The sequence below is a fragment of the Ranitomeya variabilis genome, chromosome 2 (assembly GCF_051348905.1).
Source record: "Ranitomeya variabilis isolate aRanVar5 chromosome 2, aRanVar5.hap1, whole genome shotgun sequence".
Taxonomy (NCBI): Eukaryota; Metazoa; Chordata; class Amphibia; order Anura; family Dendrobatidae; genus Ranitomeya; species Ranitomeya variabilis.
Window position 1 is genome coordinate 197191386 of NC_135233.1, and position 255660 is coordinate 197447045.

Sequence of the window (255660 nt, forward strand, 5' to 3'; positions counted from 1 at the left end):
TCAGTCCCCCCCAAAAAAAGGGAGATTGAAATTCTCACAAAGTGGATATATTTCAGTCCTGTTAGTTTGTCATATATCAGCCAGCCACTTTCTGCCACTTACATTGCGTTGTTTTATAAACTGTGGTTCAGTCCCCCCCCCAAAAAAAGGGAGATTGAAATTCTCACAAAGTGGATATATTTCAGTCCTGTTAGTTTGTCGTATATCAGCCAGCCACTTTCTGCCACTTACATTGCGTTGTTTTATAAACTGTGGTTCAGTCCCCCCCCAAAAAAAAGGGAGATTGAAATTCTCACAAAGTGGATATATTTCAGTTCTGTTAGTTTGTCGTATATCAGCCAGCCACTTTCTGCCACTTACATTGCGTTGTTTTATAAACTGTGGTTCAGTCCCCCCCCCCAAAAAAGGGAGATTGAAATTCTCACAAAGTGGATATATTTCAGTCCTGTTAGTTTGTCGTATATCAGCCAGCCACTTTCTGCCACTTACATTGCGTTGTTTTATAAACTGTGGTTCAGTCCCCCCCCAAAAAAAGGGAGATTGAAATTCTCACAAAGTGGATATATTTCAGACCTGTTAGTATGTCGTATATCAGCCAGCCACTTTCTGCCACTTACATTGCGTTGTTTTATAAACTGTGGTTCAGTCCCCCCCCAAAAAAAGGGAGATTGAAATTCTCACAAAGTGGATATATTTCAGTCCTGTTAGTTTGTCGTATATCAGCCAGCCACTTTCTGCCACTTACATTGCGTTGTTTTATGAGCTGGGCCTCAGTTGTGGTTCAGTCCCCCCCCCAAAAAAAAGGGAGATTCAAATTCTCACAAAGTGGATATATTTCAGTCCTGTTAGTTTGTCGTATATAAGCCAGCCACTTTCTGCCACTTACATTGTGTTGTTTTATACACTGGGCCTCAGTTTTGGTTCAGTCTCCAAAAAAAAAAGGGAGATTCAAATTCTCAACAAGTTTATATACACCTTCTACCTTGTTTTACAGTACTATATAACGGTTGTTATTTCGGTTAGATTTTCCAAAAAATGAGGAAGTCTGGTGGAAGAGGCCATGGGCGTAGGTTGCCAGCTGGCACTGATGGTGGTGGTGGTGGTGGTGCATCTGGTGGTAGTGGGAAAAGCACAATAGCACCTAAGACTGGAGGTGTTGAGCCAGCGTCATCGTCTGGCTACACAAGGCCTCGAAGGCTCCCTTATCTGGGAGTAGGAAAACAGCTTTTAAAGCTGGAGCAGCAGGAAAAAGTTTTGGCTCTCCTTGCTGACTCAGCCTCTAGCTCTTTCGCCTCCTCTTTAGAAAGTTCCAAATATAAAAGCAGTGAATCGTCAGTGGATGCTCCCGGTCAGGAACAAGACGTTTCCTTGTGTCCTTCACCCAAACCAAAAGTGAAGGATGTGTCAGGCGACACTACAGGTTACTCCATGGAGCTCTTTACACATACCATGCATGGGTTAGAAATGGAAATTGTTATCTGCCCATTACAAGTTGAATCGGACATGGAGTGCACTGATGCACAGCCACAGCTAGATTATTATGCTGTTCTATTGACTCAGATCACTACATTGCCCTCGCAGTGTACTGAGCCAGAATCTGACCATGATGAGACTATGGTGCCCCGTCCCGAATGCTATAGCACCTTACACGGTGACACAGAGGAAGGTGCACATGACATTGAAGAGGAGGTGATAGATGACCCAGTTGTTGGCCCAGATTGGCAGCCATTGGGGGAAGAGGGTGCCGCTGCCTGTAGCTCAGAAGCGGAGGAGGATGATCCACAGCAGCCATCTATATCGCAACAGCTGTCATCTGGCAGGCCCGTATCAGGCCAAAAACGTTTGTCAAAAACAAAAACAGTCTTAGGACAGCGTGGCCATCCAGTGAAGGTAGCACAGCGTGCAATGCCTGAAAAGGTATTCCATAGTAGGAAGAGTGTAGTGTGGCAATTTTTTAACCAAGATCCGAATGATCAGTGCAAAGTTATCTGTAAGAAATGCTCAAAGACCTTTAGCAGAGGGAAGAATCTTCAAAATAAATACGTGCATGCTTAGACATTTAACCAGCATGCACTTGCAAGCCTGGACTAACTACCAAACGTCCCGTACCATTGGTGCACCTGCTCAGAATGAAGGTAGTCAGCAACGCTACATTGCTTCCCTCACTGTAAGCCCACCGGTTAGGACACCACCAGCAGCAAATGTGGAGGTATCGTCGCAAGGCCAAAGCAGTCAGGGAATCACAAGGTTCTTGGTAGGAAACACTGTATGTAGGCCAACACCAAGAATACCATCACCAGCCCTCTCTCAATCCGCCATGTCCACCACCCCCACCGCTAGTTCCACCATATGCAGCTCTCCAGTCCAGCTCACCCTACAAGAGACTCTCTTTAGGAAAAGAAAGTACTCATCCTCTCATCCGCGTACACAGTTTGAACGCCCACATTGCTATACTAATCTCGTTAGAGATGATGCCCTACCGGTTGGTTGAAAGCGAAGCTTTCAAAGACCTGATGGCCTACGCAGTACCACACTATGACCTACCCAGTCGGCACTTCTTTGCGAGAAAAGCCATCCCAGCCCTCCACCAGCATGTCAAAGACCGCATTGTCCATGCACTGAGGCAATCAGTCAGTGGAAAGGTGCACCTCACAACAGATGCATGGACCAGTAGGCATGGCCATGGACGTTACGTGTCCATCAGGGCGCACTGGGTTAATGTGGTGGATGCAGGGTCCACAGACAGCCATAGTGGGACAGTTCTGCCTAGCCCACGGTCTAGGAAACAGTTGGCTGTAGGCGTTCGCCACCCCCCCTCCTCCTCCTCATCCAGAAGCGAAAGCTCGTCCACAGAGCGCAGTCGCATGACCACTCCATCCGCAGCTGACAGTGTTGCACACGAGGTGTCCCATTATCGAACAGCTAGTGGTAAGCATCAGCAGGCTGTGTTACAAATGAAGTGTTTGGGCGACAACAGACACACCGCGGACGTACTGGCCGAGTACTTGCAGCAACAAACGCAGTCATGGCTGGGCAGTGTTCATCTTGAGGCAGGCAAGGTAGTCAGTGATAACGGAAGGAATTTTATGGCTGCCATAGCCCTTTCAGAACTGAAACACATACCTTGCCTGGCTCACACCTTGAACCTGGTGGTGCAGTGCTTCCTCAAAACTTATCCGGAGTTACCAGCCCTGCTCCTGAAGGTGCGAAGACTTTGCTCGCACATCCGCCGGTCGCCCGTACACTCCAGCCGTATGCTGAACCATCAGCGATCGCTGAATCTTCCCCAGCACCGCCTAATAATCGATGTTGCAACAAGGTGGAACTCCACACTGCACATGGTTCAGAGGCTGTGCGAACAGAGGCGTGCTGTAATTAATTTGTGGGAGGATACACATACACGGGCAGGCACTTGGATGGCAGACATGGAGTTGTCTGGTGTGCAGTGGTCGAAGCTACAAGACCTCTGTCAAGTCCTTCAGTGTTTTGAGGAATGCACACGGCTGGTAAGTGCAGACGATGCCATCATAAGCACGAGCATCCCACTAATGCATCTGCTGATGCAAAGTTTGACGCACATTAAGGAGCAGGCGTCTGCAGCCGAGGAGGAGGGAAGCCTTGATGACAGTCAGCCATTGTCTGCTCAGGGAACTCTCCTGGACGAGGTGGCGGACGAAGAGGAGGAGGATGAATATTTATGGGAGGAGGATGCTTCTCAGGGGGCAATAGAAACTGGTGGTGTTGCAAGGTCAGGTACAGGGTTTTTGCGGGGCACAAGTGATGTTGATTTGCAAGAAAGTGCTGCTCTACCCAGCACAAGCAGTGAATTGACACCTAGAACATTGGCCCACATGGCTGAGTATGCCTTGCGTATCCTAAAAAGGGACCCCTGCATTATCAAAATGATGACCTATGACGATTACTGGTTGGCCTGCCTCCTGGATCCATGATATAAAGGAAAATTACAAAATATCATGCCACATGAGAACCTTGAGCAAATATTGGCTACCAAACAAGCAACTCTTGTAGACCATTTGGTTCAGGCATTCCCAGCACACAGCGGCGGTGATGGTTCTCACACGAGCCGTAGGGGGCAACATGGCATGGTACTGCTGCATCGATTCAAAGTGACAGGAGACAGCATTTATCCAGTATGGTTACGAACTACTTTTCCTCCCTTATTGATGTTCTTCCTCACAGGTCATTCCCCTTTGATTACTGGGCATCTAAAATAGACACCTGGCCTGAATTGGCAGAATATGCATTACAGGAGCTCGCTTGCCCTGCTGCTAGTGTGGGTGCTATCAGAAAGAGTCTTCAGTGCTGCTTGTTCAATACTGACCGAAAAAAAGACACGTCTGGCTACCCGAAATGTTGATGATCTAACCTTCATTAAAATGAACCAATCATGGATTTTAAAAAATTTTGCCCCACCTTCCCCTGCTGACACGTAGCTTGCCTGAAAAATGTCTTGCTTTTAGCCTCCTCTTACTGACTTCTCCAATTCCTCCATTTGCAGCTGCTGAATGTCCACCACAGGCCATTTTTATACCTCCCTAAATGGGCTGACTCCCCCACAGGGCCGTGGTCACCACCTGGCGCAAGCACCCGTGCGAGTGCCGTTTGCCTGGACAGGTGGGTGTGCCCACTCTTGGGCGACGGCACTGGCACAGGGTCCCTCATAGTACAATGAAGTGTCTCTGACGGTGGTGGTGCACAACCAATGTCAGACACACCGTCGTAATATGAGGGGCCCTGTGCCAGTACCGCCGCCCACGAGAGAGTGTTCCCCCCAGCTCGAACAGTGCTCTACCACTTGCAATACTTACCTCTCCCTGCTCCACCACTGTGTAGTCTGTGCTGTTAAATCCTTCAATGGCACTGCCAATACAAATTTGTTGAAATGATAGATGATAGTTAAAATATACAGGGGCCCTGGCCTCCATTTAGACCAGTTAATACTTTGCGCCTACTACCACTGTCTGCTACTCAGCAGAGGAGCCCACCCCTGTACCTAGCTAAGCCACCTGTTTATTTATGATAAATTTTTGGGCAGACATTTTGCCCACTTTATTTTTTGGGCCTACTAACTGTGTCTGCCGCTCATTACAGTTGTCCTCCACTGAACAAAGCAATGCCACCTGTTTAGTCCTGGTTCCAATTTTGAACTGCATTTAGCCCACTTTATTATTTGGGTCTACTAACTGTGTCTGCCGCTCATTACAGTTGTCTGAACAAAGCAATGCCGCCTGTTTAGGCCTGTTACCAATTTTGAACTGCATTTAGCCCACTTTATTATTTGGGCCTACTAACTGTGTCTGCCGCTCATTACAGTTGTCCTCCAATGAACAAAGCAATGCCGCCTGTTTAGTCCTGATTCCAATTTTGAACTGCATTTAGCCCACTTTATTACTTGGACCTACTAACTGTGTCTGCCGCTCATTACAGTTGTCCTTCACTGAACAAAGCAATGCCGCCTGTTTAGTCCTGGTTCCAATTTTGAACTGCATTTAGCCCACTTTATTATTTGGGTCTACTAACTGTGTCTGCCGCTCATTACAGTTGTCTGAACAAAGCAATGCCGCCTGTTTAGTCCTGTTACCAATTTTGAACTGCATTTAGCCCACTTTATTATTTGGGCCTACTAACTGTGTCTGCCGCTCATTACAGTTGTCCTCCACTGAACAAAGCAATGCCGCCTGTTTAGTCCTGTTACCAATTTTGAACTGCATTTAGCCCACTTTATTATTTGGGCCTACTAACTGTGTCTGCCGCTCATTACAGTTGTCCTCCACTGAACAAAGCAATGCCGCCTGTTTAGTCCTGTTACCAATTTTGAACTGCATTTAGCCACTTTATTATTTGGGCCTACTAACTGTGTCTGCCGCTCATTACAGTTGTCTTCCACTGAACAAAGCAATGCCGCCTGTTTAGTCCTGGTTCCAATTTTGAACTGCATTTATCTACTTTATTATTTGGGCCTATATCTGTGTTTCCTCCTCATCCTGCCCATTGCCCAACCACTGCTAGATGAGTCTGCTTGTACATTGACCCAGACCACTACATTACCCTTGCACTCTACACAGCCAGAATCTGACCCTGCTGAAAGTCAGGTTCCCCTTCCCGCATACTATACCACCTTACACGGGGACAAAGAGGAAGGTGCAGATGAAAGTGCAGGTTCCTTTATCAAGTGGGGGGCATACTGGTTGGCGACGTCACTGGCACAGGGCCCCTCATAGTACGCAAAAGTGTCTCTGCCGGTGGGAGGCGCCACCCGCCATCAAACACACCGCCGTACTAGGAGGGGCCCAGTGCCAATGCCAACGTGTGGGCCCCCCTGCTTGCTCAGGATCACAGCACTTCAAAGTTGAAATACTTACCTCTCCCTGCTCCACTGCCGTGACGTATTCTGCGTTTCCTGGGCCCACGAAAATCTTGAGCCAGCCCTACCTCCCCACAACTTTAGCCAAATGACCCCCAGTTTTCAATGCCTAACTATTGTTATAAAGTAAATTAAGATTGACAAGCTTCAGTAATACGAATTGATGTTTTTGGCATTAAAATGGGCACTGTAGGTGTTTTCCTGTCCTCCACTCACTGCTGGCTTTGATTCCCCATTGACTTGCATTGGGTTTCGTGTTTCAGTCGGCCCCCGACTTTTCGCAATAATCGGCCGATTTCACCCGACCCGACTTTTCACAAAGTCGGGTTTCGCGAAACCCGACCCGATCCCAAAAAAGTAAAAGTCGCTCAACTCTACTGGACTCTCAGTAAACTAGTGGTGTGGCTGTTTCAAGAAGCACAATAAGGAGGCACTTGAAGAAAAATGGGCTGCATGGTCGAGTTGCCAGAAGAAAGCCATTACTGAGCAAATGCCACAAAGTATCTTGTCTACAATACGCAAAACAGCACAGAGACAAGCCTAAAAACTTCTGGAACAAGGTAATTTGAAATGATGAGAGCAGAATTGAACTTTTTGGCCACAACCATAAACGTTACATTTGGAGAGAGGTCAACAAGGCCTATGATGATAGGAAAACCATTACTACTGTAAAGCACGGAGGTGGATCGCTGATGTTTTGGGGATGTGTGAGCTACAAAGGCACAGGAAACTTCATCACAGTTGAAGGAAAGATGAATGCAGCACGTTATAAGCAAATACCGGAGGCAAATTTGCAATCATCAACTCGGAAGCTGTGCATGGGACGTACTTGGATGTTCCAACATGACAATGATCCAAAACACAAGGCCAAGTCAACCTGTCATTGGCTACAGCAGAACAGCAGAACAGAGTGAAGGTTCTGGGGTGGCCATCTCAGTCTCCTGACCTCAATATTATTGAGCCACTCTGGGGAGATCTCAAGCGTGCAGTTTATGTTAAACAGGACAGGAATTTATAGAAACTGGAGGCTATTTGCCAGGAAGAGTGGGCAGCTTTACCATCTGAGAAAATAAAGAACCTCATCCACAACTACCACAAAAGACGTCAAGTTGTCATTGATGTTAGAGGGGGCAATAAACGGTATTAAGAATTGGGGTATGTGAACTTTTGATCAGGGTCATTTGGATGTTTTGGGTTGTCATGATTTAAAAAGAGAAAACACATTAGTTTGACAATAAACAGCTTTACCCAACCACTAACCATGAGTGGAGAAAAATTTTGGTGTTATCATTCACATTCTCTGAGAAAAGGCCAAGAAAGCAAAAATTCTGCCTGGGTTTGTATAATTTTGAGCACAGATGTAAGGCCAGACATCTCTCAATTAGTGTTGAGCGATACCGTCCGATACTTGAAAGTATCGGTATCGGAAAGTATCGGCCGATACCGGCAAAGTATCGGATCTAATCCGATACCGATACCCGATACCAATACAAGTCAATGGGACACCAAGTATCGGACGGTATCCTGTATGGTTCCCAGGGTCTGAAGGAGAGGAAACTCTCCTTCAGGCCCTGGGATCCATATCAATGTGTAAAAGAAAGAATTAAAATAAAAAATAGGGATATACTCACCCTCTGACGCGCCCTGGACTTTACCGCCGTAACCGGGAGCCGTTGTACCTAAGAATGCGCGCTTGAAGGGCCTTAGATGACATCACGGCACTCTGATTGGTCCGTAGCGGTCGCGTGACCGCTACGCGACCAATCACAAAGCCGTGTCGTCACCTAAGGTCTTTCAAGCGCTTGAAATACCTTAGAAGACGTCCGCAGCTTCTGATTGGTCGCGTAGCGGTCGCGTGACCGCTACGCGACCAATCACAAAGCCGTGACGTCACCTAAGGTCTTTCAAGCGCTTGACAGACCTTAGGTGACGTCACGGCTTTGTGATTGGTCGCGTAGAGGTCACACGACCGCTACGGACCAATCAGAGCGCCGTGACGTCATCTAAGGCCCTTCAAGCGCGCATTCTTAGGTACAACGGCTCCCGGTTACGGCGGTAAAGTCCAGGGGCCGCCGGAGAGGTGAGTATATCCCTATTTTTTATTTTAATTCTTTCTTTTACACATTGATCTTAATCCCGATACCGATTCCCGATACCACAAAAGTATCGGATCTCGGTATCGGAATTCCGATACCGCAAGTATCGGCCGATACCCGATACTTGCGGTATCGGAATGCTCAACACTACTCTCAATGTTAAAAATTAACTGACCCTTAAAATTATAGACTGTTCATGTCTTTGTCAGTGGGCAAACATACAAAATAATCAAGGGATCAAATAATTATTTCCATCACTGTAGCTTTCTGGGCATATGCTCTACCTGGAAGCTAATATCTTGAATTGCTAGGAACCACCTAGCCACTCAGGCATTATTCCCCTTCTTCTCCCGCATGAACTACTGCAGAGTATGGTCTGACACTAACCTAAACTTCCTAAATAATAGGTAGTACCTTAGAGTGTCCAATGTCCACTTGATGGGCAAATATTCCTTCTCCGCTGTGGAGTAGTTCTTCTCACAGGAAGACAGCTTCCGACTTAGGTACAATATGGGGTACTCTTCCCCGTTCACCTCCTGAAACAAGACAGCACTCAAGCAGACATCTTATGCGTCCATCTGAACCACAAACTCCTTGGAGAAGTACAGTGCCACCAACCCTTACCCTTGGGAAAATAAAAAATTAGGGGCGAAAAGATAATTTTTGTGAAAAAATATGATTTTTTATTTTTACGGCTCTGCATTATAAACTTCTGTGAAGCACTTGGTGGGTCAAAGTGCTCACCACACATCTAGATGAGTTCCTTAGGGGGTCTACTTTCCAAAATGGTGTCACTTGTGGGGGGTTTCAATGTTTAGGCACATCAGGGGCTCTCCAAACGCAACATGGCGTTCCATCTCAATTCCAGTCAATTTTGCATTGAAAAGTCAAATGGCGCTCCTTCCCTTCCGAGCTCTGCGGTGCGCCCAAACAGTGGTTTACCCGCACATATGGGGTATCAACGTACTCAGCACAAATTGTACAACAACTTTTGGGGTCCATTTTCTCCTGTTACCCTTGGTAAAATAAAACAGATTGGAGCTGAAATAAATTTTGTGTAAAAAAAAGTTAAATGTTCATTTTTATTTAAACATTCCAAACATTCCTGTGAAACACCTGAAGGGTTAATAAACTTCTTGAATGTGGTTTTGAGCACCTTGAGGGATGCAGTTTTTAGAATGGTGTCACACTTGGGTATTTTCTGTCATATAGACCCCTCAAAATGACTTCAAATGAGATGTGGTCCCTAAAACAAAATGGTGTTGTAAAAATGAGAAATTGCTGGTCAACTTTTAACCCTTATAACTCCCTAACAAAAAAAAATATTGGTTCCTAAATTGTGCTGATGTAAAGTAGACATGTGGGAAATGTTACCTATTAAGTATTTTCTGTGACATATCTCTGCGATTTAAGGGCATAAAAATTCAAAGTTCGAAAATTGCGAAATTTTCAAAATTTTCGCCAAATTTCCGTTTTTTTCACAAATAAGCGCAAGTTATATCGAAGAAATTTTACCACTATCATGAAGTACAATATGTCACGAGAAAACAGTGTCAGAATCGCCAGGATCCGTTGAAGCGTTCCAGAGTTATAACCTCATAAAGGGACAGTGGTCAGAATTGTAAAAATTGGCCCGGTCATTAACGTGCAAACCACCCTTGGGGGTGAAGGGGTTAAAGGACCAGTGGAGGTCAAGATAAGGTCTGGAAGACCAAACAAAATTTCCGTGAGAGCTGCTCTTAGGATTGCTAGAGAGGCAAATCAGAAACCTTGCTTAACTGCAAAAGACCTTCAGAAAGACTTATCAGACTCTGAAGTTGTAGTACATTGTTCTACTGTTCACCTGCACAAAAACAGCCTTCACGGAAGAGTCTCAATTCTATTTTTTACCTTTATAAAATTTAATAAACATATCATATTCATATCAAGGAAAAGTATTGTCAGAAGGCTATTTGTCACATGAGCACCGTTCGCAGTCACCTGGCACTTCCAAACTGATTACCACAAACGGGCTTGTCAAAAGCTTCTCCGTTTCTCAGAGACCAGGAGTCGCCCTCGCCTTCACTCTTTAGCCCCTATATAGGGATCTGGACTTACATAGACGTCCCTGGGCTGAGATCATAGAGTTAGCAGTCGTTTGGTGTCGCAAGCTGGCAAGATGGATAGTTAGGTAGCGGGGTCAGATCCAGGAGATACAACAGGTACAAAATTATCAGGCAGAAGAAATGTCAATGAACTAGCCGAGGTCAGGGAACAGGATATATCAGGATGAAACACCAGATGCACAGAACACAGGTAAAACCAGGTAGCACAAACATTGACTAGCAGTGGGAACTGACAAACAGTTGTTTATATAGCGAGAAGCCCCACTCAGTGTTGACATCTGATAGAAACCCAAACCAATAGGATTAACCTCCTAGCTTCTGGGCATGCCAGAGCCATAAACCCCAGGAATAACATGGGGTGTAGTACCATCTAGCGGCCGAAGCATGAAACAGCGCAGATTTTACACTTTTCTGCTTAAGTAGGTAAACCAAATGTAAAATAGATTTGCTTATTAACTATTTTGTGTGGTACAACGATCTGATTTAGGGCATAAAAATAACAATTTTGAGCATTGCTAATTTCTTTAAATTTTTGAGAAATGTTGACAGTTTTATAACTGAACACAAAACACATCAACCTAAATTTGTCACCAATAAAAAGTACAAAAGTGTCGTGAATAAACAAATCCAAAATCACTAGGATAAGATTTAGATTTGAAAAATGGAGCTTTTACAATAAGGCCAAACCTTGTTGTGCCGCAAAGGGGTTAATGGACAACACCATGGCATGTTTGATTTTATGTACATTTTGCTATTCTGTCTTAGCAATATAGTTTTACATAAACGAATATAACCATGTACTATTTAAAAAAAATTGTAAAGTAGCATAATAAACAGAATTATACAAAAAAGCAACCACTAACAAAAATGCTTTATTAAATACTAACTGAATTTGTTAGGCATATAGTGCAACCGATCACTTTTTATACAGAATATTCTAAAAACATTATATTAGTATTCTGTGTCTTACATAAATATGGTACTTATATCGGGCTCCTGACAGGGTGGAAAGTTGCTTACAGTAATAATAATTTTATTTACATAGTGCTATCATATTCTGCAGTGCTTTACAAATCAGAAGGTCCATGTACAAACAGTATCAGACATTACAGAGTAATACAATATTCTACAAATAAACAGGAGGAATGAGGGCTCTGCTCACAATCTTATAGTCTAAGGAAATAGGGGAGACATACTGTATGTAAGACAATAGACAAGTGAGAAGATGCACACAGTCAATGCCTAACAGAGTGCAAGTGAACACAACCATCTGCTGGTTAAAGATGGTAGAGAAAGTGAAAACGGTAAGAATTACATTACCAAGAACTCAAGGGTAAACTGTATGTTCTCTCGGGGAAGAGATTGGAGGAAACAACAGGTCAGGTAATAGCTGTGGCGCAGTTAATATTTATAAAAGGCCCAGGAGGCAGTGAAGGGGAGGAGTTGGTGCCCAAACTTGTAGCAAGATAGATGAGGGGTGCAGCGAACTGGCTTTACAAGAGACCAGATTCGAGAAAAGGAATCAAGAAACCAGACCCGAGCGAAGACCCGACAGAGACCAGACCTGACTGAAGATCTGAGAGAGACCAGACCCATGTGAAGATCTGAGAGAGATCAGAGCCAGGAGACCTTAACCGAGTGAGCAGAGTCAGAGCCGAGAGAGAAACGACCAGACATGAGAGAAGACCCGACAGAGAGCAGACACGACTAAAGATCCAAGAGAGACCAGACCTGAGCGAAGACCAGAGAGAGAGAGAGACCCGACGGAAAATCAGAAAAAGAGCAGACCCGATGGAAAATCCAAGAGAGACCAGACCCAACTGAAGACCTGAGAGACCAGACCCGAGTGAAGACCCGAGAGAGACCAGACCTGAGTGAAGATCCGAGAGAGATCAGACCTGAGTGAAGACCCGAGAGTCAGAGCCGAGAGACGACTAGGCAGTAATGGAGGGAAGTTCGTGTGAGCCATTACTTCCAGTGTAGACATAGGGTAGAATGCTTCAGTGAACGAAGGATGCTAGTGTGATGAGTGGGCTGAGTAACTCACCAACCTATGACTTGTAGCCTAGCAGGTAGCATCATCTGTTAGGGCCTGTGTGACTTTTGTGTTGCCTAGAGAGTGACGACGGTGCAGGGCCTAGTAGTGACAGTGATGCCCTTTAGGTTGGGGTATTAGGACTAAAATATCACTGACGATAATAGTTATTTAATGGTAATGATAGAGCGATAGAGTGTAAATAGTATTGTCATCTGAATTACTGAATTCATCTTGTTACATAACTTGTTTTATTTTTGCTATCTGTGCTATCCTCTGATATTGTGAAGAGGCACTCCTTTGACTGTGTTAATTGACTAAATAGTTGTTGGTGTAAGTACCACTGTCTCTTCATTGTCATTGTTGCATTCGCGTACCTGTGAATACATAAAAGGTAAAGTGCTTGTATTGTGTGATCCAGTCATTAGTATAAAAAGGATATTCAAATAAGACTGCATGATCCAGTCTCCAGCCAGTATCTGTATAACAACAGATACAAAGTGCTACTGAGTTCATGAGTTCATGGAGGGTGTGGGACCAAATTATGAGGAAAGTTTAGGATGCGAAAACAAAGACCAGTTAGATTAATGAGGTGATAATCCAGTCTCAAGAAATGTGTTTTTAGGACACACAACTGTGGATACTGGAGATTATCTAGATAATCTGGGTTAGTGCATGCCAGAAAACTAGAGCAGCAGAGAAAAATCTTGGAAATGGGTGGATTGGATTATTGAGGATGTTTGTCTTAGATCATTAGTAGAATGGAGGGCATGGGTATGGTGATAGATAGATGGGAGGAGATGTAATGTGGCGCAGAACTGTGGAGAGCTTTGTTGGTGAGAGTGATCATTTTAAGTTGTATACTGTATTGGATGGGCAACTGGTGCAATGACTGGCACAGGGTGGAGGCATCGGCGTAACGGCTGGACAGAAATAAGATCCTGGCTGCCATGTTCAAGTTAGGTTGCAGAGGGGAGAGTTTAGTGAGAGAATGACAAATTGGTAGAGAGTTGCAGTAGTCCAGGCAAGAATGAATAAAGGTACCGTCACACTCAGCAACTTTGCAACGAGAACGACAATGATCCGTGACGTTGCAGCGTCCTGGATAGCGATCTCGTTGTGTTTGACACGCAGCAGCGATCTGGATCCCGCTGTGCCATCGCTGGTCGGAGCTAGAAGCCCAGAACTTTATTTCGTCGCCAGGTCGGCGTGTATCGTCATGTTTGACATCAAAAGCAACGACGCTAACAATGGATGTAATGGAGCTAACAACCAGCGAGAACGATAAGTGAGTTGCCGTTACGTCACTGGATTGATCGCTCCTGCATCGTTCTGGAGTTGCTGTGTTTGACGTTGTCTATATCGCTGCAGCGTCGCTGAGTGTGACGGTACCTTAAGAGCGACAGTAAGAGTCTTTGCTGTTTCAAAGGTGAGAAAAGGTCGGATTCTGGAGATGTTTTTATATGCAGGTGACATGAGAAAGTGAGTGATTGGATATAGGGAGTGAAGGAAAAATCTGAGTCAATATAAAACTTGTGAACTTGAATGGGTACAGACAAATGTAAAGTTAATGTAACTTTCAGGCTTTGCTCATGCAGGGCTGATCGGAAGTAAGTTTTAATATTGTTTAGATAAAAAAGTAATATTTCAGTTCAGAAAACTGAGACGAGTGTCATGCGATTTTTATGTGAGTACAATCCGATTTTGAACACCTAACATCCGATTTACATCCGATATACATGCAAATGCGATCTGATTGCAATACGATTTTAACATGAGCTTTTACATAGAGCAATTCTCTATAATTTATCGTTTTCCAAGGAAATATTCTTCAAGATATATATATATATATATATATATATATATATATATATATATATATATATATATATATATATATATATACATACACACAGAGATAGATAGATAGTGGGTCCTAAACACAGCAAAAGTATATACTGAAAGATTTTAGGATCCAATCCCTTTTTTTTTTTTTTTTTTTTTTTTAACTGTGATGGGTATGAGCCCTAAGGCTGAATTCAGTAATCCATGTTTCACAAGCCGAGCATGGACGGAGACTTACAGACCAGCTGCGAGACTCTGAACAAAACTCTACAAATGCATGTATGCCTCGTACTGTGTAACATGGATGTCTGAATTTAGCCAAACGATATAAAATAGGTTGTGGGCTTCAAAATTTGGTTCCCAGAAACTCAAGGAACAGAATAGATTTTATGAATTTTATTAAGTTTTCTGAAATTTCTCCCTTTTATTTTGTAACCTGTTTTGCTTGTTTTACATAATTTTATTTTGACTCTTTCTGCATGGCACAATGCAGGCTGCATAGATTATTAAAGGGAACCTGTCACCCCCAAAATCGAAGGTGAGCTAAGCCCACCAGCATCAGGGGCTTATCTACAGCATTCTGTAATGCTGTAGATAAGCCCCTGATGTTTCCTGAAAGATGGGAAAAAGAGGTTAGATTATACTCACCCAGGGGCGGTCCCTATTCTGTTCTGGTCCAATGGGCGTCGCGGTCCGGGGCCTCCCATCTTCTTACGATGACGTCCTCTTCTTGTATTCACGCTGCGGCTCCGGCGCAGGCGTACTTTGTCTGCCCTTTTGAGGGCAGAGCAAAGTACTGCAGTGCGCATGCACTGGGCCTCTTTGACCTTTCCCGTCACCTGCTCACCTTCGATTTCGGGGGCGACAGGTTCCCTTTAAATGGATCTCTTAGACTTGATAAAGCTGATGTACTTTCTTTGAAAATCAACATCAAAATAGCTGTAAAATGATTATTGCAAGTTTAAACTCAACCTACAACTACCTAGCCTCAGTGTCCCTCCTCCCTGCTTTGCTGTAATCTAACACTGCTCAGTGCAAGCTGCAACTATCAATCAGGGTTGATGGACGGAGACTGAATACGCTTGTATTAATATGTTTTTTTCTTCATATTTAGGTATAAAATAATTATAAAATGCTAATGTTAATATCAAGATTATATGGGATGGTCCATTTTGGACATTAACAGTTGGCACCTGCTTGTAAATGCAGCGATCAGAGCTAGCTCAGATTACTAATGTTTAACTGCAGCAGTCAATGGCTGACAGGGCAAACCCATCCACAGGATAGGCCATCCTTATCTGTTTTTTGGTGGGTCCATCTCCCTGCACCCCTGCCAGTCAGCTGATTGTTTTTCAGGTATAGCTCTGTACACTTTGTAGTGGCTGTGACTGGTATTGATGCTTAGTTCCATTCACTTCAATACGACTGAACTGTAGGGATCTGTCCCACCAGGCACTGACACTACAAACAGAAAGGGACTGTGCCAGGTAAACAATGAAGATGCGGTGTGAAACGCGCGTCGGGGCAGAGGGACGCCGAGGATTATCCCCATGTGACTGACAATAAGGTATATCTTTTAACACACATATATATGCTTTTTCATGTGGGGGGGCTGCTTACTAAGATAATAATAATAATAATAATAATCTTTATTTTTATATAGCTCTAACATATTACGCAGCGCTTTACAGTTTGCACACATTTTCAGATACCAAATGGATTAGCGTTTAGCTACCTAGTCATGGGAATAAATATAGTTTGGCAAGCAGATATACCCCACATTGTTATTTATATTTATTATTAGAATTATTAAGCTATATTATTGTGATATATACATACTTAATTTAGTCAGTCCACTATCTTTGGGCTAACCTATGGCAGAGCTGTCCCTTTTTGTGGTTCCAGTACCCTTTCTTGTAGTTACATGTTTTCATGAAGATTTATTCTAATAAAATATTGGTTTTATAATAGTACCATGGTCATGATCAGTGTATTTTTTTATCACGCCTATATGTGAGACAATTAACTGTTATGGTACAGTGTTCCCCATAGAGAGGGACGTTGAGAGATAAATTGAGCAAATTATTGTGTATATAAAACAATGAAGAAACTCTGGCACTTTAATCATCCTATCGGAATGTGTGCCGTTTATTTTTCTTTTTTTTTTATTAAGGTTATCAAAAGTTTTTTGAAAAATGTAGTGATCAATTATACAAAAATAACTTGATGAGCTGCTATGGTTGCACCATGATGGTTTCTCTTATTGCAGTGGGCTGACTTCTTGGTTGCTTCGAGATGGTCTTTCTCTTAGTTGTTCTTGTTTCAGCTTAAGGGCATGGATAGCTTTTCGATAAAGTTCTGTCAGATAAACAGATAATAATGAAAGAATACTTTTTTAAATGCAGTAAATTCTCAATTTATACATGACCAATAGAAAATCAAAGCACAGAAATAAGAGTAAGGTCCAAATCCCAACATAAATATAACAAAACCCGAAATCACCAGGATCCACAAAGACATGACTTGGAACCTATTAAAAATGAGGATAGACAGGATGAGTTGGAACCTCGAAGGAGTTTAGAGGTTACTCCTAGGCAGATGACGTCCCTCAATTCTCACTCTGGTAGGTCTGATAATCAGAAGAGGACTAGGATTCCATCCAACAACACCAGGATCTTTCATATGAGTTGTCATGTCCAATGACTTGGAAATCATATAGTATTGTATTATCATTGTACTGTTGGTGGTAAATCAATTTGCCCTTTTACAAGTTTTACAAGTTTGTCCTGTCTCTCTCCCTGTAGCCCGGCTCTGATGTCAGTAACCCCTCCCTTCTTCCCCAGTTAGTGTTTGTCAGCCATCTTGCTAGGTTCATCTCTGGGTGAAATACTCATCTTTAATAGGACTAGGATACCCCCTACTGGACACTTTGCTATATTTTGCTTTTGTGCCATCCTTTTATTTGTATTTTAATTATTTATAATAAAGATTGGAAAAAATATGTTTTATTCTCATATATGGTTCTCTTCTTTCGGCTGTCTTATTACGTTAGCCCGTATTTGGCTGTACGTTATTTGAAGTGCCATAGTTTACTTTATATGGACACCACCAGATAAAATTACCGTTCATACTAATGCAAACCACAAGTACAGGGCAGATGTGTATTGTAACATATCAGTATTCAGACTAGAGCTGAGCAAATATATTCGAGTGGAATGAATTCCATTCAAATGTTACAAAAATCCACACTCACAAAAATGCCGATTTTTTTTATTAAGCTTCCACATAGGTTCAGCAAAATGAGCGCTGAAACCTTTGGTCCTCTCATCCGATGCCAAGACTTTTAGGCCCAGGATGTTTATGTGCATGCGCGTAAGGTTGCAGCGTGCATCGTCATGTGGCGACCAGGGGGTGTAACAATCGCAGATGCAGAGGTTGTGAAAGTGACCAGGACCATGCAGGAGGGGGGATCGCCGACACTAGCTCCTATTTCAACTGGATGTGCGTCCGATCAAGCAGGCATGGGTTTGGAGGGGGGGCCCGCCGATTTCAGCTCCTAATTCAGCTGGCTGTGCATGAGGGTGCACAATATGCTGAATGTATTGCAGTGCAGAGACCAACTGGGTCCGTGTACCGGAATACACGCCACCGGCCAATCAGGCAGCTGATATCGGCGTGCCACTCAAAGCAGTGATATCATGCGTCAACCATCCGATAGCAGGCAATCCGAAGTTAGTGGGAGGCCTCTGTGCTGGCTATAGAAGAGAACATTGCACATTGTGGAAGCAGGGAAGTGGGAAAAATTGTTTTTTTTGTGTGTTTTTTTCGTGTGTGAGAGAACAGAGGCAGAACGGGGAGCATTGTTACAGGATGGGTCCAGGAGCTGGGACATTGTGCCAGTAAGGGACCCAGGATGGGGGGACAATATTACCGGAAGTAGCCATTATGGGGACATTACACCAGGATTGGGGATATTATTACTGGAAGGGGTCATGATGGGGGATATATATTACTAGAAGGAGCTATGATGAGGAAATTACCCGAGGATTGGGGATATTATTACTGAAAGGGGTCATGATGGAGGACATATATTACTGGAAGGAGCTATGATGAGGACATTACCCGAGGATTGGGGATATTATTACTGGAAGAGGCAAAGGATGGGTATATTACACCAGGATGGGGAACATTATTACTGGAAGGGGCCCAGGATGAGGGGACATTATACCAGGATGGGGGACAATATTACTGGAAGGTGCCATGATGAGGGATATATATTACTGGAAGGAGCCATGATGAGGACATTACACCAGGATTGAGGATATTATTACTGGAAGGGGCCCAGGATGGAGATATTACATCAGGATGAGGAACATTATTATTGGAAGGGGCCCAGGATGGGAGACATATATTCCTGAAAGGGACCCAGTATGGGGGACATATATTACTGGAAGGGGCCAGGATGGGGACATTAAACCAAGATGGGGGACATTATTACTGGAAAGGGTCCAGGATGTGGAACATTATACCAGGATGGGCTCATGACGTTGGACATTATAGCAAGAACGGGAGGGCAAGGATTGGAGACATTTTACCAGGAAGATTGCCAGGATGTTGGACAATATTATTTGAAGGGGATCAGGATGGGAAACATTCTGACTGGAAGGGGCAGAGGATGTTGGATATTACAACTGTAAGGGGTCGAGCATGGAGGACATTATTCCTGGAACAGGCACTGAATGCGTGACTTTAGTAGCGGATGGGGGACATTATTACATTATGGGGGGAACTAATAGCTCTTTATAGGATTTAGAATACTACAAGGGTGAATACATCTGACCAACATCTAAGTGGGGGCCTAGGTCCAAATTTTGCACCAGAGCCCATCAGACTAATTATGTCACTGGTTGCCACCTTATGTGGGGATGGTAAATTTGACAAAATTAAATGTTGGCAGATCCGCTGATCTCTATTTCAGATCAATAATGCACATTGTCTGCCGTGGAAAAGTCCAATTCAGCTTTTTGAAGTCATTAGTAAAAAGAAGCTCAAGAGGCTGATGTTTAGTTTTAACTCTGCAAACCAGATTTAAGGCCTTCATGGTGTTATCCTCGGCCTCCCTACTTCTTAAACCTTCTTAAAAACATATTTTTCATTACAATGAGATTTTACAGGTTAAAATTGAGGAACCTGTTATATTTTCCCTATTATTATGAATAAGTACAAATTAGAAAAACACGCAGGTACAAAATATTGATATAATGTAGTATAACAGGGTCTGTCAGCTCTCTTGAAACCTGTCACCCTAAAATTTTGATGCAATGGGGCCCATTCAATAAGGTGCTTGCACTAGAATTCTGGTTGCAATATTTTTGTGTATCTCAGAAGGTTGCCAAAAATATTGGCATTTACACGAAAGCCTTGTCCAGCTACGTCACTATGGGTGTAGCACGGGTGGGACATGCGGGACGGGGTGTCGGTATGCTCACCCATCAATTGTATGCAATGTTACACCATGTAGCTTAATCCAAAAATAGACTCCAGTCTTTCAGTAGACTTTTTGGCTGCAACGAGCGCCAGTTAGGAGAAGCACCTAATTCATTCAATGGTGTGTGACCAGTAATGAATTTGGCGCATCATACTCCAGCGAGCCCTTCATTAGGACTGGCGTGCGTGATGCACCCTAAATGTAAGAACTCCGTAAAGTGTCCAATAATTTATTAAGTAGACTCACCAAACGTGTTTTCCATGTCCCCACTATAGGCTCCAACTTCCAGAGATTTTATTTGTCTATTTGGAACAAGTATCTTCTTTTTCCTTCTTTTCTTGGTACCTATGTATACAAACATAATATTATTTAAATTACAGTTCAGTTATTATTATAGTGATGGGAACTGCTTGGGTGGAGAAATCAGTACACTCTACCAATTGATATGTTTACTTCTCCTTAACATGCTGTAAATATGCCATCTTTAACACTGCATATTACCTGTCAACAGTATGACAAAGTCACTGGCAAAGTGTTGGAGGGGCGATACGTTTCACTGAGGCTATTGGATTCAGTGATTTGAAACCCAGAAAATTGCTCCAGCACACTAAATGTTGAGAGGGGTTAATCGGCCATTTTAAGGGATGGGTTTTTGTGACAACCATTGAGTGGGTGGAAGGTTGTCTACCTTATCTTCACCCCAGGGTGTGGACTGTGGTTTAAATAGTCCACCTTCTGATCAATACAGTGTTCAGTGTGTCTGGAGAAGTTAACTCCAGAGAGGAGCTCATGTCGGTGCTAAACTGGACCACGTGTTTTTGCTAACTCTGAGGGGGCGGATCCCCACAGACGTATGACCTGTGAGATACCATTTTGTTTTGTTTTCCTGTTTTGCCCAAAATGCCATGTTTATTTTTACTGAACCAAGATTTATGCCGGCTGTACATAATAAATCAGTGAAGGACTTAAAGAGACAGCGTTCCCGTGTCTACCTTCGTGTACAGCTGAGTGAGCCAATTTACCACAGCAGAAATATATTTTTCAACGCATTATTGTACCTTCAGCCATTACTTGTGGATTATCCTGCGTATCTGGCATGATTACAGCTCTGTGTCCCAGAGTATGGTAGACTTGAGCTCCGCTGGATGGCAATGTTTTATCTTCAGCTCTTTGCTCACCTTCCCCATTACGATTTACCTTCAGAACTTGAGACGTTGAAGTTTCTGTAACTTTCACTTTCCTCTTCCTTTTTTTATTCATGCTGCGTAGACTGTGACCAGTCTATTTAAACAGAACAAAAGAAGAAGAAGAAAAACCTCATGAGAAAGTATGGAAAGCAGACAGAGCAATGAAAAATATGAAAGTTATAGTGTGGAACAATCAATTTTACTAAATGCTTCAAGGATACAATGTCTAATGGAACTTCAAAAATCTGTCATCTGTCAAGCAATTTCCACTTGGTGGCACAGAATCATTATTTAATACCTTTAAAGTCAACACATCAACAAGATTAGTTTAGGATATTACATCCCACCAGCACAACGTACTGATAATATGGATCACAATGCTATAACGTCCAACTTTTTAAATCAAGAAACATCCCAAATTGCCTTATGTGATTCGGAAAATGGAAACCACAACACCTGTCTGTTCCCCCAGAACATCCTGCGGATATGCCATAAGTGTAAAAGATGGTTATAACTCGTTCACACATTGCGGCTCGGGGTCATAATGAACAGGGCCAGACAGTCCCATATAGAGCTTGTAGGAACGAAGAGAGGCCAAACAAGGGCCTTAGGACAAAAGGGAGGCCAACATGAGAAGGTGTGAGCGGGAATGTGAGAAGAATGAAAGCAGGAAAGAGGACTGAGCGATGTGAGGGTGGGGGAGTAAAATAAAGAGTGGGGCCGTCGTTACAAGGGGAGTATCCAATATATGGTGTAGCCTTGGACAACTCATCTATAAAGCCCAGATGTCACTTACAAAGAGCTCAGTCATGATAATGGAGGTGTATTACCAAAAGAGGTCTGGAGTTTGGGCTGGTGCAAGGGTCATGGTATACCCCTATTCAGGCACCCCCCAAAGCAGGGGGACGTCACCTTTAGCAATATGGGTGTAGCAATCAGAAGCAAACGCAAGTTCAAGGGGACAGTCAGTAGCGTATCAAGAGGGAGCGGGTTTCGTACCCAGGGACTAGGAGGTCTTACTGTAGCAGGGGTAGCGAGTGAAACTGTGTCAGTGTCCATACAGACAGACATATTCGATAAGAACAAGGATAAGGAAGATGATGCCCCGAAGTTACATGGTTCAACAAAAGGGGGCCCTACTAAAAAAGGAGATGAGGGGAAAAATATGGAAGGTATATTCTATGGTTGTTTTTCACTCTTTAGCAATTTAACCTGGAGAGGGTGATAAAAGACAATAGTAAAAAGGAGGACAGGGAGAAAAGTGGTGGTGCTGGATCTCCAATACCTTCTCTAAGTGGTTGCATTGACTCTCTATATTATTGTTATTGGGATTAACGCTCATGAAAAGAGATCGGCCATTATTACTATTGTGAGGAGCTGGCCCCGGATTAAAGACTATTAGACCAATGCATGTAGAGCGCAGTCCACGGCTCTAAGGGATACAGACCTTTTCCAGCATCAAGCACCAGTTACGTAGATATTATTGCTGTGTTTTATTATAGATTTGCTTGCTCGTCTATTCAGCCTCAGGAATCAATGTTTCCATTCAGTGACAGTAAGCAGAGGAAGACTTGCTGATTGGATCTTAAGTATACATAAGGCCAGATAGGAGAGTGCTAAAGGTAAATGTAAAGCAATTGGAGTGCCCGCTAGGACCGTGGGGTACTCGGGCCGGGTCTGATGGTACTTAAAGGGGAAGGTCAGGGGCAGTATTGAACAGTCTGTGGCCCTTGGCGTCCAATTAAAGGGGATGAAGTGTAATGGACAATAAAGTCTATTGGGAAATGTTTGTTATGCCACCTGTGGTACTCGGCCACACACATATATATGATAGATAGATAGATAGATAGAAAAGCCGGCAATTCCTGTGCGCTTACAGTAAAATCACACTGACAGGTTGCAATAGAATAGATAAAATAAATATATACACATAGTAAAGGTAGATATATATACCGTATATACTCGAGTATAAGCCGAGATTTTAAGCCCATTTTTTTACACTGAAAGTGCCCCTCTCGGCTTATACTCAAGTCGTTGTCCCAGGGGGTCGGCGGGGGAGGGGGAGCAGCGGCTGTCCATCATACTTACTTGCTCCCGGCGTGTCTCTGCATCTCTGATGGTCCCCGGGCGCCGGCAGCTCTTCCTGTGTTCATTGGTCACGTGGTACCGCTCATTAAAGTAATGAATATGGATGCATATTCATTACTTTAATGAGCGGTACCAGTGACCGCTGAACACCGGACCAAGCTGCCAGCACCCGGAGACCATCTGTCACTGAGAAGCAGGGAGCGTGCCGGGAGCAGGTGAGTATAACGGGGGAGGGTGAGCATTCCGATATTCACCTCTCCCCGTTCCACCGCCAGGCGCCGCTCATCTTCCGCGTCCTCTGGCTGTGACTGCTCAGGTCAGAGGGCGCGATGACATGTTTAGTGTGCACGCCAACCTCCGCCTGAACAAATAGTCACTGCAGAGGACGCGGACGATGGAGCGGTGCCCGGCGGTGGAACGGGGACAGGTGAATATCGCAAGTGTCGGGGGTCTGAGCGACGAGAGGTGAGTATGCATTTTGTTTTTTGTTTTTAATCGCAGCAACAGCAACAGCAAATGGGGCATAATCTATGGAGCATCTTATGGGGCCACAATCAACATTTATGCAGCATTGTATGGGGCACATTTTCTATAGAGCATCTTTTGGGGCCATAATCAACCTTTGTGCAGTATTACATGGGGCAAATGTTTCTATGGAGCATCTTCTGGGGCCATTATTAACCTTTGTGCAGCATTGTATGGGGCATATTCTATGGAGCATTTTATAGAGCCCATCATAAACTGTATGGAGCATTATATGGGTGGTTCATGGGGATCATCAAAGTATGATCATGCACTCTCCTCCATGCATAGCAGAGTTAAGCATAGAATAGATAAGGTGTGCTACAACACAGCTCTCAGGGTAACAAGGATGCTATGAGAGGGTCTGCTGGATGTTTCATTAGACAGGGTTTTAAGTGCATCTGATTTTCATGAATTATAATGAGTAATTTGTTGCAGAGTGCGTCTTCTTGCAGTCACCGCTGTAGTTACGAGAGCTTCAATCAGCAAGATATCTTGAGTAAACAGTATTTACTTCATACTGGATAAACATGAGATACAATTCAGTGTCACACAGTCCGTGCACTGCTGACATAACACATTCAAGAAGAAGAAGAAAAACAGGAAGTAAGAAAACAACCAACAATTGAGAGCTTCCCTCCCCACATTTCAGCAAGTATATAACTTTACACACTATCGCCATCTGCTGTCTGGTTAGTATAAAGTCCTCCTTTCACTTATAATAAGTCCTAATCTGTTGTGTATGCCAACACCCTTTCTCAACAGTAAGGACTTATTCAATCAAACCCAACTTTTTTATTAGTCTCCGATGTTTATCAGCATTCAACGCCTTCGTGAAGATGTCTGCTGTCATTTCTTCAGTAGGACAGTACTCTAACATCAAGACTCCTTGTTCCTGATGATCTCTCAAGAAATGATATTACACATCAATATGCTTGGTTCTTGGATTGACTCTTTCCATCTGAGCAAGAATAAGACATCCTTGATTGTCCTCTTTCAGTTTTGTTGGTGCCAACTGTGGTTGTCCTAATTCTGTCAACAATTGTCTTAACCACAGTACTTCTTGGCTCGCATGTGCTGCGGCAACATATTCTGCTTCTGTTGAAGATAGTGTCACAATTGACTGTTTCTTACTTGTCCAACTTATTGGTCCACCTGAGAGGAAAAAAATATGTCCACTGGTAGATCTTCTGTCAGTTGGATCTCCAGCCCAATCTGCATCAAGAAATCCTGTTAAAATGCAATCAGCACTTGTGGGTAATTTCAGCTTAACATTGCTAGTTCCTTTCAAATAACGCATTACTCTCTTCACGGCATTCCAATCAGCTTTATTTGGTTTTGATACCTTTCTACTCAGGATTCCTACTGCTGCTGCGATGTCTGGTCTTGTAACGGTCGCTAGATACAGTAGTTTTCCTATTGCTGTTCTGTATTCTTCATTATTTGGTAGCATATTTTTTTTCACTGTTTATCTCTTTGAGATAATTAGTTTCCATTGGAGATTTTACTGTTTTTGCATCCTTTAATCCAAATTTTTCTGTTATGTCTTGAATCATGTGATTTTGATTCAGTAGGAAACTTCCATCTTCTTCTTTCTACCTGCATTCCTAGATATTGTTTTACATTTCCCAAGTCTTTGATTTCGAAATGTTGCTTCAGGATTTTTAGAATGTTTTCGTTATCCCTTTCTTGTTCAAAACAAATCAAAATGTCGTCTACATACATGAGTATATAAATCCATCTATTAATCAGCCTTTTTGTGTATAAGCATGGATCAGCTTTGCTTCTTTGAAATTTTTCATTTGTAAGTACTTCCGTGATTTTGTCATTCCACGCTTTAGCTGCTTGCTTTAAACCATATATGCTTTTCTGTAGTTTACAAACTTTGTTTGGATTTCTTTCATCTTTGAATCCTGGAGGTTGTTCCATATAAATGTCTTCTGTTAAATCTCCATTCAGAAAAGCTGTCTTTACATCCAGATGTCTCAGTTGCATCTGTTTCATTGCTGCAAATGTAAGTAAAGTTCTTATTGTAGTGTGTTTGACAACTGGAGCAAATGTCTCATCATAGTCTTCTCCATATTTTTGAGAATACCCTTTAGCTACGAGTCTTGCTCGGTATCTTTCAGCTGTGCCATCTGTTTGGTATTTAAGTTTAAAAATCCATTTACATCCTATGGTTTTTCTTCCTTCTGGTAAATCTGTTAGTGTCCATGTATTTGAATCTTGCATGGATTTAATTTCTGTTTCTGTTGCTTCTATCCATTTATTAGCTTCTTCTACAGGAAGTTTAGATATGTCTTCCCAAGAGGTAGGCTCATCGATTTTTCTTGTGCTTGTCTTGTATAGAGACTTTTTGGTGGTTTTCCTTTGTTCTCTCTCATTGAACGTCTTGGTTCTGTGTCTGTTTGTAGTTGTGATTCTTCACTTTCAGTATTTTGTTCTTCATTAATTTCTGCTTCTTTCTCATCAGATATTTCTTCAGTTGTGTCACTATTGGTTTTCTCATTTTTTGTTTCAACTGAAATCATAATGTCTTCATTTAAATCTTCAATGAATGTCACACTGTTACTCACCGTAACTGTCTGTTTTGGGATCTAGGATTCTGTATCCTTTGCAATTTTCACTATATCCAACAAATATTCCTTCCATGGATCTGTTTTGAAGTTTGGAACGTTTTTCTGTTGGAATGAATATAAAAACTTTACATCCAAAAACTTTTAAATGATTGACACTTGGTTTCATACCTTGCCACAGTTAATATGGAGTTTTCATTAGTTTTCTGGAAAAAAGTTCTGTAGATATATAGCTATCATTGCTGCCTCACCCCAATATTTCTCTGGTAGTTTGGAATCCGTCAGCATACATCTTATCATTTCTGTTAGAGTTCTGTTTTTTCTTTCTGCTACTCCATTTTGTTCAGGTGTGTATGGAACCGTTTTCTGGTGTTCTATTCCATTTTGTCTTAAGTAGTCTTCTATTCTGTGACCTGTAAATTCACCTCCATTATCACTTCTGATGACAATTGGCTTCCTTTGAAATTTGTTACTTGATCTTGTTACATAGTCTACAAGTTTATCAAAAACTTAACTTTTGTTTTTAATTAAGTATGTTACTGTGTATCTTGAGTAATCGTCTATAAAAGTCAACATGTATCCATTGCTTCCTGATGTAGTCACTTTCATGGGTCCACATACGTCAGTATGCACCAAATCAAGTGGTCTTTCGCTTTTCATCTCACTTTCTTTTGGAATAGATATCCTTCTCACTTTGGATTTTATACAACATTCACATCTTATGGTAATTGAGCAATCTGATATCTTTAAATCTTTTGTAAATTCTTTTCTCTGTAGTTCCCTTATACTGTCAGGGTGTCTATGTCCTAGACGTCTATGCCACATGTGAATAGTTTTTGTGATCATGTGTACATACCTTCATCTGTTCCTTTGGTGTGTCAAAATGATATAATTGTTCATCTGCCTTGACTTTGGTTATCACCTTGTTTCCTGCAATAATTGCACACTCATTGTCTTTGAATTTCACTGTAAGTCCTTTTTGTCATGATCTCAATGGCAAGAGAACATAGCATAAGCATATATAGGAACTAGCTCTTGGAAGATGGGAACTGAGCTGACCATGAACTAAACCTAACGCACAACTAGCAGTGGCCGGGTAGCATGCCTACGTTGATTCTAGATGCCCAGCCCAGCCGGAGGACTAAATAAAGCTAGCAGAGGAAAATATTAGTCCTAGCTCACCTCTAGAGAAATACCCCGAAAGGAGACAGAGGCCCCCCACATGTATTGGCGGTGAGTTGAGATGAAATAACAAACGTAGTATGAAAATAGGTTTAGCAAATTTGAGGTCCACTTACTACATAGCAGAAGACAGAAAGGACACTTTCATGGTCAGCTGAAAACCCTATCAAAAAACACCATCCAGAAATTACTTTAAAACTCTGGCATTAACTCATAACACCAGAGTGGCAATTCCCGTTCACAAGAGCTTTCCAGACACAGTAACGAAACTACAGCTGTGAACTGGAACAAAATGCAAAAACAAACATGGACAAGAGTCCAACTTATCTAGTAGTTGTCTAGGAGCAGGAACAAGCACAGAGAGGCTTCTGATAACATTGTTGACCGGCAAGCAACTAACAGAGCAGCAAGGTTATATAGCGACTCCCACATCTTGATGGGAACAGGTGAACAGAGAAGATGAAGACACCAGTTCAATTCCACCAGTAGCCACCGGGGGAGCCCAGAATCCAAATTCACAACAGTACCCCCCCCTCAAGGAGGGGGCACCGAACCCTCACCAGAACCACCAGGGCGATCAGGATGGGCCCCATGAAAGGCACGAACCAGATCGGAGGCATGAACATCAGATGCATTCACCCAAGAATTATCCTCCTGGCCGTATCCCTTCCACTTGACCAGATACTGGAGTCTCCGTCTGGAAACACGAGAGTCCAAGATTTTCTCCACAACGTACTCCAACTCACCCTCAACCAACACCGGAGCAGGAGGCTCAACGGAAGGCACAACCGGTACCTCATACCTGCGCAATAATGACCGATGAAAAACGTTATGAATAGAAAAGGATGCAGGGAGGTCCAAACGGAAGGAAACAGGGTTAAGAATCTCCAATATCTTATACGGGCCGATAAACCGAGGCTTAAACTTAGGAGAAGAGACCCTCATAGGGACAAAACGAGAAGACAACCACACCAAATCCCCAACAGAAAGCCGAGGACCAACACGACGGTGGCGGTTGGCAAAAAGCTGAGTCTTCTCCTGGGACAACCTCAAATTGTCCACCACCTGCCCCCAGATCTGATGCAATCTCTCCACCAGAGCATCCACTCCAGGACAATCCGAAGATTCCACCTGACCAGAGGAAAATCGAGGATGAAACCCCGAATTACAGAAAAACGGGGACACCAAAGTGGCAGAGCTGGCCCGATTATTGAGAGCGAACTCCGCCAATGGCAAAAAAGCAACCCAATCATCCTGGTCAGCAGACACAAAACACCTCAGATATGTCTCCAGGGTCTGATTAATCCGCTCGGTCTGGCCATTCGTCTGAGGATGGAAAGCGGACGAAAAAGATAAATCTATGCCCATCCTAGCACAGAATGCCCGCCAAAATCTAGACACGAATTGGGTCCCTCTGTCAGAAACGATATTCTCAGGAATACCATGCAAACGAACAACATTTTGAAAAAACAGAGGAACCAACTCGGAAGAAGAAGGTAACTTGGGCAGAGGAACCAAATGGACCATCTTAGAAAAACGGTCACACACCACCCAGATGACAGACATCTTCTGAGAAACAGGCAGATCTGAAATAAAATCCATCGAGATGTGCATCCAAGGCCTCTTAGGAATAGGCAAGGGCAACAATAATCCACTAGCCCGAGAACAACAAGGCTTGGCCCGAGCACAAACGTCACAAGACTGCACAAAGCCTCGCACATCTCGTGACAGGGAAGGCCACCAGAAGGACCTTGCCACCAAATCCCTGGTACCAAAAATGCCAGGATGACCTGCCAACGCAGAAGAATGAACCTCAGAGATGACTCTACTGGTCCAATCATCAGGAACAAACAGTTTATCAGGTGGGCAACGATCAGGTCTCTCCGCCTGAAACTCCTGCAAGGCCCGCCGCAGGTCTGGAGAAACGGCTGACAATACCACTCCATCCTTAAGGATACCTGTGGGCTCAGAGTTACCAGGCGAGTCAGGCTCAAAACTCCTAGAAAGGGCATCCGCCTTAACATTCTTAGAACCCGGTAGGTATGACACCACAAAATTAAACCGAGAGAAAAATAATGACCAGCGCGCCTGTCTAGGATTCAGGCGCCTGGCGGTCTCAAGATAAATCAAATTTTTGTGGTCAGTCAATACCACCACCTGATGTCTGGCCCCCTCGAGCCAATGGCGCCACTCCTCAAAAGCCCACTTCATGGCCAAAAGCTCCCGATTCCCAACATCATAATTCCGCTCAGCGGGCGAAAATTTACGGGAAAAGAAGGCACAAGGCCTCATCACGGAGCAGTCAGAACTTTTCTGCGACAACACTGCCCCAGCTCCGATCTCAGAAGCGTCGACCTCAACCTGAAAAGGTAGAGCAACATCAGGCTGACGCAACACAGGGGCAGAGGAAAAACGGCGCTTAAGCTCCCGAAAGGCCTCCACAGCATCAGGGGACCAATCAGCAACATCAGCACCCTTCTTAGTCAAATCGGTCAATGGCTTAGCAATATCCGAAAAACCAGCAATAAATCGACGATAAAAGTTAGCAAAGCCCAAAAATTTCTGAAGACTCTTAAGAGAAGAGGGCTGCGTCCAATCACAAATAGCCTGAACCTTGACAGGATCCATTTCAATGGAAGAGGGGGAAAAAATATATCCCAAAAAGGAAATCCTCTGTACCCCAAAAACACACTTAGAACCCTTCACACACAAAGAATTAGACCGCAAAACCTGAAAAACCCTCCTGACTTGCTGGACATGAGAGTCCCAGTCATCCGAAAAAATCAGAATATCATCCAGATACACAATCATAAATTTATCCAAATAATCGCGAAAAATATCATGCATAAAGGACTGGAAAACTGACGGAGCATTAGAAAGACCAAAAGGCATCACTAAATACTCAAAGTGGCCCTCGGGCGTATTAAATGCGGTTTTCCACTCATCCCCCTGCCTGATTCGCACCAAATTATACGCCCCACGAAGGTCAATCTTAGAGAACCACTTGGCCCCCTTTATGCGAGCAAACAAATCAGTCAGCAACGGCAATGGGTATTGATATTTAACAGTGATTTTATTCAAAAGCCGATAATCAATACATGGTCTCAAAGAGCCGTCTTTTTTTGACACAAAGAAAAAACCGGCTCCTAAGGGAGATGACGATGGACGAATATGTCCCTTTTCCAAGGACTCCTTTATATATTCTCGCATAGCAGCATGTTCAGGCACAGACAGATTAAATAAACGACCCTTTGGGTATTTACTACCCGGGATTAAATCTATGGCACAATCGCACTCTCGGTGCGGAGGTAACGAACCAAGCTTGGATTCTTCAAAGACGTCACGATAGTCAGACAGGAACTCAGGAATTTCAGAGGGAATGGATGATGAAATGGAAACCACAGGTACATCCCCATGAGCCCCCTTACATCCCCAGCTCAACACAGACATAGCTCTCCAGTCGAGGACTGGGTTGTGAGATTGCAGCCAAGGCAATCCTAGCACCAAATCATCATGTAGATTATACAGCACCAGAAAGCGAATAATCTCCTGGTGATCCGGATTAATACGCATAGTTACTTGTGTCCAGTATTGTGGTTTATTATTAGCCAATGGGGTGGAGTCAATCCCCTTCAGAGGAATAGAAGTCTCCAAAGGCTCTAAATCATACCCACAGCGTTTGGCAAAGGACCAATCCATAAGACTCAAAGCGGCGCCAGAGTCGACATAGGCGTCCGTGGTAATAGATGACAAAGAGCAAATCAGGGTCACAGATAGAATAAATTTAGACGGTAAGGTGCAAATGGAAACAGATTTACCAAGCTTTTTAGTGCGCTTAGAGCATGCTGATATAACATGAGTAGAATCACCACAATAGAAACACAACCCATTTTTCCGTCTAAAATTCTGCCGCTCGCTTCGGGACAGAATTCTATCACACTGCATACTCTCTGGCGACTTCTCAGTGGACACCGCCAGATGGTGCACTGGTTTGCGCTCCCGCAAACGCCTATCGATCTGAATAGCCATTGTCATGGACTCATTCAGACCCGCAGGCACAGGGAACCCCACCATAACATCCTTAATGGCATCAGAGAGACCCTCTCTGAAAGTCGCCGCCAGGGCGCACTCATTCCACTGAGTAAGCACAGACCATTTACGGAATCTTTGGCAGTAAATTTCCGCTTCATCTTGCCCCTGAGATAGGGACATCAAAGTTTTTTCTGCCTGAAGCTCCAAATGAGGTTCGTCATAAAGCAACCCCAAGGCCAGAAAAAACGCATCCACATTGAGCAACGCAGGATCCCCTGGTGTCAATGAAAAAGCCCAGTCTTGAGGGTCGCCCCGGAGCAAGGAAATCACAATCCTGACCTGCTGTGCAGGGTCTCCGGCAGAGCGAGATTACAGAGACAAAAATAATTTGCAATTATTTCGAAAATTCTGAAACCCGGATCTATTCCCCGAGAAAAATTCCGGCAAAGGAATTCTCGGCTCAGATACAGGTGCATGACAAACAAAATCTTGCAAATTTTGTACCTTCGTGGCGAGATTATTCAAACCTGCAGTTACACTCTGAAGATCCATTACAAACAGGTGGACACAGAGCCATTCAAGGGTTAAGAGGAGGTAAGAAGCAGCTAGACAGCAATTAAGGGCTAGGCAGCCAAACTCTGAGGGGAAAAAAAAAAAATTTCCCTTCAACACTTCTTTTTCTCCTGCTTCAGCCCAAACAATTAACACTTTGCGGGCCGGTCAAACTGTCATGATCTCAATGGCAAGAGAACATAGCATAAGCATATATAGGAACTAGCTCTTGGAAGATGGGAACTGAGCTGACCATGAACTAAACCTAACGCACAACTAGCAGTGGCCGGGTAGCATGCCTACGTTGATTCTAGATGCCCAGCCCAGCCGGAGGACTAAATAAAGCTAGCAGAGGAAAATATTAGTCCTAGCTCACCTCTAGAGAAATACCCCGAAAGGAGACAGAGGCCCCCCACATGTATTGGCGGTGAGTTGAGATGAAATAACAAACGTAGTATGAAAATAGGTTTAGCAAATTTGAGGTCCACTTACTACATAGCAGAAGACAGAAAGGACACTTTCATGGTCAGCTGAAAACCCTATCAAAAAACACCATCCAGAAATTACTTTAAAACTCTGGCATTAACTCATAACACCAGAGTGGCAATTCCCGTTCACAAGAGCTTTCCAGACACAGTAACGAAACTACAGCTGTGAACTGGAACAAAATGCAAAAACAAACATGGACAAGAGTCCAACTTATCTAGTAGTTGTCTAGGAGCAGGAACAAGCACAGAGAGGCTTCTGATAACATTGTTGACCGGCAAGCAACTAACAGAGCAGCAAGGTTATATAGCGACTCCCACATCTTGATGGGAACAGGTGAACAGAGAAGATGAAGACACCAGTTCAATTCCACCAGTAGCCACCGGGGGAGCCCAGAATCCAAATTCACAACACCTTTTGCTGTTAAACGTTTCACAGATAATAATCCGCCTTCCAATTTTGGAACATACAACACATCCTGTACAAGTATCTTTGAATCTTGCCCGAACTTGTTTGAACAATTTAGCATACCTTGTCCGATACCTTCTGCGGTTATTTTGCTTCCATCTGCAAGATAAATGGCTTCTTTCTTATCTAAATCAAGATCAGTAAAGAAATTCTTGTCACTTGTCATATGACTCGTTGCTCCTGAATCAATAAACCAACCAAGTGATGATTGCTTGTCTGTTACTTTAAATGTGCCATTCCAATTATTCTCACATGAATCGGAAATTGTGTTTTTTACTTTCTGTGTATGCTTTTTATGTTGTAATTTTTGTTGTTCTGCTTTCTATATGGTACAGTCTTTCTTTAAATGACCTTTTTTCTTACATCTGAAGCATTCTCTTGTCTCTTTATTATAGGGTTTTTTGAATTCTGTAGCTTTAAGAGTATTTTCACTGTCCTTTTCAGTAGAAGAATCATTTCTTTGTTCTTTTCTTCTCTGATATTCATCTATTAGTCTTGTTTTCACAAAATCTAATGTAATGTCAGTTTCTGGTCTCATTTCAAGGGCATTTATCAAGGCTGTATATGAATCTGGTAAACTACACAACAATATAGCTGCTACATGACTTTCTTTAACGTCTTCACCAATAGATCTTAGCTGTGATATCACTTCCATCATTGAGAATATGTGCTTCTGCATATCGTCATTTGCACTCATCTCATACTGTAAAGCTTTCTTAATAAAAATAACTTGTGATTCAAGCTAGGTCTTTCATACAGTTTTCTTAATGCTTCCCACATTCCCTTAGCTGTTTCTTCATTTCTTATATGTATTAATTGAGCATCATCCACTAATAAGCTAATGGTGGCTTTAGCTTGTCTATTCTTCTTATCCCATGTCTGATTATCTTGATCTGGTCTTGCTGTAACCATTACTTCCCATAGATCATCCTTAGATAACATCATCTCTACTTTGAATTTCCATAACTGATAATTTTCACTATTCAGTTTAGCTACTGTTAATTTCAGTTCTGTGTTACTCATCATTTTTATATAGTCTTACTTGTTTAGAGAGTTGTACTGAAGATATTCTCCTGTATGTCCAGCTCCTGGGATGATGAATTCCTCTGTCACTCTGTATCTGGATTTATTTCCTTCTGTTTACAGAGCTTATCTGTGTGCTCCGTTATCTGGGGTTATAAACCAGGATCCTGCTGCCTGGGCTTGTAGTGCAGGCCTGTAGTGTCTGGGCCCATAACCTGTTGCAGAGTGCGTCTTCTTGCAGTCACCGCTGTACTTAAGGTACCGTTACACTAAACAACTTACCAACGATCACGACCAGCGATACGACCTGGCCGTGATCGTTGGTAAGTCGTTGTGTGGTCGCTGGGGAGCTGTCACACAGACAGCTCTCTCCAGCGACCAATGATCAGGGGAACGACTTCGGCATCGTTGAAACTGTCTTCAACGATGCCGAAGTCCCCCTGCAGCACCCGGGTAACCAGGGTAAACTTCGGGTTACTAAGTGCAGGGCCGCGCTTAGTAACCCAATATTTACCCTGGTTACCATTGTAAAAGTAAAAAAAACCAAAAACACTACATAATCACATTCTGATGTCTGTCACGTCCCCCGCCGGCGTCCACAGGGTTAAAACTGCTTTTGGCAAGAGCGCTGCTAATATGCACACACTGCTGCCGAGAGCTTCCCTGCACTGAATGTGTCAGCACCGGCCGTAACAGCGGTGACACAGTCAGTGCAGGGAAGCTCTAGGCAGCAGCGCGTGCATATTAGCAGCGCTCTTGCCGAAAGCTGTTTTAACCCTGTGGACGCCGGGGGACGTGACAGACATCAGAATGTGAGTATGTACTGTTTTTTTTTTTTTTAACTTTTACAATGGTAACCAGGGTAAATATCGGGTTACTAAGCGCGGCCCTGCGCTTAGTAACCCGATATTTACCCTGGTTACAAGTGAACACATCGCTGGATCGGCGTCACACACGCCGATCCAGCGATGACAGCGGGTGATCAGCGACCAAAAAAAGGTCCTGATCATTCCCATCGACCAACGATCTCCCAGCAGGGGCCTGATCGTTGGTCGCTGTCACACATAACGAGATCGTTAGCGGGATCGTTGCTACGTTACCAAAAAGCGTGACGTTGCAACGATATCGTTAACGATATCGTTATGTGTGACTCAGCCTTTAGTAGAGCTTCAATCAGCAAGATATCTTGAGTAAACAGTATTTACTTCATACTGGATAAACATGAGATACAATTCAGTGTCACACAGTCCGTGCACTGCTGACATAACACATTCAAGAAGAAGAAGAAAAACAGGAAGTAAGAAAACAACCAACAATTGAGAGCTTCCCTCCCTACATTACAGCAAGTATATAACTTATATAAATACAAAAAATTAAATAAATTCTGTAAAAAGCAAATCAAGGCAGCAAAGATTGAGACAGAGAGACTCATTGCCAGAGAGAGTAAAAATAATCCCAAAATATTCTTTAACTACATAAATAGTAAGAAATTAAAAAATGATAGTGTTGGCCCCCTTAAAAATAGTCTGGGTGAATTGGTGGATGAGGATGAGGAAAAAGCCAATATGCTAAATGACTTATTTTTCATCAGTATTCACAAAAGAAAATCCCATGGCAGACAAAATTACTAGTTATAAAAATTCCCAATTAAATGTCACCTGCTTAACCCAGCAGGAAGTACGGCGGCGTCTAAAAATCACTAAAATTGACAAATCTCCGGGCCCGGATGAGATACACCCTCGAGTACTGCAGGAATTAAGTACAGTCATTGATAGACCATTATTTTTAATCTTTAAAGACTTCATAATAACAGGGTCTGTACCACAGGACTGGCGTATAGCAAAGGTGGTGCCAATATTCAAAAAGGGGACAAAAACTGAACTCGGAAATTATAGGCCAGTAAGCTTAACCTCTACTGTGGGTAAAATCCTGGAGGGCATTCTAAGGGATGCTATGCTGGAGTATCTGAAGAGGAATAACCTCATGACCCAGTATCAGCACGGGTTTACTAGGGACCGTTCATGTCAGACTAATTTGATCAGCTTCTATGAAGAGGTAAGTTCCGGACTGGACCAAGGGAGCCCAGTGGATGTAGTGTATATGGCCTTTTCAAAAGCTTTTGATACGGTGCCACACAAAAGGTTGTTACATAAAATGAGAAAATGGGGATAGCGTAAAATATGTGTAAGTGGATTGAGAGCTGGCTCAGGGATAGGAAACAAAAGGTGGTTATTAATGGAGCACACTCGGACTGGGTCACGGTTAGCAGTGGTGTACCACAGGGGTCAGTATTGGGCCCTCTTCTTTTTAACATATTTATTAATGACCTTGTAGGGGGCATTCAGAGTAGAATTTCAATATTTGCAGATGACACTAAACTCTGCAGGGTAATCAATACAGGGGAGGACAATTTTATATTACAGGATGATTTATGTAAACTAGAAGCTTGGGCTGATAAATGGCAAATGAGCTTTAATGGGGATAAATGTAAGGTCATGCACTTGGGTAGAAGTAATAAGATGTATAACTATGCTTAATTCTAAAACTCTGGGCAAAACCGTCAAGGAAAAAGACCTGGGTGTATGGGTGGATGACAAACTCATATTCAGTGGCCAATGTCAGGCAGCTGCTACAAAGGCAAATAAAATAATGGGATGTATTAAAAGAGGAATAGATGCTCATGAGGAGAACATAATTTTACCTCTATACAAGTCACTAGTTCGACCACACTTAGAATACTGTGCACAGTTCTGGTCTCCGGTGTATAAGAAAGACATAGCTGAACTGGAGCGGGTGCAGAGAAGAGCGACCAAGGTTATTAGAGGACTGGGGGGTCTGCAATACCAAGATAGGTTATTACACTTGGGGCTATTTAGTTTGGAAAAACGAAGGCTAAGGGGTGATCTTATGTTAATGTATAAATATATGAGGGGACAGTACAAAGACCTTTCTGATGAGGTTTTTAATCATAGACCGGTGACAGGGACAAGGGGGCATCCTCTACGTCTGGAGGAAAGAAGGTTTAAGCATAATAACAGACGCTGATTCTTTACTGTAAGAGCAGTGAGACTATGGAACTCTCTGCCGTATGATGTTGTAATGAGTGATTCATTACTTAAATTTAAGAGGGGACATATACCTTTCTGGAAAAGTATAACGTTACAGGGTATATACACTAGATTCCTTGATAGGGCGTTGATCCAGGGAACTAGTCTGATTGCCGTATGTGGAGTCAGGAAGGAATTTTTTTCCCCAAGGTGGAGCTTACTCTTTGCCACATGGGTTTTTTTTGCCTTCCTCTGGATCAACATGTTAGGGCATGTTAGGTTAGGCTATGGGTTGAACTAGATGGACTTTCAGTCTTCCTTCAACCTTAATAACTATGTAACTATGTAACTTTACACCCTATCGCCATCTGCTGTCTGGTTAGTATAAAGTCCTCCTTTCACTAATAATAAGTCCTAATCTGTTGCATATGCCAACATAATTAAGTGCAAATGCAGCTGGTATAATAGGTATCTTAGCATAGCACTCCTGAATTGTGCAAAAACCGGGCTGTCAGATGTTTTATTAAATAGGGTCATTAGGTACATCTGAGAATGCTCAACTAACAGCATTAGAACTACAGGGGGACAGATCCAGTGGCAATGGAGGATAGAATCAAGAATTAGAAAGAGGAAATAAGTGCAAATGCAGCTGGTATTAGTGTTATCTTCAGCATAGCATAGCTGATCAGTGCTGTAACCCAGCTATTTGATGTTTTATTAGACAGGGTCACAGAGTCATTAGATACATCTCAGCATGCTCAACTGACAGCAGTAGAACTACTAGAGGATGGATGCAATGGCAATGGTATTTTAAAAGAGCCATGGGGGGTCATCATTAGGAGGTGATAGCTGCAAATCAGTACAGTAGGATGGCAAGTAAAAATAAAAATGGTGTAGATGGTGTTGAAAAAAGTGGAGATCGCAAAACAAAGATGGTGCAATTTGTAAGTAGGTGCCTTAATAGAGCAGTGACTCTGTTAAAAACATGTTATAAAGGGAAGCTGCCAACAGACTCATACTGTCCGAACAACCTGCAGCATCAATAAGACACAGGGTTCGTGATTGTAGCCAGGTATGTTTTACACTGAAATGCTGTGGTGTTTCAAATAAAATATACATTTAAAAGCCGGCTATGGACTATGTGTCTTGGCTGTTTAGTCCAATGCAGGTCTCCAGTTGGACTGTGTGTATATGGGGAGAAACCCGTCAGCCAAAGAAGCTAGTGAAAGAAGATTCTTTGGGGGATGTGGCCACTTGAAAGATTATGAGAGTTGCCTTTGGGGGGGATGCCAATAAAAGAAAGGAGAAAGTTTCATCTCATTCATTCAAAAAAGAGAATGTCAGTTAATATGGTATCGATCCAGAGTTACTCTTGGTGGTCTATACCTAATTGTCATTGAGCCCACAGGAAGCAGCTGACAGGGCAGAGGAAGTGCTCAGGTTACTGATCTCCTGCTGCCCTGTCAGCTGATTGTACTGTGTGTCTGTGCTGTACACAGAGAAGTGCCGATGTTACTGATCTACTGCTGCCCTGTCAGCTGATTATCCTGTGTGTCTGTGCTATACACTGAGAAGTGCCGATGTTACTGATCTGCTGCCTTGTCAACTGATTATCCTGTGTGTCTGTGCTATACACTGAGAAGTGCCAATGTTACTGATTTACTGCCTTTTCAGCTGATTGTCCTGTGAGTCTGTGCTATACACTGAAAAGTGCCGATGTTACTGATCTACTGCTGCCCTGTCAGCTGATTGTATTGTGTGTATGTGCTGTACACTGAGAAGTGCCGATGTTACTGATCTACTGCTTCCCTGTCAGCTGATTGTCCTGTGTGTCTGTGCTGTATACTGAGAAGAGCCGATGTTACTGATCTACTGCTTCCCTGTCAGCTGATTGTCTTGTGTGTCTGTGCTGTACACTGAGAAGTGCCGATATTACTGATCTACTGCTTCCCTCTCAGCTGATTGTCCTGTGCTGTACACTGAGAAGTGCCGATGTTACTGATCTACTGCTTCCCTGTCAGCTGATTGTCCTGTGTGTCTGTGCTGTACACTGAGAAGTGCAGATGTTACTGAGCTCCCTGTCAGGTGATTTTCTTGTGTGTCTGTGCTGTACACTGAGAAGTGTCAATGTTACTGATCTCCTGCTGCTTTGTCAGCTGATTGTCCTGTGTGTCTGTGCTGTACACTGAAGTGCAGAAGCAAATACCACAATCAGCTGATAGGGCAGCAGTAGCTCAGTGACATCAGCACTTCTCAGGCTATGGCACAAACACACAGGACAAACAGCTACCGGGCAGAGGAGCTGTGTGCGGACAACCAACAGCTGTCATATGCTGGAGCACAGTGCCGGGGACTGAGCTAACCTGCTGCTGCACTGACATATAGTGCATGGGATTCATCATGGGATTCATGCCAGGAGCGCATGCTCTTTAGTCTGTCACCCTTACAAACCATATTCAGTATCTGTGGAGCTGAATACAGAGTTACCCTGACAACAACTAGCAAATTGTTTGGTTCAGAAACAGCATAGGGAAAATCTTGTAGAAGGTTTCTGAAAGCTTTTCTTTCGGATTTCATTTATAAGGAGTATTTGAAAGCTTATTAAAATCTTTCTCTACATTATTAGAAAATAACATTTAAAACGACAGTTACACTTTGAGTGAAATTTTGCTTGTTGTATAATTTCAACAGATATGTTTTTTTAAACATTTAGTCATGTCAACAGCAGTGTTACATTCTGTGTGGTCCTGCTCCATGAATATCTGCCTCTGTTACAAGTGACACTTACTCTGCGGATGGCACTTATGATGGAGGGGACGACAATGCCAGCTGTTTAGGGCGATGTAGAAGTGGAGCAGCCAAGCTTATTCATGTGGCTGGGACATGTGCTCCTGGACAGCCATAAATGTGTATGTCTACAGATTACTCCCTGCTGTGACCTATGGATCTGCCCTCCAAGCAGTGGGAGAGTAATAAGTTATCATTGGCTGTAGGAAATTGATTCATCACTTTTTGCACAACTTGAAGCTGCACAATAATTGTTCAACTTTTAGCATTCTTACACCAGTCCCAACCACGTATATTTAAGAGCTTGTACAGGTCCTTCTCAAAAAATTAGCATATAGTGTTAAATTTCATTATTTACCATAATGTAATGATTACAATTAAACTTTCATATATTATAGATTCATTATCCACCAACTGAAATTTGTCAGGTCTTTTATTGTTTTAATACTGATGATTTTGGCCTACAACTCCTGATAACCCAAAAAACCTGTCTCAATAAATTAGCATATCAAGAAAAGGTTCTCTAAATGACCTATTACCCTAATCTTCTGAATCAACTAATTAACTCTAAACACATGCAAAAGATACCTGAGGCTTTTAAAAACTCCCTGCCTGGTTCATTACTCAAAACCCCCATCATGGGTAAGACTAGCGACCTGACAGATGTCAAGAAGGCCATCATTGACACCCTCAAGCAAGAGGGTAAGACCCAGAAAGAAATTTCTCAACAAATAGGCTGTTCCCAGAGTGCTGTATCAAGGCACCTCAATGGTAAGTCTGTTGGAAGGAAACAATGTGGCAGAAAACGCTGTACAACGAGAAGAGGTGACCGGACCCTGAGGAAGATTGTGGAGAAGGACCGATTCCAGACCTTGGGGAACCTGAGGAAGCAGTGGACTGAGTCTGGTGTGGAAAGGCGTGTGCAGGAAATGGGCTACAGGTGCCGCATTCCCCAGGTAAAGCCACTTTTGAACCATAAACAGCGTCAGAAGCGCCTGACCTGGGCTACAGAGAAGCAGCACTGGACTGTTGCTAAGTGGTCCCAAGTACTTTTTTCTGATGAAAGCAAATTTTGCATGTCATTCGGAAATCAAGGTGCCAGAGTCTGGAGGAAGACTGGGGAGAAGGAAATGCCAAAATGCCTGAAGTCCAGTGTCAAGTACCCACAGTCAGTGATGGTGTGGGGTGCCATGTCAGCTGCTGGTGTTGGTCCACTGTGTTTCATCAAGGGCAGGGTCAATGCAGCTAGCTATCAGGAGATTTTGGAGCACTTCATGCTTCCATCGGCTGAAATGCTTTATGGAGATGAAGATTTCATTTTTCAGCACGACCTGGCACCTGCTCACAGTGCCAAAACCACTGGTAAATGGTTTACTGACCATGGTATTACTGTGCTCAATTGGCCTGCCAACTCTCCTGACCTGAACCCCATAGAGAATCTGTGGGATATTGTGAAGAGAAAGTTGAGAGACGCAAGACCCAACACTCTGGATGAGCTTAAGGCCGCTATTGAAGCATCCTGGGCCTCCATAACATCTCAGCAGTGTCACAGGCTGATTGCCTCCATGCCACGCCGCATTGAAGCAGTCATTTCTGCCAAAGGATTCCCGACCAAGTATTGAGTGCATAACTGAACATTATTATTTGATGTTTTTTTTGTTTGTTATTAAAAAACACTTTTATTTGATTGGACGGGTGAAATATGCTAATTTATTGAGACAGGTTTTTTGGGTTATCAGGAGTTGTATGCCAAAATCATCAGTATTAAAACAATAAAAGACCTGACAAATTTCAGTTGGTGGATAATGAATCTATAATATATGAAAGTTTAATTGTAATCATTACATTATGGTAAATAATGAAATTTAACACTATATGCTAATTTTTTGAGAAGGACCTGTAATTTGCGGCCGTGACTTGCACGTTTTCCATATGGCCACATGGACCTGGTATGAAGCTCTTTTCTTTATTCTTTTCATAATTGTGAAGTCCTGGGCAGGGCCGCCATCAGGGCATTACTGCCCTGACTGGCTGGCGTATGGGGCCCAATCAGCAGTGGGGTCCACATCAGGCCCCGTCTCTTCTGCTGATCGGGTCCCAGCAGCAGGATTCTGCCGGTGCAGTAACTGAACCTGCATCGGAGATGCAGATGCAGTTACTCTATTGCCGTGCTGGCCAGGGCCGGTACAGCAATAGTTAAGGCCGCCAGCCAATCGGAGGTTGGCAGCTGACATCAGCGCACCCGTCGCCGGCATATGATGTAATTGTCATTCGCCGGCGAGTGCTCACTTGACACTACAGATGAGCGGTGTTCGAGTCGAACTGTTCGCCAATTTCAAATTCGAGCTGTTTTGGGCGGTGTTGGAGTCGTTCGTCGAACTCGAACAATTTGCTTAAAATTTGGCTGTTCGAGTTTCTGTTCGATAACTGTTCGCCTAACTTGATTTGCACATTAAAACTGTTTATTATTGTTAATAGACTGTTTCAGTGTATAGTGGGCGGGGGATAGATCTGTGCTGAAATAATGCCGATCTCCATTTTTTTTTCTTTCCCGCATTTACAATGGGGCGGTGCAGTCTCTCAGCCTATCAGCAGTGCGCACACACACAGCAATGTGCATGTGATGCACACAAGCAAGGGCATGTGTCATTGGCTGTGTATGTCACATGTCCTTGCCCTATAAGAACCAGCTATTTGCCCCATCGCCACCATTTCTTCACTGCTGCAGCTTAGTGTTAGACGGCACCGCTGCTGCTGTGGGCGCTATACAGTCTAAGAATTCACTTTTTTGGGAGTGAATTTTCTAAGAGATAGGTTTAGGGAGTCGGGAGTCGGGACTAGTTGTAATATCAGCCCTTTTCAGGGTAGGTTACAGCAGTTCCTAGCACTTTTTGCCAGGCAGGTCTGTGCCAGTGCGGTGCAAGTGTTTGTCACAGCATTTGGTGTAATCTAGCTGAGCCAATCCTTTTGGGCTAGTAGCATTGTCTGGTAGTCATCTGAGTAGCCCGCCTGTGAAGCTAGCTACACCGCCTGTGTATCTAAATTTTTACTGCATCTAACCCAGTAAATCGTTTTGGGCCTAGGAGCAGTGTCTGCACGTCAGCGGAGTAACCTGCCTGTGAAGCTAACTACACCGCCTGTGTATCTACATTTTTACTGCATCTAACCCAGTAAATCGTTTTGGGCCTAGGAGCAGTGTCTGCACGTCAGCGGAGTAGCCCGCCTGTGAAGCTAACTACAACGCCTGTGTATCTAAATTTACACTGCATCTAACCCAGTAAATAGTTTTGGGCCTAGGAGCAGTGTCTGCACGTCAGCGGAGTAGCCCACCTGTGAAGCTACACCACCTGTGTATCTAAATTTTGACTGCATCTAACCCAGTAAATCGTTTTGGGCCTAGGAGCAGTGCCTGCATGTCAGCGGAGTAGCTTGCCTGTGAAGCTACACCGCCTGTGTATCTACATTTTTACTGCATCTAACCCAGTAAATCGTTTTGGGCCTAGGAACACAGTTTGGCCACTCAGCTCTGCTCGGTTTCCATCCATCGTTTTTTGTGCCAACAACTACAGAGTTGCCAATTAGTAAAGCACCAAAATGAGTGGCAAAAGGCCTGCTGCTGGTGGAAAGGGGAATAGGCGTGTTGGAAAGGGAAAAAAGGTTGTGTCCATGGGGTAGGTGGTAAAGCAACAGTAACATCTGCAGAAGAAAGACCATCTTCCAGCCAAAGTAAGATTTCTACTTCTTTTCGTGGACAATCTGATATGATCCCTTTCTTACGACCATCGCTACGAGCATTGCCAAAAATTCAAGATGAGGCACAAAAACAGCAGGTGCTTGAATGGATATCAAGTGCTCGTTCAAGTGGGCTCTCCTCCACCTCAACTTCAACATCACAAATACTCCAGTCCTTGAATAAAACCACTGTGAATCAACTATACGCTCCTGAAATTCATCTTAGCGGCGGCGCGGAATTTTAACTACAAATTTCCCTTTGAAGACATTATTTTCTCTGGTCGGTGAAGACCTGTGGATCTGCAGCAGCCGCTATCTACATGCTCTAATCTCATCCTAACCAGGTGAGCAAATTTGGTGTATATTCTCCTCTGTGTAACGTGGATAAGACCCTATTGCGCTCTTTGTTTCCCCATTGTTTTACATGAGTATGGGGTAACACAGATGGTTGAGTCTGCAGAGCTGTTTACTCATACTATAGCCTGGGAATCAGAGGTCTTCTCCAGAGCTTCTGTGAATCCAGACGAGGAAATGATCTGCACTGATGCCCAGAATCTTTGTGAGTCGGATCCAGGCCCAGATGAAGAAGGTTCTGAGCATAATGTAGACCCTTGTTCCCAAACTATAACTCCTGTTGGTGGAGACAATGAGGAAGATGATGAGACTGAGATACCTGATTGGAATGAAAACTTGACTTTTCGGTCAGGGCAGGAAGAGGTTCGCTCTGAGGACGATGGGTGTGAGAACACACAGGGTGATGATGACGAGGTTGGAGACCCCACTTACTGTCAACCCACAGTCCAGCAGTCCATGAGGTCAGCAGAGGAGGTGGAGGAGGATGCTAGTGACGAGTCTGACGACGAGGTTAGGTTGCGCCTTCCTGGACAGAGACGGAGTACTGGAAGCACGTCAACAACTACATCCTCAACCACAACTGTGCCTCTGAGCACAAGTCGTGGTGGCTCTTCAGGTCGCATGGGCTCTAATCCTTGCATAGCTTGGGCATTTTTTGAGATCGCAAAGGAAGACCCAACTCATGTTGTCTGTAAGATTTGTCACCAAAATCTCAGTAGAGGCCAAAAAATGAAAAGTTTGAGTACGTCATGCATGAACCGCCACATGGATATGAGGCATAAGTTGCAGTGGGAAGCTCACTGTGCTACAATGCGGACTAGTGGGCCGGGCCAACCACCGTCTGCCCCATCAATTGCATCCACGGCCTCTTCATCCTCTGTGACTGTGGGGACTGCAGTCACACATGGTTTTGGACGCAGACCTTCCACCTCTTTACCCGCAACAGCCAGTGTGATTGGCAGGTCGTCAGGACATTTGCAAGTGGAAACACCTGCTGGTGTAGAGCGCTTTCCGATATCGAGACCACCACATTTTGATCAAAGCAACATAATATCTCCGCCTGCACCTTCCTCACAGACCAGCAGTTTGCCGGGGACACCCTATTCAACCCCGTCTAAGCACGGCAGCCAGCCCTCTGTCCCTCAGATGTGGACAAGTAAAAGACCATTTCCTCCTAGCCATGACAAAGCTAAGAGGTTGAATTTCACCATCTGCAAACTGTTGGCTACAGAAATGCTGCCTTTCCGCCTGGTGGACACAGGATTTTCGAGACCTTATGTCCGTTGCAGTGCCCCAGTACCAGACACTCAGTCGCCACTACTTCTCAAAGACAGCTGTGCCTGCGCTACACCAGCAGGTAGCACACAACATCACTGCTTCCTTGAGAAACTCTGTGTGTGACAGGGTGCATTTCACCACAGACACTTAGACGAGTAGACATGGACAGGGGCGTTACAGGTCGGTGACTGGGCACTGGGTAACTATGGTGACATCAGGAGAAGGGGCTGCTGTCCATGTCTTGCCATCCCCACGAGTTGCGCATCGATCCTCTGTATGTCTAAGTTCCTCCACTGCTTCTGCCTCCTCAACCTCCTCTCGGTCCTCCACCTGCACCCAAAGCCTGTCTGGTAATGCCACCTGCATTCTAACTGTGCAGAAGGAATCCTGCACACCTCCTTACTATGCTGTCACCAGGTCTCAACGGCATCAGGCGGTGTTTACCTTGAAATGTCTGAGAAATGTGAGTCACACAGCTGAGGAGTTCTGGTCAGCTCTGGAGACCGAGTTCCATCAATGGTTGTCTCCACTGAATCTGCAGCCAGGGAAGGCCGTATGCGACAATGCTGCAAACCTGGGTGCGGCCCTTCGCCGGGGCAATGTCACGTGCCTTGTATGGCTCACGTTTTGAACCTGGTTGTCCAGCATTTTTTATCCCACTATCCCAGACTAGATGGGCTTCTGCAGAGGGCACGATCGCAGTGTGCTCACTTCCGCCGTTCGCATCCCCAGCTCAACAACTTACATCTCTATAGAAGTCGTTGGACCTGCCAGTTCACCGGCTGGAATGCGATGTGCCCACACGGTGGAATTCAACTCTGCACATGTTGCAGCGACTGTGGCAGCACCGACGAGCCTGGTGCAATACGTTATGACGTATAGCCTGGGCCAACAAGATCCAGAGGTGGGGCAAATAACGCTGCAGGAGTGGTCTCAGATCAGGGACCTATGCACCCTTCTGCACAGTTTTGAAATAGCGACGAAGATGTTTAGTGCTGACGATGCCATTATCAGCATGACTATTCCGGTCATTTACATGCTGGAGCACACCTTAAACAGTATTCAGAGTCAGGTGGTGGGACAAGAGGAGGAGGAGGAGGAACAGGAGGAAGCGATAATATCTCCAAGGTCCAGATGGTCAGCAGCACCAAGGCGGCTGGCATTGGAGGGTGGGGGGAGAAGAATTACCGAGGGCGCATGGTAGCAGCCAAACTGCTGAGGAAGGTGCAGGAGAAGGGGAGAACGAACTGGTGCTGGGCATGGAAGACTCATCAGATGAGGGAGACCTTGATCAAATTTCTGTTGTGTGAGGTTGGGGGGGGAGAGGGCAGAGGAAGGAAGCATGATTCTCACCTCGCCGCCACCAAGACAACAAGGACTTGGTCCTCCAGGATGCGCAAGACACATGAGTGCCTTCTTGCACTACCTGCAACATGACCCTCGGATTGTCAGAAACCAAAGTAATGCCGACTACTGGGTTGCCACACTCTTAGATCCCCGCTACAAAAGTAAATTTGGCGAAATAATTCCTGCCATAGAAAGGGATTCACGCATGCAGGAGTATCAGCAGCGACTGTTACAGAATCTTACATCTGCTTTTCCACAAAACACCAGTGGTGCACGTAGTGAATCTCTGAGTTCTAACTTGCCAACCGTGGGACTGTTGAGTCATCACTCAAACCGTAACAGTAACATCGTATCTGGTGGTAACAGCAATTTTTTCCAATCGTTTCAAGAATTTTTTAGACCATCCTTTGCAAGGCCGCAGAAGACAAGAAGTCTGACGCATAGCCAATGCCTAGAGAGGATGGTACAGGAGTATCTCCAAGTTAACATCAATGCCATGACTGTGGAACTGGACCCTTGCTCATTTTGGGCTTCCAATCTGGAAAAATGGCCTGAGCTCGCCACTCACGCCTTAGAGATCTTGTCGTGCCCCACAGCCAGCATTCTCTCTGAACGTGTGTTCAGCGCTGCTGGTGGTGTGCTGACTAGTGTTGAGCGATACCGTCCGATACTTGAAAGTATCGGTATCGGAAAGTATCGGCCGATACCGGCAAAGTATCGGATCTAATCCGATACCGATACCCGATACCAATACAAGTCAATGGGACTCATGTATCGGACGGTATCTCTGATGGTTCCCAGGGTCTGAAGGAGAGGAAACTCTCCTTCAGGCCCTGGGAACCATATTAATGTGTAAAATAAAGAATTAAAATAAAAAATATTGCTATACTCACCTCTCCGACGCAGCCTGGACTTCAGCGAGGGAACCGGCAGCGTTGTTTGCTTAAAATTCGCGCTTTAACTTCCTTACTTGAAGTCCCGGCTTGTGATTGGTCGCGCGCCGCCCATGTGACCGCGACGCGACCAATCACAGCAAGCCGTGACGTAATTTTAGGTCCTTCAGGATTTTAAAATTACGTTCTGGCGTTGTGATTGGTTGCGTCACGGTCACATGGGCGACGCGACCAATCACAAGCCGTGACGTCACGGGAGGCAGGAGACGCGCGCATTTTAAAATGCGCGCTTGTCCTGCCTCCCGTGACGTCCCGGCTTGTGATTGGTCGCGTCGCCCATGTGACCGCGACGCAACCAATCACAACGCCGGAACGTAATTTTAAAATCCTGAAGGACCTAAAATTACGTCACGGCTTGCTGTGATTGGTCGCGTCGCGGTCACATGGGCGGCGCGCGACCAATCACAAGCCGGGACTTCAAGTAAGGAAGTTAAAGCGCGAATTTTAAGCAAACAACGCTGCCGGTTCCCTCGGTAAGGTGCAGGCTGCGTCGGAGAGGTGAGTATAGCAATATTTTTTATTTTAATTCTTTATTTTACACATTAATGTTGTTTCGATACCGATACCCGATACCACAAAAGTATCGGATCTCGGTATCGGAATTCCGATACAGCAAATATCGGCCGATACCCGATACTTGCGGTATCGGAATGCTCAACACTAGTGCTGACAGATAAGCGCACGCGGCTGTCCAGTGACAATGTAGACAGACTAATGTTCATCAAGATGAACAAATCCAGGATCCGCAAGGACTTTTCTACCCCTGTGTCATCCTGGGAAGACTAAAGGCTTGATGATTTTTGAAAATCATCTCACCAACCATTTTAAGCAAGTCTGGCGAAATTGATGCCACTTAAGTGGTGTCTGTGGCCCAAATTTGGAAAAAAATGGAGACTCTTTTTGGAGTCCCCTTGCTGTGTTTTACATGACGTTGGCATCGTCAATTCCAGGTGGGTGGGGTCGCCCCCCCCCGGGTCGCCCCCCCCCGGGTCGCCCCCCCCGGGTCGCCCCCCCCCTTTAACCTTTAGAAACTACATACACTATGGCTTGGGGTAACACAGATGGTTAAGTCTGCTGAGCTGTTTACTCATACTATGGCCTGGGATTCAGAGGTTTGCTCCAAAGCTTCAGTGTCTGCTAGTCAGCAGAGTAGCCCACCCATGAAGCAAGCTACACCGCCTCTTTACCTAAGTCCTATTTTTTAACGGCATCTGGCCAAGGAAATCCTTTTGGACCTAGTAGCAATTTCTGCTACTCAGCAGAGTACCCCACCCATGAAGCAAGATACACCGCCTTCTTCCTTTCTCAATCTAACCCCCCGGCTCTGGGGTGTCCGCTCTCCCTCCAGCTCTCTCCTTCTCACAGGTGGACTACCGCGTGTATTCACACTGTGGCAAATCTTTTGGGCCCAGGCATAAGTCGTCGAGGTAATGGTTAATATGTGCCCCCTTAGAAACGTCCATGACGACACATTCGAGGAAGCAACTAAACGTCTCAAATAGTGAGCAGGATATGGAGCACCCCATAGGCAAACAGCGATCTATGTAGTATGATCCTTTACAGAAGCAGCCCAATGGGAGGACACTATTCGGAGGCACAGGTAGTAACCGGAATGCCCCCTCAATGTCTGTTTTGGCCATTAGGGTGCCCCTTCCCAACCTCTTGACCCGCCTGATTGCCTGGTCAAAGGAGGTACAGTACATAATACTGTACTTGGTTCTGCGTCGATGTTGTCGTTTACTGACCTGCCCCTTGGATATGACAAATGGTGGATTAGTCTGAATGTATTGGGTTCCTTTTTTGGCACAACTCCCAACGGGGTTACCCCTACGTCTTCTAAGGAATGTGTTCAGAATGGACCCGCCGCCATTCTACCTAAAGATATTTCTTTTAAAAAAAATTTTGTCACGACGTTTAGGTGTTGGTAGGCTGATTTTAGATTTTGACTCCAGCCTTTCTTGATTTTAGAAGGGCATGACATGCTTATATCTGTGTCTCCTCCTCCTTTTACTCCTCCACCTCTTTTCTTTTCGCATGACTATATGTACTTGTGACTTTTCCATGTGTTTGTTGTGTCTTCTGAGCAGTTTGTCGGCTTTTGGACACCTTTTAAGGTGTTTTCTGTGTTTTCTATGTGTTTGTATGTGTTTGTGTTTGCCTGCCCTTGGTTTCAATGGGGTTCGACGGTGTTCGTCGAACACGCCCCAATTCGACGAACCGAACCGAACTCGAACACTAGGGGGGTGGCTCAACACTACTTGAGACGCCTGGAGGGATCATCATCGCCGCAGGAGCGTGGCCAGGTAAGGAGAAAGTTCTTTTTTTTATTGAAAGCAAAATGTTTTACCAGCAGGATGGAGACACGGGGGCAGAATGGAGACACAGGGGGCAGGATGGAGACACAGGGGGCAGGATGGAGACAAGGGGCGGGGTTGGAGACAAGGGGCAGAATGGAGACACAGGGGGCAGAATGGAGACATGGGGCAGGATGGGAGACCTGGGTGTAGGATGGAGACACGGGGCACAATGGAGACATGGGGGCAGAATGGAGACATGGGGCAGAATAAAGACAGATGGGGCAGGATGGAGACAGATGGGGCAGGATCTTGGGGCAGGATGGAGACACATGGTGCAAGATCATGGGGCAGGATGGAGACCGATGGTGCAGAATCATGGGGCAGGATCATGAGGCAGGATCATGGGATGGATGGGGCAGGATGGGACATCACATGGAGGCAGGATGGGAGAACATATGGCTGGAGCCAGGAATGAGACACACGGGGGCCAGGATGGAGGATGTTATTACTGCAGTGAGGTATTTATTTTATTTTTTGAAGATACTGTTTTAAATGGGGGTGGCGGTCCTGTTACTGTACAGAGCAACAGTGTCGCCTTTTTTTCTTCATCTGGTGTAGTTTAGAATTTTGGAAAAAAAATAAGTAATGTGTTCTGCAAGCGGTGCTCTAGCTAACTGTTATTTCCTGCAGAGACGAGCCCTGGCTGGAAGAAGTAACAGTGGTCTGTTCTGGATGAAGATGAAAAGCAAAAATGAAGGACTTCACCCAGAGACATCACTGGTGAGTCAGTGTGTTACCTGTACACTGACACTATACACTGTATACTATATACAGAGCTCCTGTATATAATGTCACCAGTGATCACTGTATTACCTATACATTATATACAGAGCTCCTGTGTATAATGTCACCAGTGAGCACTGTATTACCTGTACACAGACACTGCATACTAAGTACAGATCTCCTGTGTATAATGGCACTTATGGTGATAGTATTGTGTTTTTTTTATTACTGATCAGTATTGTAGTATTTGGTCACTATGTGGTGGTAATATGTGGTCTGGTCACGGTGTGGCGGTATTTGTTCCTTGTATGTGGCATTATTGGTCATCAAGTGGTGGTAATATGTGGTCTGGACATAGTACGGTGGTATTTGTCCCTTGTATGTGATATTATTTGGTCACTGTGGTGGTAATATGTGGTCTGGACATGGTGTGGTGGTATTTGTTCCTTGTATGTGGTATTATAGGTCACTATGTGGTGGTAATATGGTGTCTGGTCATGGTGCGGTGGTATTTGTCCCGTGTATGTGATATTATTGGTCATTTTAAAAATTGAAAAATAAATACAAATATACCTAAATTGTATTGGATATTTTAACAAATGATTAATAGGATAGAGTAGAGTAGAGCTTGGCCAAAAGAGTCTACCTTGTCGTGGTGGCTGCTTAAAAAATCTTTTGACTGTGGACAGTTCCAGAGGTGGAGGCGGGGCTAGGGTGGAGCCTGGCCGGAATCACAAGGGGGCCCCGAAAATTTTGCCAGTATGGAACCCCGAAATTCCTAGTGGCAGCCCTGGTCCTGGGAGTTGGCAGGACTCGTAATAGGGTCAATTTTTGGGGGTCTGTTTACAACATAGGGAACAATAATTATAGCAGTAAATGGCCACGGTATTGGATGTAAGAAAGGGATGTCATTAAAAAGCTTACTTTTTTTGCTCTCAAAACTAAAGTTCTCAACCAACACCAACTTGTGAATCCTGATGTCTGAGAGGAGCTGTGGAGATGCTTTTGAGGCATTTGATCATCAATACCAAGCTACCAAGCTTCAGTCCCATGTCTCGCTCAGGTTAGATCAGGCTGTAAAGCTGACAATAAATTCCCCTTTATTTTTAAAGCAAATTTTTTTATCCACTTTAGAAATACCTAAGGAACAACACTAATTTAAAATCTAGAAATAGTACACGGGTAGTTACAGTTGTGATTATTAAATGTTTTTTGTGCACTTAGTCTAATGACAATACAGGATATTGGACACTAGGTGTCAGTGTTGGCACAATTATATCATATAGTGTTGATAGTGTCACAATATTGTCTCAATTGTTAGTAAAGTAATGAAAACACCACAAGTGACAGAAATCAGGTCTAACAGCTGAAAAAAGGAAAGAAATGTCAGACTTGGCTTGTCCCTCTCCACAAGGATAAACGTTACCCTTTAGACCCAAGAACCCCAATTCAATTTTACCTCTATTCATAAAGTATTGAATTCTACGTTTAGTATAGACTCCTTTTCATCCATTGCTATCTTTCCCCCATTTGAGTGAATACAATGTAGGTTCACTGTCTTTGTCACTTTTAGCAAATATTTACCAATTTCTGTACTTTGGAAAGTCCAAATTCTTACACCAAAACATCCGTTTTTACATGCGATTGTCCAACAAAACAAAATAAATTGGCTTAGACAGAAAAAAAAAAATCTGAAATTGGGCCTTTTTTGGTTTTTCTGCAGGGGCATTGTCAGGGTATGTGCACAGGGAGAGAGGTGACCAAAAACTTTAAAAAATGCTTCTTCCTTGGGGAGTTTTTGAAGGAGTTTTTTGTTTCTTGGAGCCGTCTGGGATATGTGCACATAATGTCATCATTATAATGGTAGACACAGAGAAAAGATGCCGGCGGCACAACCGCTCAAAAAAACAACGCCAAAGCTGCCAGAGAAGCCACTTCAGGGAAAAGACATTTTCCTATAGCAGCTTCTCCTAGAAAAACCAGGAAAGAGACGAGATGGGCACATACGCTTGAAGAGTTTTGGAAGAGTTTTTATCCTGAAGCGTTTTTTTACAATCTTATATTTTACAATTTTTTGACTTGACAGAGCCTAGTTGGAGCAGAGGCCATCAGGAGCCACAGAAGAAGTGACATACATTCTCTTTTTTATCCCACCAGGCGTTTTTCAAACCTTGAGCAGAAAAAAAATCTTCAAAAGACAGAACCAGAAAAGTGGTTTTACCATAGACATAAATTGTCTTTCAAAGATTTTTTAAACCACTTTCCAAGAGTTTCTTGAAATAGACCTGCTCCAAAAATAAATTCTCAAGAACCTCTGTGTGAATTACCCTCAGGTTCATTCGGGATAGGCGTAAGAGTGTTCTGGAAAAAGGGATGCAAATTGTGAGATGTATGCAAATACTTTGCATATATAGTTGTGGACCCTTGAAATTGATCCAGAAAATGAAGTATTTCTCTCCGAAAATTGCAATTACACCTATTTTGTTATACACATGTTTATTTCCTTTGTGTGTGTTTTGGAACAACACAAAAAAGGCATATAGTGGGGCAAAAAAGTATTTAGTCAGTCAGCAATAGTGCAAGTTCCACCACTTAAAAAGATGAGAGGCGTCTGTAATTTACATCATAGGTAGACCTCAACTATGGGAGACAAACTGAGAAAAAAAAATCCAGAAAATCACATTGTCTGTTTTTTTATCATTTTATTTGCATATTATGGTGGAAAATAAGTATTTGGTCAGAAACAAACAATCAAGATTTTTGGCTCTCACAGACCTGTAACTTCTTCTTTAAGAGTCTCCTCTTTCCTCCACTCATTACCTGTAGTAATGGCACCTGTTTAAACTTCTTATCAGTATAAAAAGACACCTGTGCACACCCTCAAACAGTCTGACTCCAAACTCCACTATGGTGAAGACCAAAGAGCTGTCAAAGGACACCAGAAACAAAATTGTAGCCCTGCACCAGGCTGGGAAGACTGAATCTGCAATAGCCAACCAGCTTGGAGTGAAGAAATCAACAGTGGGAGCAATAATTAGAAAATGGAAGACATTCAAGACCACTGATAATCTCCCTGGATCTGGGTCTCCACGCAAAATCCCACCCCGTGGGGTCAGAATGATCACAAGAACGGTGAGCAGAAATCCCAGAACCACACGGGGGGACCTAGTGAATGAACTGCAGAGAGCTGGGACCAATGTAACAAGGCCTACCATAAGTAACACACTACGCCACCATGGACTCAGATCCTGCAGTGCCAGACGTGTCCCACTGCTTAAGCCAGTACATGTCCGGGCCCGTCTGAAGTTTGCTAGAGAGCATTTGGATGATCCAGAGGAGTTTTGGGAGAATGTCCTATGGTCTGATGAAACCAAACTGGAACTGTTTGGTAGAAACACAACTTGTCGTGTTTGGAGGAAAAAGAATACTGAGTTGCATCCATCAAACACCATACCTACTGTAATGCATGGTGGTGGAAACATCATGCTTTGGGGCTGTTTCTCTGCAAAGGGGCCAGGACAACTGATCCGGGTACATGAAAGAATGAATAGGGCCATGTATCGTGAGATTTTGAGTGCAAACCTCTTTCCATCAGCAAGGGCATTGAAGATGAAACGTGGCTGGGTCTTTCAACATGACAATGATCCAAAGCACACCGCCAGGACAACGAAGGAGTGGCTTCGTAAGAAGCATTTCAAGGTCCTGGAGTGGCCTAGCCAGTCTCCAGATCTCAACCCTATAGAAAACCTTTGGAGGGAGTTGAAAGTACGTGTTGCCAAGCGAAAAGCCAAAAACATCACTGCTCTAGAGGAGATCTGCATGAAGGAATGGGCCAACCTAAAAACAACAGTGTGTGGCAACCTTGTGAAGACTTACAGAAAACGTTTGACCTCTGTCATTGCCAACAAAGGATATATTACAAAGTATTGAGATGAAATTTTGTTTCTGACCAAATACTTATTTTCCACCGAAATATGCAAATAAAATGATAAAAAAACAGACAATGTGATTTTCTGGATTTTTTTTTCTCAGTTTGTCTCCCATAGTTGAGGTCTACCTATGATGTAAATTACAGACGCCTCTCATCTTTTTAAGTGGTGGAACTTGCACTATTGCTGAATGACTAAATACTTTTTTGCCCCACTGTATCTAATATATTATCTAATATATAAAGCTCAATGTGTGTGTGTGTGTATGTATCTAATATATAAAGCTGAATGTGTGCGTGCGTGCGTGCGTGTGTGTGTATGTATGCGTGTGTGTGTGTGTGGGTGTGTATGTCCGGGATTGGCAACTGCACCGTCGCAGCTACAGCCACAAAATTTTGCACAGTCACACGTCTGGACCCCGAGAGCGTCATAGGCTATGTTGTGAGGCGAAAATTTTAACCCCGCGCGTTCCAATTCACAAACAATTTTGCCCCTATCTACATAATGGAGAAAAAGTGAAAGGAAAAGTGTTGGAGGCAAATTGACAGCTGCCAGATGTGAACAAGGGGGACTTAAAGAGTGAGAGCGATGGCGCCAAAGAGTATATACCATACAGTTGCTAAGGTGGGGCCCTGACATGGGATACTCACCACACACGGGGATATGAACACACACACAAAATGCGCCACACACTACCACATGCTTGAGCACATATACCACCCTCAGCACACATTTCACCACACATACACCAACCTCGCCACATAAAAGTCAAAACACAAAAGTCACCGCTCAAAACTCGCCATGCGCAAAACTCGCCACATGCAAAACTAGGCTCACGCAAAACTCGCCACACGTGCAAAACTCACCTCATGGAAAACTCGTCACACGCAAAACTTGCACACGCGGAAAAATTGCCACATGCACAAAAGTTGCAACACATGCAAAAGTTGCCTCACAAAACTTGCACATACTCAAAATGCACCACACATAAAACTCGCCAATCGCAAAACTCGCCATGCGCTAAACTTGCTGCACACAACTTGCTACACTAACCTGTCACATGCAACTCGACACACAAAAAGTTGCTATACGCATGTCGCCACACAACTCATCTCACAAAAGTCGCTACATGCATGTCGCCACACGCAACTCAACACACACAACTTGACACATGAAACTCGCCCTAAAACACACACAAGTCTGGTATTATCCTTCAAAAATAAAAATCTGATTAATAAGCAGACAAACTACAAGAGCAACAAATGTACCATATAGGAAATACAGCAGCTGTCAGTCACATGACCTGTCTATTATGTGTATGTGTGAGCGAATATATACTGCCAGGGGGGAGGGCTTCCTGTTGGCTGGGAATTTATCAGGCTGCCAATAGCAACCAATCACAGCTCAGCTTCTATTTTGCTACAGTTAATTAATCTGAGCTCTGATTGGTTAATATAGGCAACAAAGGACATTCCCGGTATAACAAAGCTTGTGTGAGGTAATAGCATGTCAGTTAGGGTGTGTTGATGGAAAGGCTGATGTCAGTCACATTACCTCTATGTGAGAGGATATAGAAACTGCCAGTTACAGACTATTGTTACCACAATAATGCCTCATAAGAAAAGGAATTCCATGGCACGAATGTCAGCTGATGCAAAAAGAAAAGCTGCCTTACGGGCCAATGAAAAATGTGAAGACCGAGAAACAAGGCTGACACACATGAGAACAGCAGCTGCTTCCTCAATTAACTTTCTGAGGAGAGGGAAGCGAGGCTTACAGACAAGAGAACAAGAGCTGCTTCCTCAAGGGCCAATGAACTTTCTGAGGAGAGGGATGGGAGGCTTGCAAACATGAATACATTTTTGTTAACACATTCTATTTTGCTAACAGCAGTTATTAACCCGAGCGAAGCCGGGTAGTACAGCTAGTTGTACATATTCATCAAACCCCCAAATATGGGCCAGACAAAATTGTTGGCACTTTTTCAAAATTGTGGGTAAGCAACTTTGTCTCAAGGATGTGATGCTTGTTCAAACTCTGCCGTGGCAAGTAACAGATGTGGGCAATATGGAAATCACGCCTAAAACCAGATAAACAGTGGAGAAGTTGACTAAATCTTTGCATTGTGTGTCTGTGTGTGCCACACTAAGCAGGGAGAACAGAAAGAGAAGAAGAGAACTGTCTGAGGACTTGAGAACCAAAATTGTTTACTAATATTAACAATCTCAAGGTTATAAGTCCATCTACAGAAATATTGTTGTTCTTTTATCCACAGTGAGCAACATAATCCAGAGGTTTACAACTCATGGCACTGTAGCTAATCGGCCTGGATGTGGATGGCAGAGAAAAATTGATGACAAATTGCAAGGATAGTCTGGATGGTGGATGAGCAGCTCCAATCAAGTTCCAAAGAAATTCAAGCTGTGCTGCAAGCTCAGGGTCCATCAGTGTCAGCGCAAACTATTTGTTCACATGAGAATGAAGTGACACACAATGGCAGGAGGACTCGACTGCTGACACAGAGATATTTAAAAGCTAGACTGCAGTTTGCCAAAATGTACATGAGTAAGCAAAAATCCTTCTGGGAACGCGTCTTGTGGACAGATGAGGCCAACATAGAGATTTTTGGTAAAGCACATCATTCTACTGTTTACTGAAAAGGGAATGAGACCTACAAAGAAAAGAACACAGTACCTACAGTCAAATATGATGGAGGTTCAAATATATTTTAGGGTTGTTTTGCTGCCTCTGGCTCTGGGTGTCTTGAATGTGTGCAAGGCATCATGAAATGTGAAGATTTGCAAAGGATTTGGGGTCACAATGTAGTGACCTGTGTCAGAAAGTTAGGTTTGTGTCCTAGATCATGGGTCTTCCATCAGGACCATGACCCTAAACATCCTTCACGAAGCCCCAGAAATGGATGGAAACAAAGCACTGGTGTCACCTTTCTGTGTGTCTGGATGCAGTAAATTACTGTGTGCTGTCCAATCTAGAACCAGGGGAAGGCTGCGCTGTCAGTATTTGATGGACAGCTCAGCTGTCCAATCGGATGCTGCGGCATGCTGAGCTGTCAGTGTCTTAAATGACAGTTTAGCTGTTAAATCGGAGTTAGGGTGTTGCTTGAGCTTCATCCATCTGTCTCCTGTTTGCATAATTATCTGGTTATTTATCCAGCTCTCTGCCTCAGGCTAGTGCCAATCGTAGCTTCCTACTCACTGATGTATGTGTGCCTTATTGCTGTGCTCTCTGATCTGCTGCCTGACATAGGGTCGCACTCTGACCATCTGTTTGCTTTGACCCCTTGCTTGATCCGCTATCTTCCTGGTATTTTGACCCCTGAACCATGACCTGACTATTCTTGTGTGTCACCCCTCTTTCTATGATGTACTCCGCCAGGGCCGGACTGGGACTAAAATTCAGCCCTGGCATTTGAAGTTACACAGGCCCACTTGTCACATGGTGACTTTATAATATCTTTGTACACTTGTAGGCAGGGCCGGTTTTAGGCAAAGTGGGGCCCTACGCCTAGGCAAAGTTTAAAATGGGGCCCAAAATGCTAACATATTGCACATCACACAAAAGCATTTCGGTTGTATTTACAAGCGCTGAGTTCAGGCCGCTAAATGAATTTGATCGACAATACTGAAGTTGTTCAACACTTGTTTCCCGGCCTCTTTCCATCGTCTGAGAAAGAATGATGGGACAGAACGATCACTTCACTAACAGATCACTAACCGATCCCCACACAGTATCATGTTATCAGCAGCACATCTACAGTTTACAGCGGCAATGTGCTGCTGAGAACAATGATTTTTGTTCCGGCAAAAACAATCTGAATATGCAGCATTTTACTTGTTTAGTAAAATACACCCCATAGTCCTCCATATATTATAATGTGCTCCACAGTCCTCCATATAGTATAATACACTCCCTATAGTCCTCCATATATTAAAATACACTGCTCTGTCCTCCACATAGTATAATACACTCCTCATAGTCCTCCATATAGCATAATACACTCCTCATAGTGCTCCATATAGTATAATGCACCGCCATAGTCATCCATGTAGTACAATTCACTTCCCATAGTATACAGTAATGCACCCCATAGTTCTTCATATAGTATAACGTATTCCCCATAGTCCTCGATACAGTATAATGCAGCCCACATATAGTATAATGTAGCCACCACCCTACAGAATATAATGCGGCAACCACAGAGTATAATGCAGCCACCCCACAGAGTATGATGCAGCCACCCCACAGAGTATAATGTAACCCCATAGAATATAATACAGCCCACCTCCCCATAATATATAATGTAGCCCCCCATAGAATATAATGCAGCCCCCCATAGTATATAACACAACCTCCCCCATAGTATATAAACCAACCTCCCCCATAGAATATAATATACCCCCACAATAGTATATACCACAGCCACATAGTACATAACATGGCCTCCCCATAGAAGATAATATACTCCCCATAGTATATAGCAAAGCCCGCATAGTATATAGCACAGCCCGCATAGTAGATAACACAGCCCTCACAGCAGTATACAGCACAGCCCACACAGTAGTATATACAGCACAGCCCGCACAGTAGTATATACAGCACAGCTCGCACAGTAGTATATACAGCACAGCCCGCACAGTAGTATATACAGCACAGCCCGCACAGTAGTATATACAGCACAGCCTGCACAGTGGTATATACAGCACAGCCCACACAGTAGTATATCCAGCACAGCCCGCACAGTGGTATATCCAGCACAGTGGTATATACAGCACAGCCCGCACAGTGGTATATCCAGCACAGCCCGCACAGTGGTATATCCAGCACAGTGGTATATCCAGCACAGCCCGCACAGTGGTATATCCAGCACAGCCCGCACAGTGGTATATCCAGCACAGCCCGCACAGTGGTATATCCAGCACAGCCCGCACAGTGGTATATCCAGCACAGCCCGCATCTCTCCTCCTCTCCCCCCGAGAATGTCTCCACAGTCCAGTAAAAAAAAACAAAAAACACTCTCCTCACCTTTCCTCTTGCCCGCGTTGCTTCCTGCTCCTGTCTCAGCGGCTGCAGTCTGCCCGGGACACAGCAGGTGCGCGATGATATGACGTCATCGCGCACCTGCAGTGTCAGAGGCAGAGCGGGGAATGATTGAATGATGGGAGAGGGAGCGTCTGTAGACGCTCTCTCCTCCATCATTGCATTCAACTGTACCGGCGTCGACGCCGGTATAGTTGAATGCGGCGGCAGGGGGGTGAGTCGACGGCGGCGGGGGGAGGCGGATTGAGCGGCCCACGACTGGCACCGGCCCTTCTGTCATTTGCCAGAAGTGCCCGATGGCCAGTCCGGCCCTGTACCCTGCTGGCTTCCGACCACGGACATTTTGATTACCCAGCCTCGTGGCTTGTCAGTGAGTCATGAGTAGCGGTCACAGCTGGAGACTTCTGAAGTGGCAGCAATGTGTCCGGAACTAAATCCCATTGATCACCTGTGGAGAGATCATAAAATTGCTGTTGGGAGAAGATGCCTTCACATGTGAGAGACCTGGAGCAGTCTGCAAAAGAAGAAGAGAGCTCCAAAATTCCAGCTGAGAAGTGTAAGAAGCTTGTGGATGGTTATAGGAAGCGATTGATTGCAGTTATTTATTCCAAAGGGCGAGCAACCAAATATTAAGTTGAGGGTGCCAACAATTTTTTTCCGGCCCATTGGGGGTCCAATTTGCCTATTTTGCTCTCTTTTTTTGTGTTTTTTCAACACACACACAAAGGAAATAAACCTGTTTATAACAAAACGTGTAATTGTAATAATTTCCAGAGAGAAATACTTCATTTTCTGGAACAATTTCAAGGGTGCCAACACTTTCGGCCATGACTGTAATTACCCGCTTTGCTGTTGGATGAAAACAGATATTTAAAGTCTCACCACCCAGGAACACCCACAGCTCCACTGAAGAACCAAGCAACATCATCATAACATTAGTACCTGTGTCAGCAGGTTTTGGATAGGTTTTAGAGGTCGCCTCTTGCCTCCTGGAAACGCATGTTTGTAATTCACAAGCTCGGTGCTGCTGTCGTGAGTCACGTCGGATCCTGACACTTCGCTGGAAAACAAGAAAAAAAATATAAGAAAACTTATTCCATGTACAGTAGCTACTCACTTCTAAGTTTTTCTTTTATTTAGAAATAAGGAGACTTTATGAAGACTTTAGAAGAAAGGATACTTTATGTAAGGTTACATTAAAATCAGTTTTAAGAAATGCAAAGCAGTAAACACTCAGGCCGTGTCCACATGCACAAAACGCTGCGTTTTTTTCTTGCATTTTCCTTCAAGTGTCTTCACTAAGATGCACAATAGCAGTCTACTCTAATTGTTGCATTTTTTCTACCTTTCTACTTATTTTTTGTGTTTTCCCCCTTTTTCATGCTGTTTTAATGCAGATTTGATGCAGCAATTTTAACGTATTTTTCTAATGCAGAAACGCTAGGATGAAACACATTTGCGTTTTTTATTTTCCCTTTTTAAGGCTGTATACTGTCTGTGTGATAAGCAATCTTTTCTATAGCTAGTCTGTGCTATATCCACTCTATGCTGTATACATAGGGAGAGCGTATAGGCATTCCAGCCTCTCCCGCAGGGTGAAGGACCTTTTTTCATGTGACTTTGATGTCACCAGTGGTCCTTCTACACTGATAATGCAGGACTGGCATTATCAGTGTAGTTTCTGGTTTGTAAAGCCAGGTGCCCCATAGACTGATAGCCCACCGATGCTTCAGCTGGGTGGTGCCATGCTGGGGGGTCCCCTTTGGAAATGATGGCCCTGGGCATTTCTTAGTTTGCCCCCTCCAGAGTGCCAACTCTGCATGAAGCTTACATAAAACCACACAAAAACACACACACAAAAAGAGGAAAAGAAATGATGGGCACTTGACACATCAATAACACAGGTTGCTTGGCCTGAACAAGTTACAATCAAACATATCAAGGAATAAAATGCTGATACCAATGGGCATATACCTTGTAACAAAATGCTTAGGTGCGGAGAAAACGGAGGACGTAATTTCTACATCTTCTCCATTCTGTGAGTCTGCATCCATAGACTTGCGCCATCCAATATGCACATACTGACGCGGCATGAGAAAATAGACGCTAGTCGGCAGTGCCCCATAGTATAACACTGGAGCAAATACTGTCCGATGAAATATCTGATAGCAATTATCCGAGTTATGCCCTGGACAGTGTGAGCGAGCCCTAACATTGTACAAAGTCTCAGGTCCTGAATCACCAACCATTTGTCACCAGGATTCCGGCAGAAACTTGCTCCAGCGCATCCTTCACCAAAACTAGAGAGCAAATGTCCGGCGCTGATGAATCGGAGCCTCAGTGTGTATAGGAAACAGCAACAAAAAATGGTGCGAAAACATAAATACATGCAAAGTAAGTTGTAATACCTCCATATAGGTTATACACTCAGGACACTACGCCAAATAAAAACACTAAAAAATTCCAAAACATGGAATGAAAGAAAGAGGCCGAGTGTCACCCAGATAAGGCGAAACATTAAAATCCTCTGCTCTAAAGACACATAACCCATCAGGTTAATATGCTGGTGAACAGTGTGATAAATGCAGTGAAAAATGTGACAGAGCAACAATAAGACACCATTATATAATCGTTCTATTATAGCAGTAAAATGCAAAACATGGTGAATCTCAAATAATAAGATGGGACCACAATAAGATGCAACCAAATAACAAGATGCAACCACAACTTTCCATATAGTTACCAAACAACTGATCCAGAACGCCAAAGTAAAATGTGAAGGTGGAGAGAGAAAAGATGGAGCTGGCAGGGAGATAGGATGGTGCCCTGTTTCGCTGTAGATTGCTGCTCCCTCAGGTGTAACCTGCTATTTGTGTTATTAGATAAGGATGGAATAGCATCCTGCAATCTGATTATGTGACTTGATTATGGATGAGTCTCGCTGTGCATGTGATACACTGCTACATCACTAAAGAGTGACATAGGTGTACAAATATGGCAGACTTAGGGGTTGTTGTTAAGCCCCAGTGCTGCCAGAGCAACTTATTGGCATCCCACAAGCACATCAAAGAGAGGGTTGAGGAAACAGTCGACAAAGGAAGCCCGGCCCCCAGAGGTGGTGTGGCAGGTGGAGAGCGGTTCCCCCGCTTGTTGCCGCAATTTCATCGGACTCAGTATGCCAGGATAGGATGCCATTGAATAGAACGGTGCATCAGGGATCCAATGGCCTCTAAATATGAGTCTGAGACTCGGCACACTGCAGGCGCAATGATGACACTGCAATCACACTGCTGTGTGGGGCCTCAGTCATCACACTGCACAGACCACAGAGGTGCACCAGGGGGGTGAGGGTAGGTAAGTATTGTTTGTTTGTTTTTGATTGACAATACTTGTGGGGGCTGTGGGGGTCATCATACTGAGTGAGGGACAAATCATATTGAATGGAGGCTGTTATACTAAGTGAAGTGCTGTGGAGCCATCATACTGTGTGGGGCCATCATACTGTGTGGGGCCATCATACTGTGTGGGGCCATCATACTGTGTGGGGCCATCATACTGTGTGGGGCCATCATACTGTGTGGGGCCATCATACTGTGTGGGGCCATCATACTGTGTGGGGCCATCATACTATGTGGGGCCATCATACTGTGTGGGGCCATCATACTGTGTGGAGCCATCATACTGTGTGGAGCCATCATACTGTGCGGGGCCATCATACTGTGCGGGGCCATCATACTGTGCGGGGCCATCACACAGTGCAGGGCCATCATATTGTGTGGAGCCATCATACTGTGTGGGGCCATCATACTGTGTGGGGCCATCATACTGTGTGGAGCCATCATACTGTGTGGAGCCATCATACTGTGTGGGGCCATCATACTGTGTGGGGCCATCACACTGTGCGGGGCCATCATACTGTGCGGGGCCATCATACTGTGTGGAGACATCATACTGTGTGGGGGTTGGGTGGGAATTATACTGAGTGAGGAGCTGTGCAGACTATAATACTCTGTAGGGCACTGTGGGGGAATCATATTGAGTGGAGGCTGTCATACTAAGTGAGGGGCTTTGGGGCCATCATACTGTGTAGGGGTTTTGGTGGCCATCATACTGTAGGAAATCATACTGAGTGAGAGACTGTGGGGGCATCATACTGAATGGAAACCATCATCCTGACATGCCTTCATACTGTGTATGGGGAAACTATGGAGGCACACTTTAGAGGCATCATGCTGTGGAGGTATTACACTATGTTGGGGCCACTGTGGAGTTGTCATATTCTATAATGGCCGTTAAAGAGGTGAGAATACAAAGGGGCTTCAATAGGGGTACAATTACGGTATACCTGCCACAATACATGTCCCTCTCCCTATTTATAAAAGTTGGGAGCTATGACCCCACCTATTCCGCTGAATATTTTTGGGGGCAGAAAGGGGAGCCCAATTAGAACTGTCTAACCATGGTCACTACCGAGTTTTCTCCAGTCCAGGCCATCACAGTTGGACCCAGCTGTCAGTCACAGCAAGGCCCCCCCCAGTGATCACACAGGTTGAGGCTCTGTGACAACATCATTGCAATGATTGCCCTGTAGATGTGCCATTTGCATTTCATTTTGTCTTAAAAGGCAAACATATAAAAAGTTTTCTCTTTTTTCTCTATTGTACATCCTGGATGTAGAGCCTCTGTAAGGTCTATGAAACAATGGCTTACCTGTGATTTTGTGGCCTCACAGATGCCTTGTGATGACTACTTTCTTTCTGCTCCGCACTGTCTTGTGATATACGAGCACTGAGTGTAGAATAGTTGATGGTCACAAATTGTAAGACCCAACGTAGACCTTTTAGGGTGGACCAGTCATGACTGGAATAAAAGTCTGCACTTCCTGAACACGGTTCCTACATGAAGAAAACAGACAAAAAGCTTAACAAACATTTACTTATTTATGTCATTTAGTTCTCAGTTTAAATTGCTTAAATTAAAAATGGCACGCACCATTCTAAGAGTACCGAAAGCTATGACTGTGTTATGTAAAAGAGGTCAAATGGGGTCAGGAAGCTCAGAGCTAGTGCCCTATCCACAATTTCAGAGCAGCTACAAAATGATTAGCCCTTGCTCTGTAAAACGTCGCTTGCTTTCATTGTGGTGCTATTGTGCCCACCATCTCATCATTTATGACCATCACAACTTGTGAAGACACGGGCGGGCAGCAGGTGCCCTAGTCCGCTAGCTGAAACCACATGGACCAGGGATCAACCCACCGAACGCCCGCTCTCCTTTTACTGTGGGCGCAATGCTACTCAGACAACACAGGGTGAGAGTAAAACAGTGTGGCAATACTTTACTGAGCCACAAAACAGGCAAATAACACATAGGACAGTCCCAGCAAATACCCAAGATGGTGCAAAATTGCAGAGTCTCACCCTTCCGCTGACTTGCCGGGATAAAAGCAGCTGTGTCTTCAGAGCTTCCAGGGCCGACTACCTCCACCTGTCCCTTGTACAGAGAGAAGGTAACGACAAGTTTGGGAAGCTGACAGTCCATTGATGTACGAAGCCAGGTGACTTGATTGTCCCAACCTGGATTCTCTAAACGTCTTTGAGGGTTCAGTGATGGTCAATGAAGCATCTCCGTATTTCTTCTGTTGGAGCAATGATTTCATGGCTACTGGAATGTGGTCTCTCTCTAAACACAGGTAGATCCTCTAAACACAGGTAGATCCTCCTTTTAATAGTTCACGACTTCTCATTCAGGCATTCCTCCACAGGCTTGGGGGAAGGTGAAATGAGGGCATCCCTCACGGCAGGAGTGTTCAAACAACATGCATAGATTGTCCTTCATATTTGCAGAGCACTAATGGGTCATCATCATCAACATTATTAACAAACATTGTTCAATTATCATGTGCCCTTGTTTCCCAAGGATAGTAGAACAATAATAGGACTGCAATACTGGGACAGATACAATAGCTAATTAACAGCCAGTCAACAAATAGCAGCCATTGAACATTACTTCAATTGACAATAATAGTCAACATTCATTCTCACATGAACATAGCTCATATTCCTGGGCCTACTGAAATAAAATGTCTGGAGAATTATATCATACCTGTCCCCGCTACAGCGGCTGTTGCCAGTCTGTAGCTTTGTTGTCCCCAATATCTGCTGCTTGACCTTGTTCTAATGGACTGCTGTCTTAGAAATTTTAAGGATGGAGGCAACATGACGTTCACTGTGTCCCTCCACTAGTAAAGCCAGAATTGAGCCCTTCTTTTCCTCACTCCAGACTTTTCTTTTCAACTCCTTTGGCATGGTTAAAAGTTATTTTTTAATTCCTGTTACTTTTGGGATATTCCTAGCACTTGTTTTGCCATCCAGCTTGTCCTATTGCAAGAGGATTGTGAACACCACAGCAGGGTTTTTTATACTTTCCTTTGTTAAATGAGATTTGGTTCAGGTGATCACCTAATCAGAAGCACAAGTAGAATGAGGTGAACTCTGGTTGGAATTCAACTGACACTGGAATGGAATGGCTGTCAGACATGTAGAGAAGCTGATTTTTATAAAACTGTGCCGTGGTCTCTTAATTTTTGCCAGAGCTGTATATCTACAGTACTCAGGATAAATGAGTACATCCCCTTTGAAAAGTAAGATTTTAATCTTTATCTCACTGAACACAAGAACAATTTCCAAAATTCTGAGCTTCATAGAACATTTTTTAACCCATAACATGAATGTAAGGTTAATACTAGTATAACTTACATTACACAATCCTCAGTTTTACTCAGTTCAGTTGATGTAAAAATGAGTACACCCCACATCAAACACTTCTACTTCTAGTATTCTGTATGACCTCCATGATTTATAAAACCAGCACCAAGTCTTCTAGGTCTGGAATGACCAAGTTGGCGACATAATGCAACATCTATTTTTTTCCATTCTTCAAAACGAGCTGTAGAGCCTGGATGGTGGATGGAGAGTGTTGACAAGTTGTCTCACAGAATTCCCCATATGTGTTCGGTTGGGGTAAGATCAGGAGACATTTGGCCACTAAATCACTTTCACCTGGTCTGCTTCAGAAATGTAACAGATCAGAGTTTTGTATCGTTGTCAAGTTGGAAAAATGTTCGTCTACCAAGGACACGGAGTGATGGCGGCATCTTCTCTGTCATCTGGGCAGCACATAATCCCTTCAATGAAATGTAGCCCCCCCAACACCAGCAGCTCATGTGCCCCACATAAGGACATGGCCACCACCATGTTTTACTGTAGGCAACAAGCATTTAGAATAATGAATTTAGAACATTTAAGGTCAGGGAAGAGAAAATCATTTGAAAGTTTAAACATAAGCAGTGATTTAGTCCCTGTAGAACGGCGGTACTCCTTGACACAATATTGCCAGTCCGCTAGTGCAAGGAGTACTTACAGAACCTTATTCCAGCAGGCGCGCTCATCACAAGTGCTGATAGATTACATTCAAAATCTATAAAAATAAAGATAACAGAACTTACAATTCTGCAGAGCGTCTTATTTTCGTTCACGAGCTTTTCTAATGAGAGCACCTCAATGATCTCCCCAGGTAGAAGCGCGGAGGCTCGGTCCTGCTTATTTGCCAAGCTGAAAAAGAAGGAACGTCTAGAATAAGTATTAATGTATCACATTTTCATTAAAGAAGGAATATCACACGGGGACATGCGAGGCGTGCACGGCAGGCTGGTCACTGATCCGCATTCTGCCATCTCATGGTGCCATTGCAAACTTTGCTTTTTACTATAAGTTCCCACCATGAGTTTTTGTATTTTCGCTGTACAAATAATGAAGCTTCTTCCAGTCCCCCCCATCAAAAATGGATGTCAGTGTTTCACATCTACAACATGTCAATTTCTCTTGCGGGTACGCTAAGTTTTATGTGCCGTCAAAAACAAAGAAATTTGAGACTGAAGGATCAGTCCAGGAGGAGAAAGGAGCGGATTTCTCTGATAAGATCCATTACACAGTTGCTTACTTTCATGTGTATTATTGATTTATAAAATAAAAATTAAAATAACGGTTACTTTAAAAACTCTAATTATTGCCCCCATGTTTTCTTATTATTCCACCTTATACTTAAAATATCTGCTCCTGTTTTTTAGTACATCACATCTGAAAGTGAATGTTGTCTTCCACATCTACGACTCGTACATCAAAACACACCTCAGCCACAAAAGTAACAAAAGTTATGATTATTGGAAGAAGGGAAAGAAAAACGATTGCAAAAAAGAATATAAACTGTTCTTGTCAGATAGGGGGTAAATAAAGGGGCACTGATGACCCTGCGGCACACTGATGACCCTGTGGCACACTGATGACCCTGCGGCACACTGATGACCCTGTGGCACACTGATGACCCTGTGGCACACTGATGACCCTGCGGCACACTGATGACCCTGTGGCACACTGATGACCCTGTGGCACACTGATGACCCTGCAGCACACTGATAACCTTGCGGCACACTGATGACCCTGTGGCACACTGATGACCCTGTGGCACACTGATGACCCTGCAGCACACTGATAACCTTGCGGCACACTGATGACCCTGCGGCACACTGATGACTCTGCGGCACACTGATGACCCTGCTGCAGACTGATGACCCTGTGGCACTCTGATGACCCTGCGGCACACTGATGACCCTGCTGCAGACTGATGACCCTGCGGCACACTGATGACCCTGCGGCACACTGATGACCCTGCGGCAGACTGATGACCCTGCGGCACACTGATGACTCTGCGGCACACTGATGACCCTGCGGCACACTGATGACCCTGCGGCACACTGATGACCCTGCGGCACACTGATGACCCTGAGGCACACTGATGACCCTGCGGCACACTGATGACCCTGCGGCACACTGATGACCCTGCGGCACACTGATGACCCTGGGGCACTCTGATGACCCTGCGGCACACTGATGACCCTGCGGCACACTGATGACCCTGCGGCACTCTGATGACCCTGCGGCACACTGATGACCTTGCGGCACACTGATGACCCTGCGGCACACTGATGACCTTGCGGCACACTGATGACCCTGCGGCAGACTGATGACTCTATGGCACACTGATGACCCTGCGGCACACTGATGACCTTGCGGCACACTGATGACCTTGCAGCACACTGATAACCCTGCGGCACACTGATGATCTTGCGGCACACTGATGACCCTGAGGCACACTGATGACCCTGCGGCACACTGATGACCCTGCGGCACACTGATGATCTTGCAGCACACTGATGACCCTGCGGCACACTGATGACCCTGCGGCACACTGATGACCTTGCGGCACACTGATGACCCTGCGGCACACTGATGACCCTGCGGCACACTGATGACCCTGTGGCACACTGATGACCCTGCGGCACACTGATGACCCTGTGGCACACTGATGACCCTGTGGCACACTGATGACCCTGCAGCACACTGATAACCTTGCGGCACACTGATGACCCTGCGGCACACTGATGACCCTGCGGCAGACTGATGACTCTATGGCACACTGATGACCCTGCGGCACACTGATGACCTTGCGGCACACTGATGACCTTGCAGCACACTGATAACCCTGCGGCACACTGATGATCTTGTGGCACACTGATGACCCTGAGGCACACTGATGACCCTGCGGCACACTGATGACCCTGCGGCACACTGATGATCTTGCAGCACACTGATGACCCTGCGGCACACTGATGACCCTGCGGCACACTGATGACCTTGCGGCACACTGATGACCCTGCGGCACACTGATGACCCTGCGGCACACTGATGACCCTGTGGCACACTGATGACCCTGCGGCACACTGATGACCCTGTGGCACACTGATGACCCTGTGGCACACTGATGACCCTGCAGCACACTGATAACCTTGTGGCACACTGATGACCCTGCGGCACACTGATGACCCTGCGGCACACTGATGACCCTGCGGCACACTGATGACTCTGCGGCACACTGATGACCCTGCTGCAGACTGATGACCCTGCGGCACACTGATGACCCTGCGGCACACTGATGACCCTGCGGCAGACTGATGACTCTGCGGCACACTGATGACCCTGCGGCACACTGATGACCCTGCGGCACACTGATGACCCTGCGGCACACTGATGACCCTGAGGCACACTGATGACCCTGCGGCAGACTGATGACCCTGCGGCACACTGATGACCCTGCGGCACACTGATGACCCTGCGGCACTCTGATGACCCTGCGGCACACTGATGACCCTGCGGCACACTGATGACCCTGTGGCACTCTGATGACCCTGCGGCACACTGATGACCTTGCGGCACACTGATGACCCTGCGGCACACTGATGACCTTGCGGCACACTGATGACCCTGCGGCAGACTGATGACTCTATGGCACACTGATGACCCTGCGGCACACTGATGACCTTGCAGCACACTGATAACCCTGCGGCACACTGATGATCTTGCGGCACACTGATGACCCTGCGGCACACTGATGACCCTGCGGCACACTGATGATCTTGCAGCACACTGATGACCTTGCGGCACACTGATGACCTTGCGGCACACTGATGACCTTGCAGCACACTGATAACCCTGCGGCACACTGATGATCTTGCGGCACACTGATGACCCTGCGGCACACTGATGACCCTGCGGCACACTGATGATCTTGCAGCACACTGATGACCCTGCGGCACACTGATGACCCTGCGGCACACTGATGACCTTGCGGCACACTGATGACCCTGCGGCACACTGATGACCCTGCGGCACACTGATGACTGTACGACACACTGATGACCCTGCGGCACACTGATGACCTTGCAGCACACTGATAACCCTGCGGCACACTGATGACCTTGCAGCACACTGATGACCCTGCGGCACACTGATGACCTTGCAGCACACTGATAACCCTGCGGCACACTGATGACCTTGCGGCACACTGATGACCCTGCGGCACACTGATGACCTTGCGGCACACTGATGACTCTGCGGCACACTGATGACCCTGTGGCACACTGATGACCCTGCGGCACACTGATGACCCTGCGGCACACTGATCACTCTGCGGCATACTGATGACCCTGCGGCACAAATGTACCCGGAATAGGAAGAACTACTCACATTAGGAGCGGTTTCCCGGACACTCTGGGGTGTTTCAGGACACTAGACAGGACACCTGCGACTTCCTGCACACGTCCATGATCACTGGCGTCCACTACGAAAACAAGAGCGTGCGCTTGGGAGAAGTACGACCTCCAACTTGCCTTTGTCTTTTGTCCGCTGGAAAGTTCCAGAAGAGTGAGATCAAAGTGGTCAAAACGAAGCTCTGTCCTGGAGGGGTCACTGAGTGAGGACATCTGGCTTGGAGGACCTGTGGAGAGAGGCATGGAAACTTCATCTGTCACCATTTATATCACAAAGGCCTTTTATTTATTCCGACAATATTCTTATGGTTTCTGCGTATCAAATCCATGTATCCGTCTTCTGCTGCATCCAACCACATCATGCACCATATTGTACCATTTAAAGAGAATCTGTTGTCAGGTTTTTGCTCCCCTATCTGAGAGCAGCATGATGTAGGGGCAGAGACACTGATTCCGGTGATATTTCACTTACTGGGCTGCTTGCTGCAGTTTTGATTTAAAAAATCACTGTTTTATCTAGCAGCTCTCTGAATGCTGAGATCTGTATTACTCCGCCCCTCACCACTGATTGTACAAAGAACGTTACCAATGTGCATAGACAGAAAGCTGCCAATCAGCGGTGGGGGCGGGGATATACACAGCTCAGTATTCAGAGAACTGCTAGATAAAACAGTGATTTTTATTAAAACTACCTAAAGCAGCCCAGAAAGTGAAAAGTGACACATAACTGTCTGTCCCTACATTATGCTGCTCTCAAATTAGGAGGCAAAACCTGGTGACAGATTCCTTTGCTAATAAAATAGGTTCTTCATGTTATCTAATGTGTTAGACCACCACTTCTGTATTTATCACCTCTCCTGGTTTTGGCTTACAAATACTGATGTAAAATCCTGACCCAATGCTGAAGGTGTGAATGTGGCCTTACAGGCAGTATTTTGTGGCAGTTACTACTGTATGGATATTGCAGGATCACCTCCTTTGTGTTGCACAACTTTCCTGTTCTCAGAATGACTGATGGAGGGAAACGTGAGCAGACAAGTCCATAGAGGAAGGTTTCTCCGTGTGTCTACACTGTCCTGGCAGCGCTGTCTCATGTTCTTTACTGGATTGTGCAATTTACCTCTTATTCCGAATCCACCATCCCCCTGTGGTCTCAGAGCGGCCAGCTACCTAAGTTAGGATTCTAGCAGAGCTCAGAATGCTAAGCCCTGTATAACCCCGCCCACACCACTGATTGGCTGCTTTAATGTACATTGACAGAAAGCAGCCAATCAGTGGTGGGGGCAGGGTTGGACCAGGAGACACGAGACACCTAGTCCTGTAGTGATAATCTCCTGCCCAGAAAACACTGATTTTACTGAAACAGCAAAGCGCAGCCTAGTAAGTGAAACATCACAGGAATCAGGGTCTCTGCCCCTACATCTTGCTGTTCTCATATAATATACCAAAAATCTGGTGATAGATTCCCTTCCAGACATAACATAAAAAATCCCTTGCCTCTCAGACTGGCGCCGCTCCTGCAATACCCTGTGATTACATGACATTGTTATGTTAAGTGATTGCTGATCAGCTGCAGCCTTCATACTTGTGTCACACAGAACTGTGATGGCTGCCGTGGTCATTTGGAACTGCAGTGCCGACACCGGGGGAGAGCACCAGTCCAGGAGGTACATTTATTGGGTTTTTTATGTTGTGTGGGGGCCCCCTATGCAATAAAAAAGGGTGGGCACACCGGCGAGCATGACAGAGGACACGTGCTGCCCTAACCACAGGTAGCACGTATCAGACGCCGGCTGGGTGATTTCAGCCAGATACGTTTCACTCCAAAATGCTGCGGAAACATCATTTCCAAAATCGGCTGGCCTGGGACTGCGCCCACTCAACAATCAATCATTTTCTGGAGTTCAACACAGATGAATTATATCAATATATAATAAATGAAAAAACTGTAAAGGCTGACGATCAAGGCCACGTTTGGGAGCAGGGGCATAACGGCCGCGACAGTGACTGGGCCCATGTGGGTGGGGGTCCGCCAACGCCAGCTGGTCTGTGCGTGGCAATACACACTGCCAGCCAATCAGAGGCCAGCAGCTGACATGCATACGGCCGGGGGCACATGGCAGTGACGTCACGCGCTCCAGTCACATGCACACTGAAATCAGCTGCCGGCTTCACAAGAGGACACTGCACGGCGGGGGAGCAGAGGGAAGCTGAGTGTAACAGTTTATTTTTTTCTATTCGTTAAAGATCAGCGGCAAACTAGGGGACATATATACCAGCATGGAGGAGATATATACCAGGATGGAGCCCAGGATAAGGGACATATATACCGGGATGGATGATATATATACCAGGATGAGGGACATATACAGTGGGTACAGAAAGTATTCAGACCCCTTTAAAGTTTTCACTTTTCGTTTCATTGCAGCCATTTGCAAATTGAATAAAAAAGTAAAAAATGAAATATCACATGGTCATAAGTACTGTTGAGCATTCCGATACCGCAAGTATCGGGTATCGGCCGATATTCGCGGTATTGGAATTCCGATACCGAGTTCTGATACTTTCAGTATATCGGATACCGGAATCGGAAGTTCCCATAATTCACAGAGCCAGAATTCAGCCAATGAGGACTAATTAGAAGTGTGGGCACATCCTGTTCTGCATGGTAGGCATGTAACTACTGGCATGGCTGTGATTGGCTGCTGAAATGATGTCCTGATGCAGCATAAAAGTCGCCACCGCCATTTTGGGTTCACTCTGCTGTGTATTCAGTTAGGGACAGGACGCTGTGTTCTGACTGAGGACCAGTTTAGAAATAGCGATTTGCTTCATTGTGCTTTACCCAGGCAAATATAGCAACCGCTGTGTGAGAACCTTTTTTTTGCCTTGCAGTGGTGTTCACAGCTGTCTGCAAGGTCTCTGTGTGTGTGAGTGCAGCTCACTCTGTATTCTGTCCGCAGCCACAGCCGGTTGTAGTCAGCTCAGGGTGCGTCACTGCCTCATACCGTTCCATTGTCCGTTTCTCAATTAGTGCAGCCTGCTGCACATTTTTTCAAATTTATCCTATTAGTGGCTTTCCATCCGTATCCTGCTAGATTGTGGAAAAACACTATATAGGATTACATAGAGGAGCTTTTTTTGGTCTTGCAGCGCCGTTAACGGCTGTCTGCACGGTCTCCGTGTGAGTGCAGCTCACTCTGTAGTCTGTTCTGCCGCCACAGCCGGTTGTAGTCAGCTCAGGGTGCGTCACTGCTTCATACCGTTCCATTGTCCGTTTTTCAATTAGTGCAGCCTGCTGCACATTTTTTCAAATTTATCCTATTAGTAGCTTTCCATCAGTATCCTGCTAGATTGTGGAAAAACACTATATAGGATTACATAGAGGAGTTTTTTTTGGCCTTGCAGTGCCATTTACGGCTGTCTGCACGGTCTCTGTGTGAGTGCAGCTCACTCTGTAGTCTGTTCTGCGGAAAAAACAAACAGTTAATAAAGTTCACCGAACACTCCACTTTACAGTTGTGTAGGCCACATTAGCTCATATTAAAGTCTAGTCGACACTTGATAAAATTAGTGTTCCTTATACCTGTTAGCAGCTGTTCAGGAATAAGCACACTAAGCCCTTAGTACTTTTCTGCCTATCTTTATCAGTCTACCAACATGAAGAAGGCAGGGAGTAAGGCTCGTGGGCATGGGCGTGGAGGTGGAGTAGGGAGAGGACGTGGGGATTCTGTGCCTGCTGCAGGCACCGGTGACTCGTCATCATCCCCCAGTTTTAGCAGGGAACAGTCCTTCATGCGCAGCTTTGTCGGAGCTCGCCGTGCCCTGCTGCTGAGGGACGAACAAATTGAAGCCGTTGTCGGATGGATGGCAGCTAACGCATCGACTTCAATTAGTGCCATATCTGTTGTGAATTAGACTTTTTGGCTCCCTCTTGTGGTCACTAGTGGTATGACTCTGGGATTGTCTTTTTTCTGTTTGGCACTCACCTGGGTCGTTAGTCCAGGGGTGTCGCTATATTAACTTCCTGGATCCTTAGTCCAGTGCCTGGCATCGTTGTAATCAGATCCTTCTGTTGCTCCTGTCTGCTGGTCCTGGCTCTTGCAAAATTAAGCTAAGTCTTGCTTCTTTGTTTTTTGAGTTACTTGCTTTGCTACTATTTTTGTCAAGCTTGTACTAAATGTGATTTCTGACCTTGCTGGAAGCTCTAGGGGGCTGGTGTTCTCCCCCCGGCCGTTAGACGGTTCGGGGGTTCTTGAATATCCAGCGTGGATATTTTAATAGGGTTTTTGCTGACCATATAAGTCATCTTACTATATTCTGCTATTAGCTAGTGGGCCTCTCTTTGCTAAATACCTAGCTCATTCTTATGTTTGTCTTTTCCTCTTACCTCACCGTTATTATTTGTTGGGGGCTTGTATCCAACTTTTGGGGTCTTTTCTCTGGAGGCAAGAAAGGTCTTTCTTTTCCCTTCTAGGGTTAGTTAGTTCTCCGGCTGGCGCGAGACGTCTAGAACCAACGTAGGCACGTTCCCCGGCTACTTCTATTTGTGGTGCTAGGATTAGATATATGGTCAGCCCAGTTACCACTGCCCTATGAGCTGTTTTTTTGTGTTTGCAGACTTGGTATTGATTTCTGAGACCCTCTGCCATTGGGGTCATAACAGTATGCCAGGCCAACATTGAATGTTTAATGCATTGCAGAAGTGGGATATAAGAAAGGAAATTCTGAATTTTTTTTTTTTTTTCCCTCTCTTCCTCCCCTTTACCTCTGAGTGGCTTGAGCTTGCTGCAGACATGAATGTCCAGACCTTGATTACAAGTGTGGACCAGCTTGCTGCTCGTGTGCAAAGCATACAAGATTTTGTTACCAGTAGTCCTATGTCTGAACCTAAAATACCTATTCCTGAACTGTTTTCTGGAGACCGATTTAAGTTTAGGAATTTCAGGGATAATTGTAAATTGTTTCTATCTCTGAGACCCCGTTCATCTGGAGACTCAGTTCAGCAAGTTAAAATTGTTATCTCTTTTTTACGGGGCGACCCCCAGGATTGGGCTTTCTCGCTAGCGCCAGGAGATCCGGCATTGGCAAATATTGATGCGTTTTTTCTGGTGCTCGGATTGCTTTACGAGGAACCCAATCTTGAGGTTCAGGCAGAAAAAGCCTTGCTGGCTATTTCTCAGGGCCAGGATGAAGCTGAAGTGTATTGCCAAAAATTTCGGAAATGGTCCGTGCTTACTCAGTGGAATGAGTGTGCTCTGACCGCAAACTTCAGAAATGGCCTTTCTGAAGCCATTAAGAATGTGATGGTGGGTTTCTCCATTCCTACAAGTCTGAATGATTCCATGGCGCTGGCTATTCAAATTGACCGGCATTTGCGGGAGCGCAAAACCGCTAATCCTCTGGTGGTGTTGTCTAAACAAACACCTGATTTGATGCAATGTGATAGAATTCAGACCAGAAATGAGCGGAAAAATCATAGACGTCAGAATGGGTTGTGTTTTTACTGTGGTGATTCTACACATGTTATATCAGCATGCTCTAAACGCCTAACAAGGGTTGTTAGTCCGGTCGCCATTGGTAATTTGCAACCTAAATTTATTTTGTCTGTGACTTTAATTTGCTCATTGTCCTCTTACCCTGTTATGGCGTTTGTGGATTCAGGTGCTGCCCTGAGTCTTATGGATCTGTCATTTGCCAAGCGCTGTGGTTTTGTTCTTGAGCCGTTGGTTAATCCTATCCCTCTGAGGGGTATTGATGCTACGCCATTGGCGGAAAATAAACCGCAGTTTTGGACACAGGTAACCATGTGCATGACTCCTGAACATCGGGAGGTGATTCGTTTTCTTGTTCTGCATAAAATGCATGATTTGGTCGTTTTGGGTTTGCCATGGTTACAGACTCATAATCCAGTCTTGGATTGGAAGGCAATGTCTGTGTCAAGTTGGGGCTGTCAGGGTATTCATGGTGATTCCCCACCGGTGTCTATTGCTTCCTCTACTCCTTCGGAAGTTCCTGAGTATTTGTCTGATTATCAGGATATGTTCAGCGAGTCCAGGTCCAGTGTTCTGCCTCCTCATAGGGACTGTGACTGTGCCATAGATTTGATTCCAGGTAGCAAATTTCCTAAGGGAAGACTATTTAATCTGTCTGTACCTGAGCATACCGCAATGCGTTCGTATATCAAGGAATCTCTGGAGAAGGGGCATATCCGTCCTTCCTCTTCCCCTCTTGGTGCGGGATTCTTTTTTGTGGCCAAGAAGGACGGATCTTTGAGACCTTGTATTGACTATCGGCTTTTGAATAAAATCACTGTTAAATTTCAGTATCCTTTGCCTCTGTTGTCAGACTTGTTTGCCCGAATTAAAGGTGCCAAGTGGTTCACCAAGATAGATCTTCGTGGTGCGTACAACCTTGTGCGCATTAAGCGAGGAGATGAATGGAAAACCGCATTTAATACACCCGAAGGTCATTTTGAGTACTTGGTGATGCCTTTTGGGCTCTCTAATGCTCCTTCAGTGTTTCAGTCCTTTATGCATGATATTTTCCGGAAGTATCTGGATAAATTTATGATCGTTTATCTGGATGATATTCTGGTTTTTTCTGATGACTGGGACTCGCATGTAGAGCAGGTCAGGATGGTGTTTCAGGTTTTGCATGAGAATGCTTTATTTGTTAAGGGCTCAAAGTGTCTCTTTGGAGTACAGAAGGTTCCCTTTTTGGGGTTTATTTTTTCCCCTTCTGCGGTGGAGATGGACCCAGTCAAGGTCCGTGCTATTCATGATTGGACTCAACCCACGTCAGTTAAGAGTCTTCAGAAGTTCTTGGGTTTTGCTAACTTCTACCGTCGTTTTATTGCTAATTTTTCTAGCATTGCTAAACCTTTGACGGATATGACCAAGAAAGGTTCTGATGTCGCTAACTGGGCTCCTGCAGCCGTGGAGGCTTTACAGGAGTTGAAGCGCCGGTTTACTTCGGCGCCTGTTTTGTGCCAGCCTGATGTTTCACTTCCCTTTCAGGTTGAAGTGGATGCTTCTGAGATTGGGGCAGGGGCCGTTTTGTCGCAGAGAGGCCCTGGTTGCTCTGTGATGAGACCTTGTGCCTTTTTCTCGAGGAAGTTTTCGCCTGCTGAGCGGAATTATGATGTTGGCAATCGGGAGTTGTTGGCCATGAAGTGGGCATTTGAGGAGTGGCGTCATTGGCTCGAGGGTGCTAAGCATCGTGTGGTGGTCTTGACTGATCACAAAAATTTGATGTATCTCGAGTCTGCTAAGCGTCTGAATCCTAGACAGGCCCGCTGGTCATTGTTTTTCTCCCGTTTTGACTTTGTGGTCTCGTATTTACCAGGTTCAAAGAATGTGAAGGCTGATGCTCTTTCAAGGAGCTTTGTGCCTGACTCTCCGGGAGTCGCAGAACCAGTTGGTATTCTTAAAGAGGGAGTTATCTTGTCAGCCATTTCTCCGGATTTGCGACGTGTGTTGCAGAGATTTCAGGCTGGTAGACCTGACTCTTGTCCACCTGACAGACTGTTTGTTCCTGATAAGTGGACCAGCAGAGTCATTTCCGAGGTTCATTCCTCGGTGTTGGCAGGGCATCCGGGAATTTTTGGCACCAGAGATCTGGTGGCTAGGTCCTTTTGGTGGCCTTCCTTGTCACGGGATGTGCGGTCGTTTGTGCAGTCCTGTGGGACTTGTGCTCGAGCTAAGCCTTGCTGTTCGCGTGCCAGCGGGTTGCTCTTGCCCTTGCCTGTCCCGAAGAGGCCTTGGACACACATTTCCATGGATTTCATTTCAGATCTCCCGGTGTCTCAGGGCATGTCTGTCATCTGGGTGGTATGTGATCGCTTTTCTAAGATGGTCCATTTGGTACCTTTGCCTAAGCTGCCTTCCTCTTCCGATCTGGTTCCTGTGTTCTTTCAGAATGTGGTTCGTTTACACGGCATTCCTGAGAATATTGTGTCTGACAGAGGATCCCAGTTTGTTTCCAGGTTCTGGCGATCCTTTTGTGCTAGGATGGGCATTGAGTTGTCGTTTTCGTCTGCCTTTCATCCTCAGACTAATGGACAAACGGAGCGAACTAATCAGACTCTGGAGGCTTATTTGAGGTGTTTTGTTTCTGCGGATCAGGATGATTGGGTGACTTTCTTGCCGTTGGCTGAGTTTGCCCTTAATAATCGGGCTAGTTCCGCTACATTGGTTTCGCCATTTTTCTGCAACTCTGGTTTCCATCCTCGTTTTTCCTCGGGACATGTGGAGCCTTCTGACTGTCCTGGGGTGGATTCTGTGGTGGATAGGTTGCAGCAGATCTGGAATCATGTGGTGGACAACTTAAAGTTGTCACAAGAGAAGACTCAGCGTTTTGCCAACCGCCGCCGCGGTGTGGGTCCCCGACTTCGTGTTGGGGATTTGGTATGGCTGTCTTCTCAATTTGTTCCTATGAAGGTCTCCTCTCCTAAATTTAAGCCTCACTTCATCGGTCCTTACAAGATATTGGAAATCCTTAATCCTGTGTCCTTTCGCTTGGATCTTCCTGTGTCGTTTGCCATTCACAACGTGTTCCATAGGTCTTTATTGCGGCGGTACGTTGTACCTGTGGTTCCTTCTGTTGAGCCTCCTGCTCCGGTGTTGGTTGAGGGCGAGTTGGAGTACGTGGTGGAGAAGATCTTGGATTCTCATCTCTCCAGGCGGAGGCTTCAGTATCTGGTCAAGTGGAAGGGCTATGGTCAGGAGGATAATTCCTGGGTGGTTGCCTCTGATGTGCATGCGGCCGATTTAGTTCGTGCCTTTCACGCTGCTCATCCTGATCGCCCTGGTGGTCTTGGTGAGGGTTCGGTGACCCCTCCTTAAGGGGGGGGTACTGTTGTGAATTAGACTTTTTGGCTCCCTCTTGTGGTCACTAGTGGTATGACTCTGGGATTGTCTTTTTTCTGTTTGGCACTCACCTGGGTCGTTAGTCCAGGGGTGTCGCTATATTAACTTCCTGGATCCTTAGTCCAGTGCCTGGCATCGTTGTAATCAGATCCTTCTGTTGCTCCTGTCTGCTGGTCCTGGCTCTTGCAAAATTAAGCTAAGTCTTGCTTCTTTGTTTTTTGAGTTACTTGCTTTGCTACTATTTTTGTCAAGCTTGTACTAAATGTGATTTCTGACCTTGCTGGAAGCTCTAGGGGGCTGGTGTTCTCCCCCCGGCCGTTAGACGGTTCGGGGGTTCTTGAATATCCAGCGTGGATATTTTAATAGGGTTTTTGCTGACCATATAAGTCATCTTACTATATTCTGCTATTAGCTAGTGGGCCTCTCTTTGCTAAATACCTAGCTCATTCTTATGTTTGTCTTTTCCTCTTACCTCACCGTTATTATTTGTTGGGGGCTTGTATCCAACTTTTGGGGTCTTTTCTCTGGAGGCAAGAAAGGTCTTTCTTTTCCCTTCTAGGGTTAGTTAGTTCTCCGGCTGGCGCGAGACGTCTAGAACCAACGTAGGCACGTTCCCCGGCTACTTCTATTTGTGGTGCTAGGATTAGATATATGGTCAGCCCAGTTACCACTGCCCTATGAGCTGGTTTTTTGTGTTTGCAGTCTTGGTATTGATTCCTGAGACCCTCTGCCATTGGGGTCATAACACATATCCTCTCAGGCACAGAGCACTGAAGAGCACCCATCTGTCTCTTCACCAACTGCCAAATTGCCCAGGCAGCCAGAGAGCCCAGGCCAGGAGCCATCTCTACTTCTGTTCTCTGAATCTCTTGGCTTGGAAAGAGGGGGCCAGCCAAGCAGTATTGGAGAAATGGAAGAAGAGGCAGTATGCAGTGATGCCCAACAGCTTTTTCGCTCTGACTCTGAAGAGACGGGTGGGCCAGTGCCTCCAGTCAGCAAACCTCAGTACGCATCTGATGATGAGACTCAGGTGCCACTTTCCGGTGCGTACTGTGCTGCCGAGACTACCCGGGAGAAGCAGTTGGTGGAAGAGGGTAGTGTAGATGATGATGTCCTTGACCCACCATGGCGTGAGGTACAGGAAGGTGGTGGGAGCAGCTCTGAGGAAGAGATTCCCCAAACGGCCCAAAGAGGGAGAGGGAGGGGGAAGACTGCGGTGCCTGTAGCCTCCACTTCGGCACCCGTTAGGAGCATGCCTCTTCCAAAAGCCAAAATGGGCACTCCCAAGACTTGCAGTGCCTGGTCCTTTTTTTACACAGTTGCAGATGACATTTGCTTTGTCAAGTGCAAGGTGTTTCATCAGAAAGTCAAAAGAGGGAAAAGTGTCAGCAACCTCAATACCACAAATATGTGGAAACATGTGCGGACCAAGCACGCAGTGGAATTACAAAAACACACTGAAGACCTAGGCCAACCTACAGCGGCACCTACCACCTCTTCAGCTCGTGTTGTTGTCTCTTTCTCCAGCTCACACACAGCTGATTCGGCTTCCTCACAGGATCGCCATGAAAGAACCTCTAGCACTGTTGTCCAGAGACACAGTGTAATTCCACCCACAGCACCACGTTCCCTGTCATCCCCACACTCCCAGGCCAGTCTGCAGCCATCAGTAGCAAAGGCATGGGAGAAAAGGCGCCCATACTCGGCAAACCACCCCCGAGCACAGGCTCTGAATGCTGGCATTGCAAAACTACTGTCCCTTGAAATGCTCTCATTCAGGCTGGTGGAGACTGACACCTTCCATAACTTCATGGCATTGGCAGTCCCACAATACAATGTGCCCAGCCGCTTTTATTTCAGCAGGCAAGCCGTCCCGGCCCTGCAAAAGCATGTGGAGGGAAACATTAAACATGCACTACTAAACGCCATCAGTAGCAAGGTCCACCTCACCACCGATGCGTGGACCAGTCACCATGGACAGGGATGATACCTTTCCCTCACTGCCCATTTGGTAAATGTTGTGGAGCCGGGTACAGATCATGAGAGTGGCGCTGTACGTGTTCTGCCAACTCCAAGGATTGCAGGAATCCAGTCTGTACACATTGACTCCTCCTCACTCCAGTTCCTCAGAATCAGCGCTGCTGGAGCCGTCACAGTCCACCTCCACATGGACCCGTGAACGCTTACCTGTTACGACCGATATAAGCACAGCTGTGGCCAAACGTCAACAGGCCATATTGAAATTAATTTCTTTGGGGAATCGAAGCCACACAGTGCAGGAGCTCTGGAATGCCATCAAGCAGGAGAGCGACGTGTGGTTTGTGCCAGCGAATCTCTAGCCAGGCATGGTAGTGTGTGACAATGGCCGAAATCTGGTGGCAGCTCTGGGCCTAGGCAACCTCACTCACATCCCATGTCTGGCACATGTGCTCAACTTGGTCGTTCAGAGTTTTTTGAGGGACTATCCCGATCTTGATGCACTGCTGCACAAGGTCTGCCTAGAGTGTGCTCACTTGCGTCGTTCCAGCATGGCAAGATTGCGCATTGCAGCTCTGCAGCGCCGATTCCGCCTTCCGGAACATCGCATCATATGTGACCTACCCACCAGATGGAATTCTACGTTACATATGTTGGAGCGGTTGTGTGAGCAGCAGCCAGCAGTAATGGAGTACCAGTTGCATCAGGCGCAAAGAAGTCGCACTCCGCGCAGTTCAGACTTCCCAACCACTGCGTGGGCCACTATGAAAGACGTCTGCCAGGTTTTGTGTGCCTTCGATGATTCCATGCGGATGGCGAGTGCAGATGATGCACTAGTCAGCATGACTGTCCCCCTTATCTGCCTGCTTGAAAGAACACTGCAAGTGCTAAGGGATGATGTTGTGGAAGAGGTGAAGGATGAGGAGTCACCAATTCCATCTGCTTCTGGACAGTCAGCGCAACGTGGTTCCTCACAAAGGCCTAGGCAGGGGACACTTTGTGAGGAGGATGAGGAGGAGTCAATGGAGGAGGAAGACATCTGTCCAGAGGAGGGAGTTACACAAATCTCCAGTAGTCAGTGTGTAGAGAGAGGGTGGGGTGATGCAGAGCAGGCAGAGATCACGCCTCAAGCAGGGGACAGTTGGCAGTCTGCAGCAGATGGTTGATTTCATGCTGCAGTGCCTGAGAAACGACCGCCGCATCGCCCACATTCTCAACACGGCTGATTATTGGGTGTACACCCTCCTAGATCCTCGCTACCGGGACAACTTACAAAGCCTCATAACACCGTTGAACCGGGAGCGTAAAATGCGGGAGTACCAACACACACTGGTGAATTCCATCATCTTCTCCAGTCCAACTGAGAGCAGTGCTGCTAGTGCTTTACAAAGCAGCTCAGTGCTTCAAGGCAGTGGAGGAAGCTCTGCACAAAGAGGGAGCAGAAGCAGTGCCTCAGCACAAGGCAAGACCAGTATGGCCCAACTGTGGCACAGTTTTGTGTGCCTGCCACAAATGTCTACACCATCACAGGCGGCTCCAGTCAGCAGAAGGCAACATTTCCGTCAGATGGTGGTGACAGACTACATGTCTTGCCCTCTCAGTGTACTCCCAGACGGCTCTTCCCCCTTCAAGTTTTGGGTCTCTAAGCTGGATACATGGCCAGAGCTTAGCCAGTATGCATTGGAGGTGCTGGCTTGCCCTGCTGCTAGTGTATTATCGGAACGCATCTTTAGTGCCGCAGGTGGTGTACTAACAGACCGTCGCATGCGACTATCCTCCAATAACGTTGACCGGCTTACTTTTCTGAAAATGAACAAGGCCTGGATCTCGCAGGAATTTGCCACTCCTCTTCCAGATTAAATAATTGGTTGGCTACAGTATCCAGGTCTCCTGTTGTGTTCATGTTTCTACCACCTGAACTGTAATCCCTGGGCTCCAACACCGCCAGTTGCTGCTCAGAAGTGCCGTCTGCACAGTCAACACATGACCCAGTGTTATTGGGTTTCAGTAACGTCAGCTGATCCCCAGCTGTGTATCTGGCAATGTGTCCTGCTACCTCCACGCTGACACTACAACAGAAATATAAGGGAACCTGTCCCCCCCCAGGCGTTTGTTACTGGAAGAGCCACCTTGTGCAGCAGTAATGCTGCACAAGGAAAAGGTGTCTCTTTTAGTTATGCTCCATGCACCCGCTGAACTTAACACTTAAAAAATGTGTTCCCTCATACCGTTAAACTGTCACGGAGGTGGGACTTTCCTTCATAATGAGACGCAACACAGACGTCATTCCTACCCCCTTGGCGCTGTGAGCCGCCTCCTCAGCGTTGTTTTAATCTGTCCCGTAGCCTGCACTGTTATGTTAAACCTTGGTCATGCGCAGTCAGCGCTGCCCGTCTTCTGACATCATTTGGTGTCAGGCTGAATGCGCCTGTGCGGCCGCGCTGCCCGAGATCCCACCTCGCAGTGTCTTCTGATTTAATCACACTGCGGGCCTGGGATTCATGGGCATGCACAGTGCATATCTCCACCTCAGGCTCTCACTCATCTCCCTCCGCCTTCTTCAAACTGTGTGACGTTGGCTGATCCCAAATCGAATGCCACGGCCGTGACGATGCACAGTCTGAAGAAGCCGGAAGGAGATGAGTGAGAGGTGAAGATAGGCACTACGCATGCCCATGAATCCCAGGCCCGCAGTGTGATTAAATCAGAAGACACTGCGAGGCGGGATCTCGGGCAGCGCGGCCGCACAGGCGCAGTCAGCCTGACAACAAATGATGTCAGAGGACAGGCAGCGCTAACTGCGCATGACCAAGGTTTAACATAACAGCACAGGCTCCGGGACAGATTCAAACAATGCTTAGCAGGCGGCGCACGGTGCCAAAGGGGTAGGAATGATGACTGTGTTGCGTCTCATTACAAAGGAAAATCCCACCTCCGGGACAGTTTCACGGTATCAGGGGACACATTTTATAAGTGTTTAGTTCTGCGTTTGCAAGGAGCATAAATAAAAGAGCCACCTTTTCTTTGTGCGGCATTAGTGCTGCACAAGGTGGCTCTTTTAGTTACAAACGACTGGGGGGGGGTTAAAGGTTCCCTTTCAACTTGCTCCAAGTAGGCCTCAGCCTACACTTTGCTTCTCCTGCATTCCCTGGGCTCCAACACCGCCAATTGCTGCTCGGAAGTGCTGTCTGCAGTCAACACTTGCTCCCGTGTTATTGGGGTTCAGTAACACCAGCTGCTCCCCTGCTGTGTGTGCGGCAATACCTCCAGTCTGCTCCTCCTGTATTCCCTGGGCTCCAACACCGCCAGTTGCTGCGTGGAAGTGCCATCTGCACAGAGAAAAACACTCGCTCCTGTGTTAGTGGGGTTCAGTAACGTCAGCTGCTCCCCTGCTGTGTGTCCGGTAATGTGTCCTGCGACCGCCACGCAGACACTACAACAGATATTAAACTGCCTCGAGTGCAGGCCTTGGCCTACACTCTGCTTCTCCTGCATTCCCTGGGCTCCAACACCATCAGTTGCTGCTCGGAAGTGCTGTCTGCACAGTCAACACTTGCTGCCATGTTATTGGGGTTCAGTAGCGCCAGCTGATCCCCTGCTGTGTGTGCGGCAATCACTCTAGTCTGCTCCTCCTGCTGTCCCTGGGCTCTAACACCGCCAGTTGCAGCTTGGAAGTGCTGTCTGCACAGTCAACAGTTGCTCCTCTGTTATTAGGTTTCAGTAACGTCAGCTGCTCCCCTGCTGTGTGTGCGGCAATACCTCCAGTCTGCTCCTCCTGCTGTCCCTGGGCTCCAACACTGCCAGTTGCTGCCCGGAAGTGCTGTCTGCACAGAGAAAAACACAAGCTCCAGTGTTAGTAGGGTTCAGTAACGCCAGCTGCTCCCCTGCTGTGTGTGTGGCAATCACTCAAGTCTGCTCCTCCTGCTGTCCCTGGCCTCCAACACTGCCAGTTGCTGCCCGGAAGTGCCGTTTGCACAGTCAACACTTGCTGCCATGTTATTGGATTTCAGTAACGTCAGCTGATCCCCAGCTGTGTATCCGGCAATGTGTCCTGCCACCTCCACGCTGACACAACAACAGAAATTAAAGGGAACCTGTCGCCCCCAGGCGTTTGTAACTGGAAGAGCCACCTTGTGCAGCACTAATGCTGCATTTGGACAAGGTGGCTCTTTTAGTTATTCTCCTTGCAAACGCTGAAGTTAACACTTATAAAATGTGTCCTCTCGTACCTTCAAACCGTCCCGGAGGTGGGACTTTCCTTCTTAATGAGACGCAGCACAGCCGTCATTCGTACCCCCTTGGCGCCGTTCCTCAGCGTTGTTTGATTCTGTCCCGGAGCCTGTGCAGCGCCTCAGAGTCCTGGTCATTGCAGTACTGATGCTCCGCCGCTAAGGGGGTCTATGGTACGTCTGATGGCACTGAAGGAGTTCACCTGACCAGGTATCACAGACACCAATACACTTCACAGTCTGGCCTCCAGGGGGAGCTAAGGGTGCTATGTATTAGGCCACTCCTCACAATCTGGTAAAACTGGGGGTTAGAGAGGAAGTTAGAGAGAAGCTGACTGGGAATCGAACAGGCAACATCCTGTGGCAGAGGGTGTTGCGGGGAGAGACTCAGGGGGGTCCTTGTCAGGAGTGGGATCCTGGCAGAGACCTAGCGAACTAGAGAGAACGTTATGGGACCGCGCCTGCACCTGATCGCAGCAGTACCCTAAGAAAGGATAAGAAGCGAGGTGTGTTGTGAATTCTGTTTGTGGGCTCCCTCTGGTGGCTACTGGTGGTACTGGTTGACTTCTGTCTTCTATCTCCAGTGCACCTGTTCCCATCAGGAAATGGGAGTTTCCTATATAGTCTGGCTTCTCACTCATTTACTTGCCGGCTATCAATGTTACCAGAGATCCTCTGTTACTTGCTACCTGCTCCAAGTCTGCTGAGTCAGATAAGTTTGATCATTTGTACCTTTTGTCCAGCGTGCATTTATATGAATCTTGCTGCTGGAAGCTCTAGTGAACTGAAATGACCACTCCGGTGTCATGAGTTGATACCGGAGTTTAAAGTCATTTCAGGATGGTATTTTGTAGGGTTTTGAGTTGACCGCGAAGTCCACTTTTGTATTTTCTGCTATCTAGTTAGTGGGCCTCTCTTTGCTGAACCTGTATTCATACTGCGTATGTGTTTTCTTCTTAACTAACCGTCATTATATGTTGGGGGCTACTATTACTTTGGGGTTTTCTCTGGAGGCAAGCCAGGTCTGTGTTTCCTCTATTAGGGGTAGCTAGATCTCCGGCTGGTGCGAGACGTCTAGGGATAAAACGCAGGTACGTTCCCCGGCCACTGGTAGTTGTGCGTTAGGTTCAGCATTGCGGTCAGCTTAGATTCCATCTTCCTAGAGCTAGTCCTGTTTTTGCCCATGTCCCTGCCATTGGGAATCATGACAGTATAGCCGGCCAAAATGTGTTAAGTATTGGCTGAAGAAGGAGAGAAAAAGAAGTCTCTGACACCTTTTTTTTTTTTTTTTTTTTACTCTGAAGTCTGTTTAGCCATAATTGCAGTCTGCTTCTTTCCCCTCCTCTTAATCCCTGAATGGCTCAGATCTCAGCTGCTGAGAAATGGATATCCAGAGTTTAGCTTCAAATCTGAATAATCTTGCTTCTAAGGTTCAAAATATACAAGATTTTGTCATACATGCTCCTATGTCTGAACCTAAAATTCCTATACCAGAGTTTTTTTCTGGAGATAGATCTCGTTTTTTGAATTTTAAGCACAATTGTAAATTGTATCTTTCTCTGAGACCTCACTCCGCTGGAAACCCTGCTCAGCAGGTTAAGATTGTTATTTCCTTGCTGCGGGGTGACCCCCAGAATTGGGCATTTGCATTGGCGCCAGGGGATCCTGCGCTGTTCAATGTGGATGCGTTTTTTCTGGCGCTGGGGTTGCTCTATGAGGAACCGAATTTGGAGATTCAAGCTGAAAAGGCCTTGATAGCCCTCTCTCAAGGGCATGATGAAGCTGAAATATATTGTCAAAAGTTTCGTAAATGGTCTGTGCTTACTCAGTGGAATGAGTGCGCCCTGGCGGCGAATTTCAGAGAGGGTCTCTCTGACGCCGTTAAAGATGTCATGGTGGGGTTTCCTAAGCCCACAGGTCTGAATGAGTCCATGACAATGGCTATTCAGATTGACTGGCGTTTGCGGGAGCGCAAACCTGTGCACCATTTGGCGGTGTCTTCTGAGCAGGCACCGGAGAATATGCAATGTGATAGAATTCTGTCCAGAAGTGAACGGCAGAATTATAGGCGTAAAAATGGGTTGTGTTTCTATTGTGGCGATTCTGCTCATGTTATATCAGCATGCTCTAAACGCACTAAAAGGGTTGATAAGTCTTTTGCAGTTAGCAACTTGCAGTCTAAGTTTCTTTTGTCTGTAACTTTGATTTGTTCATTATCATCTATTAATGTGAATGCCTATGTGGACTCTGGCGCCGCCCTGAGTCTTATGGATTGGTCCTTTGCCAGGCGTTGTGGGTGTAGTCTAGAGTCTCTGGAAGTCCCTATTCCTTTGAAGGGTATCGACTCCACACCATTGGCTAGGAATAAACCTCAATACTGGACACAGGTGACTATGTGTATGACTCCAGACCATCAGGAGGTGATTCGATTCCTTGTGTTGCATAATTTGCATGATGTCTTAGTGCTTGGATTGCCATGGTTACAAACTCACAACCCAGTTCTTGACTGGAAAACAATGTCCGTATTAAGCTGGGGATGTCAGGGGGTTCATGGGGAAGTACCTTTGGTTTCCATTGCTTCATCTACTCCCTCTGAGGTTCCGGCATTTTTGTCTGACTATTGTGATGTTTTTGAGGAGCCTAAACTTAGTTCGCTCCCTCCTCACAGGGATTGCGATTGTGCTATAGATTTGATTCCTGGCAGCAAATTTCCTAAAGGTCGTTTGTTCAATCTGTCTGTGCCAGAGCATGCTGCAATGCGAGAGTATATTAAGGAGTCCTTGGAAAAGGGACATATTCGTCCATCCTCATCCCCTTTAGGAGCAGGTTTTTTTTTCGTGGGTAAAAAAGATGGTTCCCTGAGGCCTTGTATTGATTATCGGCTGTTGAATAAGATTACAGTCAAATATCAGTATCCTTTGCCACTGTTGACTGATTTGTTTGCTCGTATTAAAGGGGCAAGGTGGTTCTCTAAGATTGACCTTCGGGGTGCGTATAATTTGGTGCGGATTAAGCAGGGAGATGAGTGGAAAACTGCATTTAATACGCCCGAGGGCCATTTTGAGTATCTGGTAATGCCTTTTGGTCTTTCTAATGCCCCTTCAGTCTTTCAGTCCTTTATGCACAATATTTTCCGTGAATATCTGGATAAATTTATGATTGTGTATCTGGATGATATTTTAATTTTTTCCGATGACTGGGAGTCGCATGTTCAACAGGTCAGGAAGGTTTTTCAGGTTTTGCGGGCCAATTCTTTGTTTGTAAAGGGTTCAAAGTGTATTTTTGGGGTTCAGAAGATCTCTTTTTTGGGGTATATTTTTTCCCCTTCTTCTATTGAGATGGATCCTGTCAAGGTTCGGGCTATTTGTGATTGGACGCAACCGACTTCCCTTAAGAGCCTTCAGAAGTTCTTGGGCTTTGCTAATTTCTATTGTCGATTTATAACTGGTTTTTCAAGTGTCGTTAAGCCTCTAACGGATTTGACTAAGAAGGGTGCTGATGTTTCCAATTGGTCCTCGGCGGCTGTGGAGGCCTTTCGGGAGCTTAAGCACCGCTTTTCTTCTGCTCCTGTGTTGCGCCAAACTGATGTTTCACTTCCTTTTCAGGTCGAAGTTGATGCTTCAGAGATCGGAGCGGGGGCGGTTTTGTCGCAGAGAAGTTCCGATTGCTCGGTGATGAGACCATGTGCGTTCTTTTCTCGAAAATTTTCGCCCGCCGAGCGAAATTATGATGTTGGTTATCGGGAACTCTTGGCTATGAAGTGGGCCTTTGAGGAGTGGCGTCATTGGCTTGAGGGTGCTAGGCATCAGGTGGTGGTATTGACTGATCACAAGAATCTGATTTACCTTGAGTCAGCCAGGCGTCTGAATCCTAGACAGGCGCGCTGGTCGTTGTTTTTCTCTCGGTTTAATTTTGTGGTCTCATATCTACCAGGTTCAAAAAATGTGAAGGCAGATGCCCTTTCTAGGAGTTTTGAGCCTGACTCCCCTGGTGATTCTGAGCCTACGGGTATCCTTAAGGATGGGGTGATATTGTCTGCTGTCTCTCCAGACTTGCGACGTGCTTTGCAGGAGTTTCAAGTGGATAGGCCTGATCGTTGTCCGCCTGGGAGACTGTTTGTTCCAGATGAGTGGACCAGTAGAGTCATCTTGGAAGTTCATTCTTCTGTGTTGGCAGGCCACCCTGGAATCTTTGGTACCAGAGATTTGGTGGCCAGGTCCTTCTGGTGGCCTTCCCTGTCTCGGGATGTGCGTACTTTTGTACAGTCTTGTGATGTTTGTGCTCGGGCCAAGCCTTGTTGTTCTCGGGCTAGTGGATTGTTGTTGCCCTTGCCTATTCCGAAGAGGCCTTGGACGCACATCTCTATGGACTTTATTTCGGATCTCCCGGTTTCTCAGAAAATGACCGTCATCTGGGTGGTGTGTGACCGTTTTTCTAAAATGGTTCATTTGGTACCCTTGCCCAAGTTGCCTTCTTCATCGGAGTTGGTTCCTCTGTTTTTTCAGAATGTGGTTCGTCTGCATGGTATCCCGGAAAACATCGTTTCTGACAGGGGATCCCAATTTGTGTCTAGATTTTGGCGGGCGTTCTGTGCCAGGATGGGCATTGATTTGTCTTTTTCGTCTGCTTTCCATCCTCAGACGAATGGCCAGACAGAGTGAACTAATCAGACCTTGGAGACTTATTTGAGGTGTTTTGTGTCTGCTGATCAGGATGACTGGGTCGCCTTTTTGCCGTTGGCGGAGTTTGCCCTTAATAATCGGGCTAGTTCTGCCACTCTGGTTTCTCCTTTCTTCTGCAATTCGGGGTTTCACCCTCGTTTTTCATCTGGTCAGGTGGAATCTTCGGATTGTCCTGGAGTGGACACTGTGGTGGATAGATTGCACCAGATTTGGAGTCATGTGGTGGACAACTTGAAGTTGTCCCAGGAGAAGACTCAGCAGTTTGCTAATCGTCATCGTCGTGCTGGTAATCGTCTTCGCGTTGGGGACTTGGTGTGGTTATCTTCTCGTTTTGTCCCTATGAAGGTCTCTTCTCCTAAGTTTAAACCTCGGTTCATAGGTCCTTATAAGATTTTGGAGATTCTTAATCCTGTATCGTTTCGTTTGGACCTACCAGCATCTTTCACTATTCATAATGTCTTCCATCGGTCTTTGTTGCGGAGGTACGAGATACCGGTTGTTCCTTCTGTTGAGCCTCCTGCTCCTGTGCTGGTGCAGGGTGAATTGGAGTATGTTGTGGAGAAGATTTTGGACTCTCGCATTTCCAGACAGAGACTTCAATATTTGGTCAAGTGGAAGGGATACGGTCAGGAGGATAATTCTTGGGTGACTACCTCTGATGTTCATGCCTCTGATTTGGTTCGCGCCTTTCATAGGGCTCGTCCAGATCGCCCTGGTGGTTCTCATGAGGGTTCGGTGCCCCCTCCTCAAGGGGGGGGTACTGTTGTGAATTCTGTTTGTGGGCTCCCTCTGGTGGCTACTGGTGGTACTGGTTGACTTCTGTCTTCTATCTCCAGTGCACCTGTTCCCATCAGGAAATGGGAGTTTCCTATATAGTCTGGCTTCTCACTCATTTACTTGCCGGCTATCAATGTTACCAGAGCTCCTCTGTTACTTGCTACCTGCTCCAAGTCTGCTGAGTCAGATAAGTTTGATCATTTGTACCTTTTGTCCAGCGTGCATTTATATGAATCTTGCTGCTGGAAGCTCTAGTGAACTGAAATGACCACTCCGGTGTCATGAGTTGATACCGGAGTTTAAAGTCATTTCAGGATGGTATTTTGTAGGGTTTTGAGTTGACCGCGAAGTCCACTTTTGTATTTTCTGCTATCTAGTTAGTGGGCCTCTCTTTGCTGAACCTGTATTCATACTGCGTATGTGTTTTCTTCTTAACTAACCGTCATTATATGTTGGGGGCTACTATTACTTTGGGGTTTTCTCTGGAGGCAAGCCAGGTCTGTGTTTCCTCTATTAGGGGTAGCTAGATCTCCGGCTGGTGCGAGACGTCTAGGGATAAAACGCAGGTACGTTCCCCGGCCACTGGTAGTTGTGCGTTAGGTTCAGCATCGCGGTCAGCTTAGATTCCATCTTCCTAGAGCTAGTCCTGTTTTTGCCCATGTCCCTGCCATTGGGAATCATGACAGAGGTGTATCGAGGAGGGTGAGAAACGAGATCAACGCAACAAGGAGAAACACCAGTAGGAGTCGTGCTGTAAGACGAGGCAACATCCTACTGAGGCGCGTAGCCGGTGGCCGGAACGCCGAGGAAGTATTGAGCTCCAGGCCTTACTTCAAACCTACGGCAGGACAGTCAGTTATAGGCGGGCTGTCTCACTCAAATCACCTAAGAAGACATAGGGGGCAACATTTGGAGAGGGGCGACTCTAGGGTCCCGGAAGAACTCCGAGCCTACCCGTCATACGGGTGCGTCCTAGCCATATCATCTGGGGGACGAAGCAGAACATCATAATCGAGTTGTGAGGGAACTTCAGAAACAGACACAACAGTTGTGGGGACTATCCCGTAAGCACAGCAGGGGAGGACCACAACACACAAGCGCTAGAAGGTAGGCACAGATTTCCACCTGCAAAGGGAACTCTGGAGGTGCCATCGGACCGGCCGGACTTGCGCAGCCTGGTTAACCGTATTCCGCACTGAGAATCCTGAAGCCTTCAGTAAAGAGGTAAAGAGACTGCAACCTGGTGTCCTCGTTATTTACTGCGACCTGCACCACATCATAACATCATCACCATACCTCCACCTTCATTGTACGCCCCTCAGCAGGGTCACGGACCGGGTCTAGCCACCGTGACAACCCCAGAACAGAGACTCAGAGGCCCGGTACTGGGTACCCCTCGGCCCTGCGGCAGTGGGGGCGCTACACCTGCGCTGTTATGTTATCCCTTGGCCATGCGCAGTTAGGGCTGCTCGTCTTCTGACATCATTTGCTGTCAGGCTGGCTGCGCCTGTGCGGCCGCCCTGCCTGAGATCACGACCTGCAGTGTCTTATTTATTCACACTGCGGGGCAGGGATTCATGGGCATGCGCAGTGCATATCTTCGCCTCTCACTCATCTCCTTCCGCCTTCTTCAGACTGTGCGGCGTCACGGCCGTGGCATGTGATTAGGGATCAGCTGACGCCGCACAGTCGGAAGAAGGCGGAAGGAGATGAGTTAAAGAGGCAAAGATATGCACTGTGCAAGGCCATGAATCCCAGCCCCGCAGTGTGAATAAATCAGAAGACACTGCGGGGCTGGGATTCATGGGCATGCACAGTGCATATCTTCGCCTCTCACTTATCTTCTTCTGCCTTCTTCAGACTGTGCGGCGTCACGGCCATGGCATGTGATTAGGGATCAGCTGACGCCGCACAGTCTGAAGAAGACGGAAGGAGATGAGTTAGAGAGGCGAAGATATGCACTGCGCAAGGCCATGAATCCCAGCCACGCAGTGTGAATAAATCAGAAGACACTGCGGGGCCTGATCTCGGGCAGCGCGACCGCACAGGCGCAGTCAGGCTGACATCAAATGATGTCAGAAGACGAGCAGCCCTAACTGCGCATGGCCAAGGGATAACATAACAGCGTTATGCGTGTGCAAGGAGCATAATTAAAAGAGTCACCTTTTCCTTGTGCGGCATTACTGCTGCACAAGGTGGCTCTTCTAGTTGCTAACACATGGGGGGGTTAAAGGTTCCCTTTCAACTTGCTCCAATTAGGCCTCAGCCTACACTCTGCTTCTCCTTTATTCCCTGGGCTCCAACACCGCCAGTTGCTGCTCAGAAGTGTCTTTGGCACGGGTACTCCGTCCTGCCCAGCCCGATTCCAGCACGCCAGCTGTTTCTGGGTAGTGTCAAGGTCACTTTGCCTCCAATACATTGTCCTGTCGTGTTGCGGTCGGGTTAGCCGACTCTATGGTGCCTGCAGTTTAGATGCTTCCTATGTGGGCTGCAGGAACTGGCAATCAAGGTTGGTTCCGTAGTGCCAATAGGACAAGCTCCCCCTGTAGGACTGTGGATTTTCGGTAACTACGGCCGGCTCGTGGCCTAGCAACTTTTGTTTTAACTGTGGACCTTCTACCTCTCTGAGTTCCAGCACCATTACCTGGTTCTTAGGAAGACAATCTTGAATAGGTCCCCGTGGTTCCAGTACCGTCAGCTGGTTACAGGCAGAGCCTTTGGCTTAGGTGCCTCCTTCTGGGTATCCGAGTTCCACCAATGTCAGGTGGTCCTTGGTAGTGCTTTCTGGCACAGGTACCTCCTGCTTAGCAACCGGGTTCCAGTAACGTCAGCTGGTCCTCGGTAGTTCCATTGACTCTTGTACCTTCGGCTACCCATCTGAGTTCCAGTACCGTCAGCTGGTTCTCGGCAGTGTCTTTGGCTCTTGTACCTTCTGCTCCCCATCCTGGTTCCAGTACCATCAGCTGGTTCCGGGCAGAGCCTTTGGCTTAGGTGCCTCCTACTGGGTATCTGAGTTCCACCAACGTCAGGTGGTCCTTGGTAGTGCTTTCTGGCATGGGTACCTCCAGCTTAGTAACCGGGTTCCAGTAATGTCAGCTGGTCCTCGGTAGTTCCATTGGCTCTTGGACCTTTGGGTAGCCATCCGGGTTCCAGTACCGTCAGCTGGTTCTCAGCATTTCCTCAGCCTTCTTGTACCTTCAGCTACATTTCCAAGTTCAAGACCCTAAAGACGACGACCCTGAAGACCACCCCTAAGACGACGACAACCCCAGAGACGACGACCCCTGAGACTACAACCCTGGAGACGACGATCCTGAAGACCACCCCGAAGACGACGACGACCCCGGAGACGACGACCCTGGAGATGACGACCCTGGAGACGACGACCCTGAAGACCGAGAAGCAGAAGAACAAGAAGCTGCAGAACAAAGAGCAGAAGAACATTAAGCATAAGACTAAAAATAAGAGCAAAAGATATTATCTAAATTATAAGCAGAAGAAGACTAAGCAGTGTATGGGGGTGAGTCCGTTCCTCCTCGTGTTGCAACTCTTTTGTGACAGGCAGAACGGAAGGTGTAATCTTCAAACTTTTATAGATAACAACTACAGGAATGCCTGTCACAAATAAGAATATGATGAAGAAGTAGAATATGAAGAAGAAGAATAGTTTAATAAAAAGAATATGAAGAATGTAACAAAAAAGAATAATAGGAAGAAGGTGAAGAAGAAGAAGATGAATAAGGTGAAGAAGAAGTTGATGTAAAAGATGCTGCTGCTGAGGATGATGAAGAAGAAAGTGTCGGAGAAGTAAAAAAGAAGGTGAAGAGCATGGAATTAGTGAAACATCAATATCTGACAAAATATAAAAAATCTTAACATAGTCAATATCTTTGTAACTCCGAACGTCTTAAAAAAAAAGTTAATTCCTGCTATTCCATTTGATTGGGCTAAACCTCTATGCCTTTAATGTCTCCTCCACGTCCCCCAATACATCCTACATTATTCTTAGTTGTTTTCCTTCATGTAGAATGAACCTACAAGGAAAGAAAGGGTTTATTTTAATTCCGATATTTTGGTCCCATTGACTTGCATTGGTATCGGGTATCGGTATCGGCGATATCCGATATTTTTTTAATATCGGCCGATCAAATCTGATACCGATACTTTTCAATATCGGAAGAATATCGGAAGGTATCGCACAACACTAGTCATAAGTATTCAGACCCTTTGCTCAGACTCTCATATTTAAGTCACATGCTGTCCATTTCCTTGTGATCCTCCTTGAGATGGTTCTACTCCTTCATTGGAGTCTAGCTGTGTGTAATTAAACTGATAGGACTTGATTTGGAAAGGAGCACACCTGTCTATATAAGACCTCACAGCTCACAGTGCATGTCAGACCATATGAGAATCATGAGGTCAAAGGAACTGGCCAAGAAGCTCAGAGACAGAATTGCGGCAAGGCACAGATCTGGCCAAGGTTACAACAGAATTTCTGCAGTACTCAAGGTTCCTGAGAGCAAAGTGGCCTCCATAATCTTTAAATGGAAGAAGCTTGGGACCACCAGAAGTCTTCCTAGACCTGGCCATCCAGCCAAACTGAGCAATCGTGGGAGAAGAGCCTTGGTGAGAGAGGTAAAGAAGATCCCCAAGATCACTGTGGCTGAGCTCCAGAGATGCAGTAGGGAGATGGGAGAAAGTTCCACAAAGCCAACTATCACTGCAGCCCCGTCCGGCCTTTATGGCAGAGTGGCCCAACGGAAGCCTCTCCTCAGTGCAAGACATATGAAAGCCGATTAGAGTTTGCTAAAAAGCACATGAAGGACTCCCAGACTATGAGAAATAAGATTCCCTGGTCCAATGAAATGAAGATAGACCTTTTTGGTGATAATTCTAAGTGGCATGTGTGGAGAAAACCGGGCACTGCTCATCACCTGCCCAATACAATCCCAACAGTGAAACATGGTGGTGGCAGCATCATGCTATGGGGGTGTTTTTCAGCTGCAGGGACAGGATGACTGGTTGCAGGGCCGGCGTCAAGTGGCGAGACGGGGGGGCCCTTAACGGTAAGACACTTATGCCGACACTGATGCGCATCATGTGCTCCTGGGGGGCCCCCGAAGCCTGACTACATCCCGACCCTCCCTCCCTGTGCTAGTGTGCTGTGTGTGACTCCAGCCAGGACTCGGAAGCAGAGCTGGAGCTGACATATGATTCCCGGCAGCAGGAGGCGGCACACAGAGCTCTCTGGGACTGCAGGAATACTCACCATGGGAATAGAAGAGTCACTTCCGGGCCGGCGGTTGTCACTTTCGGGTGAGAGTGAGGAGCTCGTCATCCTAAGAAGAGCTCACACACAGATCATCGCGACACGGTCTGGGACCCGGGTCCACCGTCCAGGTCCAGCATGGCAGCGAGCAGCAGAAAGACGAGCAGCAGTCGTCAGTGCACGCACTTGCATCCTGTGTCCACAACGGTCAGGGGCCATGGCGATGGCGTGGGTGAGTTGTGACTGGTGAGTGACGTGATGGTGAAAGTGAAGCAGTGTGACTGTCTTCCTTTCAAGTTCCTGGTCCCAACCATTGTGGGGGGATGCAGTCTGCCTGGGACTTGTAGTCCTACACTACACAGACAGACCTACAGTATGGCATCTGAATGATGCTGGGACAGGACTTGTAGACTATATACTACATGGCTGGCTGTGCTATATACTATGTGGGCTGCCTGTGTTATATACTACGTGGGCTGCCTCTGTTATATACTACGTACATGGGCTGTCTGTGTTATATACTATGAACGTGGGCTGCCTGTGTTTTATACTACGTGGGCTGGGCTATATCATGGGCTGTGTTATACACTGCATGGGCTGTGCTATATACTACGTGGGCTGTGTTATACACTGCGTGGGCTGTGCTATATACTGCGTGGGCTGTGCTATATACTACGTGGGCTGTGCTATATACTACATGGACTGTGCTATATACTACGTGGGCTGTGCTATATGCTACATGGGCTGTGCTATATGCTACGTGGGCTGTGCTATATGCTACGTGGGCTGTGCTATATGCTGCGTGGGCTGTGTTATGTGCTACCTGGCTGTGGTAAACTTCTCTCCTGTATCTGTGCATCATGAATCGTGGTATGTGTTAAAGAGGGGGACCCACTGAGAATCTTTCGCCTGGGGCCTTCAAAAACCTGGAGCCAGCCTTGACTGGTTGTCACTGAAGGAAACATGAATGTGGCCAAGTACAGAGATATCCTGGATGAAAACGACTTCCAGAGTGCTCTGGACCTCAGACTTGGCCGAAGGTTCACCTTCCAACAAGACAATGAACCTAAGCACACAGCTAAAATAACAAAGGAGCGGCTTCAGAACAACTGTGTGACGATTCTTGACTGGCCCAGCCAGAGCCCTGACCTAAGCCCAATAGAGCACCTCTGGAGAGACCTGAAAATGGCTGTCCACCAACGTTCACCATCCAAGCTGACGGAACTGGAGAGGATCTGCAAGGAAGAACGGCAGAGGATCCCCAAATCCAGGTGTGAAAAACTTGTTGCATCATTCCCAAGAAGACTCATGGCTGTTCTAGCTCAAAAGGTGTTTCTACTCAATACTGAGCAAAGGGTCTGAATACTTATTACCATGTGATATTTCAGTTTTTCTTTTTTTAATATGGAGCGCCCCCACACCGCCGCAGGGCCGAGGGGTACCCGGAGCCGGGCCTCTGGGTCTCAGTCCTGGGGTTGTCACGGTGGCTAGACCCGGTCCGTGGCCCTGTCTGTCAGTGGGGGACGTCCGGTGCAATAAGTGGTGTTGTAACGGTGCAGTTGTGAGGTGCAGGTCGCGGTAAATAACGAGGACACCAGGTTGCAGTCTCTTTACCTCTTTACTGAAGATCTCTGAGTCCTCAATCCAGAATACGGCTCACCAGGCTACGCAAGTCCGGCCGGTCCAATGACACTTCCAGAGTTCTCTTCACAGGAGGAAATCTGTGCCTTCCCCCTAGCGCTATGTGTTGTAGTCCTTCCCTGCTGTGCTTACGGAAAGTACCCCACAACTGTTGTGTCTGTTTCTGATGTTCCCTCACAACTCGACTAGATGATGTTCTGCTAATCCTCCGTCCCTCCCTGAGGTTCGGGTAGGAACGGCACCCGTTTGACGGGTAGGCCTGGAGTTCTTCCGGGACCCTAGAGACGCCCCTCTCCCGCAATTGCCTCCCAAGACTTCATAGGTGATTTGAGTTAGACAGCCCGCCTGAGACTGACTGCCCTGCCGCTGTTTGGAGTATTGCTTGAAGCTGAATGTTATTCTACTCCCTCGGCGTTCCGGCCACCGGTAGTGCGCCTCAGTAGGATGTTGCTTCGGTCTTACAGCACGACTCCTACTGGTATTTCTCCTTTGCGTGATCCCGTTTCTCACTCAGCACAATCTATCTCTCTTCTAATCCTTTCTTGGGCACCGCCGCTACCCGGAGCAGGCACGGTCCCGTTACGTTCGTTCTCGTTGCCAAGCCTCTGTCAGGATCCCACCCCTGACAGAGACCCTACTGTATCTTCCCCTACAACACCCTCTGCCACAAGGTGTTGCCTGGTTCCAACCCAGTCAGCTTTCTCATCTAACTTCCTGCCTGACCCCCAGTTTACCCACTATGGTGGGGAGTGGCCTAATGAATAGCACCCTTAGCTCCCCCCGGAGGCCCAGCTGTGAAATGTATTGGTGTCTGTGATACCTGATCAGATGAACTCCTTCAGTGCCATCGGACGCACCGTAGCTCCCCATAGTGGCGGAGCCACAGTACTGCAACGACCAGGACTCTGGGGCGCTGCACATACATTTCTAAATTTCTGGTTTTTTTAAGTCAAGATGGGGTGCAGAGTGAACTTTTTTGAATTTACCAAATGGCTGCAATGAAACAAAGAGTAGGTATGAATACTTCCATATCCACTGTATATGCCAGGATGGACCCAAGATAGGGGTCATATATACCAGGATGAGAGATATATATAACAGTACTGGGCCTAGCATAAGGGACGTATATGCAGCTCCCCAGAGTCCTGGTCATTGCAGTAATGTCATTCTTCCACCAGGGGGAGTGATGTTACGTCTGAAGGCAATAAAGGAGATCTCTTTACCAGGTATCACATACAACACAACACACTTCACACTCCAGCCCACCAGGGGGAGCTACGCTCCTATTCACTAGGGCACTCCTCACAATTAGGTAAAACTGGTGGTCTGGATAGGAAGTTAGGCAGAAGCTGACTGGGCTTCACCCAGGCAGCACCCTGTCAGGCAGCCAGAGGGGAAGGAGGAACATCAAAGAGCTGCAGACAGAGAGGTCCCTGGCAGAGGTGGGATCCTGTCAGAGGCCTAGACAGAAGGCCACGGAGCTGCGCTGCCGGACGTGCGGCAGCATCCTAAGGAAGGACACGAAAGAGAACTGTATTGTAGAGGGTGAGAAACGAAGTCATAGCACAAGGAGAGGAAACCAGAAGGAGTTCTGCCCTGCAAAAGGCTGCCTCCTTTCTGAGGCGCAGAATCCGGCAGCCGGAACACCGAGGGAGTAATCGTCTCCAAGCCTTGCTCCAGAGACCGGCAGGACCGTTAATTCCACGTTAGCTGCCCGACCCATACCCAAGAGGCACGGTGTCAACTTGTGGGGGTAGGGGCGTGATAGAGTCCCTGTAAAAAGCCTCAGGCCATCAGTCATACGGGTTTGTCATATCCATTCCATCAGGGGGACAGAGAGAAAGAGAAATAAAATCTAGAACACCAACATCAGTTGTGAGGACCTTAACGAGAAGCTCAGCAGGGAGGTACTACCACATCCAGGCGCGAGAGGAAGGCTACTGATTTCCACCTGGATAAGGGGACTCTGGATTTGCCTTCAGACCGGCCGGACTCTGCCTACCCTGTGGTCGGTACCCTGGACTGTGGATGCTGAAGTCTTCAGTAAGGGTAAAGAGACTGCAACCTTGTGTCCTCGTTATTCACTGCGCCTCACACCATTCACCATCTACACTCTGGGAAGCCCTGGGGATACACTTCACCTGTGGGAAAGTATACCATCTAGCTGCCATAACATCTCCCCAGCGGACCCCTCACCGCAGCGTCGGTCACCCTGACCGAATACCACAGGTGGCGTCACGAACATTATCCCTTTAAAGACCTTTCCCCCATTTACAATGGACGTCCCTAGGGCCACGGATCGGGTCAGCCACCGTGACATCCCCCTTGAGAACCGAAGGGCCCGGTACCAAGTACCCCATAGCCCTACTGGGGGCGCTCCATATATACCAGGATAGTGAACATATATACCAGGATGGGGGATATATATATAATAGGACGGGGGATATATATAATAGGACGGGGCCTAGGATAAGGGACATACATACTAAAATGGGACCAGGAAGGGCAAAATATATACCAATAGAGGACATATAAGGACATATATACATACATACCAGGATGGGGGATATAGATGCAGGATGTGGCCCAAGATAAGGGACATTATGTACCAGGATGAAGGACATATATACCAGGAGAGAGGATATATATCTCTCCTGGTATATACAGTATATCAGGATGGGGGGCCTTTTCCAAACCTTGCACCAGGGCCCAACGGCTCCAATTACACCACTGTTTGGGAACTTTGGTCAAAAAGTATTCCTGTATACAGTAACTATAGTAAAACTTGGAGTCAATATTGTACTTGTATTTTATGGGACCACTACCATAGCGGGCAGAGCCAAACATAGCTGCAGTTTATTAATGCATTGAACAAATTTTAATTAAAAAATGTTTTATTAAATAGGAATAAATAGGAATCATAGAATCACTGGTGACGCGTCGTTACTGGTGATCACCAGTCCTGAGCTATATGTATCTTTATTGTTTTGTGTCGTCCATTAGATTAGACCAGAATATGTGATATAACAAATGTTCACAACAAAAAGTATTTGTTTCCAAGCCAACATTGTTATTCCTTGTGCCAACATTTACCTCTTTTTATTGCCTTGATTATGGAACTTTTCCCAGCGCCTTCCAATCCCATGAAGACAATGGTCACACTTCTGCATACAAAGACAGGCGATCAATAGCAGAGACAAACACATAGCAGTCATTAACTACAATGGGCAACATTGATAAATACTGTCATAAAGATGGGATATAAGGATAACAAAAGTCCGCACACCCCGACCTGAATGGATCTGCTACATCGGCACATGCTGCATAATAGAAATCTGCCAGAAAATGAAACGGATTTTCTTAAAAATCAGTTTGCCACAAAGATTGGGGAGATTGATGTAAGGAGTGCCTGGAAAAAATATTGTTTAAAGGGGCTTGGCCATGGCCAGACACATGCCCGAGGTGAGGAGGCTGAGCCTGACCAATACTGAGCAAGACACAGAAGTACAAGGAATTCAGTGCTCAGAGACATGGCCGAGGTGAGGAGGCTGAGCCCAACCATCACTGAGCAAGACTCAGAAGAAAAATGCAGCGCCCCAGGGTCCTGGTCGTTGCAGTAATGCCATTCTTCCACCAGGGGGAGTGATGTTACGTTTGAAGGCAATAAAGGAGATCTCTTTACCAGGTATCACAAACCATGCAACACACTTCACACTCCAGTCCACCAGGGGGAGCTATGCTCCTATCTATTAGGGCACTCCTCACAATTAGGTAAAACTGGTGGCCTGGATAGGAAGTTAGGCAGTTCCTGTCAGGCAGACAGAGGGGAAGGAGGAACATCTAATAGCTGCTGACAGAGTGGGTCCCTGACAGAGGTGGGATCCTGTCAGAGGCCTAGATGTTATGGACCTGGTGGTTAGGAGCACCCGAAGTGACCTGATGGTTAAAACAGAAAACCTGGGACAAGCTCTGAGGAGGTGGTAACTCTACTGACCGCAATCCCTAATCCTATCACACACATTAGAAATAGCCGTGGAGCGTACCTAACTCTCCCTAGACGCCTCTTCACAGCCTAAGAGCTAACTACCCCTAGAGATAGAAATAGCAGCCTACCTTGCCTCAGAGAAATTTCCCAAAGTAAAGGTAGCCCCCCACAAATATTAACTGTGAGTTAAGAGGGAAGTGACAAACACAGGAATGAAACAGATTTTAGCAAAGGAGGCCGAATCTTCTCTAGATAGACAGAGGATAGGAAAGGGAACTATGCGGTCAGTATTAAAAACTACAAAAACCACGCAGAGTGTGCAAAAAGACCTCCACACCGACTCACGGTGTGGAGGTGCAGCTCTGCACCCCCAGAGCTTCCAGCTAGCAAGGAAATATCATAATAGCAAGCTGGACTAGAAACATAGCATGTACTGAAAAATATATTCAAAAACCGATGAACAGCAAATGACTAGCAAGGACTTAGCTTCTGCTGGAGTAGACAGGTCATCTGAGAAATCCAAGAGAGATCTGAACCAGTACTGAGACATTGACAGCTGGCATGAACTAACGACCTGGGCAGAGTTAAATAGGGAAGCCAGCAGAAGCAATAAACGAGGGCAGCTGAGAAAGCCAACCTCAAAGATCAGCAGTTCCACTCAAAGCCACCAGAGGGTGTCCAAGGACAGAACTTACCAAAGTACCATTCACGACCACAGGAGGGAGCCCGAGAACGGAATTCACAACACCTAGACAAAAGGCCACGGAGCTGCGCCTACCCGACATGCGGCAGCATCCTAAGAAAGAAACACGAACAGCGAATTGTATTGTAGAGGGTGAGAAATGAAGTCATAGCAAAAGGAGAGGAAACCAGAAGGAGTTCTGCCCTGCAAAGGCTGCCTCCTTCTGAGGCGCAGGATCCAGTAGCCGGAACACCGAGGGAGCAACAGTCTCTATGCCTTGCTCCAGAGACCGGCAGGACAGCTAATTCCAAGTTACTGATCCGCCCTATACCCAGGAGGCACGGTGGCAACTTGTGGGGGGCCGGGGTGTGCTAGAGTCCCTGTAAAAAAGCCTCAGGCCATCAGTCATATGGGTTTGTCCTATCCTTACCATCTGGGGGACAGAGAGACACATAACATCTAGAACATCTACAGCAGTTGTGAGGACCTTATGAGAGGCTCAGCAGTAAGGTACTACAACACCCAGGCGCTAGAGGAAGGCTACTGATTTCCACCTGGATAAGGGGACTCTGGATTTGCCTTCCGACCGGCTGGACTCTGCCTACCCTGTGGTCTGTACCCAGGAATGTGGATGCTGAAGCCTTCAGTAAAGGTAAAGAGACTGCAACCGTGTGTCCTTGTTCTTCACTGCGCCTCTCACCATCCACCATCTACACTCTGGGAAGCCCTGGGGATACACTTCACCTGTGGGAAGGTATACCATTTAGCTGCCATAACACCACCCCAGCGGACCCCTAAGCAGCGTCGGTCACCCTGACCGAATACCACGGGTGGCGTCACGAACACTTTCCCCTTCAAAGACCTTTCCCTTTTTTACAACGGATGTCCCTAGGGCCACTGACCGGGTCAGCCACCGTGACATCCCCCTTGAGAACCAAAGGACCCGGTACCGAGTACCCCACTGCCCTACGGGGGCGATCCATCTTCATCAGGACTGGTGTAAGGAGATGGACAAGTGAGAAGATTTACACTGTTAATGCCTGTACTTGAGCACCGCCACTGGTGATCAAAGAGGATAGGAAAAGAGAAAGCAGAGAGAGAATTACATTAGTAGGGACTGAAGAGTGAAGTGCATGCTCCCTGAGGGAAGAGATTGGAGGAGACACCAGGTCAGGTGATAGCTGTGATGCAGTAAGTATAAAAAGTCCAGGATGGCAGTGAAGGGTAGGAGTCGACACCTGGACCTGTGGCAGGTCAGATGCCCAATGCATCGGAATTGATATACAGCCACCATTATGAGTGAGGAACCAAGTAACCAGAAACAAGTGAAGAACCAAGTAATGAGATCCAGAGCAGATTGACCAAAACCGGAGATGGGAGACTAGGGCTAGGAGATCTGAGTCGAGTGAGGAAGGCCACAGCCGAGAGAGACGAGCAAGCTGCAGAAGAGACACGTTCATGTGTAGCTTCTGGTGCAGATGCATGGTACAAAGTGGATTGTGGCCATGCTTCAGGGGACAAAGGTGGCCAGTGTGATGGGTACACAAAGTGACTCATAGATATGGGACTTACAGCCTAACGGCGGAGAATCGTAGACTCCCGGTAGGGAGTGTACGACGGTCCTTATTGCCTAGAGAATGACAGAGTCGACGGTGATGGGCCCGATAGTACTGTGATGCACTTCAGGTGGAGATGTTTGTATTGCCCTTATATATTGTGCCGCGGGTATCACAAATATCTGTGTTAGTCAAATAAATACTTATATGCTGGTTAAGTTACCACTGAGTCATCCTTCTCTGCAGTGCTGCATCCATGCACTTGTTTACACTGGGCCAAGAAATATCTGAAGACAGATTTTTCAAAGGTTTTATAGACTGATGAGATGAGAATGTCTCTTGACGGGCCAGATGGATGGGCTCATGGCTGGATCAGCAATGGGCACTCACCTCCACTTCCACACAGATACCATCAAGGTAGTGTTGTGCACTGCTCTGGGCTGGGATTATTAAAGATGAGTTAGTTGGACCTTTTCAAGTTGACGATGGACTCAAAATAAACTGCCAAACCTACTGCCAGTATTTCAAAGACACTTTCTTCAAGCAATGGAGCAGGAAAAAGTCTGCATCTCCCAAGAAAACCATGATTTTTATGCAGGACAATGTTCCACAGCAGCATCGAGATCTACAAGGCTCGGGGCCAGTAAAGGCTTTAACGATGGAAGAATAATGACATGGCCCTTTCCTCACGTGAACCCTATTGAGAACTTGTGGGTCCTTCTTATATTGGAGATATGAAATGAGATGAAAGCAATCGCCTCACTGATCAGTATCTGGAGCTGTGGTTGGTGCTGCCCAGAAAGTTGGTCGTCAACAGATTACTAAATAGAATTGTTGTTGCTCATGAGAAATCGTGACAAAGACATATATCTCCACGTATGTAATGGGAGTAATTGTACTCTGATCTTTTGACTATAAACTACACTAAAATTGTGCTGTTAAATAAAGTGCATCAGTGCATATAACCGATACTGCTTTAAAGTCTCAAGCTGGTTTTAAGGCTCAAGCTGGTCATTACAAATCCCACTGGGAACCGTCTCCATCTCTCCTGCGGGGTGTATCTGACCTGTTAATTATATCCAAATGCGACCAGCAGACCTAACTGTCCATCAGGTAAGATAAGTCCTGACAATATGCAGCAGCAACAGAATTTATCAGAGCAGTCGCTGACAACTATTGATACGGCTATTAGGTGTAATGCCGATCCTCATAGAATCATCTCCATGTCAGGATAAATAATGGACTGATCATCTCTCCTGCAGCGGATGTCAGAGAGATTGTTAAGCAGTAAAACAGATATACAGTAGACTGATGTCTGACCTTTAGATTGTGTACAATAGCAACCCAGGTAGTCCTTCTGTCCTCCAGGTACAATAGGAAGTGATGGTGTATAATAGCGGTGAAATATCTTAGAACAGCAGTGGATTTGTTAATCCAACTCCGTCCCAACAGATCCACCTGTCCTGATGATAAGAAAGGTGCTGGTAATATATGGCAGTTGCGGGTGTGGTGGCGCGCGCTTGTAGAGATCACTGCCAGTTGACATCCACGTCCAGCAGTAAGGTGAACATGTCTTCATCACAAAGATCCGTGCTTAACCAATTTCAACGTGTTTCAAAAGAGGGTGGCTTTCTTGCCCAGGGATGGTTCACACTAAAAGGAGCAATCTATACATACTGCCACACTGATGATGTTCGGTACATTATGTGAGCAGTCGGAGTCATGTTATTGGAATGCAAGCATCTCCACCTTTTAAAGTATTGAGCTCAAATATCCAATGGCTCTGTATGCATGACTTTTTTTTATATATATAATCTCCTTCACGCCATCCTTCTCTCACTATTTGGATTCCCCATAATTTAGTGTCCCTGTGTTCATACATATAGTGTTTGGATAGGGGGTGGCCATCAAATTTCTTTATATGATTGTGAAGACGTTCACCTATTCATTTTTTGTGTTCTTTTACTGGTGCCCAATGTATTTTTTTCTGGCAGGAGCATTCAATGCAATAAATCAGGAGGAGGCCGACGCCACAATCACACCCATCCTCAAAAACCTAACCTTGACCCAACTGCTAGGTCCAGCTATCGCCCCATATCACTGCTCCCATTTGCTTCCAAACTCCTTGAACAGCATGTCCATGGTCAACTTTCCTCCCACCTCTCTTCTAACTCTCTCCTTGACAACCTCCAATCTGGCTTCCACCCCCACCACTCCTCCGAAATTGCCCTGACAAAAATTACTAATGACTTACAGCCAAAGCTAACAGACAGTTCTCCATCCTCCTGCTTCTCGACCTGTCCTCTGCCTTCGACACATTCGACCACTGCCTACTGCTACACATTCTTTCTTCCCTTGGCATCAAAGACCTTGCCTTGTCCTGGATTGCCTCTTACCTTTCTGACTGCACATTTAGTGTTTCCCACTCCCACACTACCTCCTCATCCCACCCTCTCTCTGTTGGAGTCCCTCAAGGCTCTGTCTTGGGGCCCCTACTCTTTTCCATCTATACCCTTGGCCTAGGACAACTCATAAGGTCCCATGGCTTCCAGTACCACCTGTATGCGGACAAAACTCAGATCTACCTCTCTGGCCCAGATGTCACCTCTCTGTTGTCCAGAATCCTGGAGTGTCTATCAGCCATATCCTCCTTCTTCACCTCTCGCTTCCTAAAACTCAATGTAGACAAAACTGAACTCATCATCTTTCCTCCATCTCTCGTATCTCCCCTACCCGACCTATCTATTATGGTAAATGGCATCACGCTCTCTCCCACACCTGAAATCCGCTGCCTCGGAGTAAGTCTCGACACTGCCCTGTCCTCCAAACCGCACGTCCAAACTCTTGCCACCTCCTGTCACCTACAACTCAAAAATATTTCCAGAATCCGTCACTTCCTCAGCCCTCAATCTACTAAAACTCTTGTGCATGCCCTTATCATCTCCCGCCTTGATTACTGCAACACCATCCTCTGTGGCCTCCCCGCTAACTCTCATGCACCACTCCAGTCTGTCCTCAACTCTGCTGCCTGACTAATCCACCTCTCTCCTCGCTACTCCCCTGTTTTTCCCCTCTGCAAATCCCTCCACTGGCTCCCAATTCCCCAACGAATCCAGTTCAAACTACTAACACTGACCTATAAAGCCATCCACAATCTTTCCCCTCCCTATATCTCTGAACTAATCTCCCAATATCTTTCCTCACGTAATCTTCGATCCTCCCAAGACCTCCTACTCTCCTTCACACTTATTAGTTCCTCACCCAACCGCCTCCAAGATTTCTCCTGAGTATCCCCCATGCTCTGGAACTCCATGCCTCAACACGTCCGATTATCCACCACCCTCGGATCCTTCAGACGGAACCTGAAAACCCATCTCTTCAGGAAAGCCTACAGCCTGCAATAACCATTCTGCCACCTCACCACCACCCGAGCTGCTACCTCACCACCACCAGAGCTGCTGCCTCACCACCACCAGAGCTGCAGCCTCACCACCACCAGAGATGCTGCACCCCTGACCTTCTGTCTCTTCCCCATTATCTCGTAGAATGTAAGTCCGCAAGGACAGAGTCCTCTCCCCTCTGTACCAATCTGTCATCGTAAATTTGTTTACTGTAAATGATATCTATAACTTTGTATGTAACCCCTTCTAATGTACAGCACCATGGAATTAATGGTGCTATATAAATTAATAATAATCTAATATTTATCTCGACAAGGAGACGGCTCCCCAGTGGGATTTATAATGACCAGCTTGAGACTTAATAGCAGTATTGGTTATATGCACTGATGCACTTTATTTAACAGCAGCATTTTAGTGTAGTTTATACTCAAAAGATCGTAGTATAATTCTCCAATTGCATACCTGGAGGTACTGTGTATGTCTTTGTCACGGCTTCTCATGAGCAACAACAATTTATTTTAATAAAATAAAACAAACATTTTATAACCACCACACATTCGATTTTCTTCTTATTTACATATATAACTATTTGGGAATATTTTTGTCCTTTGTGTTCTTCCCTATATGGCCAATTGAAATCTAATATATTTTTAATAGACAGTTATTTCTCTAACGTAATGAGTCAAAGTTGCTACTCAAGCAGGCAACTGGGGAAGTGACCTAGTGTTAGGTGCCAGAGCAATATACTTATAATTTACAGATTAAGAAAATGACAGACTCCATTGATGGAGTTCATGACTGTTATTAAAACAAAGGGCGGCTGTATTGGGCACTGAGATTCTTCTGAAATATCAGACATGTACAGTATTTTGTACATTTTCAGCTGTTTATTATTATTCTCACTTTAACAGATGGAAATAAACAATTAAGATAGGAAATTACATTTTTCATTTAGTTACCTAATAATTCTGCACGCTAATAGTTGCCCAATAATTCTGCACACAGAGATATTCTTTCTACCTCACTTTTTCTTTCAGGTTTGGATTGACCGACAGCGCTGGAGTTCTTCAATTACAAATTAATCATCAAAAATACAAATTGCTAATAAATCTGCACACAGTGTAATTTTGTCATAGGAAGAAAATGTGGTGATACATTTTTAATCTTTTGGTGACATTTGTAGCAGTGATGATCTGTCATAAAATAAGGAGACATTCGGCACTGAGCGTTGTGCCAAAATGTAATCGGGGAGGAATTTTGGTATGAAAATAAAAAAGTACCAAGATCTGCGCCTGTGTTGTAACCGGTAAGTTATCTGAAATACAGCTCCAGGGGAATTGTCATGATTCCTCCGTTCAGTGAGTGATTGCTATGCTGTTCTATGGAAACTGGCTTGCTGAACTGTCTGCATCTTGATTGACAGCTTGGCTGTCCAATCCCGTGATGGGCTTGCTGAGTTGTCGGTTGCTTGGTTGACAGCTCAGCTGTCCAATCTGTGCCTGGGAGGTGCAGGACTTTCTCCAGGTGATTGGTGTTCTGGAGATTGCCTAGCTACTTAGCTGAGCTGTCTGCCCCTGATCTCTGCCAGACATAGTTTGGGCTTCTTGGTTAGTGCTTCTTGATTCTGTTGCTCTGAGTTATGACCTTCTGAGGCCTGACCCTTTGGAACCGTGTGCTGACTTTCCCTTTGTCTTGTCCTTTGGATTTTGATCCGCTATCTCTTGTTATTGACCCTGGACTGTGACCTGACTTAGTCTTTTCCCTTGGCTATCTACTTACTCTCTTGGTATTGACCCCGGAATGTCTGACTCTTCTGCCTCATGGTCTGTCCATGGGTAGCGACGAGCATCACAAGAATAGGAAAGTTTACATCAATGGAACAGAAGAGGAAGAAGAAAATTGGATCTATTATATGATTGAAAATGGCCAACTCCGAGCATGTACCATCTGTAAGATCTTAAGCCTAAACTACATTGCTATAAACTTTGGATCCAGCTGTCCAAAAAAGAAAGTTCTGCTAAGTTACACTCTCTTTATGGATGCCAATGGTGGTCATATCAGCATATAATTGCATACAGTATATCTATCACATAACATCCGATTATTGAAAACAGTCCTGCTGAAGGTTATCAACAAACATAGTGTAGGAATATGGCAGAATCACAACAGGTCAGCTCTACTGGACAACATTTTCTTACCTAACTGGTTCCTGATTTACCTGGACCCATCGCCAGCAGTGCGAAAAAAGGTGAAACATTGTCCAGTGTCTGCAAAACGAGAGAAGATGTGAGCGATATACAGTGTTTGAAAACCACATTTAGGCTGTGTGCATCCGCTGAGTTTTCAGCTAAAGGATAAAAATGGTAATCATTTTCCTGACGCGGCTGCGCTGGCCGTTTTGGCGCTGTTCTTACAGCAGCTCCACATGCGTTGTCTTTTGCTCCAGGCTTCCAAATAAGGGGACCGGCTTAGATGACCAGATTAAAAGCGTTAACAATAGACTGAAGATGTGCACATGGTTTGTTTTTATGCTCCTTTTTTTCTGATGGATTTCAGGCAAGATTCACCTGAAAGGACGTCATGTGCACATAGCTTTAAGGCAAAATACTAAAATGATCTAAATGAGGCTAAAGAGTTCCTAGTGCCAGTAAAGGTAGGATTCAGAGTTTGGACCCCAAATGACTGCCTATAAGGGCATGTGCAGACGACAGTGTATTCTGTCATCCAAGAGAATTGGGTCAATTATGCAAATCGATGAGAGTGCGATCAGAGTGTGATCAGAGTGCGATCAGAGTGCGATCAGAGAGTGATCAGAATGTGAGCATAGTGTGATCAAGGTGTAATCAGAGTGTAATAAGAATGTTATCATGGTGTGATCCGATTTTCTCACATGAGGAGAAGATGGAGTAAAACATTTCTCCATCTTCTCCATTCTGTAAGTCCGTGGAAATCGAATTGCTTTCAGATGTCACCTGAGTGCCCATGGCTGAGTGTGACCCGAATTTCGGATGAAACTCGAGCATGCGGCGAGCTTTTTCCTCAGACCGGCCTAGTCCAAGGAAGACATCTGACATGTGCTTGGCCTCATAAATTAATATTGGTCCTGTTGTGATCCGATGTTTTGCCAGATCACACTCAGGGCTCTTTCACACGTCCTAATATTTCCAGTACCGGAAAAACCAGTACCGGATATATCAGTGTCCGTGAGTGTAATACTTATGGCATACGTATGGCAACTGTGTGCAGCCTGAGTGCTGCATCAGTACCACACGTATCGGCGCCTGGGAAGCAGTGGTACTGTTCGCGCTGTTCCCCAGCACTGGATGCTGAAGATGGCTTTCATCATTCTCCCCTGCTCCTGCTAATAACTAAACCGATAAGTGAGTGAATAGTGAGTATTCATCAGCTGCCGCCTGTGCTATAAATAAGTAAATAAATAAATAAATTAAAAAAACGGTGTTGGTTCACCTGTATTTTTGATAACGAGCCAGTCAAAACTGACAGCTATGGACTGAAACCCCCAGCTGTCAGCTTTAGCAAGTTTGGTTATCAAGAATAGGGGGGTCATCATGCTGTATTTTTTCATTATTTAAAAAAATAATTTATAAAACGGCATGGGGTCCCCCCCATTTTTGACAACCAGCTTTGCTAAAGCAGACTGCTGGGGGCTCGTATTCTCAGGCTGGTAAGGGGCCATGGATATTGGCCCCCTCAGGCTAAAAATAGCAGCCGCATCTGCCCAGAAAAGGCGCATCTATTAGATGCGCCAATTTTAAAGCGCGTGGATACTATTAGTTTGGGCACAGGTCCCTTCGCAGTTTGGCAATGGCCCAGGTCTAGGGTCCATAATTAAAGAGCCGGCCGGTGACTGCTTTGGACTCGTCTCATCTCTGTCCGCATCCTGAAAGTATATTCTTCAAAGTATATTTTCCCTGAAATACCAGAGCGCTTTGGGGAATATTCCTGGCTGCAATCATGCGGCCGGGTATATAAATAAAATTTGGCACACGCATACACACAAACACCACATACGTGAGAAAATATCTCGCTCATCCCAATCACTGTATTTAGCAAAGGAGGCATACACCTTCCTTGCCTCTAACACTGATAGTGAGGGAGAGGATCCCACCTTCCTTTATTTTTCATCCTCCCCATCCTCTTCCTCAAGTAATACTGAAATGCCATGCAGACGCTCCAGGACAGCAACCACTGTTACTGACCCTGTATGGACTTCGCCCCCCCCCCCCCCCCCAAACATTATAAACCACAGGCTACTGATTTTGTGTCACAATCAGGAATCTAATTTGACACCACTGGTCTTACAGAAATAGAACTTTTCAAAGTCTTATTCTCTGAGGATTTTGTAAACCTCATGGTGTTCCAGAGAAAATTATACATCCAGCCATTTGTGGCAAAAAAACACCCATCATCATTTTCTAACTGGACCCCTGTAGATGTAAGCAGGTACCGTGATGCAGGAATGCAGAGCAAGGGTTAACATTAATGCATTTTAATTATGGTTGGCATGGCACTGGTTAAGGAACGTGCCACTGACTGTGGTGCCCTCCTTTTCCCTCCCCCCTGGCTTTCCTTGTGGTCCCCTCTCCTTCCCCCCGTCCTTTGTTATGTTATTTGGTATGGTCCGGTTCGTTTTGACCAATGGTAGCCTGTCGGGGCTAGTTCCCCACCCCGAAACCCCTCCTTCACCTGATATAGGTCAGGGTTATAGCCTGGTTCCTCCTCTTCCCTTTTGGGTCCCGGAGGTGCTTGTCATACCCACTGTCTGGTCGAGGAGCAAGATGGCTGATCCGCTGCTGGAGATGCTGCGAGCCAGGGCGTCACAGGAGGGTGAGCAGTGGGTGCAGGCTCTGATTTCAGGGCTTAGTGCTCACACACCATCTCCTGCCACCGCAGTTTTGGGACGCTGGCGGTCTGCAAGGCGCACCCGCCCCCCTGCCCTGCTTAGCTCCAGTCCCATCCACAATCCCTTACCCTCTGCTAATTCATCGCTCGAGCGGCCTCGGGACCACCGAGCGCACATGGTGGCTCCGCCCACTTATGGGCCGCCCGTGGTAGCTCCGCCCACTTCCGGTTTCGCCGTAGCTCCACTCATAGCGCCGCCGGACATGCTGGAGCCTGTCATGGCTGTAATCTCCTCGCGCCCCGCCGCCCGCTCTCGGTCGCGCCGGACGGACCCAGGAGGTGTGGTCTGCTGCAGAGTCTGCACTCTCTGCATCTCTGGATGACCGGCCACCGCTGGCGTGGTCGGGCAGAGAGGGGAGTGAAGCCCCGCCCCCTTCCAGGCTCAGCTCCCCCCTCCTGCACCCCAGAGCTGGCGGTGATTTTGGCGCCAGCTCTACAGCGCCGTTAGGGCCACGAGGGTAACACATTAACACTGGGCAGGTGCATTTATTAGAGCAGATGGGGTCTAGAGGCAGCACTGCGTCATCTGCGGAGGACACCTCCGACCTTAGGCCGGATACAGTACTTCAGGACACTGTAGGATCACTTATGCCGGCAGCTGCTGTCCCCAGCATGTCTGATGCTGGCAGAGATGATTGTCATGATCTCAATGGCAAGAGAACATAGCGTCAGCATATATAGGAACTAGCTCTTGGAAGATGGGAACTGAGCTGACCATGAACTAAACCTAACGCACAACTAGCAGTGGCCGGGTAGCATGCCTACGTTGATTCTAGATGCCCAGCACCAGCCGGAGGACTAAATAAAACTAGCAGAGGAAAATATTAGTCCTAGCTCACCTCTAGAGAAATACCCCGAAAGGAGACAGAGGCCCCCCACATGTATTGGCGGTGAGTTAAGAAGAAATAACAAACGTAGTATGAAAATAGGTTTAGCAAATTTGAGGTCCACTTACTACATAGCAGAAGACAGAAAGGACACTTTCATGGTCAGCTGAAAACCCTAACAAAACACCATCCAGAAATTACTTTAAAACTCTGGCATTAACTCATAACACCAGAGTGGCAATTCCTGTTCACAAGAGCTTTCCAGACACAGTAACGAAACTACAGCTGTGAACTGGAACAAAAATGCAAAAACAAACATGGACAAGAGTCCAACTTATCTAGTAGTTGTCTAGGAGCAGGAACAAGCACAGAGAGGCTTCTGATAACATTGTTGACCGGCAAGCAACTAACAGAGCAGCAAGGTTATATAGCGACTCCCACATCTTGATGGGAACAGGTGAACAGAGAAGATGAAGACACCAGTTCAATTCCACCAGTAGCCACCGGGGGAGCCCAGAATCCAAATTCACAACAGTACCCCCCCCTCAAGGAGGGGGCACCGAACCCTCACCAGAACCACCAGGGCGATCAGGATGGGCCCTATGAAAGGCACGAACCAGATCAGAGGCATGAACATCAGATGCATTCACCCAAGAATTATCCTCCTGGCCGTATCCCTTCCACTTGACCAGATACTGGAGTCTCCGTGTGGAAACACGAGAGTCTAAGATTTTCTCCACAACGTACTCCAACTCACCCTCAACCAACACCGGAGCAGGAGGCTCAACGGAAGGCACAACAGGTACCTCATACCTGCGCAATAATGACCGATGAAAAACGTTATGAATAGAAAAGGATGCAGGGAGGTCCAAACGGAAGGAAACAGGGTTAAGAATCTCCAATATCTTATACGGGCCGATGAACCGAGGCTTAAACTTAGGAGAAGAGACCCTCATAGGGACAAAACGAGAAGACAACCACACCAAATCCCCAACACAAAGCCGAGGACCAACACGACGGTGGCGGTTGGCAAAAAGCTGAGTCTTCTCCTGGGACAACTTCAAATTGTCCACCACCTGCCCCCAGATCCGATGCAATCTCTCCACCACAGCATCCACTCCAGGACAATCCGAAGATTCCACCTGACCAGAGGAAAATCGAGGATGAAACCCCGAATTACAGAAAAACGGAGACACTAAAGTGGCAGAGCTGGCCCGATTATTGAGAGCGAACTCCGCCAATGGCAAAAAAGCAACCCAATCATCCTGGTCAGCAGACACAAAACACCTCAGATATGTCTCCAGGGTCTGATTAATCCGCTCGGTCTGGCCATTCGTCTGAGGATGGAAAGCGGACGAAAAAGACAAATCTATGCCCATCCTAGCACAGAATGCCCGCCAAAATCTAGACACGAATTGGGTCCCTCTGTCAGAAACGATATTCTCAGGAATACCATGCAAACGAACAACATTTTGAAAAAACAGAGGAACCAACTCGGAAGAAGAAGGCAACTTGGGCAGAGGAACCAAATGGACCATCTTAGAAAAACGGTCACACACCACCCAGATGACAGACATCTTCTGAGAAACAGGCAGATCTGAAATAAAATCCATCGAGATGTGCGTCCAAGGCCTCTTAGGAATAGGCAAGGGCAACAATAATCCACTAGCCCGAGAACAACAAGGCTTGGCCCGAGCACAAACGTCACAAGACTGCACAAAGCCTCGCACATCTCGTGACAGGGAAGGCCACCAGAAGGACCTTGCCACCAAATCCCTGGTACCAAAAATGCCAGGATGACCTGCCAACGCAGAAGAATGAACCTCAGAGATGACTCTACTGGTCCAATCATCAGGAACAAACAGTTTATCAGGTGGGCAACGATCAGGTCTATCCGCCTGAAACTCCTGCAAGGCCCGCCGCAGGTCTGGAGAAACGGCTGACAATACCACTCCATCCTTAAGGATACCTGTGGGCTCAGAGTTACCAGGCGAGTCAGGCTCAAAACTCCTAGAAAGGGCATCCGCCTTAACATTCTTAGAACCCGGTAGGTATGACACCACAAAATCAAACCGAGAGAAAAATAATGACCAGCGCGCCTGTCTAGGATTCAGGCGCCTGGCGGTCTCAAGATAAATCAAATTTTTGTGGTCAGTCAATACCACCACCTGATGTCTGGCCCCCTCAAGCCAATGGCGCCACTCCTCAAAAGCCCACTTCATGGCCAAAAGCTCCCGATTCCCAACATCATAATTCCACTCAGCGGGCGAAAATTTACGGGAAAAGAAGGCACAAGGCCTCATCACGGAGCAGTCAGAACTTTTCTGCGACAACACTGCCCCAGCTCCGATCTCAGAAGCGTCGACCTCAACCTGAAAAGGTAGAGCAACATCAGGCTGACGCAAAACAGGGGCAGAGGAAAAATGGCGCTTAAGCTCCCGAAAGGCCTCCACAGCATCAGGGGACCAATCAGCAACATCAGCACCCTTCTTAGTCAAATCGGTCAATGGCTTAGCAATATCCGAAAAACCAGCAATAAATCGACGATAAAAGTTAGCAAAGCCCAAAAATTTCTGAAGACTCTTAAGAGAAGAGGGCTGCGTCCAATCACAAATAGCTTGAACCTTGACAGGATCCATTTCAATGGAAGAGGGGGAAAAAATATATCCCAAAAAGGAAATCCTCTGTACCCCAAAAACACACTTAGAACCCTTCACACACAAAGAATTAGACCGCAAAACCTGAAAAACCCTCCTGACTTGCTGGACATGAGAGTCCCAGTCATCCGAAAAAATCAGAATATCATCAAGATACACAATCATAAATTTATCCAAATAATCGCGAAAAATATCATGCATAAAGGACTGGAAAACTGACGGAGCATTTGAAAGACCAAAAGGCATCACTAAATACTCAAAGTGACCCTCGGGCGTATTAAATGCGGTTTTCCACTCGTCCCCCTGCCTGATTCGCACCAAATTATACGCCCCACGAAGGTCAATCTTAGAGAACCACTTGGCCCCCTTTATGCGAGCAAACAAATCAGTCAGCAACGGCAATGGGTATTGATATTTAACAGTGATTTTATTCAAAAGCCGATAATCAATACATGGTCTCAAAGAGCCGTCTTTTTTTGACACAAAGAAAAAACCGGCTCCTAAGGGAGATGACGATGGACGAATATGTCCCTTTTCCAAGGACTCCTTTATATATTCTCGCATAGCAGCATGTTCAGGCACAGACAGATTAAATAAACGACCCTTTGGGTATTTACTACCCGGGATTAAATCTATGGCACAATCGCACTCTCGGTGCGGAGGTAACGAACCAAGCTTGGATTCTTCAAAGACGTCACGATAGTCAGACAGGAACTCAGGAATTTCAGAGGGAATAGATGATGAAATGGAAACCACAGGTACATCCCCATGAGCCCCCTTACATCCCCAGCTCAACACAGACATAGCTCTCCAGTCGAGGACTGGGTTGTGAGATTGCAGCCAAGGCAATCCTAGCACCAAATCATCATGTAGATTATACAGCACCAGAAAGCGAATAATCTCCTGATGATCCGGATTAATACGCATAGTTACTTGTGTCCAGTATTGTGGTTTATTATTAGCCAATGGGGTGGAGTCAATCCCCTTCAGAGGAATAGGAGTCTCCAAAGGCTCTAAATCATACCCACAGCGTTTGGCAAAAGACCAATCCATAAGACTCAAAGCGGCGCCAGAGTCGACATAGGCGTCCGTGGTAATAGATGACAAAGAGCAAATCAGGGTCACAGATAGAATAAACTTAGACGGTAGGGTGCAAATGGAAACAGATTTACCAAGCTTTTTAGTGCGCTTAGAGCATGCTGATATAAGATGAGTAGAATCACCACAATAGAAACACAACCCATTTTTCCGTCTAAAATTCTGCCGCTCGCTTCGGGACAGAATTCTATCACACTGCATACTCTCTGGCGACTTCTCAGTGGACACCGCCAGATGGTGCACTGGTTTGCGCTCCCGCAAACGCCTATCGATCTGAATAGCCATTGTCATGGACTCATCCAGACCCGCAGGCACAGGGAACCCCACCATAACATCCTTAATGGCATCAGAGAGACCCTCTCTGAAAGTCGCCGCCAGGGCGCACTCATTCCACTGAGTAAGCACAGACCATTTACGGAATCTTTGGCAGTAAATTTCCGCTTCATCTTGCCCCTGAGATAGGGACATCAAAGTTTTTTCTGCCTGAAGCTCCAAATGAGGTTCGTCATAAAGCAACCCCAAGGCCAGAAAAAACGCATCCACATTGAGCAACGCAGGATCCCCTGGTGTCAATGAAAAAGCCCAGTCTTGAGGGTCGCCCCGGAGCAAGGAAATCACAATCCTGACCTGCTGTGCAGGGTCTCCGGCAGAGCGAGACTTCAGGGACAAAAATAATTTGCAATTATTTCGAAAATTCTGAAACCCGGATCTATTCCCCGAGAAAAATTCCGGCCAAGGAATTCTCGGCTCAGATACAGGTGCATGACAAACAAAATCTTGCAAATTTTGTACCTTCGTGGCGAGATTATTCAAACCTGCAGTTACACTCTGAAGATCCATTGCAAACAGGTGGACACAGAGCCATTCAAAGAGAGAGAAAAAAAAAAAAAAAATTTCAGCAGACTTCTTATTTCTCTCCTTACTCAGCCAAGGATTTTAACCCTTTAGCGGGCCGGTCAAACTGTCATGATCTCAATGGCAAGAGAACATAGCGTCAGCATATATAGGAACTAGCTCTTGGAAGATGGGAACTGAGCTGACCATGAACTAAACCTAACGCACAACTAGCAGTGGCCGGGTAGCATGCCTACGTTGATTCTAGATGCCCAGCACCAGCCGGAGGACTAAATAAAACTAGCAGAGGAAAATATTAGTCCTAGCTCACCTCTAGAGAAATACCCCGAAAGGAGACAGAGGCCCCCCACATGTATTGGCGGTGAGTTAAGAAGAAATAACAAACGTAGTATGAAAATAGGTTTAGCAAATTTGAGGTCCACTTACTACATAGCAGAAGACAGAAAGGACACTTTCATGGTCAGCTGAAAACCCTAACAAAACACCATCCAGAAATTACTTTAAAACTCTGGCATTAACTCATAACACCAGAGTGGCAATTCCTGTTCACAAGAGCTTTCCAGACACAGTAACGAAACTACAGCTGTGAACTGGAACAAAAATGCAAAAACAAACATGGACAAGAGTCCAACTTATCTAGTAGTTGTCTAGGAGCAGGAACAAGCACAGAGAGGCTTCTGATAACATTGTTGACCGGCAAGCAACTAACAGAGCAGCAAGGTTATATAGCGACTCCCACATCTTGATGGGAACAGGTGAACAGAGAAGATGAAGACACCAGTTCAATTCCACCAGTAGCCACCGGGGGAGCCCAGAATCCAAATTCACAACAGATGATGCTGCGGTTGCTGTAACTCCTGCAGTGCCACAAGGTTTATCTTCTCCATTGCCCTCGGATCCAAATAGGGTCGTGGAGCCGTATAGGCGTAGACTCTGGGGTTCCAGTTCATATTCATCAGAGTCACCTCACCGTTATAGTCGGCGCAGACACCGCTACTCACACTGACGCATCAGGCGTTCCTCGCGTGCGCATCGGAGGTCCAGATCTCACAGGAGGGGTCGTAGGTCATGGTCCTCAAGATGGCGCTCTACGTCATCATTGGAGTGTACGAGCGCATCAGCGAGTCCCGACTACCGGCATCGTTCTTGGGGCGAGAGACAAGAGCCAGAAACAGCAGCCAGGGCGTCAAGTCTGGCGGGACCTGTGGAGTCATCCAGGGCTTCCAGCCTGGCCATCACCCATCCATCTGTTGATCCAGGTGCTGGAGTTCCTCCTTCGGTCGGAGTCCCTCCTCCTGCGGCAGGTATGGGTGAGTGCAATTTTTCTATTGCAGGGAGCGATAGTAATTCGGATTTCTTGTCTGCCTTGAGAGCTTTAATTGTTCAATACTCAGTACCAAGAGGTGTTCAGCATGTAAATCCAAGTAATCTGGAAAAGAAGATCGATCCACTGCTAGTGGGTATATTTAAAGATTCCCTTTATTGTGGTATTAACCCTAGGGTCTCATTTGGATATTGAGACAAGAGAAAAAATATGGTCTAACAAATATATAGTGGATATCTGGTCCTTAATATCGGTGGATCAGCATACGGTGGACAAGGAGAGGAGAGTGAATGACAGACCTTTTGACAGGAGCAGACAAAAGGTTGCCAAGACGATGAACAATTGGTTACAAGCTTTCTCGGTTTTGGGATGCGTCATGGGCCAGCAGCATCCAGAACGATGTTCTGAGTTATTCATTTGTCAGGACATGATTTACTCATCATACAAGGCCCATGGCGGGTCCGCCTGGTGGCGTTACGATGAGGAATTCCGGAGGCGGCTGGCTCTGCAGCCGGAAATCAGGTGGGGGGTGAAGGCTACCAGGTTATGGATTAGATTAATGTTATCACAGAAACAGCTCCCCTTTCTATCAGCGGCCACTAGCCAATCCTCAGCAACAGCAGGTCATAGCTTAGTGGTCGTGCGGAGACCAGGAGCCTGCTGGTTATTCAACGAGTCACATTGCCATTTCTTTGAATTGTGTAAATATAAGCATGAATGCTCTGCCTGCGGTGGTGCCCACCCCGTTTCCCGCTGCCCCCGACCCACGGGAAAATTACCAGCCAAGCCCTCTGGCAAGGAAAGTAGGGAGCCCAAGGACCCCGGTGAGAGTAGCCATGATGGGCCCTAGGTTAAACAGATATCCTAACAAAGTTGCGGTGGGCCAACTTCGTTTTGGTTTTTCGTACGGGTTTTTTATTCCATTCAAGTTTCACAGTTTTCCCTCTTTTGCGCCCAATTTGAAGTTGGCCCGTGATAACCCTGAAGTCCTGTGGGAAAAGAAGTGAGGTTGGGGCGAATTGCGGGCCCGTTCACATCCCCTCCATTTTGGAACTTTAAGAGTCTCCCCATTGGGCTTAGTTCCGAAAAAGGACTCCGGTCCATTTCATCTTATCAACCATCTATCCTACCCTAAGTGTGAATCTGTGAATGACGGAATTTCAAGGGAGGACGCATCGGTTTCTTATGTCTCCTTTGACAGGGTGGTTGCTATGGTTCGCCAGGCTGGTGCTGGCGCATTCCTGGCAAAGTCTGATATCGTATCCGCTTTCCGTCTTTTACCGGTTCATCCGGACTGTTTCCACCTTTTGGGCTGTCGAGTGGGGGATGGTTTTTATTACAACATGTGCCTTCCGATGGGTTGTTCTATATCGTGCTATTACTTTGAGCTCTTCAGTTCTTTCTTGGGGTGGGTGGTTAGATCGGGCACAGGGGTAAGATCTGTCACACACTACTTGGACGATTTTTTGTTTGTAGGTCCGAAAGATTCTGATGTTTGTTCACGGTTGTTAGAATTTTTCAAGGACATAGCGTTTCAGTTTGATGTCACGTTGTCAGATGAAAAGACGGTTGGTCCAGTGACAACTCTGTCCTTTTTGGGTATTGAAATTGATACTGTCAGCATGGTTTATCGATTGCCGGGGAGAAGGTGGAGAAGCTTTTGAACATCATTGAAGGGTTTTGTGCTGTCAAAAAGGTCACCTTGCATCAGATGCTAACGCTACTTGGATTGTTGGTTTTTGCCTGTAGGGTCATGCCGGTGGGCAGAGTTTTTTCAAGGCGTTTATCACTGGCTACAAGAGGGGCTACTTTTCCCAGCCACAAAATTCGTTTGACAAAACATTTATGGGCTGATTTGGAAATTTGGAAAAGATTTTTGATTTCTTTCAACGGCCACACGTGTTTCATGTCTTCTGAGATTTCAAGCCCGGAGTTGAGATTGTTTTCGGATGAGGCTGGATCAGCTGGTTTTGGGGTTATATTTGGTGATCAGTGGTGTGCAGCTGCGTGGCCGGATTCGTGGAGAGAAGACGGGCTGTGCAAAAATATGGCGCTGTTGGAGCTGTTCCCCATCGTGGTAGCCGTCAAAATATGGGACTCTCAATTTGATAATAAAAAAATATGTTTTTGGTGTGACAACCTCAGTGTGGTGCACTGTGTAAACCACCTGTCTTCTTCCTCTCTTCCGGTCCTTGGTTTACTATGCCATTTTGTTCTTCGATGTTTGGAAAAGAACATTTGGTTTAGGGCTCGCCATGTCCCAAGAATTGATAATGGTGTTGCTGATGCTTTGTCATCGTCATTGTTAATTGGCAGGTTTTCAGGCTGCTTCTGCCCAGTGCCCAACCGGAAGGTTCCCCTTGCCCATCGCTGCTATGGGACATAGTTGCCAACAGCTGATGACGTTGGTCTGTTCGTCAGTGGTATCATCTACTTGGCAGTCTTACGGTAAGTCTTGGGCTGAGTGGTGCAGTTTGATAAATGGGAGACCGGTTCATGTTTGTTGCCAGGCCAGACTGGAGGTAACAGTTGATTTTGTAACGTGATTGTTTAACTCTGGAATTTCGGGTTTCTCGGCCCAGCAACGCCTTTCAGGCCTAGCCTTTTATTTCCAATTGCTTGACTGGCAAGACGTCACGAAGGCCTTCATAATCAGACAGGCCTTAAAAGGGTGGAGGAGATCTCAACCTAGTAAAGAAAGCAGACGTCCCATTTCTATTTTTTTATTGAGCAAAATTATTTCCTTTACCACGGTTACTTGCTCGTCGCAATTCGAAGCTGCTCTTTTTTCAGTTGCGTATGTCATTTTGTACTTTGGGGCCTTACGCATTAGAGAATTGGTCCCTAAATCAAAATTTAGGTCAGATAAGGCTCTACTTTTTGAGGACTTGATAGCGGTAGAAAATGCAATTCGTATCCGTATTCGCAGGTCCAAAACAGACCCTTCAGGCAGGGGGTCTTGGATCCTACTGAATGCAGTTCCAGGTCCCATTTGTCCAGTCAAGCTGGTTGAGAATTATTTACATTTCAGACATAGCGGGGAATTTTTTCTTGCTCATGCTAATGGTTCCCCATTGACAAAATTTCAATACCAATCGATTTTTCGGAAATGCCTACTAGCTTCTGATGTTCGCCCAGGCGAATATGGGACCCATTCTTTTCGCATAGGGGTCGCTACCGAGGCGGAAAGGGCTGGGGTGCCAGAGGTCGAGGTGCAAAGATTAGGACGGTGGCGTTTCGCTTGCTATGCCAGGTATATTAGACCTGATTTACTGATATGATTACTTTCCTTTCTTTTCCAGGGTCCATCAGGCCAACGGTGTGGCTGCTAGGACATTCGTACATTTTCTGGGCGGCTCAGAGAGCAGAATGTCGTCCTGGAGGAAGGAATCTGGGTTTTCAGGGTTTGGATGTTAATTGGAGAGGCATCAGGGTTTTAAAATGGCTTCAAGTTCTTCAGGAAGTGGTGGATATTGGCCGGGACAGTGTAGGTCCAGTTATCTTAGTTCTACATGCGGGTGGGAATGACTTATGTTCTCATAAAGTTGCTGAGTTATTGACGATTATGAGAATGGACTTAGGACATTTCTCTAGTTTTTTCCCGGAACTCAGGTTAGTATGGTCAGAGATAGTTCCCAGAGCTGTGTGGCAGGGCGCCCGGGATGGGGCGGCCGTGGAGCGCACTAGATGCACTGTAAATGCGCGCATGGCCAAGTTCGTGCGGTGTAAGTTTGGTGTCGTAGTGAGGCACCGGCAGCTAGAAGGGGATAATTCTGCCCTGTTGAGACAGGACGGTGTACACCTCAATGATATTGGTTTAGATATCCTACTGTCGGGTATTCAGGATGGAATAGAGGGAGCATTGTTCTTGATGGGTGGGGGTCGGAGTCCTGTTTAGTGTGAAACAGGATCCTCCTTGGCGTTTTGCAATAAAGGAAGCACTGGAATACTGCGGCTATGTAGGCTGACTTGCCTGCAGAATTGTAGGGCATTTGCTACTGGTCTTTTGTAAAGTTTTAAGTGATTCAGTTTATTATTATTGTTAAATATGTTACGCAAAAATTAAAGCTGTGACCAACTTCATCCATCAGCTATTTGTGTTTGTCTGGTTATTTATTCAGATGGTCTTTGGGGAGGTTTGGGAGAGGGGATTCCTGGGGTTGGTGGGGCGTGTGTGTTTGGAGGGGTCGCCGCAGTCTAACAATAGGGAGAACTCCTCGCAGGGAGATGAGGCAATTAAACAAATAGGATTGCAATATGACACAACAGTCTTGTTATTAAACTTATCGGGACTCCAATGTTCCTCAGCTGCACACAGTCAGATGAGGGTTATAGTAGCAGCAACGGCCGGTATGGAGTCTTCAGGTGGTTCCTGTCCATCCATTGAGCCCCTAGTCCATTAATCCATGAAACCGAAGGGGGTAACACCATGGGAGTGTCTACCTGGTGCGTGCTCTGCCGCACACCTGTCCACACAGAGGGATACAGTTTATCTGGCACCTGGCACCCGTTTTTTTCTGCGAGCACCTCACACCGGCTGGCGGTGCGCCCGATGCTCTGCACGGGGGGGTCTCAGCTCCATTCTCCCTCAGTCTCTGTCTTTTCTCCCTGACAGCAGGAAACCTCAGTCCCTTCCCGCACTTCTTGCTCTCTCCTCCCACTACTCACCATGCCCCCTCTCACCATGTCATCAGTCCTGTCCGGTTCCCCATCCTTTCCCCCTGGCAAAACTGGATGCATCCCTGACAGTTCCGGAACCGGTACAGGTACCAGCAGCCCAGTCTTCCTCCTTACATAGACACAATAGAAATGATGAAGTTTTGGGACCTGGTCCTTCACACAAAGTTAGTGAAGAAGCCAGAGCTTAGGCAATATTGGAGTGTTAATGTTTTATGCAACACTCCACTGTTCCTCATGGTTATGACCAGTAAACATTTTAAGGCCATCCACAAATGTTTGCATTACCGTAATCATGCGCAATGTCCTCCCTGAGATTACTTCAATTTTGACTGTCTTTTCAAAATTCAGCCAGTGATTAATCACTTCAGCAACAAGTTTGCTGAGATGTACATTCCTCAAAGGGACAACTGTATGGACGAGTCCCTAATCCATTTCAATGGGAGGCTCAAAATGCGACAGTACCTACCCAGTAAGAGGGCCAAGTATGGAATTAAACTGTACTGTGCTCAGGGTACACCCACAGGTTTAGCGATAATGAAGGGAAGGACACACAGATTTAACTCCCTGATTGCCCCCTGTCCTGGGAGTGAGTGGGAAAATTGTGTGGGATTTGGTGCACCCACTACTAGATCAAGGTTATCACCTCTACGTAGATACTTTTATACCAGGATCCCACTTTTCAAGTCACTCTCTGTGTGAGCTACCTCAGCATGCGGTACTGTCTGCAAAAATCAGAGAGGCCTCCCAAAGGAGCTAATTGAACAGCTGCTCAGAAAGGATGAAAGCAGAGCCCAATGTAGTGACAACATGCTTGTGGTCATGGACAAGAGGGATGTTTTTTTCTTTACCACCAAACATTGTAATGACAGGACCCCCAGCGCTGTACGAGGTACCTTGTGAAGATCTGAGGTTCTGGGTTACAAAAATCACCGAGGCAGGTTAACGATGCAGCTATTTTTATTCCATACATCCATGGTTGTACAACAAATCCAGGTAGATGGCCAACATGCAATGTCCTCAGTCCACAAGTTCCCAATCTGAGATTGGAAGTTCCACTGGACGCATACCTACTGTCTCCCAACTTTTAGTTGGCCCACAGATTTCGTATCTCCCGCCAGTAAAGTCTGTAGTCACAGCCCAGGCTCCTCCAAACAACAACTATCATAACCAACATCCATGTACCCAGGATCAACAATGCTTAAGAAAATTTGTTAAATCCAGATGATAGATCCCTCAAACGTAGCAGGAAGATCCAGCCCAGCCGGCAACCGGTCTCTAAAACTCCATAGACTATCCTTTCATCCCAGCTTAAGGCCCCGTCTCACATAGCGACGCTGCAGCGATACAGACAACGATGCTGATCGCTGCAGCGTCGCTGTGTGGTCGCTGGGGAGCTGTCACACAGACAGCTCTCTCCAGCGACCAACGATCAGGGGAACGACTTCGGCATCGTTGAAACTGTCTTCAACGATGCCGAAGTCCCCCTGCAGCACCCGGGTAACCAGGGTAAACATCGGGTTACTAAGCGCAGGGCCGCGCTTAGTAACCCGATGTTTACCCTGGTTACCAGCGTAAATGTAAAAAAAAACAAACAGTACATACTCACCATCTGTTGCCCGTCAGGTCCCTTGGCGTCTGCTTCCTGCTCTGACTGAGCCGCCGTACAGTGAGAGCTGAGAGCAGAGCGCAGCGGTGACGTCACTGCTGTGCTCTCACTTTACGGCGGCTCAGTCAGAGGCAGAGCAGGAAGCAGACGGCAAGGGACCTGACGGGCAACAGATGGTGAGTATGTAGTGTTTGGTTTTTTTTACATTTACGCTGGTAACCAGGGTGAACATCGGGTTACTAAGCGCGGCCCTGCGCTTAGTAACCCGATGTTTTCCCTGGTTACCAGTGAAGACATCGCTGGATCGGTGTCACACACACCGATTCAGCGATGTCAGCGGGACCTCAACGACCAAAAAAAGGTCCAGGCAATTCTGACACGACCAGCGATCTCGCAGCAGGGGCCTGATCGCTGGTACGTGTCACACATAGCGAGATCGCTACTGAGGTCGCTGTTGCGTCACAAAACTTGTGACTCAGCAGCGATCTCGCTAGCGATCTCGCTATGTGAGACGGGGCCTTTAGATTCTCTCCCTTTGAAGTCCCTCTAACAACTGTCTGATTAACCCCATGTGTCTTGTTCTCCCCCTCCCCTTAAAAATTCTCCTTTAAAGGCCCCGTCACACATAGCGAGATCGCTAGCGAGATCGCTGCTGAGTCACAAGTTTTGTGACGCAACAGCGACCTCAGTAGCGATCTCGCTATGTGTGACACGTACCAGCGACCCGGCCCCTGCTGTGAGATCGCTGGTCGTGTCGGAATGGCCTGGGCCGTTTTTTGGTCGTTGAGGTCCCGCTGACATCGCTGAATCGGTGTGTGTGACACCGATCCAGCGATGTCTTCACTGGTAACCAGGGTAAACATCGGGTTACTAAGCGCAGGGCCGCGCTTAGTAACCCGATGTTTACCCTGGTTACCAGCGTAAATGTAAAAAAAAACAAACCGTACATACTCACCATCTGATGTCCGTCAGGTCCCTTGCCGTCTGCTTCCCACACTGAGCGCCGCAAAGTGAAAGTGAAAGTACAGCACAGCGGTGACGTCACCGCTGCGCTCTGCTCTCACTGTACGGCGGCACTCAGTCAGAGCAGGAAGCAGACGGCAAGGGACCTGACGGACATCAGATGGTGAGTATGTACGGTTTGTTTTTTTTGGTAACCAGGGTAAACATCGGGTTACTAAGCGCGGCCCTGCGCTTAGTAACCCGATGTTTACCCTGGTTACCCGGGTGCTGCAGGGGGACTTCGGCATCGTTGAAGACAGTTTCAACGATGCCGAAGTCGTTCCCCTGATCGTTGGTCGCTGGAGAGAGCTGTCTGTGTGACAGCTCCCCAGCGACCACACAGCGACTTACCAACGATCACGGCCAGGTCGTATCGCTGGTTGTGATCGTTGGTAAATCGCTATGTGTGACGGGGCCTTAACTCACAGAATGAAGCATATTCCATCACCTGGGACTGCCCATGAGACCCCCTGTGGTGACAGCTACCCTGGGTCTAGGCTGGAAGAACAATGGATTGAGACCATGAGATACAGAGGGGATTGAGAGGATGATTGCTTTACATGTACCTTTGGCAATCTCCAGTCTGGCCTTAGGTTTACATAAGATCTAGCCTTCCTCTGCTTAAGGTACCTTCACACTAAGCGACGCTGCAGCGATAGCGACAACGATGCCGATCGCTGCAGCGTCGCTGTTTGGTCGCTGGAGAACTGTCACACAGACCGCTCTCCAGCGACCAACGATGCCGAGGTCCCCGGGTAACCAGGGTAAACATCGGGTTGCTAAGCGCAGGGCCGCGCTTAGTAACCCGATGTTTACCCTGGTTACCAACGTAAAATGTAAAAAAAAAAAACAGTACATACTTACATTCGCGTCCCCCGGCGTCCGCTTCCTGCACTGACTGACTGACTGAGCGCCGGCAGTAGCAGGGCACAGCGGTGACGTCACCACTGTGCTGTGCTTTCACTTTCACTTTGCGGCGCTCAGTCAGTGTGGGAAGCAGACGGCGGGGGATGCGAATGTAAGTATGTACTGTTTGTTTTTTTTACATTTTACACTGGTAACCAGGGTAAACATCGGGTTACTAAGCGCGGCCCTGCGCTTAGTAACCCGATGTTTACCCTGGTTACCAGTGTAAAATATCGCTGGTATCGTTGCTTTTGCTGTCGTTTCGTGTGAAGGTACCTTTACTGTCACTGAATGTAAACATTGATTCCTGAGGATGAACTGATGAGAAAGGAAATCACTAATAAAACACAACAAGAAAAAATCTAATAAAACACAGCAATAATGTCTAAGCAACCAGTGCTCCATGTTGGAAAAAGTCTCTATCCCTTAGAGCTGTGGACTTCGCTTTACGTCCATTTGTCCTATAGTCTTTAGTAAGTGGCCATATCCTTAAACTCTCTAAACAAGTCATCAAACCAGACTCTGTCCTTGGGTACAACATGACCGCGTATGCCGAGTACGGTCTTTTCCTCCGTATGTAACCTAACCACCAAAAACTGCCCACTGACCCAACCTTTACTTAAATAAAACATAACCAATTATTCTTTTTTGGATATTTTGGCCACAGCGGCCAACTTTATTAATAAAATTAACATAACATAAATACAACAGTATAAATTCGAGGGGAGGGTTCTTGGAGCTAAAAAGATCTGGCAAAAACCCCACAATATAAGATCGACCACCATATTACCCTCAGCCGTGAAAACCAGCTCGAGGGCACCGTACATCCCGTTCCGGGAAGAGAAAAAACCACCAACAGCTCCCAGGGTAAAACCCCGTCCAGAGCCCATACCAAAATGCCAGATCCAACCCCACCACATTTTAAATTGCCTGCAATTATGCTCCAATTCCTTCCCCCAACCAATCAGCGTCAACTCCAAGAACCCCCACCCCCCCACCGCCACTGTGACAATAAATGAATAAAATGCAAACAATGACCAAAAACCCGCATACCAAGTGTAAACCCAAACACTTTTTTTTTTTTTTTTTTTATATAACATCCCGTGCCATATCAATATATAAAAACTCTGCCCCACAATTCCCCCCCCCCCCCCTCGTTAAACAAAAACCCCAAGCACAAGCCTACAAGGGAGGGTGGGTGGGTCTTCCTTCTTCTGGATTCAGGTAGGGAATGGCGGTTTTCCCGCACTTTCCCTACTAACTCCCCTTCTAAAACCCCTCCCCTTTTTCCCTTCTCCTATCCCCAGCCGTAGCATCATTTAAAAAAAAGCCCGCCGGCTCAAAGCAGTCATGGGGGGCCTCCTCCCAGCTGCGCTTTGTTCCGGCCCCCATCTTGACCGCGTATGCCGAGTACGGTCTTTTCCTCCGTATGTAACCTAACCACCAAAAACTGCCCACTGACCCAACCTTTACTTAAATAAAACATAACCAATTATTCTTTTTTGGATATTTTGGCCACAGCGGCCAACTTTATTAATAAAATTAACATAACATAAATACAACAGTATAAATTCGAGGGGAGGGTTCTTGGAGCTAAAAAGATCTGGCAAAAACCCCACAATATAAGATCGACCACCATATTACCCTCAGCCGTGAAAACCAGCTCGAGGGCACCGTACATCCCGTTCCGGGAAGAGAAAAAACCACCAACAGCTCCCAGGGTAAAACCCCGTCCAGAGCCCATACCAAAATGCCAGATCCAACCCCACCACATTTTAAATTGCCTGCAATTATGCTCCAATTCCTTCCCCCAACCAATCAGCGTCAACTCCAAGAACCCCCACCCCCCCACCACACACGAACAGCCCTGACCACCTCAGGCTCGTGAGTGCCCCAACGCCACCAACGCCCGTTCAACTCCTTCTTGCAATGCTAAAGTCCACAAATCAATCCCAATCGCGTTTAAGTGGACTCCGTCTTCCAACCAGTAGTTACCAAGCCCCGACTCCAATTCAAAATGTCTAACGCTAATCCCCCCGTTCCTGGAAACAAAACCTGCTATTGCCCTATTCAACTTGACCCTAGCCCTATTAATACCCTTCAAAGATCTAGCCCCCCTCCACCGTTTCCTAGGCACAATGTCCGACCACACAATCAACACCCCAGGAAATGATACCTGCAACCTCAACAAATCAAACCGTATGTCCCTAATCAACTCCCTGACAGGCCGCGCGCCCAAGTCGTTCCCCCCCAAATGCACAATTAAAATGTCAGGTTGCCTGTCTAAACGAACCGCCTTGGAAAATTCAGGAAGGGCCCTGCACCACACCATCCCCCTATACCCCAACCACCGAATGACAACCTGACGCCTACTAAACCCCAGTTGCCTACCGTCCGGCCTGACCTCGGCCCGCAGCGCCCCCCAATGAACGAACGAATGTCCGAAGATCCAGGCTAAGTAAGGGGACACACCTGCAACAAGAAGCATGAAGAAAAAACACTGAGGTCAAATACCAAAATCATAACCACACCACTAAATTAATGACGGATGTAACTCAAGTAACGATTGGAAGTCCACCTGCCAATCCTACAAATGTCCTCCGCGCCCAAACCCAAACTATCAGCTTCTGATGCCGCCCCGATACGAAAAGAATGCGACCCAAACAAATCTGGAGAAAGGCCCAACTCCCGCAAGCCCCTTCTTAACACTGCAATGAACTGAAAGCGTGACAAAAAGGACCCCTCTGCGTGACACAACAAAGGGCCGGATCTGCCCGACCATAACTGCCAGTACGCTTCCAGACAACCTCTAGGGCACATCAGAGACCCGTTAACCCTCCCCAGCACCACACGTTTTCCTCTCCCAAGTTGGTCAGTCTTCGAACGCCGAATCCAAAAAACGACACCCCCCGTCCATACTTCTACATCCTCCGCCAACAAACCCCCTGCTCTAACTTTGGACGTTGACACCAGCTCCCCAACGCGCATAGCCCCAAAAAATGCTAATGAAAAGGCGAGACGAAACAACGCCAACTCAAAACTCGAACCACAAATAATCTCCAAAACCCCACCCAACCGTTCTAAAAGGCTAAACGAAATGGGGCGGCGACGGTCAATCGTCTGAGTACCTCTCCTAAAACCCCTAAGTGCCTGTCTGACCAAAAAATGTTTCGTCGCGTCCACCAACCCCTGTAACTTAAAAGCAAAAGCCAATCCAGCAACAAATTTATTTACCTTCGAAATCGACCAACCTTCTTCGGCCGCCTTCCCTATCAAAAATAACACTGCCAACATTCTATCTTCGTCAGACACCAACTGGCCCCACACCGACACCCAACTTTGCCATACTCGCCAAGATGCTTCGTATGATGCCCTTGTTTGACTCGTAACAGACTCCTGAATCAACCGGCCCGCTCGTCCATAATCACGCTCCAAAGATGCAAAGGGCATTCCTCTCCCGAGATTTCCGCATCCGGCGCCAATTCCCGAAAACGGTCCCACTGGAAACGAGACAATGCATCTGCTATTGAGTTCTGCACACCCGGCACATGCACTGCCGAAATACAAGCATTCAGCTCTAAGCACCGAAAAACCAACTCCCTCACCAACTTAATCACCGGGGGAGATGAGGCCGACAAACTGTTCATCACTGACACGACGCTCATGTTGTCGCAATGAAAACGAATCCTCCTGTTAGCAAACATTTCCCCCCAAATGGAAACCGCAACCACGATAGGGAACAATTCCAACAAGACCAGGTTTTTTGTAAGGCCCAACTCCCTCCACTGGCCCGGCCACCGTCCGGCACACCAACGACCACCGCAATAGGCCCCGTAACCAGCCGAACCAGCTGCATCCGTATATATCTCGCAATCAAAGTTTGTTAAGACCTCCTGCTGAATCAACGACCGCCCGTTGTAGTTACACAGGAAACGTTGCCACACTAGCAAATCGTCTTTGTGTTCCTTGCTCAGACGAATAAAATGGTGCGGCTCTTTCACACCTGCCGTCGCGACCGACAACCTGCGACAAAATATCCTGCCCATGGGTATGATCCGACATGCAAAATTCAATCTACCCAAAAGAGACTGCAACTCTTTCAAAGTCAGCTTCTTCCTCTTTCTAGCTCTATCAACCTCCTGCTGCAGCAGGGCCAGCTTATCCTCCGGCAACCGACACTCCATTCTCTCGGAGTCAATTAAAATTCCCAAAAAACTCAACACCGTATCAGGACCTTCCGTCTTATCTGCCGCTAATGGAACTCCAAAAAGCTCTGCAACCCAAAACATAGCCGTTAACGTATTACGGCATACCGCGGAATCAGGCGGCCCGATAAACAAAAAATCATCCAAATAATGGATAACCGACTGAACTCCCGCCACGTCCCTAACCACCCACTCCAGAAAAGTACTAAACGTCTCAAACAAGGAACAAGAAATGGCGCAGCCCATTGGCAAACATCTGTCCAAATAGTAACCACCATTCCAAAAACAACCTAACAACGGAACGCTGTCCGGGTGCACCGGAAGCAAACGGAAGGCCGATTCAATATCCGTCTTTGCCAACAGGGCCCCAGGGCCATGCCTTCTCACCCACAGCACCGCTGCATCAAATGATGTATACTCAACAGAGCACAGCTCTTGGGCGATGCCATCATTTACCGACCGACCCTTTGGATACGACAAATGTTGAATCAACCGAAATTTATTCGGCTCTTTCTTAGGCACCACCCCCAACGGGGAAACCACCAAACCCTCAATCGGCGGGTTTAAAAACGGCCCCGACATCCTTCCCAACTCCACTTCTTTCTTCAGTTTAACATCAACAACCTCGGCATGCAACATTGCCGACCGCAAATTCTTAATCGAAAAAGGAACCTCGTGACTCGGGGGAGGAATCCTAAAACCATCCGCAAAACCATCAAAAATAATACCCGCCTTCAACTGATCGGGGTACCTATTTAGAAAGGGGGCCATCTCGTGAAGCCTCACCGGGCTCTCCCCCTTGACCGGCACCCAAAGCTGGCTTTCCTTTTCCCTTCCTGAAACACTTGGAAGCCCCGTGTGAACTTCCATTACAGTGGGAACACACATGCTTAAATTTACAGGTGTTACCGTATTTACACTGCCCGTCGTTAAACTGCCAGCAGGTTCCAGACTTCTCCTTTGCTCCCTGTGCACCCTGACTACTGCTTCCGTGTCCCGACTGCTGGCTGCCACCACCCCCGGACCCATGAAAGGACTGCCCATGTCTGGCTGGGGCCATAACCTTCAGCCAAAGGCCTATATCCTTCTGGTCCCACCTAATTTCCGGCCTTACCGCCTTACGCTGCCTGAACTGCTCATCATACCGCAGCCACGTCTGACCGCCATATGTACGATGCGCCTCCCCAATCGAGTCTAAATAGCAAAACAAACCCGAGCAATTCTCAGGCGCCTTCTCCCCCACTACACTCGCCAATATTGCAAATGCCTGCAACCAGTTCAAAAACGTCTGCGGAATTAACCGCCACCTCCGCTTCTCTTCCTCCTCCTTTTTGCTATCGTCTTTTTTTCCTTTATCCAAGTTAAACTTTTCCAAAGGAAGCAGGGAAAAAATTTCCACATACTCGTCTCTCCAAATCTTCTCCTTCACCTCCTTTTTTAAATGCGCTCCCAACGGCCCTTCAAAGCACACATAAACTTCCCCTTTGGCTCTGTCATCTAATTTGACCGTATCGCCTTTATCCTTCTCCGTCTGAACCGAAACTGATACACCTGACGATGCAACCTCCACTGCCTGACCAGGGCTTAACAAACCACAACTTGCCTGGGGTTCCACCCCTCGACCAGACAACCACGCCTCAACCGGCGATGCGGCAACCCCAGCCGCCGACCCTCCCTCTAATCTACGCAAAATCTGCGACATACCCTGCAATAAGTCCCGCATACCTGGCACCTCAGCCACAATCGGCCCACTCCTCTGCCGTTCCTCACACACCGCCACCCGACCGCTCCTACTTTCCTGCAACCCGGCCCCTGCGGGCGACAAACCAGACATAGAGGCATACTCACAAGGCTGCGCGGGTGCTGTGTCCCCGCCAGCCGGACCTCCGGATCCCTGGCGCTCCGACCTCACGCGACTATCACCGCTGGACTCCAACCTCTCGTCGCCGCGTTGATGCCCCAGGCCCGCGCCCCTGGCCTCCTCGTCACCAGGGGGGACCCGAGCGTGCTGGAACTGCTGCGCCGTTAGCCCTATCTGCCCCAGGCCCGCGCCCCTGGCCTCCTCGTCACCAGGGGGGACCCGAGCGTACTGGAACTGCTGCGCCGTTAGCCCTCTCTGCCCCAGGCCCGCGCCCCTGGCCTCCTCGTCACCAGGGGGGACCCGAGCGTGCTGTAGCTGCTGTATCGATCCACTCCTCCGTCCGCCGACAGTATCCCCCGCCACCTCACCGCCCGATGGGTAACGGGTAAACGCTGCTCTATGTTCCTGAGATCTCCTGGGCGACCGTGACCGATCCCCGCGTTCCAACCCGGGCGAGCCCGCCCGGTCGAGTAACGATCTTTGCTCCCTCGCAGGCAGCTCGACACTGCTGCCTGCAACTCTCCCTCCGCTGCGCCGTTGCATATAGGCGGGACGCAGAAGATCTCCTGACCGTTGACCGTCCGCCGCCTGCGCACTCCTTGTGGACATCCCAGCAGGCACCCTGAGAGGTGATGGACTGTGGGTGCCTGCCGCAGGTAAAGGGGCCGAATTCCTGACTGTTCCTGCCGCTGCTCGTCCCGGCCGTGCTGCTCCTCCTGGACTTGTTGTTCCTCCTGCTGCTCCTCCTGGCTGCGTCGCTCTGCCTGGCTGGGCTACTCTTCCTGTCCGCGCTGCTCTCCCTCTCCTTGCCGCCGCTCGCCCCCTGGGCCCTGTGGATCTGGTGGGGGCAGGTGAAGCGGGGGCAGGGGAAGCGCCGGCCGCCCTGCCCCTGTACGCTGGGACACCGGATGTAGCTGGAGGACCGGCGGCCGCACGCCCGCTGTTATCTGGGGACCTGCCAGGAGCGGAGGAAGCTGCGGCTGCGCTCTGCCTGGATCGCGCAGGCCGCACTTCCGGTCCGGCGCTCCCAGCAGCAGCGGCGGTGTCCTGAGTCCGACGCCCGGCGCGTGCAGGCCGGGTGCTGGGATTCCTGCCGGTGCGGGAGCGGCCGGGGGAGGCAGCGCCGCTGGACTCACCGCCCGCAGGGTCCCTGGAGGGGCTCCGGAGCCTGCGCCTGCCACGCGCCGGGAGATCCGGAGATAGTCTCTCTGGGGGCCTGGTCCTCCTGCCCCGTAAACTCTGCCTGGATCCTCCTGCGGCACCAATGATGGAGGACAGCTGGGCCTCAAGCCAGCCCCCTCTTCTCGATCTGGCCATCTCTCGGAGCTGGGCCAGCATGGACTCCGCCGACGCCATCCTGGACTTCTTCCTTCTTCTGGATTCAGGTAGGGAATGGCGGTTTTCCCGCACTTTCCCTACTAACTCCCCTTCTAAAACCCCTCCCCTTTTTCCCTTCTCCTATCCCCAGCCGTAGCATCATTTAAAAAAAAGCCCGCCGGCTCAAAGCAGTCATGGGGGGCCTCCTCCCAGCTGCGCTTTGTTCCGGCCCCCATCTAGAACATGGGAGGAGTTGATCTCGCTGATCAAGCTCTCCAAAAGGACAGTGCCATGAGAAAAGCCAAGGTGTGGTACAAGAAGCTGGCCGTGCATATTGTACAGATGGCAATGCTCAACCCTTTTGTGCTAACATGATGTGCAGGACAGACAAGTATGTCTTGGGGTCATCCTTGATTCCGAGCTTTCATTCACCCCCCACATCCGATCACTGGCTCGCGCTTCTTATTTGCATCTCAAAAATATTTATAGAATTCGCCCTTTTCTTACTTTCGACTCTGCAAAAACTCTTACTGTCTCACTTATTCATTCTCGTCTGGACTATTGTAACTCTCTCCTAATCGGCCTCCCTCTTACCAAACTCTCCCTGCTCCAATCTGTCCTGAATGCTGCTGCCAGGATCATATTCCTCACCAACCGTTACACCGATGCCTCTACCTTGTGCCAGTCATTACACTGGCTACCCATCCACTCCAGAATCCAGTACAAAACTACTACCCTCATCCACAAAGCACTCCATGGCTCAGCACCACCCTACATCTCCTCTCTGGTCTCAGTCTACCACCCTACCCGTGCCCTCCGCTCTGCTAATGACCTCAGGTTAGCATCCTCAATAATCAGAACCTCCCACTCCCGTCTCCAAGACTTTACACGTGCTACACCGATTCTTTGGAATGCACTACCTAGGTTAATACGATTAATCCCCAATCCCCACAGTTTTAAGCATGCCCTAAAAACGCATTTGTTCAGACTGGCCTACCGCCTCAACGCATTAACCTAACTATCCCTGTGTGGCCTAATTAAAATTAAAAAAAAAAAAAAAACATAATCAGGTTCCTCGCATCATGTTCTCATACACTTTATGCAGTCAATACCCTCTGTGTCTGTACTGCTACATACTTAAGCAGTTAACTGGTTCATGCAGCTTTACATGAACACCCGAGCCCTACACTATGGCTGGTCCAAATAACTAAAGCAATTGTTACCATCCACCTCTCGTGTCTCCCCTTTTCCTCATAGTTTGTAAGCTTGCGAGCAGGGCCCTCATTCCTCCTGGTATCTGTTTTGAACTGTGATTTATGTTATGCTGTAATGTCTATTGTCTGTACAAGTCCCCTCTATAAGTTGTAAAGCGCTGCGGAATATGTTGGCGCTACATAAATACAAATTATTATTATTATTATTATGTACTTTCAGTTGCAGTGATTAAGGTCCTAGTGTTTGGAAATCAGAAAGTGGGCCCCAGAACTTCTGGAACTGAAGGTGCTCAAACTGTGTATAGTGGTAAATTCCTTTCTGACTTACACAACTCACAAATGTCAACCTGATGCACTCTACACAACTAATAATTTTTATAATAAATTTTATTTTTATATAGCGCTAACATATTCCACAGCACTTTACAGTTTGCACCCTTTATCATCACTGTCCCTGATGGGGCTCACAATCTAAATTCCCTATCAGCATGTCTTTCAAATGTGGGAGGAAACCTGAGAACCCAGAGGAAACCTACGCTAACACTGGGATAACATACAAACTCTTTGCAGATGTTGTCCTTGATGGGATTTGAACCTAGGACTCCAGCGCTGCAAGGCTGCAGTGCTAACTACTGAGCCACCGTGCTGCCTCAAAACCTCACGTATACCAACCTGATGCACTCTGCACTACTCACGCATACCAACCTGACGCACTCTACACAACTCTCGTACACCAACCTGATGCACTCTGCATTACTCACATATACCAACCTGGCGTTCACTACACAACTCACATATACCAACCTGGCGTACACTACACAACTCACATATACCAACCTGATGCACTCTACACAACTCACGTACACCAACCTGATGCACTCTACACAACTCACATACACCAACCTGACGCACTCTACACAACTCACGTATACCAACCTGATGCACTCTACACAACTCACATATACCAACCTGATGCACTCTACACAACTCACATATACCAACCTGATGCACTCTACACAACTCACGTACACCAACCTGATGCACTCTACACAACTCACATATACCAACATGATGCACTCTACACAACTCACGTACACCAACCTGATGCACTCTACACAACTCACATACACCAACCTGACGCACTCTACACAACTCACGTATACCAACCTGATGCACTCTACACAACTCACATATACCAACCTGATGCACTCTACACAACTCACATATACCAACCTGATGCACTCTACACAACTCACGTACACCAACCTGATGCACTCTACACAACTCACATATACCAACCTGATGTACTCTACACAACTCACATATACCAACCTGATGCACTCTACACAACTCACATATACCAACCTGATGCACTCTACACAACTCACGTACACCAACCTGATGCACTCTACACAGCTCACATACAACAACCTGACGCACTCTACACAACTCACATATGTCAACCTGATGCACTCTACACAACTCACATATACCAAACTGATGCACTCTACACAACTCACATATACCAAGCTGATGAACTCTACACAACACAACTCACATATACCAACCTGATGCACTCTACACAACTCACATACACCAACCTGACGCACTCTACACAACTCACGTATACCAACCTGATGCACTCTACACAACTCACGTACACCAACCTGATGCACTCTACACAACTCACATACAACAACCTGACGCACTCTACACAACTCACGTATACCAACCTGATGCACTCTACACAACTCACATATACCAACCTGGTGTACACTACACAACTCACATATACCAACCTGATGCACTCTACTCAACTCACATATACCAACCTGATGCACTATAAACAACTCACGTACTCCAACCTGATGCATTCTGCACTACTCACGCATTCCAACCTGACGCACTCTACACAACTCACATATACCAACCTGATGCACTCTACACAACTCACATACACCAACCTGACGTACTCTACACAACTCACATATGTCAACCTGATGCACTCTACACAACTCACGTATACCAACATGATGCACTGTACACAACTCACGTACACCAACCTGATGCACTCTACACAACTCACATATACCAACCTGATGCACTCTACGCAACTCACATATACCAACCTGATGCACTCTGCACTACTCACGCATTCCAACCTGATGCACTCTACACAACTCACGTATACCAACCTGACGTACACTACACAACTCACATATGCCAACCTGATGCACTCTACACAACTTACATATACCAACCTGATGCACTCTACACAACTCACATATACCACCCTGGCGTACACTACACAACTCACATATACCAACCTGATGCACTCTACACAACTCACATATACCAACCTGGTGTACACTACACAACTCACATATACCAACCTGGCGTACACTACGCAACGCACATATACCAACCTGATGCACTCTACACAACTCATGCATACCAACCTGATGCACACTACACAACTCACATATACCAACCTGATGCACTCTACACAACTCACGTACACCAACCTGATGCACTCTACACAACTCACATACACCAACCTGACGTACTCTAAACAACTCACGTATACCAACCTGATGCACTCTACACAACTCACATATACCAACCTGGTGTACTCTACACAACTCACGTATACCAACCTGATGCACACTACACAACTCACATATACCAACCTGATGCACTCTACACAACTCACGTACACCAACCTGATGCACTCTACACAACTCTCATACACCAACTTGACGCACTCTTCACAACTCACATATGTCAACCTGATGCACTCTACACAACTCACATATACCAACCTGACGCACTCTACACAACTCACATATACCAACCTGATGCACTGTGCACAACTCACATATACCAACCTGATGCACTCTACACAACTCACATTTGTCAACCTGATGCACTCTACACAACTCACATATACCAAGCTGATGAACTCTACACAACTCATATAACCAACCTGACGCACTCTACACAACTCACATATACCAACCTGATGCACTTTACACAACTCACATATACCAACCTGATGCACTCTACACAACTCACATACACCAACCTGATGCACTCTACACAACTCACATATACCAAACTGATGCACTCTACACAACTCACATATGTCAACCTGATGCACTCTACACAACTCACATATACCAAGCTGATGAACTCTACACAACTCACATATGCATACCTGATGCACTCTACACAATTCACATATACCAACCTGATGCACTCTGCAGAACTCACGTATACCTACCTGATGCACGCTACACAACTCACATATACCAAGCTGATGAACTCTACACAACTCACGTACACCAACCTGATGCACTCTACACAACTCATGTATACCAACCTGATGAACTCTCCACAACTCACATATACCAACCTGATGCACTCTACACAACTCACGTAAACCAACCTGATGCACTCTACACAACTCACGTAAACCAACCTGATGCACGCTACACAACTCACGTACACCAACCTGACGCACTCTACACAACTCATATATACCAACCTGATACACTCTACACAACTCACATATACCAACCTGATGCACTCTACACAACTCAGATATACCAACCTGATGCACTCTACACAACTTACATATATCAACCTGATGCACTCTGCACAACTCACATATACCAACCTGATGCACTCTACACAACTCACGTACACCAACCTGATGCACTCTACACAACTCACGTACACCAACCTGATGCACTCTACACAACTCACATATACCAACCTGATGCACTCTACACAACTCAGGTACACCAACCTGATGCACTCTACACAAATCACATATACCAAGCTGATGCATGCTATGCAACTCACATACACCAATCTAATGCACGCTACACAACTCACATATACCAACCTGATGCACTCTACACAACTCACGTACACCAACCTGATGCACTCTACACAACTTACATATACCAAGCTGATGCACGCTACGCAACTCACATACACCAACCTAATGCACGCTACACAACTCACATATACCAAGCTGACGCACTCTACACAACTCATGTACACCAACCTGATGCACTCTACACAACTCACATATACCAAGCTGATGCACACTACACAACTCACATATGCAAACCTGATGCACTCTACACAACTTCCACATGCCAGAACAACATAAAATTCACATACCAGGAAACACTAGATCAACTCCAATATAGGGTCACTTGTGGGGGGCTTCTACTGTTTAAGCACATTAGGGGATCTCCAAATGCAACATGACGCCCTCAGACCATTCCATCAAAATCTACATTCCAAAACAGCGCTCCTTTCCCTCTGAGCCCTGCCATGTGCCCAAACAGTAATTGCCCCCCCAACTCCATCCCATATGGGGTATTTGCATACTTCGGAGAAATTGCACAATTTTTAGGGTCCATTTTATCCTGTTACCCTTGTGAAAATAAAAAATTTGGGCTGAAAAAAGTTTTTTTGTGGAAAAAATGTTTTTTTTTATTTTCATGGCTCAACATTATAAATTTCTGTGAAGCACCTAGGGGTTCACGGTGCTCACTACACATCAAGGTAAGTTCTTTGAGGGGTCTAGTTTCCAAAAATTGTGTCACTTGTGCGGGATTTCCACTGTGTAGGCACATCAAGGGCTCTCCAAACATGGCATGGCGTCTGCTCTGCGTTCAAAAAGTCAAACGGCACTCCTTCCTTATCGAGCCCTGCCTGCTCCCAAACAGTAGTTTCCCCCCACATATGGGGTATAGACATGCTCAGGAGAAATTGAACAACAAATTTGGGGGGTTATTTTCTAGTGCTATCCTTGTGAAAATGACAAAAATCGGGGTCTAATTTAAAATTTATGTGAAAAAAAGTGAAATGTTCATTTTCTCCTACCACATTGCTTCAGCTCCTGTGAATCCCCTGAAAGGTTAATAAGCTTCTTGAATGTGGTTTTGAGCACCTTGAGGGGTGCAGTTTTAAGAATTATGTCATTTTGGGGTATTTTCTGTCTAATAGACTCCTCAAAATCATTTCAAATGTGAGGTGGTCCCTAAATAAAATGGTTTTGCAAATTTTGAAGCGAGAAAAAAAAATCGCTGGTCAACTTTTAACCCTTATAATGTCCTAACAAAAAAATGTTGGTTCGAAAATTGTGCTGATGTAAAGTAGACATGTGGGAAATGTTATTTATTAACTATTTTGTGTGACTTATCTCTCTGATTTAAGGGGATAAAAATTAAAGTTTGAAAATTGCAAAATTTTCAAAATTTTCCACTTTTTCACATATAAACACAAGTCATATCTAAGAAATGTTACCACTAACATGAAGAACAATATGTCCCAAGAAACCAGTCTCAGAACCAGTGGGATCCATTGAAGCTGAATTATTACCTCATAAAGAGACAGTAGTTAGAATTGCAAAATTTTGCCTGGTCAGGAAGGTGAAAATAGGCTCAGGGGTGAAAAAATGGAATCTGTCACCAGGCTTTTATTATGTAACATGAGTGCAGCATGACGTAGGGGCTGAGACCCTGATTCCAGCAATGGGTCACTTGCTGGTCTGCATACTGTCTTTTTTATAGAATTCCTATTTTCTCTGCTGCAGATCTCTAAATCCTTCACAGCATCATATATGCTTAAAAGTGTATGGAGTTCGGGTCAGGAGACCCACATCCGGTTGCAGTCGGTACTTGGACAGAGAAACACATATTTGTGAATTGGAACATAAGCACAAGCGTACGGATAAAATTATCAGAACGAAAATACTAATTTATGCAAAAATACCAAACTGATCCAAGTGTGACACATCCGTGGCCAGATACTGGACTTAGCAAACAGATACCAACCAGCGACAACAATGCTACACGAGTGACAAAAGTGACGATCTGTCCCCCAATATGTCTCCTTGCCTCGCACTAGAACACTCGTCTTACCTAAATAATACCCAGAGGAGAGACATCAGTTCCTCCAATTTTATTGTTTAATTATCAGAAGGTTCCAAAGAGAAAACAGCCGAGATAACGACAATACAGAAGAACGTTATATGTGGTGGGAGACACTAAACTTACTGCAGACTTGATCTAGACGTCCATAATGTTCCCTCCATCGCACCAACTAATCTATAATCCTAACTAATTGCTTAGAGTCCAGCTAATCTCAGGGAGGAAAGCAGAGGATCCTGGGAGATCCAATCCTGAGATGTCCTGCACTAATGGAGGGAGGGGTACAGTTCTTCTGAAGCACTGACCTAATTAGCTGCCACTAAACACAAACTATCAGTGCCTTACTAACGCTGGGCTGCAATATGTCCCTTAATGACCAGGCCAATTTTCTCAATTCTGACCACTGTCAATTTATGAGGTTATAACTCTGGAACGCATCAACGGATCCCACTGATTCTGAGATTGTTTTTTGCGACATATTGTACTTCATGTTAGTGGTAACATTTCTTCGATATGACTTACGTTTATTTATGAAAAAACTGAAATTAGGCAAAAATTTTGAAAGTTTTGCAGTTTTCAAACGTTTAATTTTTCTGCCCTTAAATCAGAGAGTCATATCGCGCAAAATAGTTAATAAGTAACATTTCCCACATGTCTACTTTACATCTGCACAATTTTGAAAACATTTTTTTTTCGTTATTAAGTTATAAGGGTTAAAATTTGGCCAGCGATTTCTAATTGTTCCAACAAAATTTACAAAACCATTTTTTTTAGGGACCACCTCACATTTGAAGTGGGTTTGTGGGGTCAATATGAAAGAATTTACCCAAAAGTGACACCATTCTAAAAACACATTCAGGAAGTTTATTAACCCTTCGGGTGCTTCACGAGACCTAAAACAATACGGAAGTAAAAAATTTAACATTTAACTTTCTTCACAAAAAATTTATTTTAGACCCCAAATTTTTTATTTTCACAAGGGTAACAGGAGAAAATGGACCACAAAATGTGTTGTGCAATTTCTCCTGAATACGCTGATACCTGTATGTGGGGAAAAGCCACTGTTTGGGCGCATGGCAGGACTCAGAAGGGAGCACCGTTTGACTTTTTTGAATGAATAATTGGCTGGAATGGATGGCAGGCACCATGTCATGTTTGGAGACCCCCTGATGTACCTAAACAGTGGAAACCCCCAATTCTAACTTCATCCCTAACACAGGCCTAACCCCAACCCTAACCCCAACATACCCCTAACCCTAATCTCAACTCTAACCCCAACACAACACTAAGCCCAACACCACCTTAACCCTAACACCACAACCATAACCCCAACACAACCCTAACTGAACCTTAACCCCAACACAACCCTAACCCTAGCCCCAATCCTAGCTCCTATTCTAACCCTATCCCCAACCCTAACCCTAACTGCAAAGATTGGAGAAAAATACATTTTTTTATTTTATTATTTTTACCTAACTAAGGGGATGATAAAGGGGGGATTGATTTACTATTTTTTTTATTTGATCACTGTGACATTGTCTATCTCAGTGATCAAAATGAACCAATAGGAAAAATCTCCTATTGTTGCCAGATACCGGCCAGCACATCTCGGTGGGAACACTGCACATGCACCAGCCATTTTCTTCCAGGAAGATGACGCGGAGGGCCGGGGGACAGATCAGGAGGATCCGGGGATAGTGGAGGTACTGGGGGGCTCAGGGGACCCCATTTCTCCCTCCTCTGATATGCTAGATTATAACTGAGGAGGGAGAAATGAATGGGAAATCAGACATTTTTTTGCACTTATTCAACACTGAGGGCGCTATACACTTATTTCTCAGTGCCGTCAAAAAGCGGCGCTGAGGAATAAGGACCCTTAACTGTCGCTGTTAAAAGGCGTATCGGCGGTCGTTAAGGAGTTAAGTAAATATTTATTGTTTTTGTTTTTTGAGAGGAGGAGGGGGTTGCATACCATCTGTGTCCATTTCCTATTTTTTTACCATCAGTCATCATCAGTGTACAGCCCGTGTGTCCATTTTTTCCATCAGTCGTCATCAGTGTACAGTCCTTCTCCATTTTTACCATCAGTTGTCATCAATCTATGGTCTGTGTGTCCGTTTTTACCATCAGTTCTCATCAGTGTCTGGTCCATGTGTCAGTTTTTTCCATCAGTCGTCATCAGTGTACGGTCCTTGTCCATTTTTACCATCAGTTCTCATCGGTGTATGGTCCGTTTTTTTCCATCAGTCGTCATCAGTATACGGTCCTTGTCCATTTTTACCATCAGTTCTCATCAGTGTACGGCCCGTGTGTCCATTTTTTCCATCAGTCATCATCAGTGTACGGTCTGTGTGTCCGTTTTTACCATCAGTTCTCATCAGTGTATGGCCCGTGTGTCCATTTTTTCCATCAGTCGTCATCAGTATACGGTCCTTGTCCATTTTAACCATCAGTTCTCATCAGTGTACGGCCCGTGTGTCCATTTTTTCCATCAGTTGTCATCAGTATACGGTCCTTGTCCATTTTTGCCATCAGTTCTCATCAGTGTACGGCCCGTGTGTCCATTTTTTCCATCAGTCGTCATCAGTGTACGGTCTGTGTGTCCGTTTTTACCATCAGTTCTCATCAGTGTACGGCCCGTGTGTCCAATTTTTCCATCAGTCGTCATCAGTATACGGTCCTTGTCCATTTTTGCCATCAGTTCTCATCAGTGTACAGCCCGTGTGTCCATTTTTTCCATCAGTCGTCATCAGTGTATGGTCTGTGTGTCCGTTTTTACCATCAGTTCTCATCAGTGTATGGCCCGTGTGTCCATTTTTTCCATCAGTTGTCATCAGTATACGGTGCTTGTCCATTTTAACCATCAGTTCTCATCAGTGCACGGCCCGTGTGTCCATTTTTTCCATCAGTCGTCATCAGTATACGGTGCTTGTCCATTTTAACCATCAGTTCTCATCAGTGCACGGCCCGTGTGTCCATTTTTTCCATCAGTTGTCATCAGTATACGGTGCTTGTCCATTTTAACCATCAGTTCTCATCAGTGTACGGCCCGTGTGTCCATTTTTTCCATCAGTCGTCATCAGTGTATGGTCTGTGTGTCCGTTTTTACCATCAGTTCTCATCAGTGTATGGCCCGTCTGTCCATTTTTTCCATCAGTCGTCATCAGTATACGGTCCTTGTCCATTTTTACCATCAGTTCTCATCGGTGTATGGTCCATGTGTCCATTTTTACCATCAGTTGCCATCAATTTTTCCCAGATGGATAAATGAATGACAAAACGTCTCCTATTGTTTGCAATCTTAGATACAGACGGCACACGGATCGCACATGGATGGATGCTGAAGGTGTTTTTTCACGAACTCTTGGTCTTGTTTTCGCGTTTTCATTCGGCATTCCAGAGAAAAACTGGACATATCTCCTTGAGTTTTGCATAAACCAGTAAAAAACATGGACATGTGAACAGCCCCATAGATTATATTGGTACGTGTTGTAGCCATTAAAAATACAGATACATATTCGCAATTCGGATGTCTGAATGAGACCTTTATAGAGCTTCTAAGCAACATTGATTCGCCGGGCTTTTATCCATCAGGAATGTCGGTAATATCTGGCCACTGGACAATGTGCAAATCTCTTACCTTCTGGGATCCCTGATGAGCCGGGCTGGTGCAATCTGATCATTGGGAGTGACGCACAGATGACCAATTAATCAGCGGATCCTAGAAAATAAGAGATTGGTGAACCCCCATACAACGGGCAAAGACTGCCGACATGAACTGGAGTCTCACAAATCGGTCACCCCAGTTTTACTTGCAAGTGCTGCTCTGAGGTTGGCTGGATCGCGGCATGTTCCCAGCTCCAGGGCTCGGCCGCTCCTCTATCACTGCAGAGGTAACCCTGCGTCTGCTTGGAGCATTTGCAATCGCACGGTTCGGGCCGGCGTTTCAGCCATGTCACAGATTGAAATTGACAATGATCTGGAGTGCCCAGTGCTGTGGCAAGCAGGAAGCCAGGAGGCAGGGGAGCAGTGCGCTCCTGAAGACGGATGATGCGGTAATCCCATTAAGAACCACTTCCTCTGCTTATGGCTCCCTATTGTGAAATCAATTTATTATTATTATGTTACTCCAAAATCTGTCCGGTTTGTCGGTTCCTCAGTGACACAGAATCTTTTTTTTTGCTGCAACTGCAAATTAGCGATCCACAAGTGTGGGACAACAGTGGATAATTACACATCTTGTACATGGAGTGGCTGCGTCCTAAAGTGGGATAGACTCAGATCAAGAGCAAACATAGACAGAAGAAAAGCTTTATTTTTACTGGATGATTTGTAGTTCTGAATTACTCCATTTACTTCACCGTATAATGTACTAAAAACATTCCATGTCTGGTGGAATAGGAAAAAATATTACTTCTTCCATCATTTTTTCAGCATCTGCTTTACTGTAAATATAATTTGTGAACTTTGCTCATGGCTATGATTAGAGTTCATGCTGCCCTATGGAAGCTCTCCTTCTCTTCTTCCTCCTCCTCTTCCTCCTCCTCCCATTGAAGTTTTTATCCTGTTAATATATTGTAGTCATCATATTATATTGCACTGTGTACTTACAATTGCTCATTTTGCCTTTCTACCCAATTAATTCTTTTTTTCTACTTTATGTAGAAATAAGAAGTCTATTTTCCCTGCATGAATCACTCACCCCTACACCTCCTTACCCAGCTGATCCTCCTCCACCCTGCCAGGGAAATTTGCAGTGATGACTCATACAGGGAAAATTGACCTCCTGTTTCTACATGGAGCTTAGAAGGATTCAGCCAGTCAGTTTATAATCACTTGATGTCATAGACCTAATGGAAAAGAGAAGAATTAATTGGGAAGAAAGGCAAAATGAGCAATTGTAAGTACAGAGTGATATATAATATGATGACTGCAATATATTAAGAGGATAATACTTTTGATAGGATGAGGAGGAGAAAGAGGAAGAGGAGGAGGATGAGGGGGGAGGAGGAATACTGAAATGACCTGGTAACTTTGCTCTGTGGTTAATAACAGTATGGTTATACAGCTACCAAATTTATATAGGTTTTTTGCGTGTTGCCACTTTTGTGTTACTACTAAAATAAATTGCAAAACAAGTTTGGATTCAGGCGTCATATTTTGGAAGCCATAACTTTTATTACATTTTACTGTATAGAATTGTATAAGGATATTTTTTTTTCTTCAGGGTATGTTCACTGGTTAAGCTTTTGTAGCATTTCCCTTGTCAACACTGGTTTTGGTGCAGAAAAAATGCTGGAAAAACATAATTTGTGCATTTTTGCTGCATCTTTACATCCTTTTGTTCCCATTAATTTGAACACGTGAAGATGCAAAAAAGAAGCTAAAAGAATGGACAGGCTGCAGAATTTCAACATAAGGAAAACAAACGTAGCGTGTGAAGGACATTTTTTAAATCTCATTTACTTTGCTATTACTGTAAAACGCAGCGTTTTCGCACCAGAGGAAAATACAACAAAAAATGAAAAACGTCACATATGTTGTGTCCATATCCTTATGATGATATCGCAATGTTCTTTTTATAGGACAACGCTTGGCTTCTTGTACTACGAATAGTAGTGATAAGTTAATGGTTAACTCTTGTGCGGTTTTGTTTCACTGTTTTCAAAGTCAGAGTTATTTATGTTTCTATAAAGATATAAACTGTTTGGACTTTTCTCTATTTCTTCGAGGAAGTCCTGATAGTAATTATTTGTTTAAAGCTTTACTTGAAGTTGTAAATGTATATTGCTGTATATAAAAAATGAAACTCCACCTTTGCTTAACATTGTCTTTATTGCCAACGAGCATCCTGAGCTTCCTGGTTCATGTACAGAATGCCAGACATAAAGTGTTGCTATATTTCACAGTAAATTAGTATTTCTTTTATCTTCTATGGTTACCATCTTGAATTTCATTGTGCAGTGTGTCATCAGCTTTTCTGGTTGGGATCTGTGGCATTGTTCATCCTGACCTCACACGTTGAGCTTTCACCTCCGGACAGGCAGTGAGGCATATTGGTAGTACAGCAGAGCTGACAGTGCTGTGAGAGGAGAGCTGAGAGAAGGGTTTGCAATGTGACACAGCTATAAATGGATCATATCTGAAAGGTGTGAGCCACATGTGCTCTATACCCAGCACTGTCTAATCATGAAGGAGGTGAGACCAGGCGATCAGAGCCCTGTCCTTACATATCACACACTGAGAAACCTAAGCTATTGTGGGGGCGTGTTCTGTCTTTAGAATGTTGCTGTCTGCTTATGATTGGTCAGCTCATATAGGGAGAAGAAGAACACGCCCCCCAGTGAAAAGTCACTAATGACACCTACTTAGACTTTAAAAAGTTACTTTGATTGCTATTATCTCCTCAATGGAGAGGCGAAATTAAAAAAAAACACTTGTTTTATTCTGCTCTGCAGCCACTATTCATCGTTTGTTCAGCTAAACATTAAAAATTTGGTGAAAAGTTCTCTTTAAGACCTTGCAGTGATGATAAGTGGATCCTTCATGCGAAAGCAGTGATTCTCGTAATATCAATCTGTTAGACAATTATACGTCATCCATATTTTTATTGTAATGCTGTCTGTAAACAGGTCCCTTGCTTGTAATGTTGCTACGTTTATTTTAACCAATTTCAAAGTCCTATTTAATTATCTTATTCCTATAATCATTGGTGCAACCTCCCTGATTTTAGAGCAATATTTAACACAAAATTCCCAGGTATGAGCATGGGCCAAGAAAATAAAGGGGGTGCTCTGAACAACAAAAATAGTTTTAAAATGTATTTTTTATTGGTGAAGGGATAAAAAAAACACAGTTTAAAAATTCCAAGAAAAATGCAAGAATGGAAACATGAGGGACATGGAACTCAAAAAATGAATAGCTGCCACATAGTAAAGGTAGGAACATAAATCATACTCAAATCTTGGAATTTTGTGTTAAATAATGATGAGACATTTGTATAATAAAACATTTCTTTTTTCTTCTTTTAAGTGTGAAAGATTACAACATCTCGGCATGAGACTACATAAAACCTCACATGAACTTTGCAGTCTGTGTTATCAGATACTGGCATGTGTGTGGTTGAAGTAGGGTGACTTTTTATCTTTATTGAACTTTCGCTCTGTGCAGTACTGAGTACATATAAGAATCAGCTGTTTCTGTGCTGTGCATGCTGCGCATTTTAAGATTATTTAAGATTATTCTAAGAAACGCTCAGCAGGCTCCTTCTTTAATAGCCCCTATACATACTACACATCCAGCCCCGGGATTGGCCAACAGTCTAAGGGTGCATTCACCTTGTGTTCTGACACCTGTCCGTTGGTCCCGTTGGGTCTTGCGTCCGGACACCCCACAAAATGGCATTTGGATGTATGCGCTGACGGGGCCATCTAATATATAATTGCCTAGAATACTACTTCCTGCAATTTGTGCCAACTTCCGTGGCTTTGTCCGGAGCTATTGTCCGGAGCTATTGTCCGGAGCTATTGTCCGGAGCTAATGTCCGGAGATAAGTGACGTCACCAGTGTCCTACACCCAGGCAGAGCACAGTGGCCCCAGGCAGAGCACAGTGGCCCCAGGCAGAGCACAGTGGCCCCAGGCAGAGCACAGGGGCCCCAGGCAGCATATGGGGCCCCAGGCAGAGCACAGGGGCCCCAGGCAGCATATGGGGCCCCAGGCAGAGCACAGTGGCCCCAGGCAGAGCACACACCAAATCGGAGGCCGAGGGGCCCCGCCAACCAAATCGGAGGCCGAGGGGCCCCGCCAACCAAATCGGAGGCCGAGGAGCCCCGCCCACCAAATTGAAGGCCGAGCGGCCCCGCCCACCAAAGCGGAGGCCGAGGGGCCCGGCCCCGCCCACCAAAGCGGAGGCCGAGGGGCCCCGACCACCAAAGCGGAGGCTGAGGGGCCCCGACCACCACAGCGGAGGCCGAGGGGCCCCGCCCACCACATCGGAGGACGAGGGGCCCCGCCCACCACATCGGAGGCCGAGGGGCCCCGCCCACCACATCGGAGGCCGAGGGGCCCCGCCCACCACATCGGAGGCCGAGGGGCCCCGCCCACCACATCGGAGGCCGAGGGGCCCCGCCCACCAAATCGGAGGCCAAGGGGCCCCGCCCACCAAATCGGAGGCCGAGGGGCCCCGCCCACCAAATCGGAGGCCGAGGGGCCCCGCCCACCAAATCGGAGGCCGAGGGGCCCCGCCCACCAAATCGGAGGCCGAGGGGCCCCGCCCACCAAAAGTAAGTGCGCCCCCGGGTGCAAAAGTAAGTGCGCCCCCGGGTGCAAAAGTAAGTGCGCCCCCGGGTGCAAAAGTAAGTGCGCCCCCGGGTGCAAAAGTAAGTGCGCCCCCGGGTGCAAAAGTAAGTGCGCCCCCGGGTGCAAAAGTAAGTGCGCCCCGGGTGCAAAAGTAAGTGCGCCCCCGGGTGCAAAAGTAAGTGCGCCCCCGGGTGCAAAAGTAAGTGCGCCCCCGGGTGCAAAAGTAAGTGCGCCCCCGGGTGCAAAAGTAAGTGCGCCCCGGGTGCAAAAGTAAGTGCGCCCCCGGGTGCAAAAGTAAGCGCGCCCCCCAGTCCCGTGTGTGAAAAGTGCTGCTGTAAAGCTGGTAGCGCTGTTCAAGCACCATGTATTTCCTTCAGGAAATGCCCATCTAATATATAATTGCCTAGAATACTACTTCCTGCAATTTGTGCCAACTTCCGTGGCTTTGTCCGGAGCTAATGTCCGGAGATAATGTCCGGAGATAATGTCCGGAGCTAATGTCCGGAGATAAGTGACGACACCAGTGTCCTACACCCAGGCAGAGCACAGGGGCCCTAGGCAGCATATGAGGCCCCAGGCAGAGCACAGTGGCCCCAGGCAGCATATGGGGCCCCAGGCAGAGCACAGGGGCCCCAGGCAGCCTATGGGGCCCCAGGCAGAGCACAGTGGCCCCAGACAGAGCACAGGGGCCCCAGGCAGCATATGGGGCCCCAGGCAGAGCACAGTGGCCCCAGGCAGAGCACTGGGGCCCCAGGCAGAGCACAGGGGCCCCAGGCAGAGCACAGGGGCCCCAGGCAGAGCACAGGGGCCCCAGGCAGAGCACAGGGGCCCCAGGCAGCATATGGGGCCCCAGGCAGAGCACAGGGGCCCCAGGCAGAACATGGGGCCCCAGGCAGAGCACAGGGGCCCCAGGCAGAGCACAGGGGCCTCAGGCAGAGCACAGGGGCCCCAGGCAGCATATGGGGCCCCAGGCAGAGCACAGGGGCCCCAGGCAGCATATGGGGCCCCAGGCAGAGCACAGTGGCCCCAGGCAGAGCACAGTGGCCCCAGGCAGAACATGGGGCCCCAGGCAGAGCACAGGGGCCCCAGGCAGAGCACAGGGGCCCCAGGCAGAGCACAGGGGCCCCAGGCAGAGCACAGGGGCCCCAGGCAGCATATGGGGCCCCAGGCAGAGCACAGTGGCCCCAGGCAGCATATGGGGCCCCAGGCAGAGCACAGTGGCCCCAGGCAGAGCACAGTGGTCCCAGACAGAGCACAGGGGCCCCAGGCAGCTTATGGGGCCCCAGGCAGAGCACAGTGGCCCCAGGCAGAACATGGGGTCCCAGGCAGAGCACAGTGGCCCCAGGCAGAACATGGGGTCCCAGGCAGATCACAGTGGTCCCAGGCAGAGCACAGGGGCCCCAGGCAGAACATGGGGCCCCAGGCAGAGCACAGGGGCCCCAGGCAGCATATGGGGCCCCAGGCAGAGCACAGGGGCCCCAGGCAGCATATGGGGCCCCAGGCAGAGCACAGGGGCCCCAGGCAGAGCACAGGGGCCCCAGGCAGAATATGTGGTCCCAGGCAGAGCACAGGGGCCCCAGGCAGCCTATGGGGCCCCAGGCAGAGCACAGTGGCCCCAGGCAGAACACAGGGGCCCCAGGCAGAGCACAGGGGCCCCAGGCAGCATATGGGGCCCCAGGCAGAGCACAGTGGTCCCAGGTAGAGCACAGGGGCCCCAGGCAGCATATGGGGCCCCAGGCAGAGCACAGGGGCTCCAGGCAGCATATGGGGCCCCAGGCAGAGCACAGTGGCCCCAGGCAGAGCACAGGGGCCCCAGGCAGAATATGGGGCCCCAGGCAGAGCACAGGGGCCCCAGGCAGAGCACAGGGGCACCAGGCAGCATATGGGGCCCCAGGCAGAGCACAGGGGCCCCAGGCAGCATATGGGGCCCAGGCAGAGCACAGCGATATTTTGGACCACTGTGCGGTGTTTCAGACCCCCTGTGTGATGTCTGGGGCCCTGTTCTTAAGTATATTAAAGATTAAAGTAACGTATATTAAAGTATATTATAGATCAAATTTGACACGTTTATGAGCACCATTGAGTGATATACTCAAGAATGACATAATTTTTCAACATTTTATGGTTTCAAACTGTAAACACTCAGAGTTTTTTTTACTTCAACCAGAAAACCTTAACGGTTCATAAAAAACTTGACTGTTCAGGATATGATAAAAGTCATAGTATTCTGAATCTTTAACTTATAAAGATACCTTTACATGGGGTGATTATTGGTTCCAGAGAGGCTTTCGGCCGATAATCGTACACATGGCTGGTGACAGGACAATACAATATAAACGTTCAAAGGTAAACACTGATAACATTAAAATCTAATATATAATTGCCTAGAATACTACTTCCGGCAATTTGTGCCAACTTTCGTGGCTTTGTCCGGAGATAATGTCCGGAGATAAGTGACGTCACCAGCGTCCTACACCCGCTCAGGGTGGACAAAGATATATGCCTTCGTGGTGCGCGGCACTTTTCTGATTGGTTGCCGACTGCCGCGAGCGACCAATCAGAAATGTGCCGTACTGTCAAGAATTGTCAAGAGCTGGTAAGTGCAGCCATTTTTTGTTCTTTATTACTATTATTTATTAATTGTATTATTCTTACATTTGAATAAATAAAGTATATATGGATTCTAGACTCCCGATTCTTTAGAATCGGGCTGCCATCCAGTAGATTATAATGGTCTTGGCAGAGCCAACATGTGCTCTGTCGTGCATAATTTTCGGGTGTGTATGCCTACTGCACCCGGGATGTAGTAGACCGCGTCTGGGTGTCCACCTCTAGTAGGCGTACAGGGCCAAAAATGATGCAGATCAAGTGCTCATTCTGGTAAAGGAAACATCTAACAAAAACATCGAAGCAGCAAACTCTGTGAAAACCAAAATGTGGGTCAGTCTCAAAAAACTTTTGGCCACCACTGCACACACTAATGGCACCAGTCCTACATATCGCTGTGATACTACTTATACACAATGTGCATTAGTTAATGGAATACCAAATATTGCATTTATTTTTAGAATGATAAGTACTATTTAACGTGTCCAGATCCTGAGTCCTCCTGTGATAGCTCAAGAGTCAGCTCCAGTGTTACTTCTCTCTCCCAGTAGCCAATGGTGTTTTCTGCTCTTCTGAAGTAGTCTATGTTGGGTGGTGTGCAGACACAGGACACGGAGTGGGAAGGAGGACATGTCCAGGGTCTTGTTAATAAACCTTGGCGATTGGTGCTACAGTATTGAAGAGTACCTATCGTTTTCTTATTACTGATAAGCACTACCTAATATGTATGGGGGATCTCTGGAATCTGGGTCTTGAGACCCCCCCCCCGGTCACTCAGAAATCCTCTCTGCAGTGTGCTACTCAGCAGGCAGGAACTCCTCCATGTCCTGGCTAACAAACCTTCCTAGGAGCGAGTAGACCTCGCCATGCATGTGATCGGGCTGTAGTTCAGCACCTCAGTGCACTGCAGAGCAGCTTTCTGAGTGTTTGTGGGAATCTCAGGACCCGGACCCCAACGGATCCAAAAATAAAAGTTACGGCTACTATTTAATAGAATAGTTCCCTCCACACTCGTTTATTGAAAAGTTGGCTCTTACCCTGGCTGCACTTCTTCTGACCTGCTTAGGGTTTACAGACAAGTTATAGCTGAAAGAGGTAGTAATGTCAGTCTGCGGAAAATATGGGAATGGTGGACTACTCCTATCAGCACTTCCTTCTATGGTCCCTGTAACGGTATGGTGGGAAAATTAGTCTTGGTGCATTTTCTTGATGCAGGTCTTGGCACGTGCCAGTACCTTTCTTTTCAGCCATCCTTGGTGTGGCACATCTCTCCTGCTCCTCGCATTATTTTGTTTTATACCATTTTTCTGCTGTGGGAAGGATTAATACTATTTCACGGTACCAAGATATATATCTTTCCTATACTATTTCAGCCTCATTTTGTCATCTTATTTGTTTGTGTGTAGGTTAGGTTTACTTGCTGTGAGTTGTATAGGTGTTTTCCGGTGCTCTCTTTGCTTTTGTAGTCATCAGATATGCCTTTATCGGACTGAAATGAATTTTTTTTCATGTATAGATTGTCTGCAAAATACTCCCCTGCAAGCCTTAGAGTAAGTTCACAATTTTTTTTATGCAGTAAAACCTGATCTCTTGGCAGGAAAGAAACTGCAGAAAAAAGCAGGTTTTCCTTGTTTTTTCTTGCATTTTTTGCTGCGTTTCTGATGCAGTTTTTGCAGCAGTTTTGACATGCTAGATTTGTCTCTTGTGTATGCTGATAAAGTTTAGTGTTGAAAAAAAAAATCCTATTCTAGTTTCAAGTCAATGGATGAAAACCGTTGAAAAAAGTGACATTCTCTATGTCCAAAAAACCATGCAGAGCACAAAATACTGATAACAAAAAACCAATATGTGTGCATGATATTTCTGAAATCTCATAGGCTTCGCTGGTACTGTAAAACGCTGCTGAGATTTAGTAAAAAAATGCATAAAAAAAAGCCCAGTGTGAACATAGCCTTTCAGGTGAACTTTCACCAGTTTCACCATGTTATACTGTCCGCATCATAGAATAGTGGCTGCGGAAGTGATGAAAAGGTAGCTTTTATATTTTCATTACTTATCTCCATTGCACAGATATTAGCTTGTAAAGTGTATATGATAATTTTCCCTTCAACTAAGGAGGTGTTAACAAAGATTTGTCTTTGGGGATGGGAACTTTTTTTCCTTGTATGACACCTTCTGCTTATGATTGGTCAATGTCATGCAGGGAACAAATTAAACTCCTCCAAAGAAGCTTGGAGCTTTTGTTTGTGTGATATGGTAAGACACATGTCTAACGAGGTCACATAGCTCTAACTGCTGGTGATTACTGTGCAGAGGGAGGAGAGCAGAGTTGACAGTGCTGTGTGATGAGAGCTGCAAATACAGAGGTGTTTGTAAAGATGCACAGCTCTGCTTTTCTCCCATCCCACATTTGTATTCACAATAGGTGCCCACAGTAAGATCAGTGAGGAGAGCAGAGCTGTGTCATTACAATCACCTCTGCATCCACAATCTCTCATCTCAGGACACTCTCAGTGTGAGGGGAGTAGAGCAGAGCTGACAGTGCTGTAAAATGAGAGCTGCAAATACAGAGGTGTTTATAATGACACACAGCTCTGCTTTATTCCCATTCCACATTTATAATCACAATAGGTGGGAGCAGCAAAATCAGTGAGAACAGAGCTGTGTGTCATTATGTCTTTCCCGATCACAGCTTTCTACACGCTCTGAGAGTGTTTCTTTTTTTTCCCTGCATTATGCTTCCTGCTTATGATTATTCAATGTCTTGCAGGAGAAAAAGTAAATGCCCAGAGAGAAGGGGAAATTAGCAAATAAACTTAACAAGCTAATATCTCTGCAACATAGGTGAGAAATTGAAAAAGATGCTTTAATCAGCTCTGCAGCCACTATCCCATGATGTAGCCATTTTAAAGGGGATATCCGGGACTTTACGAAAAACAAAAAAATGTGCCTAAGCACTGACAGGCAGGTAGTTGCTACTTACCTGCCTGTTATTCCAGGGGCCATTCTTCGCCAGCAGAGAGCGGTCACAGACTACTCCTGCTGGTGATTCAACTGGTTCTGCAGATGTCATGTTAACAGTGCTTAATTTCTGCCCTGCTATGTCGACTGGGCGTGATTTCCAATGTTGTGCAGATTGGCAGCCTGAACCCCCAGTTAGGCAGCAGGGAGCTACCTGTCAATCAGAATAATGTTGGAAATTCCGCCATCTTGATAGAGCAGAGCAGAAAAGAAGCCACCACTCTGTCGACATGATGTCAGCAAAGGCAGCTGAATCGCCGGCAGGAGTGGTCTGTGACATCTCTGCCAGCGAAGAATGGCACCGAACAAAACAGGCAGGTAGGTAGCAACTATCTGCCATTTGGTGCTAAGCACATTTTGTGTTTTTCACAAAGTCCAGGATATCCCCTTTAACATGCTCAAACTGGTGAAAGGTCCTCCATAACGCCACAGGAAATATCACCATCTGGATGAAGAATTTTGTCTATGCTTCTATTCAGGAAATGAAGAATGATTGCAAAACTTCTTTGGGTTAAATTTTACATAATTTTAATTTTATGATAATGAACACTGAACTTCAGTGAAGGACAAGCCTTGGAAAGTTAATCTCTTGGATATAGACAAGGCAATCAGAGGACTTGAAGACCAACCAGAGGGATGATCAGGACTCCACCTTATTGAGATCTAAGGCCTTCAAAGTGGATGATGCCCTTTCAGCTTTTATATAAGGAGTAGTAATCACAGGCCACACCTTTTGTCCTTTCTAAGAGCTTTAGGCTCTTTTCTTTGGATGATGAGCACATCTTATTTTGGCTGATGCCCCATAAAGTGGAGGTAAGTATAATCAAGTTGTTCAGATGCACTTTATTGCTGTCTAAGGATAAGTCTTATCTTATACACTCAATAAGTGTATGGTAAGATGCTACCATCTAAAATGTCATGGTAGCATCTTTAGAGTTGAGGCATTGGCCACTGACCTGGCTATGCCAATGTCTCACACATGCTCCTTGACTTTCATTCGCAGCTCCTTTGAAGTCAAATCACATGACTGGTTCCACAAGATATATATTGGTTAATGTCAAACTGGCGTGTGCCATCAACTGAGCTTAATGGGGCAGAGCAGGAGACGTTGGCTCAAGCCAGGTAATGGCAGCAGGGAAAACATCCTTGATTAGGGCATCGACATCCGAGTGGATTAGGTACACAAGAGGCATAATGGCTGTTAGTCAAAAGGTTCTTGAGGTTCCTAGATCGTCTCAAAGTCAACATTGGTACATCACCAAGGCAATTGGCCAAACAGGATTCAGTCAGGATAGACTAATATCTCTTGATGATAGTATTCATAGTTCCCCATTGATTTTGGGTAGTGACGAATCTAATCTTTTGATCAACATTCAGTTTCTTCATTTTATCTTGTAACAGTTGGCCATGTGGTGTGTTTTTGGCCCTGTTATATCACTTTTTGACGCTCCTATGACTATACTCCCTTTGTAAAAACCTCTCTCTAAGATTCTCAGCTTGTTTTTGAAAATGCTCCTCTGTGGAATAGATGCCCCTCATCCTGAGAAACTGACCAACCAGAACGGATTTGATGGCAAGCGTGTAAGAGTGACTTCACTGAAGTTGACTTCCTGTAGACGTCAGTCTGCAGGAAGGAATGTGCATCCACCTCCAAGTTCATATCAAGGAAATCATCAATAAGTCAACTTGATGTTCAATGAGTTCTCATTCAGAGAATTCATGAGTCTAGAGCTACTCCACCATATGTTGCCAAAAAATTAGAACATTGTCTATATACCTTAGCCAGCTCTGCACATGGTCCACAGCCTGCATGCTTCTGCCACCAAAAATACCCCTGTGCCAGTGACTAAGAAAGAGATTGTCATACGAAGGTGCACAGGCCGCGCCCTTTGCAGTGCCGCATTTGCAGCGCTGCCAGTAAAAACAGTCCTTGAAGGCAAAAAAAGTTGTGCAATAGCACAAAGTGGAAGAGCTCAATAATTAACTCACAGAATTAGCTGTACAGGTTGCTGTTCCTCAGAAAGAAGCGGACTGCCTCCAGACAATTATAGTGATTAATACAAGTATACAGAGACTCAATGTCTGCTGTAACTAAAATCATATCTGGGTCCACAAAGATCCTGTCAACCCGGTTCAGGACATCCGTCATGTCTTTGTAAGGAGGTTGCTTTCCCTGCTCCTTACCTGGAACCACTTAGTCAGACAGCTGGGTTGTCGGGGGGAAGACTTTCAGCCCTAGACAGAGGAGACCAAGTGACTGCTGGGGCAGAGAGGAAGAGAGGGGGGTGTGGTCAGAAAAGAGCGGGAGAGCAGAGCGCGCCAGACTGAGGGGACAGCGCGCCAGACAGAGAGCAGGCTGCAGCGCTGCGCTCCCCGAAAGAGAGTGCTCCCCGTGAAGGCACTGAGGCTAAGATACCAGCCGTAGTGAAGGCTGGATGTGAGAGTGTGGACTTGGATGCCTCCATAATCACAGAAGACGTATCCCCTGACAGTGACCTGAGCGCGCAGCCCCGGTGACAAGCCAGGACCCCTGAGTGTGACAAGTAAACTGCTTGGTGTGTGTGTGTGTAGCATTGCTACTGCAGAAAGCCTGCCAGCCTTATATAAGGAGACTGGCAGCAGAGTGGCTGAGTTACTTCCTGCTTTCAGCTTCACTAGAAGAAAAGACTTAACCCCGGAGTCTCCAGGTCTCAGGAGACAAAAGAGAGACTTCAGGATCTCAAGTGCTGCTGGTGACTGTATCCACGTTGGAATTAGGACCCTCCAGTCAGGACCTCCCTGGACTGATAAGTTGCAAGAACACTCTTTAACCCTTTTGATTCCGCTTAACTGTTTACTGTTTGATTTACCTCTATTAACCCCCTGTTTACTCCCTGCGAGGAGAATCTTACTCCTGTTAATAAATTCCCCTCAACGGTTGGTCTGTCTGTTCCGTGGTGACATACTCAACCCTGTACTCTAGTACACATCGTAGTCGGCAGGATGTCACACGGTAGCGCGGAGGGGGCAGACCAAGCAGTTGAGGGAGGCCCCAGGTCTAGCATCTCCCTGGGAGCCATGTTAGTTAACCTGCCAAAATTCTCGGGGAGCGATGTCATGTTGTGGAGTTGGACGGAGCGCATCCGAGGGATGATGCGGATGCATCCTATGACACCGGCTCTGCAGGCGGAAATAGCCTGTGATGGCCCCAGAGGGGGATGCACGGGACTCTGTTATGCTCAGACCCCCCAAGGGGAGAGATACCCTGGACAAAGTATTACGTATACTTGAGGAGACGCATGGGGACCCCACTGACGTAGGGGAGCTGCGCATGCGACTGTTCCGCCGGGTACAAAGAGAGGGGGAGACCGTGACACAATATATGAATGCCCTGTAGGAGCTTCATACTGCCATTATACGGAAGGAAGGTGTAGGTGTGGGGTCAATTGACGTTGTGCTGCGAGACCAATTGGTGACAGGCTTGCGAGATGTGTTGATGAAACAGGCCCTGCAAGAAAGCATGCGCGTAAAGGCAGATATGACTTTCTCTGAGGTCGGGAGTGAGGTACGCACACGCGAGCAAGAGCCAGGGGTGGTAGTGCCAGTGGGAAAGGTATGGAGCAGGGAGGTAACAGCCCCTCAATGAGTAGAAGACTTGAAGAAGGAGGTTAAGCGAGTCCGTGAGGAAGTAGCTGAATATAAGAAGACCCCTGCTGCAGAGTGCCGCTCTCCGGTGCGAGAAAAAGAGACCGGCCCCCAAAGTGAGACTAGTGCCGCTCGGCGAAGAAGACTGCCTACATGCTGCAACTGCGGAGCACCCAGTCAAAATGAAGAGGCGATGTGGACCCGAGATTCCCAGCTGAAGATAAGAAGAATCTGGGAGGAGATTGAGAGTCTGGGGAAAGCCCTTACTGCCGTTTTTGGGACCAACGGCATACCCCAAGGTATTATTGAAATCCACCGCACTCCCTGTGTGGAATATCTTAGAAACAAAAGGATTTTTTTAAATTTGCTAATTTATTCAAGTGAAAAACAGAAAATCAAATGTGACAGATCAAATAGTAGGCAGTATAAGCGACTGAGTGATTTGACGTTTCGACCCTCCCGGGTCTTACTCTAAAGTCGCACTTAATCCAGGATTTATGAGTGGCTCTTATGGTAGTGAGGATGTTATCCCTGTAGTGTCAAGGGGCAGGTACAGTCTTTTTGATACCAAGTATGGCCTGATAGTTGATTTCTCTCTGAGTATGACCTTGCTGAGGAATAGCAGCGGTGCATCAGCGTCTTGCTGCTGTTTGCATATGCGATTCAAATAGAAAGTTGGTATGTCACTGGAGACAACCTTCCCACAGGACGCAGGAGCGCTATCCCCCATCCACTAAGGGTACTAAGCCTACATGTCCACCAGCAAGACGCAGTTGCGCCGCTGTTACCCCACTACAAGGCTTTATCCAGAACTGGCAAATCCATTAAACCACATACAACTTACCAGCAATTTAAGGCTGATACATTGGCACCTGCAAGAAAGGTTGTCTCCAGTGACATACCAACTTTCTATTTGAATCGCATATGCAAACAGCAGCAAGACGCTGATGCACCGCTGCTATTCCTCAGCAAGGTCATACTCAGAGAGAAATCAACTATCAGGCCATACTTGGTATCAAAAAGACTGTACCTGCCCCTTGACACTACAGGGATAACATCCTCACTACCATAAGAGCCACTCATAAATCCTGGATTAAGTGCGACTTTAGAGTAAGACCCGGGAGGGTCGAAACGTCAAATCACTCAGTCGCTTATACTGCCTACTATTTGATCTGTCACATTTGATTTTCTGTTTTTCACTTGAATAAATTAGCAAATTTAAAAAAATCCTTTTGTTTCTAAGATATTCCACACAGGGAGTGCGGTGGATTTCAATAATACTGATACTAGACCTTACGGTCTGTCTCACCAGCACCCCGATCTAAATTTAGAGTGCAGGCCAAATTATATTTACATTTATGCATACCCCAAGGTAACGTGCGGAAGCCACCAGAAAGAGATAGAGGAGAGGTGCGCAGCATGAAGAAGGCTTCGGTGGTGGCCCCAGAGTGTAACTCCGTATCTTGGGGTGAAGAGGAACCACAGATGAGAGATGTCCCCCGCCGAGGTCGATGATCCAGACTGAAGCGCCCTCCAGACAGACGCAGACGTGAGTGCTGGTCGTGCAGAAGGGTGGGACACATGTCCAGAAATTGCCCTACCCGAGAAGAGCGGTGGCAGAGATCGGCTCACTCCTCTGAGGGTCCTGCTAACTGGAGGGAACGTCGCCCCTGGAGAGAATGGTATGGCAGGAAGAGAAGAGTTCCACCTAAGGCAAGACAGTACCACAATGTCGGACGCCAAGGAGAGGTGGAGAAGGTGTCAAGCATCTCTGGTGGAATGACTGCGATGTCCCGACGCGTAAAGGTGAGCCTGGTGTATCTCCAGCCTGGGTCTGAAGGTTTTGTTTGTGAGACTCAGCACGGAAGAAAGAAAGGGACGTCCACTTGAGAAGACCACCTAAGTGCTTTACTACCTTGCCCAGCACGAGTTCCCGAAGAAGGAGAGAAAGTGCCAAGTGTTCCTGCGGCACTCGTTTTCGAAGCCCTCGTCGATGAGAAGGAGGAACCACTAATATCGTCCCCTGAGGTGAAGAGTGTGCTGGCTGTCAGATCACAGGATCTTGATCGAACAGAGGAAATGGAACAGCTGTGTGAGACAGGGAGTGTGCCTGAGAAGCCCTGTGGAGTGATGCCCGCAGAGCCCGGCACGGATGACAAAGAGTCCGACCTGACTGATGAACAGCTCCTAGACCATTTAGTTTGGCAGTATGTGCAAGAAGAAAGGCAGAAGGAGATGCGAGAATTGCAGGTATCTGACTCCCCTCAAAAGAACAAAGAGAAGCACGAAGAGTCCTCGCCCGTGGAATGGCGAGCTTCAAGAGAGGGGGAATGTAAGGAGGTTGCTTTCCCTGCTACTTACCTGGAACCACTAAGTCAGACAGCTGGGTTGTCGGGGGGAAGACTTTCTGCCCTGGACAGAGGAGACCAAGTGACTGCTGGGGGCAGAGAGGAAGAGAGGGGGGTGTGGTCAGAAAAGAGCGGGAGAGCAGAGCGCGCCAGAGGGGACAGCGCGCCAGCCAGAGAGCAGGCTGCAGCGCCGCGCTCCCCGAAAGAGAGTGCTCTCCGTGAGGGCACTGAGGCTAAGATACCAGCCGTAGTGAAAGCTGGATGTGAGAGTGTGGACTTGGAAGCCTCCATAATCAGAGACGACGTGTCCCCTGACAGTGACCTGAGCGCGCAGCCCCGGTGACCACAGTGACAAGCCAGGACCCCTGCGTGTGACAAGTAAACTGCTCGGTGTGTGTGTGTGTAGCATTGCTACTGCAGAAAGCCTGCCAGCCTGATATGCAGAGACTGGCAGCAGAGTGGCTGAGTTACTTCCCGCTTTCAGCTTCACTGGAAGAAAAGACTTAACCCCGGAGTCTCCAGGTCTCAGGAGACAAAAGAGAGACTTCAGGATCTCAAGTGCTGCTGGTGACTGTATCCACATTGGAATTAGGACCCTCCAGTCAGGACCTCCCTGGACTGATAAGTTACAAGAACACTCTTTAACCACTTAACTGTTTACTGTTTGATTTATCTCTATTAACCCCCTGTTTACTCCCTGTGAGGAGAATCTTAAGGCCCCGTCTCACACAGCGACGCTGCAGCGATACAGACAACGATGCTGATCGCTGCAGCGTCGCTGTTTTGTCACTGTCTTCAACGATGCCGAAGTCCCCCTGCAGCACCCGGGTAACCAGGGTAAACATCGGGTTACTAAGCGCAGGGCCGCGCTTAGTAACCCGATGTTTACCCTGGTTACCAGCGTAAATGTAAAAAAAAACAAACAGTACATACTTACCATCTGATGCCCGTCAGGTCCCTTGGCGTCTGCTTCCTGCTCTGACTGAGCCGCCGTACAGTGAGAGCAGAGCGCAGCGGTGACGTCACTGCTGTGCTCTCACTTTACGGCGGCAGTCAGAGCAGGAAGCAGACGCCAAGGGACCTGACGGGCATCAGATGGTGAGTATGTAGTGTTTTTTTTTTTTTACATTTACGCTGGTAACCAGGGTAAACATCGGGTTACTAAGCGCGGCCCTGCGCTTAGTAACCCGATGTTTACCCTGGTTACCAGTGAAGACATCGCTGGATCGGTGTCACACACACCGATTCAGCGATGTCAGCGGGACCTCAACGACCAAAAAAAGGTCCAGGCCATTCTGACACGACCAGCGATCTCACAGCAGGGGCCTGATCGCTGGTACGTGTCACACATAGCGAGATCGCTACTGAGGTTGCTGTTGCGTCACAAAACTTGTGACTCAGCAGCGATCTCGCTAGCGATCTCGCTATGTGAGACGGGGCCTTTACTCCTGTTAATAAATTCCCCTCAATGGTTGGTCTGTCTTTTCCGTGGTGACATACTCAACCCTGCACTCTCTATTACATCTTGAAGGTAGGAAGGTAGAGTTTCCACTAATGATTTCAAGTAAAAAATCTATAAATTTACACATTGCATCACAGAGATTGTCGATACCAGACAAAATCCGGCATTCCGGGTGGGTGATGGGATCCTTGTGGACTTTTGAGAGCAGGTAAAAGGTTGGGATCCTATGGTAGGTGACAGTAAGACCCTCAAGGACGCTTTTGTAATAATACCCTCTTAAAACACTCTAGACAAGACACCATGGAGTTGGCTTGAGAAAGATGCAAGGGGCTAAATAATCATTTGGAATACATATTCCTGTCCCTAAGCTGATGAAAAACCCGTTTCATCTAATTTAATTGACTAGACCATGATGTCCCCCCCCTCCTCCACTGCCTTTTTCACCACATCATCAAGCGATTGAAATTTGCGTAATGCCACACTCTGATGTTGTGTGAGGTTATCAAATCGCCGCCTTGTTGATATTGTTTTCAATTCCTCTGTGACTAGTTTTGTAAAAATCTCCAAAGGTGCGCAGAGTGACAAAGGGGAAACTTTGTGGACCTCGGCATAACAGACTGAGGAAACATACCTTGTTGTTCCGGTAGTTGTTCTCTCAGGAGGTCTTCAAGAGCTTCAAGGGCCTCATTTTCAACTTTAGTCACTAAATCATGACCCCACCTCTTTTTATGATGTAGCTTTTTTTAAATTAATTTTCGTGAAAAGATATGGAGATCTTTGAGGGATAGAAAGAAATTATTGGGTTGGGGGAAATGTCAAGCCTTTAGGGAGTACCTCAAATTGTCACTTAGTCAGTACATGTTTGGAGAGGTTGATTACCTAGAGACTATTTTTTAAAGGGAACCTGTCACCCCCCAGGCGTTTGTAACTAAAAGAGCCACCTTGTGCACCACTAATGCTGCATTCTGACCAGGTGGCTCGTTTAGTTCGGGTCCCTGGCACTGCTGCGGTAATCGCTTTTGAAATTTGTCACTCATACCTGTGAAATAGTCCGGGGGGGCAGGTCTTTCCCCCTAATCCAGACGCCTCACATCCGTCAATCATGGTCTCTGCGCGCCGGGCGCCGCCTCCTCTTCCTTCAGTAGCGTCCCCGGCGCCTGCGCTGTTATTTTTTTTTTCGGGCATCCGCAGTTGCGCTGCCCTTCGAACTTACAGCGCAGGCGCCGGGGACGCTACTGAAGGAAGAGGAGGCGGCGCCCACCACACAGAGACCATGATTGACGGATGTGAGGAGGCAGTTAGTAGTGCCGCCTGTCTTCCTCTATTTCTTTTAACAGTGGTTGGTATATCTTCCTCTCTGTTCATTATTTTCTGAGCTATGCCCAAGCTTGATTCATCACATGAGGTGAAGGATCTAATAGAGGCCAATCTAGATCGAGAGATGGAACTAGATCTTGAATGGGGTCGAGGTCTGTTTTTCGGTACCATCCACCTATAGACCCTTTTTGTTTGTTGATCGTTAAAGGAAACCCGTCACCAGGTTAGGCTGATACGAGATGCAGCCACCCCCTTTCAGGGCTGATATACAGCATTCTATAATGCTGTACAGTATATCGATCCCCAACCTGAACTGTAAGAGAAGAAAAATAACTTTTATAATACTCACCTGCGGGGTGGTCTGGTCTGAGGGGTGTCGCTCTTCTTGGTCTGGCGCCTCCCATCTTCTTATGATTGCCGTCCTCCTTCTTGGTTTGTGTGGATGACACGTCCTTGCATCATCCACACAGTCTGCTCAGCATTGTACTCCTGCTCAGGCTTACCAATCTGCCCTGTTGAGGGCAGATCAATGTACTGCGGTGTGGAGGCGCCGGGCCTTTCTGACCTTTCCCGACTCCTGCGCACTGCAGTACTTTGCTTTGCCCTCAACAGGGCAGAGAAGTACGCCTGTGCAGGAGTGCAATGCCGATCAGACTGTGTCAATGATGCAGGGTCGCGTCATTTACACGAACCAAGAAGGAGGACAGCATCGTAAGAAAATGGGAGGTGCCGGACTAAGAACAGCGACACCCCTCGGACTGGAGGGGAGTATAATAAAAGTGATTTTTCTTCTCTTGCAGGTCAGGTTGGGGGCCGATATACAACATTAAAGAATGTTAAACAGCAGCCCTGAAAGACGATGGCCGTAACTCGTGTCGGCCAAACCTGGTGACAAGTTCCCTTTAAGGTCTCTCTGAAACATTTTAAGTTTGAATTCCCTAAACTATTTCTCCCATTTCTGGTAATCAAGATCTATCCCCTCATTAAATTTCCTAAGGGCATCGGTCAAGAGGTCGTTCTTAATGATATTTTGTAGGTCCTACATTTATGTTTCCATCTCAGTGAGGGAGGCAGAACTGAGTTCAGACAATAATTGGATGAAACCGTTGGAGTAGGTGTTTGATAGCACCTCCCATTTTTCTTTATACACCTCATCCTCCACCATAAAAGATGGGAAAACTTGAACTATCAACCCTTTTAGTATGTACTTCACCAGGAATGCACGGTTCCATCAGATCCTGGTACTCTTTTTAACAAGATCCTTATAGCTAGCCATTTTTTCCTGCAGACACACACCCTTCGCCCCCACATCAATGCCATCACCATCTTTAAAGGCATCATTCAGTTGTGGGAGCCACGACTCATAGCTTGCCTTAAAATCCATATCAACTAAGGGGCAAACTATGAACACCACAGAAATCTCAATAGTTAAGCCAAAAAACACAAGGTACAACAAATGCACAGTAACTGGATCATATAAGGACAAAACTAATGGGACAAAACTATGTCCCAATTAAACCTAGAAGCAACAGTATGCAAAGTATATCCAAGAAGTATTGTTTCATGCTAAGCATGCCGAGTTGAGGAGACTTAACCCCTTCCCGCCGCGGCCCTTTTTCGTTTTTGTGTTTTCGTTTTTCGCTCCCCTCCTTCCCAGAGCCATAAGTTTTTTATTTTTCCATCAATATGGTCATGTGTGGGCTTATTTTTTGCGGGACGAGTTGTACTTTTGAACGACACTATTGGTTTTACCATGGCTTGTACTAGAAAACTGGAAAAAAATTCCAAGTGCGGTGAAATTGCAAAAAAAGTGCAATCCCACACTTGTTTTTTGTTTGGCTTTTTTGCTAGGTTCACTAAATGCTAAAACTGACCTGCCATTATGTTTCTCCAGGTCATTACGAGTTCATAAACATAAGGATGACTGACCTCGGGGAGATCAAAACATCCAACACTGCGGAGACACCATCACGTGTTTCTCAACGCAGTGATCCAGAACACTGCCCCCATCCCTAAAGGGAAATATGCAAATGCATGTAGAAAAGCCGCGGAGACACCATCACGTGTTTCTCAAACACGGGAAGGGTATCATCCAAAAAAGGGCAAATACCCCGAAACAGCTGTCTGTTTTGGCATAGGTGGTTTTCCTTTATTGGATGCTGCCCTTCCCGTGGTTGTTCCTTCCTAGTGAAAGGCCTGGCTATTCATTGCTTGCATTGAGAAACATGTGATGGTGTCTCCGCGGCTTTTCTACATGCATTTGCATATTTCCCTTTAGGGATGGGGGCAGTGTTCTGGATCACTGCATTAAGAAACACATGATGGTGTCTCCACAGTGTTGGATGTTTTGATCTCCCCGAGGTCATTCATCCTTATGTTTATAGTCTTTTCACCAGGCACTGCTCCTAATAGCCAGTTTCCTACTCCACACTGATGAGGGGCAAATACCCCGAAACAGCTGTCTGTGGATGGATACCATGTTTCGGCATAGGTGGTTTTCCTTTATTGGATGCTGCCCTTCCCGTGGTTGTTCCTTCCCGGTGAAAGACCTGGCTATTCATTGCTTGCGTTGAGAAACACGTGATGGTGTCTCCGCGGCTTTTCTACATGCATTTCGAGTTCATAGACTCCTAACATATCTAGGTTATTTTTTGTCTAAGTGGTGGAAAAAAATTCAAAACTTTGCTTAAAAAAAAAAAAAAAAAAAAAGCGCCATTTTCCGATACCCATAGCGTCTCCATTTTTGTGATCTGGGGTCGGGTGAGGGCTTATTTTTTGCGTGCCGAGCTGACATTTTTAATGATACCACATTTGTGCAGATACATTCTTTTGATCGCCCGTTATTGCAGTTTAATGTAATGTCGCGGCGACCAAAAATACTTAATTCTGGCCTTTCGATTTTTTTTCTCACTACACCGTTTAGCAATCAGGTTAATCCTTTTTTTTACTGATAGATCGGGCGATTCTGAACGCGGTGATACCAAATATGTGTAGGTTTGATTTTTTATTATTGTTTTATTTTGATTGGGGCGAAAGGGTGGTGATTTAAACTTTTATACATTTTTTATTTTTTTCATATTTTTAAAAACATTTTTTTTACTTTTGCCATGCTGCAATAGCCTCCATGGGAGGCGAGAAGCTGGCATAGCCTGATCGGCTCTGCTACATAGCAGCAATCATCAGATCGCTGCTATGTAGCTGAAATGCAGGCTTGCTGTGAGCGCCGACCACAGGGGGGTGCTCACAGCAGGCCGGCATTAGTAACCATAGAGGTCTCAAGGACCTCTATGGTTACCATCCTGATGCATCGCCGACCCCCGATCATGTGACAGGGTCTGCAATGCGCTCATTTCTGGCGGCGCAGCCGGAAGTGCCGGTTAAATGCCGCTGTCAGCGTTTGACAGCGGCATTTAACAGGTTAATAGTGGCGGGTGAATCGCGATTTCACCTGCCGCTATTGTGCGCACATGTCAGCTGTACAAAACAGCTGACATGTCGCGACTTTGATGTGGGCTCACCGCCGGAGCCCACATCAAAGCAGGGGGACTCGACATGTGCTGAAACTAGTACAGGGCATGTCGGGAAGGGGTTAAAGCTGCAATGCTCCTCTAGGAAATATGCAAATTGTCTCTTCAGAGAGGAAGAGGACAAGAACTCTAATGCCACCTATTGGAAGTAGCAATCCAAAAAGTCAATGTTTGACCCTTTAACGAGCCTTGTCACATGACTTAGGATAAAAGCCAAACCAGAATCTCAATTTGCAGATGCTGTGTTTCGGGGTACTGCCCCTCGTCAGTGCAAAGTGGAGATCTGGCTTGGCTGAGTGAGAGGTGTCTGACCGGGATCCAAGAAGACTAATTTCTCCTTGCGGAGACTGACATGCTAAGCATGCCGAGATGAGGAGACTTAGAGCCGCAATGCTCCTCTGGGAAATATGCAAATTGTCTCTTCAAAGAGGAAGAGGACTAGAACTCTAGTGCCACCTATTGGAAGTAGCAATCCTTAAAGTCAATGTCAACCCTTTAACGAGCCTTGTCACATGACTTAGGATAAAAGCCAAACCAGAATCTCAATTTGCAGACACTGTGTCTTTCTTTTCTTTTCAATGTTCTTTTTATTGAGAAATATTGCAAGTAGACAAAAATATTGACATTTGTATAGTAACAGATGAACAGTATAACAATTAATTTTTTGAAATTTAACAGTAACAAAAAGGCTCCTTTTTACAACATTTTCGGTTTGAAAAAGAGCAATAGAAAAATTGGAGCACTCTTCTCCATCAAGAAAAGGAAACATATAAAACACAATGATTCTTTGAAGTAAGTATAATAGTCATAGGACAGTAAAGAAAGAGGAGGGGGGGGTGGAAGAGGGGGGGGGGGGTAGCATCATGAATTCAGCTCTCTGTTTCGATCAGTTCTTGGTTACATCGATTCCGGAAGACGACCTGAATATAATCCAAGGGAGCCAAATTCCTTTAAACTTAGGAATGGAATGGTTTACCAAGGCTACAAGTTCAGCCATGAGATATAATTGATCTATCTTTCTCAATACTTGTTGATATGTCGGAACGTTCGCGGTTTTCCAGTAAGTGGGGTGCAGACACTGTGTCAATCTCTGCAAGGAGAAACGATACTTCTTGGATATCAGTCAGACGCCTTTCACTCAGCCAAGCCAGATTTCCACTTTGCACAGACGAGGGGCAGTACCCCGAAACACAGAAACACATGATCCAACTTTCTGATACTGGCCACTACAGTGCCACCCAAAAACCGTTGGTAATGTTCAGGTTTTTTTATTCCTTACACCCAGTGCCAGAGTTAGCAAAATTCCACCATATTTGACTGTAGGTACTGTGCTCTTTTCTTTGTAGATCTCATTGTGTTTTCGGTAAAGAGTAGAATGTTGTGCTTTACCAAAATGCTCTATCTTGGTCTCATCTGTTCCAAATAGTATTTCAGCTTAATCACGTGCATATTGGCAAACTGCAATCTAGCTTTTTTAGGTCTCTGTGTGAGCAGTAGGGTCCTTCTGAGTCTCTTGCTATAGGCTGCCATTTTACTCAAATGTCGACGGATAGTTCGCACTGACATTGATGCACCCTGAGCCTGCAGCACAGCTTGAATTTCTTTGGATCTTGATTGGGGCAGCTTATCCACCATCTGGACTATTGTTATAGTGGCAGGGTCCCGCCGGTCTGCCATGACTCACCACGCGGCAGCTGTTCCGGCGCACTGCTGGTCAGGGGCGTGCGCACTCCTCTCCGGCATTCCTGCTGTCCTGCCTGCTGCCGAGTTCCAGTGTAACCCGGAAGTGCCTCTCCACCAATAGCAGGTACGTGCAGGGTATTTCTTCGCATTTCCTCCCTGGGACTGTGCCTGATTGTCAAGCTTGTTCCTTTAGCTTAGGCCCCCGCTGTACTCCCTCATATAGTGTGTTACCCAGCTGTCCCTTGCTTTCCCTACAGTGCCTCATGCCGTCCCTGGATCTCATTAACCCTGCCTGCCCTGGTCTTTCCTATTGTGCCTCCTGCCGTCCCTGCTCCTGGTGGTCCCTGGATCTTGTTAACCCTGCATGCCCTGGCCTTTCCTATTGTGCCTCCTGCCGTCCCTGCTCCTGGTGGTCCCTGGATCCCTTTATCCCTGCCTGCCCTTGCTTTCCCTACTGTGCCTCCTGCTTTCCTGGTCCCTGTTGGTCCCTGGACCTCGCTCCCTCTCTCCAGCCCTTTTCTTCCTCTGTCCTTAGTTCTTCTCCAGGCTTGCCTGGTTTCCTTTTCCTCAAGTGATTACCTTTTGCATTCTGGATTCCCTTGTTCTAACTTTCCTTGTCCTGCTGGTCTGCCCCCTTGTACTATTCTCTCTGTGTCAGTCCTTCGAGTCACCTTCTCGGTACCGGCAGTTGTGGTATTTGAATCCTCTGGGCTTGCCCCTGACAGTCCCTGTATTGGGGTCGGGCCACTAGGATCAGCTCACTTGGGGGAGGCTCGGTACCACGACCCAGAGAGTCCACTCTCGGAAAACCTATTCTTTAGCGTTACGACTTTCATGCGTTGTAAACTAGTTACTGTACTGTTTACGGTTGTAAACTTCTTGATTATATTGCGCACTGTGGACTTGGGAACATCAAGATCTCTGGAAATGAACTTGTAACCTTGAGATTGTTAATATTTTTCAACAATTTTGGTTCTCAAGTCCTAAGACAGTTCTCTTCTCCTCTTCCTGTTCTCCGTGTGGCACACACATACACACAATGGAGAGATTGAGTCAACTTCTCCCCTTTTGATCTGGTTTCAGGTGTGATTTTCATATTGCCCACACCTGTTACTTGCCACAGGTGAGTTTGAACGAGCATCACATGCTTGAAACAAAGTTATTTACTTACAATTTTGGAAAAGTGCCAACAATTCTGGGTACATTTTTTGTGTGAAAGGATATCCAATTTGTTCTTTTTGTTTTTTTGTGTTGTTCCAATACACACAAAAGGAATTAAACATGTGTATAACAAAACATGTGTAACTGCTATAATTTTCTGGGAGAAATACTTCATTTTCTGGAACAATTTCAAGGGTGCCAACACTTTCGACCAAAACTGTATGAAACGGTCTAAGAGAAAAATTGTCATTGCTGCCCATAGTAACCAATCATACAGTAACTTTCATTTTGTATTCTGCTCTTAAAAAATATAACTGCGCTGTGATTGTTTCCTGTGAGTTGCAAAGACAACCATAGAGCGGCTTTCATTTTGCACTCTGCTCTGGTAAAATGAACACTGCGCTGTGACTGGTTACTTTTTTGCACTTGGGCAAATCGTCAAGATCCGCTGCAGGCAGCTTCCTTTGCAATTGCCTATCAGTGATGTCCCAAATGTGCTTGAAGGGAGACAAGTCCAGAGATGCTGCCGGCCATGGTAGTACATTTAGGCCATGCTGTATTATGAGCATTATGATGAGGCTCTGGCATCATGGGAAATGTAGGCTGCATTAGGGGAACAATATCAAAGGCCAAGAAGTTATCAACATGGAAGATAACTCAGACATGGTCCATTAAGTAAAACATGTGTACACAAGATATACATTAGCTCCGATTCATTAAGCCTGGCATTGTTCACACCGATCTTGATGAGGGAGTGCAATGGAATGGAATAAGGGGCGCCTGATTCCTTGAGGCAAAAAAGTTTTGTGATTCTCCATGCACCTTGCCTCAGATCTTACTCCTGTCAGGGAATGGAGGAAAATTTCTGGAATAAGGTACGCCACAGATCATCACGAATCAGACAAGCTGTGGCCACTGTCCGATTCCGGCTCCAACCATTTTGATGGATCTGACCAAATCTGAACAGGAAAATTCACACAACTTCACTTTGTGCAAAATTTTTGCGATTTTTCACAGCAATTTACGCCTACTCGCTTTGAGGAATCAGGGCTATTATTCTTTAATAATATCCTATATGCACAAAATAAATACTAGAGGGCATAACTACGTCAACCTGGCTGCAGATCGGATGCTAGTTCATAGTTCAGGCTAATTTACGCCTTAAGGTACCTTCACACGAAGCGACGCTGCAGCGATAGCGACAACGATGTCGATCGCTGCAGCGTCGCTGTTTGGTCGCTGGAGAGCTGTCACACAGACCGCTCTCCAGCGATCAACTATGCCGAGGTCCCCTGGTAACCAGGGTAAACATCGGGTAACTAAGCGCAGGGCCGCGCTTAGTAACCCGATGTTTACCCTGGTTACCAGCGTAAAATCTAAAAAAAACAAACAGCACATACTTACATTCACGTCCCCCTGCGTCCACTTCCTGACTGACTGAGCGCCGTACAGTGAGAGCAGAGCGGTGACGTCACCGCTGTGCTGCTTTCACTTTCACTTTGCGGCGCTGAGTCAGAGGAGGAAGCAGACTGCAGGGGACGCAATGTGAGTATGTGCTGTTTGTTTTTTTTACATTTTACGCTAGTAACCAGGGTAAACATCGGGTAACTAAGCGCGGCCCTGCGCTTAGTAACCCGATGTTTACCCTGGTTACCAGTGTAAAATATCGCTGGTATCGTTGCTTTTGCTTTCAAACACAACGATACACAGCGATCGGACGACCAAATAAAGTTCTGGACTTTATTCAGCGACCAGCGACATCACAGCAGGATCCTGATCGCTGCTGCGTGTCAAACGAAACGATATCGCTAGCGAGGACGCTGCAACGTCACGGATTGCTAGCGATATCGTTATAATGTCGTTTCGTGTGAAGGTACCTTAAGGCCCTTTTCAGGAGTGGGAGAAGAAATCCCAGTGCAAACAACTTTATGTACTCAAAGGCCTGATTAATCAATAGGTGAATTTACATCCTCCATAAACAGAAGTTGAGGTTTTTACAATGTGTCGTAAACTGTACAGAAAGGGCAGGACACAATCTCTTCTGAATAAATGAACAAATAGCGTTTTCAAAACCTGTATCTAAGCAATTGAGCTGCCCAAACATAAAAAATAACAATAATAATACCTGTTAGTCAAATGAATGAGCAGTTTACAATTAATATGTTATTAACGCAGCTTCATCATCAATAAGGCTAGGCACAGACATTCAGAAGGTTTTCTAATAATGGCTATAGGGGGGTCACAGTATAACCACAACCAAACCAAGAGAAAGAACCCGCTAAGAATGTCAAATCTTTATTAACATTAGTTTAAAAGGTAACCGTATATACAAATTTATCCAGTCCCATTTGGCCAAAAGAAAGTGAAAAAGGTATTTTAAGACATAAAAGGCAGAAAAAAGATTTTAGGCTCAAGAAAAATGGTGGGGCGAATAGGGGCCTTCAGTTGCCCTATATACTTCTCAAAACTTCCTGTAAGATATGTAAATTTGTTAAACCCTACAAATGTTTTTAAAGCACCTCTACCATTACAAGATAGCCCAACAGAGAATTTGCCAATTGTAGAACCTCGGATGTAGTGTAATTACATGTAACTGTCCCTTAGATCATGCCTCTAGCACCAGGTTTGTATTGATGAACATATGGAAGACATTAGGAATTGTAGAGATACATCCATTGCTAGACATGTACATGAAAAAAATGGTAGTAATGAAAACTCTCTTTTCGTTAAATTCTTTCAACTTCACGATTACGGCCTCAACAGTGCTCACTTGATCCTTCAGTAGTTTACAAATTCGTCTGTAACCAATGCCATCAATATGTTTTGCAACAATAAGGTTGCAAAGGTCTTGAGATAGCTCACTGGTTTACCCATCATGAAGTGTTTCTTGCGTGGCACCTTGGTAATGAGACACCTTTTTGTAGGCCATCAGTTGAACTTCATTAAAGGGAACCTGTCACCCCCAAAATCGAAGGTGAGCTAAGCCCACCAGCATCAGGGGCTTATCTACAGCATTCTGGAATGCTGTAGATAAGCCCCCAATGTATCCTGAATGATGAGTAAAAGAGGTTAGATTATACTCACCCAGGGGGGTTCCCGCTGTGGTCCGGGTCCGATGGGTGTCGCGGTTTGGTCCAGGGCCTCCCATCTTATGATGACATCCTCTTCTTTTAGTCATGCTGCGGCTCCGGCGCAGGTGTACTTTATCCTCCCTGTTGAGGGCAGAGCAAAGTACTGCAGTGCGCAGGTGCTGGGAAAGGTCAGAGAGGCCCAGCACCTGCGTACTGCAGTACTTTGCTCTGCCCTCAACAGACAGATTTCAGCTGATGTCATGACTTTCCATGGCTTTTTGTACCTCTCTTTCTTCACGTGTTCAGTACTTTTTCCCTGTGTCATTTCTCATTATTACACATAATTTATGGACATTTATGGATTGATTTGTTTGCCTGTGTCGATTGGATGGGTTGTTACCAAAATCCGGTGAGTATTTACTGAGAATATTGGTGCGTGTTGAATACGTATTTCTCTCGCTGTTTATGTGTGTTTGCTTTGCTGTTTAAAATAGGGACAAGCGCTTTAACTGGAACCTGTCAGAAATTTCTAAACCCCCAAACCGTTGATATGTTTGTGTAGCATTTTGAACTATAAGCAAGTTGATGCCTTCATGACCCCAAAGATATGTCCCAACAGTGAGAAATAGTGTTTTAAAGTTGTTTGTATGTCTGGAATGATTTGGGGCATGACAATACCCTTACAGCATTCTCCTTTGGTTGACTGACAGATTCTTAGCTCCCATACATGGAAGGGAATACAGTGTAAAACTGAGGAGCTGTAAGTGCACGGTCACATTCGAATGCACTTCCAGACACATATATGCAGAACTTCAAAACACGATTTCTGGCTGCATTATTGAACACAAACTCATCATACTATTGCCTGAAATATAGTAAATACTTTACTAAACAACACATAGTGCTCATGTCTTCGCTCATCAAGGTCTCAACTGCAATGGTAGCGGCATCCTCAGCTTTACATCAAGGAAGACTAGAAAATAAAGCAAGGACTGTGCAACAAAAGGAGAAAACATTGGCTTATTATCATCAGTGGTATGTCGTCACATCACCAGATGTAGAGCTTTACTAATAACAGATTGCAAACATTTTATAAATAATAAAAACACTATTGTCACGCTCTGCTATGGAGCTAGACGGTGCACGGCGGGACAGATGGGAAGGGAAGCACTGCAACTAGTGAAAGATTAAAGGGGCACCCCTGATTATTGCTCTGGTCAACCCTGAGGTCCTCGACGTCCCTATATGGGTTCTTTCACCCCATGCGGTGATCACATTCCTAGTCCTTCTCTTGCCCTAAGCATGGCTCCGGCTAGTGTGTGGGGCAGCAGGAACAGTAGTCCTGCTCTATAATAAAGTCACAAAGGAAGTCAGACAATGAATAAAACAGAAATCACTCAGTGCACCCAGAATAATGAATGGTATATAACGGGAAAGGAACGGTGAGATAAACCAAACTGGAAGATAAGGAAGAGGATAACATCAAGCAAACTTCCCAACAGCAATCTCCAGAGACAACTGCAAAACGGCTTCCCAATCTACAGCTCACAGCTCCCAAACCAACTCCAAGGTATAGCAAGCTATCACTGGCAGATAGTAAAGCTAAGAGGTGAGTGTTCATACCAGAGGTGATTGCGAGAACTACAAACAGCTGAGACAACTCAGGATGGAAAGCTCTAGGAGACAAGCAACAGCTTAACCCTTGTAACACCAGAGCAAAGGAAATCTCCACAGATAACTGAAAGGCAAAGCAGATCCATCCAGTGCACCAGACGCCGGGATCTTCTGACCTCTAAACTAGAGGTGACCACTGTCTGTCTCAGTACCCCCTCTATGACAACTATAAAACATGAGAGTAGATATAATAGCCCTAATTAGACTATATTCTTAGATATGAAAATGCAACACTAATGGGCAACACCAAAATCAGCAGCTGTAGATGGATGAATACGTGCAAACCGCTACCAGGGGAGAAACATCCAGAAATTCCAGGCCAGTCCATGAAAGTAGGGCACTTTTTTGCCCTGTTCATAAAAAAAAATCCGTGATTTTTTCTTAAGCTTTTGAAACCTCTACAGATTATTTTGACAGTACCGTAATTATCATTATTTTACAGTTTACAGTGAATGCGGCTGATGTCGTCATATCAGAATTATGGGATGCAGACATGGATCACTTATAATCATAATGATTTATTATGGTTTTTCCAATGTGTCCGTAAAACATATTGTATTTTTTCATAAGGCGTCCAGAAAAAATAAAAAGTCAAGTTGGCAACCCTGATCCCAATTCTTTGTTCTGATGGCTACAAAATGTAAATTAGAAGATAATAATAATAATAATTTTATTTATATAGCGCCAACATATTCCGCAGCGCTTTACAAATTATAGAGGGGACTTGTACAGACAATAGACATTACAGCATAACAGAAATCATAGTTCAAAATAGATACCAGGAGGAATGAGGGCCCTGCTCGCAAGCTTACAAACTATGAGGAAGGGGAGACACTAGAGGTGGATTGTAACAATTGCTTTAGTTATTTGGACCAGCCATAGTGTAAGGCTCGGGTGTTCATGTAAAGCTACATGAACCAGTTAACTGCTTAAGTATGTAACAGTACAGACACAGAGGGCTATTAACTGCATAAAGTGTATGAGAACATGATACGAGGAACCTGATTATGGGTTTTTGGTTTTTTTTTATGATAGGCCACACAGGGATCGTTAGGTTAATGCGTTGAGGCGGTAGGCCAATCTGAACAAATTAGTTTTTAGGGCACGCTTAAAATTTTGGGGATTGGGGATTAATCGTATTAACCTAGATAGTGCATTCCAAAGAATCGGCGCAGCACGTGTAAAGTCTTGGAGACGGGAGTGGGAGGTTCTGATTATTAAGGATGCTAACCTGAGGTCATTAGCGGAGCGGAGGGCACGGGTAGGGTGGTAGACTGAGACCAGAGAGGAGATGTAGGGTGGTGCTGAGCCATGGAGTGCTTTGTGGATGAGGGTAGTAGTTTTGTACTGGATTCTGGAGTAGATGGGTAGCCAGTGTAATGACTGGCACAAGGTAGAGGCATCGGTGTAACGGTTGGTGAGGAATATGATCCTGACTGCAACATTCAGGACAGATTGGAGCGGGGAGAGTTTGGTAAGAGGGAGGCCGATTAGTAGAGAGTTACAATAGTCCACACGGGAATAAACAAGTGAAACAGTAAGAGTTTTTGCAGAGTCGAAAGTAAGAAAAGGGCAAATTCTAGAAATGTTTTTGAGATGCAGATAAGAAGAGCGAGCCAGTGATCGGATGTGGGGGGTGAATGAAAGCTCGGAATCAAGGATGACCCCAAGGCAGCGGGCATGTTGCTTTGGAGTAATGGTGGAACCGCACACGGAGATGGCAATGTCAGGCAAAGGTAGGTTAGTAGAGGGAGAGAACACGAGGAGTTCAGTTTTTGACAGGTTCAGTTTCAGATAGAGGGAGGACATGATGTTAGAGACAGCGGTAAGACAATCACTGGTGTTTTCTAAAAAGGTCGGCGTGATAACAGGAGAAGAGGTGTATAATTGGGTGTCGTCAGCATAGAGATGGTACTGGAAACCAAATCTACTGATTGTTTGTCCAATAGGGGCAGTATACAAAGAGAAAAGGAGGGGGCCTAGGACTGATCATTGAGGAACCCCTAACAGTAAGGGGAAGGTGAGAGGAGGAGGAACCAGCAAAACATACAGTGAAGGATCGGTCAGAGAGATAGGAGGAGAACCAGGAGAGAACGGTCTCCTTGAGGCCGATGGAGCGGAGCATATTGAGGAGGAGCTGATGATCCACAGAATCGAATGCTGCAGAGAGATCCAAGAGAATTAGCATGGAGTAGTGACCATTAGATTTAGCTGTTAATAGGTCATTAGAGACTTTAGTGAGGACAGTTTCAGTAAAGTGTAAAGAGCGGAAGCCAGATTGAAGAGGGTCGAGAAGAGAGTTATCTGAGAGATATCAGGTAATACGGGAGTGGACCAGGCGTTCGAGGAGTTTAGAGATGAAGGGAAGATTAGAGACAGGTCTATAATTAGCGGCACAGTTTTGGTCGAGGGATGGTTTTTTAAGTAATGGATGTATGATGGCATGCTTAAATGAGGAGGGAAAGATACCGGAAGTGAGAGAAAGGTTGAATATTTTTGTTAGGTGAGAGGTGACAGCCAGGGAAAGGGAATGGAGATGTGACGGAATGGGGTCACTGGTGCAAGTGGTCGGGTGAGAAGATGCAAGGAGCCCGACTACTTCTTCTTCTGTAACTGGCTCAAAGTCAGAGAGTGAACTAGATGCAGTGGTGGAGAGAGGACAGTGCATGGTATGAAGAGATTGGGAGTTGATTTCCTGTCGAATGTGGTCATTTTTTTCTTTGAAGTAATTGGCCAGATCGTCAGCGCGGAGATCCGTGGTTGGGGCCTGCTCTCTTGGGTTGAGTAGGGACTGGAAAGTGTCAAAGATACGTTTAGGGTTATTTGACAGTGAGGTGATCAGGGTGTTGAAATAGGTTTGTTTGGAGAGGTGAAGGGCAGAGTTGTATGTTTTTAGCATGAACTTATAATGGATGAAATCTTCGGGTAGATTAGATTTTCTCCACAGACGTTCGGCGCACCTGGAGCACCGCTGCTGGAAACGCGTTTGCAGCGTGTGCCAAGGTTGTCGCCATCTGTGCTGAGTTCTATGTATAGGAGGTGCAGCTTCATCCAGGGCACTTTGCAGGGTTTCATGGTAATGCTTCAGAACAGAATCAGGACATGAGATGGAGGAGATTGGGGCCAATCAGGACTGCAAGTTCTTCATAAGTTTCTGGGTGTTAATGGCCTGTATGTTTCTATAAGTGTGGAAAGTGGGGGTGACCTGAGCGGGATGGCAGTTCTTGATAGATAATGAAAGAAGGTTGTGGTCAGAGAGCGGGAGAGGGGTGTTTGTGAAATCATCCACTGAACAATGTCGGGAGAAGACCAAGTCAACGGAGTTTCCATCTTCATGTGTTGGAGAGTTAGTATGCTGCGAGAGGCCGAAAGAGGTTAGAGATAAAAGGTGAGAAGCAGATGGGGAGAGGGGAGAAGCAATGGGGATGTTGAAATCACCCATGATAAGGGTGGGGGTGTCACAGGAGAGAAAGTGTGGAAGCCAGGTGGCAAAGTGATCCAGGAACTGATGAGAGGGGCCGGGAGGACGATACACCACCGCCACTCGCATGGAAAGGGGACGTAGATAATGATGATGGTGTATAGGACGGGTCAATGCCTGTGACAGAGTGAGCAGGATAGATGTTTGTGTGATGATATCACAGCCAGAGCAGTAGGAATAGATAATGTCAGATGGGGGCCCACCAGTAACATTGACTCTGGGGCCCACTGTTTAGCTACATGCAAATATTACATTATCCTCGGTCACAAATGGATCTATGTTTCTATATAATAATAAGAAACTGAGTAATTTATTGAGTGAATCAATGATCTGATGCTGATTTTGTCTGTACATAGTGAAACAAATCTATTGAGCCAGCTGATGTTGAGGGTAAGGCTAGTTTCACACTAGCGTTAACTGCAATACGTCGCAAATGCGTCGTTTTTGCGAAACGCCGCATCCAGCAAAAGTTTTTGCTGGATACGTTGTTTCGTCATAGAGTAACATTAGCGACGCATTTGCGACGCATTTGCGACGCATTTCCAAACGGTGAATGCGTTTGGCGGCGTTTGGGCGTATGGTAGCGGTCCGTCGGGAGAAAAAAACGTTACATGTAACGTTTTTTGCTCCCGACGGTCCGCTTTTTCCGACCGCGCATGCGCAGTCGGAACTCCGCCCCCACCTCCCCGCACTTCCCCGCACATCACAATGGGGCAGCGGATGCGTGGGAAATATGCATCCGCTGCCCCCGTTGTGCGGCGGAGACCACACTAGCGTCGGGAACGTCGGCCCGACGCGCAGCGACGGGTTGTTCCCGACGCTAGTGTGAAAGTAGCCTAAGGCTAGTTTCACACTAGCGTTAACTGCAATACGTCGCAAATGCGTCGTTTTTGCGAAACGCCGCATCCAGCAAAAGTTTTTGCTGGATACGTTGTTTCGTCATAGAGTAACATTAGCGACGCATTTGCGACGCATTTGCGACGCATTTCCAAACGGTGAATGCGTTTGGCGGCGTTTGGGCGTATGGTAGCGGTCCGTCGGGAGAAAAAAACGTTACATGTAACGTTTTTTGCTCCCGACGGTCCGCTTTTTCCGACCGCGCATGCGCAGTCGGAACTCCGCCCCCACCTCCCCGCACTTCCCCGCACATCACAATGGGGCAGCGGATGCGTGGGAAATATGCATCCGCTGCCCCCGTTGTGCGGCGGAGACCACACTAGCGTCGGGAACGTCGGCCCGACGCGCAGCGACGGGTTGTTCCCGACGCTAGTGTGAAAGTAGCCTAAGTTACTGAGTGCCGCAGCTACAATTAGCAACATTGTTTAATCCTCACTAGAAATTTGCAAAAACAAAAGGCTCCCATGCCTTTACAATTCATTGCAACATCAAAATAGAGAACAAGAACTGGAGAAATGGCGCATGTACGGTACTTAGATCGCCTCTCCTGGTACTTTACATTGTACTTTAATAAACTACAGCAAAAGAAATAGCTGCTGGTTCGGACCTCAAGGTCTATCAGGAGTTTGTCAGTGAATATTAAGAAGGCAATCGGCTATACAGGGTCCAGAAGCTGCACTGACGGTATGTCAAGGTGGAAGAAACAAAGAAGCGAAGCTGAAAGCAGCAATAAGCTCTGCAAACTTCCAGAATGTCAATAGGTAGAAGTGCACCAAAAACAATTACAGGGCACGGATCAGAACAGTCCTCACCTGAGAGATATTACAGCAGAACATTCCATTATTTTAGCCACAGCTCCATCCGGTTTAGCATTTTAATCAGCTTCAAAAGGTCTGAAAAGAAGGACTCAGATATGTCAGACTACATGATATCAGATAAGTCAGCCACAAGAGGTCAGGAGATATGAAGTGGAGCTAGCCAAGAGGGACTTCACCCAACAATGGTGGCCGGAATAAAGTACAAAAGCATAAAAGGAAACAAAAAGAACGAGGTAAATAAGAATGGTTCACACACATCACAGCAATTGGCTTCCAAAGTGGCATCACTATTTTATACATGCAGAGTAAAAAGAAATCATGGCGGTAAAGCCACCAGAAATGTGTCCGGAAACAAGTAAAAAAAAAACACTTCAGGGAAAAAAACATCATCTGTTTTATGAAGCGTCATCTGCTTGGAAAAGATGTGTATATATGTTTAAAAGTCTGTACGTTTCTTATCAAGATCTTCAGCTTCATGTTTATATACAGGCCAGAACCTTTAAGCAACTTTACAACGAGAACGACAACGATCCGTGACGTTGCAGCGTCCTGGATAGCGATCTCGTTGTGTTTGACACGCAGCAGCGATCTGGATCCCGCTGTTATATCGCTGGTCGGAGCTAGAAGTCCAGAACTTTATTTGGTCGTCAGGTCGTCGTGTATCGTCGTGTTTGACAGCAAAAGCAACGATGCCAGCAATGTTTGACATGGAGCTAACGACCTGTGAGAACGATAAGTGAGTCACCGTTACGTCACAGGATCGCTCCTGCATCGTTCTGGAGTTGCTGTGTCTGACGTCTCTACAGTGACCTAAACAGCGACGCTGCAGCGATCGGCTCGTTGTCTATATCGCTGCAGCGTCGCTGAGTGTGACGGTACCTTAAGTATGTGCAGTATTTTAGTGGTATCATCCGTTGGCCCCATTAGGACGTCCTTGAGTCACAAATACGAGTTTCATTTGTGGTTTCACAGAAGTACTGGGCTGTCCACATTGAGGCCCGAGTGGTCTACCAAAAATCAGAGATGTGTCCATTTTTGATCGGACCCATTCAAGCCTACAAGTCCATGAGAATCATGGACATCACACAGACGGCAATAATGTGACGTACATGCACCATCTGTGGTTAACAATGGCATGGATAGGACAAACTCTGTAATTTATTTATTAACTTATTTATTTATGCATCCATGAGAATCACTGGTGATAAAAACTGACAACTGACCAAACATTGATGAACATTGGATCCAAAACGCTAAAGAATAACATACGAGGGAAAAAAAATTTGTTTTGTTTTTCGGTTTGCTTTTTATTGGATGAATTGATTCATGTAGAGATGATAGTAGTATTTCTGATAAAGTATTAGAGTGAATTATATTTATAATTATATTTATACTTTCAAATATTTTTATGTTTGTTCGAAACAATGAAACACCATGCTCATTTTGGATAGAATACAAGTACTATACTGTTCTATTATTTTATATACGATATATAAGAAACCTGAGTCTTTTTAGATGCTACCATGTAGATATGTGTCAGGGAGGAGAACCCGAGTGACAGATTTTGGGTCCCTCCCTGCTAATCCCTTCTAGGAGCCTCCATAAATAAGAAAGCTTTGGGGTTGTAACATCACTTTATAGTGCTTTTGTATGTTGTTTGTTTTCTGCTTATTACCTGATGAAGGCTGCACTGTAAAAAAAATAGCAGCCGAAACGTGTAGTACTGTATTTAAAAAAAAAAAATTCAGAAAATAAATTAACGTTTAATAATAGTTTTTCACTGGAAGTGGATGTATTAAAAAAATCCTAAGGTGCTTAGCGCCGCATTTGCGTGGAGTTTATTTTGCCTTTGAATTCGCCACCTATGTGGATCCAAAGCAGGATCAACACATGGTTCTCCAAAGTGAGCCGCACACCTTATTGGGTTACACAACATACGGAGAAGAGTTGCCTAAAGAATTGATTCCTTGAGAATCTCCGTGCATTTCTTACTTATTGAAGGTGAGCATAACCACAACTAAAATATAAATATAAAATAAAATATTACGCTCTGAGCGCCGCACTTGTCTTTTTTCCCTCTTTCCCTAAACCAGGGTATTTCTAAAAAAAAAGTGCAATAAGAAGCAATCATAACTTCCTATCTAATCCAAAATGGAGTCCATAAAAAGACAGCTTGTCACAAAAGAAACAACACACCTCAATCTACAAAAAAATGTAAAAAAGGATGACACAAACGACTTTTTTTAATAAAATGTAAAAAAATTTTCACCATTGAAATAAAAAAAAAGACACATACTGTATATGTTACGGTATATATAAGGTTATATATGTCACCAGGTCGTTTTGACCAAACAGTGAACGCTGTAAACACTAAATAAAAAAAAACATTGGCAGAATCACTGGTTCTTTTTGCAATTTCATCCCACTTGCCCACTTCTTTCCTGTTTCTCAGTATATTATACGGTAAAATTAAAAAAATGTCAATTGAAACTACAACTCAAAAATTAAAAAAAAAGTTATGGCTGTTTAAAGAAGAGGAGGAAAGAGTAAAAAAAAAATATTAAATTGACTGTGTCCATAAGAGGTTAATGATGCGTCCAGGCTCAGAGATCCAGAGAAGAAGGAAGCATTTACCATGAACTGTAACGTCTTGGTCTTTGGGAGTTGGCGCATAACTTCTTCCTCACGTGAACAAACAGAACAGACTTCATCACATTAGTGCCAAGACTCATTCACAGACATAACGCGGACTGTAAGCAGAGCTCTCGTGCCAGGCAGTAAAGGGTTATGTCCGATGACCAGCTGCGCCTGCAGCTATATTAGGAAGCAGGGCTATCTACAGTATGTGGTGTGTCTGGAAAGGCAGACCTAGAATAAAGGCTGCCGCTCCAGCAGTCGGGTAAAGGCAAAAGTCAAATATTATCATAGGACAAGTATAATACAAGTATAATACAAGTACACCCAGATTATCACAAGAAAAACAACTTTTATCCCATTTTTGCACCCAAAAAGTAAAGTATAGAATATTATTAGTGATGAGCGAGTGTCCTTGGATAAGGTGTTGTCCATGTCCATGTGCTAACCGAGTGTCTTCTGCCTGCTCGAAAAATATGTTCGAGTCAACAGACAGACAATCCCCTCATGTGTTGTCTAACAGCAGCGAGACACACAGCCGCGAGGACTCGGGCATATTTTTTGAGCATGCCGAATTCACCATGGGTATGGTGGATAACTCCTTATCCGAGGACGTTCGCTCATCACTAATTATTACATAAAATGAATTCGGGACACAAAGTTTACAACAAACAAATCAATCAAACAAATGGTAAATTCAATAAAACGATTAAAAAAAATGTAATTATACTTTAAGGCTAAAGCTGGATGGAGATTGTTAGGTTGTGACCTAAATACACAAACTGTCTCCGAACAGTCACACTGCACGGAAGTCACATGGGAAGTATCACATGAAACAAACTGTGGTCTAGTCCTGGTCTGAATCAGATCTACAGATATCTTTCACACCAGGGACATTTCTTGGCTTGGTTCCCTACAAGCATGTATACCATGTACAGTCGTGGCTAAAAGTTTTGAGACTTTGCAAAATAGCTTTTTAAAACGTACAGGAATTGAAATGCAGAGGAAGGAGTAAAGATATTTTCTCTGATGAAGACTGTTGGGCCATCTAGAACAATGATTGTCTGGAGAAGAAAAGGTGAGAGCTTCCATCAGTCCTGTGTCTGCCAACAAGAACGTTTCCTAAGACCCTTCGTGTGTGGGGGCTTCTCAGCCATGGAGGGGCTCACTCACAGCAAGACCACTGCTATGAATAAAGAATGGGATCTAAACCTCTTCCAAGAGCAACTTCTCCCAATGACCTAGGAGCCATTTGGTGACAAACCAAGCTTCTTCCAGCATGATGGAGACCATGTCCCATGCAAAAGTGATAACTCAGTGGCTCGGTGAACAAATATTGACGTCTTTTCTCCACGGTTCTTACGTGGATAGAAGAGTTGTGCAAACTTTGAGGAAACCTGCACAAACACGGACATGAGGAGATCCTAGACCAGGAGTGTAACTACAACAGGTGCAGGGGTTGCAATCGCACCCGGGCCCTGGAGCCTAGGGGGCCCTAAAAGTCCCTTTGGCCTATAGAAAAAGACTAATGCTATTAAAGATTTAAAATATTTGGGGGCCCCGTTGGAGCTTTCAGATCGGGGCCCATGAGTTTCAAGTTATGCCACTGTCCTGGACTACTTATATACAAGTGCCACAAAGTCCTGTCCCAATCACATTCGTTAAAGATAAAATGAACAACCCCTTTATGAGCAGATTGCTTCATGTAATCAATTTGTTTTGCCTTCCCCTAGATCAGTAAGGACAACAAATTTCTAATGTTTAACCCTACCTCTTCCCCCTTCTTCCACATCTTCTCCCATCTCTCAATTGAGCTTTATGAGCTGTTCTCTTCCAACATTTTTGCATAATCTTTAACCCCTTAGTGACTGATCCAATCCTGACCTTAATGGCCAGGCCAAATTTTACAATTCTGACCACTGTCAATTTATGAGGTTATAACTCTGGAATGCTTCAACGGATCCCGGTGATTCTGAAATAGTATATTCATGACTTATTGTACTTCATGATAGTGGTAAAATTTCTTTGATATGACTTGCGTTTTTAAATGAAAAAAACAACATAAATTCGGCAAAAATGTTGAAAATTTGGCAGTTCTCAAACTTTTAATTTTTGTCCCCATAAATCAGAGAGATATTTCACACAAAATAGTTAATAAATAACATTTCCCACATGATTACTTTACATCAGCACAATTTTTAAATCATACGTTTTTTTGTTAGGACATTATAAGGGTTAAAAGTTGACCAGCGATTTCTAATTTTTCCAACAAAATTTCCCAAACCATTTTTTTAGAGACCACCTCACATTTGAAGTGACTTTGAAGGGTCTCTCTCTCTATGACAGAAAGTACCCAAAAATATAGAAAAAGAAGCAGCATCCGTTCCAGGTGAAGAGAGTATCAAAAACAGTCTTTATTCTGCCATCATAACATACAACGTTTCGGCCATGTTGGCCTTTATCAAGTATACAACACAGATCAGCTGGCCACCTTAAATAGTGTGGAGCCAAAAAAGGCCCCAATCACCAGCAAGGGGCGGCCTTTATTTCTTTAAACAAATAGGTGCAAAAAAATACAAAAAAAGCATAATTAAAAATCACGATACAATCAATATCTTGATACCACATCATATAGTATAAAAAACTATCTACAGCAGACAAGGGATATTACACTGTTACAGCCGTGAACCAATCACAGCATTGTTATTTTGGCTGTCATAGCAACTGTCCACCAATCGATTATTCCATCGTCGCTGTCTGATATAGCCTCTGATCACACATGATCTCCCTGTTGGTACACCACCTATAATCAACAAATCACCCCATATCTTAAAAAAGCTTGAATACATACCACTAGATCCGCCGATCCGACACCGCCAGAGCAAGCGCACAGGCACATCACGTGCACGCGGTCACATGACCGCAGCACCGACATATCCCACGGCACATGCGCTAGCAGCATCGAAGCGGACAACACTCCCAGCAGTGTTGGGCATCGCACGCAACCACGTCAGAGCCAGGGAGGGGCCAAGGCAAAACGCCCTATCACACCCCCCGACATCCACATGACGCAGCAATCCCGCTTCTGCACGGAAGGTCCGGACTCAGCCAACTCCATGGCAACTAGCGTGTAAGCATATATGTCATACGTATAGCGATTTGGCACACAAGGGGAGGAGGAAGAGAAAGGCATATCATAACAAACCAAAACAAAAGAAAAAGCCACTCCAGTGTCTTCCAAGTCTCCCTGGATGTCAAATCCAAAACGCGCTACAATAAAAGAAAAATAAAAACACGGCATTAAAATCAGATATACAGATTCAGGCGCCACCTGTAGAAAGAGGAATTAGGAAATACATATCTGTAAATTATATTCAATGTTCAACCCTTTCGGTTGTAGAGTCTCCAATGTGGAGATCCATGTTAGTTCTTTTTGTTTCAAAAGCTGCATCCTATTCCCTCCCCTTCTCAGTATAGGGACCCCATCAATCACTCTGAATCTGAGTTGATTAACAGAGTGCCGACACTCATCAAAATGTTTGGGGACTGGCAATTCAAGTAGTTTGGTTCTTATTGTGCTCTTGTGCTTACTTATACGAGCTCGGATCTCCATCGTAGTGTCCCCTACATACATCAGTCCACAGGGACATACTATTAAGTAGATGACGAAAATAGAAGAGCACGTATATCGATCTTTAATCAAAAACTTTTTCCCAGTCTGGGGGTGATAGAAACTATCCCCCTTCAACATGTTACTACAACAAGCACAATTGAGACAAGGAAAATTGCCCATCCTAGGTGGACATAAAGTCCGTTGGAGGGCAACTCTCCTAGTACCCACATCCGACCTTACCAGTCTGTCTTTCAAGTTCTGTCCCCGTCTATAAGAAAGAATAGGCCATGAGTGAAATTCATAGATTTGTGGTAACCCTCTATTTAAGAGACCCCAATGCTTATTCAAAATATTAGCAATTCCACCACTCGCTGGACAATAAGTTGACACAAAAGGGACACGTTTCTGTTTTACCCTATTCTTTTGAGTTTGTAGCTCACCCACTGTTAATTTGGTCACTCGATTCTTATGGGAAATGACCTTCTTTTTAGGATAACCTCTGCAAATAAATTTATTACACATTTCGTCCAACCTAACATCACATATGTCATCATCGGAGACAATGCGTCGTATAAGGTCATTGCCCATAAGAATCGAGTGACCAAATTAACAGTGGGTGAGCTACAAACTCAAAAGAATAGGGTAAAACAGAAACGTGTCCCTTTTGTGTCAACTTATTGTCCAGCGAGTGGTGGAATTGCTAATATTTTGAATAAGCATTGGGGTCTCTTAAATAGAGGGTTACCACAAATCTATGAATTTCACTCACGGCCTATTCTTTCTTATAGACGGGGATGGAACTTGAAAGACAGACTGGTAAGGTCGGATGTGGGGACTAGGAGAGTTGCCCTCCAACGGACTTTATGTCCACCTAGGATGGGCAATTTTCCTAGTCTCAATTGTGCTTGTTGTAGTAACATGTTGAAGGGGGATAGTTTCTATCACCCCCAGACTGGGAAAAAGTTTTTGATTAAAGATCGATATACGTGCTCTTCTAGTTTTGTCATCTACTTAATAGTATGTCCCTGTGGACTGATGTATGTAGGGGAAACTACGATGGAGATCAGAGCGCGTATAAGTAAGCACAAGAGCACAATAAGAACCAAACTACTTGAATTGCCAGTCCCCAAACATTTTGATGAGTGTCGGCACTCTGTTAATCAACTCAGATTCAGAGTGATTGATGGGGTCCCTATACTGAGAAGGGGAGGGAATAGGATGCAGCTTTTGAAACAAAAAGAACTAACATGGATCTCCACATTGGAGACTCTACAACCGAAAGGGTTGAACATTGAATATAATTTACAGATATGTATTTCCTAATTCCTCTTTCTACAGGTGGCGCCTGAATCTGTATATCTGATTTTAATGCCGTGTTTTTATTTTTCTTTTATTGTAGCGCGTTTTGGATTTGACATCCAGGGAGACTTGGAAGACACTGGAGTGGCTTTTTCTTTTGTTTTGGTTTGTTATGATATGCCTTTCTCTTCCTCCTCCCCTTGTGTGCCAAATCGCTATACGTATGACATATATGCTTACACGCTAGTTGCCATGGAGTTGGCTGAGTCCGGACCTTCCGTGCAGAAGCGGGATTGCTGCGTCATGTGGATGTCGGGGGGTGTGATAGGGCGTTTTGCCTTGGCCCCTCCCTGGCTCTGACGTGGTTGCGTGCGATGCCCAACACTGCTGGGAGTGTTGTCCGCTTCGATGCTGCTAGCGCATGTGCCGTGGGATATGTCGGTGCTGCGGTCATGTGACCGCGTGCACGTGATGTGCCTGTGCGCTTGCTCTGGCGGTGTCGGATCGGCGGATCTAGTGGTATGTATTCAAGCTTTTTTAAGATATGGGGTGATTTGTTGATTATAGGTGGTGTACCAACAGGGAGATCATGTGTGATCAGAGGCTATATCAGACAGCGACGATGGAATAATCGATTGGTGGACAGTTGCTATGACAGCCAAAATAACAATGCTGTGATTGGTTCACGGCTGTAACAGTGTAATATCCCTTGTCTGCTGTAGATAGTTTTTTATACTATATGATGTGGTATCAAGATATTGATTGTATCGTGATTTTTAATAATGCTTTTTTTGTATTTTTTTGCACCTATTTGTATAAAGAAATAAAGGCCGCCCCTTGCTGGTGATTGGGGCCTTTTTTGGCTCCACACTATTTAAGGTGGCCAGCTGATCTGTGTTGTATACTTGACAAAGGCCAACATGGCCGAAACGTTGTATGTTATGATGGCAGAATAAAGACTGTTTTTGATACTCTCTTCACCTGGAACGGATGCTGCTTCTTTTTCTATATTTGTGAGTATTGGTCCAGTTGGATCCCTGGACGTTGGAGCGTGCATCCTGGTAATCTGGTGCTGTTGGTTGCTGCTTTATTATATGTGCTTTAGAAAGTACCCAAAAGTGACACCATTCTAAAAACTGCACCCCTCAAGGTGCTCAAAACCACATTCAAGAAGTTTATTAACGCTTCAGGTGCTTCGCGAGAACTGAAGCAATGTGGTAGGAACAGATGAACATTTAACTTTTTTTCACAAAAAATAGACCCAAACTTTTTTATTTTCACAAGGGTATCAGGAGAAAATGGACCACAAAAATTGTTGTGCAATTTCTGCTGAGTACACCAATACCCCGTATGTGGGGGAAAGCCTCTGTTTGGGTGCATGGCAGAGCTCGGAAGGGAACTCAGAAGGGAAGGAGTGCTGTTTGACCTTTTGAATGTAATTAAGAGCAGACACTGTCACATTTGGAGAGCCCGTGATGTGCCTAAACAGTGGAAACACAGCACAAGTGACACCATTTTGGAAACCACACTCCTCAAGCATTTTCCCAGGGGTATAATGAGCATTTTGAACTCACAGGCATGACACAGAATTTGATAACATTAGGTGGTCATATTGAATATGTCGTCATTAGTGTTGAACGCAAGTGCTCGCTACTCCAGTTTGCATCAGGTATGCACCAAATATCGCACGTGCTTGAGTGTCATGCTCGAGTCCCTGCCCTGCATGTTTTGTGGATGTTAGACACTCAAAAAAAGAAATGTGGGGATCCGCGATATTCCGTGCGTACCCGACCACTCGATGCAAACGCAAGTACCAAGTACTTACGTTCAACACTAGCCGTCATTTCGTCATTTTTTTTTACTATTGAAAAAACTTCAATTCTAACCCTAACCCAAACACAACCCTAAACCCAACACAACCCTAACCACAACACAACCCTAACCCAAACACAACCCTAACCCCTACACAACCATAACCCCAATACAACCCTAACCCCAACACAACCATAACCCGAACATAACCCTAACCATAACACAACCATAACCACAGCACAACCCTAACCACAACACAACCCTAACTACAACACAACCATAACCCCAAAACAACCCTAACCACAACACAACTCTAACCCCAACCCTATCTGCAAAAAAAAAAAAAAAGATTTTATAATTTTATCTAACTAAGGGGGTGACAAATGGGAGTCAATTTACTATTTTTTTTTTATTTTGATCAGTGTGATAGGGTCTATCACAGTGTTCAAAAGGAACCAATTGGAACAATTCCCTATTGTTGCCAGGTACCTGCCGGCAGATCTCGGTGGGTGAACTGCACATGTGCCCGACATTTTTTTCCAAGTGGAAAAGGAAGTGATGCGGAGGGCTGAGGGATGGAGCAGGAGGGCCCGGAGATGGTGGAGATATCAGGTGGGTTCAGGGGACCCCATTTCTCTCCTCTGATATGATCCAACATTTTTTTCCACTTGGAAAAAAATGTCGGGCACATGCGTAGTTCACCATCATCATCATCAGAGAAATTAATTTTAAATTAGACTTTTTTTTGCCTGATCACCATTATTTGGTGAATAACGATGATCACATGACACTGGACAGTAAAAAAGGTCCCAATCATGTTCTCCAGGGTCTCATCTACCGAAGGTAGCTGAGACCCTGGAGATTTTCCAACACTGAGGGGCTCTACAGCCTTATTTCTCAACGCCATCATTAAAAGGGTTTAAGTAATCCGTTTTAGAGGTGAAATAAATCATCCTCATATGCATAAAAAACAGCTACATGTTATTTTTAGTGTCCTTGAATCATATTCTTTTAGACATCCATCCATGAAGAATAGGCTATTAAGGAAAATGGCTCCTAGTCCAAGGCCAAGTTTGAAGGATCTGTGCTTAAACCTAAAGATGTAGAACAAATAATAGGTAAGTAGAAAAAATACGTAAATCCGGAGGACTTGTTAGACTAATAAATGGGAGGTGTGAGTGAATTAAGGCTTAAAGAGAACCTGTCACCAAATTTTTCATGTTGAACTGGACTGATAGTGTCTGCAGAGTGGAATACTGTACAACTTTTTATTGCCTCTCAGTTGTGGAGATATTATCAAAGTATTTGGCACCTAACAAGTTAACCTTCCTTATGTCCCAGTGGGTGTTACAGATAGTTTTCGCTTGGGGTGTGCACTTCTTCTCCCTGTAGAAGTTGATATCCAACACAAACTTGGACTTAACAAAAGTTAACTCATTAGATGCCAAACACTTTGATTGCTAAAATCTCAGCAACAGAGACAAAATTAAAAAAAATGAAAGTTTTATTCTGCTCTGCAGCCGCTATTAGGCTGCGTTCCCATGATCAGCTTTTGGTGAGTTTTTGACGTTGCAGATTTTCTGCACCATTTCTGCACCCATTAAGTAAAACTTTTTTAGAAAATGTGCAGCGTAAAAAACTCACCAAAAATTAATCATGTGAAAACATAGCCTTCTGCAATGCCGCATCCCCACATGGCTCCCCTTCCCCTACCATGCAGGGATGCCGTTATACTCACCGCCCCGACCCCGCAGGGGGTTCTCTGCTGTGTTGCGCGCACAAACTCTCCTGCTCTTAAAAGCGCAGCGCACACATATAGGAAAATGCCCTCGGCCTGTAGCTGAGTGGCATTTAGTATAATTAGTACATCTGTAAGATGTGTCCTAGCCAATTACAGAGAGTCATACTGTATAAAAGACTGCCTCTCCCTTAGGTAGCTGTGGTGAGTCCATTCCTGTTTCCGAAGTCCCCTGATCCCAGTGCAGCCAGAGCCTAAACATTGTTCCCCTGTCCATGTGCAGCCAGGTCCTGATCCAGTATGATAGACCGGTGTGTCTGAACAAAGCTCTAGTCCATGCCAGAGAACTTGATCCCTGGGATCAGCAGCTGCAGTACTGGAATCTGCCTAGGAGAGTTACCTGGTGACTACCTGCAGCCCAGTCTATTTCTACCATCAGAAGCTCCAGTGAACACCTGGTAGCTGTTTAGCTATGCTCTTTCCTAGGCAGGCCCGGTCCTGTGGCCGAGTGTGTCCACAAATTCACTTGTGCCACCGTTGAGAAAGAGGGGGTATAAGTGGGGGGTACTGTAACGCCACTGCCGGCATCTTTGCATGGTTCCCCTTCCGCCACCATTCAGGGTTCAGGGATGCCAGCATACTCACCGCCCCGGCCCAACGGTATGGGTCCTGGCATACTCCGTCCTCTGCTGTAGTGTGCACCGCAATTCCCCGCAGTGCGCCTAGTAAGCATGTGTGCATGCTCCCTTGCTCTTAAAGCAGTGAGATGCCATCAAACTGTAGCTGAGAAGCATTTAGTATACCTGCAAGATGGCTCCCAGCCAATTGTTGGGAGTCATGTTGTATAAAAGACTTCCTCTCCCTTGGGGAGTCGCCAAGCAACAAGTTTAGTCATTATGTGGTGTTGTGTTCTATCAGTGTAGTTGTGAGGTTCCCTGGTCCCAGTGTAGCCAGCATTCTGAACCCGAATCCCCGGTCACGGTGTGGCCGTGTCATGAACCCGAATCTCTGATCCCGGTATGGCCAGTGTCCTGAACCCGAATCCCTGGTCCTAGTGCGACTAGTGCCTAAATGTTGTCTCCTAGTCCTGATGTGGCCAGTTTCTGAACCTGAGTTCCTGGTCATGGTCTTCCTCAGTATGTGTGTGGCCAGTCCCTGATCCAGCATTCTAGACCAGTGTGTCTGAACGTAGCCCTAGTTTGTGTCAGCGAACCTGACCCTTGTTGCCCACAGGTGCAGTATCGGGATCAGCCTAGGAGTAGTACCTGGCGGTTATCTGCAGCCCAGAATGTCTCCACCATCAGAAGCTCCAGTGAACACCAGGAAGCTGCTTAGCTACACCCTTCCAAGGCAAGTCAGGTCCTGTGGCACAGAGGGTCCACAAATCCACTTGTGCGACCGTTGGGCGTAACACCTAACATGGTGTGTCTAGTTCAACATTAAAAATGTGGTTATAAGTCATGTTTAAGTGATCGCTTTATTAGAAACGTCGCAAATTATACAATGATATTAAATCAACCAAATGATCCAAAATCACTGAGTGCTAGCCCAATGTTACAAATCCATCCGTTACATTCAACGCTAATTTATAGCTATGCAACAGAAAAAGCACAGATAACTAATGTATTTAAAAAATCATTTTTATTCCAATAATTACAAATTAACAATACCCACAAAACACAAAATAATATAACCTTAAACCTCAAATGTAAGGGACTGTTATGGTACTCCTCTCATTACACACAAAATGCATTTTACAGCCAATAGACATAGAAGCAGCAGAGCACTAAGAAGTGTATAGCCATAACACACTAACGTGGTGTAACATTCCACCTCCAGTGGTAATAAGGTAAAGTGCGGCTAGCAACTACCTCAGTTTACTTCTAAGTTCCTGTCATCCCGCAAACTGCAAACTTGTAGGCTTGAAAGATCCTAAACTGACCTCCAAACAACGTCCAATTACATAATGCTAAAGATAGACAGTAAATGGCATAATACTTACAACGTGTGAGACGAGTCCACCAGTCCTTCACCCCGACGCGCGTTTCATCGCCGAACTTCCTCAGGGGGCGTGTCGGGGAAGAGGGAAGACCGGTCTCTTAAATGCCCGTACACCAATCGTCAGCCGGGATTACTAATCATGTGAGCCCCTCTCCAGATAATGTACGGCGCGCCGCATCGTTCACCCGCCATCCGGAAATGACTCATCACCCTCGGTCTGTGAGCAGGTAAACAGAGACGCTGCCATAGTAACGGCTCGCGTACTCGTCAGCTGCTCAAAGCGACCGAGGCGGTCCGAGTCTATGGCTAGGCGAGCCCAAGACGGTGTGCACTATCAAGAGAAAGGCTCACTGATATACTACAAGTATATTAATAGAATAAAAGAAAGGCGAGAAAAAATGGATGAGAAAAAATGGAATAATCGTCCTTGGTGCTATAGGGCTAGTGCAGAAAGCATTAATATAAAGATTATTACAGCCAACCTAGTGAAAGTGTCGATGTGCTTACTCCATTAGTGTAAATACAAACTACTTAAAGTGACTAGTGCCTGCAAAACGCTGTATGTGCGGGTTAAGAGATTTTTTTAAAAATAAAAATATTTAGATATAGTGAATATCATCATTTACTGAGTTATAAATATAAAGTGCATAGTATTATGTGACTAAACATGTACACAGATAACAGCTTAATAAAAATTGCAAAACATTCCATCATATGTGACGACCCCATAAAATACAATACAATGATAATGTAATAAAACCCCAACTTAGTTAATATATCAATGCCATATCAATCAAGCCTACAAGTTTGCAGTTTGCGGGATGACAGGAACTTAGAAGTAAACTGAGGTAGTTGCTAGCCGCACTTTACCTTATTACCACTGGAGGTGGAATGTTACACCACGTTAGTGTGTTATGGCTATACACTTCTTAGTGCTCTGCTGCTTCTATGTCTATTGGCTGTAAAATGCATTTTGTGTGTAATGAGAGGAGTACCATAACAGTCCCTTACATTTGAGGTTTAAGGTTATATTATTTTGTGTTTTGTGGGTATTGTTAATTTGTAATTATTGGAATAAAAATGATTTTTTAAATACATTAGTTATCTGTGCTTTTTCTGTTGCATAGCTATAAATTAGCGTTGAATGTAACGGACGGATTTGTAAAATTATACAATGAGCAAGGTAGCAATCATTGTGTCTCAATGGCAAGAACCGAGGTTAGTTTATCCTCTAGAAGAAAAAATAGAAATAAAAAACAGTTGTGCTCAAAAGTTTACATACCCCGACAGAATTTTTGCTGTCTTTGCTTTTTTTCAGAGAAAATGAATATTTAAAAAGAGAAAACACAGTAGTTTGACAATGAATGGCTTCACCCAACCACTGACCATGAGTGGAGAAAAAGTTTTGGTGTTATCATTCATATTCTCTGAAAAAAAGGACAAGAAAGCTAAAATTCTGCCAGGGTAGCAAACTTTTGAGCAAACTCTAAATAACTGTACGCTTGTCATCATCTATGACTTGTAACCACATTCCATTTACATATACAGAATTTCTCCCATGACCTTGCGGGATATTTCTTGGCTGATTCAACTCTGAGGGGATTTTCATTGCAATGTTAAAACCAAAGCAAAATCAAAGAACTGAGGTGGAACACGCTGGGATAAGCGCAATGTGTAGGTGCACATTCACACCGTGACCATTTAAGAGACAGAACCCGGGATAGGAATGAAATGTGCAAATACCCCGTAGTAAGGAAATAAGTAAATAGTAATAGTACAGGGAAACAACATCGGGGACTTTGTTGATACGATTTTGATCAAAAGAGCTCAAAAATAGAGATGAGTACACCTGAATTTAAAAGCTCGGGGTTCGTAGAGGACAATTAGTATCCGGTGCTGAACACCAGACACAGACTTCTCCCGGAAGTCCAAATACCTATAAATGACCCATAAAGTGAATGGCTCTCCTTATCATAAACATAACCTACAAAAAACAGCAGTACTCCGCCAATAAAATATTTAATCTTTATTAATACATAAATAATTACACAATAAAATCATTTAAAAAACAGATAACATCGGACAAAAAAGAAGGGAGCACGCAGAGACCCCTATATCATATAGCAATGTTTAGCATCTGGGATAGGAGTATTATATAAATATAACTATATGTCACGTATAGTAACACGAGATGTATCGCCTAAACAGATGCTAGAAATCTGTGCATATAGAAGGTTTCACTTTTACCCAGAATGCAATTCAATAAGAATTATATAGATTGAAAGTAATCAATGGAGGACAAACAGGTCCTTCCAGATCGTATTTACCCATTAATGGGTGCTGGTATTGGAGCCTATGGCTAATAGTGCTGCTTCAGTCAATAGTGCTACATAGCGCACATATAATGTTGGACATAGTGATACCTAAACTACCTTTGTAAAAATCTACAGCACATTATTGTTAAAGTAATAAACATATGGGCAAAATTCATCATATGGTCAGTTAAACAGTGAACCAATGCAAAGGCACACAAAGGTATACATAACAAGACTGGATGTCAGGACTTGTGTGGGCCCAAAAGGAAGCACCCCTGACGCACGTTTCGCCTCTTACTTCTTCAGAGGGGTAATGACGGGGTTTAAACACCTATTTAAATAAATCCTACCCAATGGCATTGTGATCTTTATTGGCACACACATCGCCGGACTCGGAGGTCCATCGCAATGTTCAGAGTTTGGAGGAAGTAAGTAGAGGAGAGAGAGACCTTATTATGTGTCAGAAGACCTCAAGATAGACGGGGGCAGAGCAGGACTCCGACCTGACATTTCAGACACCCGTGTGGCTACCTTTTTTTTTTTGAGCCGGGCATTTTTTCTGTATATCTTTCCATGGCCAGGTGTAGAAGAGTTAGGCTATGTGCACACGTTGCGGTTTTTGCTGCGGATCCGCAGCAGTTTTCCATGCGGTGTACAGTACAATGTTAACCTATGGAAAACAAAAACCGCAGTGCACATGCTGCGGAAAATTCCGCGCGGAAACACTGCGGAAAAAAAGAAGTAGCATGTCACTTCTTTCTGCAGATTCCGCAGCGGTTTTCAACCTGCACCAATAAAAGTGCAGTTGAAAACCCGCAGAGGAATCCGCAGAAGAGACCACGTGAAAATCCGCAGTGAAAACCGCAGTGGTTTTGCACTGCGGATTTTCCAAATCCGCTGCGGAAAAATCAGCAGCAAAATCCGCAACGTGTGCACATACCCTTAGGGCCCATCCTGATTGGGGTACACCTTGTCGCGGTGGGATAGCCTTTACCCTTTATCAAAGGGTTATTTACACACACTAGTACTATTTACTCATTCACTTAATACAAGGTCTTTGCTGATTTTGATTTTATCCTATGTTCTTAATTGTAAAACTATTCTACGTTCTCATCCTTCTTGTTAACTTTTTTATTGATCCGTCCACCTATCGATGTCTTTCGGCTTTTTTTCCCTGGATGAGTTGGACTTGTGAATGACACCATTCATTTTATCATGTGATGCACTGAAAAGCGGTACAGAATTCCAAGTGTAATGGTAGAAAGCAGTATTCCATCAATGGTTCGGGGTTTTTTATTTACAGTGTTTACTTCATGCTAAAACTGATTTTTGTGCCCTCAGATGATGTTTTTATTGATCTCATATTGAGGTAAGTACAATGTTTTGATCGCCTCTTATTGCATTTTATTACAATATTGCGGCGTCTGATTCTGGCGTTTTGATTTTCTTATGGATCTGATTAATTTATTTTATATTTTGATAAATCAGACTTTTACGACTGCAGAGATACCAATAGGTGTGTATTTTTATTTAATTTTTTATTCAACGTTAATGGGGGAATAGAGGGGTGATTTGAACATTTATATTTTTTTTACATTTTTTTTCTCTTTTTACTGAACTTATTAGTCCCTTAGGGGTCTTAAACCTGCGATCATGCGAGTGCCTGTACTAAATGCTGCAATACCATAGTACTACTATGTACAACAAAAACATAATTCTCCTGTGAATGCTAGCTACAAGCTGACTTTCATAGAAGAACCATAATGACAGGCACAGGGGTCTTCGGCAGACCCCCAGCCATCATGGAAACCCACCGGAGTCCACATTAAATGCCACTGTAAGAGATTGACAGCAGCATTTAGCAGGTTAACAGCTCCCCTCCACCCACAGTAGTAGAGGCAGATAATGGCTGTTTATCCAGGCCATCATCTGCCGAGAAAGACATAGGCTCGGCTTGCAAGTTCAGAGTCGGACTGGAGCACCAGGACATGGGACAATTCTCTGGTAGGCCCGGGTCCCCCTGGCCCATGCCCCTGGTCTCTTGTCTCTCCATGTCTTACTTGGGGCCCTCTGGTTTCAACACAATAGTTAACATGGCTGCTGAACTATCAGAGGCTGGATGCTGACATCAGAGCACCTGTCGCAGGTGGCGCATGAAGGTGACCTCGACGGGCACCCTGATGTCAGCCGTCGGCCTCTGATAGGTCGGTGGCCAGTTTAACACAACTGCTCCAGATAGGAAGAAGGACGCTGAGCGGCGCCGGGAGCATAGGCTGGTAAGAAGAATCTTTTTTTCTCTCTTCTTCTTTGGATGCGGGGACAGGACCATGGACATGAGACAAGGGGCATGGGTCCAGGACATGAGGCTAGGACATGAGACAAGGGGAATGGGACCAGGACATGAGGCCAGGACACGAGAACAGGGGCATGGGGCCAGGACAAATTCAGTTAAATGCATTGTAAAAATCCCTGCGCTCCCCGGATTCTGCAGCTCTTTTTTTGTTTTGCGCTGCGTCTCTCCATCGCAGAGATACTCACATTTGTCTCTTCTGGAGCGCAGTATGTGAAATCTCTGCCTCAGAGTCTTCTATGGGGATATGCTGTCACCCCTCCCTCCAAGATGCTGCCAATCACAGCTCAGGACTCAGACAATGCTGAGATGTGATTGGCAGCAATGGGGAGGGAGGCGAGAAGGGACACTGATGACTCTGAGGCAGAAATTTCACATACTGCGCTTCAAAATGAGACAAATATGAGTATTTCTGCAATGGAGCACGACACGAAAAGAGCGGCAGAATCCAGGGGGGCGCAGGGTGACATAATAAGTATTTGGCTAATGCGAGGAGAAACTGAAACAAGAACCTGCAACAAGAACACAAACAGAAGCCAGCTTCCCACAACGTGCTGCCGAGACCGGAGCGGTGACGTCACTGAGCAGGAGACGGGCGGGCGCTAGGACCCGGCGCGCAGGCAGACACACCTGCTGCTGTAGATCAGCACGGGGGAGCGCACAGCTGGGACCGGCGGAGACTGAGCGCGGCGCCGCCCGGAGGCTGCAGGAGGGCGCACAGCTTCCACCTTCCGTTGTCTCCGCCGGTAACATGAGGCGGCCGGGGATCGCCTGCAGCGTGCGGACTGCCGAGCGCCGGGCTCAGTGAGCGGGCGGCATGGAGAGCCTCGCCGAGACCCCGCACAGCCCCGCTCCGGAGTGCGGCGCCTACGTGCCCGAGCGCTCCCGCACCCACCCGCCGCTCAGCATCCTGACCTCCACGCTGCTGTTCTGTGCGGAGACCGTGGCCGCCTGCGTGGTGATCGCGCAGTACAAGAACTCGGAGGACGCGGTGTGGATGTCCCTGACCATCGTGTTCATGCTGGTGCCGTCCATCATGGTGCAGCTCACCCTCACCTTCATCCACCGGGACCTGGGCAGGGACCGGCCGCTCGTCCTGCTCCTGCACCTGCTGCAGCTGGGGCCGCTCATCAGGTGGGTGCCTGCACCGGGCAGGGGGCGCAGGACAGCGAGGGGCGGAGGGCAAAGGTCAGCAAGGGGCGCAGGTCAGCTAGGGGCGAGAGGCAGAGGGTGTGGGTCAGGGAGGGGCGGAGGGCACAGGTCAGCACGGAGCAAGGGGTGCAGGTCAGGTAGGGGTGAGAGGCGGAGGGCGCGGGTCAGCTAGAGGTGAGAGGGCACGGGTCAGCTAGGGGTGAGAGGCTGAGGGCGCGGGTCAGCTAGGGGCGAGAGGCCGAGGGCGTGGGTCAGCTAGGGGCGAGAGGCCGAGGGCGCGGGTCAGCTAGGGGCGAGAGGCCGAGGGCGCGGGTCAGCTAGGGGCGAGAGGCCGAGGGCGCGGGTCAGCTAGGGGCGAGAGGCCGAGGGCGCGGGTCAGCTAGGGGCGAGAGGCCGAGGGCGCGGGTCAGCTAGGGGCGAGAGGCCGAGGGCGCGGGTCAGCTAGGGGCGAGAGGGCGCGGGTCAGCTAGGGGCGAGAGGCCGAGGGCGCGGGTCAGCTAGGGGCGAGAGGCCGAGGGCGCGGGTCAGCTAGGGGCGAGAGGCCGAGGGCGCGGGTCAGCTAGGGGCGAGAGGCCGAGGGCGCGGGTCAGCTAGGGGCGAGAGGCCGAGGGCGCGGGTCAGCTAGGGGCGAGAGGCCGAGGGCGCGGGTCAGCTAGGGGCGAGAGGCCGAGGGCGCGGGTCAGCTAGGGGCGAGAGGCCGAGGGCGCGGGTCAGCTAGGGGCGAGAGGCCGAGGGCGCGGGTCAGCTAGGGGCGAGAGGCCGAGGGCGCGGGTCAGCTAGGGGCGAGAGGCCGAGGGCGCGGGTCAGCTAGGGGCGAGAGGCCGAGGGCGCGGGTCAGCTAGGGGCGAGAGGCCGAGGGCGCGGGTCAGCTAGGGGCGAGAGGCCGAGGGCGCGGGTCAGCTAGGGGCGAGAGGCCGAGGGCGCGGGTCAGCTAGGGGCGAGAGGCCGAGGGCGCGGGTCAGGGAGGGGCGGAGGGCACAGGTCAGCACGGAGCAAGGGGCGCAGGTCAGCGAGGGGCAAGAGGTGGAGGGCGCAGGTCAGCACAGAGCGAGGGGCGGAGGGCGCAGGTCAGCGCAGGGCGGAGGGCGCAGGTCAGCGCAGAGCGAGGGGCGCAGGTCAGCGCAGAGCGAGGGGCGGAGGGCGCAGGTCAGCGCAGAGCGAGGGGCGGAGGGCGCAGGTCAGCGGGGAGGGGTGCTCTGGAGATTCTGGAACTTGCAGACGTAGCGCTCACATCCCTCTCACAGGGTCCTCTTGTCCTCCAGCCTTCCTGGCGCACAGCTGCTGCTGCCCCTCAGGTGAAGGGTCTGCAGTCTTGGCCACATCTCTACAGGGCGTTGTCTCGTTTTCTCCGATCATTATAATTGCAGCGCTGTTCTAATAACAAAACAACTTAACACTTCTGTTATTGAAAGTCGTCTTTGTTGTTAGTAACGGGGAAGCTTCTAAGTTTACAGATTACTGGTCATTGCCTGGGATACCGGCCACCTCTGCAGTCTCAGTGGTGGCCGGACTCTTAGACCTGCGCTCGTCTGGTGCATTGCCTCTGCTTGCAGTATTGGCGAGCGCACGGGTCCGGACATGCCGCCGGTCCGCACCGTAACCATCACCCCTGGGGCAGGGCAGCGGGATGCTCCTGATGGCAGTTATAGGGGTATTCTCATCTCCTATGTACTGACCTGGGCAGCCATAAATCCCCCCCATCACCCACCCCTGCGCTGCACGTTGGCACCCCCTGCTGGCTGCCCACGATCAGTACTGCATGGTCGCACCGCCACATGGATGGCAGTGGAGTGGTAGGTGATCACCTGGCGGCCTCCCCGGCCCTCTCCTCCAGGAGACCCTGTGAGATGTGTTCCGGGACTCGCCCGCTTCTTCCCTGACGTGCGCGGTCTTCAGTGTCTGCCTGGTCCCGGCTCTGCCGATGCTGAGTGCATGCACTGACACAAGCAGCAGATCCTGCATGTTGGCCGCTGTGGTGTCCGCCATTATTTGCTCTCGGTCCCTGGGCAGCTCTGGTGCTTAAAGGGAACCTGTCACCCCCAAAATCGAAGGTGAGCTAAGCCCACCGGCATCAGGGAGTTATCTACAGCACTCTGTAATGCATTCTGTAATGCTGTAGATAAGCCCCCAATGTATCCTGAAAGATGAGAAAAAGAGGTTAGATTATACTCACGCGGGCGGTCCCGGTCCGGTACGATGGGCATCGTGGTCCAGTCCGACGCCTCCCATCTTCATAGGATGACGTCCTCTTCTGGTCTTCACGCTCCGGCGCAGGCGTACTTTATCCTCCCTGTTGAGGGCAGAGCAAAGTACTGCAGTGCGCAGGCGCCGGGAAAGGTCAGAGAGGCCCAATGCCTTCACACTGCAGTACTTTGCTCTGCCCTCAACAGGGAGGATAAAATGCGCCAGAGCCGCAGCATGAAGACAAGAAGAGGACGTCATCCTAAGAAGGCCCCGGACCGGACCGCGATGCCCATCGGACCGGACCGCAGCGGGACCGCCCCTGGGTGAGTATAATCTAACCTGTTTTTCTCCTCTTTCAGGATACATCGGGGGCTTATCTACAGCATTACAGAATGATGTAGATAAGCCCCTGTTGCCGGTGGCCGCAGCTCATATACTATTTTGGGGGTGACAGGTTCCCTTTAAAGGGAACCTGTCATGGGGAAATTGGTCTCTAATAGTGATGAGTGAATATACTCGTTACTCGAGATTTCTTGAGCACGCTCGGGGGTCCTCCGAGTATTTTTTAGTGCTCGGAGATTATTTTCTTCACCGCAGCTGAATGATTTACATCTATTAGCCAGCTTGATTACATGTGGGGATTTCCTACCAACCAGGCAACCCCCACATGTACTTATGCTGGCTAACAGATGTAAATCATTCAACTGCGGTGAAGAACTAAATCTCCGAGCACTAAAAAATACTCGGAGGACCCCCAAGCGTGCTCGGGAAATCTTGAGTAACGAGTATATTCATTCATCACTAGTCTCTAACCTCCCACCTGCAGGTCATAGAGCAGACTGAGGGGTAAACTTCTCCCCCAATCGTGTCTACCATTGGCATTTTAGTTAATGAAATCCCTGGTGCACTATGTATAGGAGTCCAGTGGGCAGAGTTACTCGGTGACTCCCTGTATGACTATGCAGAGCTGTCAGTCACTAGTAGCTCCGCCCACTGGACTCCTATACATACAACACCTGGGATCTTCTCCCACCTCTAGTCTATCACTCTGCTCCGCAGGGTCCCCATCCCTGTGCTGCCCACAGATCGGCCTGTGTGTACAATGTGACCAGTGCCCTATAACATGCAGTGGGGGGAGAAGTACTGGGGGCAGACTGACTGCTTGGGTCAGTTCACAACCATTTACTGTGTATAGATGCAGTCATGGCCAAAAGTGTTGGCGCCCTTGAAATTGTCCCAGAAAAATATTACAATTACACATTTTGTTATGCACAGGTTTATTTCCTTTGTGTGTATTGGAACAACACTAAAAAACAGAAAAAAGCAAATTGGACATATCACAGAAATCCCCCCAAAACTGGGCCGAAAAAAATAGTTGGCACCTCACCTTAATATTTGGTTGCACTCTTTGGAATAAATAACTGCAATCAGTCGCTTCCTATAACCATCAACCACTCGTCTTTTGCAGACTGCTCCATGTCTCTCATGTGAAGGCGCCTTCTCCCAACAGCAATTTTATGATCTCCCCACAGGTGGTCAATGGGATTTAGATCCGGACTCATTGCTGCCACTTCAGAATTCTCCAGATCTTTGTTTCCATCCATTTCTGGGGGCTTCAAGTATGTTTGGGGTCATTGTCCTGCTGGAAGACCCATGACCTAGGACGCAAACCCAGCTTTCTGACACTGGGCACTACATAGCTACCCACAATCCTTTGGTAATCGTCACATTTCATGATGCCTTGCACACAGTGTCAGGCAGCAAAACAACCCCAAAACATGTCTGAACCTCCACCATATTTGACTGTAGGTACTGTGTTCTTTTCTTTGTAGGCCTCATTCCATTTTTGGTACACAGTAGAATGATGTGCTTTACCAAAAAGTGCTGTCTCGGCCTCATCCGTCCAGAAGACACTTTCCCAGAAGTATTTTGGCTACCTCACATACATTTTGGCAAACTGCAGTCTAGCTTATTTTTATGTCTGTCAGCAGTGGGGTCCTCCTGGGTCTCCTGCCATAGCGCTTCATTTCATTCCTATGTGAACTAATAGTTTATGCTGACACTGATGCACCCTGAACCTGCAGGACGGATTTTTTTTTGGGGGGGGACCTTGATTGGGGCTGCTTATCCACTACCTGGACTAACCTGTGTTGCGACCTTTCATCAGTTTCACGTCCAGGGAGATTACCTACAGTGCCATGGGTTGTAAACTTCTTGGTTATGTTGTGCACCGTGGACAAAAGAAACTTAAGATCTCTGAAGATGAATTGTAACTTTGAGTGTTGATATTTTTCAACAATTTTGGTTCTTCTGTCCTCAGACAGTTCTCTTCTCTTCCTGTTCTCCATGCTTAGTGTGGCACACACAATGCAGCGACTGAGTCAACTTCTCCCCTTTTATCTGGTTTCAGGTGTGATTTTTCATATTGCCGACACCTGTTACTTGCCACAGGTGAGTGTGAACGAGCATCACATACATGAAACAAAATTGTTTATGTACAATTTCGGAAAGGTGCCAGCAATTTTGTCTGTCAGATTTTAAGGATTTTGTGTTAAATAATGTCCAATTAACTGTTTTAAGGTTTATAAACATGTGGGTAACAAAATGTGTGCAATAATTTTTAATTTTTTTATTTGCTATAATTTTCTGTGAGAAATACTTAATTTTCTGGAACAATTTCAAGGGTGCCAACACTTTCGGTTTATAACTTTGCATGTTATCAGAATGCTCCCACAGCTGAAGTGATTGTGTGACTGTGTATTGGGGAATTATTTGTGCAGTTCTCTAATACAGAATGATCTCGCAGTCCCCCTCTGTCTACAATACTGCACAGAGGGGGCCAGCAGATGCCGCATTCATGCCAGTGGCCGGCCTGTAATGATGCATCACACGCGATGCTCACTGTAGGAAATGTCTGAGCAGAAACTGCGCCCAAACTTCCATCGCCCGATCGCTGTGCCGACTTCTGTCCGAAATGGCCTTGTCTTCATTTTAACGGGCCCCCAAAACGAATATGAAAAGTGATGCCGTAATTTGTGCCGTAATTTGTGCATTTTTCTCTGCTCGCGGGTCGACTTTTTGACTTTTCCAGATTTGCTATTGTCCTTTGTGATTTCTGTTTGCGAAACACAGGCAATGACCAACGGTGCAGCAAATCACCGTCCGGGACAGGTCATTGGTGCAGCTGGTGGTTTGGGGTATGATCACAACTGCTGAGACACAGAAGTATTCCCCCATAGTCTGTGACATCCTGAGGGTGACGTGTTAGGCAGCACTATTTATATCCTGCATTTTTCGGAGGGCTGACCATCTCTGCAGTAACTTGGCGCGGACCACTGAACGTTTCACGGCTGTGCCCTGGACAGTGTCCAGCATGGGGTCCCACGGGGGGAGGATAGAGCGGAGCTGCAGTAACCGCGTAGTGTAAAAATGATCAAAATACTTTTAAGTGATCCGAGTAAAGGATTTCAAGTCACAGAAGCGGCAAATGGCGAATACCAAAATGTGTGTCCTTCTCAAAACCCTTCAACAGAAGTGTGATGCCAAACAAATCTCAAGGAATAAACATTTCAGGTGCAATGTTCTTTTGAGGAACCGTTCTCCACTTGGTACCTGCCACGTTCCCGACACATAAAGTATACCCACATTCTCGCATTCATACATTTGTATGGTTTACCCTTTGTCAGGCGTATGAAGGAGCAAAAGCTGGCGAGCGTCATTATCCTCCAGTCCAGGGGTTGTGTTCCCTAGAGCAGTCCAGTTGGCATTTAGTCTCATCAAGCAGCAAATCGGACTGGCCTGCCCCAGGGCATCACAACCCCGGACTGGCCTGCCCCAGGGCATCACAACCCCGGACTGGCCTGCCCCAGGGCATCACAACCCCGGACTGGCCTGCCCCAGGGCATCACAACCCCGGACTGGCCTGCCCCAGGGCATCCTAGAGAATGACACTCACCAGCTCTGGCTCCTTCCTTTATTATCCTGATGAAGAGTAGACTACCCAAAACATTGCCGTATGCAGTGAAAACCTTTTGGAATTCAAGCAAGGGAAACATTGCTTCAGCTTCCTTGGTGCCAAGTGATGTTGTACCTCTGTGAAGTGTTGGCGTGCCCATTAACCTATAGTGTTTGTGTCTGTATATTTTAACCATTTAGTATATTAAGTGTTTTTGATTATAGTTACTGATGAAACTCGCCCAATCAAGTCTATGGATATGTAAAAATACAATGGTGTCCTACCTGCATCTGTTTTTCACTGACTGTTTGATAATGGAAGTTTTAGATTTATTTTTTTTCTGTTTTTTTTTTTTTTTTGCATACGAGAAAAAACGCTGAATCTGACACTGACCAGATAAATATGATCCAAAACACTAATGAAACTCTTCAAAATAAACCTCTTCAAGGGGTTAATAATTTTCTTCCGAGGTTCCAGATGCAATCAGATGTAAATGGGAAAGTTTGGATCCATGGCTGACTTGTGTATCACCGATTGATAAAGAAGCTGTGTGGACGACGCACAGACATTGCTGCTGTTTTTCTGTCTCCACGTTGCCGGCCGGTCGGGTGTGCCCTTATCTGCTTTCAGCACTTGCTTCATGCAACAAGGAAGAGAGGAAAAAAAAACAGAACGTGTCTATCAAAGTTCAACTCTTCTCAGGAAAATAATCCACCGCGGCCAATTTCACCTTACAAAATATTTGGCTGAGCGCGTGTTATCAAAGCTGTACTGACCAGAAGTGGAGAGGGCTCAACGTGTTCCCACTGACAAGCCCTTCTCCCTCCATCTCCTCTCTAAAGGGTCGAACTTACTGACCAGAAGTGGAGGGGCCTCAACGTGTTCCCACTGAGTGACGAGCCCCTCTCCCACCATCACCTCTAAAGGTTCTAACCTACTGACCAGAAGTGGAGGGACTTCAACATGTTCCCATTGACAAGCCTCTCTCCCTCCATCACCTCTCTAAAGGGTCTAACTTACTGACCAGAAGTGGAGAGGCCTCAACGTGTTACCACTGACGAGCCCCTCTCCCCTCTAAATGGTCTAACTGACCGGTGAGGGTCCGACCGCTGGGACCGGCATCAGTCGGTAAAATGGAGGGGTGCACGCGCTCCACATCTGCCACAGTCAATCTTTATATGGGGGGCCCGATAAACTGCACAGCACACGTCAGCTCCGCGGGCTTGGATGGGCCAACAGTCAAGCATGTGGCCGGATAAGTGTCTCATCATGTCGATAGGTGGGGTTCTCACCACAGGGACCCCCAACTGATGTAGTTGTTGTAGATGTAACTTGTTTTTGTTGTGTTCAATAAGAGTTATGTAGAAGATGTATATATTTTTTTTGTTTTAAACTCGATTTTTCATTGTACAGTTTTTTGTTTTTTTTTGTTTTTTATTCCAATGTAACTGAAGCATTCGTTAGGGGTCCCCAATTACAGAGAAAGTAGCTCCTATCCTGACAGTAACTGGTAGAGCTGATCTATCTGATTCTGGGGAGACACTTGTTGGATCCTGTAGAAGCAGCAGCAGGCCCGGACTGACAGTCTGCCTGACCAGGCAGATTCCCGGTGGGCCGCTCTGTGTGCCACTGTATTTGTGCAGAATTAAACAGTAGCTCTGCCTTTATTGCCATAGTAGGGTAATTGTAGTGTGAGTGACATTTATATTGTATGTGACGTGTATTTAACGGACATGTGTTCTAGTCCGGCCCTGAGCTGCAGCATTGCGGATTCTTCTAGCCACTACATAGATCTTAGCACTTACAAACAGGGGGATGTGATCCATATATTACATAGTGCTACTAAGACATAGTAAACCAGTATGAGTCACTATATCCCTCCATATAAGGAGAAACTGTGTCCAGAAATGAGCACAATGACCAAAAATTGAAGAAAAGATCAAATACAATCTTTATTAATACACGGAATAACACAAAAAATGTTAGGTAAAACAAATGCCTCTAATGCTAGGGACGCTTAAGGCTAGGGAACCCGTTAAACATTTATGAAGAGGAGTAGACGAAATGCGCGTCGGGGTTGAGGGACGCCGCACGGACCCTACTTTTGTTATAGTAAGTTCCACATTATGGACACTTAAGCCCGTATGTATATGGCTGAACATAGATTTATAAGAATGTTTATTTTCCGATACTGGTAACACAGGGAACACTAGCGCCACCAGTCTATTGTTAGCACAGAGTCCTGTTGTATGACTGACTTACATCTGTTTGCGTTATCCTCTGTTTCAGGACTATAGACACAGCCTCCATTTACACTTTATACCTGCAGGCTCCTATCTTTAGAAGCTTTTTATTAGTAATCAATTTTCTCTCTCAGGGGAAGATATTCATAGATATGTAATTTGTCTCACCGCCTTCATACTTATAGAGCATCTATTTATCTACTGACATCAGAATAATCTCCTCATAAATGTTTAACGGGTTCTCTAACCATATGCGTCCCTCGCATTCCAAGCATCTGTTTTACCTAACATTTTTTTTGTATCCTTCTGTGTAATAATAAAAAATTGTATTTGATATTTTCTTCAATTTTTGGTCATTGTTCTCCAGACCACTCTATATCTCCTTTTATATATACTTTTTTTTTTTTTTTTTTTTACATTTTGCGCCTCTAGTAGCCAGAAAAATTTGCTCACTTTTTTTTTTACACAAATACATTTTTTTTTATATAAAACCCTGATACCTTTTATTCTCTATAGGCACCAAGTACATTGTCAAATGCCGCTCATCACTTTATACGTTCAGGCACCTTCATGCTATTTTTGCGTCAAAGTTAAAAAAGAAAAAAAAAAAAAGCATAAGTTATAAATGGCAATAGCCGTAGTCAGACAGTCTTATAATGCAACGCAATGCGCGGACTGACCAGCGGATCTCCTGAACCAAGCATGAGTTGCATAGAAATGCATGGTGTCCTCATCGGGTCCAGAGAGCCTCCAGCCAGTCCAAACATTGCGTTACGATCCTCGTCTGAGTTATAACGCCGTCTGGCTCTTCCATAAAAGTGTGACCCACACAGAAATTTGGATACCCACACCTTAAAATACACGTTTAACGTGTTGAGACTGATGTGATTACTTTGATAATGCCATGTGAGGATGGCTATATAATCCTTATGTTTTCCTGCCTAAGTTTTAAATGAGCATGTTGTGTCTGGACTCCAGCAATGCTCATATTGTCAGGATTATCCAGCCATTCTGAATTTGATTTTCTTAGTAAGTACACCAGCCTCATCAGATCTGAGATCTATTAAATAATGTATGTACATTGTAGTGCGAAATCTGTAGACAGATCCACTTTAACCATGTACCGGCATAATACGTACTGGAATGTCTTATATCTCCCTGATTTTGACGTGGACTCACGCACTGAGCCTACATCTTTCCCAGCTGAAGTATGTGTCAGTATCTCACATCACTGTGTGGCCCCGGTCTCGGTGTTTGCACTCACTGTTTGATCCAGGTCTTGGCGTTAGCCACCACTGTTTGGTCCTGGTCTCTCTGCTTTTGCCCTCACTGTTTGCTCCGGGTCTCGGCATTTGCCGTCACTGTTTGGTCCAGGTCTCGGTGTTTGCCGTCACTGTTTGGTCCGGGTCTCTGTGTTTGCCGTTCCTGTTTGGTCTGGGTTTCTGGGTTTGTCATCACTTTTTGTCCCAGCTCTCGGTGTTTGCCGTCACTGTTTGGTCTGGGTTTGCCGTCGCTGTTTGGTCCGGGTCTCTGTTTGCTGTCGCTGTTTGGTCCGGGTCTCTGTGTTTGCCGTCGCTGTTTGGTCTGGGTCTCTGTGTTTGCCGTCGCTGTTTGGTCCGGGTCTCTGCATTTGCCCTCACTATTTGGTCTGGTTCTCTGTTTGCCGTCGCTGTTTGGTCCGGGTCTCTGTTTGCTGTTGCTGTTTGGTCCGGGTCTGTGTTTGCCATCGCTGTTTGGTCCGGGTCTCTGTGTTTGCCATCGCTGTTTGGTCCGGGTCTCTGTGTTTGCCGTCGCTGTTTGGTCCGGGTCTCTGTGTTTGCCGTCGCTGTTTGGTCCGGGTCTCTGTGTTTGCCGTCGCTGTTTGGTCCGGGTCTCTGTGTTTGCCGTCGCTGTTTGGTCCGGGTCTCTGTGTTTGCCGTCGCTGTTTGGTCCGGGTCTCTGTGTTTGCCGTCGCTGTTTGGTCCGGGTCTCTGTGTTTGCCGTCGCTGTTTGGTCCGGGTCTCTGTGTTTGCCGTCGCTGTTTGGTCCGGGTCTCTGTGTTTGCCGTCGCTGTTTGGTCCGGGTCTCTGTGTTTGCCGTCGCTGTTTGGTCCGGGTCTCTGTGTTTGCCGTCGCTGTTTGGTCCGGGTCTCAGCGGGGGAAGCTGCAAAGCTTCCTCTATCCATTACAGTGTTAATGACTGACAGCACCCGGACTGTGCAGTGATGCCGTCTATGTGCTGTCTGAGATGTTCATGACCCATAGACTTGTATTGGTACTTTTCATCCATGATGCCGGTAAAAAGGAGACATGTCTGACTGAGGCCTAAGGAGCTAATCATCTCCACCCACTTCCCTATTGGGAGGTGAGTGGTGACGTCACACCCACAGATATCCGCTGGCTCGCTAGTGCAAGCAGTAGGTGTATTGCACGCCTGGCTCAGTGATTAAGACCGGTGCGTAATACTTGCTTCTCCCTATCCTTTTGATACTTTACGTGATGCACAGTGAGTGTTTCCTGGTTTGCACAGCTGTAATACGGTTACACCTGATTTTCATTATCGCGGTAATCATTAATAGTTTGCCATTATTTTGTGCAGATAGAGAAATGGTCGCCACGTTCAGCTGTTGTTTGTTTTTTTGTTATTAAACGCAAGTTCTCCAACTAAAGCAAAATGGAAAAACTGCCTGTAAAGGAAACCTGTCGACACATTATCCGCGTCTCCTTTACCAGGGTGATGGGTCTCTAACGACGCCTAGAACGTCTATAAAATAAGTGTCGGGGCTGTTCCACCATTATATATCACTGCAAAGATCATAAAAAATTAGTATTTTTTTGTGATTTGCATTCAGTTTAGAAATAGTAAAAAGTCAGAGGCCAAGAGAAATCTTTTTTTTTTCCGTTTGTCAGATGCCGTGCAGAGACCTGTAGGTGGGGGAATGATGGAGCATGCATGGCCGGCAGGATTCCACCTGTTACCTGCTGCCTTCTACAAGGCGTCCGATCTGTGGACTGCGCGGTAGAGCGAGGAAGCCGAGTAGAATCACAACCTGACTAGGTGTCTCATGCCATCTAGTCCTGCTGCTCTGTAACCCCGCCCCACCACTGATTGGGCGGGGTTATACCCAGCTCAGCATTCTGAGCTCTGCTAGATCTGCAGCAGAGAAAACAGTGATTGTACAAATTGTCAGTAAGCAGCCCAGTAAGTGATACAACGCCGAAATCAGGGTCTCTGCCCCTACATTATTCTGCTCTGATTGCATAGCAAAATCCAGCGGACACACTTCCTTGTAAATACAACTTCTTCGCTATGTGCATATCACAGAACACCAGTGCTGAGCTCAGGTGACGGGTCAGGCAGGCAGAATGCACCGCTCTGTTATTACCTGTCCCCAGGTGTTTGTCCTGTGCGCGGCCAGTGTACACATCAGAAGAACATTCACCAGGGATCCTGGACAACGCCCAAATGCGAACATTGTTTTTTTTCTGGTACAATAGGCGATCTCCAATATTAGTAATATAATTGCACAGACCTCTCTGTTCTATTGTCTTTATCTGATTAGATCGTCCTGATGAGATTAAATCTTACGTAATGCGATCAGATATTATGTGATCCTTACTAAGAGCATGCAAAACACAGCGAGTCATCTGCTCTGGGCCGTCCCGGAAGCAGAAGAGGGAAAACCAGTCTGACCACTCTGCAGCGCAACGTGATTTTACATTTATACATCTTCTGCGCTGCAAATGCTGCTGGAAGATACAGGGAAATCTATTCCGAGGGGTTTTCTTATATGACGCATGTCTTAAAAGATATGCATAAGTAACAATGCAGCTGATGCCCCCTGGACAGGCAGGACACCCGCCCTGATGCCCCCTGGGCAGGTGGGACGCATTTGCTGATGCCCCTGACGTGCGCCCTCATGTTATAGCATAGGAATTACACAGACCTTGATTGAACTGGTGCAGCTTGAGAAGTCTTACAGTCGTATGAGGTTTGAAATCTGGAGGATGGAAGTATTAGATTGGTATAATCGGTGGGACAGTAGATGGAGACAGGCGATGTAGGGCAGGACATCGCTGTTGGGCAACTTTGTTGGTGAAGCTTCCGGGTATGCACAAGTGATTGTTGCTGTTACTCCCAAGTCCACACAGGCTCTGCCAAATTCTCCTGTTCTCTGAGACTCTGCTGGCGCTGACACTTCTCCCGGTGAGTAAAAGAAATGACTGATGGAGATCTGCTGTACCGGATCCTTCTCTGCCCAACATTATATGTTGGGGGAGAGTTTGGACACCGTGCATACAAACTACATGGCCAGCGGATATTGGCGGGTTCGGCTGATGTCCCAATGTGTATGAGGCCTTTAGAGGGATTAGTTTATATTTTGTAGACTGTGAGCCCTCGCGGGCAGGGTCCTCTCTCCTCCTGTACCAGTTGTGACTTGTATCGTTTAAGATTATTGTACTTGTTTTTATTATCTACAGTCACGCCTCCTCACATGTAAAGTGCCATGGAATAAATGGCGCTATAATAATAACATTGCGTTTAATAGCAAATAGGCAAAGACTGTACCTCAGCGGTTGGACAGAAGTGTGATCCTGGCAGGTCGTGAGGCCAACAGATCATTATGAGGCTGCTTCATTCAAGTGCGATACAAGAGAAAGAGGTCACACTGTCCCCTTAGAGTCCCAAGCAACAAAATCATGCCTGGTTAGATTGTTTTGCAATTTGCTTGCCGCAGTACACTAAGGGTCGAAAACCCCATTCACAGTGACGCCACGCGATCCTTGGCCACGCGATCAGTGTTGTGGTCAGAGTTGCCCCATAGGTTTTGCTGCTTCCATACGAGGTATAACTCTTGTGTGACCATTGGTAACTGTCCACCGCCCCAGTTATGCCTGTGGCATGTACAAGTCTCAGCTAGTCCCACCATCCCGGTCACCTGTAGGCCACGGATGAATATTGATAGTTTACAAAGGTTTTAATTTCGGCCTAAATCTCTGGCTGATCTTGTGTTATCTAACGTGCCCTCCTACATTGTCCCCCAGGTGTGTGGAAGCCCTGATAGTCTACTGCCAGATGGGTCGTGAGGAAGAGCCGTATGTGAGCATCTCTCGGAAAAAGCACCTGCGCGGCTGGGGACAGTCCGAAGAAGAAGAGCGTGAAGTCGGCCATTCCCTGAGACGGTTGGCCACGCACCGCAATGCCTTTAAGCGCACGGCTGTTATTCAGGCCTTCCTCGGCTCGACCCCGCAGCTCACCCTGCAGCTGTACATCTGTGTGCTGCAGAGATACGTCCCAGCGTCACGAGGTAAGAGTCGCTTCTCAGGAGCATGCCCCTACCGCCCGGGAAATGGCGCCTGGAGGGTTTGCTCCTATGGAGTCACTGGTGTTTGGCTTTAGGACCTGGAACATTCTCCAGTTCTGCCGCTGTGCGGTGGCATTGCCACCCTGTGACCCGGCATTCTCGGTCAGTGTATTCCTGGCTGTGCATGTGCCCCATTTTCATTAATTTTATCAACTTCAAGTTTTGTGCCGGAAGAATATTTATTTTAAATTGGTATTCCCATCTCCAAGACCCTATTCCAATATGTAGTAGGTGTAGTAATAATAATATTAGCATATACCTCCAATCAGAAATGTAGTATAGTTCTTCTGATTCACTAGGTCGGTCTTTCCTCATGTGCAGGCATCGCAGGACCTTAGGTAACCATGGTTACGACCACTGATATAGTGACAGTTATTTAGTTAGCTAGTTACTAGTTGTTGTAACCATGGACACCTAAGGTCCTACAATGCCTGCACACGAGGAAAGACCTAGTGAATCAGAAAAACTATACTACATTTCTAAGTGAAAGTATTGGGTAATATTATTACACCTACTACATATTCTTGGAGATGGAAATATCCCTTTTAAGTTCTCATCATGAGGGTTTTCTTGTTCTTTTTATTTTGCATATTTTTGCTGTGCAGAAAAATGCAGCGTCTCACAATTCCAGCAAAGTGGATGGGATTTATGGAAATCTCCTGCTCACTGCACATTTTTTGGACTTGAGGTGCATTTTTTATTTATTTATTTTTTTTTAAATCTGCCACAAGTTAATTTGCTAGTTTTCGGTGCAGATTTTCCCGCATAGACTTGCATTAGATGCAGAAATTCCACTGTTAAAAACCCCCCATGTAATCTTCATATGACTATCAATAAAGTTTTGTTAAACCAAATACCAGGAAGTATCAAAAACAAAACAGCTTTATTTAAAACATGACACCAAAAACTGCATTATCAAAAACTCACCAAATCGTATAACATTGAACCAAGTGCAGTCCATGTTTTTACCGACAGCAGTTGGTCGCGTGAACAAGCGCCAAACCTGCGGTTACTTGGTAAATTTATTTTATTACTAGCCGTTTCCAGCCAGCTAACGCTCGGCACGCTCATTGCTATCTAATTAACGCTGCTGGTGATTAAACTAAAGTAAATAATGACAACATTCAAAAGCGCTTACACAGGTGGTAAATTAACTTAAAATGAAGTTAATAACAATAATTGTGGTAATGTGGTGGGGGTGGGATTGTGTGGTGGTGGGGGGCCAGGATTATGTGTGGTGATGTGGTGGGGGGACGGGATTGTGTGTGGTGATGTGGGGGGGGCGGGATTGTGTGTGGTGATGTGGGGGGGGCGGGATTGTGTGTGGTGATGTGGGGGGGGCGGGATTGTGTGTGGTGATGTGGGGGGGGCGGGATTGTGTGTGGTGATGTGGTGGGGGGGCGGGATTGTGTGTGGTGATGTGGTGGGGGGGCGGGATTGTGTGTGGTGATGTGGTGGGGGGGCGGGATTGTGTGTGGTGATGTGGGGGGGGGCGGGATTGTGTGTGGTGATGTGGTGGGGGGGGCGGGATTGTGTGTGGTGATGTGGTGGGGGGGCGGGATTGTGTGTGGTGATGTGGTGGGGGGGCGGGATTGTGTGTGGTGATGTGGTGGGGGGGCGGGATTGTGTGTGGTGATGTGGGGGGGCGGGATTGTGTGTGGTGATGTGGGGGGGGGGGATTGTGTGTGGTGGGGGGGTGGGATTGTGTGTGGTGATGTGGTGGGGGGGCGGGATTGTGTGTTGATGTGGGGGGGGCGGGATTGTGTGTGGTGATGTGGGGTGGAGCTACTGTGCAGAGGGCGGGATTAGCGAGTAATCACGATGCCTGATATATATAGATATTACAAAAATAAAATATATATTTTTTTTTTTTTACTTAAATGCATATATTTGGGGCTAATAATTCTTTAATGAGGTTTTGATAAAAATTTGCCACCATTAAGCTTTGTTTAACCCCTTCATGATACGCACTGTACATGTTAGGGCGCAAAGAGGGTGTATGGAGCCAGCTCACTGGGGCAGATGATGGCTGTGTGATACAGCAGGACCTGACTCTAAGAATCGCCATTGTTAACCTGTTAAATGCCGCTGTCAATAAACACGCAGCATCATTCCGCGCTCCCGTGACATGACTGCGGGTCGCCGATGGCTGGCGGTGACCCCCCCGTGCTTGTCAGTTCGGAGCTCCTCTGAATCCCAGTCTGTGGCTGAGCATCAAAGGAGACGCGATTTTCACTATATACAGTAACACTGTGGCATCGCTGTATATGGCACAACCGATCAGACGATCCCTAAGGGGACTAATAAATACCGTGAAAAAAAAAAAAGTTCAAATCGCCTCCCTTTTCTCCATTAAAGATAATAAAAACATACAGATTTGGTATCGCAGCTTTCAGAAAAGTCCGATCTATCAGAATGTGAAAATAACTGAAGTAAAAAAAAAAAAAATTAAAGAACACAAAAAATGCTGTAAAAAGTCACATTTATCCCAAAATGGTACCAATAAACATTGTCTCGCCAAAAAATAAGCCGTCACACCACTCCATCGACATGCAATGTAAGGTTTTTTTAATGAAACCCATTTTTAGACTCCATCGCATGCGTTTCAGGAAGTTTCCGATGGTGGAGCATTCGTATTATTGCTATGGAGCTGGTTCTGTATGTGACTTTGTGGCATTAACGGGTCTTCTTGTCTTCCTCCAGCTGTCCTCATGGCCATGTCTCTGGCCTCCACCACTTACGGTGCGTTGGTTCTGAACGTTTTGGCCATCCAGATCAAGTACGACGACTACAAGGTGCGTCTGAGCGTCCCCGCCTTCCTCTGCATCGTCATCTGGCGCTGTCTGGAGATCGCCACCCGCGTCATTGTGCTGGTGTTGTTCTGCTCGGCTCTGAAGGCCTGGGTGGCAGCCGTGGCGCTGGTGAACTTGGTCGCCCTCTTCCTTTTACCATGGGTGAACTTTTGGATGAGTGGATCCAGCCTTCCGGAGAACGTGGAGAAGAACTTCAGCTGGTTTGGCACGGTGTCCGTCTTGGGCACGGTCACCCTGCTCTACTCGGCCATCAACATGTTCTGCTGGTCGGCCGTGCAGCTCAACCTGAGCGAAAGGGACTTAATCGATCAGTCTCAGAACTGGGCAAGGCTGAGCGTCCATTACACCGTCCGCCTGCTGGAGAACGCCGCCCTCGTCTTACTCTGGTATTTCTACATGGAGGACGACTTTGAGTACTTCTGCTCCCCCCTGCTGGTTGTGCAGCTGTTGGTGGGGTACATCGCCGCCGTCTCTTTCATGCTCCTCTTCTACCAGTACTTCCATCCTTGCCGATCTCTTTTTAGCCACAATGTTTCTGACTTTATATTGTGCGTTTGCCTAAGATCGAAGCCGTCTCATGTCCTCGTCGGGGGAAAGGAGACCGATGTGTGACGGAGAATTGTATTTATCAATGTGAAGGCGTCCCATCTTGCTGCAGTCCGGCGGCAGCGGTGTCCGTGCGCTCCTGCAGTCGCACACCGCCACTGTTATACCTGGATTATTATAGGTCATGTCGACGGGTGCACAGATCCATCACCTCTTCACTAAGCCGCAAGCACCGCTACGCTCTAGGTCCCTGGTCACACTTACCCAAAATTAATTTTTCACTATGGAAATTTTTGGGTTTGGGATTCTAGCTGCTGACATGTATCGGGAAAGGCAAAGATGTTCATTGACAGTGGGGCTATCTGAGCGCGGGCAGCATTTTTTCATGGTATTTTTCCTTCTTTTTTTTCTACAGAGGTGGAGACTGTGCAAGTTGTAATTCGGATGGAGCGTTCCGCTCTTTTCCTTTTTTTTGTAGACATTAGAAAAACCTTAGTAAAAGCATATTAAAACCATGAAGGGCAAAAAAAATAGCTTTATAAAAGACACATGGAATTCAAGGTATTATTAGAAGTCGGGCAATGAAGAAATTCCTACATTTTTGATCAGAATCAGTCAGATTTTTGATATTTAGTCTAAGAGCTGCATATTTTAGGAGCAGAGACCCTGATTCCAGGGATGTATCAATTATTAGGCTGTGTTGTTGCAGTACAATCAGTGTTTTATCAGCAGCAGATTATCTCTGCAGGACTAGGCGTCATGTGCCAAGCAGTCTAGCTAATCTGTGACCACACCCCCACCACTGATTGGCAGATTCCTGACAGCTGCCAATCGGTGGTCTGGGCTGAGTTCTACACAGCTCATCATTCTAAGAACTGCTGCAACCGAGAAAACAGCAATTCTTATCAAAACTGCAGAAAGCAGCCCATTAAGTGACACGTCACTGGAATCAGGGTCTCTGCCCCTATATCATGCTATTCTCAGATTGCATAGCAAAAACCTGATTACAGATTCTCTTTAATAAGGAATTTACCAAAGTAAAAAATGGCTGTAGTGAGGGCTCTTTACATGCACGGCTTATTGAGGGCAGTGTAAACAGGGCAGCGCTTGGGTTTTGTCCAAAGTCGTTTTTGGAAGCAAAAGTTGCTCACTGATTGGTTGCTGTGGGCAGGATCCATTTTTCTGCTGTGATAATTGAGGTACAATGTGATTCCACACAAACGGAATTTTGCACCTTATATATTATCGATGGATCCTTGCCGCTTACGAGTTGGAAACTAAAGTTTCAATAATTTTTAAAGACTTGAAAAATATATATATATTTATAATATAAACCTCTCCAACATCCTGATATATCTGTATGTGGAGAGGTGACTCCTTCCCAAGATATCGGCAACGGTCCCACTTTCAGCCTTTTGATGGACGTGGTAGAGAATGTCCTTTGTTGCCACATGACGAGTGTGTGAAGGGGGCTGGCTAACAGAGCGTTTCAATGGCTGAGCCAGCCCCCTCCTGTCTATGCATTGGGGTTTGACTTTGTTTTTTCACAAAGTGCTGTCCCTGGATCTCCTTGTAGAGGAGCCGGGAGAAATCTGATCATTTTGGGGGGATTTTTAATACACATTCTGTTATTTGTGTTGTGTAGTTATATTTCCAGCTACGGTCTTCTCCTCTGTCACCTCTGCTTGGATCACTGATTATTGCTTACTGTGGTTTTATTTTCAGTGTTAGGGACTCTTAGATAATTAGCTCTGGGGTGATAATTATTATAGGATTTGTCTTTTTAATAGGAGTCGTCTATGATCAGATAAAGAGATGGGACGCTTGCTCCATCCCACCCACATGGCTGTTACACCCCCGCCTACTGGCCATTTCTGGTATTGTAGCTCCCACCCCAGGGCCTGGCCACACACGCCCCATGGAAAGGACGGGCAGGGTTTAGGTGAAGGAGGGGGAGCTCTTTTTTTTTCCTAGCTTCAGATCACCCCTTTTAAGGCCTCGTGCAGACCACCATATTTTTGGTCCTAGTGCAATGCGAGACCAAATCAAATCACACTGGAACCAATATTTTCTATGGGGCTGTGCACGTCAGACTTTTTCGCCTACCCGAGTTTGATTGGATATTCGGCCATGCAAGTCCGTGGAAACGATCAGACTGCACTCTGATGACATCTGAGCACAGTCCGATTTCCATAGACTGATATAATGGAGAAGATAGTGAATTGTTTTTCCATCTTCTCTGAGAGAATCTGATGACGCTCTAATCGAAGTTTTTTTTTTTTTTTTTTTTTTTTTTATTAATAATCAACCTGATTCTCTTGGACGAGAGAATATCCGGATGTCTGTTCCTAGCCTAAAGGGGGATGGGTGAGCAGATTTTTGCTGTTTTAATGTTAGAGCAGCATAATAAAGGGGCAGAGAACCTGATTTGAGCGATCTGTAACTTGCTCAGCTGTAGTTTCAGTACAATCAGTCTTTATCAGCAGGAGATTATCACTACAGGACTAGATGTCACTTGCCATGTAGTCCTCCTGCTCTGTGTAACTCCACCCCCACCACTGATTGGCTGCTTTCTGCGCACACTCAGTCATCTGCCAATCAGTGATGTGGGCGGGGTTATACTCAGCTTAGCATTCTGTCCACTGTTACATGTACAGCAGAGAAAACTGTGATTCTATCAAAACTACAGCAAGCAGCCCAGTAAGTGACACATCACTGGAATCAGGGTCTCTGTCCCTACATCATGCTGCTCTCAGATTACATACCAAAAATCTGGTGATAGATTCCATTTAGTGTTATGGATAAAAAATCTACTGTAGAAACAGTGACACTGGATCAGTTGTGAGGCAATGTAAATACTGGGCAGCTTGGTGTAAAAAAACAGAATGGTTTCCTTCTTGTTATAATGAGAGTGCAGCCATTATAAGTGGATAACTACTGCTCAGCTGCTAAGAGGCAGACGATCATGATTTTTCTACATTTTTTTTTTTTATGGATACTTTTTTTTTTTAATGAATTGTTACATCACAGGATGATTGAGGCTAGGCTATCCGCCGTTCTAGCAGTCCTTCACAATGTTACTGTATTACCGTTAGCCTGGTAGACCGCCACGGTAGGTGGCTATGAAATAAGTGCGGATTTCCGGGTTCCAAGTTGTGGCTGACAGATAAGGCTATGTATTCGTCTCAGGTAAACCTCACCAGGCGTCTTGGGACGTTTCAGGAATTTTAATTTTAGGATAAAGGGCGGATCAGTCAACGATGGTGTCTGATAGTGGAGGGGGGAAAGAGGAGCCAGAAATGAATCGTGAAATGGCACTTTCCTCCAGGATCCGCCCCTGAGGATCAGACCCGCTGGTGTGGGCCCCTGCCGGCCTTTGTTTACAGGCTGCTAGCAGTGATGACGCTATGAGAGCGTGACTGCTGCAGCCAGTCCGTGGCAGCTTGGTGATGCCATTAGGATCGGCATCGGATGTTTACAGACCGCCAGCACGTGCCTGCTGCCGATTGGCAAGAATTGAAGGTCCGATCTGGGATTATTGTTCACGGACAGATGGAGGACTACACGCAGCAGCGCCCTATGGCCCGACGGAGCATCACAAGAGAGAGCCCTAATTCACGCCTTGTTTGTATGGATTTATAGTGTCCACCGCCGGTGTGTGGCCGTACGTTTCCCGCACCCTCTCCGCTTCCTTAGATGCTTCGTCCTGTAGCACAGAATACTTGCAGAAAGGAGACATTTTAAGTCTGGAGTAAATGATAGAACATGGTGCAAGTCGCTTCCAATTTCAGGATTTGATTTTTAGATTTTGGAGGGTTTTTTGGTACGCCCTTTCACTTCCCATCGACCTCCGTCATCCAATGCTGTGTGAGATGTTCCATCTAGCTGCCACAATAATGAACCGTCCCGATTCCTTTACATGAGCAGGAGACACGAGCTGTGGACGTGCCGGGTTATTTTCACTGTTCGTTCTACAGATGTTTACTATGTGTTTAGTTTTATACGATCCGTACAGGTTTGTCATCTTTGTAAATTTACATCCTGCATAAATTACTGTGTCCATGTTTAAGTTATCATAGATTGCACAAACATTTTCTGAAGGTACTACCAGTCATCGGATTAAAAGAATTAATAAATTATGGATTAAAAAATGAAATGAGTAATCCCAGGCCCTACCTTTTGCATGACCAGTAAACGACTAAGGGGTTGTCCCACAAATGAAGTACATATTAATTAATAGATCTTGGAATAAAGATAACATCCACAATTGGATGTGTTAAAAAAAAAAAAAAAGATAAAAAATGTTCTTGTGCTGCAATAAATGTGCACCTACTGTGTAATGGTTGTGTCTGACCATTCAGGAACATTATTATTATTATTCTTATTTATTTATATAGCACCATTGATTCCATGGTGCTGTACATGAGAAGGGGTTACATACAAGTTACAGACCTCACTTACAGTAAGAATACTAACAATTACAGACCGATATAGAGGGGCGAGGACCCTGCCCTTGCGGGCTTACATTCTACAGGATTGTGGGGAAGGAGACAATAGGTTGAGGGTTGCAGGAGCTCCGGTGTTGGTGAGGCGGTAGCTTCAGTAGTGATGAGGAGGCAGCGGGGTCAGTGCAGGCTCTAGGCTTTCCTAAAGAGATGGGTTTTCAGGTTCAGTCTGAAGGATCCGAGGGTGGTTGATAGTCGGACGTGTTGGGGCAGAGAATTCCAGAGGATGGGGGATATTTGGGAGAAGTCTTGGAGGAGATTGGATGAGGAGCGAATAAGTGTGGAGGAGAGAAGGAGGTCTTGGGAGGACCGGAGATTGCGTGAGGGAAGATATCGGGAGATTAGTTCAGAGATATATGGAGGAGACAGGTTATGGATGGCTTTGTAGGTTATTATTAGTAATTTGAAATGGATACGCTGAGGGAATGGGAGCCAGTGAAGAGATTTGCAGAGAAAGGAAGCGGAGGAGTAGCGAGGAGAGAGATGAATTAGTCGGGCAGCAGAGTTAAGGATGGACTGGAGAGGTGCAAGGGTGTTGGCAGGGAGGGCGCAGAAAATGATGTTGCAGTAGTCAAGGCGGGAGATGATGAGGGCATGCACAAGCATTTTAGTAGATTGACGGTTGAGGAAAGGATGGATTCTGGAGATATTTTTGAGCTGGAGGTGGACAGAGCTTGGATGTGCGGTTTGAAAGACAGGGCAGAGTCAAGGGTTACTCCGAGGCAGCGGACTTCCGGTACGGGGGAAAGCGTGTTGTCATTAATAGTGATAGATAGGTCAGGTAAGGAAGATCTATGGGATGGAGGAAAGATGATGAGTTCAGATTTGTCCATATTAAGTTTGAGGAAGCGAGAGGAGAAGGAGGAGGATATGGCTGATAGACACTCTGGGATTCTGGACAGCAGAGCGGTGACATCTGGGCCAGAGAGGTAGATCTGAGTGTCATCAGCATAGAGGTGGCACTGGAATCCATGGGACTTTGAGTTGTCCCAGGCCAAGTGTATAGATTGAGAAGAGTAGGAGTCCTAGAACAGAGCCTTGGGGGACTCCCAACAGAGAGAGGGTGGGATAAGGAGGTAGTGTGGGAGTGGGAGATGCTGAATGTGCGGTTGGAAAGGTATGAGGAGATCCAGGATAGGGCGAGGTCTTTCATGCCAAAGGAAAGGATCTGTAGTAGGAGGCAGTGGTCAACTGTGTCGAAAGCAGAGGACAGGTCTAGAAGGAGGAGTACAGAGTATTGTCCGTTAGCTTTGGCGGTAAGTAGGTCGTTAGTGATTTTGGTCAGGGCTGTCTCAGTTGAGTGATGGGGGCGGAAACCAGATTGTAGATTGTCAAAGAGCAAGTTAGATGGGAGGAAAGTTCAGAGTGGATGTGCTGCTCCAGGAGTTTAAAAGCGAATGGGAGCAGTGATATTGGGCGATAGCTGGACATAGCAGTTGGATCGAGGGTTGGCTTTTTAAGGATAGGCGTGATTGTGGCATGTTTGAAAGCAGAAGGGAAGGTGCCAGAAGTTAGTGATGGGTTGAAGAGGTGGGTTAGGGATGGTATAAGAGTTGTGAGGTTGGGGAGGAGGTGGGATGGGATTGGGTCGAGCGCACAGGTGGTGAGGTGCGATTTGGAGAGGAGACAATTAAGTCCCTCTTCTGTGATGTTGGATTGGGAGGTTATGAGGTTTGGGCATTGGTATGGTATACAAAGTACAATACAAAAATAGAAAAGAGCACTCACCATCCGAAGTACAATTCAGTCTTTATTGTGGCATATTAAAATTAGCAAGGTCTCACGGGAGAACGGAGGAGTCACCAGGAGTCAGACGACGGCCGTTTCGCGCTTGTGCGCTTCTACGGGTCAGACCCGTAGAAGCGCACAAGCGCGAAACGGCCGTCGTCTGGTGACTCCTCCGTTCTCCCGTGAGACCTTGCTAATTTTAATATGCCACAATAAAGACTGAATTGTACTTCGGATGGTGAGTGCTCTTTTCTATTTTTGTATTGCAACATGGACTTAAATGTTTTCTAGGAGCACCCAAATCCGTTATGCCGGCAGGAGTATGCAGTAAGTTTTCGGCTTTACCCTGAGTCTCTGATTAGACCAGCTGCTGATGCGGATTTTCTTGTTTTTCTTTGGAACTCATGGTATACAAAGTAGTTGTGGTGGTTGAACAATGAAGACTTGCCTTGTCTGGTTGATCTTATTTTTAGTGTGTGGCAAAGTTCTCAGCAGAGATGAGGAAGGTTGGAGGGGGCAGTGGGGGGTGGAGGAGGAAGTTAAAGGTTTTGAGTAACTGTTTGGGGTTGTAGGATAGGGAAGATACAAGGGTTGTGAAGTAGGCCTGTTTAGCAGAGGTGAGAGCAGATTTAAAAGCGAGTTGCTTGTTTGAATACAGTGAAGTCATCTTGCGAGTGTGTTTTTTTCCAACGCCGCTCTACAACCCTGGACACTTGCCGGAGCTTTTTAGTGATGTTATTGTACCAAGGTTGTCTATTGATACGTCACACTCTGCCATGGACAAGAGGGGCAACCGTGTCAATAGCTGATGCGAGAGTGGCATTGTAGAAAGCAGTGGCAGTGTCTGTGTCATGGAGTGAGGATATAAGTGCCAGTGGTAGGATGGAGTCAGAGAGTGTGTGGGTGTCTAGGTGTGCGAGGTTTCTGCTGGGGTGCATGTCTGCTGGACATGGGTGACCGGTGAAGAGGACAGGGATGAGAAGGTGAGCAGATGGTGGTCGGATAGAGGGAGAGGGGAGGTGGTGAAGTTAGAGAGCAGAGATGGGTGAATACCAGGTCTAATGTATGTCCGTCTGTGTGGGTTGCTGCGGAGGACCACTGAGTAAGTCCAAAGGATGAAGTAAGGGACAGAAGTTTGGAGGCTGTTGACTGAAGGGTATCAATCGGGATGTTGAAGTCACCCATGATGATGGTGGGAATGTCAGCAGAGAGAAAGTGAAGAAGCCAGGTAGAGAATTGGTCAAAAAAGGCAGTGGCCGGGCCCGGAGGTCGGTATATGACGGCCACTTGGAGGTTGGAGGGAGAGTAGATGCAGACAGAATGGACTTCAAAAGAAGGGAGGATAAGGGAGGGAAGAGGTGGGATTGTGTTACAGGTGCAGATTGAAGAAAGGAGAAGACCCACTCCACCATGTCTGTTGCCGGGGTGTGGGTGAAGTGGAGGCCTCGTAACAGCGCAGCAGGGGAGGTGGTGTCAGAGGGTGTTAGCCATGTTTATGTGAGGCCGAGGAAGGCAAGCTTGTGAGAGAAAAAGGTCGTGAATCACATGAAGCTTATTGCAGATTGAGCGGGCATTTCGGAGTGCTCCAGAGAGAGGGAGCAGGGGGGTGGGCGTCAGGGGCACGGGTTTTATGTTGGAAAGATTGCGGTAGTTCATATTAGATGGGGGATGGCAGGAGGGGGTAGTAATGGGAGGTATGAGCTGTGGGGGTCCAGGGTTGGGAGATATGTCTCCAGCAGTGAGGAGAAGCAGAGAAAGGGAGAGCAGGTGAGAGAAAAAGTGGCCGGCTTGTTTTATGTTTTATTAGGACAGATTTGAGGTTGAGGAGAAGGTCAGCAGAGAACAGGTGGGTAGGTAAGACGGAAGGGGAGATGATTATTAGATTAGAGAGTGCTGGGGTTTGTGATAGCAAAGGAGAGAGAGGATTAGTGGAGCAAACACTGTAAGGGCATAGGTAAACATGGTGAAGGAGTAAAGGTACCTTCACACGAAGCGACGCTGCAGCGATAGCGACAACGATGTCGATCGCTGCAGCGTCGCTGTTTGGTCGCTGGAGAGCTGTCACACAGACCGCTCTCCAGCGATCAACTATGCCGAGGTCCCCTGGTAACCAGGGTAAACATCGGGTAACTAAGCGCAGGGCCGCGCTTAGTAACCCGATGTTTACCCTGGTTACCAGCGTAAAATCTAAAAAAAACAAACAGCACATACTTACATTCACGTCCCCCTGCGTCCACTTCCTGACTGACTGAGCGCCGTACAGTGAGAGCAGAGCGGTGACGTCACCGCTGTGCTGCTTTCACTTTCACTTTGCGGCGCTGAGTCAGAGGAGGAAGCAGACTGCAGGGGACGCAATGTGAGTATGTGCTGTTTGTTTTTTTTACATTTTACGCTAGTAACCAGGGTAAACATCGGGTAACTAAGCGCGGCCCTGCGCTTAGTAACCCGATGTTTACCCTGGTTACCAGTGTAAAATATCGCTGGTATCGTTGCTTTTGCTTGCAAACACAACGATACACAGTGATCGGACGACCAAATAAAGTTCTGGACTTTATTCAGCGACCAGCAACATCACAGCAGGATCCTGATCGCTGCTGCGTGTCAAACGAAACGATATCGCTAGCGAGGACGCTGCAACGTCACGGATTGCTAGCGATATCGTTATAATGTCGTTTCGTGTGAAGGTACCTTAAGATGGGTTAATATAAAAGCTAGGTCCAAGTAATAAGAAGTGCTTACACAGCAGACATACCCAAAAGAGACAGCGACATAGAGTGGGGTCCTAACTCCTGCCGTGACTAGCTGCCATTGAAATAACTGTGGCGTCTTTATGCTTAGCTGCGTAATGCTTTACTGCAGGAATGCACGTGCCTGACCTCACACGCGTGCACCTCTTAAGATGCTACTAAATTTATAGGACTGGATCATACCACAGCTCCTGGGCATGGTGAGGGAAGAATAAGTGATTTATATAGACAACATAGCAGTGCCTTACAGCTGCTGCTTTCTGTGAGGTAAAGCATTACCTGCCTGTTTTATCACAGGAACAAGTGTTTCTGCTGCATCTACAGTCTCCTCAGCTCATCATACCAAGTCAGTGAGGTTGGAGTTGTGGGTGCCACTGAGCTCAAATGGCTGGAGATGCGACAGAAACGCTCATTCCTGTGATAAAACAAGTAGGGAAATATATTACTTCACAGAAAGCAGCATCCGCAATCCAATGCTGCCCTGACTATAGACATGTTCCTGCATGGTCTGACACAGCCAGTATATAGCAGGGGCACATTTGTCTCAGCACAGGAACATTTTTAACACCTCCAATTGTCATCCAATTTATTATTCCAAGATCTATTGATTAAAATGTACCTTTGTCCTTGGGATAACCCCTAATGAAACCTCACATAAGTTCTGTTTGGTGGAGCAGCTTGTGTATTACGCTGCAGCTTAGTGACTGAAAGCTGCTGGTTGGCCAATAGTTGTACAGTACATGAGTTGAACGCTCAATCAGGGCCAGAATGGGTCTGAAATTCGGCCCTGGCCTTAGAGGACACATGTGCCCACTTCCTGTAACTTCTAATATTCTGCTCTCCTGGATGGTAGAACCACAGGGCAGCAGCACACAGTGACATGCATAGCTATCAGCCACTGAATTATGGCCTGTATAAGCGGGATCGAGGTGTGATGACTTGGCTGCACGGCGTCCTCTGTAATCAGGACTTGCACTGCTGATATCAAGAAGTTCTAGTGCACAAAACAATCGTATTGATCATTCTGTGCATATAGTAGTGTGGCGGGCCTGACAGATCAATGCAAGACCCAATTGCCTTGCATAGGCAAATCATCGGTCATTCAAAGCCAGGATGGCCTATTTAATGGGGCCATTAGATGCAGGACATTAAGCTCCTTCCTGACTCCTGCTTGCTTTTTGGGGAAAATATATCAAACTAGCCGTGTATCTGTGATTGAAAAAGGGTATGGGTTTTGAAGTGTTTCACACAGCTTCCAATTTGCCTCCACGGATTTGGTAAGAATCTTTCATACTGGTGTTTTAGTCGTTCCGGGCCCATGACTGTCACGACAAGTGTGGCACCGTTGGACCTCATGGACTATAATTGGGTCGGTAGGATTTCGGTCATTGGGCACAGCGTTTTACTGGACAAAATAGTGCAGCATGCTTCGCTATCCTGTTTGCCACGTTTATCCACCTCATTGACCTCCTCGATTTGTGTCTCCATGTCTCATCTTGGGCATAAGGGCTTCTGTTTTGAGTGAAGGGTGCCAGTGCCACACTGCTGGAAATAATAAAGGGGATTTCAAGCTGATCTCCGGCGGCTTCTCTCTGACAGCAATGCAATCTGCAGTACAAAGCCGGACATTTGTGCTTGACATCTCCCCCGACCATCAGTCCGGTGCCCCCATACACATTAGACCATTGGTCGAAACTGTCGATATCAGTGGTTTGGCCAACATTAGTCTAATGTGTTTGTGGGGGTGGTGTCTTCTCTTTATTAGCATTATCGGAACTCCCACTGAAACCAGGAAGACCGCTACACTTTTAGTCCACTCTCTCCGTCCTCTGTACTGACAACTTTCTTTTCTGTTGGTGTAAGAGAAATGGTCTTGCGATAGCAGACACCACCTCTTTCTCCTGCGCCGGAGCTTCTCCAGGCCAAAGTCGACGGTCACCACATCATAAGGAAGTAACCAGAGTGAGCAATAGCTAGTCCGGCCCTAGACACAATCCTGCCTGTGCAGAGGAAGGAGCCAAACAGTGATTTAAGGTGGGAGCGGGGGAAGAGCAGTACACATTCACATAACCTACAAAATGTCACAGCCTAATAAATGCAATTATACAGAGCAAACAAGAAGACAAACCTCCACATAAATTGAAGTGAATATGTCAGAACGAACCACCCCAAACTATTTATATGACCATGGGGATCTCTGAAGGATAAGTTATGGAGATGGCTTGCAAGAACTTTCACCATGATCTTCCAAACTATTTATTTGGTCATGGGGATCATCTATGCCTTTTCTGGTGCAAACTGTTTCTCCCTGGCTGAAAAATTGCATACATTTTTATGAAAATTAGGCTTAAGTGCTCTGGGCGTGATCAGAGCACTTCTCAATCCTCTATCTTCCTGACTCTGTTCCCTGTCAAGCTCAACATACCTCTGCTTAAGGCCGGAGACACACTGGTGCGAGAGACGGCCGAGTCTCGCTGGTTAAAAGCAAGCTGTGGCACCTGCATTCCGGAGCTGAGCGTGCAGCTCCATGTATTGCTATGGAGCCGCACGCTCCGCTCCGGAGTGCAGGTGCCACAGCTTGCTTTTAACCAGCGAGACTCGGCCGTCTCTCGCACCAGTGTGTCTCCGGCCTTACTGACATCTCTCTGCTTCACCACATCTTTAGTGAGCTGTCAATTGATGCGGAGGAAGGTGAGGCTGGAAATGGAGCTATGAAGGCATGGCTTGGGGAGTGCTCTGATCACACCCATAGCAGTTACGCCTCATTTGCACATGAATTCCAACAATTTTCAATCAGAAAGCACCACGTTGCATCTGTAAAGGTGTGGATGGTATTATGTGGCCATGAACTGTTTGAGGAGGTGAATAATTCTGACAGATTCCCTTTAAAAGATTCTAAAAGGACAAAATAAAAATAATCTGGGTTCAAGCAAATCATCTCCTTAGCAAACCGTGATGATAAAATAGTGAAATATTCGGATTCGGGAAAATCGTTGCAAATAATTTCTAATATCCGTGTATTCATATCGAATAACGAATCCAATGCTAGTGAATGGGAAGCCGAATATTTTTCTGCTGCACCCAACAATCAGGTGGGACAACGAACTGGATGTGGTTGCTGAATGTTGTCTGTGCAACTTCAGGTTGTGGACAGGAGGCCTCAGCAATTGTTCCTGGACCGCAGAATGAGAAGGACATAACACAGGGGAAGGGCTAGTGGTTTCACCCTCAGACACAGATTTTGTACCCAGGCGTTCCGCCCACCTACTGGGGTGCTGCGTATATGAGCAGTATATGGCGTTTGGTAACAGGTATGTTGAATTTACCTTTATAGAGAGATGTGTGGGTAAGATTTTCGAACTAGCAGCATATATATAGAGCATGTTTCATTACTCTTATTATTCTATGTAAGGCTGCAACCTGGAGAAGTGTGTGGAGCATATTAATGCATTCATGTACCAAAGTGTCCAAGTGCAGACCCAAAATTCAACATCAGGCTGCCAGATACACTCTGAAATTCTGAAAAAGACCGTGAGAAGGGCAACACAATAAAACAATATATAATAATACAATATATAGAGACTGAGAGTTGAAATTTGACCATTGCACAATGTACAAAGGTTTCCAAAAATTACCCCAAGGGGTCTGTATCATACAGTGGGTATGGAAGGTAATCAGACCCCTTTACATTTTTCACTCTTTGTTTCATTGTAGTCATTTGGTAAATTCAAAAAAGTTCATTTTTTCTCATTAATGTACACTCTGCACCCGATCTTGACTGAAAAAACAGAAATGTAGAAATTTTTGCAAATTTATTAAAAAAGAAAAACTGAAATATCACACGGTCATAAGTATTCAGACCTTTTGCTCAGTATTGGGTAGAAGCACCTTTTGAGCTAGAACAGCCATGAGTCTTGGGAATGATGTAACAAGTTTTTCACACCTGGATTTGGGGATCCGCTGCCATTCTTCCTTGCAGATCCTTTCCAGTTCCATCAGGTTGGATGGTGAACGTTGGTGGACGCCATTTTAAGGTCTCTTCAGAGATGCTCCATTGGGTTTAGGTCAGGGCTCTGGCTGGGCCAGTCAAGAATGGTCACAGAGTTGTTCTGAAGCCACTCCTTTCTTAGTTTAGCTGTGTGCTTAGGGTCATTGTCTTGTTGAAAGGTGAACCTTCGGCCAAGTCTGAGGTCCAGAGCACTCTGGAAGAGGTTTTCATCCAGGATATCTGTACTTGGCTGCATTCATGTTTCTTTCAATGACAACCAGTTGTCCTGTCTGTGCAGCTGAAAAACACCCCCATAACATGATGCGGCCACCACCATGTTTCACTGTTGGGATTGTATTGGGCAGGTGATGAGCAGTGCCTGGTTTTCTCCACACATACCCCTTAGAATTATCACCAAAAAGGTCTATCTTCATCTCATCAGACCAGAGAATCTTATTTCTCATAGTCTGGGAGTCCTTCATGTGTTTTTTTTTTTGCAAACTCTATGCAGGCTTTCATATGTCTTGCACTGAGGAGAGGCTTCCGTCGGGCCACTCTGTCACCAACTGGTGGAGGGCTGCAGTGATAGTTGGCTTTGTGGAACTTTCTTCCATCTCTCTACTGCATCTCTGGAGCTCAGCCACAGTGATCTTGGGGTTCTTCTTTAGCTCTCTCGCCAAGGCTCTTCTCCCACGATTGCTCAGTTTGGCTAGACTGCCAGTTCTAGGAAGACTTCTGGTGGTCCCAAACGTCTCCCATTTAAGGATTATGGAGGCCACTGTGCTCTTAGGAACCTTGAGTACTGCAGAAATTCTGTGGTAACCTTGGCCAGATCTGTGCCTTACCACAATTCTGTCTCGGAGCTCCTTGGCCAGTTCGTTTGACCTCATGATTCTCGTTTGGTCTGACATGCACTGTGAGCTGTGAGGTCTTATATAGACAGGTGTGCGCCTTTCCAAATCAAGTCCTATCAGTTTAATTAAACACATCTGGACTCCAATGAAGGAGTAGAACCATCTCAAGGAGGATCACAACGAAATGGACAGCATGTGACTTAAATATGAGTGTCTGAGCAAAGGGTCTGAATACTTATGAACATGTAATATTTCAGTTTTTCTTTTTTAATAAATTTCCCCAAATTTCTACATTTGTTTTTTTTCAGTCAAGATGGGGTGCAGAGTGTACATTAATGAGAAAAAAATAACTTTTTTGAATTTACCAAATGGCTGCAATGAAACAAAGAGTGAAAAATGTAAAGGGGTCTGAATACTTTCCATATCCACTGTACATGCTGAAAGCCATTGATGGGCACCCCACTATACATTTTGCACTTATTACAATAAGTAGAGATAGGGAGTACAAGTTTCACCATTGCAAAATGTGCAAAGGTTTCAAAAAATACAAAACAATACCCACATGGGGTATACATAGATGAACACTAAGTACTTGCTGCAGAAGGAGGAGTTGATTTCCAGAACAAAATGATTTTGGATGGTAAGGGATGGACGTTAAGATAACTTCCACAAAAAAATTTGGCCTACATTTACATAAAGTTGCTGCCATCCGTAGGGCTAAGGCTACGTTCACATTTGCGGTGTGCGCCGCAGCGTCGGGCGCCGCAGCGTCGCCGCATGCGTCATGCGCCCCTATATTTAACATGGGGGCGCATGGACATGCGTCGCACTTGCGTTTTGCGCCGCATGCGTCCCTGCGGCGCCCGCGTCTGGGCGCAGAGGACGCAGCAAGTTGCATTTTTGCTGCGTCAAAAATCAATGAAAAAAAGGACGCATGCGGCGCAAAACGCAGCGTTGTGCATGCGTTTTGCTGCGTTTTTGTTTGCGTTGTGCGTTGCGGCGCCGACGCTGCGGCGCACAACGCAAATGTGAACGTAGCCTTACAAAGTCAAAGGAAATCCAGCCCTTGTTCAATTTTAGAAGAGTCAGCCTGCCTGCATTTTCCGTTGACAGGCATGTGCACCTATCCGTTATGATTGCTCCAACCAAACTAAAAACCCGCTCAGACAACACACTTGCGGCAGGGCATGACAGCACCTCCAAGGATTACAAGGAGAATTTGGGCCAAGTGTGCAGCTTGGACAACCAATAGTTAAAGGCACTGAAGAATCAGGAAGAATGCTGGTATGGTCACTTAAGTAGTCCTTCACCATCTTGGTCAACTTCACCCTCCTCATCATAGTTACACCCACAGATAGCCCTTGCTGATGGGACGGTCTCATGAAAATGGCCCAGCTGATGGACATTCCCCCCTTCCCTAAGTTGCACCTGGTGTTTGTGGCCCTCCCCTGTAATCCTTGTGGTCGAAAAGAGACGGTCCTCTGCAAGCAGTGTTGTGTGAGGGTAATCTTTTGAGCAAGTCTTCCAGTACGGCCCTCTGGCATGCATACACTGAAAATGGCACATCTGCCTCCGACATTAGTGAAGCAAATTTCTCTTTATACCATTGGTCAAGAAACGTTAGCAGCCAGTATTTCATGGTGGACAAAATGTCTTTCATGCAAGTGTGTTGGGAAAGGCATCTGGACATGAACTCTGCCATGTATGGCAGACTACAAAGAGTCACATGTTCAGTGTCCTCACCAGGAAGGACAGTAACCATCCTCTCTTCATGACGCATTGCCTCCTCCTCTTCAGGCCATCCATGCTGGACAGGCATGAAGCTGGGATTGGGAGTCTCCTGTAGCGCAGAGCAAAAAATCCTGTTCCTTCTGTTCCCCGTCATCACCCAATGTGGCCCGAGAGTACTATGTGAGACTGGGTTGTTTGGTATCAGCCACTGTGAAAACTTGCTCCATAGCCTCCTGCTCGACATTCACAGCTTCCTCTTTCAGATTCTGCAGCAAATGTTTTAATAGACAGCAGTGGGATGGTTACGCTCATAGCGTCATCAGCGCTCATCATCTTGGTGCAGTACTCAAAGTTTTGAAGAACCTCACAATGGTCAGTGATCCACACCCCCTTGGCAGTTGTTATGTGTGATGGCGGAGTGTTACTCTGACTGGTATTAAGAAGCTGGAATTCAGAGACTGCCCTCTGCTGCTCACTAAGCCTTGCCAACATATGGAAAGTCGAATTCCAACATTTTGGCAGGTCACAAATCAGTCAGTAATGAGGCAAATTAAAGCGGTGCTGCAACGCAGCCAGACTGGCGAAAGCCTGAGATGACTTTTTAAATGGGTGCTGACATAGTGTACCTTGGCAAGTAGGTCAGGCAAATAAGGGTATGGTTTTAAAAAACGCTGTACAACCAAGTTCACGTGGGCCATGCATGTAACGTGTACCAGCTTGCCAAGATTTAAAGCTGCCACCAAGTTACGCCCATTATCGCACACAACCAGACCTGGTTGAAGGTTCAGCGGGGAGAGCCACTGATCGGTCTATTCTTTTATCCCTTTCAAAAGCTCGGCTGCATTGTGAGCTTTATCACCTAAACAGATGAGCTTCAGCAGAGCATGCTGTCGTTTTGCCATGGCACTGCTGCAGATTTCCCTGCTAGGGAATGATGGGGAGGCTAGTTCTGCTGCGGATGAAGAGGGGGATTAAGAGGAGAAGAGACAGGAAGTGGAATACAGGAGACTGAAACCCTGAAGGAAGTTGGGCCCGCTATTCTTGGTGTGGGTAAGATGTGTGATGTCCCAGCCTCTGACTCCACCAGGTTCAGCCAGTGTGCCATCAGCGAAATGTATCTTGTCCTCGTGTCTGTGGTTTGGTGGACCTTTCCTGTGACTGAGTTGGCCAGAGCACGGCTGATATTGTGCAACACTTGCTTATGTAATGCGGAGACAGCATACCGGGAAACATAGTGTCAGCTATGGAACAGTCAGTGGAAAAGTTAATAGAAACATGCCGCCACTTCTACATTGACTAAGCACTTCTGGTTTTGGCTACAAATACGGATGTGAAATACTGACCAAATAGTGAACATGTGAACGTGGCCTAAGAAAAGCTTTCTGAATCCGCTTTTGAATACTACTTTTTTTAAAAAGGTAATTTATGGAGGTGTAGGTGTACTATTATATAGGCCTCAAAAAGTCAAGTGAGAACCAAATCTTCCCTTAATAAAGTTTTTGAAAAAATCTAAAAACTTCTGCTGAAAACCCTTGTAACGTCCTGAAGAAATAAACTGCCTTTACGAGGAAATTAAATCAACACAAAGAGGACATGTAGTAAATGTTAATTAATATCATTTTTTATCCATCCCCATGAAGAAGCAACGGCGAAACGTGCGTTGTGCGCACATTACTAGAGAATATTAATCTAGATAAACATATTTCTACTTTTGAGTTCTTTGTGCATGGATATCTTGTGATAATTGCAGTATCTGCCTTATTATGCACTGAACACTTCATTTTTATGGCTCTAGGGTCTAGATATTCAGCCATATAGATTTATGGCTCCCTCACTATGGTTTATTATACTATTATCTAGTTGTATGTTTGCACATAGATTATGATTTATTTACCTTCCTACTTGGGAGCTACATGATTACGGGAATAATTGCATGTCTTATATATATATCTAATAAATTTACTCCTTTTTACAGCTTGACTTTTAATTACGTCCTCACTTATTTGTCCTCGTTCTAGAATCACCCTCCATATTAACAGGTTTTAATTACATAACTAACATGGTGACTTTTCCCTTACAAACTTGATGTGTTAGCCATTTCTTTAGGGGTATCATTTAATATTTAGTGGCTATCTACACCATTAGTACATATTCTTACGTAGCTCTGTGGCTTTTTTTGTAGGTTGCAGGAAAAAATGACAGTACAAAGTAGACATATAGTAAAACTTAATTAAGTGATATAATTGTTTGTTTCATTAAAAGTTTCATTTAAGGTTTAAAAACGTGAAATGTTTCCATTTTTTTGTACATTCCAATTAGTTTTTTTATATTTTTTTTATAAACTTAAAAAGTCGCCCTGAATTAAGCTTTAATGTAAAGCACAATATGTGCAAAAAAAAAAACAGTCTCGTAATCACTTGGATACAATATATAAAAGCAATGCAAGTGATACAAGTCATACTTGAAAAATGGAGCTGCATGATGTTTAGCAAATATTGCCCAGCGGTGGAGGAGCGAGGCAGCAATCCTCAAAGAGTTAGACTGGGTTCATATTGCGTTTCCACCTACGGTCAGTGGCTCCTCCGTTGCGGCTAACATCTGATATTCTGGGGATTTGGGCATGTACAGTGACAGGACTGTTCACAGGACTGATATGATGCAGACGGCGTCACCGTGTGCTCTGACGGACATCATTTTCAGCCATATCGCTTATTTGAGGCCGGCACAAAAACGTGGTTGACTGCGTCTTGAAGCCCAAATCAAATAGGCACATACAGCCGAAAATTGTGTCCAACAGGGCACACAGTGACTCCGTCCACATCATGACAGTCAATGGCCCTGTCAGTGCAAACATCGAATCACGTTTTTCAGGGCTTTAGATATAAGCCCCATCAGAACCCCGATTTCCCACAACTGTGCCTTTATCGCTTTCCAATCCCAATTATTCGCTCTTTGCCATAAAGGAAGTCGCAAGAAATGCTATGTGTATAGGTACACGTCCATAAAACCAAATGCTACATGTTGCAATATTGGTGTGGTGTGTACGGGTGTCAAATAAGACTAGTAAAACAGGTGTTCGGAAACAGGCATGTAGAGATAAATGTCTAGATTTTTTTTATATATTTTTTAAATCCCCCCTCACAAAATGGATATAAAAATAAATGCTTGGTAGGTAGGTTCATGTACAGAAAGCTACCAACTTGCTGCATTGGTGTTACACTGTGACAGTCATTGGTGAGGAAGTGGGGCCTCAAACTGCCCCTAGAACTGAGATCCTAACTATCCCTGTCCCGGGGGTACTCTTGAAGGTAGAGAGGCCTAGGTCTCTGACCTTACTAGTCTCCTGTTAAACCCTGATCTGTCCCCAACCCCATGAGGTATGGGACAGAAATGTAAGGTAAACAAGACACAAAGACAAAACAGGGATAACAGAAAATCTCTATCATACAAAAGCCCAAACCAACAATAGGGAGGAGTGAAGGAAGGGCCAGGGGGTGCTAGAGTGGTAGCCATGGTCGATACCAAACCCTGTATCACTCCCTGGACCCCTTCCTTTAAAGTACCTCGTTGCTGCTTGTCTACGCCATTAGGGCCTTCCCGGTACGAGTCAGTGTCAGATGACACTCAGATCTATCTCTCTGGCCCAGACGCCACCGCTCTGCTGTCCAGAATCCCAGAGTGCCTATCAGCCATATCATCCTCCTTCTCTCGCTTCCTCAAACTCAATGTGGACAAATCTGAACTCATCATCTTTCCTCCATCCCACAAATCTTCCTTACCTGACCTATCTATCGCAATCAACGACATCATGCTTTCCCCCGTACCCGAAGTCCGCTGCCTCGGAGTAACCTTCGACTCTGCCCTGTCCTTCAAACCGCACATCCAAGCTCTTTCCACCTCCTGTCGCCTCCAGTTCAAAAATATCTCCAGAATCCGTCCTTTCCTCAACCCTCAATCTACTAAAATGCTTGTGCATGCCCTCATCATCTCCCGCCTTGACTACTGCAACATCCTTTTCTGTGGCCTCCCTGCTAACACCCTTGCACCTCTCCAGTCCATCCTTAACTCTGCTGCCCGACTAATCCATCTCTCTCCTCGCTACTCCTCCGCTTCCCCCCTCTGCAAATCTCTTCACTGGCTCCCATTCCCTCAGCGTATCCAGTTCAAATTACTAATACTGACCTACAAAGCCATCCATAACCTGTCTCCTCCATATATCTCTGAACTAATCTCCCGATATCTTCCCTCACGTAATCTCCGGTCCTCCCAAGACCTCCTTCTCTCCTCCACACTTATTCGCTCCTCATCCAATCGCCTCCAAGACTTCTCCCGAATATCCCCCATCCTCTGGAATTCTGTGCCCCAACACGTCCGACTATCAACCACAGTCGGATCCTTCAGACGGAACCTGAAAACTCATCTCTTCAGGAAAGCCTACAGCCTGCACTGACCCCGCTGCCTCCTCATCACTACCGAAGCTACCGCCTCACCAACACCGGAGCTCCCGCAACCCCCAACCTACTGTCTCCTTCCCCACAACCCTGTAGAATGTAAGCCCACAAGGGCAGGGTCCTCGCCCCTCTGTATCAGTCTGTCATTGTTAGTCTGTCTACTGTAAGTGATATCTGTAATCTGTATGTAACCCCTTCTCATGTACAGCACCATGGAATCAATGGTGCTATATAAATAAATAGTAATAATATTAATAATAATAATAAATAGTTACCTCTGCAGACGATTCCAAGAATAAAGAGTCACAGTCCGGTTTCACTTCAACTTCAACATCTTTACTCTGCAACTTGTCATCCAGGGCATCGGTGTCTCTGTCCCTTGCCTGCCGCTTAGCCTGCGTTTGGGGTGGTCCGTACTATATAGTGTCCTTAATGTCTAATATTTCTGCCTTTCGTGGGGGCATTCCCTGCCGTTTCACCCTGGTTCTGAGAATGGCAGCCTATGCAAAAATCTGCCACATCTTGGTGCACTTTCTGCCAAATCGTTCAGCCTTCTTCTGTTCAGTAGCTGCAATCCCACTAATGCTGCACTGCTGATTCTGCTATTGCTGTATTCTTCCTCTCTCTAGTTCTGATCCCCTGGATATCTTTGCCAGACCTAATCCTTCCTAAGGAACGTTACCGGGCACTTCGTGCCCTGGGCTAGCCAGCCCCGGTATGAGCTGCACGGGCGCCCAGGCCCCAACTGACTAAAACAGGAAGCTGCACTATACTTATCCCCATCGTGCCCCTCCTATTCTAACTACACCTATCACTATGTCTATGTTCTATAATGCTCCCATCTAGTGGCAAACTTGGGGTACTACTCCCCCTAACACTATACGGGCCCGGAGCACTTTACATCATATGTCGTATCCCTAACTTTGATGTGGGCACGCGCAAGCCAGAAGATGAAAGCTTTTTTAATCACCTATCATGGGCCTTTAACAGCCTTGGGTTAAGCAGAGCTCTGTTAAAAGCCAATGACAATCTCTGACAGTAGCATTTAACAGGCATCGGCATTGAGGCTCTTCATTCATTGCTCCCATCGGTGCAACCGTGACTTGACCACTGGGTGCCGATGGGTTGCCATGATAGTCGGGGGTCTGCTGACATGTCTATCATTACGATCCTCCTGTGAAAGCCAGCGTTTCTCTGGAGTTGACAGGAGATTGTTATTTTCTCTATATATAGCAGTGCTGATGCTAATGTTCTTCTATGTATAGCACAAGCGATCAGACAATTGCAGCTTCAATAAATACAGTAAAAAGTTAAAAATTGTTTTGAAAAATTAAAAAAGAAAAGTTCATTTCGCCCCTCTTTGCCCCATTAAAAATTAAACAATTTAAAAAATACACATATTTAGTTTTTCATCATTTGGAAAAGTCCAATCTATCAAAATATAAAATAATTTAATCCAATCAGTAAACTGCATTAAGAAAAAAAATCCAAACCCCAAAATTAGGGGTTGTTGGTCGCCTTACTATCTGCAGCAAAATGCAGCAACCGGAGATCATAAAATTGTATATACCTCAAAATGTTATCAGTAAAAATGTCATGTGCTCAAAAAATAAGCCATCACACAGCCCCAGATCCTGAAAATTGAAAGCGTTATGCATTTTTGCTGCATTTTTTCCCCATTGAGTTTAAAGTGGTCCTTGGCTCACATTGTGCTGTTCAGCTAATCATTTGCAAAGGCTTTCAGTCACTACAGGAACATTTGCCTAATGTTATGTGGCTTAATTCACTCATTTATCATACAGAGATATGATGATTACAGTGTTTGCTTTCCTTTGCTGCCATCTACTGACCGTTGTTATAATATGTTGTTCATGTATTACAGCTGTGATTCCCATAATGCCTCTCTCTCTGTAAGTCCTATCTTGTTTCCTCACATATTTTATTGTTGTCAGTTCCATCTTGGCAACATGTGCATCAGGACTGAAGAGAGGATTCTCATGTTATCTCTATCCTATATCCCTCCATCCTCCATATTTTACTTCATCTTCATTATTTCATCTTCCCTGACATCTTACATCATCTCACCAACGTGTTGTGATTAAAATTGGTTAAAGTTCATCACTGCATCATCTTTCCCAAATTAATCACGTGCAGTTGGTCAAGCATAGGAGGAGAGGGTAGCGAGTAATGTAACAAAAAGTAATGCGACCGTTGCAAAATTAGTGCAGGCTGTGCTATTAATGAGGAGAGGCTGCCTTCAACCTGCCAACCGAAATCAAGTGGAACCAAAGTGTGCTAGAAGTTTTGCAGGGGAATGACCTTATGTACTGGACTGGATCAGGTGATCCTGAGTTAGGACTTCCCTGATATAAAAGCCCTGTGCGCCCAACCACGAGATTTGGTGCCAGGGAAGACAGCGAGGCAGACATGCTCCAGAGACACCGCTGAGACCAACATGACAGGCCTCAGTGCGGAGGCTGTGCTACCCGAGTGTCAGTCACCACCTGGCAAGATCCGAATCCCCAGGAAGATATCCCTGAGTACAACTTACGCTGGTCAGAGCCGGAATCTGCACCCTGCGCTGGTCAAGCCTCCAAGGTCCAACTACGCCTGTCAAGAGTTGAGGCCTGGTTCTCTCTGCTCCAAGACTGAGAGACTTCCAATGACGGTCAAGGCAAGAAGAGCCGTGCGGCGACTGTGACAGGAGAGGTGAGTTGCCCACAGGGCAGTGGGGTATTCTTTACCGGGTACGGTCGCAAAGGGGAATGTCACGGTGGCTGCGACCTGGTCCGTGGCCCTGGGCCTCAACGTTAAAGGGGAACATTCTTTAAAGTTGAAAATGTTCAAAGTTTGTCGTGACGCCACCGGTGGAGTTTGGTCAGTAGTTGGACCGATGCTGCATTAAAGGGGTCCCCTGGGGGATGTTGCGGCAGCACAGATGTCACACTTCCCACAGGTGAAACAGGGTCCCCAGGGGTCCTATGGTGTAAGGCGTGGATGGTATAGCCGGTAAATAAATAGAGGGGACAAGCCGTAAGTCTTTACCTGGTTTACTATGGGTGACAGGCCACAGTCCAGGGCACCGGCAACAGGTACATTAGGAGTCCAGGCAGTCCAGAGACAAGCAGAATCCCCTTGGCAGGTCAGGTAGAAGCCTTCCACTCTGCGCTTGCTGTAACTGAGGTCCCTGCTGCCACTAAGTGTTCCCAGCAAAGTCCTAATTCGTTCCCCTGTCCTGGGACAGGTACCTGTATGGTAGGCAGCTTGAGCCGTGCTTACTGGGGTCTTTTCACGGAGACTCCAAGCTCCAAGGTGCTGCTGTACCACAGGTGAATATGGGCAAAGTCCATGTAATCTTCTGCCCTCCGGTTCTGCTCTGTGTCTTATAGTTCCACAAAAGCCTCGGGCTCCCCGTACCCAGATTCTGCGCACTGACTCCCTGGAGGCCTTTCTCGTAGCCTCCTGGAGTCCTGTATCTCCACTGTGCTTCGTCCCTGTCTGTCCTCGAACACAGACTTTCTGTACAGACTAAACTGACTCCTCCTCCAAACTAGGATCTTTATTGAGGGAAGCTGCCCTAAAACAGAGTTTGGAGCTCCCTCTCCTGGCTTGGCTTTGGAAGGTGTTGTGTGTGTGTGATAACCTGCCAAAGGGAATCTCACTTGTCTCAAGGCATAGCGCTACCCTCCCCGAGAGGAAGGCAGCACTACTGTGGTACCCGAACTCCTGGGGTGCCACAGAGGCACGCCTGTGAGAGAGGAAGAACAGTGTGAATGAGCAGGGCCATCACTTCCAGCTATCACCTATGGTAACGGGGTCGGCTGGAACTAGGATTACAGATCTGGAGGGGGCTAGTTGGTGTGTGGGAGGGTCAAAGAGCTTTAATAGACTACATCAGGAAGAGACTTGCGGCCTAGCTGGAAAACCCGATGACCCCCGCTAGGGCCAGAGCTTAAGTGAAAACTCACGTGGTGACTCCCAAGACTGGGCACACCACTAATGTTAAAGGGAGCCTGTCACCCCCAAAATCGATGAAGAGGTAAGCTCACCGTCATCAGGGGCTTATCTACAGCATTCTGTAATGCTGTAGATAAGCCGCCGATGTTACCTGAAAGAGGAGAAAAAGAGGTTAGATTATACTCACCCGGGGGCGGTCCCGCTGCGGTCCGGTCCGATCGGTGTCTCAGGTCCGCTCCGGCGCCTCCTAGCTTCATTCCATGACGTCCTCTTCTGGTCTTCACGCTGCGGCTCCGGCGCAGGCGTACTTTGTCTGTCCTGTTGAGGTCGTGGCACCATCTTCTGAGTGTGTGGGTAAGATATTTTCATCACTATCTGGCTTATATGACTGTTAATTGCCGCCAACCTTTGTGCTGGTACTTAATGATCCGTGTTACAGCGGCTCCTATTTATTATAAGATGATGATAGTATGATTTATTCACATTCATTACCTGTATCCTAGTATTGTTGGTTTGGCCACTACTATTTACATTAAATCTAAGGTTGTTTAGCTACAGAATTTTTTGTGTCTGATATTTATACACACTCAGAGGGGTGCCACTAATCTTTTTGTTGGCTCACCATTGACACTTATATATGGCTACCAGGCGTGTGTCTTTTTTTGTTCTTTGTGTTTTTTGTACTATGTATGCTATGGGGATCATATCCCTTGTGTTTTATTGATAATAAAGACTATTCCATTAAATGTTCAGTATACGCATTTTCCTTTTATATGAATTTAAGTATATAGTGTTGAACATATACGTATTCTCCGCTATTATAGACGCGACATATATTTACCACTGATGGTTAATAGATTCAATATATATGCGTCATATTTGTCAAAGGTAATCATTTGGTTCTCTTTAATGTTAAAGGGAGCCTGTCACCCCCAAAATCGATGAAGAGGTAAGCTCACCGTCATCAGGGGCTTATCTACAGCATTCTGAAATGCTGTAGATAAGCCGCCGATGTTACCTGAAAGAGGAGAAAAAGAGGTTAGATTATACTCACCCAGGGGCGGTCCCGCTGCTGTCCGGTCCGATGGGTGTCTCAGGTCCGCTCCGGCGCCTCCTAGCTTCATTCCATGACGTCCTCTTCTGGTCTTCACGCTGCGGCTCCGGCGCAGGCGTACTTTGTCTGCCCTGTTGAGGGCAGAGCAAAGTATTGCAGTGCGCAGGCGCCGGGCCTCTCTGACCTTTCCGGCGCCTGCGCACTGCAGTACTTTGCTCTGGATATCATGGAATGAAGATGGGAGGCGCTGTACCGGACCTGTGACGCCCATCGGAGCAGGACCGCCCCTGGGTGAGTATAATCTAACGTCTTTTTCTCCTCTTTCAGGTAACATCGAGGGCTTATCTACAGCATTACAGAATGCTGTAGATAAGCCCCTGATGACGGTGAGCTTACCTCACCATCGATTTTGGGGGTGACAGGTTCCCTTTAAGTAGTGAGAGACTTTCTTGCTTATTCATAACCTGGTGTGATCCCTTATATTGTTAAATTGCATATCTACTAACCCTAATTGTTTAAAAGTGGTTGTATAAAAATACTAGTATATCAAACCCTGGCTGTTTCCGCCTGGTTATCTCTGCTTGTTGTATTTAGACACCTGCATTACAGTAACACTATCTGCTATTGCTTGTACAGAGATCCGTGTTCACATCCCTCAGACACATCTCATCTACATACATCGGCATCAGAATAGTAACAGGAGACCTAAGTCTACAGTGTGAGCATATGTATTGTCTGCTTAGCAAGTCTATAACCGTCCGCCATCTTAGCTAAGGCATGTCTGTGAAAAGCTCCATGGATCCCTCTGTGAGGCAAGCGCATCATGTTCCTCACACCACAGATGCATCGGGAGTCCACGCTTACTTCAGAACATGGCGTACATCCCAAATGGGTAACCAAGTTGACCCCAAAGGTCGGAGAGAACTATGAGACAACTAGAGATGAGTTCCATGACAATGTAGATGATTTATGGGGCAGAGTTGATCACTATTTAGCAGCTCTTACATGCTGTAACAGTGACGCAGCATATTTAACCGCCAGATTGAATCATTTATCTGCCGCCTATGATAGCTACCAGAGACTAGCTTCACACTAGCGTTTTGAGGAGCTGAGGAGGGCTGCGGACTTCCTCCGTGAAGCCCCGCCATTGGCCACACCTCCGCCGCTAGCACAGCCTACTTCTGCATGCGGCCTGCCCACCTATCTTTAACATTAGGTACGCAGGTCGTGCGGCTGTATGCTGATGCTTCTGCATGCGTCGTTTTGACGATGCGGCGAAAAAAATAAATTGCTACCAGCTGCGTCCTACGCTGGTCGCCGCATCGTCAAAACGACGAATGGGGAAGCATCCGCATACAGCCGCACGACCTGCGCACCTAATGTTAAAGATAAGTAGGAGGAGCTAGCGGCGGAGGTGCGGCCGAGGGTGGGGCTTCACGGAGGAAGTCCGCAGCCCTCCGCAGCTCCTCAAAATGCTAGTGTGAAACTAGCCTAACTGGGACATGTTTAATGCCACAGCAGAGCTAGCTGAAAGAGAGACTCTTCTCCAAGACAAAATGCCCAGATTAAGACAGAACTCCGCATCACACACCTCCAAGAGGTTAGGTCACATCATACAACGCCGACCAAAATCCCATGTCGATCTTCCCAGATCATCTCACTCTAGAAATTCACCATTGTCTGATAAGCTACTGGAAATCTGTGCGACTGCAGAGGAAGCTAGAGTTAGAAGCTCCTTTGCTAGGAAGGAAGCTGAGATAGAAGCCCAAAGAAACAAGATGGAGGCCCAATTAAAAATACTCCAAGCAGAACTGGTCCTAGCTGGATATCATGACTAAATTACCATCCCCGAGATTTCCCGTTATTTTCCGTTTATATGCTCGCCTTAGTATTCCTCCCCCTAAGGCTACTTTCACACTAGTCCGCCGGTACGGGCCGTCGCAAACCGTCTGCCGACGTACCGACGGATAGTGTGTTAGTTAATCACAACGTGGGCAGCGGATGCAGTCTTACGACGCATCCGCTGCCCAGTGTGATGAGCGGGAAGGAGGGGGCGGAGTTCCGTCCGCGCATGCGCGGTTGGAAATGGCGGACACGACGCACAAAAAATGTTACATGTAACTTTTTTGTGCCGACGGTCCTCCAAAACACGACTCAACCGTCGCACGACGGTTGCGACGTGTGGCACTCCGTCGCAATGCGTCACCATGTATAAGTCTATGGAGAATAAACGCATCCTGCGGGCAACTTTGCAGGATGCGTTTTTTCTACATAACGACGCATTGCGACGTGTGTCGAACGACGCTACTGTGAAAATAGCCTAAGTTTAAACCTTCTATCATATATTCCTGGGAATCAGAACTTAATGTTAGTTTGTCAGGAGAACAAATTACCAAAATCTTACTCAATGCAAGTGGTTTCTCTAGATGTATTCTACTTCAGGAAAACTCCTATAAAATTCTAACTAGATGGCATATGACTCCGGCCAAACTTCATCATATGGGTTTATCTGACACCAACACGTGTTGGAGATGTCATAGTCAAACTGGTCACCATACTCATATTTTTTGGGATTGCTCAACACTCAGGGAATTTTGGTCCGGCATCAATCTTAATCTTAAAAAACTAAAACTTATTGATACTGATTTACAGGCTACCGAAGCTCTGCTATCTTGCCCATCCAAAAGTTTTAAACCATTGAAACACAGGCTTCTCCCATTACTGGTTAGTGCGGCAAAACATTTAATAGCCATACATTGGAGAGACGAGTCTCCTCCCACTATAGGGGAATGGACCTCTAAGGTAAATCAAATTTCCCGACTTGAAGAACTCACCAGTTGGGAAACACATTCTCATGAAATCTATAACAAAATATGGTCTCCATGGAAAAAACTTCAAGAGGTATCTCCAAAGTAGGGGTCTTACTTGTATACTTAGGTTTACTATATGGGTGATCTCCCTTGCTCGGATATGACCCTCACTCAACGTGATTTCACAGGTGTCTCTAGCTCCTCCATTTTGCCTTCCGACTAATTGTAAACATGGTTCTTGGCTCTGATATGTGTACCTAACTTTGTTTTCTGTTGTACTCAGTTAATACTTTTTCCTCCTCCCTTTCTCCTATCTCATTCACCCTTCTACCTTTCCCTTTCTCTCCTTCCCTCCCCCGGTTCCCACATCTCCTTTCCTATACTATATATCCTACATGTCGGATTATCATAACATGTTATATACTTTGATTGTACCCTAGACATGTTTGTATCTTTTCTATGATATACCTAAAATAAAGAATTTAAAAAAAAAATACTCCAAGCAGAAAGGGAAGAAGGAACAGCACCCACAAAACTGAAAATCATTGAACAAGTGTGGCGCCCCAGGGTCCTGGTCGTCACAGTAGCACTGCTTTCCTCACGGGGAGAGTGATGTTACGCCTGGAAGCGATGAAAGATATCTTTTATCAGGTAACCACCATACACACAACATGTTCAGGCCACAGGGGGAGCTTTTGATCCTATTTACTAGGTGACTTCCCTGTGTGTGTATATATATATATATATATATATATATATATATATATATATATATATATATATATATATATATTGTGGTTTTGGAGGCAAGGTAAGTTAGTTAGTGCCAGACAGCAGACTGGAGCAGTCTGAGGCAGGAAGAAGGTCTGAAAGGGCCGTGTGGTATGAAGTACCACAGCTCCTGGAAAGAGACATACAGAAAGCCGAACATTGTTCAGTGAGCATGCAGGAGAGTGAAGCACAGGAGAGTAACATAAGGGGAGACTAGCTACGAGCAGGCTGCCTCCTTCTGAAGCGCAGATAACCGGTAGCTGGAACACCGAAGTTGTAAGGGACTCTACGACTTACAGCAGAGACCGGCAGGACAGCTGAACTGCAAGTTATCTGTCCCCACACACACCTGAAGATACGGTGACACCTATAGAGCCCGGGGCGTGCTAGACTCCCTATAAAAAGGCTCAAGACACTAGTCATACATGTTATGTCCTTTCCTATATGGGTGACAGAGAGAAGAACTGTGAGGACCTTATCTGAAGCCATAGGCAGTAAGGGACTACAACATCACCGCGCTAGAGGAAGGCTTTTAACTCTGCCTGCCCTGTGATCTGGTACCCTGGACTGTGGCTGCCTGAAGTCTTCAGTAAACCAGGTAAAGAGACTGCAAACCTGTATCCTCGTTCTTTACTGCGCCATTTACCATCTTCCATCTACACACTGGGAGCCTTGGGGATACACTTCACCTGTGAAAAGTTATGTGGCGCCCCAGGGTCCTGGTCATCACAGTAGCATTGCTTTCTTCACAGGGAGAGTGGTATTACGTTTGAAAGCGATGAAGGAGATCTTTTATCAGGTAAACACAATGCATACAACATGTTCACACTCCAGACCAGAAGGGGGTGCTCTAAACCTGTTTAAGATGAACTCCCCTATAAATACATTGTGTTCTGGAGGGAAATAGGTTTCAGTTTCAGTTTGAGATCAGAAAGTGAGAGACACAGAAGAGAGCAGTCCGACATAGAGTGTCAGAAGGTCTGAAGGGGCCTGTAGTCTGGAGTACTGCAGTCCCTGGAGGAAGAGACATACAGAAAGCCGAACATTGTTCAAGTGAGTGTGCAGGAGAGCAAAGCACAGGAGAGGATATCAGGGGAGACCAGCTAAGAGCAGGTTGCCTCCCTCTGAAGTACAGATAGCCGGTAGCTGGACCACCGAGGTTTTAAGGAACTCTACGACTTACAGCAGAGACCGGTAGGACAGCTGAGTTGCAAGTTATCTGTCCCCACACACACCTGAAGATACGGTGACACCCTTAGAGCCCGGGGCGTGCTAGAGTTCCTATAAACAGGCTCAAGTCACCAGTCATACGGGTTATGTCGTATCCTATACGGGGGACAGAGAGAGAACATCTGTGAGGACCGGGAGCCCTGGGGATACACTTCACCTGTGGGAAGGTATACCATCTAGCTGCCATAACATCACCCCAGAGGACCCCTTAAAGCAGCGTCGGTCCCCACTGACCGAAAACCACAGGTGGCGTCATGAACATAAACTTTATTCCCTGTAGAGACCTTTCCATTTTACATGGGCGCCCAGGGCCACGGACCGGGTCACCACCATGACATCCCCCTGTGAACACCAGACCCGGTACCGAGTACCCCACTGCCTTGGTAGGGCAACTCAGTTATACCATAAAGCTGCCATAACATCACCCCAGAGGACCCCTTAAAGCAGCGTCGGTCCCCGCTGACTGAATACCACAGGTGGCGTCACGAACATAAACTTTATTCAATTTTCCCCTTTTACATGGGCGCCCAGGGCCACGGACCGGGTTGCCACCGTGACATCCCCCTGTGAACACCGGACCCGGTACCGGGTACCCCACGGCCCTGGCGGGCGACTCACAAGCACTAGGTCAAAGTGCTGATATGGACTGCCTCATTCCAGGAGAAGTGGAAGACCCAGCTGATCGCACTACTGACATTTTCTATCTGTACCAGCGCCACCTCCAATCTATCACATCGATGCACCCGGAAGGCTATTGATGTCGCCACCTACTACTGACAAGATAACTTCCAGCACTAACCCACAATTTAGGCCACAGCAAGCAGTCTCTCTAGAGACCAAACCACAGCTCAACCCTCATGCTGCATCATTTTGTCATGATACTTCACAGTCATATAAGCCAGAGAACTTACATTCCCCAGGGAGATTGTGCATGTCTTCGGCTTTCAGGTTAGTTGTTCAGAAAAAACATTTACTAAATGTGGGGTTCTGACAGTGAACAGCCTACAGTATATGATCCACTCGAATTTGTTGGACCACTGACTATACAAGGCAAGCTTCTGCTAAGATACCTCTCAGAGTCTATTAAGGACTGGGATGCACCACTGCCTGCTGACAACTAAATTGGAGGCCCTGGAGGGAATCTCTTTGTGCCTTGGATAGGATCCACATACCACATTGTTACACTCCAGCATTCCTTGCTCCTAGTCAAAGAAAAGAGATCCATATATTCTCTGACGCCTCTACTTAAGCTATTGCAGCTGTTGCCTATTTGAAGACTATAGATTCTAACAATGAAGCTCATGTTGGATTTCTATTTGGGAAGGCCAATTTGTCTCCTAAACCAAAGCACAGAGATTATAGATTTCATACAGAGTGAACTAGAAATTTATGTGACTGACACAAGATTCTACACAGACAGCAAGGTTGTTTTGAGTTACATATTCAACCAGACAAAATGCTTCTACGTCTGTCAGTAACCACATTGAAAGGATCAGGAAATCTTCTAAACCTGAATAATGTTTCATCCCATCTTAATCCTGCTGACCTTGCAACTCAGACAGTATCTGCTGGTGCTTTCGCAAATTCTTCCTGGTTAACAGGACCAGAGTTCCTCTTTGACTAGCTTGAAGAGGCTGCCAATTAAGAGAACTTCAGCCTTCAGGATCCAGACATTGATCCAGGTGATCCTGATGTAAGTTTCTACAGTTGGTCAAGGCTTGTTTGCGCCATGACATCTGGAACCTGAACTTGGAACTTTCAAGGGACTTTCAGACCCCTTAAGACACTCATCTGGTTGCAACCAGAAACTTGAACTATTGGATTACAATGGGATTGGAGATAGTTTGGCCTAGAGCGGCTTCTCCAATCCAAAGATGGGCTATCCATTAGATTATTCTAGGAACTTGTTATAGACATTCGTCTACCTTGTTCATACCTTAATAATGTTGTATTACATGCACTGTTTTGTCTTTCAGGTTGAAGTATCCTTCAGGAAAACACCTCCACTTCAAGACAGTAAATAAAGTGAAATCCAAGGATTTCAAACCGGGAGTGTGGTGTTCAGCTAATCGTCTACAAAGGCTTTCAGCCATTACAGAGACATTTATTGAATGGCTTGCTTCTTTCATTTATCATATATAGATGTGATGGTTACAGTATTTGTTGTCACTTGCTGCCATCTACTGGTCGTTATTATAATATGTTGTTCATGCATTATAGCTGTGATTCCCATAATGTCTCTCTCTCTCTGCAACTCCTCCTATCTTGTTCCTTACATCCTTTCAGTGCCAACTTGGCAGCATATGCATCAGGACTGAACAGAGGATCCTGGAAACATCCAGGAGATCACAGACAGGCAGCTGAGATGCTAGAAACCATTGGTAGGCGGGTGACATCCAGGACACCATAGATAGCCTGGTGAGATGCTGGAAACCGTTAGCAGGCAGGCAACATCCAAGAGACCATGGAGAGGCAGCTGGGATGCTGGAAACCGTAGGCAGGCAGGAGATGTCCTGTAAACCTACAAACTCAGAGTCTTAGTAGCACTGAAGTCTTAATGTCAAGACACAGGTGAGTGTCTTAATGAGCCTTTTATAGGCTCAGGCATATGATTATATGGGAGATTGCTGAGCAAATCTGCAAAGCCCTACATGGGGCATCACAGAGTTTAGTGGACCAGGGTGAGGGAAGTAAAGGACGGATCTGGGACAGCTCATAACACAAATCTATTGACATAAATTTACTATGAACAAAAAGTGCATGTCATAGAAGAACAAAACTATCTCAGAATTACTGCTGGGTGGCAGGCGGAAATTCAGGATTCTAAGGTTAGTAGCAAATAAAAGAGGAGACTTAATATCTGTCTACAAATGTCTGAAGAGTTGTCATAGAGTAGACGGATGATCCTTAATCCATACATCCCAACTTGTGATGAACAGAAAGAGGGACAAATTATGTGTCGCCCGTATCACACCACAGCAAATTTTGGCCACATCCCTGGCCACACCCTAATCCATGCCCATTAAGCATTTCTTTCTTCACTGATAGGAGGAGTTGTCAGAGGGGAGGTTGTAGTGAGGGAAATTCAGCCAATGCTCGAGACTGCAGAGCAGAGACCCCAAATCCAGGACTGTCTGCTGTATCCAGGACAGATGGGACTAGAAATGAGCGGATGGATTCCCGGGTCTCTGGTGCAGCGTGCAAGTCAGTGCAGCTGGACAGAAGACAATGAATTTCTCACCTTCCGGCGTCCCCGGCGGCTTTTGATCACCCAGGGTCAGTAGAACGTTATCTGTTCGTCCTGCTCATCTCTAGTTGGGACCTGGGGATTATTTTTTGTTCCTTCATTTACAGTCGGAGCCACCAGAACTTTCTCATCTTTATGTAGCTTCACTATACGACATCAGGCTTTTTTGTGTCTGTAAGGCTGTGTTCACACGTTGCAGAAATACTGTGTTTTTTGTTTTCTACAGGATCCGTACCAAACTGCACAATAACAATCTTCTCCTCCTTATTTGATGCGTTTTTGGTACAGATGTGAAGCCGCATTTTTTTATGTGCTTTTTATAGTACAGGAAATCTTTGATTCTGCACTTAATAAAGTTTCTGCAGTTATTTACCTGAATTTTTTTTTAGACTCCACCACATAGAAGACAAAAAAGTAAAAAAGCACCAACACCGCGCAGTTCAGCAGCGTCCTTGGGCACCCAGCGGATGACTTTTTTGTTCAAATTGAATACTGAGAAACATGGAGTCAAAGCAGTCTGTCTAAAAAATGTACAATTTTTTTTTTTATTATATCATATAACAACACTTTTTAACCCCTTTCCGATGTTTGGCTTAATAGTCGGAATCCCTCCCTTTGATGTGAGGTCCGGCGCTGAGCCTACATCTTTCCCGGCACATGTCAGCTATTTAAAACAGTTCACATGTACCTCTAACATCTGCGGGTGGAATCGTGATCCACCCGGGGCTGTTAATCTGTTAAATGCCACTGTCAATCTCTGACAGCGGCATTTAAGTCGCGCTTCTGGGAAGAGTGCCGAACATCTCGCCCATCGGTGACCCCATCAAGTGATCGCGGGTCACCAATAGGTCGGCATGACAACCAGAGGTATCCAACAGTCCTCTATGGTTGTCAATGATGGATTGCTATGAGCACCGCTCGGTGGTCGGCACTCATAGCAAGTGTGCATTTCTGCTACATACAGGCGATCTAATCATCACCTGTATGTAGCAGAGCCAATCAAACAACTGCAACTTGAAACATGCAAAAAGTAAAAAAAAGTTTTTAAATTTTTTTTTTTAAATGAAAAATATAAATGTTCAAATCACCCCCCTTTCACCCCATTCAAAATAAAACAATAAAAATAAATTCAAACATACACATATTTGGTATCGCCAAGTTCAGAATCACCTGATCTATCAATATAAAAAAAATTAACCCGATTGGTAAACAACATAACAAGAAAAAAATTCAAAACGTCAGAATTACTTTTTTTGGTCGCCACTACATTGTAATATAATGCAATAACAGGCTATCAAAAGATCATATCAAACCACAATGGCATCAATAAAAATGTCAGCTCTGTATACAAAAAATAAGCCCTCACCCAGACCCAAATCACGAACAATGCAGACGCTACAAGTTTCGGAATATGGCGCCATTTTTTTTTAACCACATTTTTTATTTTTTGTTCACCATTTAAATAAAAAAGAACCTAGACATGTTTGGTGTCTATGAACTTGTAGTGACCCGGAGAATCATAATGGCAGGTAAATTTTAGCATTTAGTGAACATGGCAAAAAAACCAATTGTGGAATTGCACTTTTTTGCAATTTCACCACACTTGGATTTTTTTCCCATTTTTTAGTATAAGATTTGTTAAAACCAATGGTGTCGTTCAAAAGTACAACTTGTCCCACAAAAAACAAGCCCTCACATGGCCATGTTGACAGAAAAATAACAAAGTTATGGCTCTGGGAAGAAGGGGAGCAAAAAACGAAAACGCAAAAACGGAAAATGGCTCGGGGGTTAAGGGGTCAAACATCAATAAGAATAGATAGTAGAATACAAACATCAAGATTATTAATGGAGGACAGAGGTAAAACAAATCTAGGGTTAACACATAGTAATATAAGGATGGGGAGAATGGTATTCCTGAATCACGAAGGGACTTCATATTCTAGTTTGTAAATATGTGTGTATACTTTTAAAATTTCAAGAAGTCTGTATATTAGGACAAGTGTCCGAACTATCGATCATTGTGGTGCAATACACCTTCATGCATGTTTATAGACTAAAATGAACCTGTATAGGACATGTTTGTAAACTATATGGTTCAGGAACAGTTCTGGGCCCATATAGATCCCTGACTCCAGGTTCACAGCCCCAACGCGCGTTTCTCATGGGATTCCTCAGGGAGCCGTGACAGCATGTGTGTCTACACTACCTTATATATACACCCATCAGCTGTTGTGAATCGGGACATAGATTGCGGTGCATGCACACATGACGCAAACGCCGGAAGTTGCATCATCCCCTGCTTCCCATGTGACGCGAGGAGTCAGAGAGCCATCACTGTGGCAACTGTGACACACGTCGGGCGCTGAAGGTGTTGAACCAGACCGCAAGCATCACGGGTATGTGCACATGTCCCATTTGGAAAGGCATCGCAGGATCAATTAAAGCACAAGTACACATAGGTCCTATGGACTTTGCTATTCAGTACATAGTGCAATAGATCAATCAAAAGAACCTTAAGTACAGATTCAAGGTGAAAGGGGAGGACAAAGGGACAAGTGCATTTAAAGTGAGCAATGTACAAACAATGAGGGCCGACCACCTCAACACAAATGGATATAAACATATTCATTAGCAATTTTACAATAATATAATAATAGAGTGCAAGTAACGAATAGTGGCGAATGTATGCGCTCATCACTAATCAATACGTAACTTGTTATATGTAGGGGAATTATGTGCAGGCGATATATGGGTGTATAGGAATATATGTGACTCATGGTTTCTGATGCCATCTGGTCATTAGTGGTTAATATGGTGTTATTATTCACCACTTGACATTCATATTTCACGTATTGATATTATTCTTTCACTATATTCATGTCAGATCACTCTATTACCTATTATACTATTGTAATATTGCTAATCAATACGCTTATATCTATTTGTGTTCAGGTGGTTGGCCGTTTCTTGCTAAGCACTCATTGTTTGCACATTGCTCACTTTAAATGCACTTGTCACTTGTTCTTGCCGTTTCACCTTGAATCTGTACTTAAGGTTCTTTTAATTGATCTATCACACTATGTATTGCATAGCAAAGTCCATAGGACTTATGTGTACTTGCACTTTGATTGATCCTGCGATGCCTTTCCATATGGGACATGTGCGTATGCACCAGATTCACAACAGCTGATGGGTGTATATATAAGGTAGTGTAGACACACATGCTGTCACAGCCCCCTGAGGAAGCCCACGTGAAACGCGCGTTGGGGCTGTGAACCTGGAGTCACACAGGGATCTATATGGGTAAGAACTATTCCCGAACCATTTAGTTTACAAACATGTCCTTTACAGGTTCATTTTAGTCTATCAACATGCATGAAGGTGAATTCCACAACAATGATCGATAGTCCGGACATTTGTCCTAATATATAGACATCTTGACTTTTTAAAGGTGTACACACATATTTACAAACTGGGACAGGAACTCCCTTCCTGAATCAGAAATACCATTCCCTTATGTTACTATGTGTTGATCCTTATATTACTATTTGTTGATCCTTATATTACTATGTGTTGACCCTAGATTCGTTTTACCCGTGTCCTTCATTAATAATCTTGATGTTTCTATATTACTACTTATTCTTATTGATGTTTAAAAAGTGTTGTTATATGATGTAATAATAAAGAGATTTTTGCACATTTTATAGACAGACTGCCTTGACTCCATGTTTCTCACTATTCAGTTGTATATATAGGAATGTTCTGTTGCTTTATGATATGTTTCTATGTGGCTACTAGGCCCCGATTCACATCTTTTGTGATGATTGTTGTTCTGACATATCTGTTTCAAAATACTTTTTTTTTAAATTAGTTTTTATTAAGGATTTTTTTACATAAATGAAACTGAAAGGAAGAAGATACAGATTACATATTAGAAAAAACTTTTTGACAGTGCGGGTGATCAATGAGTGTAACAGGCGGCCACGAGAAATGGTGAGTTCTCCTTCAATGGAAGTCTTTAAGCAGAGTCTGGACAGAGATCTGTCTGAGATAGTTTAGTGACTCCTGCATTGAGCAGAGGGTTGGACACGATGATCCTGGAGGTCCTGATGACCCTGGAGGTCCAGATGAACCTGGAGGTCCCATCCAACTCTAACATTCTAGGATTCTATGATAAATGACACAGATCTGTAAATGGGACTAAGTCAGGAAAGCCAAAACTGGCTATGGAGGGAAGGAGCTAACCCAGCAGAACCATAATGAATGAACCAATAACCACACCGGAAAACAGCCGATATTACCAGTAACACCCTAGACCACCATAGAAATTACTTATTAACTTGTAACCCAAGAGAGATATTACCAGGAAATCATTGTTCAGTATAGTGAGTTCAGTCTGTGTATAAAGGTTATCTTGTTGTCTCTGGCAACAGCCCAAATGAACACATCTGGAAGATTTAGCAGGAAGAAAAATGTTTTAAACTGACTTGATAGTAAGACGCCAATTTTAATTCTTGTCTTGAACTTGATGATCACTATAACAAAAGAAAGTCCTAAAGGGAGTCTGCCAGCATGAATTGACTGTTCAAACCAAGCACCGCACCTTATAGAGAACATAGCCTGAATAAAAATAATTACCTTTAGTTTCCAAATCCTTTACTGTGAGAAAGTATTTGTGAAGTGCAAAGGAAATTAAATTTGGTTTTCTAAATATTTTAAAAATATAAATCTGAAAATTGTGTTGTGAATTTGTGTTCAGCTCCCTGTAGTCTGAAACCCCTAAAAAAAGTTCTGAGTGACCTATTGTCTTCAGAAGTCATATAACTAGTCAATTGAGTCCGCCTGTGTGTAATTTCTTCTTAGTATAACTGCAGCTGATCTGTGAAGATTGTGAACATTAAGGATCAAACAGTATCAAGAAAACCAACTAGCCCACCAGACAGGTCAGGCATAAAGTAAAATATTTAGAATTGAGAGTCCTCAGTGGTTGATACCTTTTAATGGCTAACTGATAAGATGGTAACAAATTGCAAGCTTTCAAGACTACTCAGGTCTCTTCATCAGGCATAGACTAAAAGAAATTCTGGAGAATCACATATTTATACACAACACAGCACAGAAAGAAAAAAAAACATAGATAAGACAGGTGACATGAAGCAGAATTACCATGAATGATGAACAGTTATGTCCATAAATATTTGACCAGTTCTTAGATAAGGAATGTTTTATTGTCCTCTGATTGAGGTCTGCTTCTGTTGTGATGACCCCACATGGTCTGAGGGGCAAATTCCTTAGTTCCTT

General features: G+C 46.1%; 2 protein-coding genes across 3 annotated transcripts; one reads left to right on the plus strand and one right to left on the minus strand.

Annotated features, from left to right (window-relative positions):
• Positions 1-16178: 16178 nt before the first annotated feature.
• ARL13A (ARF like GTPase 13A) lies at positions 16179-142549 on the minus strand. 2 transcript variants are annotated; one of them, XM_077292343.1, is made up of 10 exons: positions 142424-142549; positions 110067-110135; positions 101338-101408; positions 70777-71026; positions 67143-67248; positions 64346-64530; positions 60578-60695; positions 21013-21235; positions 20201-20299; positions 16179-16824 (listed from the first exon to the last, which is right to left on the minus strand). In XM_077292343.1, the coding sequence occupies exons 1-10, from the start codon at positions 142459-142461 to the stop codon at positions 16727-16729; spliced, it is 1257 nt and encodes a 418-aa protein (XP_077148458.1). In that variant the 5' UTR covers positions 142462-142549; the 3' UTR covers positions 16179-16726. The 2 variants fall into 2 exon arrangements, with proteins under 2 accessions (XP_077148458.1, XP_077148459.1); XM_077292344.1 differs by lacking the exons at positions 110067-110135; positions 142424-142549 and adding an exon at positions 102925-102989.
• Positions 142550-199633: 57084 nt separating this feature from the next.
• On the plus strand, positions 199634-222838 carry XKRX (XK related X-linked). The gene is made up of 3 exons (XM_077283413.1): positions 199634-200183; positions 213608-213870; positions 216631-222838. Exons 1-3 carry the CDS (start codon positions 199867-199869, stop codon positions 217350-217352), a joined length of 1302 nt encoding a protein of 433 aa, XP_077139528.1. The 5' UTR covers positions 199634-199866; the 3' UTR covers positions 217353-222838.
• The last annotated feature ends 32822 nt before the right edge of the window (positions 222839-255660 follow it).

Coding starts and splice junctions, on each gene's coding strand:
- ARL13A (XM_077292343.1), bottom strand. CDS start 142,461: ATGGAGGGAACATTATGGACGTCTAGATCAAGTCTGCA. Junction 71,027..101,337: donor AATCAAGGCAATAAAAAGAG/GTAAATGTTGGC, acceptor CTCTCTCCACAG/GTCCTCCAAGCCAGATGTCC. Junction 20,300..21,012: donor TCCACAAGTAATGGCTGAAG/GTACAATAATGC, acceptor TTGTATACATAG/GTACCAAGAAAAGAAGGAAA.
- XKRX (XM_077283413.1), top strand. CDS start 199,867: ATGGAGAGCCTCGCCGAGACCCCGCACAGCCCCGCTCCGGAGTGCGGC. Junction 200,184..213,607: donor CAGCTGGGGCCGCTCATCAG/GTGGGTGCCTGC, acceptor ATTGTCCCCCAG/GTGTGTGGAAGCCCTGATAG. Junction 213,871..216,630: donor ATACGTCCCAGCGTCACGAG/GTAAGAGTCGCT, acceptor GTCTTCCTCCAG/CTGTCCTCATGGCCATGTCT.